This window comes from Schistocerca cancellata, chromosome 4, assembly GCF_023864275.1.
Source record: "Schistocerca cancellata isolate TAMUIC-IGC-003103 chromosome 4, iqSchCanc2.1, whole genome shotgun sequence".
NCBI lineage: Eukaryota > Metazoa > Arthropoda > Insecta > Orthoptera > Acrididae > Schistocerca > Schistocerca cancellata.
This window is the reverse complement of record NC_064629.1, coordinates 523930197-524156541: the sequence shown is the minus strand read 5'-3', so window position 1 is coordinate 524156541 and position 226345 is coordinate 523930197. Positions and strand designations below refer to the sequence as shown.

General features: G+C 42.7%; 1 protein-coding gene across 3 annotated transcripts; it reads right to left on the bottom strand.

Annotated features, from left to right (window-relative positions):
* Positions 1 to 17349: 17349 nt before the first annotated feature.
* LOC126183403 (UTP--glucose-1-phosphate uridylyltransferase-like) lies at positions 17350 to 225548 on the bottom strand. 3 transcript variants are annotated; one of them, XM_049925350.1, is made up of 11 exons: positions 225484 to 225548; positions 43713 to 43949; positions 43421 to 43603; positions 41837 to 42042; positions 41687 to 41762; positions 41447 to 41590; positions 39529 to 39667; positions 38233 to 38370; positions 35472 to 35638; positions 27865 to 27969; positions 17350 to 17778 (listed from the first exon to the last, which is right to left on the bottom strand). In XM_049925350.1, exons 1-11 carry the CDS (start codon positions 225502 to 225504, stop codon positions 17671 to 17673), a joined length of 1524 nt encoding a protein of 507 aa, XP_049781307.1. In that variant the 5' UTR covers positions 225505 to 225548; the 3' UTR covers positions 17350 to 17670. The 3 variants fall into 3 exon arrangements, with proteins under 3 accessions (XP_049781307.1, XP_049781306.1, XP_049781305.1); XM_049925349.1 differs by lacking the exon at positions 225484 to 225548 and adding an exon at positions 204445 to 204564; XM_049925348.1 differs by lacking the exon at positions 225484 to 225548 and adding an exon at positions 44237 to 44531.
* Positions 225549 to 226345: the final 797 nt, after the last annotated feature.

The following is a 226345-nucleotide window of genomic DNA, read 5'->3' as shown; positions in this document are numbered from 1 at the left end:
GGTTTTCTGGTATAACTTAAAAAATTGGACTGTCTTGCTTCATAACACAGCAGTGATAATTAAAGATAGGCTCTGAATATGTTAGTGTGTTTATGTGCAACAAAGATTTAGGACTGCTATTAATGAAAGGCAGCTTTAAAGTTAATTATTTTGAAAAAAACCTTGAAAAGTAGCTTTTGTATTGAAGGAGTCAGTTGGAAAAGGTTCTCATAGCTGTTTTGTGCAAAGTATTGGTACATATGTAGATGCAAACTGAAATTTTCAATATTTCATTAATTGCCGAATCTTGTAAAATGTACTGTGATCATGAGTATGCTTGGGTGTCTGTAAATATTTACTTTCTTTGAAAATATTGAAAGACTAATTTCTGCTTTGTTAAGTTAAAATGTTCTGTGCTATTTTATATGTGTTTATTTTTTTTTAATTTTATTTGAAGGCTATACCTATTCTACTAATGTGCAGCTTACTTTGTGTACTATTTGTCTATTATTTGAACTGTATTTTACCCAAACACTGCTTAGGTGTTATGGATGTTTCCTTGAAGTATCCCTGATGGGAAACTTCAAAGAAACATGGGGCATGTGTAACACCATAGCTCTTATGCTGTACAGATTTATTTTGCTTTAGTTTTGTTTAATATTAGATTGTTGAGCTTCTGTAAACATTGTTTGATTGAATCAATAACACAAAATTTTATACTTCTTTCTTTATAAAAAAAAAAAAAAAAAAAAAAAAAAAAACTTTGATGTCATGGTTTGATTCTGTGGAATGTAGTATATCTGTCATTTAAATTCTTTGTCCCATTTGGAGGGAACAAAACTTACTATATATAATTGTAAGTTCTATGTGGATAATTTTTGGTAGAAATGACAATATGTGCAAATGTTCTGTTTTATTTAATGTTTTTGATTACTGTTATGTAAACTGCTGATCCTCACTTAGGATTCTTTGTTAGTTTGTATGAAAAAGGTGTTGTGGTTCCCCTCAGGAGCGGAACTGTGTAGCGCGCGCAAATTGTTGTTGGCCTAGGTAGAAAAGGTGGAACCAAGATTCAGTCAGGGACGAGCTACCAAACTGTGCACTGCCATGTAAAAATTGCATATTGTGCTGGGTCCGAGAGAGGCTTTTTCTGCTACTTTCCAATGCCTTGGATGGATGGATAAATAGGTGGAACGATTCTGGAATTGGTATTCATCATCGCCACCAAGAAGGGCCAGAGTCCAGCAATTCCGCCTGCGAATCCACCTACCAACATACAGTTGCCACCAGATTGCACAATCACTGTAACGGAATACTATAATGATGTACAGTGAAGAATCAGCTTACTGGATGTTTTAGTGTGCACAAATATAAGGTAACTTATCACTGAATTTATGTACCTACCTTGATTTTTTTCCCTATCACAACACCTCTCAGGTTCCTCTCCATCTGAACTACACTCCTGGAAATTGAAATAAGAACACCGTGAATTCATTGTCCCAGGAAGGGGAAACTTTATTGACACATTCCTGGGGTCAGATACATCACATGATCACACTGACAGAACCACAGGCACATAGACACAGGCAACAGAGCATGCACAATGTCGGCACTAGTACAGTGTATATCCACCTTTCGCAGCAATGCAGGCTGCTATTCTCACATGGAGACGATCGTAGAGATGCTGGATGTAGTCCTGTGGAATGGCTTGCCATGCCATTTCCACCTGGTGCCTCAGTTGGACCAGCGTTCGTGCTGGACGTGCAGACCGCGTGAGACGACGCTTCATCCAGTCCCAAACATGCTCAATGGGGGACAGATCCGGAGATCTTGCTGGCCAGGGTAGTTGACTTACACCTTCTAGAGCACGTTGGGTGGCACGGGATACATGCGGACGTGCATTGTCCTGTTGGAACAGCAAGTTCCCTTGCCGGTCTAGGAATGGTAGAACGATGGGTTCGATGACGGTTTGGATGTACCGTGCACTATTCAGTGTCCCCTCGACGATCACCAGTGGTGTACGGCCAGTGTAGGAGATCGCTCCCCACACCATGATACCGGGTGTTGGCCCTGTGTGCCTCGGTCGTATGCAGTCCTGATTGTGGCGCTCACCTGCACAGCGCCAAACACGCATACAACCATCATTGGCACCAAGGCAGAAGCGACTCTCATCGCTGAAGACGACACGTCTCCATTCGTCCCTCCATTCACGCCTGTCGCGACACCACTGGAGGCGGGCTGCACGATGTTGGGGCGTGAGCGGAAGACGGCCTAACGGTGTGCGGGACCGTAGCCCAGCTTCATGGAGACGGTTGCGAATGGTCCTCGCCGATACCCCAGGAGCAACAGTGTCCCTAATTTGCTGGGAAGTGGCGGTGCGGTCCCCTACGGCACTGCGTAGGATCCTACGGTCTTGGCGTGCATCCGTGCGTCGCTGCGGTCCGGTCCCAGGTCGACGGGCACGTGCACCTTCCGCCGACCACTGGCGACAACATCGATGTACTGTGGAGACCTCACGCCCCACGTGTTGAGCAATTCGGCGGTACGTCCACCCGGCCTACCGCATGCCCACTATACGCCCTCGTTCAAAGTCCGTCAACTGCACATACGGTTCACGTCCACGCTGTCGCGGCATGCTACCAGTGTTAAAGACTGCGATGGAGCTCCGTATGCCACGGCAAACTGGCTGACACTGACGGCGGCGGTGCACAAATGCTGTGCAGCTAGCGCCATTCGACGGCCAACACCGAGGTTCCTGGTGTGTCCGCTGTGCCGTGCGTGTGATCATTGCTTGTACAGCCCTCTCGCAGTGTCCGGAGAAAGTATGGTGGGTCTGACACACCGGTGTCAATGTGTTCTTTTTTCCATTTCCAGGAGTGTATGATTACCGAGTGTCCTATTTTGTGGAAAAAATGAAAGCCTCAAAGTTAGACAGTTAATTACATAATGCTGTTTGATCTTTTATGAGAAGGGCATATTCAGATTTACTGTGGATTTAGTGAAGTTGTGGAAGGCAGTAAATGCAGTTTTGTGAAGTTTCAAAGTCACCTATTTAATCATTTACTTGAAAGTAAAATGTGCTGTTCCTTTTATAAATTAAAGTTCTTAAAATTGAGGCTTATAACGTTTTGCTTAGTTAATGATCATAGTGCTACCTGTAGTAAATTTGAAAAGGTGAATCAGTTACTTGCAAATTTGTCAACATTGTGTTTCACTGTAGTAAAAGTGGAAAACTGCATTTATGGAAAATTATATGTTCATGATTACTAAGTGTTTGTCTCTCTTGTGTATTGGAAGTGCATATTAATAGTATGACAGGATCCACAGTTTGTCTATTGTGCTAATGCTAGGTAACAAGTAACGGGAAGACCACTATTTATGAAAACCATAATTTCTTTATTCAAAAGATAGTGAGAAGCAGCCTGTTAGTGGATTCCAATTAACTTTCATCCTAAATAGAATAGAATTCAGTTGAGAGATATTTAACCTGTGACTAGTTCAGAAAAATGCAGTGAACTGCATTTATAATTTATGTCAGCTAGGAAAATATTTGAACAAGAATACTCAACCTATATCCAATTAATGATTCTGCAGTGAATAGTAATAATAACGTTATAAAGACCATTCAGTTTGAGTAAGCATTGAAAATAATAGTGTGTTTTGTTATTCGTTATATTTATGCAAATACGAGGGCAGTTCAATAAGTAATGCAACACATTTTTTTCTGAGACAGGGGTTGTTTTATTCAGCATTGAAATACACCAGGTTATTCCCCAATCTTTTAGCTACACAACACTATTTTTCAACGTAATCTCCATTCAATGCTACGGCCTTACGCCACCTTGAAATGAGGGCCTGTATGCCTGCACGGTACCATTCCACTGGTCGATGTCGGAGCCAACGTCGTACTGCATCAATAACTTCTTCATCATCCGCGTAGTGCGTCCCACGGATTGCGTCCTTCATTGGGCCAAACATATGGAAATCCAATGGTGCGAGATCGGAACTGTAGGGTGCATGAGGAAGAACAGTCCACTGAAGTTTTGTGAGCTCCTCTCGGGTGCGAAGACTTGTGTGAGGTCTTGCGTTGTCATGAAGAAGGAGAAGTTCGTTCTGATTTTTGTGCCTACGAACACGCTGAAGTCGTTTCTTCAATTCCTTAAGAGTAGCACAATACACTTCAGAGTTGATCGTTTGACCATGGGGAAGGACATCGAACAGAATGACCCCTTCAGCGTCCCATACCGGCTGAGGGTATGGCTTTAAACTTTTTCTTGGTAGGGGAGTGGGTGTGGCGCCACTCCATTGATTGCCATTTTGTTTCAGGTTCGAAGTGATGAACCCATGTTTCATCGCCTGTAACAATCTTTTACAAGAAATTGTCACCCTCAGCCACATGACTAGCAAGCAATTCCGCACAGATGGTTCTCCTTTGCTCTTTATGGTGTTCGGTTAGACAACGAGGGACCCAGCGGGAAAAAACCTTTGAATATCCCAACTGGTGAACAATTGTGACAGCACTACCAACAGAGATTTCAAGTTGAGCACTGAGTTGTTTGATGGTGATCCGTCGATCATCTCGAACGAGTGTGTTCGCACGCTCCGCCATTGCAGGAGTCACAGCTGTGCACGGCCGGCCTGCACGCGGGAGATCAGACAGTCTTGCTTGACCTTGCGGCGATGATGACACACGCTTTGCCCAACGACTCACCGTGCTTTTGTCCACTGCCAGATCACCGTAGACATTCTGCAAGCGCCTATGAATATCTGAGATGCCCTGGTTTTCCGCCAAAAGAAACTCGATCACTGCCTGTTGTTTGCAACGCACATCCGTTACAGACGCCATTTTAACAGCTCCGTACAGCGCTGCCACCTGTCGGAAGTCAATGAAACTATACGAGACGAAGCGGGAATGTTTGACAATATTCCACAAGAAATTTCAGGTTTTTTCAACCAAAATTGGCCGAGAAAAAAAAATGTGTTGCATTACTTATTGAACTGCCCTCGTAGTTTGTGCTGCTCTAGCTGTTAGCTTCAATTTTACCATAAACATATGTATGTGTCAGAGTTCATTGCACTCGCGTGTGACCAAGTCTAGGTTGTGTTTGTCCGTTAAAGTTACTCATACCTACTTTCTTAAACGAGAACGTTAATCTTTCTCTTGCCTAATTAGGCTGGCGACCGTTTTCCTTTTTCTTTAAACAGTGTAGGTAGGCAAAAATATTGTTTGTTACTGTTCGAATATTTACGTAATTCTGACTTTCATTTTCCGATAAGCCACCTCCATTAGGTACAACACGGTCAATATAACAAAATTCCTCTCAGAGGGTAACACTGCTCTGTTGCGTTGTACCATAATTTCTTTAATAAAATAGTTTTATTTCACAACCTGCTTCCAGCTTTAAGATTATGGTACAGCAGTAGCAGACAGGAGTGTTATAAGTGCATCAAAAGAATTTATAATTCCAATTTGTTTACCTTGGAGAGGGACATCCAATGATACCACACTCAACACCCACCCCACCCTGTGCATGGATGGCGGAGGGACAACTTTGAAATCTTCAATGGGAACCCATATTTTTTATTGTAGATTATGATTATATGGCAAAATCTACATAATTTTGTTTTTTCTTCGTTTTGCCACAGATGGCGCTGTAACTGAAGGAACAGAAATAGGTACACAATCATAATCTACGATTTGCTACTCGATGACCCTTGAATATCCAGTGGCACGAGCGACCCCACCTCCATGCTGTGAGGGTAATGTAGGCCAGTATTTCATAATTTCTAATTGGAAACGCCATTCACAACATTGTATACCTCTGACATATCAAATAGGGAACTACTCGACACACCACTGGGGCTGTGGCTCAAGGCAAACACTACTCTACTTTTCCAATTAGAATAAGTGTTCAAGCATAGTACTACCAATTTCAATACACTTAGTTATCTGCTTTTCAAATGACCATACACAGGACAGAAGCATATCTGCGGAAATGTCAGCACAGGCGTTTCTGATGCGGTCGATCATGTCTTCATGGCCTGTTGGCACTTGCTGGTACATATTATTTTTAAATATCCCCAAAAAACAAATACGGTGATGTAATGGGCCAATTGATAGGGCCACCTCTGCCGATTCACCAACGAGCGTAAACATAGTGTAACAGTTACCACGATTCAATTGCGTAATACGCTGGGCATCCATCATGGTATGGATGATACTTATGAAAATGCAGTATTGTGACGGATAAGTGCATGGCAATTACACAGTGATTCAGTTTGACTGTAGGGACTAACCTATGGTATACCGGAATCACTGTGTAATTGTCAGGCGCTTATCTGTGGGGTGTGGTGCACTGACGCTAATACAGCTATTTTATTAGCTTCTCAATCAAGAATCATGAAAGGAGGCTGTATACATGGAAGAAGCCTGGAGATACTGACAGGTTTCAGATAGATTATATAATGGTAAGACAGAGATTTAGGAACCAGGTTTTAAATTGTAAGACATTTCCTGGGGCAGATGTAGATTCTGACCACAATCTATTGGTTATGAACTGCAGATTGAAACTGAAGAAACTGCAAAAAGGTGGGAATTTAAGGAGATGGGACCTGGATAAACTGAAAGAACCAGAGGTTGTAGAGAGTTTCAGGGAGAGCATTAGGGAACAATTGACAGGAATGGGGGAAAGAAATACAGTAGAAGAAGAATGGGTAGCTCTGAGGGATGAAGTGGTGAAGGCAGCAGACGATCAAGTAGGTAAAAAGACGCGGGCTAATAGAAATCCTTGGGTAACAGAAGAAATATTGAATTTAATTGATGAAAGGAGAAAATATAAAAATGCAGTAAATGAAGCAGGCAAAAAGGAATACAAACGTCTCAAAAATGAAATCGACAGGAAGTGCAAAATGGCTAAGCAGGGATGGCTAGAGGACAAATGTAAGGATGTAGAGGCTTGTCTCACTAGGGGTAAGATAGATACTGCCTACAGGAAAATTAAAGAGACCTTTGGAGAGAAGAGAACCACTTGTATGAATATCAAGAGCTCAGATGGCAACCAAGTTCTAAGCAAAGAAGGGAAAGCAGAAAGGTGGAAGGAGTATATAGAGTGTTTATACAAGGGCGATGTACTTGAGGACAATATTATGGAAATGGATGATGAAATGAAGATGAAATGGGAGATAAGATACTGCGTGAAGAGTTTGACAGAGCACTGAAAGACCTGAGTCAAAACAAGGCCCCGGGAGTAGACAACATTCCATTAGAACTACTGATGGCCTCAGGAGAATCAGTCATGACAAAACTCTACCATCTGGTGAGCACGATGTATGAGACAGGCGAAATACCCTCAGACTTTAAGAAGAATATAATAATTCCAATCCCAAAGAAAGCAGGTGTTGACAGATGTGAAAGTTACCGAACTATCAGTTTAATAAGTCACAGCTGCAAAATACTAACGCGAATTCTTTACAGACGAATGGAAAAACTGGTAGAAGCCGACCTCGGGGAAGATCAGTTTGGATTCCGTAGAAATGTTGGAACACGTGAGGCAATACTGACCCTACGACTTATCTTGGAAGAAAGATTAAGAAAAGGCAAACCTACGTTTCTATCATTTGTAGACTTAGAGAAAGCTTTTGACAATGTTGACTGGAATACTCTCTTTCAAATTCTGAAGGTGGCAGGGGTAAAATACAGGGAGCGAAAGGCTATTTACAGTTTGTACAGAAACCAGATGGCAGTTATAAGAGTCGAGGGGCATGAAAGGGAAGCAGTGGTTGGGAAAGGAGTGAGACAGGGTTGTAGCCTCTCCCCGATGTTATTCAATCTGTATATTGAGCAAGCAGTAAAGGAAACAAAAGAAAAATTCGGAGTAGGTATTAAAATTCATGGAGAAGAAGTAAAAACTTTGAGGTTCGCCGATGACATTGTAATTCTGTCAGAGACAGCAAAGGACTTGGAAGAGCAGTTGAACGGAATGGACAGTGTCTTGAAAGGAGGATATAAGATGAACATCAACAAAAGCAAAACGAGGATAATGGAATGTAGTCAAATTAAGTCGGGTGATGCTGAGGGAATTAGATTAGGAAATGAGACACTTAAAGTAGTAAAGGAGTTTTGCTATTTAGGGAGTAAAATAACCGATGATGGTCGAAGTAGAGAGGATATAAAATGTAGACCGGCAATGGCAAGGAAAGCGTTTCTGAAGAAGAGAAATTTGTTAACATCGAATATAGATTTAGGTGTCAGGAAGTCGTTTCTGAAAGTATTTGTATGGAGTGTAGCCATGTATGGAAGTGAGACATGGACGATAACTAGTTTGGACAAGAAGAGAATAGAAGCTTTCGAAATGTGGTGCTACAGAAGAATGCTGAAGATAAGGTGGGTAGATCACGTAACTAATGAGGAGGTATTGAATAGGATTGGGGAGAAGAGAAGTTTGTGGCACAACTTGACTAGAAGAAGGGATCAGTTGGTAGGACATGTTCTGAGGCATCGAGGGATCACAAATTTAGCATTGGAGGGCAGCGTGGAGGGTAAAAATCGTAGAGGGAGACCAAGAGATCAATACGCTAAGCAGATTCAGAAGGATGTAGGTTGCAGTAGGTACTGGGAAATGAAGAAGCTTGCACAGGATAGAGTAGCATGGAGAGCTGCATCAAACCAGTCTCAGGACTGAAGACCACAACAACAACATTAGCTTCTCCTGTAACACATTTCCTTCGTTTCTTTTTTAGGGCTGTACGATGCCATCAGACACAAAGGCATTCACAACCTTGTAAAATAACGAACGAGAACAAGCTTTCTCTGGAAAATGCTCACCATACAGGACAACAGCAGCCTAACCATTTCTCTTACATTCTTCATAAATCAGGATCACTCCAATTTTTTCTTCTGTGACTGCAACATTCAGCGATTACTTGCACTGCTGTTCTCGAAGTGATAAGTACGTGTGCGGACAATAAACACTGGGCAACTATTGCGATGTTTAAGAGCCATTAGCCATACAATATAACCACTTCACTTACAGACAGAGGAACATCTTTTACTCAGACAGAGGTGCGGCGTTGCACACCTTACAAGTGAAGTAAAAAGTTTTCTGCGTCGTTGGGAATGCGAAACACTTCAAGGCATTTGGCATGTATTCAACGCAAGCATTTTGGCATTTCACACTTTGGTAATAATCTGCTCCTAAACAACAATAAAGACATCAATTTTGCACGTTTAGAGCCATCTCTAACAGCTCCAGTTGCCAAAACTTTCTTGCACCAGATGTATTTACGCCTTCAGTGAGTGACTTTCATACAGCCATGTTATTCAAATAGGTAATGACAAATAATTCGCAGCTCCAAACATCTTTTTGCCTTGAATGTTCCATCTCAACCAACTTGAAGTCCCTGAAGGTCAGTTCATCGAACACAAACAAGTAATACGACAACCTACAAAAAGTTTTTGAATATTGGTAGGTAATTTTCACCTTCCCCATTTTGCTGTAGCAAGGAATCCAAATACATTGTTTCTTTTAACTTCACGTTGACTGCAAACAAGCACCAGTGATTACCATTTACATATACTGGAATGAAAATCCTTACAAAATCATTGAGATTCTTCTGACAAACAGGATTATTTCTACAATTACTTCCTTCCCAAATACTGTCAGCTATCTGAAAACCAATGCAGAAACCTTTCTCATCGTCCTGAAAAATAATTCCTGCACAACAGTATATAACAACATTTGTCTGCCAGTTGTTATCGAAGAGAGATTTATGATAATCTCTTCACAAGATCTTTTCTTTTTGTAGCTCAACCATGTTACGGTAAAGAGTACACATCGCATCTTTTTTCGTAGTGGACTGGATACTTGAGCAAGCCGTTCTTTAATATACCGTTACACAGTCACAAACGTTATTACTTCCTGAACCTGATTTGTGCGACATCAAAATTTTGCCTGAAATAAGAAAATTTTGTCTTCTTTTTTTTTCTTTGCCGGATTTCCTCTGCAGTTAGCCCATCATTATTTTCAAATTGCTTCTGTCTTCTCTTCCCTTTTGACTCTCCTGCAACTTTGTCCACTGAATGGAACACATCGATTTTAAACTCTCTGAAAGCAGACCGTACTTTTGTCTCCGTGATCTCTAAAAACCGTCCGACTTTCCTGAAGTTATGGAGTGGTCCGCATTGATCTGCCCGACCCAGTTCTCCACCTCTTAATGTCTTCTCCGCCTGACATGAGATCTACGGCAATTCCAAACCACAGAGGCACAAATGGTATATTTCTCGTTAAAATATGCGTAACAGAATCTTCATCATGGAACGGCTTCTGGGTAGTATTAGTTTCAAGTAATATTTGTTTTCTTATTTCTTCTACATTCGTTTTGAAAAGTCAATAAAATCTACTCCGTTCGTGTAACGTTGATGCTGGCATATGATCTTCAGACTCGTTTTCGGAGCTCATTCCTGTGAAACTGCTTCAGCACATGGAATGGTTCCTCTACACGTGACGTCCTGTACACAATGACGAAATGCTGAACAATTTAGAGCAGTTTTTGACACTTCTTTGGAGAAACCATTGAAGCCATACCCACCATAATAAACTTTTTGTTGCACTTTGGAAGCCCTCGTTTCTTGAGATGCATATATCTAATCTTCATGAAATGAGCACAGCAAACATGAATTGTAGCTGAACACTGGTGCTGGAAAGAGGCAGTACCGGATACGATGTCACTGTACAGGATGTCCAAGCATACCTCCAAGTTCACACCACAAAATTTCTCTAATACAGCATATATATGAACCCAGTTCCAACTCACTACGATCCTAGACATGGCTGACCAATTGACACCTCCTTTAACACAATATTATTTAGAACATCCAAAAAAAGATGCAGTTAAATTAGTATCATAGGTATCACTTACCATTTTGAACACAGGTAGAATTCTTCTGTAAATATTTGTTACTTCAGTGTAGTAATAAATTATGTTTCCCTTCTCTCCTGGTTGGCCGCGATCTATGCACCGTTTTGTGTCGAAGTACGAAGTTGCATACCGTATTGCTGTTAACAGAGTAACCTGTTCAGAGCAAAACGTGAAAACCTGAAGCGGCAACGATACACGCTGAATGTACTTGTCCTCTGCATTTAGACTGAGGTACCTTAGTACCACACCCACATAATCGTTCTTATCCAAAACACGATTACAAAAAACTACCGATCTGGCTTGATGCAAAACACATCATTTCCATGCATCTTGCATATTACTGCTCAAAGCAAGGTTTTCAATCATGTCTTTCTCGACGCCGGCCCCGGTGGTCTAGTGGTTCTGGCGCTGCAGTCCGGAACCGCGAGACTGCTGCGGTCGCAGGTTCGAATCCTGCCTCGGGCATGGGTGTGTGTGATGTCCTTAGGTTAGTTAGGTTTAAGTAGTTCTAAGTTCTAGGGGACTTATGACCTAAGATGTTGCGTCCCATAGTGCTCAGAGCCATTTGAACCATTTTTCTTTCTCGACACGTCTTAGAGCACAGAATTGTTTTACCTGATGTGTGTGGTTTCCAATTTCATCTTTCGTAGTCACATAAAAACTTTTCAAACTTTCACTCTCAGCTCCTTTGAGAGCATAGAACTGTTTATGAGATTTGTGTGATTTCTGATTACGTCAGATATAGTCCACATAAACGCGGATTTCGTTGTTAAGAACCCAGCCGAACTTTAAAGTCGTTAAGTTGCTATATTTGTAATTTGCATAGCAAACATAATTGTAATATGGTTGGTATTGTGCCTTCCGTTCAAGTCCTTTAAAACACGTGACACAAGGTAACGTCATGTCAGTAAGCTTTGGTCTAAGGGCTGTCAAGAACCTCTCTTTATCAATGTTTTGCTTACTTTGCTTACTTTTCAGAGAAGATTCGGGACCTTGGCTGTAACAAATACTAAATCAACTATGACTACTTCATTATTAAATGATGCTGACTGGTTATTAGCATTAGACATTGCATTCACTTCTTTTTGGTGGCCTTTTGCCTTTTGTTGTATTCCATCCGTACTTTTCTCCCACCATTTATGAAGTCGTTGCACAATTACCTTTCTAGCAGGATGTCTCGTAATACTAGTGACTTCCTCCAAGCCAGAGAGGTCTCGAGAATCATTGAAGTCGACGTCTTCATAGCTCATTTCCTGTCTGTTAATCCTGCGCGATATGAAATGCTGCATAGCCAACGTCCGAAAATCCTTTGAAAGGCATTACGTTGTAGTTGCTCAGTTTAACATCACCAACCTACACTGGTAATAGTCTTCGTAAGTCCATTTTTCAGAGAAGATTCGGGACCTCGGCTGTTCAGTACAGAATGCCAAATCAAACACCTTTCAGCCGTGTAAATATCCGCCCCTGGTAGCTGAGTGGTCAGCGCAACGAAATGTCATACCTAACAGTCCGGGTTCGATTCCCGGCTGGGTCGGAGGTTTCCTCCGCTCAGGGACTGGGTGTTGTGTTGTCCTTATCATCATCATTTCATCTCCATCGACATGCAAGTCCTCGAAGTGGCATCAACTCGAAAGATTTGCACCAGGTGAACGCTCTACTCGACGGGAGGCCCTAGCCACACGGCATTTCCATTTCCAATCGTCTAAATTTCCAAATTGTTATTTTGTTGGTCTACCAGTTACGGCGATATATTAAGCCATGTTCAGGACCACTGACCGACGTATAGGAAGACTCCAGCCTTGTTCTAGTCAAAATGGGGGCCAGCATTCAAAGACTGGTATCTGTAGATTTCAGACATCACATTAGTCAGCAGATGATGTTTAAAGTGATCGCTGTCTCAAGCAGAAATCTACAGTTAACAGTGTTTGGACGCTGGCCCCTGTTTTGACCGGAACCGAGGTTGGAATCCTCTTACACGTTGCTCGGAGGACCTGAACATGGCGTAATATGGTTCAAATGGCTCTAAGCACTATGGGACCTAACATCTGAGGTCATCAGTCCCCTAGACTTAGAACTACTTAAACCTAACTAACCTAAGGACATCACACACATCCATGCCCGAGGCAGAATTCGAACCTGCGACCGTAGCGGTCGCGCGGTTCCAGACTGAAGTGCCTAGAACCGCTCGGCCACACCGGCCGGCTCATGGTATAATATATTATCGAAACTGACAGCTCAATAAAATAATAACTTGGAAATTTAGATGGCTGAAAGGTGTTTAATTTGACATTCTACGTTGGAAATGTCACACAGGAAGCAAGCAAACAGCACACGCAGCGTCGGGGCACAAGCAAATGCACTTGGTGGACGGTGAGCCTTCTGTTCGGTTCCATGTATAGCGAGTCCAGCTCTGGGGATTGGCACGCTCCACAAGAAAGACATCCTCGACCTGATTGAGTGCACTGCCAATTCAAGAAACTGTTGCAAAAATATGCAGAAGTTAGTGGCTTAAAAGGTACGTGTCTTGGGTATGAAAAGAAGATGCAAGGTTAAGGAAATAACTATCTCCTTTACACAGTCGAACTAGAACTTGGTCAAAGTCGAAATAACCTGCTACTACTTGGCATAGCTGAAAATTATGTGGAACACAAAGACAATCTGCTCAAATAGTTTGCACATAAAAACTATATTGATAGGAGCCATAGGGTGCGACGAAGAGTATTAGGCGCTACAAAACCTTGTTCACTAATCACAAAGTTTGTCTCATACCGAATAAAGAAACAAGTTAACGAGAACTGGTGTAACAATAAGATAGGATCTGACATTCGAACGGCTGAAGAATTTCAATAACGTCATATCGTATTTCGGCCTTCAGAATGAGTGGACCAAGGGTGGCAAAATAATCACTGAGACCGCAATGAGAAAAAACTTACTAATTTTAAATAAAGCAGCACGAGTCAAACCGTAAACTAACAGCGTCTGTCTTTGTTTTGCTACTGAACTACTGTAATGTCTTTTAATTCCTGGGTTATTATTTTGGATCTATAATAATTTTGTAATTATTTTTGTATTTGTACCTTCTACTGTTTTTACATTAAACTTAACTATTGTCATTTCTTAATTTTTGTTGCTACCAACACGTCCAACTATTTTTATTTTGGTTTATTACTATTTGTTGTAATTGAATACTATGCTGAAACTTCTTATTAACTTCAAATTGAAAAGTTACAGACATTGTCGTAGTAGTAATTTCAAATTGAATCATAGCTTAGTGCGCTAACATTGTAATTATTAAATCTTTTTTTCCTCTGCTAGCTGCGTAGATGTTACAAAAATACCCCTCATTCTACATTCCATTGCTATGGTTGTTTCAGAAAGAGAGTTAAGAGATTCAAACACATTACTAACGCATCCATAATTGGCTCTTTACTTCCAGTATTCCTTCTAGATTTCCAAACCTCTATAATCTCTTCTTCAGCATCTGTGTGACGTGCAGTATAATGGTCTTCTCGCCACAGGTAGGTTAAAAAACAGCCACCAATAGGCCGCACGGAAGTAAGCTGCTAAGAGTGCACGCCAATACAAATACTTGTCAAGCATTACGAAGAACTTACCCATCTTCCCTAAATAAGAAGTGTACTGTGTATGCAGCAACTGACATATTCCGGTGCTGGATATTTATTTAGTTTCTGACCACCGAAATTAGCGACCGAATGCACCTATTACCTATTTTTTGCGTTATTCAGTTGCCGTTACACTCATAATCGGACAGTTAATCTGGCTTCCCGTTTTGTTATTAAACTAAATAATAAGCTTTGTGTGCATGATGCAAGTGGATATTGCGACGGCCAATATTTATTTAGTTATTGAGATCCGAAGCCGGCACCGAGGGCATCAAACACGTATTTTCTGCCGTATTCGGCTGCCCATATGTCGTTATCGGACCCGTTGTTGGGATTTTATGTTTCGTTATTGAACTAAAGGAGGAGTGTACTCCGGATGCTGCACGAATGGAACAGCGAAGGGGGGGATCAGTTAGGAGTAAAAGACGTATCCCCGTCACCCACCATTAGCTGGCTTGGGAGGAATGATGCAGATGTATGTGTAGATGTATATATAGCCAGTGCAGAATTCATAAGATAAATTGTAACGTTATTGAAGCACAGTATTTAGAAGCACTGTTCAAGGATAAGTAGTAGCTCTAACAAATCACCAAAACAAAATGATTAAGTGTGGAACAGAATGCAGTTTATATTTACTTCATATGCCTCCACAAACACACTGTCTTTCAAATATCCATAAAAAAATTACAGAGCAATATTTCGCTTATGAGAACATGACAAGTACCCTAACTCCAATTTCCCACAAACTTCGCTGCATGTAAGAGGAGTCAAAATAAGCGAACACATGTCTTGACTTATCAGTAAATAATCGACCATTCCTGAGGAAATGATGATCACAGTTATCAGAGTAATTTAAATTCCTTTCAGGGTATTGTAATCACAGTCGGAATGGTGCTGCAGTTTTAATCTGCCAGGAAGTTTCATATCAGTGCACACTCAACTGTAAACTGAAAATTTCATTCTGGGAACATCCCCCAGGTTGTAGCTAAGCCATGTCTTCGTAATATCCTTTCTTCCAAGAGTGCTAGTTCTGCAAGGTTCGCTGGAGAGCTTCTGTGAAGTTTGGAAGGTAGGACACGAGGTACTGGTGGAAGTAAAGCTGTGAGGATGGGGTGTGAGTCATGCTTGGGTAGCTCAGATGGTAGAGCACTTGCCCACGAAAGGCAAAGGTCCCAAATTCGAGTCTCGGTCCAGCACACAGTTTTAATCTGCCAGGAAGTATTATATGAAATCATTTTATGCATCCGCATTGGTAATACCCTATTAACAGGTATAACTGTCACATTGAAAATTATGCAAAAATGCTAATTAATAGCTTCATTAATGAATGAAATGCCAACAGCCTTGCCGCAGTGGTAACACTGGTTCCCATTAGATCACTGAAGTTAAGCGCTGTCAGGCTGGGCTAGCACTTGGATGGGTGACCATCTTGTCTGCTGAGTGCTGTTGACAAGCGTGGTGCATTCAGCCCTTGTGAGGCAAACTGAGGAGCTACTTGATTGAGAATTAGTGGCTCGAGTGTTGGAAACTGACAGGAGAGCGGTGTTCTGACCACATGCCCCTCCATATCCGCATCCGATGAGGCCTACAGGCTGAGGATGACATGGTGGCCGCTCGGTACCATTGGGCCATCACGGCCTGTTCGGGAGGAGTTTAGTTTTTTAATTAATGAAATAGGCCACCTTGTGCATAAAAATTAGGTTAACAAAAGTATATGGCAAAGCTTGGAATCTAAGAAGAACAGAGGCCACACCAGCAATGGAAAATGTAACTACTTCTGGACATTAATGTTAATTGTCTTGTAAGGCACTTAATTTTGCAGAATTTTAACTATATTACTGAAAAGTTAGAACACAATTCTCTATAATACGTGGTGTCACTAAATTCATAAATATGTATTAGCTCAAACAATATTTGCTAAATCTTACTGCAATCAAAAGTTCAATTAGCCTTATCTTTCGATTAGCAATGCTTCCATTTAAAATTACGTACATTAGAAGAATGAGCACAGAAAAAATTAGTGTCATATGAATTACGTAAGCAACTGTATCCATGTAAAATAAAGATCAGGAAAAATATTTTAGATATTATCAGGAGCTGAAATCATAAGAAATGGCATAATTCCAGCTGGCTATGTCTCAAACTGTTTGGTAATGAGGTAGGCACTATGGAGAGGCTATTGAAGAACTGGTTGATGTGTTTGAAGCAGAAGTTAGGCTGTGAGCAGTGGGTAGTAGGAGTTGGTTAACTAGGCTGGGACTACTTTCAGTGGCCTCACAGTAACCAGTTACAATGGAGTGTTGAGAGTACAGTTAGGTTTGTGGACTTCAGGAAGAATTTAAAATGTGGATGTCCTAAGGAACTGAGCAGTCATCGGAGACCATACTGCCCTTCTGTAAAAGGGTCCCTACCAGAAGGTTTCTAATTGAAGGTGTAAATTAATTGGGAAAAACATTCTTCCACATGATTATTGTGCTTCACACTATCAGTATGAAACATTTTTCTTTTATTTTTGGTTTCAAATCTGCCATATTTCATAAAATCTTCCTTTGTTGCTCCATTATAGATAGATGTGAAAATCATATATTTTATGTTGCAGCAGTTGCTTAAATGGTAAAGTAAAAGTCATAAATATTTAGTTGACTCCATTATGGATCACCACAGCAACAGATAAATAGGCTTCACTTTAAGTTCTCTCTACAACAAAATTCTAGGAAACTCTTAGTTGTTTTTCAAGCTATTGTCTTTCCCTCTTTTCTGTAAAAGAGAAAATACAAGTCTTTTGCCTTAAAGTAAAATAGTTGCAAACAATTTTAATAAAATAATGCCCTTATTTTTATTTTGGTCTTCATTTATAAACAACAAAACAACAAATATTCAAAATTATGTATATATCATGAAATACTGTAACACAATATAGCAATTATTTTACAGTTACTGAGCTAACAGCAGATTTGTATATGCTTGGAAAGCATACTAAGACAACACACACACACACACACACACACACACACACACACACACACACACACACACACACACAAAATCTTTAATTTACATGCATCATGCATACTTCAGCCACTTTAAATTCTCTCACATTTTAACAATTATTAAATGAGTCTAATACATGTTTCTAGGCACAAATCTCCATCTAGTGATCTAAAATTCTCATATTTCCTGATACAATTTTATTTTCAAGTAAAGCTCCTGATGGGATATCAATCCTATCACCGTGGTTTGCAATGATGATGACAGTGCCCTGAAATCAGACAGGAAAATTTGTTAAGGGAGTTTTAAGTAAATGGATTACAATAAAGAGCTTATACTGTAGTAATTTCAAAAGATAACACTATTAACATAAAAATATTCATAGCATGAATAATTAATTTTTGAACACAGTTAGCTGAAGATGTTCAGTAAAATGTATAAATTTCACATAAACTGCTTAACAATTTTACTTGCCATCCAATTACGGAAAAGGTAAGACACAAGACTGACAGGTAAGAAAAAACAGCTATCTTCAGAGATCACATTAACTTTTTAGTGAAAATAACATTGTGTAGGTTCCTAAAGGTTCAACACTATGTGAATTATTGATGTTCCACAACATCAAATATTAAACAATTTTGACTGATAGCTGAATACATTAGGATTCCTTCTGTTTTTTATAACTAAATACAAACAAAATTATTTTGGCAAGGATATTAACTGAGGTATGAATATCGTATGGGATGGGGTGTTGGCATTAGATATGCCAATGTAAAACAGGAAGTGCAGCAAAAACATACACAATTAGAGGTCATGATAGTAAAAAACAGGTACTAAAACACAGACATTTTTGAAATGGAACAGCAAATTGGGATGTACTTTTGAAGCTTTTAGAATTACAAATAGCTAGAACAGAAAATTAACAACCATATGAGTTAAGATAGACTGCTAATCATCACATACAGCAGGCACTGAGTGGCAGACAGGTAGAGTGTACAGTATTGGATATTATTGAGTGACAAATAAAGTTCTTAATCATATACACACAACTCACATCATATGGCCAACAGTGGCTATGTGTGTCAGAGTTTTTACATCTGATGAAAGACTTTGTCCAATAGCTGAATGATATCCAACAATCTATTTTTAAATGAAGCTGTCTGTCATTCAACATCTCCTCTGTGTGGCGAGTTGCAATGTATCTTAATTCATATTATTATACTTCCATTCAAGATTTTTCACTGTTAGAATAGAGAAGTTTCAGTACTGAATGAGACTGACTATCAAAGCAGAAAAAGAGCAGATTATAAGACATTCAACAAGGCAGTTCTGTGATAGGATTTTTGTGTATTTATTTAACTGTTGCAATATTATGAAAAGGAAAGTTGCCACTCAACCTATAGCGGAGATGCTGAGTCACAGACAGGCAGATAGACACAACAAAAAGACTGTCACAATATAAGCTTCCAGCCAACAAGGCCTTTGTTGAAAATAACCCAGCCCCCCCCCCCCCCCCCCACACGCACACACACCCACACACACACACACACACACACACACACACACACACACACACACACACACAAAATTCACACTCATGACTGCAGCCTCTGGCAGCTGAAGCCAGGTGGGTGGGTGGGTGGGTGGGCGCGCGCAGTGGGGTGTATGTGTGTGTGCATGTGCATGCGCACATGCGTCTACTTTCAACAAAGGCCTTGTTGGCTGAAAGCTTATATTTTGATAGTCATTTTGTTGTGCCTATCTGCGATTCAGCAGATCCACTATATGGTGAGTGGGAACTTACCTTTTCATAATATTGTTACATTCCATCCTGGATTTTCCATTGTTTAGTTACCTGTTATCCATAAAAAACATAGATGGAATTCCATGACTGGAATACAATTTTAGCTACTAATACAATCACTGAAATCATTCACTTTCAATTTTTTGTGTAGTTACAAAACATAAATGGTTTGGAGTTGGTAACCACTCATATTCAGGTACTCAAAATAAGCATTTTTTTATTTATGTTTGTCCAAAGGGCTCATACTCATGGTCATCCCACTGTGTTTCATGCATTGGTATGGCCATTAGCGTGACCCCTATACACATGCATATGTAAAACCCACATTTTGCAAACATCTGCAGATGTTTTATTATGAAACATATCCTTAATAGACAGAGTGGTGATAATGAATGGGAGGGGTTGCATAGAGAGGGGGTCATGTCAAGGTCACATTTTTCATGACACAGCCAAATTTCTAATACAGCCATAAGACTAAAATAAATCTGCTCCATGTAGACACTGATAACGCTGTGCTTAATTGAAATACGCTTAAGGGTAATACACAATTGATCCAACACCAATCTTGGCAAAGTATTCCGCTGTTGAGACAAGCATGAACTTCTAGGAAATGCATCATTCAGTCCACAAAACAACAGAAAATCTCAATTTAAATGCATTTCTATTCTGTAATTCGTTATCAAAGCTACAAAATATTATCTAATCAAACCTGTCTCATAAGGAATTAGATCTCTCCTCTTATAGTTGTGGCTTCATTATTTGTGGATTCAATCATTCACTAAATTAATTTCACTCGCCAGTATAAAAAACCCACATTGTAGTCATAGAATATGGATAAGCATTGTTTCATGATTCACATCTGCACCTTTTGCATGCAACTGACTTTACTTTAATAGTAGCATGGCTTGTGTGACACATCAATCCTGTTGTTTCATTATCCCAGTCACACAGATCACTCAGATGGATAATATATTGTTGGTGTGTTTACACTGTTTCAGTGCTGCTCTACTGTTCCTCTAACTTGCACAAGTGTGTTGAGAACACTGCACTTCTGTATGTGAATTACATTAATCATTCCATCTATTAGAATACCATTCAAAAATGGTTTGAAGTTAAAAGCTATTTCATGTCTTCAGTTTAGTAAAAATGCGTAATTTATTACAGCACAAATGCTGCATATGTTGGTCGCATTTTTCCTTACTAAATCCACTGCAAAGAGTATAATAGTTCTGAGAGAGGATATAAAATAATATTTTCAGTAATCTTCTACAACTTCTGTAACCTAGATTTTATGAAACATTTCTTTTTCTCTACCAGAACTGATATTCTTGACAGATATATTACTAGGATTCTGATATCAATGAATTCTGTATTTGTTAGAAATTGTTGGAACACATACCTCACAAACACCCGGGGAGAGCTGTACTATTCCAGAACCAAAAATATCACAATTTCATATTCAAAAAATTCAATGTCTGTTTCTCAATGGTTAACAATATTATGGAAACACGCAGGCCACTATTTTATGAATCCCTTATGACTCATAATCAAGTTAAAATAAATTATAAATATCTTCAATGTCTCAAAAGATATCTGAACTGAAGAATTCCAAAGAACAGAGAGACAAGCACAGCCTGTTGCCTAATGGTGCCATACTAAACTACTGCGAGAAACAGACAATATTTGCTCATGGCCTATTGAACTGCAGTAGATGTTATGTGAATTATGCTATGGATGCTGTAGCTGGCGTGCTGCAAAGTGCTACAGTGAATATCTTAGCTCCATGTGAACTGTCGCTTTTAGTATGCGCACCTGCCACACTCCCAAAAACACACTCCTGTGGCCTTGACCTTATTAGGATGTGAGTAATCGAAAAATGGGTAGGATTTTTCAAGAAATAAGCTATTTTCTGGTTGTTTTGTTGTATGGACCATTTACAGTCATTTCTCCTTGCTGAGATAATCAGAAGTCTGGTACAGACTTAATTATGCAATTGTTTAACAGCTATGGGTTGCACTGTTTGTTTATTTACTTCATGTGTGACTAACACCACATAACTAAAATAGGTGTAGGCAGAAATTGAGCAGAACTGACATACAGAAATTTTTTTATACGATCAGTAGAAAAACTGCAAGAAAGTCAAACACCATTCATACAAAAGAGGACTAACCTATCCAACAGACGCAAGCACTTTACGACCCAGTTACAGCTAGGTGCTCAGATAGATAGTAAACTGTCTTGTTCAAAGACTTAATGCTGCTATTTTTAGTATTCAAACAGTATCTTAGGTAAGTGATCAATCGACACGAAAATTAGTCTACTTTGCTTATTTTCATTGACATATGTCATATGGTGTTATATTTTGGGGTAACTCTTCCCATTCTCAAAGGATACTTTTGGCTCAGAAATGGGTTGGCCTCTTAATGTATATATTCTTTAATGTTGTTTCTTGTTAACAATATCAGTTTATTTCCAAAAGTTAGAAGCTTTAACTCAGTTAAGACTAGGCAGAAATCCCACTTCTTTAACTCTTGTGCAGAAAGGTGTGCAGTATACTGCTGCATACATATTCAATAAGTTACCACTAGAATTCAAAAATCTTAGCAGTAATCCATGTGCTTTCAAATCGAAGCCAAAGAGTTTCCTCATGGGTCACTCCTTCAATTCTGTTGAGGAGTTGCTTGAAAAATTAAGCTGATTTCTATGTTATATTGTTGATTGTGCTTACTTAAACTTATGGCTTGACTTTTTTGGGTTCATAAACATTTTATTTCATCTGTTATTACTTTTATGTTGTAATTTCATGTACTGACATGTTTCATGATCTAGGAGATTTGCTCGTCAATTTTGTCCTGCAGAACTAGACATGTAAATAAATAAATAAACAACATGTTACTAAAGCATTCATAACAAAGTCCCTGAATGTACTACCCTCCAAGAGAGCTATCACACTCAAATTACACTTGAAACTAAGAGCTGAATTAAACCCAAAGTAGAAAGCTCCAAAATATTTAACGAGGCATGGAATGTATATTGGAAAGACAGATTAGACACCACAGAATGGGGAGCATTCATTGCAATTGACAAAAATATGGTGTCTATCTAGGTTGAAACTTAGCCTGACTGCAAACTAGTACATGAGCAACTGGCCTAGCAAATTAAAGTTAATCATCAAATCTTTTTCAAAGCCTTCTGACTTACTGTAAAAGCTGTAGAATCATTTCATTCAAAATAAGTCTATCCTCAGAAGTGCAAAAGTATTCTAATCATGCAATATTAGCTGAAGGCAACTTTAAATTACTGACCAGAGACTGGGATGTCTGTAGATAAATTGTAGGTGGTATGGACAGATGGACAGAGAACGTTATGGAGTAGTTCTGAATAAGTTTTCTGAAAACTGCATTGAGCAATTAGTTCAACAACAACAACACCCACCCACCCACACACACACACACACACACACACACACACACACACACACACACACACACACACACACACAAAGGGAATTTTTCAGGCCTTGTAGCAACAGTCAGTCTTGATCTTATCTACAGTGTCAGTACAGGGATTAATTATCAACATGTCATCACATAGTGACAAAGGTTACTGAAGTTAATAAATCCATCAAGAATGCAAGAAGAGTATTTATGCCAGAAAAAGCAGATGTGCAGTTGTTAGCATCATACTTAAACAATGAATGGACAATATTTAGTTCCGCTATAATGGACATAGAGAAATTACAGGTGAAGTTTGAACCAAATATAAATCATATTCTGGAGAAGTATGTTCCAAGTAAGTGGATTAAGCCTGTAAGGCCCACTGTGGCTTAATAACAAAATTTGGAAAAAGCTGAGGAAACAAACACTGTGGCACTATCAGCTCAAAAAAGACCAGAGGAATGTCAACAGGCCAAAGTTAGTAGAATTTCATACATCTATGGTCAATCATCAAAGCATACAACAACTTATAGTCCTGCATAAAATCACTAAGTGGGTCAAAGGATTCTATTAGTCACTCATTGCCCAGTCTGGTGCAGCAATTGAAGACAGCAAAAGAAAAGCTTATGTACTAAATTTTGTTTAAAAAATCACTCATGCAGGAGAACCATTCAGGAAAACTATTGTTTGACAGTCACACAGATTCCTGTGTGACACACATAGAAATAGGCATCCCTGGCATTAGGAAACACTTAAAGAGTGAGACTGCACTCAGTTCTTCATTTTGAATGGTAGGCAAAAAACCAGCATGCTTTCATAATGACAAGTGAAGTATTGTCAACAGAGATGACTAGCATGACCCAAAGAACTACACACCAGTTTCTTCGATCTCACTAGCGAAACAAAATTTTCTGATTATGGCACAACCTATTGTCTGAAAAAAGAAATTTACTGACACTGCTATTAACTAGTCCAACAGAAATTGTTGTTTGTGCACAAGAAACTCAACATATGCTATGATTCTGAATCTGTCAAAAGATTTTTATACAATCGGCCATATTAGAGTTACCTTCCCATTTGCGATGAGAAATTGTTTGAATCATCACATCTTCAGTCCTGTCTCATTATATGTTGTTCATGGTTTCTATTTAAATTTGTCATATGTGAAGTCTATTAGAGAGCCCACTTTAAACAACAGCCACATAAATAGTATACACTGAGGTGACAAAAGTCATAGGATACCTCCTAATATCAGGCCAGACCTCCTTTTGCCCCGCATATTGCAGCAGTTTGATATGGTATGTACTCAACAACTCAAATTGTCCAGAGTGATCTTCAAACCAATTGAAAGCAATTGTGGCCCTGTGACATAGTGCATTACCATCCATAAAAATTCCATCATTGTTTGGAAACATGTGGTCCATGAAAGGCTGCAAATGGCCTCCAACTAGCCAAACATAAACATTTCCAGTCAATGATTGGTTCAGATGGGCTGGAGAACCCTGTCCATTCCATGTAAACACAGCCCACATCATTATGGAGCCACCACCAGATTGCACAGTGTCTTGGTGACAACTTGGGTCCATGACATTGTAGGATCTGCACCACACTCAAACCCTACCATCAGCTCTTACCAACTGAAATTAGGACTCATCTCACCAGGCTATGGTTTTCCAGTGACAAAGGGTCAATTTCATATGGTCATGAGCCCAGGAAAGGCACTGCAGGCAATGTACTGCTGTTACCAAAGGCACTCACTTTGGTCGTCTGCTGCCATAGCCCATTAACACCAAATTTCAGAGCAATACCCTGAAATATATCTTCATTGCATGTCCCACATTGATTTCTGTAGTTATTGCATGCAGTGTTGCTTGTCTGCTAGCAATGACAACTTTGTGCAGACGCCGCTGCCCTCGTTCTCTAGGTGGAGGCTGTCGGCTACAGCGTTGTCCAAGGTGGGAGGTAATGGCTGAAATGTGGTATTCTCGGCACACTCTTGATGCTGGGGATCTCAGAATATTGAATTCCCCAGTGATTTCTGAAATAGAATGTCCCATGCATCTAGCTCCTATGGCTGTTTTGTGTTCAAAGTCTGTTAATTCCTGTCATACAGCCATAATTATATCAGAAACCTTTCATGAGAATCACCTGAGTACAAATGACAGTGCACTGCCTTTTTATACTTTGTGTACATGATACTACTGTCATCTATGTATGTGCATATCACTATCCCATGACTTTTGTCACCTCAGTGTATATTCCACTATAACTTTCATTTTACAGAAATTGTTAATGTTACCTCACACACTGAGAACCTGTTTTGTGAAAATTCTCATTCACGTTTTCACATTTTCCTCTTAGAATTTTTTTTTTTTTTACATGCATTAACAGATTAGGTGCTATAGGAAATACTTTTGCTAATAAAAGCTAATAGAGCCAAGTGCATCCACTGTCGTAAATGCAGATGTGTCAGCTCCATTTGTCTACGCTTAGCAAGACAAACATAAACTCACAGCTCATTTAAAGATAAGCTGTGGTGTGGCATATGATGGATAGTAAAATATGGAAAAATTTGTCTAATTTTCGATACTTGAGCTTCTCCTTCACATCCTTATGCACAATTACTTCTCCTTTAAGGGGAAAATATAATTATAAATAAATCCATGGTACAGCCATGGGCACCCACTTGGCTCCCTCCTATGCCACACTGCTTATGGGCCATCTGGAAGAAACCTCCCTAGCATCCCAAAACACCAAACCCAAGCTCAGGTTCACTATAGCCAACACATTCATTATATGAGAATCAACAAATGTATTGAGATTTAAAATAATTTCAATTTATTGTTCAATATCAGTTATACATGTTTAATTAGCTACATGTTTTGATCTATTAGGATCATCTTCAGATCTAAAACAAAGTAAAACTAAATATGAATTTAGCAGGAGGGATCTTGCTAAAATTATAGAACATATAGTTATGTAAAATTTCTCATTAAAATACTAATAGTGTAGATCAATGTGTATGTAAAATGTAAATGGAATAAAATAGTAAAATAATAAAATGGAGTGAGTTGGTCTGAGAGCGGGGAAAGAACGCAAGGGAGAGGAGGGAGGAATAGTGGCAGGGATGATATGTGTTTAACAATAAAGGGTCTTATGCTAAAATTGCCAAACGTTGATTATGTAAAAAAAACTTCCTCTTAAAATACCAGACTGGATGTGTAAAACCGTAAAATGGAATAAAATAGCAGATTATAAGAGTGGAAATAAAGCAGTGGAGCCTGAATTAGCATTTTAAGATGAAAAAGTGTGAAATTTTGAAAGCATAAAGCCATACGGCCTTGCTTTGAACACACAAAAAATAAAATTGTATAATTTTTTTATGAAAATATTAAAAATTAGGCCTAGAACAATGGATGCTTAAATGGTGAAAGGCATAAAGATCATAAAACTAACTAAAGTGAAAGTACGTAGAAGACCCTAGAACTTGACGAAGTCATTAACTATTAAAATTTTTAAAAAACATTGAAAGTAAGCTTGATGGTATATTCATGATCTGGACCCAGGAGCAAGGTACCCTATCATCATTCCTTCACAGCCTTAACACCTTCTCTCTCATTCACTTCACTTTGTCCTCCTTCCTGGAGGCTGACCTCCACCTCTCTGATAGCTCCAACCATACATCTGTTCATATCAAGCCCACTAACCATCAACAGTACCTCCATTTTGACAGCTGTTATCCCTTCTGCACCAAAAAATTGCCTTCATATAGTCTGTCTCACAGAGACCTTCATTTACAGATACTATCTCTAAAACTGAGCCCACAAATAGGTTTCCAGTGACATATCTTCACAACCACTAATCCTCTGACCACCCCAAGAACCAGCTCCAAAGGAGCACCCCCTGTATCACCCAGTATCATCCCAAATTGGAGCAACTGAACCTCCTTTGCCTGGGTTTTGACTATCTATCATCATGGCCAGAGATAAAGGACATTCTACCCACAACCATTCCCGTCCCTTCTAAAGCAATATTCCACCATCTACCCAACCTACACAACATCCTGGCCAATTTCTATATCCTATATCACTTCCACTCTCAACTGCTTGCCACAGGGGCCACAGCCTTTCAGAAAATCAGGAGCAAGACCTGCCTGATTCACCCACCCAGCACATCCAGAATCTAGTCCTGTCACAGTCTTATCTCATCCCATAAGTGCAATCTCTGAAAGGAGTCATGTCATATACCAGTTCTGCTGCATTTTCTGCATAGTATTTTCAGTGGGCATGACCACCAGCCAACTATCCATCAGAAGGTATTTCACTGCCCAAATGTGGCCAAGAGCAGAGTTAGCCACACATTAGTGGAACGCACTGCTGAGCAAAATGTGCCCAAATTCAATAACTACTTTACAACCAGTATCATCTGGATCCTTCCGCTAACACCAGCTTTTCTGAACTATGAAGATGGGAGTTATCCTTGAAACATATCCTTCACTCCTGAAATCCTCCTGATTTCAATTGCTGCTAACTCCTGCACCCACACCCTAGTTACAGTCTACCGGAAATTTCCTCATCATTTAATTTTTTATATTGTTAGATTATGATTGCAAATTTCCATATTTAGGTCTGATTTCCTGTGATAAGGTGGGTACAGAAAACTATAGTTCTTACAAAAGGCTCCCTTTTTCAATAAATTTTGTTATCCATTTAACAGTTTTAAATAAGCTTGTTGTTGTATAAATAGAATGTGGTGGGGGTTAACCCGACCTAATTCCAAAGGCTGATTTCATCATGACAGTCCTTTGCTAGGTACTATACTGTTGGAAGTGGTACATCCTTGTCATACTCTGACCTTTGAACTGATTTACCCAGCCATATAAAGGGGGCCTATAGTTTAACGTGGACTACAAAGCACCATGCGATTTTGAATTTTTTGCATATACATATCATTGCTAGAAGTGAAAAGAGTAGTAAGTGACACAAAAAAACCTTCTAACAATTAATTAAGTATTGAAACCAAATGCTATGGATTTGTAATTTAACACTTACACACTTATCCAAGGAGCCACAAATGTTTTATGAATTTACATATAAGAGTTTAACGTGCATCTCACCTTCAGAGAAACTCCTCTTCCGAAAGTAACATCTCCAGAGACTGTCAAATGGTCCAGTTCAATTAAGTCTGGAATGTTGGCAAATCTTGAAAGAAATTCTTTAACCTGTTAATGAATATGAGATACAGTATAATGTACTATGTCCACCTCGACACAAAATTTGTAGCAAGAATAACTACACTCCTGGAAATGGAAAAAAGAACACATTGACACCGGTGTGTCAGACCCACCATACTAGCTCTGGACACTGCGAGAGGGCTGTACAAGCAATGATCACACGCACGGTACAGCGGACACATCAGGAACCGCGGTGTTGGCCGTCGAATGGCGCTAGCTGCGCAGCATTTGTGCACCGCCGCCGTCAGTGTCAGCCAGTTTGCCGTGGCATACGGAGCTCCATCGCAGTCTTTAACACTGGTAGCATGCCGCGACAGCGTGGACGTGAACCGTATGTGCAGTTGACGGACTTTGAGCGAGGGCGTATAGTGGGCATGTGGGAGGCCGGGTGGACGAACCGCCGAATTGCTCAACACATGGGGCGTGAGGTCTCCACAGTACATCGATGTTGTCGCCAGTGGTCGGCGGAAGGTGCACGTGCCCGTCGACCTGGGACCGGACCGCAGCGACGCACGGATGCACGCCAAGACCGTAGGATCCTACACAGTGCCGTAGGGGACCGCACCGCCACTTCCCAGCAAATTAGGGACACTGTTGCTCCTGGGGTATCGGCGAGGACCATTCCCAACCGTCTCCATGAAGCTGGGCTACGGTCCCGCACACCGTTAGGCCGTCTTCCGCTCACGCCCCAACATCGTGCAGCCCGCCTCCAGTGGTGTCGCGACAGGCGTGAATGGAGGGACGAATGGAGACGTGTCGTCTTCAGCGATGAGAGTCGCTTCTGCCTTGGTGCCAATGATGGTCGTATGCGTGTTTGGCGCCGTGCAGGTGAGCGCCACAATCAGGACTGCATACGACCGAGGCACACAGGGCCAACACCCGGCATCATGGTGTGGGGAGCGATCTCCTACACTGGCCGTACACCACTGGTGATCGTTGAGGGGACACTGAATAGTGCACGGTACATCCAAACCGTCATCGAACCCATCGTTCTACCATTCCTAGACCGGCAAGGGAACTTGCTGTTCCAACAGGACAATGCACGTCCGCATGTATCCCGTGCCACCCAACGTGCTCTAGAAGGTGTAAGTCAACTACCCTGGCCAGCAAGATCTCCGGATCTGTCCCCCATTGAGCATGTTTGCGACTGGATGAAGCGTCGTCTCACGCGGTCTGCACGTCCAGCACGAACGCTGGTCCAACTGAGGCGCCAGGTGGAAATGGCATGGCAAGCCGTTCCACAGGACTACATCCAGCATCTCTACGATCGTCTCCATGGGAGAATAGCAGCATGCATTGCTGCGAAAGGTGGATATACACTGTACTAGTGCCGACATTGTGCATGCTCTGTTGCCTGTGTCTATGTGCCTGTGGTTCTGTCAGTGTGATCATGTGATGTATCTGACCCCAGGAATGTGTCAATAAAGTTTCCCCTTCCTGGGACAATGAATTCACGGTGTTCTTATTTCAATTTCCAGGAGTGTATATACATATATAGCTCCAAATTAATCTTATAAGATGTAAAATATTTATCTAAGCATGAATTCTAGCCACAGATTGACTAGGAGGACAAATTTTATCTTTTTTTAATCAAGTGATTAATTCTTGGGCCACCAGGAAAGTGAAACTGTAAAAAGACACTATATCTGAAAATGCACTAGAGATGAATGTACCTATTTATGACAGTATCATTTTGACTAACCAACCCTGGTATGAAATGTACAGCTCTTTTCAGAAACTTCTTTTTGTTCTCTATTAATCCTATCTGGAAAGGTTCCCAGATTGGCTGTCAGTACTCAAGAATTATCTGAACAAGGATTTTTTCAAGGCTGAATTATATATCCTTGGGATTCTTATACTGTATCTGAGTCTTCCATCAACCTTTCCTCCATACTGAGGTTGAAGCTCACTCTTGTGCCCAGGTTTGCTTACAAATAAATGTGTTTTTGGATATGTTCCACCTTAGACAAACCCAATTTTTTTCTTTTTACCCAGACAGTTTTGCTGAAGTTAGAGCATCATCTGTGGGTTTTACATTTTCTTCCATCATCCTTTCCTCTATACTGAGGTTGAAGCTCACTCTTGTGCCCAGGTTTGCTTACAAATAAATGTGTTTTTGGATGTGTTCCACCTTAGACAAACCCAATTTTTTCTTTTTACCCAGACAGTTTTGCTGAAGTTAGATCATCATCTGTGGGTTTTACATTTTATTGCAATTAAATAACAGGAAAGTTGCACTTTAACATCTGCACATATAGAATTCCAGTTTTTAAGAAAAGTATTCACAAATTTTAAAACAGATGATTTTTTTATATTTACCTTTTTAACACATGCTGTGGTTTTTGTGGCTTTGTGTATTTTACGTTATAGCTGTTTTCTTTCACAGATTGTCATCTGCAACCATACAGAACTTAACGTACAAAACTATTTTTCACATAGGATGAAATAAGGTTAATCATAATGGTCTAATATTCCTTACTGTAAATAACTTATGCATTAAGCCCTCTAAGGTTGCAGATGACATACTGTGAACGAAGAACAGCTAAAATGCAAATTATGTAACAAAAACCATGTCATGTGCTAACAAGATATACAGGATGTCCCAGGAGAAATGGTCAATATTCGGGAATATGACAGGAACACTCATCTGAAGCAAAAAACTTCATATGGACACATGTCCTATTCTGAATAATTTCCAAGACAGAATCCATTTGTTTTTAGACTAGTGGCATGCACATACAAATATGTTTCTTAACCACACAAGCTATTTGATGTTTTATTGTAGAACAATCCACCTCATTGCTTTCAACCTCGCTGCTCAGGATGTTGTTCTACCATTAAACTAGCCTGTTGAATGTGTCATGAGTGAAGTAGTTTGAGGGACTGAGGGTGCAGCAGAAAGAATCATTGGTTAACTGTCTTTGTACACATGCTGGTGCTGGCTAAAATGTTTACAGTGTCTGCTATGGTAGTGCTCCTGCTGCTGTCAAAGAATGCTGTTGGTGCTTTCCAATACATTAAATTCCTGATCATAGAGTGTTCAGTAGAATTTTCAGCTCATTGGGTGAAACAGGCATTATCTCATGTTCCCATTTTTCTTCTGGACATGTAGTTCAACAGCGTGTGCAAGAATAGCAACATACTGTTTAAATGGTGCTGTGTAGTCCTACTACCAGCACATGGTGACTTTCTGTGCTGTATCAGTATCCCACGAACTTCTGTATGGTGAATATTACGTGCGGAAAACTTGTACCCATTTCAAATACAGTGAGCCCACAATCTTCACATTGACAACAATGCTGCAAGACTTGAATTATGTCACTGGTTAAATGAAAATCATTATTTGGTTCCATTAATAGTATTCACTGGGAAAGTCATGTTTATACAGAATGGAATCAACAAAACATGTTAATCATTAATGGTCATAGGAAAATCCACACACTACAGTGGAAACCAATTTCCAAGTTACATTTTTATCAAAGTTTGGTGTGACATGATAGTAACATGTTGATAGGCCCAGTCAATTTAGAAAAGCAAATGATGGAGCAGAATTACCTTGAGAATGTTCCTTTGGTCAGGTGGACTACACTGTAGTTACAGCATGGTGAAACCCCTCCACATTTTACCAGATATGTGTGGGAACATCCCAACCACAGTTACAATAACTGCTGAATTGATCACTGTAGTACAAATCACTGACCACCAAGATCACCATACCCTACACCACATTTGTTTATGGGGTTGAATCAAGTCTGAGGTGTACAAACAAAAGGTGAATACATGAGATGAACTGCTTGGTCACATTATGGATACTGCTGCCTTCATTAGGAAATGTGCAGAGGCACTCCGACAAGCAACACCATACAGTCTCCCAGGCGTTTAAAAATGTATTGTAGTTGTTGGTGGAATAGTCAAACATTTATTGTGAACTGTATAACAGATAACAGCTCTACTGTAAGCTGTATGATAATGCTTAGAGGTGAACATGTTAAAAATACATATTTTTCAATTAACTTAATACTTTGTGAAACACATGTTGTAATGTTTACCAACTGTTTTACGTGTGTACATGTGTAAACCTGACAATATATTCAATAACGCAAAAAATTAATAAAAGTGTAAATTATATCTGTTCTATCTCAGGAAACATCCAAAATAGGACATGTGTCCATCTGAATTTTTTCTGCTTCAAATGATTGTTCCTGTCACATCGCTGAATACTGTTCATTCCTCCTCAGATACCATGTATATAAAAAAGTTTTTTCTCTGCTTTAAAATTTGTGAATACTTTTCTTAAAAACTGAAATACTACTGTATGTGCAAATAGTAAAGAAAAATATTTATTTAATAGAAACAAAGTAGAAACTCAGTGATGATCTGTAACTTTAGTGGAACATGTCTAGGTAAAAAGAAGAAAAAAATTGTGTGCATTTCAGGAGGAGCCTACCCAAAAGCAAATTTCCTGTAGTTTTATGTGCTTTTAAGGAGATATCATTGGAGAACATATGATAAACAGGAGGAAAAACATTTGTCAACATGTACACTTTAGCATTTTCTCCTGAAATGCCAGTAGTATATAGATGTTCTCTGACTACTCTGCACAGTCAGCTGGTTCTCTGACATCACAGTAGCAGTCAGCTATTATTCCACCACACATCCACATTGTCTTCTTTCCATAATGCAAAGGAGCACTAAGACTCTTACAGTTGCTGCAACATGTAGCAATTCACTACTTTTACTACAGCAGTGGAAAATCCTGTATGCATTACAAATTACAGAAGCAGTAGAGGTAAGCACACACCACATATTTGAGAAGGTGAGTGGTCAACACACACATAAACTCTGTCTTTCTCAAATTCTTCTTACAATCTTTTACATTTTTCATATCACAGGATAAGTGATCAAGGGTGGATGAATACCTCACTCCTCATAGGTGATGCTCCGAAAACGAACAGTAATTCTGTGCATTGACGGCCTGCTATGGAGGAACGTAATGCATTAGGGTAACACCATCACAGTCGTACATAAGAATCACCATAACTTTAGACCACTCCATTTGCATCATCAACAGAACAGGCTCTGTTAACAGTATGCTATGCCTTCTACATTGTTGGCAATAGGTTCTACACAATGCTGGTGACCTCTTTTAAGGGCAGTAACAGGTGCAAACATGTAACTCTTTTGTATCAGTTGTGAATAAATAGTTGCCACTATTTAAGTTCCAATCCTCGTCTATCTCCCCTTGCAAGAGGATTTTTTGTGTGTTCCTTTTGTATAATTTGTAATAATCTTACACATCCTACATCCATGTGAATGTCTTGCTGTATTGGATTTATGGAATCTAAATCAAAAAGAAAAGAAAGAAAAACATGCATGGCCATTCATTTGCTTCAGATAAAGAGCTGCACATCTCAGTACAATCATGGTTCTGTAGGCGACCACAACCATTTTTCCACACAGACATTGACCATCTTGTTTCACAGTGGGAAACAGTTTACTGACTTTTTCCCATCTGTCTCATTTTCATTTGTCTGCCCCTTATACTTTGTACAGTTGCACTAAAATGTTAATCATTTGCATATCAACACAAGAAGTTTACCTCATGCCAATTTGATATTTAGAGCATGCCACCTTTGCAGTTCTTCAGTTTTAATGGTCATAAGTCTAAAATTGAATATTGTTATTATTGATACTGATCATACATATTACAAAACCAGCAATTATAGGTCTATATGAATGGTTAGGCTTCCGTATCTTCAGAAAGGGGCCAGAAGGCAGAGTATCTGTCTTGTAGCCTTGGAACATTTTTCACTGGATTGTCAAACCTTCCAAACACCTCCTTCATCTATTCAAGTTATCCTAATTTTGTAAGAACTCTCCAGAGGTAATATCAGGACAGCTTCATACATCACCTTCTTCCTCTGAAACATCAAGCAATTGGCAGATTCCCAGTTGAATACCTTGCCTTAGATTATCACTTAAGTTTATTTAACTTTACAGCAGAATCGGGTATAAAACCTAAATTCCAAAGTGTTTGATCACTTACGACTGAGCTGAAAGTTTGCATAAAAAAGTCAATGCCGTCCATTGTTTATTTCTCATAAGCACAAGGGGGTGGTTTATAGTTAAATGTTCATCAGTATCAACAACACTAAAGATCAATACAAGTTTGTACTGGACAAGGATAAAGAAGAACTTTTACCATGGTCTTTTCAAAGGCTTGATCCTAGCATTCACCTGAAATGATACTGAGGAATCACAAAATTTAAATCTGGAGGGCTACACAGATTTTAGCACTGCTCTTCCTGAATACACATCAGTTTCCTTAGCCACTCTATCACCTCTTTCAGTTTATATAACAATGTTGCACATGATGGAATACTACTAATAATTAAAAAAAATACATACAATTCAGTGAATTCAGAGAAGTAGGATTTGTAACAGTCTGTATCAACTTTCACTGTTTATATCAGATGTCTAAAAGTTTCTACTGTGTAAAATAGACTGTGGATAGTGGCTGTATAAAATTGCACGATATTAGCAGAAGGAATCACTCATGAGTTCCTAATCATTACCAGCAATCCAGCTAGCACAGTGATTGTGTGTAGGGAGTTAAAAAGAAAGAGGTACAATGGTTGAGCAACTACTCATAAGCAACACATTTCTGCAACCAGTGGTAAATGATGCTTGAGGTGGTCTAAGGAGTGACACCACTGGACTGTGGATAACTGGAAAAAAGTGATCTGGAGTGATAAATCACACTTCACCCTGTGGCATTCCAATGGAAGTATTTGGATTTGGTGATTGCTGTAGAACATTACTTGCCATCTTTTGTAGCGTCTACAGTGAAATTTGGAGGAGGTAGTATTATGGTATGGGGGTGTTTTTCATGGTTAGGGTGTGTACTGTGTACAGTAGGGGAAGAGTTCAGAGATGATGAGTGTCTGTATCAGCATGACAGTGCATCCTGTCATAGAGCAGTATCTGTGAGGCAATGGTCTGTATAAAATAACATTTCTGAAATGGACTAGCATGCCCAGAGTTCTGATGTGAACCCAACGGAACAACTTTGGGATGTGTTAGAATGCCAAGTTTGCTCCAGACTGCAGTGTCTATCACTACCTTCTCTGTCTTTGGCTCTTGAGGAAGAATGGGCTGCCATACCTTCACAGACATTCAGACACATTGTTGAAACTGTCTGCAGCAGACTTCAAGCTGTTATAAAGGCAAAGGGTTGAAACACCCTGTATTAATGTCTACTAATAGGTGTTCTGATACTTTGATCAGATTATGTGCATTCATTTTACAATAGCTTAGACTGTTTCAGTACATTGAGTTACATGATGATTCATTATTTCATATTATTAGAAAAAAGTACTGAGCTTATAAGGAACAGACTTCTGATTGAGTTTATAAGACAAAGTGTAAAAGAAATTGGATATTTGGTGAAGAGCTAGGTCAAAAAAATCAATGTTCTTGTATTTATTTACCTTTGCAAAATGATTTTCCCCAAGTTTCACAAGTGGAGTTGTTGGAAACATCCGTTGTGGACTCATCACAAGTGATCCATGATTTAAGCTGTACAGATTACTCATAACAAGCAACAAGTCTGATGTTTTCTTCACAGGCAGGAAACGACTTCTGGGCACATTTATCCCTGTAACACACAAGTAAGCATAGACAACTAGATATGAATATTTGCATTAAAACTAATACATATCCAATGTTCTTTAACAATACATTAAGGTGAGCTACAAGTTCTGTGAATGAAAGGTAGAAGTTGCTGAAATATTTCCACTTTGACTTTGTAAACTACTGCTATGCTGTGAACAAAGAGACATATTTAAATCATCAGCTGTTAAAGTGTCTTGTGATCAGAATTTCCTAACATGGCTTTGCATTTGATCAATGGGAGTGGACAATTAAGCATTTACCAAAAGCAAATGAAAGGTGGTAGAATGTTTTTGTTTATGCTTCCATCAATAATTAAATGGGCAGTATCAGAATTAAAATACAGCAGAAGTTTTCTTAAGGATGTTGTGGTAACAAATCTCCCATGTACTACAGGGGATGATCTGACAGGGATGATCCAGAAACTGTAATATCAAATTTTATCATTTGCTAGTTGTTTTGCCTAAGATGTTATACATTAAGAGTTTAGATAAACTATAGTATTGTTGATAACTGCACGAGTTCCATACTCTTTTAATAATGATTCACTAACATATATCATGAAAGTGACCTTACTCAAAACTGCTGGAAAAAAGAAGTTTGTTGCCTTCACATATAAAGTTTTAAAACAGGAGCAACTATATATTGGAACCAATGTATTGACTATTCACAATGAGTTAGCAATTAATAATTATCAAATATACTTACATTCTGTTCATCAATTCATGGCTAGAGATATGTTTATTTCAGTTCAACATCTGCACTGCTAACTAAAATTTAATAAATTTTAGTATTTCTAACATTCATTTGTTTCTGCATAAGGTTTTGAAAACAATGTTTTCAGTTTTAAGTGTGGAAACAAAAAATACAGTGGTACTAGAACAGAAATTAAATACATTTTGTGATATGAGCTAGTCTGTTCTGTGATAGTTACCCATCTGTTGACCCTACAGGGGGTGCTCAGTATCACTACAACACATTCTTACACATCCTTCGGCATTCCTTCCCAAAAAATCACAAACTCCTGCAAACATGCATGACTGCCCTTCAATTCTGACACACATGCTCCTCCAATGTGTGCACATTGTTGATGAGTCCCCATAGGCAGAGGCCTAAAGGATTAAGGTAATGTGAATGAGGAGTCCATGTTACTTGACCCCCTTCACTACTACAACACTCATTAAATGTCACTGTTAGGTACTGCACAAGACACAGAAAATGAGATGATGTACCATAGTGCATAAACACCATCCATTGTCTTTGTGCAATGGTAATGTTTTCCAAAAGTGTAGATAGCTTGTAGCATTGAAATTGATGATAAAAAGCATCAGTTAATGTGTCTGGTAACATATATGGCCCTATGAGTCTGTCACCCACAATTCTTGCACACACATTAGTGAACCTCATGCCATGCTTTCATGGTCACTCAAGGATTTCCATCCTTGTAATAGGTTTGGTACTAACTTTTAAATGAAAGCAGGTTTCAATTTTTTTACTTGGTCCACTTCCTGGAGGATCATTTAACTTAAAATCTGTGGAAGAAACATTAGGCATATTTTTTTCTTTTGTAAATATGCATTTCATATTTTTGTTTTTATGACAAGTTCTACATCCTTGCAGATTTCCTCATTAGAGCTCTATGGAACAGGAAGTATATCTATCTATTTAGTGCAGTGATGGTTATGGAGGTAATTTGTGTCAGATTCTGTACTCCAAAACCCACCACAGATGCTTGAAGCAGTTCAAGTTGGATGATGGACATGGAATGTGGGGAATTAAAATTCATTTATGTATTCAGCTGGGCAGAAATAGCAGAGTGAACTGGGGAAGTGTCATCCAGAAGAACAGTGCCCATGTTTCGGACCAATGTAAGTGCCACATGACATACACCGTCACCAAAAGGCTGCAGTTCACAGTGTAAGAAATCAGTTGTCTCTTTTTGGGGACACAATGGTATTCTTTGATAAAATTGATCAAACTGACAACAGTCTAACAATTTGTCCTCATAAAAAGTACGAGATGTCTCCCATTTTGTCTTACATACATTTGGTCATTTGTATAAATGGATAAATAACATGCTGCCTAACATGCTGTATATTAACTTCCTTAACTGCGATAAGAAAAGGAGAATTCTGGAACCCAATTCTCAGTATTATCACCTCATAAAGAAACAGAGTTTCATTAATTTGATACTTGTCTGTTGAAGTTCTATATCTAGCTGGGTGCAGGGCAGATAACTGTGCATGTTGAATTAAACTGTAAGTAACAGCCAATCCAGCATATGAACTCATTCAATGAGCAGTCAGTACAAATCACACTAGTATCAGCAAATGAAAGACTACTCAGTAATAATGATGCAAATAGGAGCTTCTCATAATATGAGCTGAATGTCCACTTTTAGCAACAAACCGTTATAAAAGTTATTTTAAACAGGGTTAGAAAGATGTTAATACAGTTCACTGTCAAATGAATATATCTGTCAAAGTATATAGTAGGCATGCAGAAAGTGCAGATTGGTGATAAAACACTGAAGAAGTAGTTGAAGCGTGTTGTACTTAAAAAAGATTAAAAGTAAAGTACCTAAACCACCATCGAAGCACTTCATAGCGGCTCCCACAGCTGTTTCAAGCTGTATCACATTTAAACCATTATCCAGAGTTTTGTGATTTACTATAATTTCCATATTTAATGTCTTTTCCTCCACAACTCGGTCAATAGCTGAAAGAAATAAATTAACAAAATAGTATAGCAGTACTGACTTTAAAAAAGTCAACTAGAAGTGATATGAATAAAATAGAGGGAAACATTCCACGTGGGAAAAATATATTTAAAAAGAAAGATGAGACTTACCAAACAAAAGCGCTGGCAGGTCGATAGACACACAAACAAACACAAACATACACACAAAAATCTAGCTTTCGCAACCAATGGTTGCCTCGTCAGGAAAGAGGGAAGGAGAAGGAAAGACAAAAGGATATGGGTTTTAAGGGAGAGGGTAAGGAGTCATTCCAATCCCGGGAGCGGAAAGACTTACCTTAGGGGGAAAAAAGGACAGGTATACACTCGCACACACACACATATCCATCCACACATACACAGACACAAGCAGACATTTGTAAAGGCCTTTACAAATGTCTGCTTGTGTCTGTGTATGTGTGGATGGATATGTGTGTGTGTGCGAGTGTATAAGGTAAGTCTTTCCGCTCCCGGGATTGGAATGACTCCTTACCCTCTCCCTTAAAACCCATATCCTTTTGTCTTTCCTTCTCCTTCCCTCTTTCCTGACGAGGCAACCATTGGTTGCGAAAGCTAGATTTTTGTGTGTATGTTTGTGTTTGTTTGTGTGTCTATCGACCTGCCAGCGCTTTTGTTTGGTAAGTCTCAACTAGAAGTGACATATACTAAAGATATTATGATGTATAGGTATCACTTTTTTAAACTAAATCTGAATGCTACATTGTATAAACTATTCTACTGATATCATGCTGGAGTTTTGAGCTCAGTTTGCGTGCTTGCAGAAAAACAATAATGACTCAACTGTCAATATAGCTGTCATGAAATGTCATTAAGAAATAAGCTTTCATAATTTGACAACTACATAAGTAAGAATCCCAACAAAAATTTAACATCTACTATAGCTCCAACAGCATCAAAGGAACAAACTTATAAAATAGTGACAGTAACTGAAACATCAATGTCACATGGCTATAAAGATCAGCTGATATAACATGCAAATGGCAATCATACTGAAATAGACCTAAAGTAATAAACAATGTAATCAAATACAGCAGAATCTTTGGTCTCATAACGTAATGTGATAATGTACTTATACGACACATAAAATGCAGTGGAACCAAACGAGTCCAAATTACATACCATCAAGTTTGATCCAAAGATTGTTTGTGTTAAAGAACTTGAAAGTCTTAACAGACTTAAAGTCATCTACATGCTCCTTTGGCACCTGAGCAATTTCAAGTAGACGCAGTTTGTCTTCATATTGGATCAGTGTACCACCCTACAAGAAAAAAAAAATACTTTCAATAAATATGTTATCAATATTTCACTTATCACATCTCATTTTGCACAATTAATTTTTGACGGGAGTGTAAACAGCCATGTTTAATTTTAATTAAGTTCCGAACAGTGCTTATTTACAAAACAATAAATCAGTCAATAACAAAAATTGTTGGTTTTGAAGTATATCTGTGCTGCTAACATACATTACAAACAATCCACGTATTTTTATTGGATCTTTAAGTTATGTTTAGTGTGTAAATTAAAAGAAGGAAACAGCTTCAGATTATGTTTCTTGTGGTCCACATTTAATAACAGTGGTTTGTAGCAGTATGAAAGTAAGATCATGTAATACACTATCTAGGGCATCAATCCTGTTTTTTTAGATCACTCAGAAAACTGCATTTCAAGTTAAATGCAGCAACAAATTCTAGCAGTAAAGTAAGTAATATTGATGCTGCAAATACAGTTATTCCTGCAGGTACTCGGATATATGTAAAATACGTATTATAATACAGAAGTCTAAAATATCCTTTGTAATTTTTCTGCACTAATGCTAACATGCTATTTCTGTTTCATGACATCTTCTTTACTAACAATGAAATACAGGTATTAGTCAATAAAAAATGAAATGTTTGCTTGCAATCAAAGCTGCTCTCTTAATTTTATTCTGAAAAAAAAAAAAACAGGACTAAAAATGTTGATCTTGCCACTGTCTATATTTAAAGGGGGTGGGGTAAGGTAGTCCATGTGATAGCTTAAAACATAAATAAAGTGTATGTAATTGCTTATAGTTAATATACAAATGGTACTGAATGATATCAGTAGTGGTATCTTTTACAACAGTGAAAATTAGTTATCTGTCTCTGGCACACAGTGTAACTGTGCAGTACTTCAGGTTATCGAGAGAGAACATAATGAGAATTTTCTCTTAATTCAACACTTGAGAAATCTTTTCTGCAGAAAAGCAACATTGGAATCAAACAGAACCACTAAGAAAATGACCATATTAAAATATTTGATGCAACTATAAAATAATACAAGGAGCTTCAAAAAGTAAGTTATACCATTGCACAACAAGAAAGACAAACTGTCAGAATAGAGCACATGTTCAAGTTTCCCTGCATAGACCATTCCTCTGCAGTACATATAACAGGTGCAACACCATGTGGAAGTGAAATGGCATGACAACAGGAAACTTACTTCAAAGTTGACATATGTGGGACAGCACAATTGTTGTCGAGAAACATACTGCAAGCACATTAAAACTGTGCATATATGGAGCAAATGCTATGTCGCATCCAGCCACAGTGAAATAGTGCCAACAGTTAGACTAAGTCTACACTGACATAGGTCTGGAGAAGGAAAACCATCAACATTGATGATGGAAAACAATGCCCGAGCCATCAATGAACTGATTGACAGCAGTCTCAGATTTTCTGAGAATGAGGACATTCACACAGTGGTTCCTGAATGGCTCCATGACCAAGGAGTGCATTTCTATTATCAACTGGTAGAATGTTCCAACTGTTGTTTACATAGACTTGGTGACTATGTCGCAAAATAGAGCCACGTATGTGTGTCACTTTTAAGTGTGGTGTAGCATTCAATAAAAGTTACTTGGCCTGCCATGAAGTGTAACTTACTTTTTGAATTCTCCTTGTACAGATAATGTGCCCACAGAATTCAATGTTTTCCAAGGGTAGAGACTGACAGATCTTTAAACTACATAGTGTTCAAATGATGAGTCTGCAATTTCACACCAATTATATTTACATACCTTAACATCAGCTTTTGTTTTATCTGTTACTTCCATAACAAACTCTGGAGTCTTCTTAGTTGGGTGAAGGAGAAGATTCAATATATTGAGGTCTACTGTTGCTCCAAGGTTGTCAATATTTGAAACAAAACAGTACTCCCGACCCTTGCAAAAGGAATTTAATAGTTAGTATGTACATACTTTAATTTGATGACATATATATTGTTATTGCAGTACTGTATAAGTATGCTTTTAAATTACCTGTTCAATAAATTTCTTTAAGAGACCTGAGTTTTTAAAACTTTCATAAAAGTCTCCATGTCCAGGTGGATACCACCTAAAATAAAAATAATTAACTTGTATGTAAATGCTGTCACTATCTGCAGAAATAATATATTGTATAACACTTACGCCTCAATGTCCACTTCTACATCACAGTTTTTTGCAACTGGTAGTAGAGAGTCCCTGTTAATCCGAGGGAAACAACTCTGATTGAATGTATAGATTTCAATTTGTAAACCTTTGTATTTTCTAATAATTTTCAGAGTATCTTCATCAGTGTTGAAGGAATTCATGAGAACTAGAGGAACATTGGCCTTGTATGTTTTGTTGAGATGCTGAAAAAGGAAGTTTTATTAGGCCTACATTGCACATGCAATTTGTCTTAAAATAACTCTCAATAAGTATAGTTCATTAAGCATAACATTTTTATATATAAAAACATAAAAATCACTTATTTACTGTGTGCTTATTGAAAACTGGAATGAGTTTAACATCACCATTAAAGCTCTAAAGCCATCTTCAAAAGTTCTGCCAATATTTTTCTCATATCTGATACACTGAACCACTGCTTCCTACTTACCTATCTCTATTTCATATGTTCCTGCTACATTTTTTATTGTTTTTCTTCAATTTAATTTACTATAATTTAGCCTGTAAGAATGATAGATGATTTTCACAACATTCAGGCACACTGTGTATACTATAATAGCATTTTAGCTAAGTTTGATCATAGAAAACAAGAATCTTGTTGGTAATTGAAGTCATTACTTTTCATTTTTATTGGAGTTTATGTGATTTCCAATTACTGTTGCCTTTCAAATATCACTGTTAATGACAACATGCAGCCTACAGAATACCAGCTTATCAGTTATCGAGGACAATGTAATTAACCACTCTGAACTAGCATCACAGGCATGTGAATCAGAGACTCCAGACTCCTTCCCCCTGCAATACCCCACCACTAAAATTGGTAGATTGAAACTCTATGCTTTTCAGAGCCAGATATAATATGCTAACATACTTCTTTTCCATGAAATATATCTTCTGCAGCCTATCTTCATCTTAGGCCAAAGTAGTCTCCATAATCAGGCTATAAATTTAACTCTGAAGAACCAATACTTTCATTTCATCATAGCATTGTTCTTGTAGTTAGTAGCTCACACAGTTCTACAGGCTATTAGTTATTGTAGTGGCCAAATATGATGGAAAAACAAAGGTATGAAACATTTTCAGAACAGTTTTTCCAAGATAACACTGCTATTAAATATGATAATTTTTTTCATTTCTTCACTATTGTAATATAACATTACAGTCTGTGGTCATGATTGATGACAGAAAATCCCATGGAAAACAATCGAAGAAGAGAAGAAAAAGCTGGACCTCACTGAATACCAGTGGCAGATAATTCATCACATTGCTTGACTCAAAAGTGTAATGTCTGATATCTGTCATATATTAAAAAAGCTAAATGTTAGAAAAACATATGTTGTAACACATTTATTTACAAAGTTGCGCACTCACTCAAGAGGTAAGCTTCATTTTTTTGAGAAATGCAAATGCCCAAGAGACAAGAGGAAAATTGTGAATATAAATAGAGAGAGAGAGAGAGAGATAGAGAGAGAGAAAGAGATTTCTATAAATGAACAACAGTTACAGATTGTCTAGCAGGAAAATTAAACACAAATAAAAACTGGAATATGAAAATAACAATACCTCTATCTGCTGTACAGTCAGGTCAAGAAATGTCAGGTCACTTCTTACTGGAATCACAGATTTTGGTCCATGGCAACCCATTGAAGTACCAAGCCCACCATTCAGTTTGACAACAACCAATTTACCCAGCATATCATGGACAACATCGGTTGATGGCTGAGATAGTGTGCTATAGTCTCTAACCTGGAGCAGATAAAGTCATTTTAATATTTAATCAATATCGCAAGAGTTTTACTAAACCAACATTATAGGAAATTAGCTACAGAGAAAGTAGAATGCAATACTGATTTACCGCATCTTCTGGTAGCTTTTCAATTCTATTCCAGTCGATTGAAGGGCCCTCTTCACTGAGAAATCTTTCAAAAAGCTTCTCAAACCCACTGAACTGCTTGCTTATGCCTGCTCTCTTGGCTTCAGGGGCAGTGCCGAGGAGCTTCTCAAATTCACTCTGAAGTTGAGTGAGAGCATCTCGTTTCGTCATTTCCTTGAACTCACGAGAGCCTGAGGGGGCTCTCTGGTGACCACGCACCTGTAATAGCAGATCCACGTTAAGAAATTACAGCTGACATTAATAATATGTACTTTCCTAAATAATCATTCACTTTTTCTCACAAATTACTGATACAACTGTGTTAAGTTCTTTAATTTACCATAATCAGTTTATGCGAAGCTTAGTTAAGTCAGTCCTTACTTAAAATTCTGTTTTGTGACAAACAATTTTTTTGAGTTGTGGGATAAATGTTGAACTACTCTACAGATCATTCAAGTTCTGGAGGGAAAATTTAATGAAAAGTGTTATACACTTAATGTGAATACCTTGCAGAGAATGACATTATCTGTTACTGTTGATGGCAATGTATTAACTGAGTTCCATCCATTAGTTGCCTCTGGGTGTAAGACCATGGTGTGTCGTATGTCACTGTCATTAAACAATTACAGGTGCAGTGCTTGTTTCACTTATGAAAAGTGAAACAATGACAGGTACAGTTGTTTCAACTGTTGCGAATGTCTAAATTTGTTTATAACTCGTCGCGTTGCGCGAATGGAAGCAACGTGCGGTCGTTTCACAGGGGCAACAGCTTTTAAAATCCACCGGCCTTGCGTCTGGAGACGCACTGGAGCCGGAAAGCACCAGATGAGTATATGAGCGCTCCCCTCCACGCAACCTGCCGCCTGTGTTACGTCACAGATGACGATCAACTGCAGACGCGCGCACAAGTTCGTCGACAAACTGCTTGCAGCTCGGTAGCCACTCACGAACACGTCTGCTGTCATTAATTGGAACAAGTGACAGAAACTAAATTGTTGTTTTCTCCGATTCCTGGCTTCCACAAAATATGTTAGAGTAAAGCAGGAAAACTGTAGAGTGCAGTCTTTCACGAAAGATACACGGCCCGAAGTACGAGTGGGTAGTCAACGTTTTAATTATTGTGTCGCACCGAAAAAATAAAGTTACGCAATTATTTTTTTGTTTGTTTGGAGGTACATTTCTGCAGCTCTGGTCAGCTAAAATCACCACGGCACACTACCGTAGCAGCCGCTAGAGGAAAAAATAACACAATCAAATTCGTTTTTGGCAGCAGCAGGAATGTTGCAGCTGTGTTAGACCAATCCAGGCAGCTAAGGAAGTCATCTGGATTGACCTAATATAGTTAGAATATTTCCTGTGCCGCCGTAAACGAATTCTCACAAGAAACTGCACTTTATCAATGGTTTTGGCTAGATGCTTGCTGTGGTACTGTGTACTACAAATATGTACCTGCAGACAACAAATAATTAATTACGTAGCTTCAATATTTCGAGGTAGTTCAAATGGCTCTGAGCACTATGGGACTTAACTTCTGAGGTCATCAGTCCCCTAGAACTTAGTACTACTTAAACCTAACTAACCTAAGGACATCACACACATCCATGCCCAAGGCAGGATTCGAACCTGCGACCGTAGCGGTCGCGCGGTTCCAGACTGTAGCGCCCAGAACCGCTCGGCCACCCCGGCCGGCTTCGAGGTAGTAATTCGAACCTTATGACTACTGTAAATGGGCGGCGTTAACCAAAAAAATACTTCGCTAATCGTTAATTCGTTACTAAAAAAGTTAACTCCGTCAAACTTTAACGCGTTGCTTTACAGGAGATTTATCGGAAGCTAATCGTTAACTCGTAACCGCTAATTCCAAGGAGCACGGAATAATCTAATATCTATACTGTTAAAATGATTCCTGCCTGTACATAAGGTATTAAGGGCCCTGTTCAAGAAAGACTACACCACACTTCATAAAAATAAAAAATAATCTTATCTTTGTTGTCAAAATGATTTTTTAAAAGTAATGATTCGTACTTGCCAAGTACTCGTAGGTAGGTTTGTTTGAATTTCAATTACCTAAAAAGATGTCGCTTCAATCGAATATGCTCCTCAATGACGCATCTGCCCAACGTTCTCCTCGAAATTGAACTTTTGCTGGTGTTTATAGTTTTTATCGCCTTCTCAAGCGACTTCGACTTGATGACTTGTAAAGGGATCACGTTCACAACAAAAAAGTTTACTATGTGTTGGTACACTCTAGGTTGATACTAGCCGCTGATAATTTCTGCAATGCCAAAAAACTTTCCAATACTACTCTGTCGCATTCGTTTAACCGGATTACTGCTGCCGATATCCGAATGGCCAAGAATAATTCTTCTGTTTGGCCTTCCTCGACCGGCCCCTGTCTTCATTGTTTCTTCAAACTGCATATCGCGATTCATGCTCTCACCTTACGTCTTGTTTCAAATTGTTAACGCTAATTGTTGATTTTTTTAGGCAAGCACAGTTTACAGTCGGAAAGTATTTGTTCTCCCTATCTGATTAAAAAATTAACCTAACCACCTAAACGCGACCACGGATTTTCATCAGTCGCAGAGCTAGAATCCGATTCCATGCTCGTTTCCACAGTCAGTTCACTAACAAAAAGTCGTTCTTAACGAGAACTCAGTAAACAAACAACAATAAACAAACAATGCCTAATTATTCTCGCCCGTATTCGATTGCTTACATCAATCGCACGCATCCCGGCGTAGCCACACACCTACGTCACCCGTACTTGTCAGAACATGATTTCGACAGGCGGCGCGGCGTCATTTTTGTCATAAATAGTAAGTACCTAATTAACGATTAACGGACTGAAAGAATGTTAATGGAAGTTACAGATTTCGTTAACTTTTTTTTTAAATTGACTTAAAAGTTAATCCGTTGCTCGAAAAGTTAACTTCGAAACTTAACCATTAACGGATTAACCGTCTTGTGCCCAGCTATGATGACTACCCTGTCGTATACACAGCACTTTTCGACGGAAGAAAGCAAAAAAATATAGCTAGAGCTTTAGAGATTATTGATTCCGATGTCGAAGTCATTGCAGATAGAGTTGGGGAGAGAGCCGCCGTGGCCTGTTTATAAAACAATTACGGCATTTGTCTGAGAGGCGAAAGGAAATCACGATAGCCGGACCAATCTCAAAACCACTCCAATGCCACGATGGATGTCTAGAGTAAAAGATTATCAGTCACATACGTGCAAATTTAAAAATATGCCTGTTACTTGGTTTATTTCTTTATTTTTGCGGATAGACAGAACTCTAATGATTCAGGTTTGTAGCTATAGTAATGTGTAAAAAGAATTTATTTCATTAAAATGAATACGGTGGACAGGAAGGGAGGGTAAGATGTACCATCTAGATCTTTAGCTGTGGTCAGATGGTCAAGTCTGAATTAAGCATCAGAGCAAATTAATATTTTTGAAGCTGAAGATGTGATTGTTTTGATAGTTGTCATTTTGTACTTATTTTGGGCATTTAATTTTATGCAGATAATGTCGAAAGAGAGAGTTCATCTACATTTATACTCCGAAAGCTACCCAACGGTGTGTGGCGGTGGGCACTTTACGTGCCACTGTCATTACCTCCCTTTCCTGTTCCAGGTGCGTATGGTTCGCGAGAAGAACGACTGCCGGAAAGCCTCCGTGCGCGCTCGAATCTCTCTAATTTTGCATTCGTGATCTCCTCGGGAGATATAAGTAGGGGGAAGCAATATATTCGATACCTCATCCAGAAACGCACCCTCTCGAAACCTGGACAGCAAGCTACACCGCGATGCAGAGCGACTCTCTTGCAGAGTCTGCCACTTGAGTTTGCTAAACATCTCCGTAACGCTATCACGCTTACCAAATAACCCTGTGACGAAACGCGCCGCTCTTCTTTGGATCTTCTCTATCTCCTCTGTCAACCCGACCTGGTACGGATCCCACACTGATGAGCAATACTCAAGTATAGGTCGAACGAGTGTTTTGTAAGCCACCTCCTTTGTTGATGGACTACATTTTCTAAGGACTCTCCCAATGAATCTCAACCTGGCACCCGCTTTACCAACAATTAATTTTATATGATCATTCCACTTCAAATCGTTCCGTACGCATACTCCCAGACATTTTACAGAAGTAACTGCTACCAGTGTTTGTTCCGCTACCATATAATCATACAATAAAGGATCCTTCTTTCTATGTAATCGCAATACATTACATTTGTCTTTGTTAAGGGTCAGTTGCCACTCCCTGTAGTTTGCTAGGTTCCAATAAAATGGAGAGAATGGCAGCCTCGATTTTCAGTTCAGTGTCTCAACATCCGTGTCAACATGCTTGATTTTGAGAAAAGTAAAATTAGTGCATGTAATAGAGCTCGTCAGTAAACTTAACTTATTAATTTTTCAAAAACACATTTTTACATCGTCACGCTCATACTGGGAATGTCTAAAAATTCTTCTAATGGTTTAGCTAACAAGAAACTGTGCATCGTTTTCTTAAATAATTTGATTTGATGATTGGGGAGGGGGTGTGTTTAGATAATTTGTTATACATCTACACTGCTGTATACAAATATCTGTTATTAGCTTTTCTAATGTGTTTTGTATTAAGAGCAGAGAACTACAGGTTGTTGTATTATAATCATACCTTTGATTTACTGCAACTCATTTAGATGGTTTGGCAAGTGTGTGATTAACACTATCATGAATATGTAAACCAACTGCTGTTAAAATCTTATACTTAATGAACCGTGCGGTTCTAGGCGCTACAGTCTGGAACCGAGCGTCCGCTACGGTCGCAGGTTCGAATCCTGCCTCGGGCATGGATGTGTGTGATGTCCTTAGGTTAGTTAGGTTTAATTAGTTCTGAGTTCTAGGCGACTGATGACCTCAGAAGTTAAGTCGCACAGTGCTCAGAGCCATCTGAACCAACTTAATGAACAAGGCTTTACAGTGTCTTCTGTTGCCTACCTTTGCCATTATGCCCTCTTCTGAATCACAAGAATTCCATTTATTTTCTTTATCGTTTCTCAGAGTCAATCCCTGCCTTAAAACAGACTGAAAAATGCAAAATACTCTGTGCTTACATATTAAAAATAGATGCAGTACATAAGTTTTTTCAGGAAATACATCATTCTTTGACAACATAACTTTTCGTGTTCAATATGGGTGTTCCGTGGTCGTTTGTCAAGTATAATGGCTAAAAATTTTACATTTTGTTTTTCTGTTTTTGCAGAGTTCGACAAACTGTGAGGTATTTAATATCTTATTCAGTTCTAGGTACTCACACACTCGCTGTTACATGGTGCATTGAAAGACTTTGGCCTGCGTTCGGCTAAGTGATGTGACTCGACTGCGGAATCAAGTCCGTTGGTCTACGTGAGAGTACAGTGCCCTTGGGGTACGCAACAGCTCCAGTGTAAGACAAAAAAAAAATCAGTAAAAGGTAGCGTACAATGTCCAGGACCGAGATAAGAGAAGAAATATCATACACATTCCGGTACTGTTAAATAACCCCCTCTTTTAACGTTTGCAGATTGCGAGCTTCCCCAACAACAGGGACCTGAAGAAAGTCATTCCCCTGTAATGTAACTTATCTGCTTTAGAGCCAGACGTATATGCGTACGTGGGCAAACAGTTAGTTACGTGTATAAGTTAAGACTTGCCTCAAGCAGAAAGCGAACCACATTCAAGCAACAGACAGTCGAGTGTGAAGGTTCTTCCCCCAAACTTTTTCCTATACTGCGGAGTGGACTTTGACTCTCCGGTAGAGGTCCCGCTATAGAAGGCGATAAAGTACACACTGAGAAGTGCGTGTCTTCGCCGGCTGCTGCTTCAGCTGTGTTCTGACAGTTAATCCAGTGTGCAGCGTGCCGGAAGTGTAAGAGCACACGCCGTCCCTAGCTGCTTTTTCATCGTCCGCCGGCAGAAGTGTGTCATTTAAACATCAGCAGGCCGTCGTACGAGGTCACGTGACCTCTGGTTACACGCTTCTCAAAATGCACCCTCATTCCTACTCGGCTAACATTTTTCTTCCCTGAAGAATCTTAAGTGCAAACATCAGGACGAGATGCCTCAAATTTGTTACATATGTTGGTTGTAGGTTGCGAGTAATCGCAAGTATGTAGAACTAACTTTTCTCAAAAATGTTCAAATGTGTGTGAAATCCTATGGGACTTAACAGCTAAGGTCATCAGTCCCTAAGCTAACACACTACTTAATCTCAATTATCCTAAGGACAAACACACACACACACACACACACACACCCATGCCCGAGGGAGGACTCGAACCTCCGCCCGGAGCAGCCGCACAGTCCATGACTGCAGCATCTGAGACCGCTCGTCTGATCCCGCGCGGCAAACTTTTCTCGTTATGCGTCTTCTTATTCGCATATTACAGTACCGTAACTTACCTATGAAGGCTAATGAGGGGACTCATCAGTCTATGGGAAACAGAAGAAGAAGAAGAAGGAGGAGGAGGAGGAGGAGGAGGAGACGGAGAAAAACAGAAACTGAAGGTGGCATGCATTAAGAAAATTAATGACGTTGTTGAAAAAGAGTTGCCGAGCTGGATTTCAGCAGGTGGCAGAATGCATGGCAGACTTAGAAGCATCTGGAAACACGTCACCAAAGAGAAATTACGAGAGAGGGGAAGAATTTTTACGATTGACAGGAAGTATAGGGCACCCACTTCCATGCATCATCACTGAGAGTATAGTGGCTGTTCCGGTTAAACTTACTGTTACACAACCTGTTCTCAACGGATTCCTTGATAACAGAATCCTAGTAAGCCTATGCATGGAGCAACATTTTCGTCCTGCCAAACAGAATGTTATGATTGTTTGTGAGGCTGTGCTCAGCAACGTCTAGTATGTGGAGAGTTGGCGCAGGTTAAGTGCAAAATCTAGTGACACTACGTGTGGGCTGACGAAGCCACTGCACTTTCAAGGAACGTTATAAGTGCTAGGAACACTGACAGCAAGACTTACTTTCGTCGGGAACAGCAAATTCTTTACCTTCTTGTATTGTTACGGTGAATGCAACGCTCGAGCATTTTAAAAGGACACTAGCGATTTTGTTACTTATCGTTTCCCAATCCGTCCTTGTGCTCCGTCTCTGATGACCTTGTCATCGACTGGACGTTAAACTCAAATCTTCCTTCCCCCAAAAATAATACTTCATTTATTATTCATATTTGTGTGCACAACACTAATATATTTTACTTGCAGGACATGTCTACACGACTGGCCATTAAAATTGCTACACCATGAAGACATGCAGATGATAAACGGGTATTCATTGGACAAATATATTATACCAGAACAGACATGTGATTATATTTTCACGCAATTTGGGTGCATAGACCCTGAGAAATCAGTACTCAGAACAACCACCTCTGGCCGTAATAACGGCCTTAATACGCCTGGGCATTGAGTCAAACAGAGCTTCGATGGCGTGTACAGGTACAGCTGCCCATGCAGCTTCAACACGATACCACAGTTCATCAAGAGTAGTGACTGGCGTATTGTGACGAGCCAGTTGCTCGGCCACCATTGACTAGACGTTTTCAATTGGTGAGAGATCTGGAGAATGTGCTGCCCAGGGCAGCAGTCAAACATTTTCTGTATCCAGAAAGGCCCGTACAGGACCTGCAACATGCGGTCATGCATTATCCTGCTGAAATGTAGGGTTTCGCATGGATCGAATTAAGGGTAGAGCCACAGGTCGTAACACATCTAAAATGTAACGTTTACTGTTCAAAGTGCCGTCAATGTGAACAAGAGGCGACCGAGACGTGTAACCAATGGCACCCCATACCATCACGCCGGGTGATACACCAGTATGACGATGACGAATACACGCTTCCAATGTGCGTTCACCGCGATGTCGCCAAACACGGATGCGACCATCATGATGCTGTAAACAGAACCTGGATTCATCCGAAAAAATGACGTTTTGCCATTCGTGCACCCAAGTTCGTCGTTGAGTACACCATCGCAGGCGTTCCTGTCTGTGATGCAACGTCAAGGGTAACCGCAGCCATGGTTTCCGAGCTGATAGTCCATGCTGCTGCAAACGTCGTCGAACTGTTCGTGCAGATGGTTGTTGTCTTGCAAACGTTCCCATCTGTTGACTCAGGGATCGAGACGTGGCTGCACGATCCGTTACAGCCATGCGGATAAGATGCCTGTCATCTCGACTGCTAGTGATACGAGGCCGTTGGGATCCAGCACGGCGTTCCTTATTACCCTCCTGAACCCACCGATTCCATATTCTGCTAACAGTCATTGGATCTCGACCAACGCGAGCAGCAATGTCGCGATACGATAAACCGCAATCGCGATAGGCTACAATCCGACCTTTATCGAAGTCGGAAACGTGATGGTACGCAATTCTCCTCCTCTCACGAGGCATCACAACAACGTTTCACCAGGCAACGCCGGTCAACTGCTGTTTGTGTATGAGAAATCGGTTAGAAATTCTCCTCACGTCAGCACGATGTAGGTCTCGCCACTGGCGCCAACCTTGTGTGAATGCTCTGAAAAGCTAGACATTTGCATATCACAGCATCTTCTTCGTCTCGGTTAAATTTCGCGTCTGTAGCACGTCATCTTCGTGGTGTAGCAATTTTAATGGCCAGTAGTGTATTACGAGATTTTGAAATTTTATATCATTTTAAAAACCACTTCCGTGGATCGAGGTTAGAAAATATTTCCACAAGAAATATTTGAAAGCTCCTTTAATGCTGTGTCACAACATTTGCATCCTAATCTTTGTGAAAGTCTGAAAGAATTAGCATCTAGATCCTCAATATATGTTTATCATTTCCAAATAATAAGTTCTAGTTCAATACTGTTATCGAAATGAAACAACTACATCACGTAGTTCTCAGCTAAGTCCAAGCAGAATCTTCCTGAGCATTGCACATTTAACCTGAACATTCTAAAATGGAGGACCAACATGGATTTTTTTCTGAAGCAAGTACATTACAACAAATTATTAATAATTTATCATTCAAATGGACACGGAAAACTAGAGATTTCATTTTTTTGTTGCATAATCAGATATTAACGAAAGGACTTTTCGAGAAACTGATTTTGATAAATTTTTTATAGTAAAAAAGAATTTTGTGAGCTTTATCAACGCAAGGAATTATGTTGATGCCTATATCTAGTAGTTGTTTGTACACTGAAGAGCCAAAGCAACTGGTACACCTGCCTAATATCGTGTAGGGCCCCCGCGAGCACGCAGAAGTGGCGCAACACGACGTGGCATGAACTCTACTAATGTCTGAAGTAGTGCTGGGGGAATAGATACCATGAACCCTGCAGGGCTGTTCATAAATCCGTAAGAGTACGAGGGGGTGGAGATCTCTCCTGAACACCACGTTGCGAGGCATTCCAAATACACTCAATAATGTTTATTTCACTCATCAACAGTCCAATGTCGGTGTTGACGGGCCAAGGCGACGCGTAAAGCTTTGTGTCGTGCAGTCATCAAGGGTACACGAGTGGGCGTTCGGCTCTGAAAGCCCATATCGATGATGTTTCGTTGAAAGGGTTCGCACGCTGACACTTGTTAATGGCCCAGCCATGAAACCTAAAGCAATTTGCGAGAGGGTTGCACTTATGTCAGATTGAACGATTCTCTTCAGTCGTCGTTGGTCCCGTTCTTGCAGGATCTTTTTCCGGCCGCGGCAACGCCGGAGATTCGATATTTTACCGGACTCCTGATATTCACGGTACACTCGTGAAATGTCGTACGGGAAAATCCCCACTTCATCGCTACCTCGGAGATGCTGTGTCGCATCGCTTGTGCGCCAACTATAACACCACGTTCAGACTCAGTTAAATGTTGATAGCCTGCCATTATAACAGCAGTAAGCCATCCAACAACTGCGCCAGTAACTTTTCTTATATAGGCGTCGCCGACCGCAGCGCCGTATTCTGCCTGTTTATATATCTCTGTACTTGAATACGCATGCCTATACCTGTTTCTTTGGCGCTTCAGTGTACGTAGGGACTGCAGTGGCCCCTATCGTGTGAAGGAGATGGTCAGGGTTAAGCCGAGAGCAGTCGGCGCAGAAAAAAAGGTGGAAACGTTAAAGAAATTGCCATTAAGCCTCGTCGACCTCAAATGGAGCAAAATAAGCATTAGTTTGAATTAGTTTGAAAAGAGTTGTAAGTCTCCGGGAAATGGAGTTTTCATAACATGACATTTCCGCACGTACAAGGCGTGTTATTATGGGAGTGGTGAGTTTGTGACCCCAGGGTATACTGGACCTCACAGTGCACCGAGGTAGCAGGTACATACACGAGCCGATTTCTGCGACGGGCATCGTACAGCCAGTCCCGCGAGTTTCCGGAAAGCTGGTGGCTGTCGCGCTACTCCGACAGAACGGCGCGCTCACGATGGCTACCCCGCAAGCATTCTCAAACTGTTTTAAAGAAACTATCCGGTAAAAATGGTTTTTACGTTAGTTATATCTTTATATGCCATCTTCATGAGGAATTAAGTGCCTATCATTTCTCTGATTGTCATAGTTATTGCGGTATTTCGCATATAAGTATCACACTGCGTAAAATTTGAAAATTTTGCAGTGAAAAATAGAGGACGCTATGGATTTGTGTTTGGAGCATATTCGACCAAATGTTGCTCAGTGTGAAATTTAGCTAACATATTGAATTTTTCTTTAGACTTGGGAGCAGGTCCATCTGTCACCAATCTAGAGAAAATTAATGTTATTATCTCACTCATTTGGAACCGCGCACGCCAGCAATAAATCTGAAATGAAACACTCTTAGCACCCCTCGTATGTCAGGAACGGTTGGAGATATCGAAACGAGATTTTGACAAATGATAGCACACAAAGGGATGATTATTATGTCATTTGGTAGACAAGCGGAACTTCCTTATCTACCGCGATATACGGTAACTGCAGACATTTGCAATGGAATGATTTAGTTTTTATAAGAGTCATCGGTATCAGGTGAAATGAGAATTAAGGTGGCTTTGCAGCAAGGTAAGCGAACAAATTACACGTTTCTATTTATACCGAGAACGTGGTTTTTCATAAGCTTTTGACCTGATTCGTCCACATTGTTTGCGAAAACTGATACATAAACATTACACAAACAAGAATGTAAACAGTCGTCTGAATACCATAATTCCTGTTGGTTCGTAAACAATTTTTGTTGCTAATGTAAAATATGTGGTATAAAGAGATGGCCGAAACATTTCTACACAGTATTTAAACCGCAGAACAAAGTGTTATAGAAACTAACAACATTGCCAAAAGAGAATATCTCAAAAACATGCACGCAACACTGTTTATTGATGTGAGCGAAAATCGGATATAATATACCGTAAGTACCATCAATGTCTTTTGTAACGAACTGTTTTAGATGTAGAAAGCGAGCCAGATTGTAAAAACGGTCAGTTACAGACCACTGATGAGGCTGTATTTCTATAAAATGGAGCGCATTTGGTGAAAAAATACACTTTTTCTTGTAGTTGCAAAGACAGATTTAAAATACCTTCAGTAATTTCTGAAATAATCTCAGAAAGATGTAAGTCTCATGAAAGATGCGCAAAATGGGGGAGGGGGGAATGAGTTGTAAAAAGAAATACTATAGTCAGCGCCAATAAAATGTTGCCTATACTACCTTCGTTATTACAGGATATTACTCATAACTACACTACTGGCCATTAAAATTGCTACCCCAAGAAGAAATGCAGATGATAAACGGGTATTCATTGGACAAATATATTATACTAGAACTGACATGTGAGTACATTTTCATGCAATTTGGGTGCATAGATCCTGAGAAATCAGTACCCAGAACAACCACCTCTAGCCGTAATAACGGCCTTGATACACCTGGGCATTGAGTCAAACAGAACTTGGATGGCGTGTACAGGTACAGCTGCCCACGCAGCTTCAACACGATACCACACTTCGACTGGCATATTGTGACGAACCAGTTGCTCGGCCACCATTGACCAGACGTTTTCAATTGGTGAGAGATCTGGATAATGTGCTGCCCAGGGCAACAGCCGAACATTTTCTGTATCCAGAAAGGCCCGTACAGGACCTGCAACATGCGGTCGTGCATTATCCTGCTGAAATGTAGGGTTTCGCATGGATCGAATTAAGGGTAGAGCCACGGGTCGTAACACATCTGAAATGTAACGTCCACTGTTCAAAGTGGCGTCAATGCGAACAAGAGGTGGCCGAGACGTGTAACCAATGGCACCCCGTACCATCACGCCGGGTGATATGTCAGTATAGTGATGACGAATACACGCTTCCAATGTGCGTTCATCGCGATGTCGCCAAACGCGGATGCGATCATCATGATGCTGTAAACAGAACCTGGATTCATCCGAAAAATTGACATTTTGCTATTCGTGCACTCAGGTTCGTCGTTGAGTACACCATTGCAGGCGCTCCTGTCTGTGATGAAGCGTCAACGGTAACCGCAGCTATGGTCTCCGAGCTGATAGTCCATGCTGCTGCAAACGTCGTCGAACTGTTCGTGCAGATGGTTGTTGTCTTTCAAACGTCCCCATCTGTTGACTCAGGGATCGAGACGTGGCTGCACGATCCGTTACAGCCATGCGGATAAGATGCCTGTTATCTCGACTGCTAGTGATACGAGGCCGTTGGGATCCAGCACGGCGTTCCGTATTACCCTCCTGAACCCACCGATTCCATATTCTGCTAACAGTCATTGGATCCCGACCAACGCGAGCAGCAATGTCGCGATACGATAAACCGCAATCGCGATAGGCTACAATACGACCTTTATCAAAGGCGGGAACGTGATGGTACGCATTTCTCCTCCTTACACGAGACATCACAACAACGTTTCACCAGGCAACGCCGGTCAACTGTTGTTTGTATTTGAGAAATCGTTTGGAAACCTTCCTCATGTCAGCACGTTGTAGGTGTCGCCACTGGCGCCAACCTTGTGTGAATGCTCTGAAAAGCTAATCATTTGCATATCACAGCATCTTCTTCCTGTCGGTTAAACTTCGCGCCTGTACCACGTCAGTGGTGTAGCAATTTTAATGGCCTGTAGTGTATTTTATGTTCATTATTTTTACAGGTATTACGAATTACTATACTTCACAAAGACAGAAGCAGGCAGCGACTGCCACAGTTTTCTTCTTAGCATCGTCCATACCCTCTTTCGAAGATATAAACAACTTTCAGTGTGCGAAGATGTACTACAATAAATGACACGCTTATAAAATGTTGCACTATACAACGTACTTGCACTGTGACACATTGACAACTCTTGAAATCCGTCGCCTGTGGCATCTGACCTGTGGTGCATGCACGGCAGCCCTGGGTCCGCGGATAAATCACGAATACCCGCCGATTTGGCTGCACGCACGAAGGGAGCCGACCTGTGGGCAGATCGGAGAGCTAGATCCAACGGGCGAGGACTGCACGTTAGTGGGAAACGACGGACTAGCCCGCGCTTCTGGCACGTACCAGATATCCGCTCGTATAGGGCCAGCTGAGAATCTGAGTGCTACATCACAGAGGGTTTACAGCCCAAGGTACTGCCTCTTCTACAGGCAACTGTCCTTGCGTATTTCGACAGGAGACTGACATGATCGCATGTGATGTGGGCTCTGCAAGCCGCCTTCGAAGAATGGCGGGTACCACTGCTTCGCTGGCCTGCGTGTGCGCATGACGTGTCGCCGTCGAACATGTCAGGGACGACATTGGTTCGCCACAGTCCGCCGGAAACCACCGTCGAAGATCTGTGGATTTGCAAACAAGCCACATAGAGAAAGATTCCCCACAAACATATGCAGACACCCTGTAATTCCAGTCCAATGACCTTTGTAGGTTCAGATAGGGAGTCGGGTTTCTCACTTTTTGGAATTCTCAAACTCAGGTACTGCGCACAGTCCTGTAATCTCATTTATTTATGTTTCGTCATGAGCGTAATCTTGCATTATTCATTTCAGACTCATGTATTCTTCTTCGTATTGCAATTTTCACAATTACTAGTACAATAAACCGTTAACTCAAAACCACGCACGTTTGTTTTCTTCCACAGACAAGTTACAGTTTGTGTATAATTGTTAGCCCACCACGAGGCATAAGAACGTGTGTAATGAATATCAACTACATTTAGTGTACAACCTGTCTCCTGAACCAAATGAAACCATTTTTTTTTTTCACTCTCTTAGGGCCGGCCGGAGTGGACGAGCGGTTCTAGGCGCTACAGTCTGGAACCGCGCTACCGCTACGGTCGCAGGTTCGAATCCTGCCTCGGGCATGGATGTCTGTGATGTCCTTAGGTTAATTAGGTTTAAGTAGTTCTTGAACCATTTTTTCACTCTCTTATTTTATGAGACAATCTATGCAGCCTTCTTAGATTGTTTGTAGATGCTGCTGCCATTTACCGTCTAGTAAAGTCATAAGAAGATCAAAACCAATTGCAAAAGATTTAGCCAAGGTATCTGTATAGTACAAGTGACAAACTATGGGGTCATCCACATGAGTACTAAAATATTCCGTTAAATTTCGGTTACATGTTAAACCACACAAGTCTAAAGGTTGTCAGTTCAACTAAATATCTAGTGATTACAACTAGGAATAACTTAAATTGAAACTATCACAAAGATAATGTTGTTTGGAAAGTGGACAAAAGGCTGCGTTTTATGAGCACAACGCATAGAAGATGCAACAGGTCTATTAAAGAGAGCGCCTACACTATGTTTGTCCATCCTCTTCTGGAGTACTGCTGCGCGGTATGGGATCCTACACAAGATAGGGTTGACGGGGGCTATCGAAAAAGTTCAGAGAGGGCAGCTGGTTTTGTATTATCGCGAAATAAGGAAGAGAGAGTAACGGATATGATGAACGAGTTGGTGTGGCGATCATTAAAACAAAGGCATTTTTCGCTGCGGCGTGATCTTTTCACGAAATTTCAGTCTCCGACTTTCTCTTCCGAATGCGGAAGTTAATGCGCCCGTCTACATAAGGAGAAATGATCATCGCAATAAAATAAGAAAAATCAGAGATCGCACGGAAGCATTTAATTCATTTTTCCCGCGCGCTGTTTGAGAGTGGAACGATAGAGAAAATGTCTGGAGGTGGTTCTGTGAACAGTCTGCCAGGCGCTTAAAGCACGAATTGCAGAGAAGTCATGTAGATGTCGATGTTTTAGTATGCCGGCGACATACAATGTATAAAGACATGAAGTAATGTGGCGCAGAATTAATATGACCGTTGTTCGAACTTTTATCCAGCTATTTTGTTTTAATTTCTCCGCGACGATCTTAATCGTTTAAGAAACCGCCAGTATAGCCGACTGCGCCAAGTACTACGCTCTCTTGTAGAGGCAATCATTCGGTACCGTTTGCTGTCTGAATTAACATACAATGGTGCGGTTTGCTGTCGACTTACTTCTAGCATTTTGCTAACAGTCCTCACATATTTAAGTGAATGTTAGACTGGTTCCGGAGACTGGTTTCAAGCACATGTTACACAAACATATAGAACACGAAAAACGTGCGAACTACGATTACGTGACACACTGGAAAAGCTTCCTATCGGAGCTTATATGGTCGTGCTGTAGCAGGCTTGGAAAGTTCATGACAAAGGGACAGGGGAACTGAATGGCGGAAATTAGTTCAGTTAGTTGGTGAATTCGATACAAGTGGAAAAATTAGACTATGCAAGGAAAAAATAAACGACAAGGAAAACACGAGAACCCAATTCTCTCAAGGCACATGATCAGCTGTATTTGTAGAAAGCTTTGGTAAACTCCTTCCTGATTTGTCACCCATTTTATCTTGCCAACTATGAAAAAATCCAAGCTTTATAGTGGAATTCGAACTGCCGTGCGACTTGCCACTTAACTGATATTATCTCCATAGATGCGTAGTAATATGCTGCAGGGGCGAATTAAACAGTCTTTACATCTGTTGAAAAGTTTTTGTTAAATCAAATTGCGTTATTGTTGCTAATTCATTGATTAAATCAGAGAAATTTAAGAACCGTCCTGCACATGGCGCCACGCATATGAAAAACAATCCAGAAATAAGTTGAGACTAATAAGCTTGCATAAGTTATCGGGCTATTATGCACATTTTCAGAATTTCGTAATCGTTTATATGCATAACCTGTCGGAATCGAATCAGCCGAATTTTTGCTTCTGTTACATTTCATTTGCTCTTCCTCGGAGGACGAATCGGTAGGAATGTTAAAACCTTTAGATTCTTGCCTGTGGGAATGGTTGAAAGGGGAAGTCTACAGTAAGAAAGTGAACAGATTCGGATTGTGAATAGTGTTGCCATCATAAAAGAACGCCAAGACGACTCAGAAGACGTGATGTTGTCGAGAGAATTCGAATTGCACTGAAATTGGAGCTGGAATTTATGAAAATCAACCTTGAACTTAATCACTAGCCTTTAGTAACATCATCTGAATTTCTTTCGGTTAACAGCTCTAACAGCTGAATCTCTGAAATCAATAAAAACTGGACACATGTTTATGGAATGTTTCATTCGAGCCGGCCGAAGTGGCCGTGCGGTTAAAGGCGCTGCAGTCTGGAACCGCAAGACCGCTACGGTCGCAGGTTCGAATCCTGCCTCGGGCATGGATGTTTGTGATGTCCTTAGGTTAGTTAGGTTTAACTAGTTCTAAGTTCTAGGGGACTAATGACCTCAGAAGTTGAGTCCCATATGCTCAGAGCCATTTGAACCATTTGTTTCATTCGAATTTGTCTGTACTTCCACCGCCTAAAATATTTGCTGTTACTTCTGAAACACCCTACATAACAGCAGAGGAAAGCGTGTTATTAATCCGCTAGTACACATGAAGACGAGTATGTTTTGTCAGACATAGACTCCAAAAAATAAGTTTTAACCTTTTAGGAATACAGGGCAGACGACAGTGTGTGATTCCACTTCCGTCTCGGCCTTAAGGTATGTCTCCGGGGTTGGACAGGAATAAGGAAACACAGCGAGAGATGCATGCCTGAACGTAAACGCAGATACTAGCCAAACCTACAGGTTGTTCACCACGAGCGGCACCTGTGCAATGCCCTCAATACGTTGCCAATGTCAATCGTGGTCAGAACAGTGTTCTGTGTAGTTGTGAATGCATTATGTCGCAGCTAAGTGAATTCGAACATGGGCACATTGTTGGTGCTCGTGTGGTAGGCGCTTCCGTAACCAAGGTAGCCACGGTGATTTTTCACCGTATCGAAGACTTAAACTGCACACACGGAAAGTGGAATTCCAAAACCACTCATCAATGACGCAAATGCCCGTAACCGGAAAACGTCGTGCCGAACCTGGACTATGGAGCAATAGAAGACTGTCATTTTGTCGAATGAGTCTTTTTGTACACTGTTTTCAACTTCTGGCGGAGTTTACGTCCCAAGAATAAAACATATCGGAGGTTTGGTGATGAATTAGGGAGCCATATCGTTGTAGTTCCTGGGCCCCATGGTTATTCTGCAAGGTCGCATCACTGCCAAGGATTATATGACCATTTTGGCTGTCGGATGCATCCCATGGTACAACGTTGATGCTATGTTACCAGCTGACGGGGCCCTTTTCACACAGCTCGCGTCGTCCAGGTCTGGTTGTGTGAACACGAAGATGAATTTCCGCATATCACCTGGCCAGCACAGTCACCAGATTACAATATTACTGATTCTTTATGGTCTACTTTGGAGAGAAGGGTGCGTGATCATTATCCACCTTCATCATCGTTGCCTGAACTCGCCACGATTTTGCAGGAAGAATGGTAAAAGAGTCCCACGTAAACCGTACAGGACCTGTACTTATCCTTTCCGAAACGAGTGTAAGCTATTCTGAATGCCAAAGAGTTTCTTGCACCGTAATAGGCTGGATAATGTGTGTATTTATGGCGTTTCCACATTGTTGTTCAACCCCTGTACATCTCGTTATAGATAGTGCTACGCGCGTGTCATAAAGAGTGTAACATTGTTCCGTTAGCATATGGCAATAGCAGTGTAGCAGATATGAGCGCAGATGACTGACGAGATAAGAGGAGTTGTCGCTCAATAGTAAGCAGCGGTTCATCAATCTCGCTCCACATAGGCGCTGCGAGTTTCAAGTCTGGCTCCTCTGACTAGAATCTATTCGGACCTTACTGAACTGTAAATTGCAGACCCTCCGACAGGCCAGGGCACTGTGTAGCAGATAAGAAATAACTCTATCTGTACTACTACTTACTGTCAGCGACCATACCACATCGAATGCATCGGTTCTCGTCGGGTTCCTACTTTCACTAGGAAATTTCATAATTTTTAATTCGATGAACTGCAAGAAATTCGTTGACTCGTTAAAGCTAATAAATTGCCAGCAATCCGTACGAGCGACAGGTTCAACGCTTTAAGTCGAAGCATACACTACTTCAGTCGAAGATTTTAATTCAATGTTCTTTGTGCAGACGTGCAGCCTCCTGCAACTGACGAAGCAGTTTTGGTAAAGCGGCCGTAGAGTTAAACGCTGAAAAATCGTCAGTGAATAAATAACACCGTCCATGAGCTTCCACTATGAATGACGGACCATTACTTGCTACTGAGAATTTAAGACACGCCTGGAATACATAAGAGACAGCGCTATTTTGCTGAAATCGATACCTGATAAATGGTAAATACACTTAGGGAAAAAATCCTAAGAGCGCTGTGACATAAACGAAAGATGGTAGGCGTGATTCTACATCTGAAAGATGTTTGTTCATACACTACTGGCCATTAAAATTGCTACACCAAGAATAAATGCAGATGATAAACGCGTATTCATTGGACAAATATATTGTACTAGAACTAACATGTGATTATATTTTCGCCCGCATCTCGTGGTCGTGCGGTAGCGTTCTCGCTTCCCACGCCCGGGTTCCCGGGTTCGATTCCCGGCGGGGTCAGGGATTTTCTCTGCCTCGTGATGGCTGGGTGTTGTGTGCTGTCCTTAGGTTAGTTAGGTTTAAGTAGTTCTAAGTTCTAGGGGACTGATGACCATAGATGTTAAGTCCCATAGTGCTCAGAGCCATTTGAACCATTTGATTATATTTTCACGCAATTTGGGTGCATAGATCCTGAGAAATCAGTACCCAGAACAACCACCCTTGGCCGTAATAATGACCTTGATACGCCTGGGCATTCAGTCAAACGGAGCTTGGATAGCGTGTACAGGTGCAGTTGCCCATGCAGCTTCAACACAATTCCACAGTTCATCAAGAGTAGAGACTGGCGTATTGTGACGAGCCAGTTGCTCGGCCACCATTGACCAGGCGTTTTCAGTTGGTGAAGGATCTGGAGAATGTGCTGCCCAGGGCAACAGTCGAACATTTTCTGTATCCAGAAAGGCCCGTACAGGACCTGCAACATGCGGTCGTGCATTATCCTGCTGAAATGTAGGTTCCGCATGGATCGAATTAAGGGTAGAGCCACGGGTCGTAACATATCTGAAATGTAACGTCCACAGTTCAAAGTTCCGTCAATGCGAACAAGAGGTGACCGAGACGTGGAACTAATGGCACCCTTATACCATCACGCCGGGTGATACGCCAGTATGGCGATGAAGAATACACGCTTAAAATGTGCGTTCACCGCGATGTCGCCATACACAGATGCGACCATCATGATGCTGTAAACAGAACCTGGATTCATCCGAAAAAATGACGTTTTGCCATTCGTGCACCCAGGTTCGTCGTTGAGTACACCATCTCAGGCGCTCCTGTCTGTGATGCAGCGTCAAGGGTAACCGCAGCCATGGTCTCCAAGCCGGTAGTCCATGCTGCTGCAAATGTCGTCGAACTGTTCGTGCAGGTGATTGTTGTCTTGCAAACGTCCCCATCTGTTGACTCAGGGATCGAGACGTGGCTACACGATCCGTTACAGCCATAAGGATAAGATGCCTGTCATCTCGACTGCTAGTGATACGAGGCCGTTGGGATCCAGCACGGCGTTCCTTATTACCCTCCTGAACCCACCGATACCATATTCTGCTAACAGTCATTGGATCTCGACCAACGCGAGCAGCACTGTCGCGATACGATAAACCGCAATCGCGATAGGCTACAATCCGACCTTTATCAAAGTCGGAAACGTGATAGTACGCATTTCCCCTCCTTACACGAGGCATCACAACAACGTTTCACCAGGCAACACCGGTCAACTGCTGTTTGTGTATGAAAATCGGTTGGAAACTTTCCTCATGTCAGCACGTTGTAGGTGTCGCCACCGGCGCCAACCTTGTGTGAATACTCTGAAAAGATTATCATTTGCATATCACAGCATCTTCTTCCTGTCGGTTAAATTTTACGTCTGTAGCGCGTCATCTTCGTGGTGTAGCAATTTTAATGGCCAGTAGTGTATTTCGCGCTATTCACATAAGTGTGGTGCTGGTAGCGCCAATATGAGGATGCAAATCGGCTTTCCGTTAAATAAACGCTGTAACGCTCGTGAGCGTTAGTTGCCTTTGAGATTGGGCGTGGTGTGTTGATGTTAGTCAAGAATGCCTTTAAGGCACAAAGTCGCCATTATCAGAACTTCACTGAGTTTGAACGTGGTCGTGTAATAGGGCTACGAGAAGCTGGATGTTCCTTCTGCGATATTGCAGAAAGACTTGGCAGGAATGTAGCCATTTTACATTATGCCTGACAGCGGTGGTCACGAGGATGTACGGTCACAAGAAGTCCGGCATCCAGACGGCCACGTGGCACTACCGAGAGAGAAGACCATCGTGTTCGGCGTATGGCCCTGACCCGTCGTACTGCATCTGCAGCAGCAATTTGAGCAGCAGCTGGCGTCACACTGCCACTGAGAACTGTAACAATCGATTATTTGAAGGGCAGCTTCGAGCTAGACGCTCTGTAGCGAGCATTTAACTGACCCCAAACTATCACAATTTGCGACTTCAGTGGTGTCAATCGAGAGTTCATTGGAGGGCAGGTTGGAGGTCTGTTGTGTTTTATTGTGAAAGCTGGTTCTGCCTCGGTGCCAGTGATGGCCATGTGTTGGTTAGGAGGAGACCAGTTGAGGGCCTGTAACCAACCTGTCTGGGTGCCAGACACACTGGACCCAACACCTGGAGTTATGGCTTCTGGTGCCGTTTCGTATGACAACAAGAGCACTCTAGTGGTTATCCCACGCACTCTATTTGTACATCAATGTGGTGATTCGACCTGTTGTGCTGCCATTCATGAACTACATTCGAGGGAGTATTTGCCAACAGGATAACGCTCGCCCATATGCCGCTGTTGTAACCCAACATGCTCTACAGAGTGTCGAGATGCTGCCTTGGCCTGCTCGATCACCAGATTTGTCTCCAGTCGAGCACATATGGGACATTATCGGACGACAACTTCAGCTCATCCACAAACAACATTAACCGCCCTGACCACGTGCAACAGGCATGGAACTCCATCCCACAAACTGACATCCGGCAGTTACACAACACAATGCAAGAACATTTTCATGTTTGCATTCAACTTTCTAGCGTTTACATCGGCTATTAATGTACCAGCATTTCACATTTGCAATGTCTTAGCTCGAGCTTACATTAACTTGTGATCTTGTGATGTTAATCGCTGAAATATGTTACCTAGACAAATGTATTCTCATAGTTTCATTACACTACATTAATTATTTTTTGATGTTGCGATTTTTTCCGTCAGTGTATTATAGAGAGAACCATTCAGATATGAAATTAAGAGATAATATGAGGTCTCCGAATAATGAATTTAGAGGTTTGTTTGAAGTAAACGCGTCCTCAGTTAGTGTCGTGGAGCTTCTTCATGTCGAAAGAGACTTGCCTGATGCTTCCGCATCATATGAAGGTCTCGTGTAAGGACCATTACCAGGAAGTCAGGCTGTCGGGATGGAATTATACCTACAATACGGCTGTCAAGACTCTTTCCAGAATCTAGAAGACAGGTAATATGACAGCTCATCAAACACCTCCAAATCCTCCCCAGTGAGCTACCGCCAGAGACGCTACAGTAATTACTGTGGCAAGAGCGCTCTTGCGTGACGTCAGGTTTCTCTGCAGTTAACAAGCACCGGAACTGTCTTGCTGTTAATGGCGAGAGCTGGTCTTCGTTTAAAGTAGCACCAGAATCAAGTTATGAATTATGGGATTCGTGCGCTATGAACGACAAATTATGCTTCCTATTTCTAATTTTTTAACAGCGTCGAGATCACGACTTGAAATGTGCCTTTTTCTAGAGAAAGCACTGCTTGGTTCTTGAAGTGAGCCGACACACAGGAGCCTATACGACAGTATTGGGTGGGTAAAACTATAACGAGTAATCAGAGTGATCCTGGGATGCTCGTTAAAAAGTGGAAAACAAAGTAGAGGTGAAATGAATAATTACAACGACCTCCTCGAAGGGGACGTACGGTAAGAGCTTCTAATAATACCTACGTATGCCCACGGCCTAAATTAAGTCTCCTTGGCCATGTTGCTATGGCGGGTAAACAGCGGAACGCGTTTTACTATATGTGCTGCATCTGTGTGTACAATATACCATAATATTTAACTGAATGATAATGTTGCGAGTACTTTTAACAATCACTTCCTAGATGTAGCACAAGAAATAGGGCTAAACAGTTCAGCTGAAGAACGTAAGACAATCTATTAAAAATGTCATTCCACAAAACTTTAAGCAACTAGATGTAACACCCTTTAATGAAATTAATAGAATTCTAAAAATTCTAAAAAGACAAAAGCTGATGTGGTGTTGATGGAATTTCAAACAGAATTCTCAAAAGTTGCTCGAACTTAATAAGTAATGTCCTTTGTGATATATGCAATACATCACTGGAACGAGGTATTTTTCCAGACAGGTTAAAATACACAATTGTTAAACCTCTTCATAAGAAAGGTGAGACACAGATTTAGATAATTATCGTCCAGTTTCCGTATGGACATCTTTTTCCAGAATATTCGAAAAAATAATATACTCAACGATACACTCAGACGTAAGGGGAAACAATTTACTTAGAATATCACAGTTTGGATTCCAGAATGATTGCTCTACTGAGAATGCTATTTATACATTCACTCATCAAATATTACAAGTCTTAAATAACAAAATATCGCTATTTTGTATTTTTGTGATCCTTTGTGACCTTTTGATTGTTTATATCATGGTACACTCTTAGAAACACACAAGTTTTATGCAACTGATGGCTTTATGCATAACTGGTTTGAATCATATTAAACAAACAGAATGCAAAAGGTTGAGCTGAATAATTCAAACAACGGACGGCTGGAAAATTTTGGTGACTTGAGAGAAACCACAAAGGAAGTCCCACAGGGTTCACTTTCCCTCCTTACATGCGTCAATAGTCTTCCTCTTAGCATTCAATAAGCAGGGTTGGTACTTTTTACAGACGATACTATTGTTGTTATCAATCCCATTAGCGAGAAAGGAACAGAAGAGACTTTAAATGATATTTTCCAAATAATTATAAAGTGGATCTCAGAAAATAGACTCTCCCTAAATTTTGAAAAAAAAACATTACATTAATTTTTGTATAAGAAATAGAGTAATATCAACTGATATAACACATGAGCACGAGTCAGTAAATAGGGTAGAATGCTACAAATTTATTTAGTGCATATTGATGAAAACTTGAACTGGAAGAAGCATATTAGTGAGCTTCTCAAACAATTAAGTTCGCTACTTTTGCTCTTCGTGTAATTGTTAATTTTGGAAACAAACGAATCAGCCTCGTGATATATTTCTCATATTTCCACTCAATAACGTCTTATGGAAGAATTTTCTTTATTAACTCATCAGTTAGAAACAAAGTATTGATTGCACAATAGCGCGCTGTAAGAATAACATGTCGTGTTCACCCACGGACGTCATTCTCTTCAGTACTGACAGTGGCATGTAAAGTGCCCTCCGCCACACACCGTTGGGTGGCTTGCGGAGTATAAATGTAGATGCAGATGTAGATGTAGAAGGAGCTACGCATTTTAACTGCACCACCACAGTACACATACAGGGTGAACTTAAATAAAACCGACAGACTGGAAGGACAGATTCCGACTGGAAATGGAAGTAAAAAGATCCTATGAATATGTGTCCGGAAATGCATTGTTGCTACGGTAGACGGTGCTGACGAATGACAGTTTCTGTGACCACGTGCCTTCCTTGTGTGTTGCAGGCTGTTTGAGTGACGCAGCGTACGATAAGCAGCAGAATGGTCCGGCATTCATGTCGAGAACAAGCCGAGATGGTGTTTGTGTACATCCAAGCAGATGAAAACGGTCGGGGTACAGCTATACCAAAACAAGTACCCTCACAGACGTCACACAACATTTCAAACCTTTTTTGGAAGTTTCTGTGATCATGGGTCCTTTGAGACAGCCTAACGTGCAAGGAGGCTGCGGACTGCGCGTACACCAGATTTGGAGGACCGGCTTCTACAGGATATTGAGACGAGCACTAGTACAAGCTCCAGGCAAGTGGCCTGCCAATATGGTGGAAGCCGAAGTACGATTATGTGTATCCAGCAGAACAACCGCTACTATCCCTATCACCTACAATCCCATGGAGTTCACTTTGAACTTCTGTTGTGACGTGGCTGCGATGCAGCTCTGTACCGTGTTTCGGGACGATTTGATGTCGTTGCACGCACACCGTCCATTTCCGGACACATGTTCATAGGACCTTTCCTCCATTTCCAGTCAGGTATAAGTCCCTGCAGTTTGTCGGTTTTATTAATGTTCACCCTGTATTCGCTAATGAAATTATAATTTGGGAAGAACAGTGATGTCCATGTCTATATCACTAGAGGGAAAAATGAACTTTATTGCCCATTATTAAAGCTATCAGTGGCTCAGAAGAGAATTCAATATGCAGAAACAAACATTTTTTATCATTTGCCCAATAACATATAATCTCTGACAGATAGCAGAGCAAGTTTTAAATCCAACTTAAAATAATTTATCCTAGACAACTTCTTCTATTCCATTGACCAACAGTCTGGATAGCTAAAAGGCTGGGCTGTAGAGTTGCAACCTTGGCAGTAGCATCAGCCTCCGTAGGGCAGCGGTAGCGTTACCGCCTAGCACGCAAGAGGGCCCGGGTTCGATTCCCGGCAGGGGACTGGGTGTTGTGTGTTCATCATCAACATAGGTTTAGAAAACATCGTTCTTGTGAAACACAACAAGCTCTTTATTATGAAGTGCTGAGTGCTATTGACGAGGGATTTCAGATCGAGTCCGTATTTCTGGATTTCCACAAGGCTTTTGACACTGTACCGCACAAGCAGCTTCTAGTAAAATTGCGAGCTTATGGAATATCGTCTCAGTTATGTGACTGGATTTGTGACTTCCTGTCAGAGAGGTCACAGTTCGTAGTAATCGACGGAAAGTCATCGAGTAAAACTGAAGTGATTTCTGGCGTTCCCCAAGGTAGGGTTATAGGCCCTTCGCTGTTCCTTATCTATATGAACGATTTGGGAGACAATCTGAGCAGCCGTCTTAGGTTGTTTGCAGATGACGCCGTCTTTTATCGACTAATAAAGTCATCAGATCAAAACAAATTGCAAAACGATTTAGAAAAGATATCTGAATGGTGCGAAAATTGGCAGTTGACCCTAAATAACGAAAAAGGTCATACACATGAGTGCTAAAGGGAATCCCTTAAACTTCGGTTACACGATAAATCAGTCAAATATAGAAGATCTTAAATTCAACTAAATACCTAGGAATTACAATTACGAACAACATAAATTGGAAGGAACACATAGAAAATGTTGTGGGGAAGGCTAACCAAAGACTGCGTTTTATTGGCAGGACATTTAGAAAAAGTAACAGATTTACTAAGAAGACTGCCTACACTACGCTTGTCCGTCCTCTTTTAGAATACTCTTGCGGGGTGTGGGATCCTTACCAGATAGGACTGACGGAGTACATCGAAAAAGTTCAAAGAAGGGTAGCACGTTTTGTATGATGGCGAAATATGGGAGGGAGTGTCACTGAAATGATACAGGATTTGGGCTGGACATCATTAAAGGAAAGGGGTTTTTCGTTGCGACGGAATCTTCTCACGAAATTCCAATCACCAACTTTCTCCTCCGAATGCGAAAATATTTGTTTGACACCGACCTACATAGGGAGAAACGATCACCACGAAAAAATAAAGGAAATCAGAGCTCGTACGGAAAGATATAGGTGTTCGTTCTTTCCGTGCGCTATACGAGATTGAAATAATAGAGAATTGTGAATGTGGTTCGATGAACCCTCTGCCAGGCACTTAAATGTGATTTGCAGAGTATCCATGTAGATGTAGATCAGCAGCCTCATGAGTAGGTCTAAAAATGTGTTCATTAATGTTAACACTAATAATGTATGCATATTCCGTAAACTGTCTCGTTCTACATCATTTCGACAAAAGAATCGTCACATGATTTATGGAACATGTAACTAACTCGCTAACTAACTAACTCTGCAAAAACCACCTATAGCTCAGGTGACAAACACACGTTAATGCGGAAAGGGTAAAGAAATTGACACCGGATTAGAAAGTGGTGCACCATCAGTAGTTTACTATAGTGAGAACAAAGTGGTGCGAGTTGCTGCTTTACAGATGACGATGACAGAAAAGACAGTGCCCAATACGTAGCCTAATTAAAATTATCTCCTCGCGATGAGATGGAGGAAAGGGAGCTGACCAACACTTAGGGATAGTTTGAATCTACCTGAGCTTGTTCCCGCGGAGAGGCGCCCATTTTCCTCGTCTGTATGAGAGCGCTGCTATGCGTTGGAACAAACTAAGGTCGTCCGACAGTCGGAATAGCTAAAAGGCTGGGTTGTAGAGTTGCAGTCTTGGCAGTAGCATCAGCAGCCCCATTCCCTACACAGCGACATGTCCAAGTACCCATACGACGCTTCCTAAGTGAGACACCAAATTTTGGACTTGTCTCGATGTTCGGAAACAGCCAGTTGCCTATGCACATCCACATAGTCGCGTTGAATGTCCTTATTACACCACTGTTTTAGAAGCGATTTTGCTTGAAAGATGGATCCAGATAGTGGGATCTTCCAGTCGGACTTCTTATTTCCCACAAATTGCAAAGCACCTAAAAAAGAAGGCTAGAACATGAAAGGTCGATGACAGAACGAGACTGTAGAGCATTACGAGTCAAATACTTTAACATGAACTGTGCTTTATAAGGATTTCAACTACTCAGCTCCTGGACGTAATTCTAATTGCTTACGATGAAAGAGGTCCAGGACAACTCGATTGTGCCAGACTTGTAGTATCATCAAACGGCGAAAAATTAAAAGAGGATACTAAAACATAACAATACGTAAACTAAATACCTTTAGCAACCACTTTTTAGTCAGCCTGGTGAAGCCATGTATTTTTCCTAATGCGAAAGATTCGATACAAATCGTAAACTAAATTACGTCATCAAAAGATATTTCGCACACCCTTCTCATTTCTTCGATACATACATGTTTACAATGGTCCCTGCCCGTGTTTATCCTGCTTATTTTGGTATTAAGCACCATTTAATGCACTTGTTTTCTCCACCACTGCAACTTTCGCAAGGTTTTACACTCCATTTATATTCACAACTTTTTTTAAGTGACTATCTAGTGATGAACCTGTCGTAGCTTGAGTCTTAGTTGAAAAACAAAAGACATTTCACTGACAGCTTTTCCTTCGAGAATCATTTTAAAGTTAATATGAATGTTCAAAGCAGCAGATAACAAAGTCAACACCTTATTGACAAATAAAAGCTGATCGAAGTCAGATTGAGCGTAAGAGCAATGAGAACTATTTCGGAAGTATTATTTTGTCTATTGATATGAAGATATATTCTAAGAAGTTTTGGTCTTACGTTAAGTCAGTAAACTGCTTAAACTCGTCTATCCAATTGTTTGGCGATCATACTGCAAATGAAATGGTGGATGAATTAGAAAAGGCCGAAATACCGAATTCGGTCATTCGAAATTGTTGCACTGATGGTGATAATATTCCTTCCCCCGATCATAACACGAACACCGAAACATCATATGTTGAGGTAACTGATCATGGACAGAAAATCAACAAAAACTGCTCAACGGACGAAAGGTGAATGGGCTTAATGGAGTATCTCTAACATCCTAGATTGCTCCTCTTCCAGTAGCAGTTTATCATACATCGATGGAGCAATGTAGCGTTTCTAGCTAGTGGAAAAAGACGCTGGCCATTCTCGCTTTCAGCAAGGGTCGTCGGACAGGTGTGCAGGTAGCGATTTCGAGAAACATGGCTCGATTTGTTCGTCTTTAGAGTCCAGAAAGCAGTATATAGCACGCTCAGGCTATTGCCATGTTACTTCACTTTTGTAAGTCATTCGGTACAATTTTGCGCTGTTGTGAAGAAAACACAGTTTACGTAATATCTGAACAGCTTTGTTATTTGATAGAAGAGTTCTATAAAACAAAACTTGGCACATCGTTTTTAACAGAGAGAAATAATACAATGTGAAAATAACTTCACGCGCACCCCAAAGGAGTGGTGGAGGATAGTTACTCTACATTGTGGATAATGATGGTACTTCAATGAGGTTGTCTGCAAATGACGCTCCTTTATACGCGAAAAGTTACAGTGCCAGAAAATTGTAGCGAAAAATGCGAAGACCAGCAGAGGTTTGACGGTTTGTCCAAGGACCGGCTGTAGATCCATGACATAAACAAGGACAGCTGTTGAGCATAAATAGGTGGAAATAGCCGTTACTGTCCGATTACGCGGTTGGTGATGTATCACCGGAAATAGTGACAAAAGTAAAATATCTAGGTATCTGCGTCCGGAATCACCTAAAGTGGAACGAACGCCAAAAAAAATTAGTTGTAGGAAAGCAAGACGCTCGACTAAGGTTCTTTGGAATCTTCCTAAGGAGATGTATTTCACCACCGAAAGAGGTAGCTTGCAAAACTCTCGTTCGGCCAGTGGTTGAGTACTCGTATTAATCGGTAGTCAGGGGCATAAGGGTGAAAGTGTTGCTGAAATGCTCATCCTATTCCAGTGACAAACGCTACAAGATAGTGGTTGTGTTTCGTGTCGAGATTTATTGTTAAAACTTTAAAAGCGCATAATATTCGAACGACAGTCAGGCAACGTACTAAGGTCTTCCACATTTATCACGTGAAATGTTTACACTGGCTGACAAAAAAGTGAAACACTCAGAAGGGAACTGATGACCATAGATGTTAAGTCCCATAGTGCTCAGAGCCATTTGAACCATTTGAACCAACTGAGAAGGGAGAAGGAAACGAAATGAAACTTCACGGGGTGGTAGACTGTGTGATGTTATTTCAGTGATTACAAAATCAAATCAATTTTACAAAGAACTTGGCAGTATGAGCCCACTTGTAAGTATGACCCTGCCACCCCTCTGGCCTGGATGTATGCACTGATTCAGTTAGAAAGCAGTTGCATCCTCTCCCGAGGCAAGCTGGCCCATTACAGGTACTTCATATCCCCGATACTGGCACTGGGACGGAGTTGATGTCCGAGCTGGCCCCACACGTCTTCTATTACGGGCAGATATCAAAATTTTGCTATCCACTGGAGTACTTCAACATCGTGCAAACAGATAGAGAGATACGTACCATATGTGAATGAGCATTATCCTGTTGAAAATTGGCACCACGGTACTGTTGCATGAGACGTAGGACACGGGATATCCGTGACGCACGACTGTACCGCTGCACTTCCCGCAGTCACAACTGTTGTAAGGCGCCAGGACTTGGGCACTTACACGTTAGCTTACCAACAATAGTATTAATAATAAAGGGACTGGCAAGGGCATCAGATCATGACTCTATTGAATTATGATAAATATGAGGCACTCTCGAGCAGTATTCCCTGCATGTCTGCATGATTAAGTCACTAACTTAAAGCGTTGGTGAAAAGTGTCGGAAGTTGAGAATTGTGGAATATAAAGTCTGCAGCTGGCCGTAGGTCGCCGGGCCACCGTGGGCGGCAGGTAGCGGTCACCGGATCTGCGGGACAATACGGCGCTTTTTGGGATAGCCCAGCATCTGGAGCCACCTGTGCTGGGCAACACGTGGTGAAGACGGGAATTTCGTTTGCCTAGGGGCGATATGATCTACTCGATCATTGGGTAAATCTCAGAAATGCCGTTGGAGGGATTTCAGCGATGATAGAGAGTTCGACATTGGCCGAAACGGGGTATTCTTCCGCCGCGTTTTCGTACGCGTGTGAGACGGGAGAATTGTGGGGAGAGAGGACTTAGCATTCAGCCATCGGGCGGTACGGACTTGGAGACGGCATCTTGGCCATCGTCTTCGAAGGGAGATATACGGTCTGTATCGAAGCACTGCATCAACGCGTGTTCCGTGCAGAGTTCTGGGGTTAGAGCTCTTTGTGTGCTCAGAAGCGAGATTTTCACCAACGCTTGACCACTTCCATCAACTTACCTAATATTCTTGATCTGGTAGTTATCCTTGCGAGGTGCCGAGTATTTATCAGCGCAGCTGCCGGTAATAGGGGCGCGTAATTGCAAATTGTTAATGTGCCATTCTCAGGAGTGTGTGGGTGGACAAATAAATTCACATTTTTTTTGTAAATTTTGTCAGTTGTGGGGGTTATCAAATTAAAATTCCAATATTACAATCGAATTATCGACTTCATTGTAGCTAGCATTTACCCTGTCCCAGTAAGCTTTATATGTACTCTAGTCACTGCACAGCTTGCCCAGACTGGAAGGAAAGAAGGTTTGCGGTCTTCTATGTCAGCGACGGACAAATAAGCTTACATTGTGATCTGAAGTCATACCCGATTGCTCCCCACTTCATGGCACAGAGGGTAACGCCGCCTTGTCTTTCCGAAACAATGGAAGAATGTGACATTTCTACAGGTCGCCGTCATACTCGTCGACGATGGTCAGCTGCGATTCATCACTAAGCACAATTCGATGTCACGATTTCCAGTCACGATACCACTCTCAAATGCTACACAACCATTTTCCCCTAAACATTCCCTTAACTGATATTAAAAGACCAGTCAAACCGGAATAATTTATCCTCACCAATAAATGAGTGGTCTACCAGTACCAGCGATTGCCAGTACTTAACTAACGTAGATTAGATTTTTGTACTGATTAAAATGCTGAAGAGGCCACTATGAAAGCATATTGTACTGGGCTGTATGCGAAGGAGCGCACGGCAGGCAGGACATTAGCAGGCCCCATCCCCCCTTACCTCGCCCGCTAATGTGGCCTGCCTGCCTTGCGCTCTTTCGCATACAGCCCAGTACATGGGGAGGGCTCTCTAGGAGAATTCACGGAAGAGGCTCATCAACAGCTTGCTGAAGGGTTCGACGCCACGCGGTCACACCAGCCGGTGCTTTGAGGTAGCCGCCCCTGGACGCTACATGCCAGGAGTCACAGTGCAGTGGTGTAGGGACACTAATGTTTTTAACAATCTGCATGTAGAAGGAGGAGATGTACAACTTTTGGCAAGGGCCAGACGAATGCTTTTGTGAACAGAACCATAGAACGGAGGGCTTCTTCGAAACACACCGACCGCGATAGGTAACAACTGAAAGTGGAGTGAGAACTAGGGAAGTTAGGACACCCTTGAGGGTGTGGGACGCCGCCAAGCTCCGCAGTGCCAGACAAAAATGTTTATCACAATGTAGGAGCCGCAATGACAGGATAATATAAATAATTTATAAGTTAGAGAGAGAAAAGCGGCCGGCCGGAGTGACCGAGCGGTTCTAGGTGCTTCAGTCTGGAACCGCGCGACAGCTACGGTCGCAGGTTCGAATCCTGCCTCGGGCATGGATGTGTGTGATGTCCTTAGGTTAGTTAGGTTTAAGTAGTTCTAATTTCTAGAGGACTGATGACGTCAAAAGTTAAGTCCCATAGTGCTCAGAGCCATTTGAACCAAGAGAAAAGCATGGCTGTGCTCTAGAGGTCAAACCTCATTGGCCATAGACAGAGAGAGGCAGAAGAGGACACAGCTTTTGGCATCCACTGTTAAGGAGCGTTTTGCTGGTTACCCCCCTGAAAGAGGAGTCACGGTTGGGGACCAGCTTCTTTTAAGGCATCTTTTCACTTGTCAGCACTCGGAATATCTGTAGTTCAGCCAATCAAAATGAAGTGACGAACGAAAAGTTCTGAGATGCGAGTGTTCCTTTTAGAAAGCAGATGGCACATCTTCAGCGCAACTCATCAATCAAGTATCTCTGCAGCCAGGCGCCTCTTTAAGGAAACTTGATGAGCTAGGGACTTAGAAATTTTCCTCGCTAATTTGAACTTAGCCACAGATTCAAGTTGTTGGCACGAAACCAATGACCGATTTTGCGGCCACTACAGCCTCCACCCGCAGATTAACATGGTGAGATCTAGTCGAGACAGCGAGACGAACAATAGGGACAGTCAAGTCATTTACACCGAGTTTCAGTGATTTCAAGCTTCATTCTGAAGACTTGCTTGCAGTTTCACGATCAATATGGTTTCAACAGCGGCCATAAATACCAACGTACACCCTTCTATAGCGCTATCTGCCTTTTAATACTAACCTTTCAGCAATCACAGTACAACTTCACGAATTTAACTGAGTTATTCTGATACGCATTTATTAGAGTCCGACCCCCAGTTCCTTTATCATACTTGCCAATATATTAGTTTAACATTGTCGATGTTCGTCAGATCATTTATCATGCACTTTAATGTAATGAACGGAATTAATTGTGATTCTTGTTGAATTTTGTAGATAATGGATTCCTTGTTCATTATTTTGAGGGGCAACGATTTAATCACGTCAGATCAACAGGGACACTTCGGATATCTCTATTTAATATCCTCCCAGTGTAAATCTCGAAAAGCAGCCGTTTGTGTTGTAGTGTTAATGGCAGCCTATGCTGACGGTAATTCCCTACTTTGTCTGCTGCTGGGCTCCGACCAGTGGTGCAGGATGTCAAAAACTGTTGTAGCACAATACAGCAATCCTGCCTTAAGATGATAACATGTAAGTCAACTGGAAACTTATCTTCACATTCCCATGAGCAACCGGGCAACAGTGGTGTCAGCACATTTTGTTAGTGCAGCTTGCATACATTCAGGGGCAAACTTGCTTGATTTATGACTCTCTGACCCTCCCCTTACCTTATTCTGTTAACTGAATTATGACCCCCTGGGGGTTGATTTATGACCCCCTGCGGGTAATCTGCCCTCAGAAAGCCCCCACTCCTCCTCCCCACCCCTCTGTAAGCATCCAAACCTCCCCCTTCCCCCTCGCTGACACAAGCGCACCTTTCATATCAAATTAATTGACTAATTCATTAAATCAACAAATTAATTGCCCATCCCCCTCCTGGGAAATCCCCCAGCCCTTCCCTCCCCTCCCCCATCTGGAAATTGGCGGGAAAAGGAAGGATCTCATGTCCGGAAATCCAAAACAATATCAATTACATAACAAAGAATATACTGTTTATTTATAAAATCCAATTCACAGGAGTTACTTCTCTCTGTTATTTGGTGGGAGGAGATCACCATTCTCTGCTGTTTGAGAAGATGAAGATCTTGTAAAATACTTAAAAAAGGAGTAATTAAATAGATCACATTTTGTTCTGATATCGCAAGGAATACCATCACAAAATTGATGTCAACATAACTCATTGCACGTAATTACATTCTTAAAAATCTTTCGATCCAGTCTTCACACCGACTGCTGGGCAGACGTGCCTTGAGGCACACCGGCCAGGACTCTGAGCGCTCAAGTGGCAGCGCCTCATGTATTACCACGCACCAGTATCTGAGAGACCACACTACAATCCCTCGGGCCCCACGACCACTATCAGCTGCCACACTGCAAGACTTCTTGAGGTATTAACACACCCCAAGTCGATACTTCCTGTCATGTGCCACTGCTTGGGAGGATTCCAACCAACCTGTCCAACCCAGCAGACCACAGTGTCTCAGAATACTGTGTTCATTTTTTTATGGCCATCCAGTAGCCAGGTCACCCCCACAACTATGGTCCCCTTTCCTTGTGGTGATGTCCATTGTCCTCTCAAGTGGCTACTTCAGGTCCCTCATTCTATCAGATTGATTGACTAATTAATGAAATCGATGTCCTGTGTATGCAGTTGGTTTTTCGTTGCATCCCATTAGTGGATACTAGAACTGATATATTTTCCGGGATTCAGTCCCACAACTGCCCAGTTTACAAACATGTCCAGATTTTTTCTCCTTGCTTCCTGTTGGCGGATAATGGCACACTTAGGTCATTTCACAGGAGGTCCATTACGTCGGTGGTAGCTGAGAATTTTAAATTTCAGCTCAACTGCAATGTTATGTCCTTAAATTTGCAGAGGGGTCGGATTGGTGAGTATGATCGCAATACCACTATCAGAAACAATTAATCGATCAATCGGGAATTTGATGTTGTAACTGGATTTTTACAGCACTATATAATCCCTAAGTTTGTTCTCTCAGCTACACCAGGATGAAGGAGGAGGAGGAAGGCTTAACCGAATGATAGGAGAGTCACAACAATAAATACAACTACAGCACAGAGTGCACTGCAATGTATTGAGAAGATCTGAACCACAATCCTAGTAGCTGTCATGGCTAGATGTCCGAGATTACTGAAAACACTTGTACATACTGCCCACTCACATCCCATATGTTCACACGCAACTCCCCAGGCCAAAGATCGTGTACTGCTAGTTGATTCCTTCGAATCACACACACACGCAACTGCGAAGAGCGCGCTGTCCACCGACTGACATGAGCTGCGTCCACGTAATCTGTCACCAGCAGGGACATCGTATCGTCTTGTGGGAGAGACCTGTACCAGCCTTGCCAGCAGCTGCATGCCCGTCCCCTGGAATCCACATGCCTGCTGTACTGATCGCTGAGAGGTTGGAGAGAGGCTGTAACCATGCTGTCAATCGATCAATTTACATGGAGGAAATAATCGTCAGGTCCCTTTATTTTGTATCCACTGCTCGCAACAGCCTTAAGCCAGAAATGTCAATTCGTTCCGGCCAGCAGGTACTTCCTAGGAAACTAGCCACATGTCACTGTAATTACAATTAAATATTACGATTGCAGCCCCAATCTGGCGACATTCACCAATGAGCAAAGTATCAAAAATACCTCTTCCTGACGACTGTGGCTCTGCAAATTCAATATCTATATCCTCCTTATGTCTGGACACAATTTTCCACATAAAATCTTTCATCGATGCACTGAAATCGCAATGTTCCATACCTCCCCTACAACCAGACATACTCAATTTCTTTGCACATGTTGGAACACTGACCACAGTAACGTTGTATCCCAACACATACTTTATAAGCCCACTGTTCACAGAGAATCTACTCCACATCCCCTACTAAGTATATTACTTCGCCAGTAACTGAATGCTGGTGACACCAAACAGTATTGAGCGAAAATCTGTGATCGATGGACATGCTCCATTTGTTTTTCTAGCGAGTAGTGCTAGTGTGTCTTGGGAAGACAGACGTAATCGCCTTATAAGCGAGCAGATTGAGTAGGTGCTGCAACTAGAAATATCCACTTGGGGGGCAAAGGACACCACCACAAACAAAGGGGGACCTCAGTTGTGAGGTGGCATGGGTACTGGATGGCCACCAAAACTGAGCTCTGTATGCTGAGACACTACTTTCTGCTGGTATGGACAGGTTGGTCAGAATTCTTCTAAGCAGTGGCACTTGACAGGAAGTAGCCACTTGGGATGTGTTAATACCACGAGACGGCTTGTGGTGCAGAGGCTGACAGTCTTCGTTTGATCACAGTGTGGCCTCTCTGACACTGGCATGTGGTAATACGTGAGATGGCTCGCATGTGGGCGCTCAATGTCCTCGACATTGCGGCTCCTGGCATGTCTATCCTGCAGTCCGTGCGAAGACACAATCGAAAAATTTTTAACAGTGTAATTCCGTGAGGTGAGTTATTTTGATGTCGATTTTGTGATGGCTTATTTTCGATGTATTTTACGAGATCTGCATTTTCCCAAACAGCAAAGAATGATGAACCTTTCCCGCAAATAAAAGAGAGATCCAACCTCTGTGAACTGAATTTTTATGAATACACAGTATATTCTTTGCCATGTAATTGACATTGCTTAGAGTTTCCTGTCATGAGATCCTACCTTTCCAGCACAGATTGAGTCCTATCCCCTCACGGAGGGGAGGGAAGGGCTGGAGGATAAACCCAGGAGGAGATAGGTAAGTAAGTTATCAATTTAATTAATTAGCCAATTAATTTGATATGAGAGATGTGTTTATACTGGCGAGGGGAAGGGGGAGGGTTAGTGGTTTCCAGAGGCGTGAGTGAGGAGGGGGGAAGGATGGGGGCTTTCTCAGAAAGACAGATTATATCCAAGGATTCATAAATGAACCTCCAGGGGGCTGAGTGACGTGCAGGAGTCAGTGTGCTGCTGGAGGGTACCGACAGGCATGTGGAGCCATGTGGACTCCAGGGAGTCTTAAATCAGTTAACAGAATAGGTTAAGGGGAGTGGGAGGAGGTCGTAAATCAATCAAGTTTGCCCCTGAACGTATGCAACCCACACTAACAAACTGTGCTGACACTGCCATTGCCCTACTACTCCCATGCAGTGCAACATTAGGCCACTGTCATGTCCGAATGCTCCACAGGTCTGGATATTACACAATTCGACCAGCGGGCCAAATGGAGATGCACAGTGAGGTTCCTTTCAAACTCTATGAGGCGTTGATAACGGTGTCCTTTATAACAATCACGCAACATCTGACGCTGCTTACGCCAATTATACACTCTTGGAAATGGAAAAAAGAACACATTGACACCGGTGTGTCAGACCCACCATACTTGCTCCGGACACTGCGAGAGGGCTGTACAAGCAATGATCACACGCACGGCACAGCGGACACACCAGGAACCGCGGTGTTGGCCGTCGAATGGCGCTAGCTGCGCAGCATTTGTGCACCGCCGCCGTCAGTGTCAGCCAGTTTGCCGTAGCAAACGGAGCTCCATCGCAGTCTTTAACACTGGTAGCATGCCGCGACAGCGTGGACGTGAACCGTATGTGCAGTTGACGGACTTTGAGCGAGGGCGTATAGTGGGCATGCGGGAGGCCGGGTGGACGTACCGCCGAATTGCTCAACACGTGGGGCGTTAGGTTTCCACAGTACATCGATGTTGTCGCCAGTGGTCGGCGGAAGGTGCACGTGCCCGTCGACCTGGGACCGGACCGCAGCGACGCACGGATGCACGCCAAGACCGTAGGATCCTACGCAGTGCCGTAGGGGACCGCACCGCCACTTCCCAGCAAATTAGGGACACTGTTGCTCCTGGGGTATCGGCGAGGACCATTCGCAACCGTCTCCATGAAGCTGGGCTACGGTCCCGCACACCGTTAGGCCGTCTTCCGCTCACGCCCCAACATCGTGCAGCCCGCCTCCAGTGGTGTCGCGACAGGCGTGAATGGAGGGACGAATGGAGACGTGTCGTCTTCAGCGATGAGAGTCGCTTCTGCCTTGGTGCCAATGATGGTCGTATGCGTGTTTGGCGCAGTGCAGGTGAGCGCCACAATCAGGACTGCATACGACCGAGGCACACAGGGCCAACACCCGGCATCATGGTGTGGGGAGCGATCTCCTACACTGGCCGTACACCACTGGTGATCGTCGAGGGGACACTGAATAGTGCACGGTACATCCAAACCGTAATCGAACCCATCGTTCTACCATTCCTAGACCGGCAAGGGAACTAGCTGTTCCAACAGGACAATGCACGTCCGCATGTATCCCGTGCCACCCAACGTGCTCTAGAAGGTGTAAGTCAACTACCCTGGCCAGCAAGATCTCCGGATCTGTCCCCCATTGAGTATGTTGGGGACTGGATGAAGCGTCGTCTCACGCGGTCTGCACGTCCAGCACGAACGCTGGTCCAACTGAGGCGCCAGGTGGAAATGGCATGGCAAGCCATTCCACAGGACTACATCCAGCATCTCTACGATCGTCTCCATGGGAGAATAGCAGCCTGCATTGCTGCGAAAGGTGGATATACACTGTACTAGTGCCGACATTGTGCATGCTCTGTTGCCTGTGTCTATGTGCCTGTGGTTCTGTCAGTGTGATCATGTGATGTATCTGACCCAAGGAATGTGTCAATAAAGTTTCCCCTTCCTGGGACAATGAATTCACGGTGTTCTTATTTCAATTTCCAGGAGTGTACATGGTGTCCCAAGAGGAATAGTGAATATTCAGGGATATGACAGGAACAATCATTCGAAGCAAAAAAGTCGATTAAATGTGGGCTCTAAAATGCATACCATAAGAGCTATGAACATCTATTCTTCTTCTTTGATACCGTGAAACAAATTTCTTCTACAGCAAATTCTTTGCTTTCCATATTTTGAGAGGTGCTGGTGTGGAGCAAAACAAGAAGAAACTGTCCAGTAAACAATGGGCTCTAAAGTGCATACCTTAAGAGATGTGAGCATTTCTTCATCTTCGCTACTGTGAAACACATCTCTTCTACTGAACAAGTGCTCACAGCTCTTAAGGTATGCATTTTAGAGCCAATGTTTAGTAGATTTTTTTGATTCTAATTTTCGTTCTTGTCATATTCCTGAATACTGACCATTCCTCCTCAGACACACTGCATGCCCTACCAGTTCTGGTAACAAAACTAGACATGAACACACTAATGCATTTTGGGGGCCATTCTATTTGTCACAGGGAATTGTAACTCCAATCATTTACGTTCCTGCCTGTGGTGTGTACTTGATCAAGGTTACCTTGACATCCGACCATGTCTTCTGGGTGGTGAATTTTTTTTTTTTTTTTGTCAAGCAGTGAACGATGGGGAAATAAGATAAATTCGAATCTATATGAAGAATTACTGATAGTCATTCTTCTCATATACCACTGGTGAATGGAACAGCGACAGAGGTAAATGATAGTGGTGCATGAAGAATTCTCCCCTACACACTGTAAAGTGACCTACAGTGTATAGGTATAGCCGGCCGAAGTGGCTGAGCGGTTCTAGGCGCTACAGTCTGGAACCGCACGACCGCTATGGTCGCAGGTTCCACATCCTGCCTCAGGCATGGATGTGTGTGATGTCCTTAGGTTAGTTAGGTTTAAGTAGTTCTAAGTTCTATGGGACTGATGACCTCAGAAGTTAAGTCCCATATTGCTCAGAGCCATTTGAACCATTTGTATAGGTATAGATGTAGATCCAAATAAAGCAGTACCTCTATGTTCAGTACAATCACTTTTTAATAGCGTTTTTCAGTTCGCCAGTACAGAATGATGTGACAAAATAGTAAAACGCTGGACTCACATTCACAGCTCGGTACGGTGGATAACAGACTGAGATTCATACGGAGAATCTATAGCAAACGTTATTCATTTATGAAATAAGTTCCTCATGAAGCACTTATTTGACCAATTCTTGAGTGCCGCTTATTGGTCGGTTACGTTTACCTGATTGGATTAATAGAAGAGATAGACAAGATCCAAAGAAAGGATACACGTTTCGTCACAGGATCGTATGGTAAACGCGAGAGTGTTACAGAAAATTTAACAAACTCACTCCTAGAATAATTGGGCAATATATTACTTCCTCACATATGCGCTGTCCAGGCACGTTAATGTGATTACCTCAATGATCACCTTTTGCAGCCTGGACCGCTGAGTGACGTGCAGGAGTCAGTGTGCTGCTGGAGGGTACCGACAGGCATGTGGAGTCATGTGGACTCCGGTGCTGTGGTCAGTTGTGCTAGGTTTCTCGGTTGACAATCCATGGCATGAACAGCCCGATCGAGGTGGTCCCCCAGATTCTTGCTTGGGTTTAAATCCGGGGTTTAAATCCAGGGGAGTACGGTAAACTCATCTTGGTGCCCTTCGAACCACGCATGTACATTGCGACCTGTGTGATACATTGCATTGTCCTGCTGGTAGATGCCATCGCGTCAAGAAAAAACAAATTGCATGTGGTGGTGGACATGATCCCCAAGGATAGATTTATACTTGCTTTTATCCATAGTGCCCAATAGAATGACAAGATCACCCAAGGAATACCATGTAAACATTTCCCAGACCGTAACGCACCCACCTGCGGCCCTTACCCTTCTGACAATTGTTTCAGGTATTTGCTTTCAGACGTTTCACGCTGTGCACACCAACGGCAGTCTGTCCGATGGAGCATAAAGCGTGATTCTTCTGAAAACGTCACCTGTCACCATTCAGTGGTAATCCACTTTTGGTACTGGCGTGCAAATTCCAGCCTTCGTAGCCGATAAACAGGAGTCAGTATAGGTGCACGAACCAAGCGCCTGCCGCGGAGGCCCATACGCAGCAACGTGCGCTGAACGGTCGTTGAGGAGACTGTTGGTAGCCCCTTGGTTCATCTAGGATGTCAGTTGCTCAACTACTGCAGGTCTGTTCGTCCGTACACATCTCCGCAGCCGTTGTCCACCCCTGCACCACAGTTGCCTCACCGCCGGTTTTGGATAGCATCATTTTGTCACAATCACATCGGCACGCAGAATGATTACTAACTTAGCTGTTTCGGTAATGCTTCCAGCCTTGGCCCAAAAGCCCATGGTGGTGCACTTTTGGACGTCAGATAAATAGCTCCGTTTCCGCATTACGATAACGACTGCACTGTTTCCTGCGTCGCCCGACACGCTTTATATACCCTCCAGTGCTAGTGCTGCCACCTGCCATTGTGAGTAGTTACTACACACTGACGTCGAACATAGGCGGTGGTAACATGAATGTGACTGCACCGTGAACTTAATAGTTGCGACGTTTAGACCTGAGGAGAGAGTTTAGTGCAATTTTCGAGGGATGAACAACACTTTTTGAGGTCCTTAATAGGAAAACTCTGTCATCGCATATCCTTTACTTAGTTTATATGGATAATAAGAGGAAGTACTTTAAATGCATCGGATTATCTTGGTGCTCTACGCCTTTCGAGATTTATCCCAAGACTCGGTGTCGTAAAGCCCGAGAGTGCGGCTTAACTTGCAGCAGTCGCTTAGCATCTGGTGTTACGTAACGACGGGGCAGGCTGACGCCTAGCAGATCCTGAAGGACGCTGCGCAACTGAGCTCGTTACGTTTAATGTTTGGATTCTCGCAGGCAGTATTTTCGCAGCGAGGACGTTGCCAAGTTCACAAGTTCTGCAAGTTGCCGTCGTAGACAGGTCTTAACAACGAGCAATGAAACCACCACGAGGAGGCACATACCAACGGAAATGGAAGGTGTTACACTTTGACCGAACACTACCAAACTGATACTCTAGCATTTTCATTACTGTGGATTATGTTGATTAAACTTTCATCCTTATGAGAGCTTATTTTCAAAACAGAAAGAAGCATTCTTACAGACGAAGAATGATGTGAGTAAATGATAGTTACAGGGTTTGTCAGATTTTTTTTCCTTTATTATATTTCGATTCCCGCCGAAGGGGGCGGGCTGGCAGCAGCTTATTACGCTGCTCTGCAGCCTACAGACTTTTTAAAACGTAATAAGAAGATAAGAAACAATAAAAGCAGGCGATAAAACGGTGACTGAAATTGTAAAACGGCGGAAAACTGTGGAAAGTTAAAACATAAAGTAAAGGTTTGGTAAAGCTAACAAAATACACAGGAAGCAGACAGGTAACATAGTAGACAGACAATTAAAAAACGTGGCGAAAGTGTGGTTTCTGTTCGCAAGAGATATAAAAATCACACCCAGCGACAGGATGATGTCCGTTCGCAACACTTCGGAGAAGACACACAACACTGAACACTCACTGTAAACACTGCACTAAAAAGTCAGCACAAAGATAACACACCACAGCCGAGGGAAGATGGGGGGTGGATCTGGACAGATGGGGGGGGGGGGAAACGAGTAGGGAGGAGAGGAAAAACGAAAGGGGGGAACCAAAGGAGGGAGGGGACTCATAAGGGGGGGGGGGGGGCGGGGCAGGGCAGACGCAAGTGGGAATGGGAAAATGCAGAGGAGGGAAATGCAAAAGGACTTGGGTGGAGAGAAGGGGGCAGAGAGAGGGTAGGTGGGGAAAAAAGAGGATGGAAGGGGGGAGAGGGAGCCCAGGAAAAGGATGGAGGAAAGGAGGGGGGGTGAGGATCAGAGTTGATAGGAGGGATAAATGGAGGGAGAGAGGGCATTAGGGTAGGGGGGACACAACAGTGAAGACGTAGCAGGGGGCAGGGATGGGAGAGGGAGAGGGAGAGGAGCAACCAGGGGGTGAGGGGGATCAAGGCGGCGGGAGGTGTAGAGTATGCGGATATGTTCGAGGAATAGGAGCAGATGAGGGAAAGGAATGAGATCATGGAGGATCCGCGTGGGGGGGGGGGGGGGGGGGACGGGAGGCGTATACGGAAGGCGAATCGGAGTGCATGACGCTAAAGGATCTGGAGGGACTTATAGAATTTGGTGGGTGGGGGTGGGGGTGGGGGTGGGGGTGGTGGGGGGGCGGGGGGAGGGGAGTTTGTCTGAAATCACTGGAGCTTTTAAGTTGGAGAATGCAACAGAGCATGCCAAGAGCATGCAGCTTATCTTCATCTTTCGAATTCTGAGAAAGATCGAATCAAGAACATACAGAATGTCGAGTGTCTAATTTCATAAGTTCATATCTCGAAAACTATGATCGATAATCGAGTGTAACAAACGGTATATTTATCGAGAAAGCTGTAAGAATTATATACAGAACTTACACGGAAGTTTAGAAATAGTTTGAGAAAGCTGTTAACAGATAGCGCTGTTATCGCAATACATAGTGCCTATAAATAGTGCGTAGCAGATCAGAGTGATCAATTCCGCCGTTGAAACGTGAACAGAGGTCGGCATACAGAAGGAAGAGACTGAAGTCACATATTCCACTGAACAAAGTATTTTTCTTGTACTGGAAAATCACAGGTTAGAACACAGTCTTACGGCAACCAGGCGCAGTTTTCAGACACGATTTAATGTTCCAAAAGGATCCGATGCGAAGACCGTTCCCAAACTCTTCGCCAAATTTCAACGGAAATGCAGCGTAGCTGATGATCTAGAGGGGAATATTGGCCCCAGGCAAACTGCAGTTTCTCCTGAAAATGTCACCACGGTTTCTGGAACTATTCAGCAGTATCCAAGGAAATCTGACAGAAGAACTGCTGTAGAGACTGGTTTGAAGCGTTCCAGCACGCATAAAATACCGACCGAGACAGAGCCTACAAATGTTTCGATTCAAAATCCAAAACCAACAGGCCATACCCGTACGAGTAATGTGACAGAAAGCTGACTTTGCGAACCAAATTCTTACAATGATTGATAATGAAAGATTTGATGTTAGCTGCATCTGGTTCACAGATGTAGCACTCCTACATCTGAATTTAGTCATGAATATACAAAATTGGCGATTTTGGGGCTCCTAAAATTCTCCCAAATTTATTGTTTCAGCTACGGTATGCAACAGACGCATTACTGACCCTTTCTTAATGGGGGAAATGATCAGTAGTGAACGTTACGTTGCAATTTTGGAACAATTTGTTGTAGGATCGACCAGGCGCTGAATGGTCCATGCAAGATGGGGCTAGTCTACATTGCAGCAAACAGGTGGTTGTCTTTCTTCATGAATACTTCTGGTATAGAATAACTGTAATGGATTATTGCAAATTTACTGCCGCAGGGATGAACTGACCTCCATATTCACCCCATGTGATTCCTTGTGACCACTTTTTTGGGGCACACTGAAAGAAACCGTTTCTACATCTACATTCATCTACATTTATACTCCGCAAGCCACCCAACGGTGTGTGGCGGAGGGCACTTTACGTGCCACTGTCATTACCTCCCTTTCCTGTTCCAGTCGCGTATGGTTCGCGGGAAGAACGACTGTCTGAAAGCCTCTGTGCGCGCTCTAATCTCTCTAATTTTACTTTCGTGATCTCCTCGGGAGGTATAAGTAGGGGGAAGCAATATATTCGATACCTCATCCAGAAACGCACCCTCTCGAAACCTGGCGAGCAAGCTACACCGCGATGCAGAGCGCCTCTCTTGCAGAGTCTGCCACTTGAGTTTGTTAAACATCTCCGTAACGCTATCACGGTTACCAAATAACCCTGTGACGAAACGCGCCGCTCTTCTTTGAATCTTCTCTATCTCCTCCGTCAACCCGATCTGGTACAGATCCCACAGTGATGAGCAATACTCAAGTATAGGTCGAACGAGTGTTTTGTAAGCCACCTTCTTTGTTGATGGACTACATTTTCTAAGGACTCTCCCAATGAATCTCAACCTGGTACCCGCCTTACCAACAATTAATTTTATATGATCATTCCACTTCAAATCGTTCCGCACGCATACTCCCAGATATTTTACAGAAGTAACTGCTACCAGTGTTTGTTCCGCTATCATATAATCATACAATAAACGATCCTTCTTTCTATGTATTCGCAATACATTACATTTGTCTATGTTAAGGGTCAGTTGCCACTCCCTGCACCAAGTGCCTATCCGCTGCAGATCTTCCTGCATTTCGCTACAATTTTCTAATGCTGCAACTTCTCTGTATACTACAGCATCATCCGCGAAAAGCCGCATGGAACTTCCGACACTATCTACTAGGTCATTTATATATATTGTGAAAAGCAATGGTCCCATAACACTCCCCTGTGGCACACCAGAGGTTACTTTAACGTCTGTAGACGTCTCTCCGTTGATAACAACATGCTGTGTTCTGTTTGCTAAAAACTCTTCAATCCAGCCACACAGCTGGTCTGATATTCCGTAGGCTCTTTCTTTGTTTATCAGGCGACAGTGCGGAACTGTATCGAACGCCTTCCGGAAGTCAAGAAAAATAGCATCTACCTGGGAGCCTGTATCTAATATTTTCTGGGTCTCATGAACAAATAAAGCGAGTTGGGTCTCACACGATCGCTATTTCCGGAATCCATGTTGATTCCTACATAGTAGATTCTGAGTTTCCAAAAACGACATGATATTCGAGCAAAAAACATGTTCTAAAATTCTACAACAGATCGACGTCAGAGATATAGGTCTATAGTTTTGCGCATCTGCTCGACGACCCTTCTTGAAGACTGGGACTACCTGTGCTCTTTTCCAATCATTTGGAACCTTCCGTTCCTCTAGAGACTTGCGGTACACGGCTGTTAGAAGGGGGGCAAGTTCTTTCGCGTACTCTGTGTAGAATCGAATTGGTATCCCGTCAGGTCCAGTGGACTTTCCTCTGTTGAGTGATTCCAGTTGCTTTTCTATTCCTTGGACACTTATTTCGATGTCAGCCATTTTTTCGTTTGTGCGAGGATTTAGAGAAGGAACTGCAGTGCGGTCTTCCTCTGTGAAACAGCTTTGGAAAAAGGTGTTTAGTATTTCAGCTTTACGCTTGTCATCCTCTGTTTCAATGCCATCATCATCCCGGAGTGTCTGGATATGCTGTTTCGAGCCACTTACTGATTTAACGTAAGACCAGAACTTCCTAGGATTTTCTGTCAAGTCGGTACATAGAATTTTACTTTCGAATTCACTGAACGCTTCACGCATAGCCCTCCTTACGCTAACTTTGACATCGTTTAGCTTCTGTTTGTCTGAGAGGTTTTGGCTGCGTTTAAACTTGGAGTGAAGCTCTCTTTGCTTTCGCAGTAGTTTCCCAACTTTGTTGTTGTACCACGGTGGGTTTTTCCCGTCCCTCACAGTTTTACTCGGCACGTACCTGTCTAAAACGCATTTTACGATGGCCTTGAACTTTTTCCATAAACACTCAACATTGTCAGTGTCAGAACAGAAATTTTCGTATTGATCTGTTAGGTAGTCTGAAATCTCTTGCTAAACAGATAAACCTTCCGCCCTTTTTTTTATATTCCTATTTACTTCCAAATTCAGGGATGCTGCAACGGCCTTATGATCACTGATTCCCTGTTCTGCACTTACAGAGTCGAAAAGTTCGGGTCTGTTTGTTACCAGTAGGTCCAAGATGTTATCTCCACGAGTCGGTTCTCTGTTTAATTGCTCGAGATAATTTTCGGATAGTGCACTCAGTATAATGTCACTCGATGCTCTGTCCCTACCACCCGTCCTAAACATCTGAGTGTCCCAGTCTATATCTGGTAAATTGAAATCTTCACCTAAGACCGGAACCATGTCACCACGCCAGACGAGCTTCAATTGGCAATCCGTGTCGCATGTGAATCCATTTCCGTTGAAAAAAATATAGAATGTGATGGAAATTTTTACAGTTCGTTTGTGATGTGATCATAAACACTGCTTGCAGGAGACGAGTTTAATTATGCACGCTGACATTGTATGAGCTGCACAGCATACAGCGCCATATGTAAGCAGTTTTTCGAACTATTTTGGAACGTCTGTGTAAAATTCTTACAGATTTCACAATGAACATATCCTTTGTTGCACTAGTCTATCGATCTTAGTTTTCGAGATATTTAATTTTGAAATCAGGGACTCCTTCGCTGGACACCCTGCACGAGCACCATACCGACAGCTCGTACAAACAGTTGACTGTAGGGCGATGACGAGATACGTGCAGGTCAGTAGTGTGGCAACAACAGTAGGACTGTACCACAAAAAGGTTTTCAAATCATTCGACTGACGCCGATGAAGAGACTGATGACAACAGCTGTAATCTGGGGAGAGGTTACAGGAAGATTGTCACCATGCACCGGCACTGGAAACTGGGTTGAGATCTCAGTTTGCCATGCGTCATTTACCGCTGACGCCACACCACAAACAACAGAGATTGACATCATATAGAACCAGAATCAACTGGGATACTGAGTGGCAGTCTGTGATGTTCAGCGATGAGTCGCGCTTCTGTTCGTAGTGATCACATCGACGCCGTGTCCATACAGGATCTGGTGAAAGCTGACAAGAAGCAGCGATTCTCAATACCCATATCTACATCTACATCCTCCACAAGCTACCGTACGCTGCGTGGTGGAAGGTACCCAAAACCTTTACGACTCGTTTCCGTTCCTGTTCCACTCGCAGATAGAGCGAGGGAAAACGACTGTCTATATGCCTCTTTATGACCCCTGATTTCTCGTATCTTATCATCGTGGTCCTTACGCGAAATGTATGTCGACGGCAGTAGGATAATCCTGCAGTCAACTTCAAATGCCGGTTCTCTAAATTTTCTCAGTAGTGTTCCTCAAAAAGAACGTCACCTTCCCTCTAGTGGTTCCCATTAGTATTCCCGAAGCATCTCCGAAACACTTACGTGTTGTTCGAACCTACCGGTAATAAATCTAGCAGCCCGTCTCTGAAATGCTTCAATGTCTTTCTTCAGTCCGACCTGATACGGATCCCAAACACTCGAGCAGTACTAAAGAACAGGTCGCACCAGCGTCTTATATGCGGTGTCCTTTACAGGTGAACCACTCTTTCCTAAAATTCTCCCAACAGACCGAAGTCTACCATTCGCCTTACCTACCACAGCAGGCTTCACATGCACGTTCCATTTCATATCGCTTTGCAGCGTTACGCCCAGATATTTAAACGGCGTGACAGTGTCTAGCAGGACACTACTAATGATGTATCCGAACAATACAGTTATGTTTTTACTACTCACCCGCATAAACTTACAGTTTTCTACATTTATGCCAGGTGCAATTCATCACACCAACTAAAAATTTTGTGTAAGTCCTCTTGTATCATCGTACAGTCACCTATCTCCGACACCTTTCCGTACACCACAGCACCATCTCGAAAAACCACAGATTGGTGCCCATCCTGTTCGCCACATCATTTATGTATATACAAAGTAGTAGCGATCCTGTCACACTTACATGGGGCATTCCTTACGATACCCTTGTCTCAGTTGAACATTCGTCGTCGAGGACAACATACTGGGTTCTGTTACCTACTTAACAAGTCTTCGAGCCACTCACATATCTGGGAACCTAATCCGTGTGCTCTTACATTCGTTAACAGTCTGCTGTGGGATATCGTGTCAAATGCTCTACGGAAATGCGCCTGCTGTCCTTCATCCATAGTTCGCAGTAATCATCTAAGAAATGGGCAAGATGAGTTTCGCACGAGCGATGCTTTCTAAAACTGTACTGTTCATCGACATAAGATTTTCGGTCTCTGGGAAATTTATTTTATTCGAACTCAGATTATGTCCTAGAATTCTGCAGCTAACCGATGTTAAGGATATTGGTCTGTAATTTATCCGTCCAACTCCTGGAATCATGGTAACCCTGTTGGTATATCCTTCATGACCAGCGTACAAGATAGCATGTTCTAGCAGGACCATGCATACCACACGACGCAGCACACCCACAGACACCTTGAGAACTATATCGATCCTTGACTGGCCTGCCCGGGCCTCTGATTTGTCACCCATAGAGAATATTTGGGATGAGAAAACATATACCTTGATACCGGACTCCAGCTCGCAGTCTTCATGAACTGACAGCGTGTGTTTCAGGCAGGGAGAGAAATTTCTAAAAAGATGGCACTAGAAGTCAGTCTGCTTCCATGCCACAACGAATATAAGAGTGTATTCGAACCCCTGGGATAACGCTTCATTTTGATGTTGATGATATTGGACATCAGTTCCGAACTGCATGAAATCTTAATTATTTATTTAATACCCGTTGTACGATCAACGTCCCCACCATGTTCGATAAATATTGCTTTGGTGCTTCACGGAATAATACCTCCCATTTCCGTCAATGTACCTTCTTACTTGTGTGCTTCGTCGTAAAAATACTGTTATAACGAGTGATAGCAAACGAGGCTATTATGAAAATGCAGAAGTCTAGATCTGTCGACAACAGATAAGAAAGGAAGGAAAGAAAGAAAGAATGAAGATTAGGGCTTAAAATCCCGTCGACGACACGGTGGTTAGAGGGGGAACACAAGCTCGGACGGGACAAAACACTAGGAAGATAATCGGACGTCTGGTTTACAAAGAAACCAACGCGGCATTCACTTGATCGATTTAGGGAAACTACGGAAAACTTTAATCAAAATAGCTGGACGTAGGTTTTAATCCCGCTACTCGCGACTAATGGTCAGTTGTGCTAACCGCCGCGCTACTTCACATGCTGATAATTACAAAATCATACCGATTACACACCATTACGAAAAAAAATATGGAATCAAATATTAAAGCTACAGTTGATTTACAATGGAATTCTACACGGACTATGATCTACGATAATGCAGCCATGGAGAAGCTGTCATATGGTTTACAAAAGTAATGATCTTGTAAGCTTTTGATAAAGTGCTGGTACGAGGCTAGCCGATCCTCATCTGAAATGCCTTGAAGAGATATGTCTGTAAGAGAACGCTACATAATGTCTCTAGTCTCATAGAACTTAGCGTCAGAGAATTTTGAAGTACATCAGTTCAGGCGAGTCACATTTTTTTTCTTTTCATAAATGTAGTAACTACCGATTAATACAAAGAGAACTTACGACGTACAGCGGCTTCCCACTTTAACAGCTGACACTTTTTTTCCCAACAACTTGCCGTTTTCGAGTAAGTACAAAAACTATATAGACTAAATGGTATAAAAGTGATAAATAATACACACTAAGAAATCACAGTTTACTACAATAAATTCATACAACATGTTTCTGTCTTGACATTTCACATTCACGCAGAACCTTTTCTTCATCTTGTCGTTTGGTGTTAAGCTGAGTAATGTTACTGTATCCTGGTTATAAACACTTTAGCACTGCGAGGCGAAAATAAACACACAATAAAATCACAGCACACTTAGTCCCACCACCGTGTGGCTGTCATCATCTACGGAAATGGAAGTCATCGTCTTGTCAAAACATCACAGTGACAAATCTGAGATATCTCAGAAGTAACACATGTGCCTGAAGATGAGGCATCTAGCCTCCGAGCGCGCTGTAAGAAATTACTGAATTCTGCTGTGAACTGTTACAACATACTGTTTGTTGTTTTACGCAGTTGTGGTAGGTATGGCTTCATAAATGTCTGGCTTCCAATATCATTTTCTGCAACACCCAAACATAAAGATTTTCGGTTATCAAATAGGGGGGGGGGGGTTACAGACTCAGTGTTGCGAGGTGCTACATGCAGACGTGTACTCCTGTCGTTGAGAAAAACAAACATCATAATTCAACGCTTTATTTACAGTTGTGTACGGAACGTATAACCCATTGTACTGGTTGACAGCCATTGACTACCATCCACCATCCATGCTTCCTGTTCCTGTCGCTGAGAAGTGCACCGTCACGACATTGTTTTCAACAGCAATGAATTATAATTCAGAGGAACAGCCCAGTGATGCGCTGTGTTGTTCCCGAGTCACCTTCGTAGCACATTGCTGTGGAATATTTCCTAAGCAGTCATCTCACAGCACAAACAACTCTTACTTTCTTGTATGTCCTCGTAAGCAAGAAAGCGAAAATATTGAAATGGTATTTATTTTTTCTAGATTATTTATTTACACCTCTTGCTATGTAGGATTTTTCGAGTCGAACGCTGATGCACTTGAAATGAGTCAAAGCATTACATTACGTTCGTAGAGGTTACACAATAAATTACTCATACATACTTGAATTTCAGAACAGCATAGAATAACATAGCGTTTGATATCTTTCATACTACATTCTAGATTTTTAGGATGTGCTACCCTGAATGCCAGTGTGCATTTTGACCATGGAAACTTGCACAGTGATTATGGAGATGACTGGACTTCATCAGGAGAAGAGGGCTTTAGAATAATTCCATTCAAAAGGATACAGGTTTTCCTTGATTTCTTTAAAAAACTTCATGTTCGTTTAGCAACTAGTGCTTCGGCCCTTTTTATCTATATGTAAATGACACGTTAGCATCTAGATTTTCTTTCTTCCAGAGTACATGCAGTCATTTATTTAAAAGAGGACTTAGGACAGAAAACACAGTAGACTGTCAGACCATTGAACACATGGTAGAAAATGTAACACAGAAGATATGATTAATCCTCATGTAAAAAAGGAAGTAGCAAAAGAAGGTTTTGAGTTTAAATGTAAAGGAAAATCCGACGTTCGCAGCTCACATTTTACACTCTAGCGGATACACTATTCAAAAATGGTTCAAATGGCTCTGAGCACTATGGGACTTAACATCTGTGGTCACCAGTCCCCTAGAACTTAGAACTACTTAAAACTGACTAACCTAATGACATCACACACATCCATGCCCGAGGCAGGATTCGAACCTGCGACCGCAGCGGTCACGCGGTTCCAGAATGAAGCGCCTAGAACCGAACGGCCACACCGGCCGGCGATACACTATTAATAGAAATACGTCTAGCAGAGTAACGAACAATTCAGTCTTTCTCGAAGAGTTTGCAGATTTCGAAGTTCTTGGGTTTGCGGGTGATTTAATGTTGGCATTTAGACGACGATAATTTACCAAGTGACGAAGACAACTAGGGAAGTTGTAGAAATATAGTGAAAGAAAAATGATAACATTTACTCGGACGCAAACTTAGAAAATTTGGAATTCAGAATAACGCTGTTATATCAGCTTTGTTAGTTCAGAAAAAAGTAAGTTTAAAATGAGCGATGTTATTCTTTTATTATCTTTCGTTATAAATTAACGATTATAGAAGTAAGTTTCTCAACATGTACAGAATGTGAAAGTATAGGAACTGGAAATATCAAAATGAGAAAAATTAATACACTTTTATGAGTCACTTTCACAAAATAATGGAATCGCCAATTGGCAGAATAAACAGCATACTGTTTCAGCAAAGATTTGTTAATATAGAATGTCAAAAATTTACCAAGTACTTTTAATATGACGAGCCTTACGCATTAAATCTCAGAGAACACTGATCCGTTACGTGACACAAAAATGTCATATGGATGTGTGTGATGTTCTTAGGTTAGTTAGGTTTAAGTAGTTCTAAGTTCTAGGGGACTGATGACCTCAGATGTTAAGTCCCATAGTGCTAAGAGCCATCTGAACAGAAGAAATTTGCTGTCAGATATGAGTTTTACGTGAAGGAGGCATCAGTGGTTCATAGGCGGGCGTAAATGTTCAGTCCAAGATATACGAATTTTCACGATGAAGTGTGAAATGTGTGCCCGTCAAATGTTACAGAAGTTTGGTGGAAAGTACTGAGATAGTATTTTTTAGAGAACACGTGTGCTACTATGACGACACTTACGCTTCCATGAAGATGGCGTAATTGAAGTTGTTGCCCGCTGGTTATCGTCACAGGTAAGAGGTCTGCGAGGTGCGAGTATGAAAACGTTCTCCGATAATCGGAAATGGTCCGTGGGAAGAATGATTGTCGGTAAATCTCGGTATACACCCTAACTTTCAGATTTATGGTGGTAGTGATTTCGCATGCATGTAAAACGTTCTCGGAATTTCAACAGTAAGCAACTCTTGTAGCAACTGTCACTTAAGTTTTTTGAGCACCTCCGTAAAGGTCTCGCGCCTACTGAACGATCTCGTGACGAAACGCACCACTCTTCGTCGTAATCTATCTCTTCTGTTAACAGCAATCGGTCGAAGAGAAGTTTTATGGGCCGCATATTTCCTGAATGAATCGTAATTCTTTAAGATCCTTGCAGCGAATGCCAGTCGGGCATCTGCTGCCCTACAATTTGTGTTATGTGGCCAGTCCACTTTAGGTCTGTCCAGCTGGTTACTTTTGGGTGTTTTACCGTTTTTACAGTTTCCAGTGATTTGTCACCAACAGTGGAATCGTGACAAATACTTTTCTGCACCAAAAATAAACCAGTCAGTCACTCGTTACTTACTGATAACGATAATGTAATATACAGGGTTGTTGTTGTTGTGGTCTTCAGTCCTGAGACTGGTTTGATGCAGCTCTCCATGCTACTCTATCCTGTGCAAGCTTCTTCATCTCCCAGTACCTACTGCAACCTACATCCTTCTGAATCTGCTTAGTGTATTCATCTCTTGGTCTCCCCCTCCAATTTTTACCCTCCACGCTACCCTCCAATACTAAATTGGTGATCCCTTGATGCCTCAGAATATGTCCTACCAACCGATCCCTTCTTCTGGTCAAGTTGTGCCACAAACTTCTCTTCTCCCCAATCCTATTCAATACTTCCTCATTAGTTATGTGATCTACCCATCTAATCTTCAGCATTCTTCTGTAGCACCACATTTCGAAAGCTTCTATTCTCTTCTTGTCCAAACTATTTACCGTCCATGTTTCACTTCCATACATGGCTACACTCCATACAAATACTTTCAGAAATGACTTCCTGACACTTAAATCTATACTCGATGTTAACAAATTTCTCTTCTTCAGAAATGCTTTCCTTGCCAGTGCCAGTCTACATTTTATATCCTCTCATCAGTTATTTTGCTCCCCAAATAGCAAAACTCCTTTACTACTTTAAGTGTCTCATTTCCTAATCTACACTCCTGGAAATTGAAATAAGAACACCGTGAATTCATTGTCCCAGGAAGGGGAAACTTTATTGACACATTCCTGGGGTCAGATACATCACATGATCACACTGACAGAACCACAGGCACATAGAAACAGGCAACAGAGCATGCACAATGTCGGCACTAGTACAGTGTATATTCACCTTTCGCAGCAATGCAGGCTGCTATTCTCCCATGGAGACGATCGTAGAGATGCTGGATGTAGTCCTGTGGAACGGCTTGCCATGCCATTTCCACCTGGCGCCTCAGTTGGACCAGCGTTCGTGCTGGACGTGCAGACCGCGTGAGACGACGCTTCATCCAGTCCCAAACATGCTCAATGGGGGACAGATCCGGAGATCTTGCTGGCCAGGTTAGTGGACTTACACCTTCTAGAGCACGTTGGGTGGCACGGGATACATGCGGACGTGCATTGTCCTGTTGGAACAGCAAGTTCCCTTGCCGGTCTAGGAATGGTAGAACGATGGGTTCGATGACGGTTTGGATGTACCGTGCACTATTCAGTGTCCCCTCGACGATCACCAGTGGTGTATGGCCAGTGTAGGAGATCGCTCCCCACACCATGATGCCGGGTGTTGGCCCTGTGTGCCTCGGTCGTATGCAGTCCTGATTGTGGCGCTCACCTGCACGGCGCCAAACACGCATACGACCATCATTGGCACCAAGGCAGAAGCGACTCTCATCGCTGAAGACGACACGTCTCCATTCGTCCCTCTATTCACGCCTGTCGCGACACTACTGGAGGCGGGCTGCACGATGTTGGGACGTGAGCGGAAGACGGCCTAACGGTGTGCGGGACCGTAGCCCAGCTTCATGGAGACGGTTGCGAATGGTCCTCGCCGATACCCCAGGAGCAACAGTGTCCCTAATTTGCTGGGAAGTGGCGGTGCGGTCCCCTACGGCACTGCGTAGGATCCTACGGTCTTGGCGTGCATCCGTGCGTCGCTGCGGTCCGGTCCCAGGTCGACGGGCACGTACACCTTCCGCCGACCACTGGCGACAACATCGATGTACTGTGGAGACCTCACGCCCCACGTGTTGAGCAATTCGGCGGTACGTCCACACGGCCTCCCGCATGCCCACTATAGGCCCTCGCTCAAAGTCCGTCAACTGCACATACGGTTCACGTCCACGCTGTCGCGGCATGCTACCAGTGTTAAAGACTGCGATGGAGCTCCGTATGCCACGGCAAACTGGCTGACACTGACGGCGGCGGTGCACAAATGCTGCGCAGCTAGCGCCATTCGACGGCCAACACCGCGGTTCCTGGTGTGTCCGCTGTGCCGTGCGTGTGATCATTGCTTGTACAGCCCTCTCGCAGTGTCCGGAGCAAGTATGGTGGGTCTGACACACCGGTGTCAATGTGTTCTTTTTTCCATTTCCAGGAGTGTAATTCCCTCAGCGTCACCCGACTTAATTCGACTACATTCCATTATCCTCGTTTTGCTTTTGTTGATGTTCATCTTATATCCTCCTTTCAAGACGCTATCCATTCCATTCAACTGCTCTTCCAAGTCCTTTGCTGTCTCTGACAGAATTACAATGTCATCAGCAAACCTCAAGGTTTTTATTTCTTCTCCATGGATTTTAATACCTACTCCGAATTTTTCTTTTGTTTCCTTTACTGCTTGCTCAATATACAGATTGAATAACATCGGGGAGAGGCTACAACCCTGTCTTACTCCCTTCCCAACCACTGCTTCCCTTTCATGTCCCTCGACTCTTATAACTGCCATCTGGTTTCTATACAAATTGTAAATAGCCTTTCGCTCCCTGTATTTTACCCCTGCCACCTTTAGAATTTGAAAGAGAGTATTCCAGTCAACATTGTCAAAAGCTTTCTCTAAGTCTACAAATGCTAGAAACGTAGGTTTGCCTTTCCTTAATCTTTCTCTTAAGATAAGTCGTAGGGTCAGTATTGCCTCACGTGTTCCAGTATTTCTACGAAATCCAAACTGATCTTCCCCGAGGTCGGCTTTTACTAGTTTTTCCATTCGTCTGTAAAGAATTCGTGTTAGTATTTTGCAGCTGTGGCTTATTAAACTGATTGTTCGGTAATTTTCACATCTGTCAACACCTGCTTTCTTTGGGATTGGAATTATTATATTCTTCTTGAAGTATGAGGGTATTTCGCCTGTTTCATACATCTTGCTCACCAGATGGTAGAGTTTTGTCAGGACTGGCTCTCCCAAGGCCGTCAGTAGTTCCAATGGAATGTTGTCTACTCCCGGTGCCTTGTTTCGACTCAGGTCTTTCAGTGCTCTGTGAAACTCTTCACGCAGTATCGTATCTCCCATTTCATCTTCTTCTACATCCTCTTCCATTTCCATAATATTGTCCTCAAGTACATCGCCCTTGTACAGACCCTCTATATACTCCTTCCACCTTTCTGCTTTCCCTTCTTTGCTCAGAACTGGGTTTCCATCTGAGCTCTTGATGTTCATACAAGTGGTTCTCTTATCTCCAAAGGTCTCTTTAATTTTTCTGTAGGCAATATCTATCTTACCCCTAGTGAGATAAGCCTCTACATCCTTACATTTGTCCTCTAGCCATCTCTGCTTAGCCATTTTGCACTTCCTGTCGATCTCATTTTTGAGACGTTTGTATTCCTTTTTGCCTGCTTCATTAACGGCATTTTTATATTTCGTCCTTTCATCAAGTAAATTCAGTATTTCTTCTGTTACCCAAGGATTTCTAACAGCCCTGGTCTTTTTACCTACTTGATCCTCTGCTGCCTTCACTACTTCATCCCTCAAAGCTACCCATTCTTCTTCTACTGTATTTCTTTCCCCCATTCCTGTCAATTGTTCCCTTATGCTTTCCCTAAAACTCTGTACAACCTCTGTTTCTTTCAGTTTATCCAGGTCCCATCTCCTTAAATTCCCACCTTTTTGCAGTTTCTTCAGTTTTAATCTACAGGTCATAACCAATAGATTGTGGTCAGAGTCCACATCTGCCCCTGGAAATGTCTTACAATTTAAGACCTGGTTCCTAAATCTCTGTCTTACCATTATATAATCTATCTGATACCTTTTAGTATCTCCAGGGTTCTTCCATGTATACAATCTTCTATCATGATTCTTAAACCAAGTGTTAGCTATAATTAAGTTGTGCTCTGTGCAAAATTCTACCAGGCGGCTTCCTCTTTCATTTCTTAGCCCCAATCCATATTCACCTACTACGTTTCCTTCTCTCCCTTTTCCTACACTCGAATTCCAGTCACCCATGACTATTAAATTTTCGTCTCCCTTCACTATCTGAATAATTTCTTTTATATCATCATACATTTCTTCAATTTCTTCGTCATCTGCAGAGCTAGTTGGCATATAAACTTGTACTACTGTAGTAGGCGTGGGCTTCGTGTTTATCTTGGCCACAATAATGCGTTCACTATGCTGTTTGTAGTAGCTTACCCGCATTCCTATTTTCCTATTCATTATTAAACCTACTCCTGCATTACCCCTATTTGACTTTGTGTTTATAACCCTGTAGTCACCTGACTAGAAGTCTTGTTCCTCCTGCCACCGAACTTCACTAATTGCCACTATATCTAACTTTAACCTATCCATTTCCCTTTTTAAATTTTCTAACCTACCTGCCCGATTAAGGGATCTGACATTCCACGCTCCGATCCGTAGGACGCCAGTTTTCTTTCTCCTGATAACGACATCCTCTTGAGTAGTCCCCGCCCGGAGATCCGAATGGGGGACTATTTTACCTCCGGAATATTTTACCCAAGAGGACGCCATCATCATTTAATCATACAGTAAAGCTGCATGCCCTCGGGAAAAATTACGGCTGTAGTTTCCCCTTGCTTTCAGCCGTTCGCAGTACCAGCACAGCAATGCCGTTTTGGTTATTGTTACAAGGCCAGATCAGTCAATCATCCAGACTGTTGCCCTTGCAACTACTGAAAAGGCTGCTGCCCCTCTTCAGGAACCACACGTTTGTCTGGCCTCTCAACAGATACCCCTCCGTTGTGGTTGTACCTATGGTACGGCCATCTGTATCGCTGAGGCACGCAAGCCTCCCCACCAACGGCAAGGTCCATGGTTCATGGGGGGAATATACAGGGTGACATTAATAAAATCGACAAACTGCAGGGATGGATTAGTGACTGGAAATCGAGGAAAAATGGTCCTATGAACATGTGTCCGGAAATGCATTGTTGCCATGGTAGATGGCGCTGACGAATGATAATTCCTCTGACCACTTGCCGTATGCTCCTTGTGTGTTGCAGGTTGTGTGATTGACGCTACTGTAACAACAGAACGGTCCGGTATTCATGTCGGGAACAAGCCGAGATGGTGTTTGTGTCCAGCCAAGTAGATGGAAACGGTCTAGAGGCAGCACGTCTATACCAAAACAAATACCGTCACAGACACCGACTACATCGCACAACATTTCAAGCCCTTTTTGGGCGTTTATGCAATCATGGGTCCTTTCCGACAGACGAAAGTGCAGGGAGGCGGTGGACTGTGCGCACACCAGATTTGAAGGACCAGGTTCAACAGGATATTGAGACGAACTCTAGTTCAAGCTCCAGGCAAGTGGCTCGCCAACTTGGTGTAATCCAAAGTACGATTACCTGTACTCTGCATGACAATTGCTACTATCCCTATCACCTATAATCTCACGGAGGCAAATTTGAACATCAGTTGTGACGTGGTTGCGATGCAGCTCTGCACTGTCCATTTCCAGACACATGTTCATAGGACCTTGTTCCCTCCATTTCCAGTCAGGGATTCGTCCCTGCAGTTTGTCAGTTTCATTAATTTTCACACTGTGTTGAACTGATTACTAAAATTTACTAAACCATTTACGCGAATTACCCAACAATCCTCAGGCAGAGCATTTGACACAGAACTGTTCTGTTGCTCTTCAGAACCGCACCTTTAATGTAGCTTTTAAAAATGTCTTGTCAGCTTGCTCTCAACGGAATGTACAGCGACGCGTTAAGAACTATCGTACGCGCGCTACCGTCTCGGGAGTTCGCCGCTGCAACAGTCCTTGCACAAAACAACTTCTCTAATAACTCCGTCTTCGACGGCACTATGGCACTGTAACCACTATCCTTCCTTTCTTTTAGCATAAAGTCCCTGTGAGCTCCAACTAGAGTCTCGTAAGTAGGTTTGTTACATGGTACTAGTCTAACAAAATGGTTCAAATGGCTCTGAGCACTATGCGACTTAACTTCTGAGGTCATCAGTCGCCTAGAACGTAGAACTAATTAAACCTAACTAACCTAAGGACATCACACACATCCATGCCCGAGGCAGGATTCGAACCTGCGACCGTAGCGGTCGCTCGGTTCCAGACTGCAGCGCCTAGAACTAGTCTAACTCTATCATAAAACTCGTTTATTTTATATAGATATGCTACTGCTTCTGGGACCATACGAAGAAACTATTGACGCTTAATATTCTGTCGAAGACATGGTATTTAGGGACAAATCACATATTCGGATATGACAAGAATTGTTTGGGAAACAGACCATATCCTTTTTAAGCGAACCACTTAGTTATGTTTACTCCTCTCTCGCGTCGAACGCGTGTGCACTGGCTTACAAAATGCTCCCGCTGCTACAGTCTACACAGTCTGTGTCACGAAACTTCGTGGCATATTCAAACTGTGTGCCGGACTGTTTCGCAATCCGAAATCTTGTATTCCGCGGACATTGATCTTACCAAAGTCGGTAAGTGCATTTCCTGCAAAGATAATATTCTGTGTTCAGCCCCGGTCGGCAAACAGATTCAAAACAGCGCTACAGAAGGAAATGTTGATTCTTGAATCACATTTTGCCGCTGAGTTCATCACCATGACTAGGACAAACTCATATTTCATTAAAATGCAAACAGTTAAAGCCTGTAGGCAAAGAGGGACACTGAAATTTGTCGACGGCAGTGAATCCCAAAAACCCGTGAATAGGTTTTGTCTGAAAACATGAGCCGTTGAAGACAACAGGTTTCCTAAATTAAACTGCTCACAACTGTCTGAACAACATCTTGAAATTTGTCGCTTGAGTACACATACCTACTGTACTACAAAACTGAATCGATTTTGACGATGGCATACAGTACACATTAAAATTTTTGAAAACAAGCGCATGTTGGATACTGAGAATGTACGCTTTTTATCTTCTAATACGATGCTACGGTATATGAAGTAATATTCCTGTTCGAAGATCTCAAGATCTCTTCGTGACTTCTCTTGAAAACTCAAAGAGTACCGTATACTGCACACGAACTGGGGAAAATGAGAAATTTTATTGACACATCAATTGTCTACTCACACCATTACGCACGGGACAAGAAATACTCGGAGCTGCCGGCCAACGTAAATATATAGCTTGCAGGGGACTTACAAGTCGTTACGGCGTACATGCAATTTTGACTGTCGACAGAGTGCGATAAGACTTTGTGTGGCGGCATGGAGTGCAGATACCACGAAAGTGACGCGTACGAGGAAACTCAGTGACGTGTATACACCGCTAAGAGGAAACAACGACATACGCACCGGCGTAATGTTGCGTATAGTGCCTGTGACTGAGAAACACTGCTGTAGACTAAAAGAGTCAGAAGATTTCCACTGTAGGCGAACTGAAGGCCCAGCCCGCTGTTCGCTGTCCACTGGCGGAACATGAATTAGTTGTACCGGGTTATTTCGGTGTTCCCACTTCCAGCGATAAAGAGGTTATCGACGAACCCTGTTCCGTCTAATTCTGTAGCAGACACTCCGTCTTGCCCCGTCTGGGAGATGGAAATTTTAGTACACCCCCCTCCAAGCACACAAGAAAACAGGAGGCTTAGCGATCAAGAGTATTTTTAATCAAATTTGTAAGCTTTCAGCATCTCTCTCTCTCAGTGTGTGGCTTGACACGAACGTCTGCAGCGACAAAGTTTTTTAGAAGAGCTTACAAACTGCAAAGCACACTAACTTATTTGTAAAATAACACACTGGGGACGACATGTGATTGAAATAGCCGGCCGTTGTAGCCGAGCGGTTCTAGACTCCTCAGTCCGGAACCGCGCTGCTGCTGCGGTCGCAGGTTCGAATCCTGCCTCGGGTATGGATGTGTGTGATGTCCTTAGATTAGTTAGGTTCAAGTAGTTCTACGTCTAGGGGACTGATGACCTCAGATGTTAAGTCCCATAGTACTTAGAGCCATTTGAACCATTTGTGATTGAAATAAACGTCATACCCCAAATAATGTACGTGAGAATACACAAAAAATATATAACACAACCGTAGACGATATCTGGCACCCATAATTCAATATGATACGAAGTCCTTCGCGTCCTCGAAAACAAAGTGATTAAATATTTATATGGAATGAAAGAGTCCTGGATAAGTTTCTGACGGAACTACATCCAAGATTCCAACTTTTTTTATCTGTGAATCATAGAGCGAACATACAGTGAGCAGCCAGAACATTTTGACTATCGACCAACTATCGATATAAACACATCCAGGCAATGGCAGCGTCATCTGGTGAGGAATGACTACTAGTCATACACACGCACGGTGCATGTAGTAAGACTGAGCGTGCTGACCGCGTGTAGAATAGGGAAGGCGCTCGACCTCTCTCAGTCCGACAGAGGGCAGATTATGATTGCCCTGATTCTCGGTACGAGCATTTCGGAAAATGCGTGACTTGTCGGGTGTTCGAGGAGTGCTGTGGGAAGTGTCTTCAACACGTAACGAAACGAAGGTGAAAGCTCGTCCAGATGTCGTGAGGTTGGGCGCCCAACCCTCAGTACAGATGTCTGTAAGCTGTGCAGACTGGTAAAGCAGGACAGGCGGCAAACTGTGATGGAACTAACATCAGACTTTAATGCTCCGCAGAGTACAAGTGTGTCTGAACACGTAATGCACCAAACACTCCTAACTATGGGCCTCCGCAGCAGACAGCCCGACAATTACAACTGAAATGGGCACGTGACCATCGACACTGGACGTTGGCGCAGTGACAGAGCGCTGCATGGTCTGATGAATCCCGAGATCTTCTTCATCATGCCGATAGCAGGGAGCGAATCTGTCATCTTCCAGGGGAACAGCTCCTTGATACCTGTACTGCAGGGAGGAGACAAAGTTGCGGCGGCTCCATTATGCTCTGGGGAACATTCACTTGAGGATCCATGGGTCCAGTGCAGCTCGTGCAAGGCACTGTGACGACCAGGGAGTACCGTACACTGGTTGCAGACCACGTACACCCCTTCATGACGGTTATTTTTCCCGACGGCAGGGACATTTTTCAACAAGACAATGCGCCCTGTCACGCACACACGCGCAAAACTGCGAAAACCACGTGCTCTACCAGACTAAGAACTGATAGGAAAAATAAAAGAACGGGGGTTAAGGATTAAAATAATACAGAAGAGAGCTGTGATTGGTTGAACACTGGAATAAAAAGGATGAGCACATCCCTGTGCATCACACTAAAATTTCCAGCCTAAAAGCGTAGGCCAGAGTCCAGACACATTTTAAAACCTTAAAAGCTTTTTTACCACACGCGTCTCCTCAGTAGCTAAAATAGAGGGCAGATCCACACCGAAATTCGTTTCCGTCCTCTCAACAAAATATAAAGTACACTCATTTAAAATGTAATGAACAGTGATTTCCACGCCACAGGCGTCACAGGGTGAGGATCCTCTCTCCGGACTAAGAATCCACGCGTAAGCGGACAGTGTCCAATTAGGAGGCATCTCGTCTGAGTGACCAACATGAGGAACGCTACGCCAGATAATTGGATTTACCAAATGCAGCTTATTGCCCCTCACTGCCATCCACTTTTGCTTCCACAATTGCACAGATCTCTGACGCAACAGTGAAACGACAGCCTGAAGGAGAATGACACACTGTCTCACGGTATATTCCCAGCAGGCCACCCTGGCAGCTCGCTCTGCTTGTACATTTCCCATATTTTCCACACGCCCTGATACCCAGCAGAATGAAATCTCCTTCCATCGCTGTTGAAAGAAGTACAGTTGGTCACATCTGAGCTGGGTCATTTTCTCTGCAGGATACAGTGCCACAAAGTTTGTAGGGAACTAATGCAATCGGAGCAGGTGACAAACTGTTAGTCATGAAGACGTCTCATCCCCTCCGGTGCGCTCAGGATCCCACGGAACTCAGGAATCATGCAGCATATTCACGAGTAAGGTGAATCCTGAAGATTCGGTGGTGAAATACTACTGGACAGCCAGTGGAATCACCTTCATTGAACTCATCAGTGAACACAACTTTATAACTGTCATGCATATAAAAAAAAAAACTGGAGTGCAATCCTTCTTATACACCGAAGTGCTAAAGAAACTGGTACAGGCATGCGTATTCAAATACAGACAAATGTGAACAGGCAGAATAGGGCACTGCGGTCGGCAACGCCTATATAAGACAAAATGTGTCTGGCGCAGTTGTTAGATTGGTTATTGTTAGATCGGTTACTGCTGCTACAATGGCAGGTCAACAAGATTTAAGTGAGTCTGAACGTGGTGTCGTAGCCGGCGCACGAGCGATGGGCCACAGCATCTCCAAGGTAGCGATGAAGTGGGGATTTTCCCGTATGACCGTTCCACTAGAGTACCGTGAATATCAGGAATCCGGTAAAAAATCTAATCTCCGCTGCCGTTGGAAAAAGACCCTGCAAGAACGGGAGCAAAGACGACTGAAGAGAATCGGTCAATATGACAGAAGTGCAAAAAATGGTTCAAATGGCTCTGAGCACTATGGGACGTAACACCTGAGGTCATCAGTCTCTTAGACTTAGAACTACTTAAACCTAACTAACCTAAAGCCATCACACACATCCATGCCCGAGGCAGGATTCGCACCTGCGACCGTAGCAGCAGCGCGGTTCCGGGCTGAAGCGCCTAGAACCGCTCGGCCACAGCGGCCGGCGTCAGAAGTGCAACCCATCCGCAAATTGCTGCAAATTTCAATGGTGGGACATCAACAAGTGTCAGCGTGCGAACCATTCGACCAAACATCATCGGTACGGGCTTTCTGAGCCGAAGGTCCACTCGTGTACCTATTTGACTGCAGGACTCAAAGCTTTACTCCTCGCCTGGGCCCATCAACACCGTCATTGGGTTGCAGATGACTGGAAATATGTTGCCTGGTCGGACGAGTCTGGTTTCAAATTGTATCGAGCTGGTGGACGTGTACGGGTATCGAAACAACCTCATGAATCCGTGGAACCTGCACGTCAGCAGTGGACTGTTCAAGCTAGTGGAGGGTCTGTAATGCTGTGGATCGCGCGCAGTGGGAGTGATGTGGGACCCCTGGTACATCTAGATACGACTCTGACAGGTGACACGTACGTAAGCATCCTGTCTGATCACCTGCATCCATTCATGTCCATTGTGCATTCCGATGGACTTGGGCAATTCCAGCAAGACAATGCGTCACCACACACGTCCAGAACTGTTACAGAGTGGCTACAGGAAAACTCTTCTGAGTTTAAACAATTCCGCTGGCCGCCAATCTTCCCAGGCATGAACATTATTGAACATATGTGGGATACCTTGCAAAGTGCTGTTCAGAAGAGATCTCCACCCTCTCGTACTCTTACAGATTTGTGGACAGTGCTGCAAGACTCATGGTGTCAGTTCCCTCGAGCACTACTTCAGACATTGGTGGAGTTCATGCCACGTCTTGTTGCAGCACTTCTGCGTGCTCGTGGGTGCCCTACACGACATTAGGCAGGTGTACCAGTTTCTCTGGCTCTTCAATTTAATTCTTCATGTCTAAAATAATTATTAGCCTATGGAGGAGCGAAGATGAAGATCTGCCCCATCCTTGGTATTACGCTTTAAAAGCAGCCACATCCAACTCTAAAAGGCAATCTTTCAGAAGACTCCCATAGGGCCTCGTTGCTCGTTGTCGATTATGAAAAATCCCGAGCAACGGTAGTGATGCAGGTGTGTTTGGTGCGGATATTGATTTATATGCCTGTCACATCATGAGGAGTAGTTGCCTGATGTGAAGCGATGGCTCATCAGCCTCATTCAGCACAGAAGCTGAGTATGAGGCTGGCGCTAAAGGCCCTACTGCCCAGCGTAAGTCCTTCAAGGTGCACGATGCCCAGCATATTTAACACGTTCATGCTGGCGTTGAGAATTGTGTTTCTCGCTTTGGGGCGACGTGCATATTTACGCTCCCACTGTTTCTCGCCATCGGGTAGAGGTCGTGTGCAAATGCCATGGGCTACTGTTGTAATATATTGAATTTTTATTATTGAAACAACGACAGATCACATAAAATAATTTTGCACTGCATTAATCACAAACTAGGAGATATTTTTTCAGAAAGCTCTCTCGTTGAAGAGTGACACAAAATTGCATTCACACCTGTTCGTTGTACCTGGCTGATAGATAATACATGATACGTTATTGTGTTGTTGGTAGCATAATTGGTAGAGTCTAGAGTAAGCCACCAGTAGTACACGCCACTCAGTGGGAGGATCTAGCGCGAGTCTCCGCCTTGGTACACGCCGACACGAACGTGTTAAATAAGAGGGTGTTGCAGATCCATACACCATGCACCCATAATCGAACCGAGAGCTCATGGCTCTGTAACACTGGAGCAGATACGTTTAGACTGCTGCCCATTAATTATCACTAAGATCTTGGAGGGGCAGTCTTTTCAGGTTCCTAAGGCGTGACAGGTAAGTAAGTTTAGAGTCAAATGTGATTCCCGCAAAGATCACCGTGTCTTAAAAATTAATGTCAGTGTCCGTCATAGTCAACTCAGGAAACTTTAAGACAGACCATGAACGGTTAATAAGAATGCTCAGATTTTTCGGTTGAGAATTTTAAATCCCTCTTCTCCGGACGTTTCTCCAACTGTCAAATAGTCAGTTGCAACTGAAGAGTAGTTGTTGCACGGCTCGCAGAGGAACACAAGACAGAGAAGTCATCACCTTACACAATGTAACTATTATTGTGGATATCCGCAGATATACTTGTGGATACCCGTATCGGCGTAGTATTTAATCGGCAAAGTAACATTGAACCCTGAGCTCCGCCCACAGCAAACCCGCGGAAACACACTGTTGCGTCAAACGATGTTGCAATTATATTGTGCAATTTCAGCGGAATTACTACATCTGTTTGCGGGGCCTATTTCGAGTGGGACACCCTTTATTACTACAGATATCCGTGGATATTCGCACCAGCACAAACCTCCTGTTTCAAAATATAGTTACTCCCAGCAGACACGCTCGTTTGAATTTCAGAACAACAGCAGAGGTAATTGAGTGTTACAGAAGAAGGACCAAAATCGTTTTTTTACTGATTTCCGTAATACGAGCTGCGTTCACTAAGTAATGACATACATTTTTTTTCTGAAAGCATCTTGGTTTTATTCAGGATTCCAATACACTATATTATTCCCCACTCTTTTGATTCAAAATCGAATTTTTCAATACAATCTCTGTTCAATGTGACAACCTTACGCCACCTTACTGGCAGAACCTGTATGCCCGCATGGTATTGCTCTACTGGTCGACGTCGGAGTCAACTTCTTGCTGCGTCAGTAACCCCCGCCGCCCACCCCCCCCCTTCCACCCCCCACCTTCCCCGATTGTCCATGTACTGCTTTCCGCGCAGTACATATACTATACTGGCCACTAAAATTGCTACACCAAGAAGAAATGCAGATGATAAACGGGTATTTATTGGACAAATATATTATACTAGAACTGACATGTGACTACACTTTCACGCAGTGTGGGTGCATAAATCCAGAGAAATCAGTACCCAGAACAACCACCTCTGGCCATAATAACGGCCTCGATACGCCTCGGCATTGAGTCAAACAGACGAGACGTTTTCAATTGGTGAGAGATCTGGAGAATGTGCTGGCCAGGGGAGCAGTCGAACATTTTCTGTATCCAGAAAGGCCCGTACAGGACCTACAACATGCGGTCGTGCATTATCCTGCTGAAATGTAGGGTTTCGCAGGGATCGAATGAAGGGTAGAGCCACATCTGAAATGTAACGTCCACCGTTCAAAGTGCCGTCAATGCGAACAAGAGGTGACCGAGACGTGTAACCAGTGGCACCCCATACCATCACTCCGGGTGATACGCCAGTATGGCGATGACGAATACGCGCTTCCAATGTGCGTTCACCGTGATGTCACCAAATACGGATGCGACCATCATGATGCTGTAAACAGAACCTGGATTCATCCGAAAAAATGACGTTTTGCCAATCGTGCACCCAGGTTCATCGTTGAGTACACCATAGCAGGCGCTCCTGTCTGTGATGAAGCGTCAGGGGTAACCGCAGCCATGGTCTCCGAGCTGATAGTCCATGCTGCTGCAAACGTTGTCGAACTGTTCGTGCACATGGTTGTTGTCTTGCAAACGTCCCCATCTGTTGACTCAGTGATCGACACGTGGCTGCACGATCCGTTACAGCCATGCGGATAAGATGCTTGTCATCTCGACTGCTAGTGATGCGAGGCCGTTGGGATCCAGCACGGCGTTCCGTATTACCCTCCTGAACCCACCGATTCCATATTCTGCTAACAGTCATTGGATCTCGACCAACGCGAGCAGCAATGTCGCGATACGATAAACCGCAATCGCGATAGGCTACAATCCGACCTTTATCAAAGTCGGAAACGTGATGGTACGCATTTCTGCTCCTTACACGAGGCATCACAACAACGCTTCATCAGGCAACGCCGGTCAACTGCTGTTTGTGTATGAGAAATCGGTTGGAAACTTTCCTCATGTCAGCACGTTGTAGGTGTCGCCACCGGCACCAACCTTGTGTGAATGCTCTGAAAAGCTAATCATTTGCAAATCACAGCATCTTCTTCCTGTCGGTTAAATTTCACGTCTGTAGCACGTCATCTTCGTGGTGTAGCAATTTTAATGGCCAGTAGTGTACTTTATCGGGCCAAACAGACGGAAGTTGGAAGGTACGAGATCCGGGCTGTAGGGTGGATGGGGAAGAACAGTCCGATAACGTTTTGTGAGCTCGTCTCGGGTGTGCAGACTTGGGTGAGGCCTCGTGTTATCACGGAGAGGGAGAAGTTCGTTTGCATTTTTGTGCCGACGAACACGCTGAAGTTATTTGTTTAATTTTCTGAGGGTAGCACAATACCCTTCACAGTTGATGGTTGCAACATGAAGGCTGACGCCAAACAGAGCATCCCACTCAGAGGCAGAAGAATGTCGTTATGACTTTACCGGCTGAGTAGTCTTTCTTCGGAGGGGAGGTGGCGACACTGCATGGATTGCCGTTTTGTTTTCAGTTCGAAGTGGTGAAGCAACGTTTCATCGCCTGCGACGATGTTCGATAAAAACTTGTCAGGATCAACCTCGTAACGCGCAAGCAATTCCGCACAGACGGTTCTTCGTTACTCTTTATGGTCAGGTGTTAGGGGCGATGAACGCAGCGGGCACACCCCTCTGAGTACCCCAATTGGTGGACGAGTATATCAGCACTACCAACAGAGACGTTCAGATGAGCAGCGAGGTGTTTGTGATCTGTCGGTTATCTCGAATGAGATGGTCTGCACGTTGCAACATTGCAGGAGTCGGCACGTGGCAGATCGAACAGGTTTGCGCTACATTGTAGTGATGATGACAGACGCCTTGCTAACGACGCACCGTGCTTTCGTTCGCTGCCAGGTCTCCGTAGACATTCTGCAAGCGCCTATGAATATCTGGGATGTTCTGGTTTTCCGCTATAACAAACTCAATGACAGCTCTCTGCTTGGGAAGCACCTCCGTTACAGACGCCATTTTGAAGCTACTCATAGACACTTATTGCAACTTCATGAAACTATAGGGGCTGAAGTAGGAATATTCCATGACGACCCACAATAAATTTCGCATTTTTTCAACCGAAATTGGCCGAGTGTTGCATTAGGTATTGACCGCCCATCGTAGTTGCTATATGATATTTGATATGACCGAGCGAGATGGCGTAGTGGTTAGCACACTGGACTCTCATTTGGAAGGATAACAGTTCAAATTCCCGTCCGGCCATCCAGATTTAGGTTTTCCGTGAATTCTCTAGATCGCTCCAGGCAACTGGCGGTATTGTTGCTTTGAAATGACGCGCTGCTTTCCTTCCCCAGTCTTGAAACATTCGAAGCTTGTGCTCTGTATCTAATGACCGTGCTGTCGACAGGACGTTAAATTCTACTCTTCTTTCCTTTAACATAATTATCATCACTTCAGATATAGCGGATACCTCCGGCACAGCAAGATGTATGCGGAAGTTAAAAGAGGACAGTTTAAAGGTGCGGCTAGTGGAGGCTGCTACATGACGTCTGTCAAACTGCAGAGCCGCCGTGACTCGGCAACACTCCAGCGGCCGCTGCTCGCTGTTCCTGGAAAGGCTTACTGCGCAGGAGCGCGCCGTATCTCCAGCCGATACGCACCAGGCATATTGCGAAATATTTTGAAACGTCTGAGTAAAACAATGACAGAAATTACGGACGACAACTAAGTGTTGCGAAGTGTGGCACAGAACTAGTCTCAATTAATGAAAGTTACTACAATATTTTTCACATACGATTACTCAAAATCATGTTGCTGTTACTACTACTATTACTTTAACTCTGTTTTGGGGTTTGGGCCAAGATTGTGGTCATAATACTGCAGCAAACATCGTTTATTGAACAAAGTAAGAGCATATGGACTATCAGACCAAATGTGTGATTGGATTGAGGAGTTCCTAGATAACAGGACGCAGCATGTTATTCTCAATGGAGAGAAGTCTTCCGCAGTAAGAGTAATTTCAGGTGTGCCGCAGGGGAGTGTCATAGGACCGTTGCTATTCACAATATACATAAATGACCTGGTGGATGACATCGGAAGTTCACTGAGGCTTTTTGCAGATGATGCTGTGGTGTATCGAGAGGTTGTAACAATGGAAAATTGTACTGAAATGCAGGAGGATCTGCAGCGAATTGACGCATGGTGCAGGGAATGGCAACTGAATCTCAATGTAGACAAGTGTAATGTGCTGCGAATACACAGAAAGATAGATCCTTTATCATTTAGCTACAAAATAGCAGGTCAGCAACTGGAAGCAGTTAATACCATAAATTATCTGGGAGTACGCATTAGGAGTGATTTAAAATGGAATGATCATATAATGTTGATTGTCGGTAAAGCAGATGCCAGACTGAGATTCATTGGAAGAATCCTAAGGAAATGCAATCTGAAAACAAGGGAAGTAGGTTACAGTACGCTTGTTCGCCCACTGCTTGAATATTGCTCAGCAGTGTGGGATCCGTACCAGATAGGGTTGATACAAGACATAGAGAAGATCCAACGGAGAGCAGCGCGCTTCGTTACAGGATCATTTAGTAATCGCGAAAGCGTTACGGAGATGATAGATAAACTCCAGTGGAAGACTCTCCAGGAGAGACGCTCAGTAGCTCGGTACGGGCTTTTGTCAAAGTTTCGAGAACATACCTTCACCGAAGAGTCAAGCAGTATATTGCTCCCTCCTACGTATATCTCGCGAAGAGACCATTAGGATAAAATCAGAGAGATTAGAGCCCACACAGAGGCATACCGACAATCCTTCTTTCCACGAACAATACGAGACTGGAATAGAAGGGAGAACCGATAGAGGTACTGAAGGTACCCTCCGCCACACACCGTCAGGTGGCTTGCGGAGTATGGATGTAGATGTAGATGTAGATGTCATAGGCTATGAAGTTTATCAATTCTACTTCGTTTACTGTTTCTGAAAACGAATACTTCGAAGATTTTACCACAGTAAAATTGTTGAATATTCTTTACGTGATAAATTAAATGTATGTCGTAGATCAGAACACGGTAAATCAACCAGTAATCATTCCATAAAATGATTGATGAGCTCCAGGCCATGAAGGCCCAAGTGATGTCCACCGGGTGCTGTGTTATCCTCTGCCATGCGGATGCGGTATGGAGGGGCATCTGGTCAGCAGACCGCTCTCCCGGCCGTTTTGCAGACTTTCCAGACCGTAGAGCCGCTGCTGTTCGGTCGAATAGCTTCGCAATGGTCATCATGAGGCTGAGTGCGTCCCGTACCAGTCCTCCCACCGAGGAAAAATCCTTGGCAGTACCGGGAATCGAAACCGGGAACTCCTCAAGGCAGTCCTCTACGCTGGCGAATCAGCTACGGAGGCGAACGTAAGAGGATCGGTACGTGGCTTGAACTGAACGATGAAGTCCAACGACTCCTTTAGAACAATTGCCTGAAAGCTTACAACAGCGTCAGGAGTTCGCGCTTCCGCATAAACTGGTTGTCAGAGGATCAGCGTAGTTATTCTGTATACCAGACGTTTGTCAGTGTGTGTTCCGATCAAAGCAGCGCAGAAACAAATGAGATTATGGTGAACTCAGCGACACCGTAACTGCACCAAAAAGGAATGGAGGAGAGTGCTCTTCACAGATGTATCGCGCTTCAGTTGACGGAATCATTGTCGCGACACAGTCATCTGAAGGAAAGGTGGTAGCCAGTAGAATCACAGAAAAATTGTGGAAAGAGACCAGTTGTTAGTTTTGAGGGTCCGAGTATGTGGAACCATCACTGGCATACACAGGTACACATTTTCGTTGGTGGTCGATGGAATATTGGTAACACCCACTAACTTACTAATGCTCAAATATGGTCCACATTTTAGGTGTAGTTGATGGAGCCTTCTTCATCATGAATGACATTTCCCGTCTTCATCGACCTGCTCTGGTGGATGACTGTCTCGCAGGTGAAGCCGTGAAGGTATTTACAGACTGGTATGTAAGGCCTGTGGCTCTGATTCCTGAGGAACTTGTGTGGGAAGCAGTGAGGCGACGAACTGCAGCCCTCCAGCCGCCGACAAGGAGTCTGTCAGGCATCCACACAGCTAATGGGATCAACTACTATTAGAGCAAATGAATCAACAGGAGTAACCACATTTCCTGTTACCTTTTTATCTGCATTGAAGAGGTTTTCGGGTTTTGTTACTTTGTTAAATATCCGTATCTTCGGTTCCAGAACATTTCATTAGTTGCTTAGCACAGCGTTGCATGTTAATCGTGTTTTGAATGAGTGTCATCTTTAAACTTCCTGCCAGATTTAAAGTATGTGCCAGGACTCGAAACTGTGACCTACACCATTCGTGAGCAGGTGCTTTACCGACTGAGTTACCCAAGCACGACTCACGACCCGGCCTCACAGCTTTTACTTCCGCCAGTAACTCATCTCCCACCTTCCTAACTTAACGGAAGTAGAAACTTCCCGGGCATTAAAACTGTATTTCGCAAGGGGTCTCGAACCTATGACCCTTGCCTTTCGCGGGCAAGTGTTCTAGCAACTGAACTATCCAAGTACGACTCACCATTCGTCCTCACAGCTTCACAGGCCGGTAGAGCCCTTGCCTGCGAAACGCAAAGGCCCCACTTTCTAGTACCAGTCCGCCACACAGTGTTAATCTACTATAAAGTTTCAAATCAGCACACACTCCGTTGCAGAGTCAGAGATTCTTTCTGGAGTTTCATCTTGTCTGAAACTTTACACCATCCTGTATAGGACACAAACTCTCACGTTTTAATTACGCTTAACTTCTGGATCCAGATGTCTCCCCTTTTTCAGTTGCTTTGAAATCTGATGTTCTTTCAGAAGACCTTTTACACACAAAAACAAATATTATGGCAAGTCATTAATCCTCATTTTCTTATGTTACCTTGTGAGCTGGCACGCCACACTCTCACTTTAACAACTCTGTCAGTCAGATTAATATTCGTATTTTAGGTCATGATCTCGATGTTCCCCAGTACTGCATTTGGTATGTGTGGTTTATGACTTTTGTACACGAGGAAATTGTTGGCAGAATGTTCGTATAACTGCATGTATAGCCTGCAGAGATCTTGTATTCGAGGGGCCGTGGTGGAGCCGACGGAGAACAGGGATAGAGATGGATTGAGTCCAGAGAACTAGCTGTGCGAGTGATTCCGGGATTATACCTGCAGAGGGACTTCGGACCGTGGCACTCCCCTCCTTCCACAAGTGGTCGGAGAAGAAGGGCGAAGATTCAGAAAACATTTTACCTGGACCAGATGACAGTCGGTCTTGAAGGTGGCCAGTTCTACATCTACATACATACTCCGCAGTCCACCATACGGTGCGTGGCGGAGGGTACCGCGTACCACAACTAGCATCTTCTCTCCCTGTTCCATCCCAAACAGAATGAGGGAAAAATGACTGCCTATATGCCTCTGTACGAGCCCTAACCTCTCTTATCTTATCTTTGTGGTCTTGCCGCGAAATGTAAGTTGGCGGCAGTAAAATTGTACTGCATTCAGCCTCAAATGCTGGTTCTCTAAATTTCCTCAGTAGCTATTCACGAAAAGAACGCCTCCTTTCCTCTAGAGACTCCCATCCGAGCATTTCCGTAACACTCGCGTGATGATCAAACCTACCAGTAACAAACTAGCAGCCCGCCTCTGAATTGCTTCTATGTCCTCTCTCAATCCGACCTGACAGGGATCCCAAACGCTCGAGCAGTACTCAAGAATAGGTCGTATTAGTGTTTTATAAGCGGTCTCCTTTACAGATGAACCACATCTTCCCAAAATTCTACCAATGAACCGAAGTCGACTATCCGCCTTCCCCACAACTGCCATTACATGCTTGTCCCACTTCATATCGCTCTGCGATGTTACGCCCAAATATTTAATCGACGTGACTGTGTCAAGCGCTACACTACTAATGGAGTATTCAAACATTACGGGATTCTTTTTCCTATTCATCTGCATTAATTTACATTTATCTATATTTAGAGTTAGCTGCCATTCTTTACACCAATCGCAAATTCTGTCCAAGTCATCTTGTATCCTCCTACAGTCACTCAACGACGACACCTTCCCGTACACCACAGCATCATCAGCAAACTGCACATTGCTATCCACCCTATCCAAAAGATCATTTATGTAGATAGAAAACAACAGTGGACCTACCACACTTCCCTGGGGCACTCCAGATGATACCCTCACCTCCGATGAACACTCACCATCGAGGACAACGTACTAGGTTCTATTACTTAAGAAGTCTTCGAGCCACCCACATATTTGGGAACCAATCCCATATGCTCGTACCTTAGTTAGGAATCAAGGAATATGGCATCCGTCTGATACCCTTCATCCATGGTTCCCAGGATATCATGTGAAAAAAGGGCGAGTTGCGTTTTGCAGGAGCGATGCTTTCTAAAGCCGTGCTGATGCATGGACAGCAACTTCTCTGTCCCAAGGAAATTGATTACATTCGAACTGAGAACATGTTCGAGAATCCTGCAATAAACCGATGTTAAGGATATTGGTCTGTAATTTTGAGGACCCGTCCTTCTACCCTTCTTATATACAGGCGGAAAGTGGGTGTTGGAAGCCATTTAAGAGAGGCTGCTGTAATCTGAGCTTTTGTGCAAATGGTGGGGAGATCAAAAACTCCGAACATTCTCATGTTAGAAGCTGGGACGATACGGACAGAGCGGCTGGTGCACGTGTTTAGTAGAGGCAAGACTGTAACTCCCCTGACGCCAGGAAGTCGCCAAATTCTTTTAGCAAGTGGCAAAAACATATATTTCATGGACACGAATGTCTGGGTATCTTAACAGCTTTCTTTCAGAAATTGGATATGGTCGGCTCGGAAAAATTAGATCTCTCATAAATGAGAGACCGTGGTCCCCCCCAGGTAGACGTTTTTTCCGAAACATGGCCATGCTTACTGTGAGAACGACGCCTCCCTCATCTAAAACCTTCTTTTTTCAGACAAGAGAGATTTTGAGTCACTGGTTGGCTCCTCTCAGGATATGCAAAGCAGAGGCTTGCTTCCCCAGTGTGGGAACCTATGCGCTGTGTCTCGATTGGCTACCAGGCCAACAGAACAGTCAAGAGGGGAGATTCTATGTGTAGAGGATAGTCCGATTGGTTTGTATAGTGTGGAGCCAGATTCGATTTTGCTAATTCGGCTCCCGTACCGAGTTACCGAGGCTTGGTGGAGAGTGGTTGTGATTCTTTGCCTTCTTCGTCTTCTGGTCCTCCCCTGGTGCAGAACTTCCGTTCTTTCCCCAGTAAGTGAGCCTTGTGATCTGTAACTTGCGATGGACTAAGTGCCAGTGGCAATTTCCACTGTACCGACAGTTGAGCTGCATATCATCTCGGACATATCGTGTGTCACGAGGGTGAACTTATTCGGCCCTGAGTCGGCCATCTGACGTTTGACAATTCAACCATGCACCGTCGTGCCTGTGCGTCAAATTGTTTTGGCCAGACCAGCGAATTGGTGCACTTCACACTTAAATCTGCTGGGATTTCAGGGCTCTGATAGGGAAGTCTCCCGCGTTCTAATAGTCAGAACGCCAGTCCACGTAGTTTGCAAATTTCCGTGGCTGCGTCAGAACCTTACAGCTGCCGCAGCGCGCCGCTCCTCGCCCACAGCGCGCCGTTTTCTGCTGCCGCCTGAATCGAGGTGGAAGGGTAAAGTATTGCTGCACCAGCGTAGGGTTGTTAAATGATATTCACAGCTGCCTGTTCTCTGGTGAACCACGGTTTGTGGTGTATTTGGTCATAGTTGATTTAATTTGAACAGAATTGTGCCTCGCAGTGGATTCACGTAAGCAAAGTCAGATTGCATTATAAAGGGGATTAATTCAGGGGAGAATTTGTACAGCTTCCAGCCCAATGAATGCTTTGCCAATCAAGCACTATCCCTTTTCTGACATGTGTTTGTCAATTTTTGTCGTTGAAGTTACGAAAGGATTAATAAAAACTTGTGATTATTTTTATAAACTTAAATACGCCATTGTTCTCATTCATACTCCTTCAACTAGTCACTGTTTTTATTTTATTGTGGTGATACATGGATACACCAACAATTCAAGGTTCAGTCTTATTAAATTAGTTAATTTGATTACTAATTTAAGTGCTGAAAGTGACCACATACATAGACAACAAAAGTGCCACGAGTAAATTCACTATTTTCCTATATCAAAATTAAGGGTGTAGCTCACGATTTGAAGATTATTGAGAAAATAATACTTTTCTTGATGTAAAGACATATATTTATGATTAAAGCGAGCGACGGCTTGCAACCTCACTGTGACATATCATTTTATACTCATCGTTGCAAACCAGATGTGAATTACATAGAATGATTTACTGTGCGTAGGCTCTTCAGAAGCTTGTGCACGAGAACAGCACAGTCAGGAAAAGTAACTGCTTAGCTATGATGACAGTCCTAATGCATGTGAGTCAGACTTTGGGCACGAAGAAAGCGGCTGAAAAAATGAACAGTGGCATGACAGAATGCAAAGCACGGATAACGCACCAGATGTTTACCCTACAGACAGAATATTCAGATTCTTACTCATCTAGGTTTACGATGTAGCCGTTTTTCGCCAATCATGTCAGGAAAGAACGCCTAATTGAGTCACTTCTCAGTCTGAAAAGACCTAACGCTGTCAAAAAGCCAAAGCTAGCAAAATTAATGATTAAAAGACGAGAAACACCGCATGCAGGGGAGAAATCAAGATGGTTAGGTGCACAGACTAGTCACCGGCAGACCACACATATTAGAAAGCAGGCCCTCTCGGTAAGATCCCTTGGGTAGCAGGAAAAAGCGAGATCGTAACAGACTACTGCCGTACGACAAAAAGCGTAATTCGAAGAAAGTCGGAGAGAACAGGTTGTAACTTCGAAAGACAAAGTCGAGTTCCTCTACGCGCAATGTTGTTGTCCTTGGCACCAAAACAGTTGGAACTTCACAAACAAAAAAAAATGAAAATGGACTGGTTCGACGGCTCTGCCTATCTGCGCCGCATACTCTGACACGCCACAGTTTTGGTACCAAGGTCGCCGTGCGCAATGTTACTTATCGGTGACACGATAGTGATCATATCTATTTCCGTGTAGAACAGGTGCTACGATATTTTCAAGGTTTGCTGTAGAAGAAACTTCGTTAACATCGATTCAGACACTTCCACAATTATAAGAATGGCACCCACATTTCTACAAATGGATGTATGAATTGCTAAACCAAAGACCATCATTGCGAACAGAACTGTAAGTATGTCACACTCCATTGAAAGGGTACCTCAAGGCTGTGTCCTCCCTTTACTCACCCACACATTCTGTGCAGAGCTGACATGCTAGAACCGCTACCTGCCGTTCACCTGCACGAATGTAATGACTGCGTTGCTTTCATAGTCATCTATGCTGTACTATCCTACCCTAAGTGCTGTCGGGGTGGGCTAGCACTTGGATGGGTGACCATCTGGTCTGCCCAACGCTGTTGGCTAGCGGGGTGCGCTCAGCCCTTGTGAGGCAAACTGAGGAGCTACTTGATTGAGAACTAGCGGTTCCGGTCTCGTAAACTGACGTACTGCCGGGAGAGCGGTGTGCTGACCACATGCCCTTCCATATCCGCATCCAGTGACGCCTGTGGGCTGAGGATGATTCTGCTGTCGGTCGGTACCATTGGGCCTTCATGGCCTGTTCTACGGTGTTTAGTTACCCTACCCTACAGAAATATTTTCAATACTTTCAGTTAGATATTACTCAGCCTACCTAATGGTTCAACTGATGGCTCGTTAAATCAAACCCTTATTTTAACACAAGTAATAATTAGTCACTAGCTGCTCCTGCTCCTGTCATTTTAAGTAGCCGTTTATAGCAGCCATATCAAACTAATTAACATACTAAAACCCACTGTACTAACATTAGAATCTAAGCTAATACGAATCCAAAAAAAGGAGGAGGCAAGAATAAATTGAACACCGATGTCTTTCGAGAAGACAAAACCTGTATTTTGGACAAGGGTGGGGCAGGATATCGGTCACGGCTTTTTCGAAAGAATAGTATATATCTGAAACGATTTCGATGAATAGCCAAAAGTAATCAATGAGGATCGACTATTGACGCTGAGTTCTCATCCGCTACCAATCCGGCAGACAGCTTACAATTGAGTAATACGGCGGTTAGCTGATCAGGGACATACGTCCATCCTCGATCCTTCATCCTTATAAAATCATGAACCAATAAATTCTCACCTTCAAAAAATTCCTTCTGGATATCAACTCCCACAAAAATTCAGACTTTCCCTCCAAATCTCCGAATACTGGGACTCCAACAAGGACTTGCACACCAGCACCTACTTGAATCCTTTACCAGTTATCGAATTCCCCTTCCCCCCTTATCCAAATTGAAAACTTGCAGATGTCTTTTAACTCGATAACAGCTACTCCATCGTCTTCTTAGAATTTTTAATCCTGATTCACAGTTGCACTTATATTGACCGTACACTTACAGTCGTCCCAAATCCTCTCCCAGCACAAACTTCGGAGCAATCATTTTTTCCTGATATTTACGGGTATTCCTCCTTCCCGCTATTACCCTACTGCCATACATCCACCAGCAATATACACTGAAGAGCCAAAGAAACTGGCGCACCTGCCTAATATCATGTGGGTCCCCCCGTGAGCACGCAGAAATGCCGCAACACGACGTGGCATGGACTCGACTAATGTCTGAAGTAGTACTGGAGGGAATTGAGACCATGAACCCTGCAGGGCTGCTCATAAATCCGTAAGAGTACAAGGGGATGGAGATCTCTTCTGAACAGCACGTTGCAAGGCATTTCAGATATTTTCAATAATGTTCATGTCTGGTGAGTTTGATGGCCTGTGAAAGTGTTTAAACTCAGAAGAGTATTCCTGGAGCCATTCTGTAGCAGTTGTGGACGTGCAGGGTGTCGCATTGTCCTGTTGGAATTGCCCAATGCCCAATTGCACAATGGACATGAATGAATTCAGGTGATCAGACAGGATGCTTAAGTACGTGTCACCTGTCAGAGTCGTATCTAGACGTATCAGAGGTCCCTATAACTCCAATTGCATATGCCCCACACCATTACAGAGCCTCCACCAGCTTGAATAGTCCCCTGATGACATGCAGGATCCATGGATTCATAAGGTTATTTCCATACCCGTACACTTCCATCCGTTCGATACAATGTGAAACGAGACTCGCCCGACCTGGCAACATGTTTCCAGTCATCAACAGTCCAATGTCGGTGTTGATGGGCCCAGGCGAGGCGTAAAGCTTTGTGTCCTGCAGTTATCAAGGGTACACGAGTATTTCTTCAGCTCCGAAAGCCCATATCGATGATGTTTCCTTGATGGTTCGCACGCTGACACTTGTTGATGGCCCAGCATTGAAATCTGTAGCAATTTGTGGAAGGGCTGCATTTCTGTCACGTTGAACGATTTTCTTCAGTCGTCGTTGGTCCCGTTCCTGCAGGATCTACTTCCAGCAGCAGCGATGTCGGAGATTTGACGTTTTTCCGGATTCCTGATATTCACAGTACACTTGTGAAATAGTCGTACGGGGAATTTCCCACTTGGTCGCTACCTCGGAGATGCTGTTTCCCATGGCTCGTGCTTCGACTGGAACACCACGTCAAACTCACTTAAATATTGGTAACCTGACATTGTAGCAGTAGTAACCCATCTAACAACTGCGCCAGACACATGTTGTCTTATAGGCGATGCCGACTGCAGCGCCGTATTCTGCCTGATTACGTATCTCTGTATTTGAATACGTAGTTTCTTTGGTGCTTCAGTGTAGCACCTCCTCGGTTTCCTTTTCTTTCTTCTGCAAAATAATAGTTGTTGGGGCTTGATGCAGTTACATGTGCTCCCGTATTACACATTTTCCTAACTACAAGCACTTCCAATTACACCCATCTCCACTCATCACGAAGTCCCAGTGCTGTCTCATTCACTACATCTCCATATAAGTATTTTACTTTTCCGCTCTTTAATACTTCTCATCAATTCCGTTCGGTGCAGCTCTTTCTGAACCAACTTCACCGTTCAGCATTGGCCTCACGGATTGTATACGATGAAGGAGCAAAAATTCTTGGCCTAAGATAACACACACTGAGTAGCTTCAGACAAGAATCTCTAGCACAAGCAAGGAAGAAAGCGGAATTTCCCAAGGAGACTGTGTTATGCGCTGCAGAATAAATATGGGTGCGTACTTCTGTGTGTGTATGTGTGTTGGGTTGGGGGGGGGGGGGGAGAGGAAGGGGGGGCTGTGCCCGAAAAGCCTCACTACCGTTGTTTACAGACGATTCCTAAATTTTTAAAAGTGGAATAGCAATAATTAAACTAACAAGGTGATTTATGGACACCCCTTACAACGAACCGCAAAACAAAAGGCTATAAAACAAGCAAGAACGTGGCTTGCGTCACGTACCGCCACTTATAGCCTACTTGCAAGCCTTCTAAAACAGTTAAACAGTGTGAAAGCAGTAACAAACTGGAAGCATTTTATAAGAAGCACCATACGAAGGAAGATAATTATGCAAATATCTATGGACTCTCAAATTGATGAGAATAATTCTACCAAGTAACTTCAAGGGTCGGTTGAATGATGGGATAGAAGATGCAAGAGGAAGCAACACAGACAGCAATAAAAAGAATAAAAATGTAATTTAATTTTAGCGGAACTCAGTTTTCTGTGGCTGGAAATGAACTACGTAACTTCATTAGTACGCTTATAAAACAGTTCAACGAGCCGCGATTTTCACTTCGATCTTGTTAGCTGCTCAACAATTTTTTGTTCAGCTATGACCTGAGTCGTTTCTTAAGTGAAAATTTCAATAAATACGGTAAAAACCTGAGCTCTGGGTCTACATGATTTTGTATCTTTTAAATAAATAGGTTGAGCTAATGAAGTATACAGTGGATTTGTACTCTCTTCAAGGAAGTTACTAGAGGTGAGCACAACGCGTATTTCATAAATCCTAAACTAACGTGAGTGACGATTATCACTTTAATCACCAAAATGCACTGAACCGCGTACAGTACAGATCAACACAATGCTGGAGATATCTTCAGTACTGGGAGAACTAATAAGCAGTAACTCGATTAGCTCCTCAGTAGTGCACAACATGTAATTTACGATAATGGTAAAGGAAGTCTTCCTCGAAAGCATTGTCACGGAGAATGAGGACGTATGTGTTACATAGAAATTGCTGTACGTGAGCAAACATCTGCCTTGAAATCTCAAATCGACAACTAAACCAGTTCAGATGTATAACTGGTACTCTGAGTTCGCGCTAAGTGAACGGGTGAGATTCATCAATTTCAGCGCGCACTTTAAGTGCTCATTTACATTTCAGAAGCAAACGATTCTTGTTAGACGAAGATTAAAAATTCAGTAATGTAAGAGACCACATAAAAAGATTAGGTCGAACGCAGACGTTCTTCCACATTCTTTAAAGGGCTTACAGAATCGCATTTACGTAAACAAGTAAGAAAATTAATTTGAACTGAAAGTTACTAAACACATACAAGATCCATTCGAGGCGACAGGAATATGTGGCACGCAGAAACTCAATGGAAGGCATACACCAGAATGACCAGACAGTCCGAAACCAGATTGTGGAGTACAAAAGCACTGAAGTCGATAGCAAACGACGAATTCCACCGTAGTCGAACACGCGGTGACCGGAGCTAAGAGCGTTTTAGTAACATACGAATTCAAATTAAAGTTAAAACGACCACACTTTTATTGAAAGCACCACAGCAGCTTTAACGGTCACTTTGTAAATCTAAGGAAACGTGTCCCGGCTATAATCACTACATAGTACCAATGTTGAGCAGCACAAACAGCCGTCACAGCAAAGCGGACAGTCAATTTCTGAAACTGTAAGACCATTTGTTCTTGCAAACAGTACGAATTTGCTACATGAAGCACACTGGAGCCAAAGCTGCTCGAGGTTGATTACTTATTGATAACGATGGGTATCGCTGGCGCACACGAACTCCAATAGTGCACTTCATCCTTTAAATATGGAAATTCGACTTTAGTTAGAAAGAAATTTCAGTAATTTTGCCTCTGCTTCTAAGTTTCTCAGACAGCCACCATATATCTGCATATTTATTTCCGTCTTTTGCCGAAACTAATTTCAACACTCGTGCAGCCCCCCCCCCAACCTTTCTCTCTCTCTCTCTCTCTCTTTGAGTGTGTGTGTGTGTGTGTGTGTGTGTGTGTGTGTGTGTGTGTGTGTGTGTGTGTGTAACATGGCATGTTTATACTACGGGTAGCCGTATTATCTTGAGCAAGAAGTAATTGTAGGAGAGTGTCTTATATAAAATGAAAGGAAAGCTATAGAGGAGAAGTTTCAGCTTGATTTAACAAAGTCAGTAAAGTAAATCGGCCGTGACATTAACGAAAGAACCAATCCAGTATTCCTGAATCATAAAGTGAATCGCTGAAATATGAAAAAAACACGAAAAACCGCGTTAGACATGAAAATATTTGTGAAATATTCACGCAGACAGTGTATTCTGGTGTAGACGAGAAACAACCAACATCTGACGACTTTTATTTCGAATAAGATGAAACCCTTAAGAGCAATAAATAAATAATGCAATTTAGAAGCTGCACAGACCTTACAGTAATTCATATTTATGCAGTACCTTCGGATATCACGATCGCAGAAGTGAAGAATTTATGGACCATAAATCTAGAAATGAGGAAGAGAAACTGGAGCTGCTTAGAATATACACATGAAAACCCAAATGGCATTGATAGGTTGTGCTGTAATAGAACATAATAAGTAGGAGAAAGTTTGTAAGTCCAAGAAACGCTTGGAAATGCGCTAATTGGAAGAAATAATGAAAGGAAAGGAAAATTGAGAGAACGACAAAGAGAGAGAGAGAGAGAGTGTGTGTGTGTGTGTGTGTGTGTGTGTGTGTGAGAGAGAGAGAGAGAGAGAGAGAGAGAGAGAGAATCGTTCTTCTTACAAAATAGAATAACTGGAGACCATGTGTAAAGGTCCTAGCTTCCACAAAAAGGCCAAAAATTAATGAGGATAGGCGTGGGACAATTTATCAGAACACTCCTTTGTCAACCTGTCAGTCGATTGGACCATTAAGCTACAGAAATTCTTCAAGATCAGTAAAATTATTTATCAAATTGTGTTAATAGCATTTTGTTTGTAATTCTAAACATTGCATCAAAACGAAAAACAACTTATAGCAATTGACTTCTACTGTCTTGACAGACTTTCAGTACTGCAATGTCAGAGGAAACTGTTGACTAATCATGGATGAGCTCTCATTAGAAGTTTTATCCTACAGTATCCAGAACAATAGAGGGTTCCGAGTCCCAATATAAACTTGGAGAACAGGAAGCCATCTGAATGTTTTCCTTTCGAGCACCTCTTTCACACACACTTCTTTCACTTGTGCCTTAGTCACTCAGATTTCACAGGGTTGGCATTGTTACAATAGGATTTGGCATGGTTAATTGAAAGGGGTGGCCGGTTGCCCTTCCTGCCGCCACCCCATACCCCCTGGGATGGAATCAGTGTACCCCAGCTGTCTGCGTCTAGTGTAAGCCATGAAATAGTGTGAACGTGTTTCAAATGTCTGCGAGTCGTGTAACTGAGGCGGAATGTGGGGACCAGTCTGGTATTCACCTAGTGGGATGTGGAAAACCGGCTAAAAACAACATCCAGGTGGACCAGCACACTGGCTCACGCTGTTAACCCAGCGGGTGGCTTCGATCTGGGGCCAGGGCGCCTACCCGAATCCACGAAACAGCGCATTAGAGCTCTCGGCTAACCTGGCGGGTCAATCTGTCGCGCCCACTAACGTATACAAATCATCTGCTCCATATTGCCGCATTGAATTAGTTCGCGCCTGCAAAGAGGCAACCGAACGAATAGATTTCGAAAGCGGTTTACTGACGCGTCTTCCGCGGAAGTTCGTGTCAGTGACTTGACGTACTTAGGTTTGCTGCCCATATTGAGGACATGTGATACGAGTTAGAAGCTTGGGGAGATGTATTTGTTTCTTGAAAGTGTTGTAGTTTAGGTACAGTCGTATTCTGAAACCGTGGAGGTACTTATCAATAACATTGTATATGTAGCGTTTCATAGCAGCATTTGTAGGTTAACTTAATGTTCACTGAAGAGTAATACGAAGGTTATATTAAACTATGAGTTGATGTGAAACACTGTACATCTAAATCCAAGCAACTCGTAAGATAATATTTACATTTAGCAAGTAACCATCATAATAATCATTTCCCTTGTAGGCCACTAACGATGCTTAAAACTATCAGGAGAATCCTGTTACGTTAAAAATGAAACTAAAATTCAGCTGAGTATAGTTATTCGTAACTACTACATATTGAAGAAACAATTGAAGAAAAATGGCCGCAGCTCTTAATAGTATAATAAATATTTATTTCATTTGTAATCATAAATTACAATAGGTCTGAGTTGGCATAACATGATAAATCCAAGTGATATTATTATGTGTCGTAAACTTGACAGTAACCGATACGTTTCGTTTTAACAAGTGTAAAAGTGGAACTGATCATAGGGGAAAAAAGCAGAAACACAAAGCTTTACTGAATCAATCGTAGAAGTGAATGACGTTAACCCACAATGGAAGTTCTTCCGCAGTTCTAAACGTGAAAGACAGACCTGGTTAACGCTGCTAGAAACCCACCTTTTGGCTATCAACTATGACGCAAATGAAGCCTACAACAGTATGTTTGTTAGAAATTATTGTGGACAGCTGAGTGTGAACCAGCTCATGGATTCAAACGGTCTACCTTTCCAAGTACTTCATTAAATAGTTGGATGTTGTGCGATTTCACATAAGAGACAAACCTTCGTCAAATTCTGGAGACAAACCTGAACCAGAATATCCAAATCTGGGGGACGATGCCTTCATCATGCGTTCTCCAGCCCACTTTGCAACTGTCAACTATCAGCAGCACTTCAGTGCTACAAAAATGTTTATGTTGATTTGCTGAAAAACTGAGTATAGAGCTAAAAGAGGAAATGGGTAGGGACTGTTTACTTTTGACGACGTAAGATAAATATTCAGATGAGGAATAATGTAATATAATACATGGTGGTTATAATTAAACTTTCTGCTACTCGAGACAGTGTTGACGAAAAGCTATTTATCGTATGGGTATCCATCTTTATAGGAGTGATACTCAGACTGTGCGCTGCAGAACTTGCGTTGTTAATAGTGTTAGTGTCATGACTTGCCGTTACGCGCTGGTACTGGTACGGAGACGTAGGGTTGGAACACAAGCATTAAGTCAACATGGCATTGGAAAATGTGAGCAGGGCTTTACTTGTAAAGTTTTTTAATCAAAACTACAGCAAAAGTGCTGCTGCTCTTCGCAAGCATCGACGCATTAAATGAATAGGGAGAGGTCCTCTTTCCGCACTGGGGTTGTAGACAGTGATTCGGAAGTTCGAATTAACTGGCGATTTACGAATTGCTCTCAGGAGAAACCGACGGTCAATTGCATCACAAATTGTTGAAGAATTTACTGTAGCCATCGCTGAGAATGCTGGACGCAATGTGAGATCTTCAAGCTCTGCCCGAATTGTGCCAAGACAACTGAACATTTCATGGTCCACCGTTTGAAAAGTGCTACGAACAGTTGTGAAACAATATCTCTAGTGCGGCTCCAGGCAGTCGTGGATGCAGATGGTCGTCACATAGAGCAACGTTTGTAACCTGGGACGCACACATGGTACGCAATTAACAAATGTTACCCTCTCATGTCGAAATAAAAATTCTTTCAATTCTTTATTCGTTATTTCTCTTCCGCATGGCCTTGCAAATGTTTCCACAGTTTCACTGTCCTACTGTCACTCGTTTTTTCATCGGGGCCCTCACAAACAGTAAAAATTTAATTGTAGCCAACCTGTACCTCTTAATTTTTTGACTGAAGCGTCTAGTAGAAAAGACGGGAAATGCTATACACGTTGTGGTCAACACCACGGTCAGCACACTGGACTCGCATTCGGGAAGACGACGGATCAATCCCGCGTCCGGCCATCCTGATTTAGGATTTCCGTGATTTCCCTAAATCGCCTCACGCAAATGCCGGGGTGGTTCCTTTCAAATGGCACGGCCGACTTCCTTCCCCATCCTTCCCTAATCCGATGAGACCGATGACCTCGCAGTTTGGTCTCCTGCCCCAACTCAACCCAATCCAACCCAACAGATTCGTCCTCACCCTTCACGCGATGTTGTAACAGCAGTAAGGAGTAAAGTATGTTGTACGGCCAGCTTTGTCCTTCATATGCTGTATTTCTCTCGCGCATTTTGTGAAACTTTCTACTACATTAACAAGCGTTGTATCGCAGTATTCATCTTTCCAAGAGTTCGCGAAAGTAGTTACAAAAATATACCACTTCATTTAGAAACAGTAATTGTCTCGATATCTCAGTCCAAATAAGGTTACGAAAATAAATCATACAGCTGACTACTCGTATCATGACGTATTATCGCTTAACGAAATCCTTGTTTCTATTACCGGAATTGGTGATGGAGTATTAGATACGCTGCAGTTATGCACTTCGTCGTGACAGAACCAAGTTTAAAATCGCGGTTTGTTTATGCTTCCTTTTGCCCACATTTAGAAATGTGGAAATAAGACCACAAGCATTACTCTGCCTTTTGCACAGGAATTTCTCTTCTTAATTTAATTTTGCTGCTCTATAAGCGAAAAGCCGATTATAATTTCACTCAATTCTGCCTCCTTCAAAAGCTTAACATCTATTGCATAAATGGGATCTCACGCTGTCAGTCATTTCATTTGCATTCGAAACACATCCTGCATTATTCAGTTCGCTGGCTACCAGCAAGTGATAATGTCGCTGCTCACACGCACATCCCATTACTACGCGTGTCACGTCGTCCCAACACTCGCGTCAAATCGGCAGAACGATTTACTAATTATCTTGAGTGTCACACTGTGTGGCTGTTCTCTTCTGTAGCTAGGTCAATTTCGCTTGGCAGCAAGAGCACACACAACATTTCCTCTCGGCTTTCTATTCATTTAGAGTGCTTTAGTTGTTTTTCAGGCCTCATTAGTTTTGTGGCGTAGTATTCATTACGTCCCACAACAGCAGCGGCTATCAGATGAAGAGAGAAAGACACATGGGTCTTTGGTCGTCGACTAAACTGTACTGAAACCATAACTGAAAGGTAGAATTACTGAAAACAGGTGTAAGTCGGAGTGTTTCTAGCAGGTTAAGAAAGGCTGAGGTCACGTCAAAACGAAGGAACTCGTCAGAAAGAAGGAAATTCTAATGTAGCAGGCGTCTCATCGTGCATGTGTCAGACATTACCAATTAAGGAATCTACGTTGTTTGAGACAATATAGAGACCATAAAACTGAAAATTTGAAAAGACAGTCAGTTGTAGGTAAATAGATTGATTGCCATACTATGAAAACATAAATTGATTGATACAATTCGAAAAAAATATAAAAATGCAAGTTTAGAGAAGGGCCATTTGACCAGCTTCAAGTACTTATATCAAATGTTATTGTGTGTGTGGGAGGGGGGGCGGGGGGGGGGATGATTCATGTGTTATTTGAAGCATAAAGACACAGGTGCAACACATTTACTTAGAGTGATATACATTGATGAGTCAAACCTCATTGGTGAGTCACATCCACCTGTTCAAACGCATGTGGATCGCTCTTTGGAACACAATGCAGGAGCGATTCTGCGTGACATGGATTCGACAAGCCTGTGGTATGTTTCCAGAGGTAGGTGGCAACAAATGTCGACGCACAGATCATGAAATTCCTGTAAATTAGGGTGGCAGAAAGCTATGCAGGTGGTCCACAATAATGTTCACGTAGTACGCAGCTGTCAAAGGCATCCTCGATTGCTACCACACATCTTTTGGAAGCCCAGGTAAACGTCTCAATACCATAATACTCTTTCCAATGGCCGCGTCCGTGGATGGTGCACGTTTCGAGCAGCCGTTCTCTCGGAATTCGGCGTATGAGAAGACGAATATCGGCCTGCTGTAACAAGAAGCGTTATTCATCCTGCCAGGCGACATGTTTCCATTGAAGTATGATCCTATCTCGATGATCCCGTGCCCACTAAAATCGTGTTCGATGATGTCGTTGACTTAACAGTGGAACACGTAGGGATAGCCTACTGCCGAGCCCGATGTCCAGCCATATGCGCTGAACTGTGTGCTTCGAAACACTTGGGCCTGCACCAGCACTGTACTCTGTCGTTAGAACTGCCGCTGATCGCCGTGTATGCTTCTTTACAGAGCGGGCAAGCCTCCGACTTCCACTTTCTGTGAGGAGCCGTAGACGTCCAACACCTTGTCGCATACTCGTTGGTTCAACGTCTTCCAACCACGTTCGATAGATTCTTACGAGAGTAGCACGCCAGCAGTCAATCAGCTGCGCAGTTTCTGCTAAGATCGTTTCCAGAGACCGTGCCGTAGCAATTTGTCCTTTCTCACATCGACTTATGTCAGTTGGTTTCCTCATTTTCAGATCGTATTGTCCCTAGAATTATTCGTCTCCGTTCCCCTTATACATGGTGATTCTTATTAACCTTTAAAAACTTTTGAAGCGACTTAGATGACGCTGAGACAAGTAATTTAATGCAAGACACATGGGACCGCAGGTGCCGGGAAATACCCCAAAATTGGATGAGAAATGTTGAACACGTGACGTCAGCAGATGACGCACCTCGCCCCACGTACAGCAGTTGAGCCTATCGGTCTGTCACACCTGGTCTTCCCGAGGCTAGTCTAGTCATTCATGTCGGTGTGGCTCCGGGCCCACTTACTCTACTTTAGCATGCGGAGCTCAGGGTTCGAGTCTTGCGTCCGGTGGGCGTATTTGTTTCATTGAGTTAGACCAATGGTTGTCAAACTGTTGCCCGCGGGCCGCATGCGGTCCGAATGAAGTATTCGTACGGCCTGCGGCTCTCAGGCACATTTTATAATCATACCCGTCTAGCAACTACAAGCCGAATTCAAAAACATGAAGTGATATTAAGAGCTTCTTAAGAGTGTAGTTTTCCTACAAGGTAATAAACAAAAAATACTTACAGAGACGGTAATATTTTAAGAAGCGCTTAGTTTTAATTGACGCTGGTTAATTCGGCCGTGAGCTGACTAAAGTACGGCACTTACCTCAACGGTGGAGGGATAAGCAGTGTGGCCACTGGGAGGTTAGAGGGCTTGAGAGGGGGGAAGCTTTTATTGTTTGTCTTCCACTATTGACACCTCATGAGCGTGCACGACTCAGCTGCTACGGTATGTTTTGACACCGAAAAACATGGACTCGTGAAGGAACATTAAAGACACGGTCATCTTGAAATGCAGTCCATATTTGAAGCAAGGGATATAAAATTAAATTCAGGCTGTTGTAATAAATACAATGAGTAAATTCAAAACATGTAATAAAAAATGTGTGTGAAACCTTATGGGACTTAACTGCTAAGGTCATCAGTCCCTAAGCTTACACACTACTTAACCTAAATTACCCTAAGGACAAACACACACACCTATGCCCGAGGGAGGATTCGAACCTCCGCCGGGACCAGACGCACATTCCATGGCTGCAGCGCCTCAGACCGCTCGGCTAATCCCGCGTGACAAAACATGTAATAAACTGTTATGGTTGTATATCGTATAGCGCATTTAAAAATAAGTAAAATTACTTTTATTAAACAATTAATCATCCGCTGACACAGACAACACAAAATTTCGTGGGGCAATTACACTTCACAGCTTTGGGAGCGCCGAGGGCGGTAGCAGGGTGAAATACAGTACATGCCAACTTATCGCGCCCTCACTGTAGCTGGTCTGTTGGGGGGTCAAATGGCTCTGAGCACTATGGGACTTAACTTCTGAGGTCATCAGTCCCCTAGAATTTAGAACTACTTAAACCTAACTAACCTAAGGACATCACACACATCCATGCCCGAGGCAGGATTCGAACCTGCGACCGTAGCGGTCGCGCGGTTCCAGACTGAAGCGCCTAGAACCGCTCGGCCATTGAGGCCGGCTTTACTGAGTCATATCGCCGCGAGACCGTACATTCACACAGCGCAGGATGCCAAAAACGAGTTATTTCAGCGCATTCGATCTCGGCCAGAACGTGGGTACCGGATGCATGGGACATTTCCGTGGTCGTGCAGGCACTAAATTCTTCATGTACCACCCTGTCAAGGGTATATCTCGAGTACCTCGATTAAAGAAAAATAGCCAGAGGCAATTGTTATGAGCCACAACATATTGACTATAGGGGTCGGCGTAGACAATCGAGAATTGTGCAAATCACCCGCCAATTCAATGCTAGGTGACAATACCCCGTAAGCAGTCATACATTCCAGAATCATCTCTTCGCCATGAATCCACCACGTGGCGCGTAACAATTTTTTATAGCTCGAAGGGATCGTGAGCAGACCTTTGGTCTTTGCCTTACACTGCTTATTCATTTTGCGTTCTATAATGTTCACCCACATAAAGTTCATTGCATGGCAGAAATGCTACAAGTTGAGAACAGAATACGAGTAGGAAGCTGTCCGGGACTGAATCCTATAGAACAGGTCTGGTATTCATTTGGGCGATGTAGTCAAGCTCCTCCAGAAAATCCTATGATTGTACGAAAGCTGAATATTTCTCTGCAAGAAATCTAATAAAAATATCCTGGGAACGCATCGATAACGTTATTGAATATATACGGACAAGTTTTGCCCTCTCGCGGCCATTACACGACGAACTGGCGAAGGTGGGAAAGGGGAAGAAGAGGAGTGGTAATTACACTTCTTCAGTCCATCGTTGAACTGCTATTTTGGTGGTGTAGCCTAAGAAAATGACTCAACGACTTACGAACAACGTGGGAAGAATAAAGGAGAGCAGGGTAATACCGTCTAGCGGGGTAATACCGTTCACGGCTTTTTCCAGCCTCCTAGACGGAGTAACCAGCGTCGCATGACGCTACCACACAGGTCCATAATTGTGGGCAGCTAATAACGGCACGAGGTTGTTCGTAGTATCTCACTGATTTCAGATGGTTTTGCTAGAAAATCAACGGATCTGAAGTACAGAGGTAAGTGAAATATGTTATTAGTAACAATATGTGAAGTAATTTTGTTTAATTACATCTTTCTTGAGCTTGTTTTGAACACCGAAGAGATAGATTAAATGGCGGAGACTTGTAAAGTGAGCTTATGCAAAAAGCCTACATTTTCTAAAGAACAGGGAGCAGACAATGCATGTGTTATTGTTAGCAAAGACATTTTATGGGTTGTCTTGGATCTCAGTTTTTAACGGAGCAAAGTTAAGATTTTAACCTCTGACCTCTCCTCTGTGATGTAAATCCATACACTTGAAGCCTCTATGGTATATAATTTTTACGAGACTGGGATATCAATAGTTAAAAAGACAAGAAAAAATTTAGCATCCAAAGGAGCAAACAAGCTGGCTCAGCAACAAGCTGGGAGCGTAGTAAGACCATCAAAGTGTGCAGTGTAGTGACTGCCAAAGGGGCAAATGTGCCTCCCGTGTTTGTTAGATTAGATTAGAATTACTTTCATTCAAATTGATCCGTAGTGAGGAGGTCCTCCGGGATGTAGAACATGACAGAAAAACAACAATACATGACAAATATTTACAACTCAAACAAATAAGCTAATGTACCATTCCACAGGTCCCAAGTGGAATGATTGTCATTTTTTAATGAACGCTATATGAAAGAATCATTTTACAAATACTAATGCACTGAATTTAAAATAAAAAAGGCGTTTTATTTATTTATAAGGTAATAAACGTGTAATACAACTACTATAATTCTTATTTACAATGAACACATTACTGCAGTGAAATTGTTCATATATATGAATCAGTTGGTTCTACTGAGAAATTCATCAATGGAGTAGAAGGAGTTGGCCACCAATAAATCCTTTACGCTTCTCTTAAAATGAATTTCATTGGTTGTTAAGCTTTTTATGGCTGCCGGCAAGTTATTGAAAATGTGTGTTCCTGAATAATGCACACCTTTTTGTACAAGACTAAGTGACTTTAAATGCTTGTGAATATTATTCTTATTTCTAGTATTTACCCGCAGCTTAGGATGACTCCTAATCTACAGACAGGGGGGCAGCAAATTCAATATCTGACTGTAGCAGGAATGGTTGGATGACTGTGGATCCCTTTCCAAGGTGGCTCAAGCGCTTTGCTGATTTTACCAAGGCATCCAGGAGCTATATCGTTCATTTTATTTTAGACTATCACACTGGCCATGTGTGCCTAGAAGCCTTCACTGTTAACTTGTTTAGATTGTCACAATTTCCTTCTGAAGAAGGTGTTTTTCTAAACGTTGATGCCATCGTAAAGGAGTTTTAATAAACCTTCAATTTTGCAACTGATTGGATATTTACTATTTCTACCAGAAAACAACAGAATACACGGTGCGGCGCTTAAATCCAGACAAATGAAAGTTTTTTTAAAGCAAATTTATTAAAACCAAATGCAAACGAAAATGAAAATCCTTTTATATGTAAGTTCAAAATGGTTCAAATGGCTCTGAGCACTATGGGACTCAACTTCTGAGGTCATCAGTCCCCTAGAATTTAGAACTACTTAAACCTAACTAACTTAAGGACATCACACATATCCATGCCCGAGGCAGGATTCGAACCTGCGACCGTAGCGGTCTCGCGGTTCCGGACTGTAGCGACTAGAACCGCACGACCACTCCGTCCGGCCTACATGTAAGTAGTGGTATCTTTTAAGAGTAACCCTCTTCAGCCGAAATGACCTCCTCCAAAGTTGTCCTGAAGTGATCGCACGCACTCTCTAAAACAGCACTGTCCATATTCCAGAATGCTGCTTCGATAGCGGTGCATGGAGATGCGACATCAGGGTGCCTCGTCTTATTGGAAACCCTTTCGACTACGCTCCAAACATAGTAGTCAAGGTGGTTCAAATCCGGGCCGGAACTCTTTGACGAGAACATGTCCACGTTCTCCTAGAGTCAGTTTTGGACTAAATGGCTCGTATGTGGTCCTTCTCTGCTATCCGACGTATTATTCGCTCGCTGATTTAAATACTGAGCCAATTTCCTCAGCGATTGCCCCGGGTCCTCCGAAATCGTCGCCTGAACCTTTCCGGCGACTGCCACAGTTCGTGACACGCGTTTCCTCGAATGAGGTTTCCTCGCCGGATTGGTGGAACCTTCCCAGACTTCTCCGAAGCATTATACTTGGCCACAATATCGTAAACAGTTGATCTCGGGTACGCGAATAATAGAACTACACTCCTGGAAATTGAAATAAGAACACCGTGAATTCATTGTCCCAGGAAGGGGAAACTTTATTGACACATTCCTGGGGTCAGATACATCACATGATCACACTGACAGAACCACAGGCACATAGACACAGGCAACAGAGCATGCACAATGTCGGCACTAGTACAGTGTATATCCACCTTTCGCAGCAATGCAGGCTGCTATTCTCCCATGGAGACGATCGTAGAGATGCTGGATGTAGTCCTGTGGAACGGCTTGCCATGCCATTTCCACCTGGCGCCTCAGTTGGACCAGCGTTCGTGCTGGACGTGCAGACCGCGTGAGACGACGCTTCATCCAGTCCCAAACATGCTCAATGGGGGACAGATCCGGAGATCTTGCTGGCCAGGGTAGTTGACTTACACCTTCTAGAGAACGTTGGGTGGCACGGGATACATGCGGACATGCATTGTCCTGTTGGAACAGAAAGTTCCCTTGCCGGTCTAGGAATGGTAGAACGATGGGTTCGATGACGGTTTGGATGTACCGTGCACTATTCAGTGTCCCCTCGACGATCACCAGTGGTGTGCGGCCAGTGTAGGAGATCGCTCCCCACACCATGATGCCGGGTGTTGGCCCTGTGTGCCTCGGTCGTATGCAGTCCTGATTGTGGCGCTCACCTGCACGACGCCAAACACGCATACGACCATCATTGGCACCAAGGCAGAAGCGACTCTCATCGCTGAAGACGACACGTCTCCATTCGTCCCTCCATTCACGGCTGTCGCGACACCACTGGAGGCGGGCTGCACGATGTTGGGGCGTGAGCGGAAGACGGCCTAACGGTGTGCGGGACCGTAGCCCAGCTTCATAGAGACGGTTGCGATTGGTCCTCGCCGATACCCCAGGAGCAACAGTGTCCCTAATTTGCTGGGAAGTGGCGGTGCGGTCCCCTACGGCACTGCGTAGGATCCTACGGTCTTGGCGTGCATCCGTGCGTCGCTGCGGTCCGGTCCCAGGTCGACGGGCACGTGCACCTTCCGCCGACCACTGGCGACAACATCGATGTACTGTGGAGACCTCACGCCCCACGTGTGGAGCAATTCGGCGGTAAGTCCACCCGGCCTCCCGCATGCCCACTATACGCCCTCGCTCAAAGTCCGTCAACTGCACATACGGTTCACGTCCACGCTGTCGCGGCATGCTACCAGTGTTAAAGACTGCGATGGAGCTCCGTATGCCACGGCAAACTGGCTGACACTGACGGCGGCGGTGCACAAATGCTGCGCAGCTAGCGCCATTCGACGGCCAACACCGCGGTTCCTGGTGTGTCCGCTGTGCCGTGCGTGTGATCATTGCTTGTACAGCCCTCTCGCAGTGTCCGGAGCAAGTATGGTGGGTCTGACACACCGTTGTCAATGTGTTCTTTTTTCCATTTCCAGGAGTGTATTTCAAGGGGCGAACGCCCAGCGCGAAGACTTCCGATAATCGCGGCTCGTCGGTTGTAATCCGCACTTGTTCGTAACATCTCGGCCATTTTTGAGGTTCTCACCGTTTAGCAGACGCCTATGGCTTTCAAGAACGCCAGTTGGGACCTCCGGCGGAACAACGATATGGCGGGAAATGCAAATTGAAATTTGTCCGTATTTAAGCGCCGCACTCTGTAGTAGTCTTTACCCTGCCACCCTATTGCTCTCACAGGCTACAGCCTTTAGATGTGACTTCTCAGTAGCTTAAGGGGTTCTTTAATCACGAATATGATAATTTTATGAAGCCTAACCCCTATCAAAAAATGGCACACTATGTCATTTGCCTCATCTTTAGCAGAGCCTTCACGTAAATTGCAAATATAGACAAGGTTGTTTCTGGTTTCAGTAAAACAGGAATTTTCCTTCCATATCCTGAAAAATTCACAACTTCGTGCTTTTAGATACAGAAGAAGAGACATCTTCATTCCTAACAGTTGTTGAGGATGAAGACCCTAAAAATGATGAAAATAATAACAAATTTGAACTTTGTACTTCAAATACAGCGACTGATTTCCTGGACGATGTAGACGAACAGTTAAAAATTCAACCTAGAGTTGGATTACAAGCCAAAGTCCATTACCAGCTCTCTCAAACCTAAGAAAACCACCACGCAATAGCATTCCTCAATTTTCAGTTTGACTTATAACAGAGAAATTTAAAAAAAAAGTGCAGAGATTAAAGAAGCAAAATTAAGGAAGAAAGAAGAAAAATAATTATCTTTACGAAAATCAAAGTTAAAAGCCAAAAGAAAGAGCAAGTTATTAAGCTTTGCATCTAAGATAAGGTCTCAGCAATGTGACATTAAGAAAAGTGGACGGATTACATCTTTTGAGTCTTCATCATCCAAACTCTGCAGTGGCGATGAGATGGATGACGCTGACCCAAAATAATTCGGAGAAATCGCTGTCAAAAGAGACAGGGGAACATTTGCTGATAATGATTCTGTTTGTCTACTCTGTGGAGAGTTTGGGATAAACAGAGAACTGTGGTTTAGATGTGTATTTTGCAGTGGATGAGTGCAGTCCGAGTGTAGTGGATGTGATGCTCCTGAGAAATATGTTTGTGACTATTGCCGTCTACGTTAGGTCCCAAATGTCAACCGAGAAAACTTGAGTTCACTTTGTTTATTTTGTTGTTTGCCTAGCAAAAGAATTTTAAAATTTTTAGTCTCTATCTGGTGTTCAATAAGCAGTTATATTTGGCACTCTTGCTTTATAAATAATTTCTGAAATACTAATTTGTTCAATTGTTTTATTTTTACCCAGTGTTTGCCGTTTTATACAGTGTGGTCAGAAACAGTCTGAAAAACTTGTAAGGGCGTTGCAGGATAGGCTGTGCTGAGAATTCATTGTTATGGAAAAACCGATACGTTGCGCCGTTTCCGAGTTAATTAGCACTGAAGTCAGCCGAGCAGGCCGTTGCGTGCACAGATTCAAGTACTCCGCCAGGTACAATTAGTGTCAGTTGTTCTCATAGCGTAGAAGATAGCGCACGAGATCAGTCTTTGGCTCGGGTATTATCCTTACTACGGTCCCATGTCAAATTTATGTATTGCTCTCTTGTTCGGTTTTAGGAAACCAAACGAAGAACACATCTGGCTGTCTCTGGTGGGCCGCTTGAATTTGCGAGTGCAGCGGCCAGTTAGGGGAACTTCGGAAACAGCACAACGTCTCGAATTCTTTTCTCAACAATTAATCCTTAGCACAGCCTGTCTTATAACAATGCTACGAGGTTTTCTGGCTGTTTCTGTCCACCCTGTATATTACATTGTATTACCCACCATAGTACACGGTATTACCCTGTCCCTTGGGTAAATATCGTGCATTTTTGTAAAGTAACTGTAGATATGTAAATAGATCTAGTATTCCAAATATCAAACCAGGAACTTGTAGATACCTTGTTGATTGCTTGACAAAATAAGATGATTCACCATTTTATATGATGTCAGAAAATAGGAAATGTTTAACAAATAGCTTAAGTACACAGTATTACCCCGCTCTCCCATACCATGATTGCCTTTCTGATGATCAATTATGTATTGAAAATTACGTGGAGTACCAAAATAGTAATTTCGATACACTCGAATCGGAGAAGGAGCAAGAAACAGCACACAGTATATTACACAACAATAGCACTATTAAATAAAATAATATTATGTTATGGTTGTTCGATTGATTTTCAGTCAGAAAACTGGTTTGATACACTACTCCATGTTAGTCTATCCTGTACAAACTTCTTTATTTCCACGTAACTATTGCAGCCCACATTCACCCTAACATACTTACACCTTTGGGCTTATTTTACAATTTTTAGCCCTACACTGCTCTCTATTACCAAACTGACGACTCCTTGACGCCTCAGGATGTGTGTTATCCACCTATCCCTTCTTTTCGTCCAGTTGTTCCACAACGCCCATTTCTCCGCAGTTCGACTGAGAACCGCTGCATTTGTTAATGGATCTACTATTGGGTACTCTTCTGTAGCACATTTCAAAAGCTTCTGATCTCATAGTTTAACCATGGAAAATAAAATATGATCTGATAGCGAAAGAACAGATTTGGAAGAATATACCATGCTCGTCTGTCTGGCGGAAAGTTATGTAGTGAAACGTACAGCAAGTACCACAGCAGTCATACCCGTAGACTTTAACTAGTAAGGAAATTGAAATAAAATAAAACAAAAACTTACACAAGTCGTATGCCTTGAGCGATGTAGCGAAAACTGGCGGACAGTGTCGGTGGCTGGTGATCTAGTAACTGAGGCACCAGGGTCGCCAGTGCTCCTTATATATGGGTGGCGAACTACTGGGAAACAATCGATAAGGCTTTCTTATCACTACCACCATCCACAGCGAAGGTGAGTACGCCGCCAAGACGCGAACGTCTAAAGAAATAACAGGTTTCTTTTCAGGACTCAAGGGAGCAGGCCGGCCTCTCCCGAGAAGTGATTGCCCCATACGCTGTAAAAATGCCGTGAACGACGACGCTCCTAGTAGTTCCAGCATGAAGGCGCACAAGCTTTAGGGAAGCTTTGGAGTCACAAATTGTAAAGTACGACAGCCAATATCAGGCACCACAGCCTACTATTCTACAATTAATCCACGTTATCGATATGCAGATGGATACGATATCATGGGTCTTGAAGGCATGGATCTGTCGTCACGGTGTTCCTGAGAACGACTGCAAGTATCGGTCCCAAAGCGATAAGCTCGTTGGAATTTCTGTTGTAAAGGGTTGGCATGACTGTCTACAGAACTGCGATAATATACGAATTTTCGGTCATACATATCCGCCGAAAATGGGCATAGTGACCATCTGGGTTGTGGCCAAACCAAAGATTTATTATGATTCGTAACATCACCGAAACTGGCGGAACTGAGATACAACCGTAAGCGGTTTCTAGGCTCATCCAGTTTTAGTCCGGGGACACTGGTGTTGTCTTCAAGTAATATGCGCTGTCGGAATTTTATCAGGAACATCTCAGAAAATTCTACAGTTACAAGTCATTCGCTCCTTGGAGAAATGCGGACCTCAAAACGTAGCAATATAGCATCAGTCCTCATATGTCACTGGTGGCTTTCAGCTGTTTTCGATTTATTAACCTGCTGCCCCGTCTTTTATTGTCCGTAAATGCCCTATTAATCACCAAGGATATCTGGGAACACGAAAACCGCAAAACTTATACGGCACTACTACATCTCTCTACTCCATGTCAGTTACTACTGCTTAACGTCTATTTTTCTGCAAGTAACAAGAAAGTGTAAAACAGCGCATTTATCACAATACTCTACATCAAATGTTTGTGCCGTTCGCCTCTCGTATTTCTCAAGCTATACTTATCAAAGCACCACCATGTACTTTGCTCAACACACTTGCAATATTGCATCAATTTCTGAATGAAATGTTTTTCCTTGCAGCGGAGTGACTTCTAGAGTGAACAGAACGAGTAATTAAAACGGCGCAGCGAATCGAAATCAGAACCAGCAATACTGCCTTTTCTGGCAAGAGTTGTTCTAATTCAGACCACCGTGGTCGCCTCGTGGATAGAAGCTCCGACCTGTCGCCATTCCACCTCCTCCTTTTCCTTCTCCTTCTTTTTCTCCCTTATATCAGAGCTGGAAATAATCTAATCCTTGACTTCATATCTCCATCTATCCTTTACGTAGGTACCATACATCCTTCCTGTCCATTCGATGACAGAGTTTCACTCACTTAGTTGATTTACGTCTGTTCCACAGCTATAGCTACACCCTAAAAGTCACCTTACGGTGTTTGGCGGAGGGTACTTCGTACATAGCTGTCACTGCCCCACCTCCCTGTTCCTGTCGTGAATGGTGCGCGGGAAGAAAGATTGTTGGTTAGTCTCAGTATGTTCGGTTTTCCTTCATGGGCTTTCCGCGGTATACACGTTAGAGAAAGCAATGTAATGATTAAATCTACAAGTAATATGCGCTGTCGGAATTTTATCAGGAAACAACATCGAGATGCACAGCGCAACTCTAGCAGCGTCTGCCAGGGAGAGGGATGATAATTTGCGTAACGCTTCCGCACTTGCTAAATGAACAATCGAAGGACCGCGCTGCTCTTCTTCGAATATTCTCTATTTATCCTATCAATATTATCTGGTAAGAACCCGAGACTGAAGAGCAATCGGTGAACGAATTTTTGTTCGGTGCAACCTTCCTAGGTGGACTGCACGTCCTCTGTAAGTGACTTTCCCAGTGGTGGTTCGGGAACCATGTTATCACACAATAACAGTTCTTTTCCCCTATATATACGCAACACGATGCAGTTGTGTATTTGAGCACATCGCTGCATTTTTGCAGCATTGCGACATCACTGTATACACCAGTATCAACCACTAACAAACCACTAACAACCTCGTGGAGCTTCCGCTGTTATCCACTACGTCCTTTATATATGGTGAACAGTAATAGTTCTAAATCACTTTCTTGAGGTACACCGAAAGTGTCTTTTACATCTGAAGATTTCGCTCCTCTGAGAATGACAGGCTGTCTTCTGTTTGCTAGAAACTCTTCAATCAAATTTCACAGATTGTCTGATATTCTGTAAGTTCGTATTTAGTTGATTAGACGACAGTGCATAACTGAGCTGTACCGGCCTGGGTGGCCGGGCGGTTCTAGGCGCTACAGTTTGGAACCGCGCGACCGCAGAAGTTAAGTCCCATAGTGCTCAGAGCCAACTGAGCTGTATCTCACGCCTTCCGCAAGTCGTGGATACAATATCAACCTGGGTCCCATTATTTACTGCTTTCTGGTTCTCGTGGACAGGGCCAGCGCTAGGATTTTTGCGGCCCGTGTAAGCGTTCCTAGGTGTATTTCCAAATTTGTTATTTCAAACTATTTTTGGGTGAAGTCAGAAAATTTTAATGCAAAAAATATCAAGCTACGTCTTTTTTAATGCTCGCAGTTTACATAAATCCAAAACTTATAGAATTTTACTACCTATCTAGATTTTTATAGATACGAACACTTTCGTAATCCTGGTATTATCTAATGAGCAGGCAAACTGACTGTATTGAGATCATAGCTAATCCAATAAGCCGCCCTTGAACCATTGTAGTTCTCAAACAATTCGTAACTCTTGCTGAATGACCGCTCTCCTTGGACAACAGAAACATGCAAGGTACGGAAAATCGGTAAGGTTACTACAATATTTGGAAATACGTTATTAAAATTGCACTTACGGATAGCACTGGGAAAGTAGACAGCGGGAAGTGGCTGCATGGATCTTTTTTAACCGCAAAATTTCTCGTTTCAGATCCTACCTATTAACGTCTACATTGCACAAAAATGACATGTTTTATAGGTGCTCTGGTAGTGTAGAATCGTTTAGGATTATGTAGTTCCATAAGAAACCAAATGTGTCCATGTTATCTTTGGCAACGTAACTTATAGTTAAATTTTCTTCAACATTATCTAGGATAACATTGAAAACATTAGTTGAAAAATGTCCTCTGGGATCGGATTTAAATCATCTTCTGGTGTTTCATCTACAAAGCGTTTTCTTTTGCCTTTCCTTCTGTGCACAGCGATTCGTTACGTTCGAGTCAGGTGATATTCCAGTATTTTCTGCTACCTTGCCAGTTATTTCTCAGTCTATTTAATTCTTCCAAGAGACTCTTAACAATGCCTCTTTCAACGTTTATTGTGGCTTACCTCCCTTTAACCACAGCGTTACGTTGTTCATTGCAGTGAATACTTTGTACCACACTGAAGACAGCAAGACTCATTGAAATGATTTCAAATACTTGTGAATGCCCTTTAGTTATGAACGCGCCTCCTCAGCCTAGTTAAATTTAAAAGTATGTTCAATGGTCCCTTGTAATTCCGACAAATGAATGCACGGTATCTACCCGCGGAGACGATTTCGTATTCCATAGCCGGTGAATTTTCAAACTTTCCATCTTTGGGCACTAGAATGAAAAAAATCATGTTTTCGAAACAACCCCGAAAAAAGTGACTACTCAACTCAACTCTCCCCAGCATGTACGCCACAAAGATTTAGTGTACGAGCAAAGCATGGAGAAAAAAAATTACCAACGGATTTTTTTTTTTTTTTTTTTACTATATGCACTTGAACTCTGATAGTCGCCACTCGCGTAGGTCCCGTTGTCGTACCTCTGCCCACGAGAGTCTGAAAACTGTAAGCCATAACGTTTCAGATCATCGCAAGATAATGAACCATGCGTTTCCTCCTTATTGTGATGCTTCAACTTTTCTTTAATGCTCTTTCATAATTGGATCAAACTTCGACGGCTGAACTATCATTTAGCACATTATCTAAATCAAAGTGGTCCGATCTATGCATCGCCGATGCAACAGATGCTTCTAAACTTCTCCCTCGCCTGTCAACATCTGAAAAATTTTCAAAAATGGCAATAATTTTTGCACGTTAGGATCGTTCGTAAGTATCTACATCAAAACACCTTAACCAGTTATAAACGGAACTGTCAAACCAAAGACGTATCTTGTCTCGGAGACTCCTGAAACTGGCCACTATCAATTAAAGAAGCCTCAACGCCACCTCCACGTCCTTCTGAATCCCCCGACACCGCTGGTTTAGCGAGTGGCACGAAGGGTAACAATGTCTGTTTCTTTTTCGCCACAATGTCTTTTTCAACTTTGCGTTTTCGTTTTTGATAACCTGATGAAGAACAGTAACACTTTTTTCCATTTGGATCATTCGTTTCCACTAAACAGAGCGCTTAAAACTATGTGGTGCAACGTTACAAAACCGTAACTTCCTATACAACCAAAAAATAAAGGAGAGCATACAGCAGGCTATTTAGTTCGACCGACTTCCGACTTCTGAGCACTACTTATGAGCAACGAAAAGCGAAAACACAAAACATAATACAACGAAATAGTAGGTGCAAGAATTTAAAACTTGTGTTTGATTTTTACCCGAATAATTTTAATTTTACCTGAGTAATTTTTACCCGCCTACCCCCCCCCCCCCCCCATGCGACCCTGCTCGTGGATGAACAGACCGAGCTGGGTTTTACAATATCGGCGTCTACAGAATCCATGTCGATATCTGTACAGGAGATTTTTGGTCCTCAGAAAGTTAATAATATGCGAGAGTAAAGTGTGTTCGAAAATTCTATAACAAACTGACGTCACAGATGTATGCCAGTAGCTGTGTGCATCTGTTCGACGACCCTTCTTGAAAACGAGAATGACCTGTGCATTCGCCCAATGACTTTGAATGCCTACTTCCTTCAGCGACCTACGATAAGCTGCCGCTAGAAGAGGAGCATGGTCATTCGCATACTCTATGCAGAGTCGTGCAGGTATCCCATCACATCTTTTCGCCTCCCCCCTTTCCATTGTTGACTATCGCGTGCTCACTTATCTGAATATATGTAATTTCGATGTTCGTGCGACGATTGCCAGAAAGGATCAGTATTACACTTATCCTCAGCGAGACAATTCGGAAAACAGAATTCCGTATTTTGGCCTACACTATCATCCACCTTTTCCGTTTCATTGTGGTCACTGAGCGACTGGATACATGGTTTTGATTCGTTTACTGTATTAAGGTATAAACAAAACAACCTCCCGCAAGTTTTGGAACATATGTTTAAGAAGATCTGGGACGAAGAAAGAATTCCTGAAGACTGGCAGTGTGCCCTGATACACCCACTACACAAAAAGGGGGATAAGATGAATGTTAATAATTATAGAGGGATCTCGCTACTACCAGTAGGATACAAAATTTTGTCAAGGAAATTACTTCAAATCGTGGAGCCAGTTCTGGATAAAAAAATAGGTGAATATCAAGCAGGTTTTAGACAAGGTAGATCCTGTGTTGAACAAATATTTAACCTGAAAACACTAATTCGTTACAGAATCTCAAGAGGCCAGAGATTTGCAATAGTATTTGTAGATTTCAAAAAAGCATACGACTCGGTAGATAGAGAAACATTACTGAAAGTATTGGAAGAATTTGGGGTCGATAAGAAAACAATTCAAATTATCAAACAGACGCTAACAAACAGTAAGGCCAAAGTTAAATTTATGGGTGAAATTTCAAGGAAGTTCGAAATTAAAACAGGTGTTAGACAAGGTGATGGTTTATCCCCAATCCTCTTCAACTGCGTACTGGAAAAGATATTGAGAATATGGAAAGAAGAACTCAAAGGCACCAAGAATGACATCAGAATTGGAACAAAAAAAGAAAAAATAGAAGTGGACTGTTTAGCTTTTGCAGACGATCTGGCAATAATTACAGAAAACGAAGAAATAGCTCAGAACTACTTGGAGAAACTACAAGAAGTTTCGGCCAGAGCTGGACTGCAGATTTCATTTGAAAAAACCGTGTATATGTCTAATCATAGAAATAACAAGAAAAATCTTATTACTAAATACGGCAATATTAAGAGAGTAGAAAAATTTAAGTATTTAGGTGAAATAATTCAAGTGAATGGTTTAGACAAGAGTGCAAACCAGGCGAGAGCAAGGAAATGGAATTTGCTTTTCAAAAAACCAAAGACATATATAACAAAAAAAACATTTCGATTCAAGCTAAATTAAGACATTATAAAACTGTCATTAGACCAGAATGCCTGTATGCATCAGAGTGCCTAACTCTTAACAAAAAGGGGGAAATAGAAAACATGGAAAAGAAAGAAAGGAAAATTTTGAGAAAAATATTAGGACCGAGAAAGATTGGAGAAGAGTACAAGCTAAAGAGTAATAAGGAAATATACAAAACTATTGAGAAAGTGAGTGAGGCAATGCGTAAACGCAGACTAACGTTTTATGGTCACCTGTCGAGGATGGATGGAAACAGACTAACAAGAAAAGTGTTTGAACATAGTAACAGGAACGAAAAAACCAACAATAAATGGATACAGATGGTGAAAAAGGATTTGGCCTATTTTAATGTCACCCGTGAGTCAATCAGGGACAGGGAAAAGTTTAGACAAATAGTGAACGAAATTAAGTGTTTTCCAGAAGAAACGAAACTAAAGAATAATAACAGGAAATGGTCGGAAGAGCGGAGGAGGAACCACTCGAAAATGATGAGGAAATATTGGGAAGAGAGAAAAAAAGATCAAAAAGCCGGGCAAGTGAATTGTTGAACGTGGTCCAAAGATGGCCGAAATCGAAAGAAGAAGAAAACTTCTAAAGATTTTATATCAAATAGCTAGATAGAATTTTACTTTCGAACGTATTGAATACTTTATGTATGGCTTGCTTTATGTTTATATTGCCTTCGGCCCTTTTTTGTTTGTCTACAAGGATCCATCAACATTTAATTCCTGTTGAAGTTTTCTTTGCTTGTGGAGAAACTTTTTAACATGCTGTTGAGCCGCGGGTCTTTCTCATTCCTTACAACTTTACTCGACGCCTACCCATCCAAAATGTATTGTACTATAGTGTTGCAATTTTTCCATGTAAACTCAGCATTTTCAGTTTCAGATTTTAATGCTTAATTTAGACAGCTTAGGTAATCTAAAACCTGTTCCTTGTCGCACTTAGCAATATCCCAACTTTCCTTAATATTTATTTGAATCAATGATGCAGTATGATCCGCGCTCTACGTCAACTGGGTCTAAATTCTGTTGTTCAACATGTGGAAGTTTATATTCAGCTCTTGTCCTAAATCATCCTCCTCTTGTCACCCAGACAATAACCTTTAACTTTCCGAAGGCTCCTGTGTAACCTTTTTTTTTCGGGTTCCATGCTTTAGAATGCGGTGTACTATAACACATATTCCACTACCAATTATCTCCTACCATTCCAACTTTTCGAACCGAGCGACGTATCTTAGTGGTTAGCATACGGGACTCACATTCGGGAGGACGATGATTCATATCCGCTCCCGGCCATCGTGATTTACGTTTTACGTGATTTCGCTAAATCGCTTAAGAAAAATCCCGGGATGGTTCCTTTGGAATTGCATGGCCTATTTCTTTACCCATCTTTCACTAATACGAGTTTGTGCTCCATCGCTAATGACCTCGTTGTTGTTGGGACGTCAAAACCTAAATTTTCTTCCTTCCTTAATATTTCGAATTCAGTGGCAGAGACCAAGGCAGGTGGCTCAGTCGTTAAGACAATGGGCTGGTGTTCGGCATGATCACGGTTAAAATACCTGTCAGTTTGATTTAATCTTTCCTAAACCCAATAAATCCAAGTTCATTAAGCTGGCGAAGCCGTTGTCTTCACTCACATTTCTCTAACTGAGGCAGTTTGTAGTCACTGATGACCACAACGTCGACGACATCTAAACAGTGCCTTTATTTATGTATTTATTTATAATTATACCATGTTCAAATTTTCTTCTCTTCAGATCCCAACTGTTTCCTTACTGCTCGTCCCCTAGAAGTGGTTATCGACCTAGAAAATTTCCACCTTTTCGCAAATAAATTCGGAATCAAAATTACGTGATTAGATGGATTGTGGTATGTTTCTCATGCTATTTACGTCCAGAGATAGCTGTCTCGCTCCTATGGACGGAGTTAGCCCAGTCAGATTAGGGCCTTATGACCCTCTCTCACATCTTACCAGGAACAACACACACCAAAAAATATTAGTAAATGAAAAGCACTGTATTGCTTTTCATTTATTATAATATTGTTCTACCAGGAGTCGACGGAAGAATCGTGAAAAAATATTACTTAACACTAATAATAATAATTTGCATTATTAATAAAAATAAAAATTGCCAATAATAATAATAACGGAAGCATTAAGAATAATACTCATTAGTAGCCCTGTTTAATAGTATCAGAAGTGGAAGGGATGATGAAAGAAGAGAAGACTGAAATGAAAGCTGTAATCGCTTTAACGAATGAATAGAATTTCGACAGAGGACTCTGTAAACAAAGGGGAGGGAGCAGTAGTAGGAGACGGAGGGTTGACGAGAGAGAGCTGCAGACAAGTAAATGGAAGAGATATTTATTGTGATAGAAGGTGGACCATTAACTTTATTTTGAAGTTTGAAATGATTTTAATTTATCTGGTATTTTGAGAAATATTGTTCCAAGGTCGAGTTCCTGATACAAAAAGTAATTTAGAGAACATGAAAGTGTTATGTAGTGGTACAGAGAGGTTCTTACTTTACTGAGAACGAGTATTTCTCCTATGCTCTTCAGATATTGCTGTAAGGATTGAAGATAAGTAAGAGAGAGTGCAATGATTGAGAGGGCGATAGAGCAAACATAGGGTATGATCATCTCAACGCTTATCGGCACGTAGCCATGATTATTGTTCGTGGGCAGGAGTGAGATGGTCGAAACAGTGTACGTCACAAATGTATCGCACAAAAGCATTCATCGCCAGTTCCAGACGGCGTAAGCGTTCATACGAAAGTCCTGTGAGGATAGGATCACCATAACCAAGAATTCTGAATATTATTGAGTCTATAAATTTCTTTTTAAGTTCGAGAGGGAATACTTTTTTATATCCCTCTAGTGAATGAAGTAACACTGACATCTACTTATATACTGCAGTTGTGTGTTCTGCCCAGTCTGAGAGATGATCCACAATTGTATTAGCGTTTTTTGCAGAAGAAGAAAAGGTTATTTCTGTGTCGTGTGTGATCAAGGGTAGAAGAGATTCTCTGAACTGAGGGGTAATAAGTCGTTTGTGAGCCACTAAGACGCCATGCGTTTTAGATGCGTTCCAAACCTATGTTCTGCGGCCACTCTGGTAAAGCAGGTAAGTTAGCATTTACGTGCTGGGCGGCTGTGCCCAGATTTGTCGGTCTTGCATTTAGGTATAACTGAAGGTCGTCAGCGTGTAAATGGTATTTTCAATGGGAGGAAACGTTTGAAGCATCATTAAAACAAAATAAAAAAAATAATGGGCTCAATACTGATCCTTGTGACACCCCTAATACTACATTCCTCCATTGCGACCTTTTGTTCCAATCATTACACACTGTTGGCGAGAAGTAAGGAATGAGTGGAACCATTGTACAGCACTTCCAGAAAATTTTGACTTGTGAGTTTAGTAAGCAGAATATCACAATCGACGCGTCGAAAGCTTTCCCGAAATCCAAAAAAACACATCATAGTCGCTTCTTGTTTGTCCGTAGCTTGTTGCAGGGCCATCGAGCTGCGATTTTTTGCGGAAACCAGACTGGTATTCATCTAATAGGTTATTTGATGTTAAGTAATTTGTAAGCTGAAAGTGAACTACGTATTTTAAAGCTTTAGATTAATGCAAATGGGACAGTAGTGAGAGGATTCTTTGGTAGATTCCTTTTTGGATAATGGTTTCATGACTTCCTGCTTCTAGGCTATTGGGAAGATGCTGTAGGTTAGAGAATGGTTAAAAATTCCGTTATTTTGGGGAGTAGTTGATCATTTGCACTGAAATATTATCGTTACTTGCAGCTGCCGAACGAATTCGTGCAGTTGACTTCTTGACCGTATTAATACTTACTGGACACAGAAAAAAAATCGTTTGTACCAGTCGATTGTTTTGGCTCTTGTGCAATGGGATAGCAAAGATGTCGAGGTGGCGAAGTACTCATTTAGATCCTCAATAGGAAATAGAGGTTTAGATGTACATTTGGATTTGCCTGTTCTTAGAACTCGTAGATTTTTCCACAAGACGGAGAACCTGCGAAAATCTTCAGGTAGTGAGTGAGCGTACCTGAGTTTTGCATTTCTCACGGACTAACTCTGTTGCTTTGTTGCTTGTAGGCGAGATAGTTATGAAAGGTCGGGTGCCATTTATATTTCCTGTGTGCTGCGTCTTTGATGCTCAGTGTGTCTGAGGTGACATTTAGGACATGGTGCAAGTTTTCTCCTGACTGTGGCACTTTTTACAGGATCGTGTTTATCATAGAAAGTATTAAGTCTATTTGTGAAATAAGATACTTCATCGTTTATGTCGAAATTATTTCGTGTCATCACCTGTCAAGAAATGTCATAGGCGTCAGCTGTAAGCTCAGACACATCCATGCACTTAAAATATCTAAGAATTGCCTGTTGCGGTTTGTTCTTCAGGCATTGAAAGGAGCAAGTCATGAATATTACATCATGAACAGACAAGCAGGGTGCAGAGACCTGATCAGTGTGGATTATTCTATTTAGAGACTTAATTGCGAATATATCGGCAGCGGCAAGAGTGTCTGCTGTATGGTGAGTTGGCCCAAGCAGAAGCTGCGTAAGGCTTGAGCAGGAAAGTATACGCGTGAATTTTATATGAAAAGACTGTCGTTCAGAAAATCTATGTATCTATCCTCACCACTCGTGCAACCTGTAACTAAAACAATTTTCATGTTTGCTATGAACATTCAGTGATAATTTATTTTTATTGTGGGTTTTCTTTACATATTTATTTTACTTGGCTAAGACGTGTAGGTTGTCTAGTACAATAGAGAAGAAATATGCTCTTCGTATTATACGTTCATCAAATTGTCCATATAATTTTAAACCCTAGGAAGAGGCGGCGGTTTTCATTAGTGGATAGGTTTATAGGAGACTCTCAGACGTTTTTTTAAAAGTCTGGAGACAAGGTACCACAAAGTAGCACATTAGGCTGCTAAGGAAAGCCATGGCTCAATTAAAAAAATATATTAAAATATATTTCTCACTCAGTCTTTCTTGGATTTAAAGAAGTTAAAAAGAATAAACTTCAGAACGTGTAATATGGTGACATCCAAACGTCAAGACCAAATGCCGGGTACACTTGTAAACCGCTCCTGTACACAGTCGAGACTGAAATGTGGTAAATCCCATATCTACTCGTAGACATCTCGAAAGAAATTCTCTGAGTGTAGTAATTCACCTGTGTGATGGGCTTGTTTTAAGAAGCAAAACAATTACGGTAAACTGTAGGCGCGTATATGATGCTGAAATCGTTGCATAAAAGTACGCCACAAGCAAAGTATATCATTGCCACTAAGCATTCACAGAGCTATTTACAAGTAAACTAAAGCCGAATTTCATCGCTGACCTTCAAATACCTGTATCATCTGGCAAGAGAGCATTGTCACAGGTAATGAACACCCGTGGACTATTTTGTGGTGGAAGGTGAAAATCGCACGCGGCATCGCTATCTGAAAAAACCGTAAACTGCCGCGGCACGACTTGAAGGGAGCTACCGAAACACACAGCTGAATAAAGTAAATCCCAGAGTATAGCTGTAATAGAATGCTATGTGTCTCTCAACCAGATGCAAAACAAAAGCTGTGTACTTGATCACCTCACACTACACGAGCATGCGTGTACAAAGTTTCGGTTCCATACTTTCCCTCTCTCCTCATTTCCCATGCGAAACAGAGGCCTTCATGGTTCAAGTCTCGAAATTCACATCAGATACGGACGGATTTTAAGATGAACGATTTTGTGCGGTCTACATGCATTACCATGAGCTGGTTTTCTTGTCACTGGCCTCGCTCGACGCTGATTGCAGAAGCAGGTGAGGTAAGTAATTGTGCATTGCTGTTCTCAATGTCGTCAAGTACCCGAAACCAATTAGCGGCATTATGGCGATGGTGACGTTTCATCCTAGTCTTCATCGCGCCACTTGTCACTGTGAAGGACACTTCCTGAGCTCGTTAAGTCTGTTGCGAGTGAAAGCACGTCAGGACGTAAGAATAGGGTTTACACTAAAAGAGATAGGAGTACTTACGTCGCTCACGTAAGTTTCACAGTTCGAACAGACCAACAAACAAGCTCTGTTTTGGAGTTTAAAATTGTCCTTACTTTTATTTAACCTTTAGGACCCACGGGCTACAATTGAGTACATTAAATTTTACTGTCTCTTAGTTACAACGGAAGTATTATTCAATAGTGGAAACCTCATGTAAAACATTTGTGAATGTTCAGTCTTTTTATCATGTACAAGTACTGCCAACTGTTGGGCTTCACTGTAAAAATATCAATAAGTCAATGTTGGAGTGCGCAGCAACTTGTGACCACCACAGTAAACGGAAGTGGTTGGTTAGCTATATTCCATTGTGTAAGTGAATATTATTACAGCTATTTTGCATGCCAATTATTGAATGACCAGTGTATTTATTACAACTGTGAATATTTCAACATTAGTTATTTTAGTCCATAAAAAGAAGTTCAGGTCTGAAAGGATTAACAATCAGTGCGTAGCGCTAGGCACCTATTTTGATTTTCTCAGACTTTTTCTTATTCCCCTCCAGCTTCTTTACTTTTATTTTTCATGCACTCGTATTTACTCAACTTACATTTTCTTTTCGTTTCATCGACGTTTATTCCTCTGCTCCGTAGCTGAGGTCGCTAACGCACGCCTGTGCGGCGGCGATCGACTTCGAGGTAAACCAGTTCGAATCTTGATGATTTCGACAGGAGACGGGTTCACATCTAGTCCTGCGTCCAGGTAAAAATTTGGGGAGTTTCTCTAAATCTCTTAAGGTAACTACTGAGGAGATTTCTTTCGAAAGGTCATAGACCCGAAATACAGCAACAGTAGTACTGAAAATTGTACGATATAATGTTTTCTTCAGTCGCTGTAGTCACTATTAGAGATGTTTATTAGTTCTAGAGAGGGAAGTGCCTAGCTACAGGCTAATGCAGAAACCGTTCCAAAATGTGATTTAATGTTTTTATATTCAAGGCTTTGACAGTGAGGAGAGCAATAGAGTCTTTTATAAAATAATTCTCGTAATCAGAAGTGAATGTACTCGACCTTCCTGATTACCATCATGAAAGCAATAAACTGGAGAATTAAATAGCCGCACTAATACGCCTCCAAGGAAAGGACCATAGTCAGTCAGATTCTGAAGACAAGTTAGAAAGAATCTGGATTCTAACGATGGCTTTTAAGTCTCTTAGCGATGAGCCTCGTGAGACAAATGGTTCAAATGGCTCTGAGCACTATGGGACTTAACATCTGAGGTCATAAGTCTCCTAGACCTTAGAACTACTTAAACATAACTAACCTAAGGACATCACACAGATCCATGCCCGAGGCAGGGTTCGAACCTGCTATCGTAGCAACAGCGCGGTTCCGGACTGAAGCGCCTAGAACCGCTCGGCCACTTCGGACGGCAATCAATACCTTCTCTGCGCGATAACAACGGTGAAGTCACTGATGACAGTGCCACTAAAGCAGAGTTATTAAACACTGCCTCCCGAAACTCCTTCACCAAAGAAGACGAAGTAAATATTCCTGAATTCCAGTCAAGAACAACTACCAAGATGAGAAACACAGAAGTAGATATCCTCGGCGTAGCAAAGCATCTTAAATCACTTAATAAAGACAAGGCCTCCGGTCCATATAGTGTACCAGTCAGGTTCCTTTCAGAGTATGCTGATACAATAGCTCCATATTTAGCAATTATATACAACCGCTCGCTCACAGTAAGATACGTACCTAAAGACTGGAAAATTGCTCAAGACACACCAATACCCAAAAAGGGAAGTAGGAGTAATCCGCTGAATTACAGGCCCATTTCACTAACTTCGATTTGCAGTAGGGTTTTGGAACATATACTGTATTCGAACATTATGAAGTACCTCGAAAAAAAAACGATTTATTGACACATACTCATCACGGGTTCAGAAAATATCGCTCCTGTGGCACACAATTAGCTCTTTATACTCGTGAAGTAATGAGTGCTATCGATAGGGGATGTCAAATTGATACCATATTTTTAGCTTTCCAAAAGGCTTTCGACACCGTTCCTCACAAGCGTCTTCTATCCAAACTGCGTGCCTGTCGAATATCGCCTCAGTTGTGCGATGAGGTTCGTGGTTTCCTGTCAGAAAGGTCGCAGTTCGTAGTAATAGACGGAAAGTCATCGAGTAAAACAGAAGTAATATCCGGCGTTCCCCAAGGTAGTGTTGTAGGCCCTCTATTATTCCTGATCTATGTTAACGACATAGGAGACAATCTGAGTAACCGCCTTAGATTGTTTGCAGATGACCAAAACTAATTGCAAAATGATTTAGATAAGATATCTGTATGGTGGGAAAGTGGAAATTGACCCTGAAAAAAGAAAATTGTGAAGTTATTCACATGAGTACTAAAATAAATTCGCTAAATTTCGTTTACGTGATAAGTCACACAAATCTGAAGGCTGTAAATTCAACTAAATACTTAGGGATTACACTCACAAATAATCTAAATTGGAATGATCATATTGATAATGCTGTGGGTAGAGCAAACCAAAGACTGCGATTCATTGGCAGTACACTTAAAAGGGGCAACAGGTCTATTAAAGAGACTGCTTATACCACACTTGTCCGCCCTATTCTGGACTATTGCCGTGCGGTGTGGGATCCTCATCAGGTGGGACTGACGGATGACATCGAAAAAGTACAAAGAAGGGCAGCTCGTTTTGTATTATCGCGAAATAGGGGAGATAGTGCCACAGACATGATTCGTGAATTGGAATAGCAATCATTAAAACAAAGGCGTTTTTCGTTGCGACGGGATCTTCTAATGAAATTTCAATCACCAGTTTTCTCCTCCGATTGCGAAAACATTCTGTTGGCACCCACCTACATAGGGACAAATGATCATCACGAAAAATAAGAGAATTCAGTACTCGCACAGAAAAATTTAAGTGCTCGTTTTTCCCGGGCACTGTTCGAGAGTGGGACGGTAGAGAGACAGCTTGAAGGTGGTTCATTGAACCCTCTGCCAGGCACTTTATTGTAAATAGCAGAGTAATCACGTAGATGTAGATGTAGGCGAGATTGACTAGCGTGGAGAGCTGTATCAACCTAGTCTTTTGCCTAAAGAAAACAACAACGACAGAAGAACGATTATGCTATTAAATTTTTAATATAATAAGCCCCACTACAGAAACAGCGCTGCAGTAATGTAATCGACTTGTGATATTGACAAGGTACAAATTGCAGAATATGATTAGTCACCATAAAATATTCAGTGCTGAGATCGAAGGTGTGGAGCACGAATGGAAAAAATTCAAAAGCATCGTTCAGAATGCCTTAGATAAGTATATTCCAAGCAAGGTCTTAAGGGATAGACCCACCGTGGTTTAACAGCTATGTTAGAAAACTGCAACATAAATAACTAGAGTATCACAGATTCAAGAGGAGTAGGCCTAGGAGACAAACAAAAGCTGAACGAAGGAGAACAACGAGACAAGAATTCAATGACTTTGAGTCGATGTGAGCAAAACACTAAGGGGTTTTGGTCTTACGTAAAACCAGTAAGAAGATCGAAATCATCTATTCAGTCTCGCAGGGACCAAACTGGCAACTAAACGGAAGATAACAGAGAGAAAAAGGAAATACTGACTGTTTCACGGCGGAAGATCGTAGTACAGTCCCTCCTTCCAAATCATCGTACGAACGTTGAAATGGCAGATATTGAGATAGCTGATCGCGAAATGGAAAAGCAACTAAAATTGTTTAGTAGTGGAAATGTATCAGGACCAGACGAGACATCCATGACGATCTACAAAGATTAAGCGAAGGAACTTGCTCCCCTTGTAGCAGCAGATTATCGCTCCTCGGTGGAGCAATGAAGGGAAACTAGTGACTGGAAAAAAGCGCAGGTCATTCCACTTTCCAAGAAGGGTCGTAAGGAGAGATGCACAATACTATAAGCTTATATCACTGAAGTCAATCTGTTGTAGAATTGCGGAACATGTTTTATACAGAAGAATTACGACGTTTTTGGAGAACGAAAATCTCCTCTGTAAAAGTCAATATGGATTCCGTAACAGAGACCTGTTCGTCCACGAGATCCAGTGCGCAGAAGAGTGCAGACAACGGCGCTGAGGTTGATGCCGTGTTCCTTGACTTCAGGATGGCATTCGACACCGTCCCTCACTGTCGTTTAGTGGAAAAAGGTACGAACTTACTGAGTACCGGACAAGATTTGCGATTGGATTCAAGGCTTCCTTGCAGACAGAAGTCAACACGTCGATTTAAACGGAACAAAATCGACAGATGGAAAGGCAATTTTCGGAGTTCCCCCAGGAAGTGTTGTAGGACAGTTACTCTTTACAATTTATATAAATGAAAGTAGAAAGCTTCGGAAGCTCCTTAAGACTGTTCGCGGATGGTGGAGTTGTCTATACGAAAGTACTGTGGATTTTGCGGAATGAACTACAAAAAATTGAAGAATGGTGCAGGTTTTGGCAGTTGACCTTGAACGTAAATAAATGTAAGTACTGCTGATCCATAGGAAAAGAAATCCACTAATTAGAGTTACTCTATTGACTACAGCATTCTGGAAACAGTATCTACGGCTAAACATTTAGGGCGATATTAAGTGGAATGACCTTGTAGATGCCAGACGGAGATTCATAGGAAGAAGGTTCAGGAAATATAACTCATCCACGAAGCAAGTATCTTATAAGGAGCTTGTACGACCAATTCTTGAGTATTATTCCTCAGTCAGGGATCCTTACCATGTAGGACTGGCTAGGGGGGGGGGGGGGGGGGAGAGAGAAAACGATGCTTTTGAATTTTTTCCATTCGTGCTCCACACCTTCGATCTCAGCACTGAATATTTTATGGTGACTAATCATATTCTGCAATTTGTACCTTGTCAATATCACAAGTCGATTACATTACTGCAGTGCTGTTTCTGTAGTGGGGCTTATTATACTAAAAATTTAATAGCATAATCGTTCTTCTGTCGTTGTTGTTGTTTTCTTTAGGCAAAAGACTAGGTTGATGCAGCTCTCCACGCTAGTCAATCTCGCCTACATCTACATCTACGTGATTACTCTGCTATTTACAATAAAGTGCCTGGCAGAGGGTTCAATGAACCACCTTCAAGCTGTCTCTCTACCGTCCCACTCTCGAACAGTGCCCGGGAAAAACGAGCACTTAAATTTTTCTGTGCGAGTCCTGAATTCTCTTATTTTATAGTGATGATCGTTTGTCCCTATGTGGGTGGGTGCCAACAGAATGTTTTCGCAATCGGAGGAGAAAACTGGTGATTGAAATTTCATGAGAAGATCCCGTCGCAACGAAAAACGCCTTTGTTTTAATGATTGCTATTCCAATTCACGAATCATGTCTGTGGCACTATCTCCCCTATTTCGCGATAATACAAAACGAGCTGCCCTTCTTTGTACTTTTTCGATGTCATCCGTCAGTCCCACATGATGAGGATCCCACACCGCACAGCAATAGTCCAGAATAGGGCGGACAAGTGTGGTATAAGCAGTCTCTTTAATAGACCTGTTGCCCCTTTTAAGTGTACTGCAAATGAGCAGGAAAAGTAGATGCCAGACCTAGATTCATAGGAAGAAGCTTCAGGAAATATAACTCATCTTATAAGGAGCTTGTACGACCAATTCTTGAGTATTATTCCTCAGTCAGGGATCCTTACCATGTAGGACTGGCAAGGGGAGAGAGAGAGAGAGGAGAGAGAGAGAGAGAGAGAGAGAGGAGAGAGAGAGAATATCCAACGAAGAGCAGGGCGTTTCGCTACGGGATCGTTTACTCGGCCTGAGAGCGTTGCAAAGATGCTCAACAAACTCCAGTGGCAGACTCTACAAGAGAAGCATCCTGCATCACGGAGAGGTTTCGAAAGAGTACTTTCCGGAAAGAGACGCACAACATATTATTTCCTCCTACATAGATCTCGGGATGAGAAAATTCTAGAAATTAGAGCTAATACAGAGGCTTACCGGCAATCGCTCTTCAGACGCGTGCCATTCGCGACTGGAACAGGGAAGCATGGATCGGTTAGGCGCTTCAGTACGGAACCGCGCTGTGGTACGGTCGCAGTTTCGAATCCTGCTTCGGGCATGGATGTGTGTGATGTCCTTGGGTTAGTTAGGTTTAAGTAGTTCTAAGTCTAGGGGAATGATGACCTCAGATGTTAAGTCCCATAGTGCTTGGACCCATTTGAACTTTTTTTTTTTTTGGATCGGTTAGTGGTACCAGAAATACGCTCTGCCACACCGTCAGATGGCTTGCGGAGTATCCATTTAGATGTAAATGTACTGTATGGTGTAGTGTTAAAAATGAAATTCAGGTCGTGTGTTACAATTTTCGGAAGCGTAAATCAATTTCCTTTCTAGTAGGGTATCAGTAATTGGTAATTAAGGTACAGATGAATAATAAAATCTAAATTTAATTTTAAACACTCACGTGTGCTCAAATATTTTTTACAAGAATGCTCGAAATTTCCTCCCACTACCTAACTACAAAGCTGGCATCCTCGAAGAAGTTTTAGGCTTATCCTCCCGAAAATTCCTAGTGTGATGCGTATGATTGTCGGGGCCTCAAAAATTGTTGTGACCAGTTCTTCAGGGTTCTCGACTTTCGCATGCTCTTTGCCAATCAGGCTGCCGTTTACTGGCTGCTAACTCCACAAAAGTGCATTTCTGACTTCTGGTTCTGGTAACTTTTGTCTTATTCGACATAATGTGAAGTATGGAAGGTAGGAGATGAGGTACTTCCTATAAAGTCATGTTTATCTCGGAAAGTATACGCTTCCGGACCCGTGTTTATTGGGATTTTTTTCTTGTTTCTATGAGTAATGCCACCTCTCAAAGTATTCGGCACTTTTTTTTAACACACCGGAGAGCAAAGCATGAATCACATGTATGTGTCATTTCAGCTCAGTTCGCCTCAATGTCCATCCACATTAAAACCACGGCTGCTGCTAGATGTGGCAATTTTGTGCACTATTTTTTTTCTATCTGTATGGTTAATAATTACCTACAAATTTTATCGTGCATTCTTCTTACTGTACTCTATACATACATTTAGTAAAATTTCATTATCTACTATCATCCCTGGCGTTCTAATTTTAATGGCCAGCAATGTCGATTTCTTTCTCGAAACATCACTACATTTAATCAGTTATTTTCTCTGTGAGATCTCTCGTTAACACACGTTAGCAGAGTCTTCCCTGCTCTCAGTTTCGAAACCCACAATAACCATTAGCTGCGACAGCATTGATCAGCCAGACTGACGAGAACTATGCAGCTTTCTGAGCGTGCCGACGCGGCGCTGCTGCAGAACAATGAACTTGAAATCAGGAGGATCTGCACCCGCATTCTGGCGAGGCCGTCTGGATTTAGTTTGCTGTGCTTTCTTATACCGTCCCAGCTAATATCCAAGAATCTTCGTCACCTGCTCCTGTCTCCCGAGTGTTTCTCCAAATACTTCACGTTGACGACACATTCAGTCAAGGTACTTCACATGTGGTTCAGATCATCTTTCGAAAAATTGCCGTGGCTCAGCTTTTTCTTAAAAAAGGAAACGTTAAGAGTACCAGCAACTACGGAACTGTAAGTTCTTTATGTTTATTTCTTTATAAAATTTTAATATTCCGCAGTCTAAATGAACAGTATATCCATTTAATGAGTTCTACTGGTTGATTAGTCATATTGCAGGTATAATTACAGTATCAATGAAACTGATGGTCAAAGAGCATTTTCCTTGCAAAAATTCTACAGTAAAGTAAGGCTTAGTGACTTACTGACTTAAATGGCAAAAATGCGTGACTAAAAATCCTAACGTTTCTAGTATTTATTGTGATATGCATTTCTGATAATTGCTTCTGACCGTGAACCAAGACATACCGCTGTTCGAATTCAGTAATCCGTAAAATATTCTGTCAGATGAATGGGTGATTCTCAGGTCGCGGGAAAGCAAGAGCGCATTACGTTTAATGCAATCATATCTAGTAAAGAACTATTTGTCCAATGTAATGCCAGATTCGCTAGCTTTACAACTCCAGTGAAAAGGCTCTCAAGCTGTCAAGATGATATGATGTCGCAGGTTCACACGTATTGTGGTAGCAACAAAGACTGGGATCATAAGCAGAGTTGCACACTCAGACTAACGCGTTGGAGGTCGCAATGAACGTTCATCAGGGAAGTGTGCCAGCCAATACTTCTAACACTCGCAAGAGGTAGCAACGATTACGGCCATCGCCTCCGACAGCACAGAAACCCGCTGATCAGAACTCTTAAGTAGACCAACATAACTAGCAGCATGCAGAGCTTCTTTTCACCATAATGACGACGGCAGCGAGACTAAGCAAGAATTCCGTGAGTATCGAATGGGTTAAGATGACATATAGATCCGTGATCGCAGCTCTTTGAAACTGGGTCAAAGGCATCAATTTCTTGCTCTGTTGAGCCACAATACGTTCAATATGGTTGGGGCTCAGGGTATATGCAGGCTACAAAAACCTGCTCTTGTCCGATTAAAGTTTCCAAAAGCACTCATAAGGACTTCGGAGACAATAGGATGGTGCATTATACTGCTCAATGCGCAGGTCTTCCGCGGCGTGCTACAGGTGAACGAATGGATGTACATCATCGGGGAATAAGTTCCTGTACCACTCGCCGGTGATAGAAAATGGCAGAAGTCCTACGGTCCCATTAACTCTCCTATTCAAATTCTCTACAGTAAAATATCTCCACCGTACGCCTGAAAGTTACCCAGTTCACTAGTAGGATGCATTGTCTCCAGTGTGTTTTTACGTACTCGTATGTTGCTAAGAAAAGCATGTACCAATGTGCACCACTGCCCATTAGTAGATGTGGCTTTCTTTTAATACTTCGATCCTCCAGTGGTGGTTCAATCCGCGATACTCGATGGTCAGCCCTGTCATCAATTTGACATTTCCTGCGGCATTTGACTCTCGCGGCATCAGTTTTCCCCGAATGGAGGCGCAATCTGTGCACCCTTGATATGGTGGCATGTGAAAAGACCTGTGTGTACACGATCTAGCATGAGGAGGGTTCCATGCGTCTGACGACACCCCAATCGCGAAACACTTCTAACTGTTCCAGAACCCTCGGCGACAGGAGCGCGTTCTCTATCTCCATCACAGCTGTCTCTAATGCAATTACTCGTCACTTTACGTCACGAATAATGGCCAGTTCCGAAGGCTGGAACTTTAATAGTGGCAACTATTTATTTACACCTAACACAAATGGATACATGTTTCAATCTTTTGCTGTCCTCCAAAGTGACCACCAGCGTTGTGCGTAACCAGTCGCCAGCGATGCGGAAGTTGGATAACCTTGTGTTGACAGTTCGAACTGATCTGTCCATTGCCCGGCGAATCTCTGTAACAGTTCTGAAGCGAATACCATGAAGTGCTTCTTTCAATTTAGGAATCACGACGAGGTTACAAGGGCATAAGTCCGGGGAGTGGTGGTAGGTGGTACAGCACTTCCCAGCCTCATCGATCGAACGAATTAGTCACAACTTGCGCTATATGCACCCGAGCATTGTCCTACAAAATTATGGGCGGGTCCTGCAGAAATTGTCGCTGCTTCTTTCGCTAAGCTGTTCGTTTTCGGGAAGCAGCTCGCAACCAGCTTAGAGAAAGAACCAGCGGCGTTTTCTGCAGGGCCCACTCATCATTTTTCACGGCAATACTTGGGCGCATATGGCGCAAGTTGCAACTGATTTGTTCGATCGATGAAGCTGGGAAATGCTGTACCACCCACCCCCACTCCCCGGACTTAAGCCTTTGTGACTTCAACTCGATTCCTAAGATGGAAAAAGCACTTCTTCGTGGCATTCGCTTCAGAACTGTTACAGAAATTTTTTGGGCTATAGACCGTTCCTCTCAGTCTATTAACACAACTGGCGCTGCTAAAGGTAACCTACGACTTCCATATCGCTGGCAACGGTTTACACACAACGTTGGTGACTGGAGAATAGTAAAAGTTTTAAATATTTACCTATTTTGTATAAAGTGCAAAAAAACTATTTGCTGCTATTCAACCTTGGTATATAGGGAAAGGAAAAAGGCAGCGGAAAATTGAAGTCCCTATACTAAGTGGAGGGATATGGTGACAATGGAAGCTATGCCTCACTTCCCTCGTGGGAATGTACCATTTCCAAACGGTATATACAGGTTGGCCAGAAACAGTCTGAAAAGCTTCTAAGTATGTTGCAGGGTGCGTTGTGCTAAGAAATAATTGTTAAGAAAAAAATTCTATACGTTACTCTGTTTTCGATTTAATTAGCATTGAAGTTAGGCAATAAGGTCGTTGCGCGCGCAAATTCAAGCACCATGCAGATTGATGCTGTCAGAAATGTCCTTCGTTTGGTTTCCTCTAACCGAACAAGAGGGCAATACAAAAACTGGACACTGGACGGTAGCAAGGTTCTCTTGTTTGGTTTGAGGGAACCAAACAACATTTTTGGCAATACTGTCTCTGGCAGGCTGCTTGAATTTGAGCGCGCGACGACCTGATTAGCTAACTTTAAAGCTAATTAAACTCAAAACGGCTCAACGTATCGAGTTTTCTCTTAACAATTATTTCTCAGCACAACCTACCCTGCGACAAACTTACAAGCTTTTCAGGTTGTTTCGGTGCACCCTGTACCTAATGGCACACGTTCAACAGGCTATTCAATCTATTGTCCTACATAATAGACCTGCTACCTTGAATCTGTAATAAAGGCATTCCTTTTATAAAGCTTATGACGTATGGAGGTTACCTTACGTTCAATGGCTCCGCAGAATAGTTATAGGCTTGCCAAACCCGTACAGACAACGAAAGATGTTTTTAGTAATATGACCCTTTCGCTCTTGGAGGTGGGTAAGTTGAAATTCGTCTCGAGCTAAAATGTCACAGAGAAGTAGATTATCATAGTGTCCATTGACATGCAGAGCACAGTCCATCGCGAATTGGCACCCGAGGGCAGACTGCCAATGCCTTTTCTGCCGAGTTGGCATGAATCGGTTGCTGAAGCGCATTCCACGTATCATCCCAGAATTTTACTGCTCGAATTCTGTTGCACATAACATGTTTGCACAAGGTAATCACCGCGTCGTTTCTTCCTTAAAAAGGAGTGACAGTGCCCTCACGTTCTCCCTATTGGGCCGTGTTGCCAGTAGCAGATATACATGTCCTCCCGTAGATCAAATTCTCGACAGGGTGATGAGGTGCGCTGCAATACAGGCGTCTCCACAGACTGTGACGTAAAAGTTAAATGCAACAATAGGTACAGTGTGGCACCCTCAATCACGACTGCAACATTTACATGGTCGAATCACATGATATTACCACCTTTTGGCATCGATTTTCCAAGAGTCATTTCTCCCTTATTTCTTGCTGCAACCGCTACATTACATTGTCGTGCAACCCCACATCGTAAAACTGCGAATATAGTCGCTTATCATGAAGACTTTCACTAAATAACTCAAATTTGACCTTCAAAACGGCATATAAATGATCACGAAGTCATCAGAATGTAGTGGGCTTGCCGTTTGCGGCAAGACGTCAACTATCAAAAATGGTTCAAATGGCTCTGAGCACTATGGGACTTAACTGCTGAGGTCATCAGTCCCCTAGAACTTGGAACAACTTAAACCTAACTAACCTAAGGACATCACACACATCCATGCCCGAGGCAGGGTTCGAACCTGCGACCGTAGAGGTCGCACGGTTCCAGACTGTAGCGCCTAGAACCGCTCGGCTACAACGGGCCGGCGTCAACTATCGGTTCATTCATATTTATTTTTATGATAACAGCAGCAAACCATTTTTTTCGTTGGTGTGGCTTGAATATTGCATTACATTTGGCTCGACTGCTTTTTTACGACAGAGATACACAGATTGGTTCTAAAGACCCCGATCATGTCTTTTTGCAACTCTAGAAAGTCCTTATCTTCCCCCTTGATAGTCAGTCTTCCCCTTATGCACCACGACGTAATGGGAAACGTTCAACAGTACTCATATTGACGAGATCGTCATTACACTGTGAGTCAATGGTGTATAACGATGCTTCTCCTGTATCTGAATACAGGCTCCGGTACAACAAACCTTCGTGTTAAAAAGGCTAGTTCAATAGCTTTGTCCCACAAGATCCCGAATTACGCAACTGAAGACTACTATATCAGCAAAATTAGTAAATTTTACTCATGACATTCTAATATTGACCTGCGTGAATACAGATCCTTAAACGCGAAACTCACTAGATCTAACAGTCACAAATTTGATGTATTGATCATAGGCGATGAAGCAGTTTAATTTTATGGTTACTTCTTGAGCTTTAGCTTGCTCCTTATGTCCAGCTCATTGTGACTGAAACTATATCAGTTTGATACACTTGTTATGGAACATCATTACTGTTACAGATTACACTATCTGATCAAAAGAATCCGGATGTCTACTAGTGGATTTGAATATGGGCTGCGTCCACCCTTTGCCTTTATGGTGGCTTGAACTCAGCTGGGGACACTATCAGTGAGGTGTATGAATGCCTGTGGCGGAATAACAGTCCATTCACGTTCAAGAGCTGAAACAGAAGGCTGGGTCTGGAGCAAAGTCAATTGAATTCCGTCGGATTCAGGTCGGGACTGTGAGCAGGCCAATCCATTTTAGGAATGTTACTGTCCACAAACCATTGCTTCACAGATGGTGCTTTATGATACGTGCACTGTCATGCTGATGCAAACGTCCGCAGCTCGTGGTCGTGTGGTTGCGTTCTCGCTTCCCGCGCCCGGGTTCCCGGGTTCGATTCCCGGCGGGGTCAGGAATTTTCTCTGCCTCGTGATGACTGGGTATTGTGTGATGTCCTTAGGTTAGTTAGGTTTAAGTAGTTCTAAGTTCTAGGGGACTGATGACCATAGATGTTAAGTCCCATAGTGCTCAGAGCCATTTGAGCCATTTGAGCTGATGCAAACAATCAATGTCTCCAAACTGTTCCTCTACTGTACGCAGGACAAAATGCTGTAAAATGTGGTCATACTCTGCCGTATTTAGTGTTTGTTTATGCTCAATAAGGGCACCACATCCTAACCATGAAACCCACCCCTACACCGAACACCACCTCCCCGTAGTTCACTGGTGGCATTACGCACGTTGACAGGTAATGTTCCCCAGGCATTCACCAAACCGAAATCTTTCCAGCGAATTGCCACAGGTTATAGCTCGATTCATCACTCGTTCAGTCATCCACAGTCCAGTGGCGTCGCTGTTTAGTCAGTCTCAAGTGTCGCATAGCACTCACTGCTGAAATTTGTGGTTTACGAGGTGCTGTTCACCCACTGTTCAAAATAGTTCAAATGGCTCTGAGCACTATGGGGCTTAACTTCTGAGGTCATCAGTCACCTAGAACTTAGAACTACTTAAACCTAACTAACCTAAGGACATCACACACATCCAGGCCCAAGGCAGGATTCGAACCTGCGACCGAAGTGGTCGCGCGGTTCCAGACTGTAACACCTAGAACCGCTCTGCCACCCCGGTCGGCTCACCCACTGTACTCTATTCTTCTTACTCCCTACGGACAGGCATTTTGCCAGTTAGATTTCTGTTAGTACTTTGTAACTCACGAGTGATACCTTCCGCTAATTCCGTGCGACTTTTTATAACCACCCTCTGTTATGCTGGACGGCGCCTGTCTGCTTTGTTTTACTCTGCAGCTCCAAAGATACAGGCATGCATATTCAAATACAGAGATATGTAAACAGACAGAATGCGGCGCAGCGGTCGCAACGCCTATATAAGACAACTAGTGTCTGGTGCAGTTGTTAGATCGGTTACTGCTGCTACAATGGCAGGTTATCACGATTTAAGTGAGTTTGAACGTCGTGTTATAGTCGTCGGACTTGGGATGGAATACAGCATCCCGTGGTATAGATGAAGTGGGGATTTTCCCGTGCGACCATTTCACCAGTGTATCGTGAATATCAGGAATCCAGTAAAACATCAAATCCATGATATCGCTTTGGCCGGAAAAACCAACGACGACTGAAGAGAATCGTTCAGCGTGACAGAAGTGCACCCCTTCCGCAAATTGCTGCAGATTTCAGCGCTAGGCCATCAACGAGTGTCAGACTACGAACCATTCAACGAAACATCAACGATACGGGCTTTCGGAGCTGAATGCCCACTCATGTACCCCTGATGCCTGCACGACACAAAGCTTTACGCCTCGTGTGAGCCGATCAACACCAACATTGGACTGTTGGTGATTGCAAACATGTTGGCTGTTCGGACGAGTCTCGTTTCAAATTGTATCGAGCGGATGGACGTGTAGGGGTATGGGGACAATCTCATGAATCCATGGACCCTGCATGTCAGCAGGGGACTGTCCAAGCTGATAGAGGCTCTGTAATAGTGTGGGGCGTGTGCAGTTGGAATGATATGGCACCCCTGATACGTCTAGATACGACTCTGACGGGTGACACGTACGTAAGTATCCTGTCTGATCACCTGAATCCATTCATGTCCACTGTGCATTCCAACAGACTTGGGCAATTGCAGCAGGACAATGCGACACCCCACACGTTCAGAATTGCTCTAGGAACACTCTCCTTTGCTCTAGGAACACTCTCCTGAGTTTAAATATTTCCGCTGACCACCAAACTCCCCAGACATGAATATTGTTGAGCATATATGGGATGCTTTGCAACGTGCTGTTCAGAAGAGATCTCCACTCCTCGTACTCTTGCGGATTTACGGCCAGGCCTACAGGATTCATGGTGTCAATTCCCTCCAGCACTTCTTCAGACACTAGTTGAACCCATTCCACGTCGTGTTGCGGCACTTCGGCATGCTCGCGGGGCCCTACACAATATTAGACAGGTGTACCAGTTTCTTTGGTTCTTCTGTGTAGTTTAGCTGTGGTTGTTACTTCGTGTTTCCACTTCACAATCACGTCACCAGTAGTCAAAGAAATGGCTCTGAGCACTATGGGACTTAACATCTGAGGTTATCAGACCCCTATAACTTAGAACTACTTAAACCTAACTAACCTAAGGACATCATACTCATCCATGCCCGAGGCAGGATTCGAACATGCGACCGTAGCAACCAGTAGTCAACGTTGCGGCTATAGAAGGGCCACTTTCCTTTAAACTTCATGGAAACCACTAGGTGGCAGGACGGGAATTTGAACACCGCTCCTCCCAAAGGCGATTCTAGTCTTACGACTTCACCATATCGCTAGGAAGAGTCAGTGGGGTAAACAACGTGTAGTAAAGTCGGTGGACCTTCGTTCCTAACACAGTCATCACACAAGCTAGCAGCAGATGGTGAAGTTTCGCTATTTCGTGCAAAAGAACTGCCAATCTTACAGTCGTCGGAGGCAATCTAGAGAAAAGATCTTTTGCGCTCTATTCTTCACAACAGCAGAAAGAGGTTTTTATTCTGTGCAGCCGGTGCAAATGTTTACAAAATCGATCGTGGCTACATTTGAGTCTCGCTACTGAAGATGGGTTTGGTTGTTTGGGGGAAGAGACCAAACTGCAAGGTCATCGGTCTCATCGGATTAGGGAAGGACGGGTAAGGAAGTCGGCCGTGCCCTTTCAAAGGAACCATCCCGGCATTTGCCTGGAGTGATTTAGGGAAATCACGGAAAACCTAAATCAGGATGGCCGGACGCGGGACTGAACCGTCGTCCTCCCGAATGCGAGTCCAGTGTGCTAACCACTGCGGCTACTGAAGAAGCGAGATGCATAGAATACCTTCGACTGTGGAACCATCAGGTAAATTGTTGTTTATGTTGCATCTTAATTACAGTGGTGAAACTGAGAGAACAAGAATAATATTCCGTGTTAAAAGAATTTGGTGTTGAACGATGCAACGTACTCATACGCTTCCTCCCTAGCGCGAAAACACTACACTCAAAAATTGCCGTAATTTTATCTATATTCTTAGTTATCGTCGACTGTATTGGTTTAGTAATGCAAAATCCACAGTAAACTTCCGTTTACTGTCTTCGTTGTTGCGTCAACTGCCTCGTGCAGCTCCACTTTTAAGCGAAATAATTACTTTCGTTAAAATTTCTTTGTCACTGCATGTAAAAAAAAATTACATTGCCTGTGTTCAAGAACAGTAAACACGGACAGATTTTGAGACAAAACTCACTGTTTTCGATGACAGTTCACCGACTATGACACAGCCATCTCCCATTTTGCAATCTGAAAACTGACTGCAGTGTTTTGGAAATGACAGTACCCAAAGACAAGGGTAACATAGCATGAGTGGCAAAAATTGTTAACTTTGTTCAGTCTAACGAAAAGGAGCCACAGGAAACCGAACAAGAGCGAGTAGCACTTCGGCTCTGAGGATTCCGTACAAATGTAATTACGTATGTTGATAGTTAATCTGTAGGTTTTGATGAGTGTGTTTTCGAATATTAAAATATATGACATAAATAGCCGTATCTTTTGATTGAATCGGCTTAGAAGACAACCTTAGTATCTGACAAATTTCAACTTGATACCTCTGTCTTTTCCTGAGAAAAAGGGATCTTAACAGATGGACAGACGGCCAGATGAACAAGCACGTGATCCTATAAGTGTTCAGTTTTTACTGGTTGAGGTGCGGAACCCTATAAAGTATGGAATCACGTACTGTTTCATCGGGACCGTTTCGTGGTACACATTTTTCCACTCTATTTTGCCTTTTCCCTTTCTCGTTGCCAGTTTTCTATCAGGTCTCTGAATAGCGTCTGTCTGCAATCTGCAAGAGGCGTTTCAAGCCATTTTGTGTCGGCTGGTGCAACACCTTCTTCGGTTAGCCTCTGCAGCTTTGGCACATGCGGTGTGCGCAGACCCGCTGACTTGCAAGAAGGCAGCCGAGCTGGGAAGCTCGCGGTCACAGCCTGTCGGCCAAGGACGGCGCCGCATTGCCCGCCAAGGTCGGCGCGTCTCTGCCGCGACGCACGGAGAGCGGCTCGCGGCCATGACTGCGGATACTTAAACCATGTCGCGAGTATATAGAGCAACGAGCCCTCTCTATTCGTACCGCTTAAGCAATGTTCGTTGAAGAACAAGTGTGGATTGCATGAACTGTATTCGCAGCTATGAATACGAACAACCACCAACTACACTTCTGGCCATTAAAATTGCTACACCACGAAGATGACGTGCTACAAACGCGAAATTTAACCGACAGGAAGAAGATGCTGTGATATGCAAATGATTAGCTTTTCAGAGCATTCACACAAGGTTGCCACCGGTGGCGACACCTACAACGTGCTGACATGAAGAAAGTTTCCAGCCGATTTCACATACACAAACAGCAGCTGACCGGCGTTGCCTGGTGAAACGTTGTTGTGATGCCTCGTGTAAGGAGGAGAAATGCGTACCATCACGTTTCCGACTTTGATAAAGGTCGGATTGTAGCCTATCGCGATTGCGTTTTATCATATAGTGACATTGTTGCTCGCGTTGGTCGAGATCCAATGACTGTTAGCAGAATATGGAATCGGTGGGTTCAGGAGGGTAATACGGAACGCCGTGCTAGGTCCCAACGGCCTCGTATCACTAGCAGTCGAGATGACAGGCATCTTATGCGCATGGCTGTAATGGATCGTGCAGCCACGTCTCGATCACTGAGTCAACAGATGGGGACGTTTGCAAGACAACAACCATCTGCACGAACAGTTCGACGACGTATGCAGCAGCATGGACTATCAGCTCGGAGACCATGGCTGCGGTTACCCTTGACGCTGCATCACAGACAGGAGCGCCTGCGATGGTGTACTTAACGACGAACCTGGGTGCACGAATGGCAAAACGTCATTTTTTCGGATGAATCCAGGTCCTGTTTACAGCATCATGATGGTCACATCCGTGTTTGGCGACATCGCGGTGAACGCACATTGGAAGCGTGTATTAGTCATCGCCATACTGGCGTATCACCCGGCGTGATGGTATGGGGTGCCATTGATTACACGTCTCGGTCACCTCTTGTTCGTACTGACGGCACTTTGAACGGTGGACGTTACATTTCAGATGTGCTACGACCCATGGCTCTACCCTTCATTCGGACCCTGCGAAACCCTACATTTCAGCAGGATAATGCACAACCGCATGTAGCAGGTCCTGTACGGGCCTTTATGGATACAGAAAATGTTCGACTGCTGCCCTGGCCAGCACATTCTCCAGATCTCTCACGAATTGAAAACGTCTGGTCAATGGTGGCCGAGCAACTGGCTCGTCACAATACGCCAGTCACTACTCTTGATGAACTGTGGTATCGTGTTGAAGCTGCATGGGCAGCTGTACCTGTACACGCCATCCAAGCTCTGTTCGACTCAATGCCCAGGCGTATCAAGGCCGTTACTACGGCCAGAGCTGGTTGTTCTGGGTACTGATTTCTCAGGATCTACGCACCCAAATTGCGTGAAAATGTAACCACATGTCAGTTCTAGTATAATATATTTGTCCAATGAATACCCGTTTCACACGTGCATTTCTTCTTGGTGTAGCAATTTTAATGGCCAGTAGTGTATATATAAGAGAATGGCGACATTGAAAATTTGTGCCGCACCAGGACTCGAACCTGGACTTCTCGCTTTACGCGAGAGGTCGTCTTAAGCGCTTGGGCTATCGGTGCACGACTCACAGCCACACCGAAACTCCCGTATGTCGTCGTTTCTGCGTCTCAAATTGTATTCGTACACACATTACGTAATTTTCGTACAGCGGAGGACATTTTAGTGGAAAGTATGTGTCTCTTATCGGCGCAAAAATGTGATACTGCAGTGTCTGTGTTGTTAAGAAAAAGGATGCAATGTTCCTCCGGACATGTAAGAAGCGTGGAAATTAACTACAACGGCAGACAGATACCCACTCTCCAGTCAGCCTCCGTGCGCTGGACAGTTTTTCGATTATCGTGGCGCGTCCCGAGGATATCATCGCTTCGTACGTGATATCACACAAATGCTATCGCTCAACTCTTCATGTGTTACGATAAGACGTGCAGTTGGCACGTTCAGGTCATCTAATCTGACTTGATGGCGACTTAGTCACGATGAGGCGCCGATTTTCAAAACCTGGTCGTCTTAATTCCAGATGCGGAATCAAGGGCGTGAGGCGAGAGGGGATCGGATATTTGGGGACTGGAGTCATAATCTCCCAAATCTAAAGCATTTTAGTGAAAACATTTATATATTTACGAATATCAATTTCCAAATTCCTCAACTAACTTCGCCAGCCGGAGTGGCGCTACAGTCTGGAGCCGAGCGACCGCTACGGTCGCAGGTTCGAATCCTGCCTCGGGCATGGATGTGTGTGATGTCCTTAGGTTAGTTAGGTTTAATTGGTTCTAAGTTCTAGACGACTGATGACCTCAGAAGTTGAGTCGTATAGTGCTCAGAGCCATTTGAACCATTCAACTAACTTCCGAAAGATTAAGTAGCATGGAAATCACAAGTCGCGAAAGTGGAAAGGATCCAAGAAAATTACAGGCTATTTGCAACACCTGCATCTCCATGGATACTCTGCAAATCACACTTAAGTGTCTGGCAGAGGGTTCATCGAGCCACCTTCACAATAGTTCTCTACTATTCCACTCTCGAACAGCGCACGGAAAAAACGAACACACATATCTTCCCGATATCTTCCTGATTTCCCTTATTTTATTATAATGATAGTTTCTCCCTATGTAGATCTGCTCAACAAAATATTTTCGCTTTCGGTGAAGAAAACTGATGACTGAAATTTCGTGAGAAGATTCCGCCACATCAGAAAACGCCTTCGTTTCAATGGTGTCCACCCCAAATCCTGTATCATGTAAGTGACACTCTCTCCTCTATTTCTAGATAATACATAACGTTCTGCTCTTCTTTGAACTTTCTCGGTGTACTCGATTAATCCTATCTGGTAAGAATCCCACACCGCGCAGCAGTACTCCAAAAGAGGACGAACAAATCTAGTGTAGGCAGTCTCTTTGATAGATCTGTTGCATCTTCTAAGTGTTCTGACGATAAAACGCATCCTTTGGTCCGCCTTCCCCACAACATTCCCTATGGGTTCCTTCCAATTTAAGTTGTTCGTAATTGTAACTCCTAGGTATTTAGTTGAATTTATGGCCGGTATATTTGACTGATTTATCGTGTAACCGAAGTTTGACGGATTCCTTTAAACACTCACGTGCATGACCTCACACGTTTCATTATTTAGAGTCCATTGCTAATTTCCACACCATACAGATATCCTTTCTAAATCGTTTTGCAATTTCATTTGATCTTCTGATGATTTTAGTAGACGATAAAGGACAACATCATCTACAACAAACTAAGACGGCTGCTCAGATTGTCTCCTAAATCGTTTATATAGACAAGAAACAACAAAGGACCTATAACACTACCTTGGGGAACACCAGAAATCACTTCTGTTTTACTCGATGACTTTCAGTCAGTTATTACGAACTGTGACCTCCCTGACAGGAAATCACGAATCCAGTGACAGAAATGAGACGATATTCCATAAGCACACAATTTGACTAGAGGCCGCTTGTGAGGTACAGTGACAAAAACCTTCTGGAAATCTAGAAATACGGAATCAATTTGAAATCCTTTGTCAATAGCACTCAACACTTCGTGTGAGTAAAGAGCTTGTTGTGCTTCAAAAGAACGATGTTTTCTAAATCCTTGTTGACTGTGTGTTCAAATGGTTCAAATGGCTCTAAGCACTATGGGACTTAACATCTGAGGTCATCAGTCACCTACACTTAGAACTACTTGAACCTAACTAATCTAAGGACATCACACACATCCATGCCCGAGGCAGGATTCGAACCTGCGACCGTAGCAGGCTCGCGGTTCCGGGCGGAAGCGCCTAGAACCGCTCGGTCGCAGTGGCCGGCGACTGTGTGTCAATAGTCCGTTCTCTTCTAGATAATTCATTATGTTGGAATACAATGTATGTTCCAAAATCCTGCTAAATATCACGTTAATGATATGGGCCTGTAATTTAGTGGATTACTCTTACTGCCTTTCTTGAATATTGGTGCGACCTGTGCAACTTTCCAGTCTTTAGGTACGGGTCTTTCGTCGAGCGAGGGGCTGTATATGATCGTTAAGTATAGAACTATCGCATCAGCATACTCTGAACGGATCGTAACTAGTAATCCTAACTAGTATACAGTCTGAAAGACTTGCTGCTGTTAAGTGATTTAAGTTGCCTCAGTACTCTGAGGATATCTACTTCCAAGTTATGTTGACAGATCATCTTAATTCGAATTCTGGAATATTTCCTTCATCTTTTTTGGTGAACGGATATTGGAAGGCTATGTTTAATAACTCTGCTTTAGCAGAATTGTCATCGATAGTATTTCCGTCGCTATTGCGCAGAGAAGGCATTGATTGTATCTTGTCGCTAGCACACTTTACGTACGACCAGAACCTCTGTCGATTGTCTGGCATATTTCGAGACAAGGTTTCGTTGTGGAAACTATTATAAGCATATCGCATTGAAGTCCGCCCTAAATTTCGAGCTTCTGTAGAGGATTGTCAATCTTGGAGATTTTGCGTTCGTTTTAATGTGTCATCCATTTTCCGTTGTTTCTGTAACTGTGCTCTGACTTAATTTGTGTACCAAGGGGCATCAGTTTCGTTGTTTGTTAATTTATTTAGTATAAATCTCTCAATTGCTGTCGATATTGTTTTTCTGAATTAGGGCCACATCTGGTCTACACTAACATCTACACTAACAGTTGCATTGTTGATTTGGAAGGAGTGGAGTTTGTCTCTCACGAAGGCGTCTAGTGAATTTTCATCTGCTTTTTTGCATAGGTAAATTTTTCGTTTATTTTTGAAGGATTTGACAGTTACAGTATTCAGCCTCACTACGACAACACAGACTACGTCTCAGTTGTGTGCATGAGCGCCTGCTCACGTGGATGAGCCTCCACCTTAAGCATCGCAGAGAACATTCCAGCCAGCAAAACGCCCATGTAATGGAAACGTTCGATATAATATATACGTAAATTTTGGCCAGACTTGGCTTAAGTTTCTTACTTAAATTATACATATATCTAGTTGTTAGATATCTCTGCATGTTTCTAATTGTCCAAAGACTATTTTTCTGCCAAAATATGTTTATTATTCATATCGAAATATTTCATAGTATCGACTTAGTACTATGAGAATTATTAGTCACAATTATTAAGTCAAATGATCCGAAAACAAGTTTACATTAGAGACATTGTTTTTAGTCTTCATTTTTTATGCAAGCGAATTTTCTGTTTTCATTTATAATTTTTCTAATGTTATTATAAATAATGTAATCGATGTTGTAAACAAACAGGAAATCACTACTTTTTATATTTTCAAAATTTGTAATCTCTGTCAGTAAAAATTAGGCCTATAAATCTTTACTTAACTAATTATTATCCGAAAACATCATAGAAGTGCCGGCCGGGGTGGCCGAGCTTTTCTAGGCGCTACAGTCTGGAATCGCGCTGCGGCTACGGTCGCAGGTTCGAATCCTACCTCTGGCATGGATGTGTGTAATGTCCTTAGGTTAGTTAGGTTTAAGTAGTTCTAAGTCTATGGAACTGATGACCCCAGATGTTAAGTCCCATAGTGCTCAGAGCCATTTGAACCATTTTTGAGCCATCACAGAAGTCAAAACCTATAAATAATTTAGGTAACAAAGTTAATCTTTAATGTGATGTACTACTCGTTCTAGATTGTTCTAGAATACTTATTCATTTTATATGTACTGTATTTTGGTGCCAAGGGCATTGGACAGCTTCAGAAAGGTTGAGATAGCTTTAGATATGCTTAGACAACTTCAAGTAGTCGTAATATGGCATCAGATTGTTGAGCATGGCAGAGCTTTCTCGGACGACTCAAGTTCTTTGCATGGTGGAAGCCAGTTCCTTAACGTTATTTTGATGAAGTGTTTTTTTATGTGATTAAAAGTTGTGTTTCAAGCAAATAAAATTAGAAGAAGACGTACAAAGCTGGCATCTGTGGCCGCGCGGTTCCAGGCGCTTTAGTCCGGAACCACGCTGCCGCTACGGTCGCAAGTTCGAATCCTGCCTCTGGCATAGATGTGTGTGATGTCCTTAGGTTAGTTAGGTTTAAGTAGTTCTAAGTCTAGGGGACTGATGGCCTCAGATGTTAATTCCCATAGTGCTTAGAGCCATTTGAACCATTTTTTGAAGATGTACAACAACAACACAATGTTTGAGCTTCTGTCACTGAGATGAACCCAGAAGCAAATCTTTTTCTAGGAAGAAAGAAGCCCTGACACTGAGACCACCATTGCAAAATACTGTGTATTGTGTTTTAAACCGGGTACCTAGAAACGACGAAGAGGCTTCGTCCAGCCATAGCCCTCATTGGTTCAACAGGCCACAGCAGTCCACCCACTCCACCGCCGCTCCACACCGAACCCAGAGTTATTGTGCGGTTCGGCCCCCAGTGGACAACCCCCCTCCCCCTCCCTCCTCCCCCTCTCCCCCCCCCCGCTCTCTACCCCCCCCCCCCCACCCCCGCCCGGGAACTTCTCGTACCAGACGAGTGTAGACCCAAATGTTTGCGTGGCAGAGTAATTATGATGTACGTCTACGTGGAGACAGTGTTTGCGCATCAATCGCCGACATAGTGTAACTGAGACGGAATAAGGGGAACCAACCCGCATTCGCCGAGGTAGATGGAAAACCGCCTTAAAAACCATCCACAGGCTGGCCGGTACACCAGATTTCCACACTAATCTGCCAGTCGCCGGTCTTGGTGGCCAAGCGGTTCTAGGCGCTTCAGTCCGGAACCGCGCGACCGCTACGGCCGCAGGTTCGGATCCTGCCTCAGGCATGGATGTGTGTGATGTCCTTAGGTTAGCTAGGTTTAAGTAGTTCTAAGTTCTAGGGGACTGATGACCTCAGATGTTAAGTCCCATAGTGCTCTGAGCCATTTGAATCTACCCGCTCGGGAAACAGCGCATTAGACCGCGCGGCTAGCCGGGCAGGCTATTGCAAGATAAGTAAAACTTTTCTTCAAATATGATGCTTATTCTCTTATATACAATTCTATACGTTGTGGTCATGTAGTTACTTACAACGTTAAGTAGGAATATTAACAGCTGTCAATATATAGTAAGTGAACAATAACAAGGGAAATGCGTCATAACAAAAAGGGGTAAACCCTCCATTAAGAAGGAAATGAGACTGACTTTCTCAAATGCAGGTGGAAACGACTGAAATAAACAGCATTCACCTTCACTTACGCGCTCACACAGCCATAGATGACTTGTGTTCACAATAGCTGTGGCAACAAGGAGACCACACGTCAATCGGATTTTTTATTTTTTATATTTATGGCACGTGGAGTTCAGAACTCAAATATCAGTTGTCTAAAGCAGTTCAACGCAATTCTCAAAAATTCTTGAGAAACTCGGCATTGAAGTTGTACGAGCAGTTTTATTGCCCAGAAGCAAGATTTTTTACAGGATGGGACATGTTTCTCTGTGCTAGAATGCTCGCTTGCTACTTCGGGGGCTTGGGTTCAATACCTGATCGTAGCAAATTTTTAAACAAAGGTGTGTATTCTACGAGTATTTCTGTGAAGCGCAAAACGGATAAAGATTTTAGAAATTTAATTTTTGATGTTTTTTAATTTAAAAATTTTTATTAGCAATCTTTTATAATAGGTAGGTAATTGAGAATTAAATTTGCAACATAAAGTGGATTTTTGCGTGCGATACAGCCATGCGTGTTTAAGTGCTGCTTATAGGACTGGGAGATGCGCCAGCCCCGGATCGAATCCGCCCGGCGAATTAGGATGAGGATCGGTGTGCTGGCAAGAATGGATATGGTTTTTAAGCGGTTTTCCACATCGGACTAGGTGAATACCGTGCTGCTACACAAGTTCCACCTCAGTTACACAGTTCGCAAACATTTAGAAAACGTTCGCTTACTCTCACATGAAAAGTACTACACACAGTCAGTTGGGGTACACATATTCCGCTCTGGGGGATAACGGGGTGGCGACTGGAAGGTCATCCGGCCACCCCCTAAATTGTCCATTCCCAATTCGTTCACCACCATGTCGACCCTCTGCCGATGTAGGACACAGGCACACGAAAAAGTAGAATATACAAAGTGGACCATTTTAATCCATAACGGGGAATAACTCGGGATGGAAATAAGATACAGCAAAATATTTTAGATAAGAGTTTTACGAGACAAAGAGGATCACGCATTGCCACTAATGGCTATGACCTTGAACGTGATTTTCAAGGTGATTTGGAGGGTAAAGAGATTTTTTATAAAATGGGAACCCTAACATTTGATTCAAGATTTGGAAACAGTGGCAGATTTCGGTATAAAATGATACATTATTCGAGATTTCCGGAAGGCTTTCGACACCGTTCAATACAAGTAATTTCTAATCAAATAGCGTGCCTATGGAGTATCGTCTCAGGTGTGTAAATGGATTAGTGATTTCATGTCAGAAAGGTCACAGTTCGCAGTAATTGACGTAAAGTCATCGAATAAAACAGAAGTTATATCTGTTTTTCTTCAAGGAAGTTTTATAGGCCCTTTGCTGTTCCTAATCTATATGAAAGACTTAGGAGGCAATCTGAGCAGCCCTCCCAGAAAGGTTGTAGATAATGCTGTCATTTACTGTCTAGTGAAGTCATCAGAAGATCAAAACCAATTAGACAAGATATCTGTATGGTGCGAAAAGTGGCAGTTAACTCTAAATAATGAAATGTGTGAGACCATTCACATGAGTACTAAAAGTACTCCGTCAAATTTCAGTTACATAATAAATCATTCCAAATCTGAAGGCTGTTAGTTCAACTAAATACTTAGGGATTACAATTGCGAATAACTTAAATTGAAACGACCTCATGCAGAGAAAGCGAAACAGAGACTGTTTTATTACCACAATGCTTACAAGATGCAACACGTCTGCTAAAGAGACTGCCTACACTACGGTTGTCCATCATCTTCTGGAATACTGCCGAGCGGTATGGGATCCTCACCAGATAGGACTGACGAAGGACATGGAAAAAATTCAAAGAAGGGCAGCTCGTTTTGTATTATCCCGAAACAGGTGAAAGGGTTTAACGGATATTATACGTGATTTGGGTGGCTGTCAATAAAACAAAGACTTTTCGTTGCGGCGAGCTCTTTTGATAAAATTTCAGTCTCCGAGGTTCTGTTCCACATGCAAAGATTCTATGTTGACGCCTACCTACATAGGGAAGAATGATCATGGTAGTAAAATAAGAGAAATCAGAGCTCGTACGGAAAGATCTACGTATTAGTTTTTCTCGAGTGCTGTTCCAAAGTAGAACGATAGAGAAAGGGTCTCCATGTGGTAAGGTGAATCCTCGTCCAGGTTCTTACAGTAATTGTGAATTGCAGACCAGTCATGCATTCTGGATCGCCAATAAGGAACAATGATGAATAAGAGGTACTACCTATTTAAAAGTTCATCGTAATATGAATGAGGCAATAAATAGAAAAAAAACTTTCGTATATGTGGTGAAGCCATTCATGAATTTTGCACCACGATAATGCACCTGCTCACACTTCGATACTTGCTCCCAAATTTTTGGCCAAAAGCAATACTGTGATACCCTAGTCTCCACATTCGCCAGACACAGCCAAATTTAACTTTTTTCTAATCCCAAAAATAAAGAAAAACCTTAAAGGCCCGTCGTTTTACAAGCATGAGTGAGATTTAAAACACACTGTTGAGAGAGCTAAACGATTGAGTTCCAGAACCGTTTCGGGGATTGGAAAACGACTAGCTGAAGTGTGCAGTATCTAATTGGGACTATTTTGAATTGGATAACATTGATGTAGACAAATAAATAAAATTCTCTAAAAATCTCGTTATTTTCTTAACACACCTTTTATTTTTTTTTCTTGCACAGTTTCTCCTGCAATGACAAAAAGGGTAAAAACTGATTTACGTATCGCGAAAGGAAACAGGGTTTGGGTTATATGTCCCGTTGATCTTGTGGTCACCAGAGGTTGAGTATTTGCTCAGTTGCAGAGGAATGGGGAATGATATTGGCCGTGTCATTTGCCACGTAAACATCACTGTATTGATCTTAATCAGTTTATGGAAACGCCAAAAAACATAAATCAGGTCGTGTAGACATGGATTTGAATTCCGCTCCTCTCAAATGCGAGTCCAGTGGTTTAACATTTGCGCGTCCTCATTCGTGACAAATTTTAGATGGTCAAAATTAAACTCTTCTTTCTTCACTCACCCTAGATAGGAAAGCAACACACTCTATATGAAGAGTATACGTATTATGGGTCCCAGCTTTTAATGATCATCGCTTTCATTAGAACCTCCAGGATGCAATACAGTTCACAAACATAGATAGATTCGCGTACCAGTACTGTGCAGTCGCCGAAGAATTGGCATGGGACTCGATAAGGACATCGAGTCAGTGGCGAAACTATTATCGAAATACCACTAACACTGTAGCTGCAGTTCCACAATATCAGTAGACGATCGAATTAAAACACACTCTCTGCACGAAAGTATCCGGACACCTATTAGTGGACATTAATAAGGAGTGTGTTCACCCGTCGCCTTTATGACGGTGTGGACTCTACAGGAGACACTTCCAATGACGTGTCTGAATGTCTGTGGAGGAATGAGAGCCCATTCATTATCAAGAGCTGAAACCAGAGGAGGAAGTAATTTTGAAAGCTGGGGTCTGGAGCAGATTCCACATTCTGACACATCCCAAAGAGGTTCCATTGGATTCAGGTGGAGACACTGGGCAGGCCAGTCCATTTCATCAATGTTGTCCACAAAGCATTGCCTAACAAATGCTGCTTTATAGCAGGGTGCGTTGCCATGCTGGTAAACAGTCACCGTCTCCAAATTGTTCCTCTACTGTATGCAGAACAAAATGCTGTAAAATGTATTCATATCCTTCCATATTTAGTGTTCTCTTAAGTGTTATAAGCAGCCCCCGCCCTAACTACGAAAAATACACTGAAGCGCCAAAGAAACTGGTATAGACATGCATATTCAAATACAGAGATATGTAAACAGGCAGAATACGACGCTGCGGTCGGCAACGCCTATATAGCCTAAGACAAACAGTGTCTGGCGCAGTTGTTAGATCCGTTACTGCTGCTACAATGTCAGGTTATCAAGTTTTAAGTGAATTTGATAGTGGTGTTATAGTCGGCACGGGTGATGGGACACAGCACCTCCGAGGTAGCGATGAAGTGGGAATTTTCCCATACGATCATTTCACCAATGTACCGTGAATATTAGGAATCCGGTAAAACATCAAATCTACGACATCGTTGCGACCGGAAAAAGATCCTGCAAGAACGGGACCAACTACAACTGAAGAGAATCGTTCAACGTGACAGAAGTACAACCCTTCCGCAAGTTGCTTCAGATTTCAATGCTGGCCCATCAACAACTGTCAGAGTGCAAACCATTCGTCGTAACATCATCGATATGAGCTTTCGGAGCCGAAGGCCCACTCGTGTACCCTTGATGACTGCACGACACAAAGCTTTATGCCTCGCCTGGTCCCGTCAACACCGACATTGGACTGCTGATGACAGGAAACATGTTGCCCGGTCGGTCGAATCTCGTTTCAAATTCTATCTAGCGGATGGACGTGTACGGGTATGGAGACAATCTCATGAATCCATGAACCCTGCATGTCAGCAGGGGACTGTTCAAGCTGGTGGAAGCTCTGTAATGGTGTGGTGCGTGTGCAGTTGGAGTGATGTGAGACCCCTGACACGTCTAGATACGACTCTGACAGGTGATACGTACGTAAGCATCCTATCTCATCACCTGCGTCCATTCACGTCGATTGTGCACTCCGACGGACTTGGGCAATACCAGCAGGACAATGCGACACTCCACACGTCCAGAATTGCTACAGAGTGGCTCCAGGAACACTTTTCTGAGTTTAAACACTTCCGCTGGCCACCAGACTCCCCAGACACGAACATTATTGGGGCTATGTTGGATGCCTTGTAACGTGCTGTTCTGAAGAGATCGCCACCCCCTTGTACTCTTACGGATTTATGAACAGCCCTGCCGATTCATAGTGTCAGTTCCCTCCAGCACTCCTTCAGACAATAGTCAAGTAGATGCCACGTCGTGCTGAGGCACTTCTGCATGCTCGCGGGGGCCCTAAACGATATGTTTCTTTGGCTCTTCAGTGTACACCCATACCGTAACACTACGTCCTGTTTATTCCACTGTAGGTGCTACACATAATGGCACATAACGTTCTTGTTGCCATTCAGCAAACTCAATTCCTTTTATAGGTTTGCCGCAGCGTACAACGAAATTCAACACTGCAAATCAGTCATTTCCGCTCATCCACTGCCCAGTGGCGTCACTCTTTACACCATCGCAGACGACGCTTAGCACTGACCACAGGAAAGTGTTTCTTATGTGGAGCTGATCGACCAATGTGCCCCATTCTTCCTAATTCTCTGTGCACAGTCATTGTGCTAGCTTGGCTGCTGGTAGCACTTCGTAACTCACTAGTGATTTTTTCCGCTGGTTTCATGCGATTGTCTTTACAGCCACAATCAGCAATGGTCGACGGTCTCTATCCGTTAGTACAAGAGGTATGCCTAGTCTTGCAATAGCTGTGGTTATTCCTTCGCGTTTCCATTTCACAGTCAAACCAACATTCGACTTGCGTAGCATTAGAAGGGCTGCACGACCCAAGTGGATTTCTTACGGTCGGTTAACCTCCAACGAGTAGTCCACGTTCAAAGTCGCTGAGTTCTCTTGACAGAACAAATTTGCTGTTGCCTCTGCTCTACTGCCAACATACGCTGAAGAGCCAGAGAAACTGGTACACCTGCCCCCGCGAGCACCCTGGAAATGGAAATAATCGTATGGCGTCAGTGGCCGGGAGTTCCCAGGCGGGAAGTTCCGCCGCCAACTGCAAGTCTTATTGAGTGCGACGCCACATTGGGCGACTTGCGCGTCGACAATAGGGATGAAATGATGATGACGACAACACAACACCCAGTCCCTGAGGGGAGAAAATTTTCCACCCCACACGGGAATCGAACCCGGGCCCTCGTGCGTGACATCCCAACGGCGGCACTCTGAAATGTCGCAACACGACGTGGCTTGGGCTCGACTAATGTCTGAAGTAGTGCTGGAAGGAACTGAAATCATGAATCCTGCAGGGCTGTCCATAAATCCGTAACAGTACGAGGGGGTGGAGAGCTCTCCTGAACAGCACGTTGCAAGGCATCCCAGATATGCTCAATAATGTTCATGTCTTGGGAGTCTGGTGGCCAGCGGAAGTGTTTAAACTCAGAAGAGTGTTCCTAGAGACACTCACAGCAATTCTGGACCAGTGGGGTGTTGCGTTGTCCTGCTGGAATTACCCAAGTCCCTCGGAATGCACAATGGACATGAATGGGTGCAGGTGATCCGACAGGATGCTTACGTACGTGTCTCCTGTCAGAGTCGTTTCTAGGCGTTTCAGGGGTCCCATATCAATCCAACTCTACACGCCCCACACCATTACAGAGCCTCCACCAGCTTCAACAGTCCCCTGCTGACATGCAGGGTTCATGGATTCATGAGGTTGTCTCCATACCAGTACATGTCCATCCACTCGATAGAATTTGAAACGAGATTCGTCCGACCAGGCAACATGCTTCCGGTCATCAACAGTTCAATGTCGGTGTTGACGGGCCTAGGCGAGGCGTAAAGCTTTGTATCGTGCAGTCATCAAGGATACACTAGTGGGACTTCGGTTCCGAAAGCCCACAACGATGATGTTTCGCTGAACGGTAGAACTTCTCTCACGTTGAACGGTTCTCTTCCGTTGTCGTTGGTAGCGTTCTTGCAGGATCTTTTCCGGTCGCAGCGATGTCAGAGATTTGATGTTTTTCCGAATTTCTGATATTCACGGTACACACGTGAAATGGTCGTATGGGAAAATTCGCACTTCGTCGCTACCTCGGATATGCTGTGTCCCATCGCTCGTGCGCCGACTATAACACCACGTGCAAACTCACTTAAATCTTGATAACGTGCCATTGTAGGAGCAGTAACCGATCTAACAACTACTCCAGACACTTGTTGTCTTATGTAGGCCTTGCCGACCGTGGCGCCGTAGTCTGTCTGTTTACTTATCTCTGTATTTGAATACGCATGCCTATACCAATTTCTTTGGCGCTTCAGTGTAATAGTCCCTGCCTCTTTTTAGGTGAGAGTCCGGCTCTCGTCACATCTGTTTCTGAGCTTCACATTCCTTAGGGGTGTTGGATACTTTTGATGAGATAGTGTAGGTGGTAGGTCAAATAACGAACGCTGAGTGTAGGCACTAATTGACAAGCAGTGCACGAACCGTCATGGCCAACGCTATTCGGAGGTAGCTCAAAGAACAGGGCATACAGCTGCGTACTGACTTCACCTGTCTCGCAGACTGAGGCTCACGGCAGCTATCCTGGGACACTCCTACTAAGTGACTAGTCATATTGTTCTCTCACGGGTGTAGTGATGATAAACTACGAACGGCGAAATCTTCCTTCATATCTGTCTTCGTTGTCACTGTGTGGCGTTCCGTCACGACCTATTTCACCCGTGCCAAATGTTCGTTGAAGATATTGTCGCTCAAGGCCGTAAGGAGTGCGGCGTGACTGGCCAATGTCGGCGCAATCTGCTTCGCTAACGTGTGATAGGATGTCATGTAGGAGGGGAATGCGTAGGACATAATTCTTTCCATGCAATTTTGTACTCAACAGTAAGTCCCGCTGTTTTATACAACGTTTAAATAACAAATTTGAAGCCGGCCGGAGTGGCCGGGCGGTTCTAGGCGCTTCAGTCTGGAACCGCACGACCGCTACGGTCGCAGGTTCGAATCGTGCCTCGGGCTTGGATGTGTGTGATGTCCTTAGGTTAGTTAGGTTTAAGTAGTTCTAAGTTCTAGGGGACTGATGACCTCACATGTGAAGTCCCATAGTGCTCAGAGCCATTTGAACAAATTTGAAGACAACCTTTTCCGTGCGTAACTGAAAACACTTGCCTTCATATACACTCTTTTAATTTTTAATTGTTTTTTTTTCCTAAAGTCTATGAGACAGAGTTTATCAGCGGAATGTTTGTCAATGTCTGCATGAAGAAGAGCAAAGGAGGTATCCAGTAGTGTTGAGAATATAACTGAAGCTATCTTAAAGCATACATTTTGCTTTAAGAATATCTGGTTTGAGCCATTTCACGCAAACGTCCTAGTAAAACGGGATGCTATGACCCCAAAATATTCTTTTTAACGATCCATATCTCAATCGGTAAATTGGAACCCTTATAGGGTCACTTTGTCTGTCTGTCTGTCTGTCTGTCTGTCAAGTCAATGCAGTAAAATGAAATGACCATATATGTCAGATATTTTGATACTCGCACACTCACTCATCAAAACCCATAGATGTTCTACTTCTGTACATGTCGGACCTGGTGGTCTAGTGGTAAAGCACGTGCCTGGAAATCGGGAGGTAGCTGGACTGAATTTCGGTCGGGCCACGGAGTTTCCAGTTTCCGTTTTAACCTAGCTTTCATCTCCCAGCGATGCGTCGAGTCGCCAGAAACAACACATGGTTCGGATTCCACGTTAAACTCTAGGTCCCCTTTACCTGGTTGGAAAACTGTGGTTGGTTAGGCCAAGGCATTAAGCAATACGAAAGTATCATCATGCTCATCAGTCTGTACAGAATCCTCAGGCCGCCAGCTCTACTCCCACGTATGTCGTTTTTATATGTTGTACAGCAACAAATTGCAAGTTTTTCATTGTAACTGCTTGTTCGTTATTTACCTAGCTAGGTGACGCAATGTTAAGACATTGGGTTCGCATTCGTAAGAACAGTGGTTCAGCTCCACATTTGGCCATCTAAGATTTGGATTTTTCATAGTTTCCGTTAATCGTTTCAGGCCAGTTCCGTTGTCGAATGGTCGTTACACACTAACCTTCCTTTCTTCTTTTTTATTCATTGCTTATATTCCCCACGTACTTCAAAATGTTCTCATCACGTTTGCTACACAGACGATAGTTTGATTTTTCATACGGAGACTCTTATACAAGGTGACCAGAAACAGTCTGAAAATTATTTTTGGAAACGTTACTGGAGTAAGTCAGCGATCAAAATAATTAATTTCAAACATTCTGAAAAGCGTCTACGGGTGTTGCAGGGTATGTTGTGCTGAGAAATGATAGGAACAGAAAAAAATCTATACGTTGCACCGTTTCCGACGTTTCCGAATTAATTAACACTGAACTTAGCCAATCAGGGCGTTACGTACGTAAGTTCCAGCGGCCTGCCAGATACAATTAGTATCACTTGTTCCCATTGCCTAGATGATGGCGCACAAGACTGCTCAGCCTTTGGTTTGTGTTTGATACTTACCACCATTCCATGACCAATTTTTTGTACCGCTCTCTTTTTTGGTTTTAGGAAACCAAATGAAGAACGCCTTCGACGAAGACGTTTCCGGTAGGCCGCTTGTAATTGTGCGCGCAAGGGCCTGATTGGCTAACTTTAATGCTGACTAACTCGGGAACAGCTCAACGTACTGAATTTTTTTGTTAACAATTATTTCTCAGCACAGCCTATTCTGCAACACCCTTACTAGCTTTTCAGACTGTTTCTGACCATTATGTATGCAGAAGTTTATTTATAGCTACCCCGCATATTCTACTACAAGCATCTGATACAGACGTTACACTTCGCTGAACACGTTAATGAAATTATCATGGCAAGGAGAGGATTAACAAACATTACTGAACATAGACAGATGAGGTCATTAACTCCCATAATTTTTGTAATTAGATGCAGATGAGAAACTCAGTGGGCCCACTTTCTTTCCATGTGGAATTAAGAAAGGAAGTTGACCAATTCGCTCGGTAAGTGCAATTAAAACTAGTGGTAGAGTTCCACAGCTGATTTAATTCTTGTATATATACTTGGAGTGACGTCGTTATAACAACCAACTAAAGGCAGAGATTAGACTGGTTGGAAGTGACTCAGTAATGATCTAGTGTCTGGAACTAAGCTGTTTATAGTGTACTTGTATTCATGCTTATAGTATCAAGCGTCCTCATGTGTACCGGAACGCATCTGCTGTACGCTGTCGACCATTCATTCACAACCAGGTAACATTTCCTGTCAGCTTCCATTCAGAGAGTGTTCCTTCCAGGAAGACTCAATGTACAGGGGTAGACAAAAATATGGAAACACCGCGAGAAATGCATGCTTGAACATAAATGCAGACGTTAGTCAAGTCTGCAGGTTGCGCTGTTGAATTTGATAATGAACAGCTTCTGTGCAACGTCCTCAATACGAGGCAAAGTGTCAGTTGTGACCATAACAGTGTTTTGTGTAGCTGTGAGTGCATTATGTTGGAGCTAAGTGAATTCGAATATGGGAAAATGTTGGTGCTCGTTTCCGTAACCAAGGTAGCCGAAATGTTTGGTGTTTCAAGAGGCACCGTGTCGAAAGTTTACTCTGTACGCATGGAAAGCGGAAAAACATCAGCCAAGACACTACGCGGACTACAGACTGTGTTGAGAGATCGTGGCAGGCGGTATTCCGATGATGATTTTGGCGGCCATATCGTGGTATTCCATGGTCCCATGGTTACTGTGCCACGTCGCATTACTGCCAAGGATTTTGTGACCATTTTGGCTTATGAGGTTCATCCCTCGGTAGAATGTTTGTTCCCCATTGTCATGCAGTGTTCCAAGACGATATGGCCCCTGGTCACACAAGCTCACATCGTCCACGGCTGATTTTGTGAGCACAAGGATGAAGTGTTGCATCGTACCTTGTCACCAGTCCCACATCGTAATATTATTGAGTCTTTGTGGTGTACTTCGAGGAAACGGGTGCATGATCATTATCCATTTCCATTATCGGTACCTGAATTTATCACTATTTTGCAGGAAAAATGGTATGAGATTCCTTAGAAAACGATACAGGACCTGTATTTATCCATTCCGAGACGAGTGGAAGTTTTTTCGAATACCAAATGTTTCCCTACACCGTATTTTACGTCTTTTCATACTTTTACCACCCCTTATATATATTATTGTGTTTTTCAATATTCTTGTCCACGCTCTGTGCATACCACTTTCTCCCACATACACCTCTCTTTCGTTAAATCGACTAGGTTTATATTTCACTACAAATCGGAAACTGCTGGGCCGGGTATTATTATGTACGGACCCCTTCACTCTCTCCCCTGCCCTCTCCCCCTCTCATCCCACCTTCCCATCACTCCCCACTCTCCTCCCTCTCCCCCCTCTCCCCCCTATACTCACTACCCCCTCTGCCCCATCCTACACCAACCCCAATCTATCCACCCCCCCCCCCCTCTAATTTGCCCCTTCATTTTCTCTGAAAAACCCAGTATTTACTGAAATGATTTCATCTAACTTTGCTGCTGTGAAATGACAGAAACATACTTTTTCATCACAAATATAATCTCACACATTTTATAAAATGTCTTCTGTCAAAATCACCTAATACACATAAAATTACCTCAAATTTGTTGCAACAGACAAAATATAATAAAATGCAGCACTAAAAGTAAGCTTATAATTCCTTGGTACGCAATTTCGGTGTTCTGTGTCCTGTTTGTAAAGTCTATGGTGTAAATTGGCCAAAGCAAGCAGGAGGGCAGAACTGGGCGTGGGAAGAGCGCCACTTTTTGTATTCACAAGCATGCTCATTTGGTAAAGAGTTCTCCCTTGTGCTGTCATAAAAGGATGAACGTGCCGAAAGTATACATTAGCAAGTCACTCTCATGTTTTAAAACGAAGCTGCATGAGATGCGTCAGAATAATCAAACAGAATGAGGAGATGAATAGAACACTATAAGATCTCCTGACCAAAAAATGTGTGTGAAATCTTATGGGACTTAACTGCTAAGGTCATCAGTCCCTAAGCTTACACACTACTTAACCCACATTATCCTAAGAACAAACACACACACCCATGCCCGAGGGAGGACTCGAACCTCCGGCGGGGGCAGCCACACAGTCCATGACTGCAGCGGCCTAGACCGCTCGGCTAATCCCGCGCGGCGATCTCCTGACAGCTAGGTGCTGGAGACACCCCAACCGTGTCTCGATAGACCACCCGCCCACCTTGAGCATAGATGGGCCTCATCAGCTTAAATCCTCTTGGAGTTACAATGTTGAGTCGGCCGTTGTGGCCGAGCGGTTCTAGGCGCTTCAGTCCGGAGCCGCGCTGCTACTGCGGTCGCAGGTTCGAATCCTGCCTCGGGCATGGATGTGTGTGATGTCCTTAGGTTAGTTAGGTTTAAGTAGTTCTAAGTCTTGGGGACTGATGACCTCAATTGTTAAGTCCCATAGTGCTCAGAGCCATTCGAACCAGGCAGGCGTTACAATGTTAACAACCAGCAGCCCTAAATGGAGCCCTAAAAGAAAGATCAAAATTGAACAAAATGTGTAATAGATGTTTAGACCGAAGAGTAGAGGACCGACCTCCATCACGCCACGAACAGGATACGATTGTGCTGTGAATTACATGAGAACTGCAATAACAATGTAAGTGTGGCGTCTTCAAGAAAATAAGTCGTCTGGTAGAGAGCGAGTCTCTTGGTGACAATACTGGATGTTTGAGTGCCAGAAGATATTTTTAAATCATTAATCCAAATGAAGAAGGGAAGATTAGTGTTTAACAGCCCTTCGATAAATGAGGTCATTAGAACCGAAAAATTACTTTTGATTGGACGAGGATTGAGCAGAAAAGCAGCAGTGACCGAGTCCTGAGTGATTTAGGGAAACCACGGAAAACCCACAGATAGACGACTGCACGTTGATTTGAACTCTGCTTCTACCGAAAATAAGCGTTTGAACCACTGCGTCAGCTCGACCGGCACGTAAAATGGAATGGCCGTGTATGTTCAGCTGTGTAAAGCTTTCCGCAACATTGGGTTGTCTCGGTAGTAGTTGAAAGCCTTTGCACTCACCTACTGAATATGCCTACAGAGCGAGATGACGCCGTGGTTCAGACGTTTAACTCATTTTTGGAGGGCCATTGTTCATATCCACGTCCCGTTATTCCAATAAAATTTTTTTCGTAATTATACTAAATCATAGCAGGCGAATGCGGGTTGATTGGTTAAACAAGTACCGCCAGTTTCTATGCAGCATCCACTTTCAATTAAAGCAGAGCTATATCTGTTCAACCTTTACGCTGAAGAGACGTTGAACGCCAAATTTCCTGTTGAATGCGATCACTGTGGAGTTAGACATTGCGTCCGATTGAATATAAATGCAGGCGTAGTCCATGAATTACCATGGACCTGTTTACTGTCAGACTGAACCAACAGTAGAGATTGTGAGAGATGGAAACAAGCAGCTTTTGTAGGGGTGCAAAAATTCGCACGCGTTACATATTGGTAAGTGGAAACATCACGGTAGAGCTTAACCAAATCATCTTTCTGATAAGTATAAGAAACTGATGGGGACTGCCAAAATCTGAAGTGTACTGTACGAAGGAACAGAGATGTAACATCAACGTTTAACATACCGTCTACCACACAGCCACTAGACACCGATTACCGACGAGGAGTGGATGAGAACGGGAAAATAAATGGTTTTGGACTTTTTAAAGAACTTTCTTGTCATGCTCCTGAAGCGTTTTAAGGAAAACACGGAAAAACTGAACCTGGATGGCCAAGGAGGGACTTTATCCGCTTTCCTCCCCAATGTGATTCCACTGCCTTAAGGAAGTACTCCTCATTGAAAATTTCAAAATATCATTTTTTTGGTTAAGATGTGCTCTGAGATGTCTACTTTATTGTAGTGCTCATCCCAAGTTCTCCAAGAACACTGTTATCGAGCTACAAGGCGGTGTGTCACAAGATATCTCCGAAAATTATTCACAGTGGGGGAAAAAAAGTCGACATCGCGGCTAATATGGCCTAACAGGTATTACGATAATTATGAAAGTTCAAATCCTCCCTTTGGCGATCCAGCCTGTTAGAACTTCTACACAAAAACGGACGAAAAGCTTATCGATCGAGCAGAGCAGCGGATGACAGAAGCTGCCAAAGAGGCCCGCAGAGCATTATAGCCACGAAGAAAACGGAAGAGGACCTCCTTTTTGGTCTGTAAGGATTGCTGTATGGTCCAGGGATCGGTGACTCGAGGTATTTTTAATTTACCCACAAAAAAAGTCATGGTGTGGGTTCCTGTTGTCAAAATGGTTCAAATGGCTCTGAGCACTATGGGACTTAACATCTATGGTCATCAGTCCCCTTGAACTTAGAACCACTTAAACGTAACTAACCTAAGGACATCACACAACACCCGGTCATCACGAGGCACAGAAAATCTCTGACCCCGCCGGGAATCGAACGCGGGAACCTGGGCGTGGGAAGCGAGAACGCTACCGCACGACCACGAGCTGCGGACTTCCTGTAGTCATGTCCTAGTTCATGAACCACGGGTAACGTATGAGTGGCCAAGTAAGTGGTCCCGACAGTCGGGATACCAGTTACTTTGGAATAAGGCAGGGCATCTCGGACATATTCTGAGTCGTGGTCACCCTTGTGCTCATAGGGCAAAGACTACCAAATCCACCGGTTAGTCCCTCAACCGTTAGGGGTAATACCCAATGGGACTCGGGGCAAGTAAGGCTAGCAACCTGCTTCCCTGGTACTTTAAATATGATGCTGGCAACAATCAGAGCAAAATGCCTCGGACCTTTGGAGGTGACTGAGTCCCACCTCTAACTGACAAACCAGGGACTCCTAAGATATGACTTGGCAAACAAATGGTAATGAGATGGGGAGCTATTAATATCAATGGGGGCTACTCTGGGAAGAAGGTAGAGCTGGCAGAGGCTGCAAGTAAGATGGGGCTGGACGTTTTAGCTGTTAGTGACATTCGGGTAAGGGCTGAGAAAGAGGAGGAAGTGGGAGAATACAAGGTCTACCTGTCAGGAGTCAAAGCAGGAATAGCACAATGGGGTGTAGGGCTTTACATCAGGAAAGAAATGGAACCCAGCGTAGTTGCAATAAGGTATGTAAATGAACGACTGATGTGGATAGACTTGACAGTGTCTAGCAAGAAAATTAGGATTGTGTCAGTATATTCGCATTGTGAAGGGACAGATCAACATAAAATGGATAGTTTTTATGAGGCACTCAGTGATGTAGTTGTTAGAGTAAAGGACAAGGACAGTGTTCTGCTCATGGGTGATTTTAACGCCAGGATTGGAAATCGAACAGAAGGGGATGAAAAGGTTATGGGTAAATTTGGAGAGGATATGGAGGCCAACAGGAACGGGAAACAACTCTTGGATTTCTGTGCCAGTATGGGCTTAGTAATCACAAACTCCTTTTTTAAACATAAGAACATCCACCTGTATACTTGGGAAGGCAGGGAAACCAGATCTGTCATTGACTATATAATAACAGATCAGGAATTCAGGAAGGCTGTGAGGGACACACGTGTATTCAGGGGATTCGTTGATGACACTGATCATGATTTAATCTGCAGTGAAATTGGGATTGTGAGGCCGAAAGTGCAGGAGGTCAGGTCCATATGTAGGAAGATAAGAGTGGAGAAACTTCAGGATAAGGAAATCAGGCACAAATACGTAACAGCGATCTCAGAAAGGTACCAGTTAGTTGAATGTAGTCAATTACAGTCATTGGAAAAGGAATGGCCAAGGTACAGGGACACAGTACTAGAAGTGGCTAAAGAATGTCTTGGAACAGTAGTGTGTAAAAGTAGGATGAAGCAGACAGCTTGGTGGAATGACACAGTCAAGGCAGCCTGTAAAAGGAAAAAGAAAGCGTATCAAAAATGGTTACATACTAGAACTCAGGTAGACAGAGAAAGTTATGTTGAAGAAAGAAACAAATGGTTCAAATGGCTCTGAGCACCATGGGACTCAACTTCTGAGGTCATTAGTCCCCTAGAACTTAGAACTAGTTAAACCTAACTAAACTAAGGACATCACAAACATCTATGCCCGAGGCAGGATTCGAACCTGCGACCGTAGCGGTCTGGCGGTTCCAGACTGCAGCGCCTTTAACCGCACGGCCACTTCGGCCGGCTAAAGAAACAAAGCCAAACAGATAATTGCAGCATCTAAGAAGAAATCTTGGGAAGACTTTGGAAACAGGTTGGAGACTATGGGTCAAGCTGCTGGAAAACCATTCTGGAGTGTAATTAGCAGTCTTCGAAAGGGAGGTAAGAAGGAAATGACAAGTATTTTGGACAGGTCAAGAAAACTGCTGGTTAATCCTGTGGATGCCTTAGGCAGATGGAGGGAATATTTTGAAGAGTTGCTCAATGTAGGTGAAAATGTGATCAGTAATGTTTCAGATTTCGAGGTAGAATGGGATAGGAATGATGATGGAAATAGGATCACATTTGAGGAAGTGGAGAAAATGGTCAATAGATTGCAGTGCAATAAAGCTGCTGGGGTGGATGAAATTAAGTCGGAACTCATCAAATACAGTGGAATGTCAAGTCTTAAATGGCTACACAGGATAATTGAAATGGCCTGGGAGTTGGGACAGGTTCCATCAGACTGGACAAAAGCAGTAATCACACCAATCTTTAAACATGGAAACAGAAAAGATTGTAACAACTACAGAGGTATCTCTATAATCAGCGTTGTGGGTAAAATCTTCTCAGGTATTGTTGAAAGGAAAGTGCGAGTATTAGTTGAGGACCAATTGGCTGAAAATCAGTGTGGGTTTAGGCCTCTTAGAGGTTGTCAGGACCAGATCTTTAGCTTACGGCAAATAATGGAGAAGTGTTATGAGTGGAACAGGGAATTGTATCTATGATTTATAGATCTAGAAAAGGCATATGACCGGGTTCCTAGGAGGAAGTTATTGTCTGTTCTACAAGATTATGGAATAGGAGGCAAACTTTTGCAAGCAATTAAAGGTCTTTACATGGATAGTCAGGCAGCAGTTAGAGTTGACGGTAAATTGAGTTCATGGTTCAGAGTAGTTTTAGGGGTAAGACAAGGCTGCAACCTGTCTCCACTGTTGTTCATATTATTTATGGATCATATGTTGAAAACAATAGAGTGGCTGGGTGAGATTAAGATATGTGAACACAAAATAAGCAGTCTTGCATATGCGGATGACTTAGTTGTGATGGCAGATTCGATTGAAAGTTTGCAAAGTAATATTTCAGAGCTAGATCAGAAATGTAAGGACTATGGTATGAAGATTAGCATCTCCAAAACGAAAGTGATGTCAGTGGGAAAGAAATATAAACGGATTGAGTGCCAAATAGGAGGAACAAAGTTAGAACAGGTGGACGGTTTCAAGTACTTAGGATGCATATTCTCACAGGATGGCAACATAGTGAAAGAACTGGAAGCGAGGTGTAGCAAAGCTAATGCAGTGAGCGCTCAGCTACGATCTACTCTCTTCTGCAGGAAGGAAGTCAGTACCAAGACTAAGTTATCTGTGCACCGTTCAATGTTTCGACCAACTTTGTTGTATGGGAGCGAAAGCTGGGTGGATTCAGGTTACCTTTTCAGCAAGGTTGAGGTTACGGATATGAAAGTAGCTAGGATGATTGCAGATACTAGTAGATGGGAACAATGGCAGGAGGGTGTCCACAATGAGGAAATCAAAGAAAAACTGGGAATGAACTCTATAGATGTAGCAGTCAGGGCGAACAGGCTTAGGTGGTGGGGTCATGTTACACCCATGGGAGAAGCAAGGCTACCCAAGAGACTCATGGATTCAGCAGTAGAGGGTAGGAGGAGTCGGGGCAGACCAACGAGAAGGTACCTGGATTCGGTTAAGAATGATTTTGAAGTAATAGGTTTAACATCAGAAGAGGCACCAATGTTAGCACTGAATAGGGGATCGTGGAGGAATTTTATAAGGGGGCTATGCTCCAGACTGAACGCTGAAAGGCATAATCAGTCTTAAATGATGATGATGATGATGAAGATGATGACAAAAAAATGTGAACCAAAATTTTAAACGAGTTATTCTCAGAACGGTATTTTTCAAATTAGCGAGAAACGTAACTTGAAAACGATTTTGATTTGAATTTGATACCGATTATTAAGCTGAATTCTCTACAAACACACGTAGCCGTTTTGCGATATCTTTAAAAGTCTGTTTTTAGTGCACGCTTTTGTTTCGATTTTTTGGGCGAAGAAAATTATATTTTGCTCAACACATCACCAATTTTGTTAGAACTTAATGTTTTTCAGCTATCCTATGTGTACTGATAGAAAATGTATTGAAAATGACTTATACAAAATTATTTTATTACAGGTTCAGTAGGAGGGCTTCGGGAATACCCGCCGACGACCACTGTTCCGGTGGCAAGGGGTCCTTCCACCTGGTGCAGCGGTTACAGGGAGCGTCCGAAGACGAAACAATAATGATTTCTCAAAGGCAAAAGTGTAAGTAATAAAACTGTCATCGGATATAGCATTCATTTTTATTTAACTTAAAAAACCCATAAAATCAGCTATTTTTCACTCGTTCAGAGAGATCATCTCCCCCCCCCCCCCCCCCAAACCACTGTGCCACCTAACTCGGTGCACACACACCAACCAATCAAGAGACATCTTTGTCAGATATTGTCACTGCAGATGAAGAGCAGGCGGCCGGCCGGGGTGGCCGAGCGGTTCTAGGCGCTACAGTCTGGAAGCGCGCGGCTGCTGCGGTCGCAGGTTCGAATCCTACCTCGGGCATGGATGTGTGTGATGTCCTTAGGTTAGTTAGGTTTAAGTAGTTCTAAGTTCTACGGGAACTGATGACCTTAGAAGTTAAGTCCCATAGTGCTCAGAGCCATTTTGAAGAGCAGGCGTCTCTGACAGAAGCATCCATCTAAGCTTGATACAACTTGGTTGTTGTTGTCGTTGTTTTACGTTACACTGCGGGTACAGGTATGAAATTCGGAAGTGACACCAGCTAGAGGAAATCCTCATGGTAGTCAGACATGGACTCAGGTCGACTAAGACAGCATGAGTCGCGCGCTGCTACCGGCGACGCTTGCGGCAGGCAACACGACACTCTATCAGGTGGACCAGTCAGCGTGCAGCCATCTAGAAGAAAACTGCCGGGCCTGCAGAGCTTAGGAAATCTATGTTTCCTTGAATGTACTTCACCATATGTGTGCCTGTCATAACAGTTCCAGTGGCTGTGTTGCTACCCAGAAGCCACTTGTAAGTAGGCTGTTTATGTTTTCTTATTGGCAACGTTACGTAGCGCTCTGTATGAGAATCACTGGCTGTGCTGTGTGCGGTATGTGGCTAGTTTGCATTGTTGTCTGCCATTGTAGTGTTCGGCAGCGGCAGCTGGATGTGAACAGCGCGTAGCGTTGCGCAGTTGGAGGTGAGCCGCCAGCAGTGGTGGATGTGGGGAGAGAGATGGCGGAGTTTTGAAATTTGTCATGAACTGCTATATATATTATGACTATTAAGGTAAATACATTGTTTGTTCTCTCTTAATATCTTTCATTTGCTAACTATCCCTATCAGTAGTTAGTGCCTTCCGTAGTTTGAATCTTTTATTTAGCTGGCAGTAGTGGCGCTCGCTGTATTGCAGTAGTTCGAGTAACGAAGATTTTTGTGAGGTAAGTGATTTCTGAAAGGTATAGTTTAATGTTACTCAGGGCCATTCTTTTGCAGGGATCTTTGATAGTCAGATTGCGTTGCGCTAAAAATATTGTGTGTCAGTTTAAGCACAGTCTTGTATAATTGTTCAAAGGGGACGTTTCACACTAACCACAAGAATGGATGTGCTACGTCGCTCTTGGTGGTGCAATCAACGCCCTAATACTCTGTGGATAGACTTGATCGATACAAATACGACCGAAATATAGATGAGTTTGTTGATACTACAGTGAACTGCGGTGGAGACAGTGTGAGACCTGGGTTTCATATGGTTTAAACTCAGAATATTAATTTTGGTCGACAACAGAATCATTATAAGTGCTTATGAAAACAGTTTAGGCAGTATCCTGCTTTCCACACTAGTACAACAGTTTGCATCCAAAACTATTCTACATCAACAGAATAAGTGTCCCGTTCTCAAAACAAAACAAAAGCTACATCTTGGTACAAATAAAATAAGGTGGAGTTATCAACTGAAAGCCCCGGTCTGCAGCCAAATGAACATCTTTTGTGGAGACCCTGGAGCTGTGGCTGTATTCCACATCAGTTCACCGAAAACCCCAACAACAGCTATTCACCATGTTTCAAGAACGAGCGAGGTAAAGCCTGCATACGGTGCATCGAAATTGCGAGTAATGTAAACTCCAAGTATGTGACACGGCAACAGACTGTCGGTAACGGAAAGTGTTGCACCATAGAGACCTTCACCGAATGTTACCGAATTGATCTTCCAGTTTTGCCTCTGTGATGTGTTCATCAAAATTTCATCCTTGTGCGAGCTTATTTCTTGTATTTTCAATTCATAAAATAACCTTTCCTACTGATAAGGAATGGTGTGAATACTTGATGGCTATTGAATGCGTCTAACGTTCCTGGAACCTTTCAGGCGGAGATAGCAACACACAATGCTTAGAGGAGGTACACGTACAGCTTAGCACCAGCTTTCGGACTTTGGAAAGGTCGAATAATTGGCGTGAGGAACATGTGAGCATCATACCGACACGCGAAAAGACTGATAATGACTTTAGCTCGAATCTGGGCGGAGGTTATAGACAGTGTCACCACGGAGCGTTGAGAACACATCACTAAATGCTGGGTTCAGATCACGAATTGTGTCGTTTATCTTTGACGTCATACCACAGACGACAGAGACTTGCATAGTGTAGAGCAAGAGTCAGCTGAAACAATGAGTGACTGTGGCCTTTAGCAATTAGTCTTGCGTTTATTTGTGGTGACCAGATCGACGCAACATTTCTGTAGACGACCTGTTAAAAGGTTAAGGGCCCTAATACACGCGTGCGCAGCCTACACACATTCCGAACTACTTTACTTATCGATTAATGCGTCATAGTGACAAAAGACGAACTTTCGCGGGGTGGTTGGCACGACAACGGTATACGTGGCACAATTTCTTAAGTGAAGAGGTGGTGTGGGCCGGAAAAAGTGGTGGCGGGAGACAGGTAAGGTGGTGGTCATACCCAGGCAATCGCCCGACAAGAAAGTTGGTCGGTCGGTTGGCCAAAGTGCTTACACACGTTCAGTTTGTCTTTCGGTCGGCAGGTCGGTTGTGTGTGTGTGTGTGTGTGTGTGTGTGTGTGTGTGTGTGTGTGTGAGTAGGGTCCTTTGCAGGAAGTATTGATTCTCGGGACTCATATCTGTCCAATTCCTTGAATCATGGTAAACCTGTCTTCATAGCCCCGATAGCTGAGTGGTCAGCGTAACGCATTGCCGTCCTACGGCCCCGGGTTCCATTCCCGGCTGAGTCCGAGATTTTCTCCGCTCAGGGACTAGGTGTTGTGTTGTCTTCATCATCATTTCATCCCCATTCGGCGCGTAGGTCGCCCAATGTGGCGTCGAATGTAATAAGATCTGCACCAAGGCGGCTGGACCTGCCCCGCAAGGGGCCTCCCGGCCAATGACGCCAAACGCACATTTCCATTTCCATACCCTTCATGAGTGTGGTACAAAATCGCATATTCCAGCAGTAAAATGCATTGCTCCACACTGTTGTTCACACCAAAACGCCTTGAGAAATACACGCCCCCTTGACTGCCTGCACAGTAACCAAATCTATCACCCACAGATATGTATGGAATGCGATCTGGAGATATACTTTTATACCAGCCTCTAGCCGATACATTATACGAATTCAACCAGTATGTGTTTCGGGCATAGCAAGAAATAGCTGAAGATGAAGGAAGGAGTCTGTGTTCTTACATGCCCCAATGAAAATACAAGTGTATTCGTGCTCGTGTGAGTCATATCTTATACTGATGTCGATGGACATTCCGACTGGAATGAAGATTTAGTCATTCAACACCCGCAATGTGATGAACATATACACGAAGTCTGTTAATTGGCGCTTCGTGGTGCAATATTTTCCAGGTCCATCAATGTACAGGGTGTTTCACAATGTTTTGACGATTTCAAATGTGAATAACGTGCGCTAAAAGCAAGATACTGCGACCGCGTCGCAATCTATTTCTAGTACGGAGTGTCAAGTTTTATCCAATATACAAGTTACTAATCATGTCATATTGGTCGAAGCACCATCATGCGTTCGCGGTAGAGTGCTATTTTCGCTACAACAAATCTGTCGTGCGCGTGCAACGTGTCGCTCGTAAGCATCTCAAGATTCAGTCACGATATCCAATTTCTGCTCGCGGACAATATTGAATTCAGTAAGATACTTCGAGAAACTACCAGTGCATCGAATCGAAAGTCAAACGGCCCTCGGAAAACCGTCCGTACTCCTGAGAACATTGAACGTTTGCGTGGCAGTTTATCGGCAAGCACTCGTCGTTCGTTACGAAAACTTGGTTCCAACGAGATGGCGCGACATGTCACATATCCAACAAGACCTTGCAAGTTTTCCGTGAAGCGTTTGATAACCGCATGATTTCCAAATCCGCTTCTGTCCAATGGCCGCCTCGCTTGCCTGATATAACCGCTCCAGACTTTTACCTATGGGGTTATTTGAAGGCGAGATTGTACTCCGACCGGCCGAGAAACTTGCAACAGTTAAAAGATCGAATTCACGATGAAATTTCCAGAGTTCCTCCAGTAGTTACGATAGATGTGTTCAGAAACGCCTCGAATATTTTGTAGCCGTAAATGGTCGCCGTTTGTGCGATGTAGTATTTCATTAGAGGGTTTGAATAAATGTATTTTGTGTAAAATGTTCAGCTCTGTTTCTTGGTTAGTTTGTGTGTTATTCAAATCGGAAGTCGTCAAAACATTGTGAAACACCCTATAGTAGAAAAGGTTCAAAAAATGGCTCTGAGCACTATGGGACTTAACTGCTGTGGTCATCAGTCACCTAGAACTTAGAACTAATTAAACCTAACCAACCTAAGGACATCACACACATCCATGCCCGAGGCAGGATTCGAACCTGCGACCGTAGTGGTCACGCGGTTCCAGACTGTAGCGCCTAGAACCGCACGGCCACTCCGGCCGGCAGTAGAAAAAGGTTTATATGGTATTAACCACGTGGATTACATGGTTGGCACCACCAATAGTCTTATGACAGTGAACTGTATAGATACAGAAACTATGAATCTACTACAGTCATACTATGTTACAAACACTTGTGCACCCCATCAGCGATACAATTGCACTTATGGTAAATTTATCGTTTTCAAATATCAGTTGTGACAGAAAATACGAAAGGAAAAGTGGCGTCAAAAGAGGTTATATTGGTGACCAAAGGTCAATACTTACGAATGCGTGTATTTAGTTGTTCGTGCACCTTTGAGAATTTGGTAGTACAGAAGAAGTATGAAGTACTCTTTCCTACGCGCTTCACAGAGTAGATGCAAAATAGTTTCTCCAAACGTAATTCATACAAAATTGGTTACTAAGACTTTACTCGGGCGCCAAGTGAAGAAATTGACACCTCCCCCGTGCGTTTTGTTATCGTTTGAAAGACGACAGTAAAGACACCGTCTCAAAAAGTGATGTATGATATTTAAACGCCTGTAAAGTAACCACGTTTAATTATATTTCTCCACGAATCCACTGATATTAATTGAGGCCTATTGAGAGTTTACGCAGCCTACATTGTAGGTATCAGCGCAGTAAGAAGTTGTCTGATGCGCTTCCAAAAAGACACACAACACATCTGACATTCAGGGCGGTCATGCATGTCACGTATTTCACGGAACGAAGACTGTCCCCCTGCACATCCACGCAGCCGATAAATTACAACTGACGAACTGCGTGTGAAGCTCTGTGCTTTGTACCGTGCCCACCTCACAGTCTGATTTGATTCTTTCAGACTTCGGTTCATTAAGGCAGATGAAAAACGGATAGCGAAAGCAGTTTTTTAGTAGCGACAACGTCGAAGCAGTTGTGGAATGAGAGATGCTTACGTGCTGTTGGAGACCATTTTGTGTCAATGTGAGCACTTTTTCTTCGTCAGAGAGAATTTATAACGAAATACTCAGAAGAAGCAGTTTCAAAGCTAAATTATTGTGCTGCCAGAGAGCAGGTCTGATACATTGTATTTGCTTCAGTTATAGTGATAAAAACATTGGTTTTAGAAAAAAGTCATAGGAAAATCATGAGTATTATTAATAAATAAGTAAATTTCGCACGTAAAATGTATTTTACAGTAATTAATACGATACTATCAAGATATGGACGTCTATACACACAATATATAGATCAAATACCATACTTTATTTATTAACTTATTTAACAAAAAAAGAACAGCCTAGTATTTCGTGCATACGTAAATGACTCTGAGCACTATGGGACTTAACTTCTGTGGTCATCAGTCCCCTAGAACTTAGAACTACTTAAACCTAACTAATCTAAGGACATAACAAACATCCATGCCCGAGGCAGGAGTCGAACCTGCGACCGTAGCGGGTGCGTGGTTCCAGACTGTAGCGCCTAGAACCGCTCGGCCACCCCGGCCGGCCGTGCATACGTAAAGGAAGTAAGTCAGCGCACACCGCACTAAGGAGAACGTAGAGAGAAACAGGACTGCAGTTCTCAAATCAAATTTATGAAGCACTACGAAGAGATGAATACATCATTTACGAAGTACTACAAGTTGTCACCAAACGAGGTGGTGCAATGATTAAGACACTCACCTCATATTAGGTCAAGACAAATATCGGGTCATTCGTTTGAAAAGCCCAACGCCAGTTTCCTCCCCCAATCAGAACTTTTGCTCCTTCTGTGATGACCTTGTCGTAAAGGGGGTGTTAACCTCGAATCCTCCTTCCTCAGGATCCTGTAGGAACGTGGTTCAAAAGAATGTGAATTCTGGATATTTTCGTAAACAAATCCATGGCCTATTTCCTCCTCATTCGTAACTAGTGCTCAGGGTGACCGGTCAGAACAGTACATTTGTGTGTGTAGGGGGGGGGGGCTGGAGGGGAGGGGGGGCATATTGGGGGGAGAGAGTGGGGTGGGGGTGGGGGAGGGGGTGGGAGAGGGAGAGGGAGAGGGAGAGGGAGAGGGAGAGAGAGAGAGAGAACATTTGTACGATGGGATTATGCGTGATTCTAGGAATCACAAGCGACATACCTCATTCCAAGTGGTCACCAAGCGAGTGAATGAACACACGTGCACTGGTCGTCACAAGAGCCATTTTATCAAGGGTCCGCATAAAATGGCAATATTTCTAAGCTGTTAAGGAGTGAGGTGGTGCATAGATTGATATACCAATCTCGTATTCGGGAGGAATGCCGTTCATATTCCAGGAACATTCAGATTAAGGCTTTCCATCGTTTCCTTAAATCATTTTAAGCCATGGTGATGGAGTTCCTCTGAATAAGCCACAACCAATTTCCTTCCCATTACTCGCCCTCTGTGTTTATTGACTACAGGATCGTCTTCTCCTCGTAGACCACACACACGCACACACACACACACACACACACACACACACACACACACACACACACATATATATATATATATATATATATATATATATATATATGGTGCTACAAGAAGGTACGGCCAAACTTTCAGGAAACATTCCACACACACAAATAAAGAAAAGATGTTATGTGGACATGTGTCCGGAAACGCTTAATTTCCATGTTAGAGCTCATTTTAGTTTCGTCAGTATGTACTGTACTTCCTCGATTCACCGCCATGATTTCATACGGGATACTCTACCTGTGCTGCTAGAACATGTGCCTTTACAAGTACGACACAACATGTGGTTCATGCACGATGGAGCTCCTGCACATTTCAGTCGAAGTGTTCGTACGCTTCTCAACAACAGATTCGGTGACCGATGGATTGGTAGAGGCGGACCAATTCCATGGCCTCCACGCTCTCCTGACCTCAACCCTCTTGACTTTCATTTATGGGGGCATTTGAAAGCTCTTGTCTACGCAACCCCGGTACCAAATGTAGAGACTCTTCGTGCTCGTATTGTAGACGACTGTGATACAATACGCCATTCTCCAGGTCTGCATCAGCGCATCAGGGATTCCATGCGTTGGTGGGTGGATGCATGTATCCTCGCTAACGGAGGACATTTTGAACATTTCTTGTACCAAAGTGTTTGAAGTCACGCTGGTACGTTCTGTTGCTGTGTGTTTCCATTCCATGATTAATGTGATTTGAAGAGAAGTTCAAAAATGGTTCAAATGGCTCTGAGCACTATGCGACTTAACTTCTGAGGTCATCAGTCGCCTAGAACTTAGAACTAATTAAACCTAACTAACCTAAGGACGTCACACACATCCATGCCCGAGGCAGGATTCGAACCTGCGACCAAAGCGGTCACGCGGTTCCAGACTGAAGCGCCTTTAACCTCACGGCCACACCGGCCGGCCTTGAAGAGAAGTAATAAAATGAGCTCTAACATGGAAAGTAAGCGTTTCCGGACACATGTCCACATAAAATATTTTCTTTCTTTGTATATATATATACAAGCGGGGAGGGGGAAAGGACCGAGAAGCCCCATATGACAGAAGAGCAATGAGTTAAGTAATTCCGAATGTATTAACAACGTATCATACTAAAATTTAAAGTATTTTTCTTGCTAGTTTTCCTCGCATCAGTCACGCCAAAATATCACTCTTGTATAATACTAAAACATTCACTCATTTGAGAATGGAACAACAACATAACTGGCTAGCCCCCAGCTGTTGCGAAACAAAAACAGCTCGAGGTAAGCGCTACGCATCTGCATAACAACTAAGCGTATTGCAGGTCCACTAAACACGTATCTACTTACAGAGATGCTTTACGAACGAATATGCGTAAACAGTAATACTACTGTAAAAATTCTACCACAGTAATGACACAGATAAATGCAACAAACTACATCCGTTACATGTAAGACGAAAGGAGCCGTTTTCCGTAATAACATAGTTACTAGGCAATGCCGCTGCGTTAAAATCAGAGGAGAAATAGGTCATGGGTCCGTGATTCACATATGAAGACCAAGTCTACTGAATGAAAAGTAGTCCGTACCATATCTTATTAATTAACAATACTGTACGTAAGCGTCGAGGAAAGAGTTCTTAAAAAAGTATATTCTAAAGATAAAGCAAGTTACCAGGGAAAATCAAAGCAAAAATTACAAGGAAATAGGAGATGCTCACACACACACACAAACACGCACACACACACACACACACACACACACACACACACACACACACACACACAGAGAGAGAGAGAGAGAGAGAGAGAGAGAGAGAGATAGCCATGCAAGCGTAGTGTTTAACACGAGTTAAGGGGCGCGTTTCTTCAGTAGGTGACCTCTAGACTTAGAGGACATTACGTAATCAACTACAGACGTAGTCGTAGCAGCATTAAGATGAGAGTGTTAGGGCACGGTTTACCTGGGGCGGAGACAACTTGTCGGTCATGCTGCTGCTGTGACAGACCCACTGACAATGGCCGTTCGAACTGCTCGGCGGAAGCAGTGCCAACTGCCAAGCATGAAGGATATTCTTAGAGAGCGCTCGCCTGCGTTCATCCCGAGTTCGTCTCCGTAGACCAAGGAGAGGCGCATCTCACGGTTAAGCGACTCTTCTCCAAGCTCGTGGGTGGCTCTAAACAGTGACGATCAGGCTAAAGGTTTGATTTTCACTTCAGTTTCGTTCTGTGCTTTCAAACGTCTTGAAAAATTTTCGTAGGTAGATGTTAACATTTTCTTTAGACAGATTGACTATTACCTTTTTTTCCTTGTGACATTGCGAACTTAGTAGATATTTGCGTTTTGTAGCAATCAGCGAGCCAACTCAATCACTAGCTGTTGATACGAAAATTGTATAACATGAAAATGTATCATCTCCGACCATGCGAGTTCATATTTCCCTTCCTTATAGAAACTCAACACAGGAAGACAACTCATATGAAAAATCCGCATAAAGTGCGAAAAAGCTGCGTACAGCGTGAGGAGCAATTAAGACAGTTATGTTTGTGTAAATACTGCATAGTAGGTGCCCGTTCATGTGAAGTCGTATAGTATGTCGAACTAAATAGATTAAAACAAGAAGTTGGTCAGTAAACTTGACATGCCTGCATAAAGTGCATGACAGAGTACTTCCCGTAAGACCACGTATTAAAGTTACCAATCGTTTCATTCGTATAAGGCGTGCGGGAAGGATTACTGCTTTAATGCCTCAATGCGCGCTGCAATTACTCTAATCCCTTCGTGGTCTCTACGGGAACGACAATTATGGCTCTGTAGTACATTCTTAGATTGCTCAGTTATAGTCCAGTTAACGAAGGAGAATTAGGGGAAAAATCGAGCAATCGCGAATTTTTGAGCAGTACAAGGAGGGTGTGTCCTGAACAACATACTAAAAGTCCTGACCGGTGGGGTGTGAGCATTCGTGTGGGGATGGGTTTAAAGGTCGCTTTTTATGTGTTTGTCGAATAACTCTCAACCACAGGCTCTACCGAAAATGTTTCGTAGTACAAAATTAAACTACAGTAAATACCCTACAAGAAAAGGTCGCATTTAGTATTTCTCTAGGACTAATAGCTTTCGCGTTCAGAGGATGGAAAAGTCGCAGAGTATTAAAAAAATTATTCTAACGACATAAAATTAATGTTTATTTTTAAATGAAATGGGTTAAAAACAGATATTAAATGTACGAGGGTTGACTGAAAAGTAACGCCTCCACCTTCGTAACTCTTCAACAGTTGGCAGCATTGGTATGCGGCAAATACTGGCTTGTTCCATAGCCTCTCCTCTACAGCTCCAGTTGGCGGGAAGCCTTAGCACTGAACGGTTGTATTGTTACAGTATAAAGTATGGAACCCTGCACAGACGGTCGGGCAATGCGATTTAAGCAACGTGCGGTCATTGCATTCTTGACAGTAGAAGGTGTCATCCCAAAGGAGATTCACCAGAGAATGAAAGAAGTTTGAGGTAATTGTGTTGATGTGAGTACTGTGCGGCGTTGGGCGAGTAAGTTTGAAGATGTTGAGGCGGGAACATCTGACCTGCGTGACAAACAAAGAGTTAGACGTCCTATGACAGCAACCACCGAGTTTCACAAGCAAAATGTTGACATATTGATTCAGAACGATCGTCGTATCACTCAGTGAGAAACTGCAAGCACAATCGGCATCTCATAAGAACGTATGGGTCACATTATTGCTTTGCTTGGCTATCAGAAGATCTGTGCACGATGGGTACCCCGGATGCTGACTCCAGAAATTAAAGCGCACAGACTTAAAATTTGCCAGGAACTCCTCTCGCGTTACGAGAATGAAGGTGACGCCTTTCTCCATTCAACTGTGACAAGAGACGAAACGGGGACATCATTATGCTTATGATGAGGACGTTGAGAGAGCTGTGAGACTGTGGTTGCGGAAGCAGAGTGTCGACTTCTTCTGTGACGGCTTAAGAAAACTTGTTCATCATTGGCAGCAATGTATCCAATTGGCTGGTGATTATGTGGAAAAGTGAATATTGGTAATTAAAGATCACATTCTAAGGATTATTTCTGCGTTTGATTTCTTAAATTATTCCCATCCAAACCCAATTAACGGAGGTGGAAGCATTACTTTTCACTCAACCCTCGTATGTATCACATCTAAGTGCAGTAGAGCCGTGTGACGGGATAAATTGTATTTCGAGGGGAGGTAGGTCACCGGATTGTCTTCATGCATTTCTTCCTTCATAGGTCTGCAAACTGAAGGTCGACCAGATGATTCCCCACTTTGTCTATCCCACTACGTCACAAGAAGAAACAACAGGGTGTTTGACAAAGTTATATGGGTCCACCACAACGTGCCTTATGAATCACTGGCGATGCAGTGCATAGCCATATCCGGGGAGTGTTTATTTTGCACAAATGCGGTAACACTACATGGAATTCAGATGTTATTGTTGTTGTGGTCTTCAGTCCGAAGGCTGGTTTGATGCAGCTCTCTATGATACTATGTCCTGTGCAAGCCTCTTCATCTCCGAGTAACTACTACAACCCACATCCCTCTGAATCTGTTTACTGTATTCATCTCTTGTTCTCCCTCTACGATCTTTACCCCACACGCTTCCCTCCAGTACTAAACTGATGATCCCTTGATGTCTCAGAATATGTTCTACCAACCGATCCCCTCTTTTGGTCCCCAATTCTATTCATTACCTCCTCATTAGTTATGTGATCTACCCATCTAATCTTCAGAATTCTTCTGTAGCACCACATTTCAAAAGGTTCTATTTTCTTCTTGTCTAAACTATTTATCGTCCATGTTTCACTTCCATACATGGCTACACTTCATACAAATACTTTGAGAAAGGACTTCCTGACACTTACATTTGTACTCGTCTCAACAAATTTCTCTTCGTCAGAAACTCTTTCCTTGCCATTCCCAGTCTGCATTTTATATGCAGATATCAGTTACTCATAAGATTAACGCAGGTAATGTGTATGGACATAATCTACGTGAATGTCTGCACACTATTCTACACTGCTAGGGGAGAAATTGATGAGCCGGCCGTTGTGGCCGAGCGGTTCTAGGCGCTTCAGTCCGGAACTGTGCTGCTGCTACGGTCGCAGGTTCGAATCCTGCCTCGGGCACGGATGTGTGTGATGTCTTTAGGTTAGTTAGAGGATGATGATGTTTGGTTTGTGGGGCGCTCAACTGCGTGGTTATCAGCGCCCGTACAATTACCCAATCTTTGCTCAGTCCAATTTCGCCACTTTCCTGGATAATGATGAAATGATGAGGACAACACAAACACCCAGTCATCTCGAGGCAGGTGAAAATCCCTGACCCCGCCGGGAATCGAACCCGGGACCCCGTGCTCGGGAAGCGAGAACGTAGGTTAGTTAGGTTTATGTAGTTCTAAGTTTGGGGATTGATGACCTCAGATGTTAAGTCCCATAGTGCTTAGAGCCTTTTGAACCATTTTTGAGAAATTGATTCTTAGTTATGCCGTACGGCAGCTGTAGTGTTCTTCCAGGGAAGACAATTTCTTCCATCATGAGCGCTTTACGGACAGGGTATACCCCACCAACATTTCCTGCCCAGTTCTCTCATGTGAGTAGACAAAATTTCTTCAGTGATCTCTTGTTTGTATAGTGGAGTTATTTTCAGTTTATTGAGTCCCCATTTGCAGTTGTTAAGTGAGCCATTAAGTAAAAAAGCTCAGTAGCTGGAGCTGTCAACTGTCTACCTCGCCGAAAAACCTTTTTCAAGTGTAACATGCTGCCAATGTGTACAACAGTAATAACCTACAGCTTAACCTATGCTGAACTATCCGAATTTCTATACACCTAAGTGGCCTACTTCTGTTGCAGTCTTCACTGTAACTTTCTGGAATACTTCTCGCAGCATGAGAAGTATCAAATGCATCACCCGAGCCTCAACTCTCTCAAAGTCTGAGGATGCCCTGTAGCTTTAATTGTCTCCCTCTGTGACATAAGTAGGCCACGTGAGTGTTATAGAAATTCAGATAATTCAGCATAGGTTAAGCAATACATTACAGCAGATTACTATAGTAGACTTAAACATGAACAGTCGCATTCCATCAGATATATTCACATCTACCTTGGAAGACACACTGCGAATCTGTGGTAAGTGCCTCCACTAAGTGCAGCCCACTCAAGTGCCAGCAGTTCATGAATGGAAAAGATTTATGCAGTCTGCAGTATCACAATGAACGGTGAGAACTGTGTAGGACTTTTTATTAATTCATTAACTTACCAAGAAGTGACTAAAATATAATTACACAGCTTCACTATACGCTGTCAACTATAGACAGCAGCGAGGTTCCACATTTACTAATCCAATCCTTTTCCCATCAACACTAATACAGAAAATGTCACAAACAAATTAAATATATAGGGCCTTATTTTATACAATATCTCACTTAATAACTGTTAATAAGCACTCAATAAACTGAAAATAATTCCACTATATGAATACGAGCTCAGTAAAGTTATTTTGTCTACTCGCATAGGGGAACAGGACAGGAAATCCTGGGCAGGTGTAGTCCCTAAACTAAAAGTGAGCAACACATCTGGTGCCTTCCTGGGAAGAACACTACAACTGCCGTACAGATGACTAAGAATCAGCCAGCCGCGGTGGCCGTGCGGTTCTAGGCGCTCCAGTCCGGAGCCGCGCTGTTGCTACGGTCGCAGGTTCGAATCCTGCCTCGGGCATGGGTGTATGTGATGTCCTTAGGTTAGTTAGGTTTAAGTAGTTCTAAGTTCTAGGGGACTGATGACCACAGCAGTTGAGTCCCATAGTGCTCAGAGCCATTTTTTGAACTAAGAATCAATTTGTCCTCTAGCAGTGTTGAACAGTGTGCAAAGATTTACGTAGCTTCTGTCCATATCCATGACCTGCGTTAATGTCATTAGTAACTCACATCAGTTTTCCATGTAGTATTAACGCATTTATGCAAAATAAACTCCACGGGTGTGTCTGCGCACTGCATCGCCAGTGATTCATAAGGCACCCTGTGGTGGACCCATACAACTTTCTGAAACATCCTGTTGTTTCTTCTTGTGACGTAGTGGGATAGATAGAGTGGGGAATCACCTGGTCAGCCTTCAGTTTGCAGACCTATGAAGGACGGAAATACATGAACACAATCTGGTGACCTACATTCCCTCGTACCTCTACGCCACACCTCTCTCCCGTCCACTCTGTTACACCTCCGGAACATAATTTCTCCCTTAATACCGCTCTACTGCACTTATACGTGGTACATACGTTTAATATTTGTTTTTAACCCCCTTCATTTAAAGATAAATGTTAATTTTATATCGCTAGAACAATATTTTTTAATAACTGCCATTTTTCTATCCTCTTAATGCGGAAAAAATTAGCCCAAGAGAAAAACTGAATAGGGGCCTTTTTTGTAGGAACTTTAATTTAGTTTAATTTTGTACTGGAACACATTTTCGCCAAAAGCCGCGATTTTTGAGTTATTCGATAACAGCAAAAATAGACCTTTAAACCCACTCGTACTCCAACGCTCACACCCCAGCGCTCAGGATTTTTGGTATGTTGTTCAAGACACTCCCTCAAGCAATGTGCAAAAATTTGCGGCTACCCGATTTTTTCCCCTAATCGATCTTTTATGGTCTCCGTTGACAGCTATTATTGAAACTTCGTAAGTAGATTTTTGGAGGTAGTTGAAATCTATGTTCAAGAGTCAGTTACTTCAAGATTTAAGCATTTTCTTGTCGGCTCTTCCGCGAGTCAAGCAAACCTGCGTCCATTCATGCTGCCCCTCTTTAAATACAGTACGTTCAGTACCTCCTGCTAGTACAGTTTGGCTTGTGTCCCACACGCTTAAGCAGTGCTCTAAGATTTGACGTACGGTTTTTCTGTAAGAAATTTTATTTTTAACCTGAATGCATTTTCCGTGTACGCTACCAACGAACCGAAGTCTACTACCCTCTTCACCTACGATTGTGTCTATGCGATCATTCTACTGCATATTCTCACAAATTGTTACAGCAACATATTTGTATGAGATGAGTGATTCCAAATGTGTTTCATTGATACTATAGTCAAAGGATACTATATTTTGTAAAATGCCTTAATTTAACAGTTCCGAACGTTTGAAGCAAGCTGTCAGTGTTTTCCCCACAGTGAAATCTTATCAAAGACTGAATATTTATCCCTTTTTTCATATTGCACTTCATTATAGATAACTCCATCATCTGCGAAAAATCTGAGTTTATTGTTAATGTTATCCGCCAGGTCATTAATATAAAATATGAATATCAAAGCTCCGAACGCACTTCCCGGGGGAACGCTTGAAATTACAACTACAGCTGTCAATGTCTATCCATCCAGGATAACATGTAGAGTCCTCCCTACCAATAAATCACATATTTTATTTCATACAACACATGACGGTACTTCCTCTGATAAGCGTTGGTGTGGTACTGAGACAAATGCTTGTCGCGGGTAAACAACACGGCAATCTCCTCGTTATTTTGAGCCATCACTTTCAGGGTGTCACATAAAAAAAGTACGAATTGAGTTTCAAATGACTGAAGTTTACAAAAGCCATCACGGTTGACATGAACGTGGTCATTCTATTCGGGATACGGTACTAAATAACTACTCAGTCAGTGACTCTGCCTTCAACTCATGTGTACATACTGGCTCTCTGGCAAAGCCTGCATGTCGCACTAAGAAAGGATATCATCTTTTATAGTGTTTTGGAAAAGTTACTTGCGAAAACTTGAAGGGCGTTCTTTCCTTTCTTGAGGACTGAATCTTGGATTTAAGGATTTCCTGTTGCCACGGATGTGTGTTTGGATACCTGAATTTCTTGTGTAAGTCATCTTCAACGGGTAATTGTGAATTAACTTATAAATACAAGGGCACTTTTCTTATCCCATAGGTAGCATGATTCTTACTTCCAGTGAAGAGACTTCTCAGGCGTACGTGGAATCTGAAGTTTGATGCAGTCTGCAAAAGACTGGTCGAATAATCCGGCAGAAATATAGGGAGAGGGATCGCCCCACCTATATCTGTAGTTGTCCATGCGTTGGCTTGAGTAGATTTAGGACTACTACGAAAAACCAAAATCATAGTATGGATTGGAATTTTAACAATGATAAAGTGTCGTAAGTGCAACCGAGGAAAAGGTTTATATGTTTACTATAATAGAGACACGTACTTTTTTACTTTTTGCTTATGAATTATTTTACAGTTCAACAATTTAGCTAATTGTGGGCCGTTTTGTATAACAACATGCTACGTACAAACACGTTATACTTCTTTGCAGTTACTCTATGTAGCACATTTCGAGATCTGAAACTTCATGTTTAGCTACATTTTCTTGCGTGTTCTGGTTTAGTGGTTACTTGTGCGATGTTTCTATCGTGTCTTGGTGATAGACACCTGAAATTAGCGAAGACAAATCAGAAAATGACCATTGACAACTTAATATATCAGTTAAATTCTAAATTAGAATGAACGCTTGTTTTCTCTCTAGAGGATAAGAGACAAACTAAGTGTCAGCGGAAATACTTACTTGAAAGCAATGCTGAACATAAAATAGAATCGCTCTCACGAGGGAAATTTAGGAAAACTATTGTATCTTATGCATGTTGTATAGACAAGACAGGTCTTTGTTATAAGGACAATAAAGTCTGTGTGCTTTTACATTACAGTGTACATTTATTTTTAACTGGGATTTAAGCAATCTGCTACCTCGTGGGTTTGCTAATCAGAAAGGTCAATACAGTCTGACTAATGTAACTTATTTTTGACATTACACTTAGACTAGGATTCCGTCATCTCAATGGTAACACAAGCTCTGTTCAGAAACGCTGTGAAGTGAAGATGCTCAGTAACGTTAATGTATGTGCGTCCTATCCAACCGATGCCGAATAGCTGTCTATCTAAACTTCATGCGACGTATTGTGTTTCCCCTTTAGTACGAGTATTTCATTCGTTTACATTCCCCTTCTATTAATGCTTATCAACAAATATTGTCAATAACATCGCTCAAATAATCACTAAACCAGAACAATAAACTGATTTCTGCGTACAGAGATGAGATATTACGTGTTTGCAACGAGCCGCATGAAATTGATGGGATAAATTGTGACTGAGTATAGCGCAAAATTTGTTTTGTGCACTGTGTGACGTAACAACAGCAGAAAGTAGATAAACTTTTACTTTCAAAAACTATAGAGTAATGTTTTGCGCTGCAGCTTCTTCGAATGATACAAAGTAAGTTTAATATAAATTTCATGGTTGTGATGCGTGTATGAAATACTTTATCAGTATTTATGCTAAATAAATTAATATAAAAGTTTTGGGAAAGCTTAATGAAATTTCCTTTCCGCTGCCGAAGTCGCTGTCGCAGAAGTTAGGGTACTGGTCTCGTATGCGGGAGGAACGGGGTCCGGATCCACGTCATGTCACCCAGATTTAAGCTTTCCGCGGTTTCGGTATCTTTTAAGGAGAATGGCGGGATAGTTGCTTTGAAATTGCACGGCAGATTTTCTTCCCTTTACTGTGAGAGCCAAACTTATGCTCCGTCTCTAATGTCCTCGTCGTAGACGAGGCGTTAAAACATGGTGTCTCCTTTTCGTTTCTTTCTGCTAGGTGAACTCTACTACAAACAAAAATCACCAATGTCTCCACTTTACACTGTGCATCAGAATTAAATGATAGTTTTTTTCTAAACCCGGTAATTGTTTCCCATTACGAAGCATAAGTTTTAAATTCGGGTCAAACGTGCCTACAGCCTTCCTCTGTAATAGTTGCCTTGCGACGTCACCCACGGGCTCGACAACGCTTCAGAAAGCTATGTGATCACATGCGAAAAATGTGTCGCAATTCAGAATTTCAGCTGAAGTGCAAGGCGGGATATTTTTGTCACCAAATTGCACCACAACTGTACACAACGGCACCGTGGACATTTCACACGATGGGAAGGTCATCGCATCCCCTCTTACCCACATTTCACTCCTTCCTTTGAACGCTTCTGCGACGGAGGTCATAACGGTGACACCAGCCTCGAAATCACACGGTTTTCTTATGTGTTGTCAAGGAAAATATTTAAGACATACCGCATTAAGCGCGTCAATGAAATCACCCCTTCCCTTGGGGTATTGGCTGCTGCACGGATGGCCGGTATGGCCGAGCGGTTCTAGGCGCTTCAGTCTGGAACCGGGCGACCGCTGCGGTCGCCGGTTCGAATCCTGCCTCGGGCATGGATGTGTGTGATGTTCTTAGGTTAGTTAGGTTTAAGTAGTTCTAAGCTCTAGGGGACTGATGACCTCAGACGTTAAGTCCCATAGTGCTCTGAGCCATTTGAACCATTTGAACTGCTGCACAATTCGCGATCGAAAACGACAGTTCTCTGCGATGAGTAACATAACGACGTCCTTTTTACAACATTTGAAGCTGCTGACATCCCTGGACTTTCATACCCTCTCTAAGGACATTGTGGAGCTGTATCCCCATTGAATGTGATAGTGCTCTTTTGGAGCGCAGTGCGACAACAATTTTGGCTCTGGTATATAGGATGGATACAACAAGGGACCGTTCAAAACCATTCGAGAAATTTGAACGTGATCTGAAGCAGCAAAGGGTGTTACGCTGTGCCGGCCGAAGTGGCCGTGCGGTTAAAGGCGCTGCAGTCTGGAACCGCAAGGCCACTACGGTCGCAGGTTCGAATCCTGCCTCGGGCATGGATGTTTGTGATGTCCTTAGGTTAGTTAGGTTTAACTAGTTCTAAGTTCTAGGGGACTAATGACCTCAGCAGTTGAGTCCCATAGTGCTCAGAGCCATTTGAACCATTTTTTTGTTACGCTGTTTTAGCCCTCCTATCTCACTCCCTCCTATAGCGTTATCACGGAGGGGTGCAACATTGCCACATGCTTGAATACAGCGGCAAACGGCCCCTCTGAGAACCCCCAGTTTGGCAATACCCTCGGTGGCAAACGATCACATCTACTGAAAATTTTAAAAATGTGCCTTTACAGAGAAGACCTGCGAAGTAGTCCTAGACGCCTGCAGGCAGACAAATGGCATCGAAGAGGTGACAAGTGGTTTCATTGACGACCTTTATGTGAGCGATGGCGGTTCTGAAATGTTTTCTTCGGCCATACGTAACAGCATCGCGTGATTTCAGTGCTGGCGTTGCCTTTCTAACCTCCATCGCTGAGGCGTCAAAAGAAGAGGTGAAATGTGGATAAGAAGGGATTCGATGACCTTCCCATTGTGTGACACGTCCACAGTGGTGATGGGCAGAATTGTGATGAAATTTGGTGCCAATGTGACATCATTAATCCACATTAAACGTCACATTAATTTCTGAACTGAGGCCTTTTTTCTCATATGTCGACACATTGCTGTTTGAAGCGTCGAGCCCGAGAGTGAAGTAGCAGGGCTCCATGCTTTTGCAACATTACGGTGGAAGGTTGTAGGCACCTTTGAGACAAACTTCAAAGCTCTGCGTCGCAATGGAAGGCAATTACGGAGTTTCGAAGAAGTGATCCTTTAATTCTGTTGTGCGGTGTAAATTCTGCAAATTTAGAAAAAGTGTGAAAAACATTTCTTTAGCTGTGTGTAACTGCTCGATAAAAGTAACTGTCATACACGTCTGTGACTGTAAAGATTGTTTAATCGTCAAACCCGAAAAAGGCAGAATGAATCACGTTGTACCACAGTTCTGGATAAGATCACTGGTCAAAACAGTTAGGAGACTGTTGAATAAATTCTGGTACTACCTGTTATTCGGGCAGCTTGAAGTATATCTGCTCATTATTAACCGCGAGGGTAGCCGCGCAGTCTAGGGCGCCTTGCCACGGTTCGCGCGGCTCCCCTCGTGGGAGGTTCGAGTCCTCCCTCGGGCATTGATGTATGTGTGTTGTTGTTAGCGTAAGTTAGTTTAAATTAGATTAAGTAGTGTGTAGGCCTAGGGACCGATGATCTCAGCAGTTTGGTCCCATAGTAACTTACCACAAATTTCCACATTTTATTGCTCATTATTACTGCATTCATAGATAAGTCATTCTGGTCACCTGGACACGTGACTGGCGAGTCCTGGACCTCTATGAATAATCGGTGCGAGCCGCTAATATTTACTCAATACTAATAATGTAGTTTTTCGATATAAGAAGTATAGCGACCAAGTGGTAGAATAGGGGTTGAGTAATCACTCTAGAAAGTAGTAAATATAGTTGTTGAGTTGCAAAGCGTAATTTCACGGCTGTCCACTCTTTTTCAGACAACTGGGGGGTGTTAGAGGAAAATAAGTATAAAGTCATCCCAGAAGACTACAGTCGAAGATCACTGTTACACCTTCCTCATAGTCTACTGAAGCGGACGGCAGCTGCAAAGCAAATACATCGGGTCATCGTCAAGGGGCCGCAAAGCACGAAGTCATCTGTTATGAGCCCGTTAATTACGCGACAAAATCATTTCGGAAAATATTCGACGTAATAACGTTTTAGGTAAGTGCACACCAAACGCAGTCATGTTTTGTCCACATACTTGTCACTACTTGCTGTTAACACTAATAGCCTATGCTCTTATACAGCGTTACTGATAAGTACCTCATAGGTTTCAGAAGATCACTGCGTGAAATCTGCAAGACATACTGAAAACAGAAATCAGAGGACACAGCATCTCTCGATGTTGGTAACTCACATTATAGATGATCAATATGGGCGCCGTTCGTGATGCGGCAAACGTTAACAGAAGGGCGTGGCAGCAGAGTTCTTTGGAAATCTGTTAATTAGGTTACCTATCTGCCGGCGCAAACTGAGACGATCCGACAGTAAGGAGCGGATGATATGTCTACGGCCCTACATGGTCTGACACGCCTGCCTCTTAGGGCAACCGCACCATGGCGCGTATTACGGATGGAAACTTGGAGAGCTGTGTTATTCACTGACGTATGTAATTTTTCTGTATGTCTTGTTGTTCTTGTGCTGTTGACGTCTGAAAGCCTGGAGGTACTTATGGGGAACCCTGTTCTTGGAGAGGCTGTGAACATCGAAATATCGTGAAAACGAATAGATGTTGCGGACAAAATTTGGCATCATTTAACTACCGATCTCCTTATCATCCGAGACGGCTTTCTGACAGTTCAGTGGTCTAGATCTTCCGGCCTTTCGTTTTGCCGTTTGCTGATGCCACTATCGCTTTTTCGTTTTGATAAGCGATATACCCTAATCCCACGGGACTCGTTTGGTAGACACCATGATACAAGGGGAGGATGAACTCTAATACTATTGTCAGTGTGCTTCCCGAACCCGAACTTGTCTGGGCCTCTTATTGCAGCTAAGAAAGATACCTTCCTAAACTGTTCCACATTTCGAGTTCGCTCTTCTCAAGGAGTGGAAAATTGCCCTTCGGGAACTTATTAATAATTTCATTGGATCTGTTCTAAGCAAATCGAGATCAATGTTGGCCTTTTGCTGTGATACTCTGCATTAAAGTGAGAATAACTACAGTTGATTTGGCTCATCACGAGTTATTTCAATGGTGAATAAGTGTCTCTCTCTAGTCTTGAGATATATAAATTTGAACTTCAGAACACATTCATACCTCAGTGCAGTATACAGGGTGTTTCAAAAAGATTAGTCCGATTTTACAAGACTATACATTCTGCACGAAAGAAGATAAAAATTTAGGGTGAATTTCAATTTACGCACAGGCCTACTAAGTTTGCACTTTCAAAAGAACCATACGATTTTACAGGTTGCATACTTTACATACGTGCACGTGCAACCTTGGAGTATTTTGCACAGTTACGTTTAGAATAAAAGTTTTAATTTATCTTCCACAAATATTAAACGAGCTCTTTACCGGATACATGATAAACATCGGAAGATGGTTAAACGATTCCCATACTTTTGTGAGCTTGTCTGGAAATACTGCATTCACAGCTGGTGCTATGCAACACTCTAAACTGTAGGAAGACACATATACCGAGTATGTCCAAAAAAAAAAAAAAAAAAAAAAAAAAAAAAATGAAGCCACATACTGTGTTGCCATGCGATTGTGGAGGCTAATTGTGCAATGCGAGATCCGTACATCTTATAGGCTGTACGAGATGCAGTGCTATACTCTCTACGAAAATTACACCGCACGGTTGTAGCTGAATTGCACCTGTTGAAACAGAGACCGTAAAACACCTTTTGTTGCTGCGTTAACGTCGTCTCGACACGACACACGTTGGTTAATAAAAGAGTGAGCGAACAAGTTGCACCCGGATGATCCCTGCTGGCAGTCACATCAACCCGCAACTTATAACAGGTTCAAGGGTTGCATAATTTGAAATTCACCCCTAATTTCTATCTTCAAAAAATGGTTCGAATGGCTCTGAGCACTATGGGACTTAACTTCTAAGGTCATCAGTCCCCTAGAACTTAGAACTACTTAAACCTAACTAACCTAAGGACATCACACACATCCATGCCCGAGGCAGGATTCGAACCTGCGACCGTAGCGGTCGCGCGGTTCCAGACTGTAGCGCCTAGAACAGCTCGACCACCTCGGCCGGCTTTCTATCTTCATTGGCGTAGAAGATACAGTCGTGTTAACTCGCATGCATCTTTTTCAAACATCCTGTACTCATCTGATTATATCATACTCACAAGGGAACTGCGCCTACTCGCCATCACCGATTTAGTGCAAATTTATGGTACGTTCACGGCTTGGCCAGAAATGAAAGTGACAGAAGAGGGAACTCCAGGTGGCTAAGCGTTTAGGGAAAAGACAAACAAGTAGTACTTCTGGCGTGGATCGGGCGAGCTATCAGCCATTTATGTTAGCGTGGTTCCTAGGCAATGTTTGGCGCAGCGGAAAGACTATAGAACGCTAATCCGAGGGTCGTGGGGTCGAGTGCATTTGCGGACACTTTTTTATTTTCAGTTTTACCGTTACTTAGACTGAAAATTAACCGAAAAAAATATTTTATTTATTAATATTTTATTAAAAGGCATGAAAAGGAAAGGTAGACGAAAATTTGGGATAGCAAATAAATTTCCAAGAGTTACAGCATCCACAAAGACTCTGCAAATAGATTTCCAGGAAAGAATTGAAAGGCGTGCACGACAGTTACGTATATAAAAGTAGCTGTTTTTATTATTTTACATTTGATGATTAAAACGTTCTGGCGGTACACTCGTCGATCTTGGTAAAACATGGGGAGCAGTAATTTTCTTTGCGTATTGCACACGTTATAAACGCCATATTTTTAGAATTACATTGTTGCTTTGATGTATCTACAGAAAAACAAACTTGGTTTACATTCGTAAAAGGTTTTCTCTCATCGGACACTGCAGCAAACCACGATTAATGCTGCTTGAGGGTCGAGCTGAAACTGATGGAATACGAACTTCTGTATGCTTTAATTACGATATTTTCTTGGAAAGTTATTTGCAAAATTCTCGTGGACGTTATAAGAACAGTCCTTTCTTGGAAATTTATTTCCTCCCCTTTTTTCCCATTGCGTTTCCTTTTCATTCCTTTTATGAAAACAATAATAAATTCAATATACTGAGTAGTAGTTCGGTTTATTTGCAGTGTAACTAACGCAAAAACTGAAAATAAAAAAGTATTCGCACAGGGACTCGATCCCACGACCCTCGAATTACTGTTCCGCACTGTTCCCGCTACGCCAGCCGCTGCCTGGAAGCTAGGCTAACATAAATGGCTCGTGGCTCGCCCGATCTGTGCCAAAAATGCTATTTTTTTCTAAACGCTTGGCCATCTGAAACTCTCTTTTGTGTCACTTTCATTCCCGACCAAGCCCTGCAAATACCATAAAATTTGGACGAAATCGGTGATGACGAGTAGACGCGGTCCCCTTCTCAGTTACACAACTGCTCTGTTGACCCGGTGGCAAAAATGTCCACAAGTGAGGTAACGCCGCAGTGTTAGGTACCATCAGTGAAAGGAGAATAGCGTGTAGCCGACGACGAGATCATTACAGACGGAGGACAAGCTCGGACTGAGGAAGGATGGGAAGAGGATTTGGAACCTTCCTTTTCGAAGGAAACATTCCATCATCTGTCTTAGAGAATGTCGGAAAACCATGGAAATCTTAAATCTGGATGGCCGGATGGGAACTGAACTCATATTTTCATGGACACTTGTACGGTTGGGTAACCACTGCTCCACCCCGTTTGGAAGGTCCCATAAACACATTCCGCCGTAAACCATATCGAACCTTTCGACAAATAACAACCTCTGTATTTCTACTATTGCTGCGATTTGATTCAGGATAAGTGGTATTCATTAAATGTACAACTGATTTGGACGTATCCTACGATATATTAGTGGAAATGGAGATGAGGGTTTAGTGCCCCGTCTACGACGATGTGATCAGAGATGGAGTACAAGTTCGGACTGGACAAGAGTGGGACGAAGGAGCGCTATGATCTAACGTCCAGTCAGTGACCAGACAATTCAAGACGCAGCAAGATTTAGAATGGAAAATAATGGGAAAGAATATCGGGCGTACCGCTTTTGAAGAAAAAAATCCCAGTATACTCATTAACTTATTTAAGGAAACCAAGGAAGCCTGCATCTGGATGGCCGCATAAGGACCAGAAGAGAATTTGAACACTGCACCTCCCGACTGTGAGACAGATGTTTCAACCACTTTGTTACCTTTCTCGATATGAAGAACCAGTTGTTTGAGTACCGTTCCTGGGCAGAGAGTCATCCTAAACGTATTCATGAATATCCTTTATACTGTTGAGAGACAAAGGCTCGGCTTTTTCACCCAAGGTGTTGGAGCTCACTTCTCGAAAATGAAGATCTGATCAAAATTTCGGCTTACTGTGTTTAGATGTTGCAGGCTTTTCTAGCATTTGCAGCTGCACAATTATTGACTGTCTTTCAATGTCTTATTTCAAGAGGGTGGTGCGAAATGTCACGATGAAAAGTAATGAATGGCAGATGTGTGAGTATGTTTGGTAATAATTTCGTCTCAACATTCGAAAAATGTTTGATATCTTGCTTCTTGAAGTGTAGGGTCAACATGACTTGACCAAGTTCACCAGTTCACTATCCACTGGCCACACTGTATTGGGGAGAAGACTAAGTAACCGTGAAATTTGTAACTGCTCTTGCGCATGCCCCAGCAATGACACACTGGAGAAAAAATAGACTTACAGTCTTGAGAAGGACACTTCACATCACATATGATATTGCAGTGCCTGTGCATGCATGTCCGAAGAAACAGGCACTGCGGCGACTACAGCCGTTATGAAATACATGAAATGTATGAACAACCATCAGCTGAATAATGGAATGACCACAATGACAATTTTTACCAGACTGGGACTCGAATTCGAATTTCCCGGAGGAGGAGATTAGTGTTTAACGTCCCGTCGACAACGAGGTCATTAGTGACGGAGCACAAGCTCGGATTGGGGAAGGATTGGAAAGGAAATCGACGGTGCCATTTCAAAGGAACCATCCCAGCATTTGCCTGAAACGATTTAGAGAAATCACGGAAAATCTAAATCAGGATGGCCGGAGACGGGTTTGAACCGTCGTCCTCCCGAATGCGAGTCCAGTGTGCTGACCACTGCGTCACCTCGCTCGGTAGCGAATTTCCCGCTTAGCCCGAGTGGTAGCCTATCGATTCGGCTATACAAGCACGACTCATGGCCAGACACTAACTTCCATATGTCGTCAACCATGTGGCTATAACCTGCGCTCGTACATTCTGTATACTTATTCCCATACAGGGGAAACATTTTAACTGACAGTCGCTTGTCCGGTGTCAACGATAATGCAGTGCCTTTGTTGTTCAGACGTACGATACGAAGTTCCTTCAGACATGCATGTAGTCGCCGCAGTGCCTGTTCCTTTGGACATGCGTGCCTGTCTCAAGGAACTTTGCATCGTACTTCTGAACAACACATGCACTGCAATATAGTATTTATCCGCCGACACCGGGCAAGTGACTTTCAATTAAAATGTCTCCTCTGTACGGGAATATGCATAACGAATGTACGAGTGGAGGTTTTAGACACATGGCTGACGACATTTGGAAACTTGGTTCTGACCGTGAGTCGTGCTCGGATAGTCTAATGGTAAGACGATCGCTCGCGATAAGCAGAAAATATGTGTTCGAGTACCGATCTGACACAAATTTTCAGTGTCGTCTTTCCATTACACAGCTGATGGTTGTTCATATTTTTGCAAATGCGAATATATTTCGTGTACTTCATACCACAGTCCACCAGTACCGACATAGTTTTCGGCGGTTCCGCTATATCTCTTAAAGCGAACACTGCGATAATTTCTTCAAGACCATCGCGATGTATTCCTTCTGCTCTCTTCACTGGAACTGAGTCTTCCCATGGCCCCCAACATCCTCCCTGCGGAGAGGGATTTACGCCGTACTGAAGTTAAGAAATAAAAAAGACGAAAGTTCTTTCTAAATGTATTTGCTGTATGTAGCCTCACACAGAAGTGAAACGTGGGGGAAAACAGTTTAGGAAATAGAACAATAGAAGCGTTTGAAATTTCGTTATTCAGCCGGCCGTTGTGTCCGAGTGGTTCTAGGCGCTTCAGTCCGGAACCCCGCGACCGCTACGGTCGCAGGTTCGAATCCTGCCTCGGGCATGGATGTGTGTGATGTCCTTAGGTTAGTTAGGTTTAAGTAGTTCTAAGTTCTAGAGGACTTATGACCTCAGATGTTAAGTCCCATAGTGCTCAGAGCCAATGTCGTTATTCAGAATAATGCTGACGCTTGGAGGGCTAGGTCTCATAACTAAATGTAACGGTACTGATTCGAATAAGAGAGAAAAGAAATTTGTGGCACAACTTAATGAACACTAGATTACTAACCCCTCGTAAAATTTACGATTGCAGTTGGTATTTCTTCACGGTTCCAGCCAATCTGGACACTTGAGAGTTGAGCAACACGTGCTCTTGAGTACATTCATGGCAAACATTGTTGTTAACAATGCCTGACACATTTATTGCCTGACTCCAACGGTTTGCTGACACTGATGCTCTGGTCGTAAATATTACAAGTGTTTAAAAATGATGTGCCTGTTTTCTAATAGTCGGCATCTTTGTTTTGTGGCTTAGAATACATCTTAATGCATATTAGGTGAACTGTAAAAGATTCACAGTCAGAAGAGTGTTAGTTTATATCACACTGGTCGTCTTCAGTGCTAATCTCGTCTTTTGCTACTGAAATTATCACAACATAGGCGGAGCTGAATTGGACTGTGACACTAACATATGGGATAAATCGCTTGAAGAAGCTGCTAAAGACACAGACAGTGCAGAATTGAATGAAGAGGAATATTTTCTTGACGAAGATAATGTTATGTGTACAGATGGCAGTGCTGTAGACCCAGACTTTGAAGCAGAAAATGAGCAGTAGGAGGATGAGTTCTTGGGTGACCGCAGAAGAAATACCAATCTAGTCTTGCTTGGATTGTAATAATAGTGTCTAAAGCAGAAGACTTTCTACACAATCTATGTGTAAAATACTCTTAGAGTTGTAATAATTGTAATAATGTGTAACTAGTGCATAAAATAAATAATGGCTCCTTTTCCAATAACATTTTGAGCTGTAAAATTGTCATTATAGGGCATGAAAAAGGGCATTTTGTATTTTTTTTTTTGTAACATACAGTAAACAGGGACTATTTTGACCGATTTTCAGAGTCAAAAATGATTCTCACGACTATTTTTTAACTTCTATGATATTTATGCTAGCGAACGTAAGGGCTTGTGTCAAAGAATTATATACTAATTAGTACAATACATTTTCTAAAATGCAGAGGAAGTTATGGAAAAAATTGTAGGTGGTCAACGTTAGCATGGATCTGGGGATGCACTGATCGGCCTGCACTTCACCAAAACCGTCAACTACCATTCCATTTGTGGTCGGTATTCCGGAAACACTTAAACATCCTCATAACAGAAAATAACGTAGTACAGTACATAAATCAAACAGTATGATCCATCATAAAAATTATAAATTTAGTGAAAGGTACTAAGACTGAGTACTACACACAAAGCTCCAAATTTAGTTGAACATAATACCTTACATTTCATTTATCTTTAACCTAAATCCTCGTTTCAGAACATCTGGTGCAGTTAGAACTAAGGTTATCCATTCTTCATTTACTGAGTCGATATCTGGCACTTGTAGCCAGGCAAACTTCATTCCTTATTTCCAGAGATATTTGATATTATATTTTATACCTGAAACACTGCCTGAACCACAACAGCTTGCAATTTGAGCAATCTGTCACAGACATTTGTTTTCCTTAGTTATAGGCACATTAACAACTAAAAATTAGCCTTCATCTCTACATCGATGGTTAATGTTCGTATACCTTAGTTCCGCAAGGTCATTGGCGTCAACACTGTTTAATAAATTGTGTATCTGTAATCCTGGGTAACAATGACCAGTGGTCATAGTAAACCCAAAACAGAGAAATCATTCACATGACCTCAGATATCGTAATATGCTGGCTGACATACATGTGAACAAAAAGCTAATCAGTGGTCTTTTTTGAGAATTTACCGAGTAACGTACATAATATAGTTGAAAACATTGACGGCTTTGTAATTAAATGATATCGGTGGATTTTGCACAATCACATTTTAATACACTTTTTCGTATACAATTATAAGTTGCAACAGTTTCGACAGCTTTTGCGCAAGAAAATCAACACTACAAGATGCCATCGAGCGTATATTGATGGAACTTTACCACCAAACAGTATATACTAAACATCCAACTGAAAGCCAGCAGAGCCGGCCGAGGTGGCCGAGCGGTTCTAGGCGCTACAGTCTGGAACCACGCGACCGCTACGGTCGCAGGTTCGAATCCTGCCTCGGGCATGGGTGTGTGTGATGTCCTTAGGTTAGCTAGGTTTAAGTAGTTCTAAGTTCTAGGGACTGATGACCTCAGAAGTTAAGTCCCATAGTGCTCAGAGCCATTTTTTCTTAAAGCCAGCAGAGTCCTGTAAAACTTTTAGTGTATGAGTGGTCAAAGTAACTACTGAGCTCAAAGCATACCCGGTTTACGCTACCATTTGATATCTAATAATTGCAATTAACTAGTGCATAACCTATAAATTACAACTTCCTTTGAATAAAATTTGGAGAAGTAAAATTTCCGATGGTTTAGTAGCAATGTAACATTTTCCCTCCTTTAGTGCTCTAGGATTAAAAGTGAAGATCGGTTGATGGAATACGCTGAGGCACCATCAAGGCATCGTCAAATTAGTGATGGACGGAAGTGTAGCGGGTTAAAAATGGAGAGGGAGAACAAGGTATGACTATAGTAAGTAGGTGCAAATGGATGTAAGACGCAGTAGTTACTCACAAATGAAAAGACTTGCACCGAACAGACTTCCGTGAAGAGCTGCATGATATCAGCCATTGGAGTGGACACCGTAACATCGCCACAAAAAAGGCACTTTCAACTGACACAAAGGTCGGAGAATTTATTTTGTACTGACGGGGGAATTACTGCAACCAGCAGCTGAAATATGAGGAATATTCTCGGAAGCGACATTAGAAGTCGACTCTTCAAGTTTTCGCAGTGAATTTTCGTAACGCACGTCTTGCCTTTCCTCCAGTGCTTTCGTACGTCACATTGTTCAGCATTTGTACAATAATCTTACCGTCGTCAGAAAAAATAGGTCGCTAACGCGACGCCTCTTCTACACATCCGACCACTCTGACGGAACCGAACGAATGCATATTCACGGTACGCGACAGGACGCCGAGCGCCCGATTCGTCGACACCGAACACAGCCGTCGTCTGCCGACAGATAGGAAGAAAGCTGGCGCGTTGACCTCAGATTCTTGTCGAAGGGAAAGAGAAGGCAGGAAAGAGAGGCGGAAGCTGCTTCCGGCCTGCGGCTTGACAGAGCGGGAGCGCTGGCAAAAGCGCGCGGCGGGGGTCCGCGACTCACCCGGCTCAGCAAGTAATCCATGATAGGCCGGCGTGCTGACTGCTGACTGACGCCGGACGCGCCGCTACACACCGCCGCGTCGCTTATCTGTCGCAGTCACGTGCCGGCCGCGGCTGATTACGGCTCGCGCTAGTGCTGCCGCACAATTAGTCGCGACCCGCAAATGCTCGCTTACCGCTGTGTTTACGCGCAACTCCGACGGTACATTCACGCGGCCTCGCTTCTGCACTGCTGCCCATTACAACTACAAGACTAGGAAATATAGCAAATAACGAAATTTTACTCATTGTATGTACACGCTAAGGTCACAATAGTCATGGGATGCCTCCTAATATCATGTCGGACCCCCTTTTGCCCGGCGGAGTGCAGAAACTCGACGTGGCAAGGACTCAACAAGTCGTTGGAAATCCCCTGCAGAAATATTGAGCCGTGCAGCCTCTGTAGTTGTCCATAACTGCGAAAGTCTTGCCGGTGCAGGATTTTGTGCACGAACTGATCTCTCCATTATGTCCCACATATGTTCGATGGGATTCATGTCGGGTGATCTTTCTTTCTTTCACTTGCGCCTTGGTCCTGCAATGGCCTCAGGGTCGCCGTGGTCACAACGGATATGGCAAGGTTAATTTAAAGGGGTGGCCGGATGCCCTTCCTGCCGCCACCCCATACCCCCCAGAACGGAATCAGTGTACCCCAGCTGTCTGCGTCGAGTGTAAACCATGAAATAGTGCGGGAGTGTTACAAATGTCTGCGTGTCGTGTAACTGAGGCGGGATGCGGGGACCAGCCCGGTATTCACCTAGCGGGATGTGGAAAACCGCCTGAAAACCACATCCAGGCTGGCCGACACACCAGACCACGTCGTT

What these genes read in the sequence shown, in the direction of transcription:
- LOC126183403 (XM_049925348.1), bottom strand. Translation starts at nt 44,323, where the DNA reads ATGGTCTTACACCCAGAGGCAACTAATGGATGGAACTCAGTTAATACA. An exon ending in ATAATGTCATTCTCTGCAAG is followed by an intron (nt 43,950 to 44,236) that starts GTATTCACATTA and finishes CTGCTATTACAG; the next exon opens with GTGCGTGGTCACCAGAGAGC. An exon ending in AAAAGCTACCAGAAGATGCG is followed by an intron (nt 43,604 to 43,712) that starts GTAAATCAGTAT and finishes TATCTGCTCCAG; the next exon opens with GTTAGAGACTATAGCACACT.